This window comes from Falco biarmicus, chromosome 4 (assembly GCF_023638135.1).
Source record: "Falco biarmicus isolate bFalBia1 chromosome 4, bFalBia1.pri, whole genome shotgun sequence".
NCBI lineage: Eukaryota > Metazoa > Chordata > Aves > Falconiformes > Falconidae > Falco > Falco biarmicus.
This window is the reverse complement of record NC_079291.1, coordinates 39066600-39354957: the sequence shown is the minus strand read 5'-3', so window position 1 is coordinate 39354957 and position 288358 is coordinate 39066600. Positions and strand designations below refer to the sequence as shown.

General features: G+C 41.0%; 6 protein-coding genes and 1 pseudogene across 16 annotated transcripts; 4 read left to right on the top strand and 3 right to left on the bottom strand.

Annotated features, from left to right (window-relative positions):
- The first annotated feature begins 50167 nt into the window (after positions 1-50167).
- On the top strand, positions 50168-148541 carry FAM171A1 (family with sequence similarity 171 member A1). 5 transcript variants are annotated; one of them, XM_056336483.1, is made up of 9 exons: positions 57211-57647; positions 58350-58495; positions 110615-110842; positions 116342-116434; positions 121293-121451; positions 126451-126627; positions 141119-141235; positions 143674-143788; positions 144450-148541. In XM_056336483.1, exons 2-9 carry the CDS (start codon positions 58402-58404, stop codon positions 146152-146154), a joined length of 2688 nt encoding a protein of 895 aa, XP_056192458.1. In that variant the 5' UTR covers positions 57211-57647; positions 58350-58401; the 3' UTR covers positions 146155-148541. The 5 variants fall into 5 exon arrangements, with proteins under 5 accessions (XP_056192461.1, XP_056192458.1, XP_056192459.1 ...); XM_056336486.1 differs by lacking the exons at positions 57211-57647; positions 58350-58495 and adding an exon at positions 50168-50545; XM_056336484.1 differs by lacking the exons at positions 57211-57647; positions 110615-110842 and having other exon boundaries at positions 58064-58495.
- An 11613-nt stretch (positions 148542-160154) lies between these two features.
- On the top strand, positions 160155-192420 carry NMT2 (N-myristoyltransferase 2). The gene is made up of 12 exons (XM_056336104.1): positions 160155-160403; positions 168390-168525; positions 173937-174081; positions 177769-177887; positions 177984-178075; positions 178182-178298; positions 178942-179112; positions 180217-180325; positions 183955-184125; positions 186853-187020; positions 191107-191244; positions 191446-192420. The coding sequence occupies exons 1-12, from the start codon at positions 160294-160296 to the stop codon at positions 191464-191466; spliced, it is 1497 nt and encodes a 498-aa protein (XP_056192079.1). The 5' UTR covers positions 160155-160293; the 3' UTR covers positions 191467-192420.
- A 3519-nt stretch (positions 192421-195939) lies between these two features.
- RPP38 (ribonuclease P/MRP subunit p38) lies at positions 195940-199316 on the bottom strand. The gene is made up of 2 exons (XM_056336113.1): positions 199203-199316; positions 195940-196996 (listed from the first exon to the last, which is right to left on the bottom strand). The coding sequence occupies exon 2, from the start codon at positions 196963-196965 to the stop codon at positions 196114-196116; it is 852 nt and encodes a 283-aa protein (XP_056192088.1). The 5' UTR covers positions 196966-196996; positions 199203-199316; the 3' UTR covers positions 195940-196113.
- A 1218-nt stretch (positions 199317-200534) lies between these two features.
- On the top strand, positions 200535-205000 carry ACBD7 (acyl-CoA binding domain containing 7). The gene is made up of 4 exons (XM_056336114.1): positions 200535-200676; positions 204322-204439; positions 204547-204609; positions 204707-205000. Exons 1-4 carry the CDS (start codon positions 200665-200667, stop codon positions 204778-204780), a joined length of 267 nt encoding a protein of 88 aa, XP_056192089.1. The 5' UTR covers positions 200535-200664; the 3' UTR covers positions 204781-205000.
- Positions 205001-206007: 1007 nt separating this feature from the next.
- Positions 206008-227795, bottom strand: OLAH (oleoyl-ACP hydrolase). Of its 7 annotated transcripts, XM_056336106.1 has the most exons (11): positions 227374-227795; positions 223248-223423; positions 221421-221471; positions 216561-216648; positions 213319-213384; positions 211163-211294; positions 209429-209567; positions 208742-208841; positions 207546-207721; positions 206576-206661; positions 206008-206331 (listed from the first exon to the last, which is right to left on the bottom strand). In XM_056336106.1, exons 4-11 carry the CDS (start codon positions 216631-216633, stop codon positions 206198-206200), a joined length of 906 nt encoding a protein of 301 aa, XP_056192081.1. In that variant the 5' UTR covers positions 216634-216648; positions 221421-221471; positions 223248-223423; positions 227374-227795; the 3' UTR covers positions 206008-206197. The 7 variants fall into 7 exon arrangements, with proteins under 7 accessions (XP_056192081.1, XP_056192083.1, XP_056192084.1 ...); XM_056336108.1 differs by lacking the exon at positions 221421-221471; XM_056336109.1 differs by lacking the exons at positions 221421-221471; positions 223248-223423.
- CROT (carnitine O-octanoyltransferase) lies at positions 227131-249147 on the top strand. Its single transcript, XM_056336103.1, has 17 exons — positions 227131-227325; positions 228033-228156; positions 234323-234447; positions 235365-235546; positions 235755-235879; positions 238184-238292; positions 240354-240447; positions 240541-240666; positions 241096-241197; positions 241806-241889; positions 241986-242093; positions 242378-242508; positions 243866-243989; positions 246069-246147; positions 246762-246855; positions 247017-247136; positions 248196-249147. The coding sequence occupies exons 2-17, from the start codon at positions 228042-228044 to the stop codon at positions 248314-248316; spliced, it is 1839 nt and encodes a 612-aa protein (XP_056192078.1). The 5' UTR covers positions 227131-227325; positions 228033-228041; the 3' UTR covers positions 248317-249147.
- Positions 236183-282685, bottom strand: LOC130147241 (phosphatidylcholine translocator ABCB4-like; annotated as a pseudogene).
- Between the last annotated feature and the right edge of the window lie 5673 nt (positions 282686-288358).

The following is a 288358-nucleotide window of genomic DNA, read 5'->3' as shown; positions in this document are numbered from 1 at the left end:
GTTGCCAGCGTACATCGGGGACTTGGGAGGGAAGGGATGGCCTTGTGCTTGGGCCCTGGGCTGAACTTGGGCAAACACTGTCTGTTCCTTGGCTTGGCCACAAACTTCACATAATTTTGGGCAAAGCACTTTGTCCCTTGCATCCTCATCCACAGTGGGGCCACCAAAGAGCAGTGCCAGATACATTCTGCAGATAAGAACCTCTTCAGGTGGAAACCAGGTCTCTCCTATTCCTCTGAGGCTGAAGCAAACTTGCAAGGCTGTATCAGTGCCGAATAACATCTGCCTCTGGTGAGCAGTTACTGCAAGTACAAGTGCCTGTAGTGTAGAAGAATGTGACTGCTCCCTTTCTCTCCCCACAGACTTGTGAAACCATATAAGGTTATTTTTCAGCTGCTTATGCCTGCTTTATTGGGGGCACCAGTTAGAACTGATGAAATAAAGTAGAACCAAACTGATGAGGAAACTGTGTGGGTACTGTGATTTAAGCTATTTATTCATCTCAGGCCTGCTGAAAAAGCCTGCTTATTCCATTATCATCAATCTAGTCATATATAAAGCTACTGAAATGTCATACAAATAACAGTTTTCCAAGCCGTTGTGCAGAACAATTCAGGTGGGAAGATCTATTAATATTAAATACTTTGGATCCATGGATACCAAAGGGATCCAGCTTGCTTTTCTTTTGAAGATAGAATTATCTGGGAATTACATTTAATTTCTAGAGCTTCTTAACAAATTACTCATGAGCTTTTCCACAACAAGTTAGAAATGTAGAGCCTTGCCTTTGCTCTACTGCACACCAGAGTATTGCCTTTTTTGTCTCTGTAACTGAAGGGATGCACAGCCCAGAACAGGAGTACAAATATACAACCAACCATGAATCAGATCATCAAAGAGAATTTTGAAGAAGGAAAATGCGTGTCCCTGAGCAACATCCAGGCTGGGGTGTTGACTCAAATAAGTAGTGGGTGAAGGTGAAGTGACTGGGGCACTGAATCCCTGGGTGCCCTCTGAAAAATCAGACCTGCCTGGGAGCTGAGCAGTCAGAAATCTTGAAAGCAGTCTTGAAAATCTTGGCCCAGGCATGGCTTTTTGTTAAGCCTAGCAGGATCACTTCATATTGGCATGCAAAGCTGCTGTGAAACCCCCATGAGTAGAAGAGGGTGGCAGTGGAGCTCGTGTGTTAATACTGTATTTCCTTGTTTTGGCCAGCTTGTGTCACAGATATAAAGGTGATGTCTAAAGCCTTCATGAAAACTGTCTTTTCTTCTCAGCGTACTGACAGTGATGTCTACAGCTTAAAAAGACTGATAGAACAATCAATCTCTTAATTTGCCCTCCAAATCCTGAATTTCTACTACCATAGATAGCAGGCACCAGCAGACGAACAACTCAGATGCTGGTGCTCTATGTAGAAATGAGAGATTTTTCTGTGCTATCTGCTGTCTTAACTGTTTCATTTAACTGTTAAGTGCTTCCACCAGGGGCTGTGGGGGAAGTGCAGAATTTGTGTGTTGTCATGCCTGTACTATGTGCTAAGCACAGAGCAAATTTGTGGCACAGAAAGCTTGAACTTCAAATATAAAATATGGATCAGCAGATGGATATAATAAAACAGGAACCATATGGAAACAATGACATGATTATGAACAGCATAATAAGCAACGGTCATAGCACACCAGGGCCATAAGCAGACTTCCTATTCTGGATTCCTAAATTGGGCATCTTAATACCTAAATAGAAGTCATCTGGCTGATCAAGGCAATCCAGAGCATCGCTCCTAGTTACTCCAATGCCTTATACAGCCAATGAAAGTGACAGCTGTGGGTTTGCTCTCCAGCAACTCCCTTGAGCCCATCCAGCAACACTTGAGTCTGATGCCAAGGAGGATACTTGCTGAGGGCTGAGGCACTGTGTGCCACCAGGATGTCCTGTCCCAAGGCCACGTTTCCAGGAGAGCACTGGAGTGCAAGGTGGGGGAGGTGAGCAGCCAGAGGCTCTGCCAGAGCTCATCTCAGCCCTGCATTGTCTGCTCTGCTCGAGGCTGTGCTGCAGCCGACAGCAGCCCACAGTTCAGCAGGACCGCAGAGCTGCAGGGAGAGGGAGTGGGAGCGTCTGGCTGCAGTCAACCGATTGGACTCATCTACAACCGGAAAGTTATGTTCTGTGCTCATAGGAGTGGGCGGTTTGCATCTTTTGTATTACAAAACGCACAAGCAGGCCCAAAGCTTGAGCTGTTACCCACCCCAGGATGGTCCTCTCTCACTGAATGCCAGAAGCTCTCTTGCTCTCCTGGGGGTCCCGGGGCTCCAGCATCCTTTTCTGCACCAGTGGTGTTAATGCCATGGGAGGGATAGAACACATGTGTCTTCCCAGGCAAGTCCATCACCCAGTTATGCTCTTCTCCTGTGAAATAAATGGTTATCCAGATCCCGACAGGTTGAATAAACTCCAGCATTGACTTTCTCTGCTTTGTGGTTCATTGCAGTAGCCAAGAGGCTGTTATACATGCAGTGTCCCTTTCTCCTTTGGTCCTTTCTTTAGCCTGTCAGTGTGCAGCACAGTCTGAGTAGGCTCGGTGGCTTCAGGCCTCCTACAGACTTTTAAGTTATTCTGCACCAGTTACAAAAACTCTGGCAATGAAGTGCTCATGCTGATACACTTCTGAATATGTGCAGTAGAGCGTGAGCATCTAGAGAAAGCAGCAGTAGAAGAAGCACTGCTAAGGTTGGATACCTCCATGGGCTAGCATTCCCAACTAGATTGCGGTACAAATGGCTCTGTTGAACTGAGGCTCCTAATCTTCTTTTAAATCAGCCTTAGGTTTGCTAATAGTCAGTCTAAATGTGGTCCCTTGACAATAACAAATGAACTCGAAGAAGCCTGGAATTCCAACTATTTTGTTTGAGATTCCCAGTGAATGTCTTGGAAAGTTTACAGCCTTGTCATGTTCTGCTAATCATTTAAGCATTTAACTTGTTAGATGCTCAGAAGTTCGCTATTTTCATGTTTCTTTCCTGAACGTACTAGCCAAAATTTTTCCAATTTGACTGCTCAAAAACAACACCCGTGTTTGTATATAGGCACCTAAATCAACACCTTGCTGCGCCATGCTCTGAGCCCCCCATCTCTGAAAATCATCCACTCTAGATATCTACATATGGTTTTAGGGACCTAACTTTTGGCATTCAAATTCATGTTTGTGATACTTGCACATGTTTTCAATAAGAATCTAAACATAAACCAGACCAAAGAAAAAGAGAAGGGGGTGGGGGGAAGAAAGAAAAACAATACTCTGTAGGATATCTCTGTGTTGACATAAAATATGGAATAATCCCTGCCTATTGCATCTGTGTATGCAGAGTTTTCCTTTCAAATGTGAATTATTGAATCGGTAGTTCAGACTGCCCTTGGAAGACAACTACTGTATCTCACACATACCAAAATGGCAGGCTCCACAGTAAGATGTTTTGCAGTGGCAGTACAAATGCCCATCACACCTCAGCAGAAGGTCTTCACATTTTCCTATGTCCTTAATTCTGTTCCTAGGCCTCCTCAAGAATGAACTTTGGTGTCACAGATAAGTAAAGGTTTTCATGGTTTCTCTTCTTATCCTACTGCCTTAGTGGTAACTATTCCGGGACAAAAGAATTAAACTTAGTGTGTCCACATCTTCTAAAGCTTCCTTTCAGGGCTCATTTTACCAAAAGTGTGAAGGAGCAGCAGCCCAAGGGCAGAGGCCAGCTCTGGGCATCAGGCCCGTTCCACAAACTGACCGCCTTGGGAGGGCTTCTGGGTGAAGAAAAAGTTAATGGTATGATGTGATTCCACGTTTGGCAACACCTACGAGATGCCCAGTGTTGATGACAGCAGAAATTACTTGGTTCAGCTATTTCATTTCAATGGGGTTTGTTTTAACATTTACAAATACGAAAGGCTCATTGACTTACCTGCAACCTCAGGAAAAGCTGAATATCTGCCTGAAGGTCCCTTGGAAAGCTGTGCTTTACCCCTGTGTTCAGAGAAAATAAACCCATGGTTTTTCTTTCATTAATGGGAGCACACAACACAATACATCAACAGATCAATACGACTGAGTGGTGAAGCACTATCTGAATATTTTGAGACTGCTGCTGTGATTTCTCCATCCAGTACACTAAAGCCCAAAAAAACCCCAAAGTTTTGGGGACAATGCTTCCTTCTTGCAACTCATCTCTCTGCTCAGTTGGTTCTCTGGTGAACAGCACAGCTGCGAGGGTGCTTGGGCAGATCTGTCCACAGCTTCTCCAGGTGGGGAGCAGAGGCTGGTGATTCTGGTTAAAAGAAAGCGTACCTCAGTCAGCACCTCAGCTTTTCCACAATGCTGTTACTCACCACAAGGCAAAAATAACATACCCAGTTGTGGTCCCCTCACCATTTCCCTTAGTTGTAGTGTCAGATAGGGCTCCCAGGCTGGGGGACTAAATGTATTTTACTGTTTTTTCGGGCCTAGGCAGTGGTTTAGCTGCACTGAGCCTCCGGCCGTGGAAAGTGGGAAGTATTCTTCACACAAAAACTGGAAGAGCATGTGCCTATGCCCAAAACTTAAAATGAAATGCAAGATGACCACTGTACTCTGCACCAGGAGAACACTTCATTGTGAAAATGGAGTGCTTTCACTATGTACATTCCTCCTGCTCCAGAGAGCACCTACAGAGAAGCATGAAAGCTGTGGAGCCTCCACAGCCTTATACATACATGTTTCCTGTGATCAAAACCTCCAAAGCAGGATGTATGCAGCACCTTCAAGCTTTAATCTGGCCCAGAGGTTGCAGCAGGAGCTACAGAGGCCACAGAGCTCCTTGCTTAAGCCATAAATTTAGGTTAAAATTTCCCTTACTGTGTATGCACCAGCACACACATACTCCTCTCCCATGCAGTGTTAGGCAAGATGAGTTTCACCTAGACAGAGGCATTTGATGGGGTTTAGCAGTTCAATGGCTCTCGGTGTGTGACTCGGCTCACTGGCTGTAGTCAGATGTTATATAAAGCCTTCTTCATTCTTTACGTTCGGTACTTCTCAGTTTGGTTTACACCCACTGAAATCTTTTCCATGTTTTTCTTCCTTAGAAGGAAAATAAACTTCTAAAGAGAGAGAAGTGAAGGGTTACATCTGGAGAGAGTTATGTCTGTGGCTCAAAGGAACAGCTGGAATGTCAGTAATGCGGAAGTTTCTTCCATGCAGCCATTTTTCCCCTCATATTCAGAAATACAGTTACATGCTGCTGCTGCTCACAGAGCTCAACCCCAGTGCAAATTCCAGTGAGGGGCTGCAACAGCATCCCTGCTGAGAGCACAGGTAGTGATTTATGTCAGTGCTAGCCACTCAGCCTCATGCACATAGAATCATAGAATCATTTAGGTTGGAAAAGTCCTTTGAGATCACCAGGTCCAACCATTACCCTAACACTGCCAAGTCCACCAATAAACCATCTCCCTAAGCACCACATCTACATGTTTTTTATACACCTCCAGGGATAGTTATTCCACCACCTCCCTGAGCAGCCTGTTCCAATGCTCAAATCTAAACCTCCCCTGGCACAACTTATGGTCATTTCCTCTTGTCCTGTTGCTTGTTATCACTTGGGAGAAGAGACCGACCCCCACCTGCCTACAACCTCCTTTCAGGCAGCTGTAGAGAGCAATAAGGTCTCCCCTGAGCATCCTCCTCTCCGGGCTAAACACCCCCAGTTCCCTCAGCCACTCCTCATAAGCCTTGTGCTCCAGACCCTTCACCAGCTTCGTTGCCCTTCTCTGGACACGCTGCAGCACCCCAAGGCCTTTCTTGCAGTGAGGGGCCCAAAACTGAACATAGTGTTCGAGGTGCAGCCTCACCAGTGCCAAGTACAGGGGCACAGTCACTCCCCCAGCCCTGCTGGCCACACTGTTTCTGACACCAGCCAGGATGCTGCTGGCCGCCTTGGCCACCTGGGCACACTGCTGGCCCATGTGCAGCCGGCACATGTCAGCCAGCCCCCCCAGGTCCTTTCCCACCAGGCACTTTCCAGCCATTTTCCCCAAGTCTGTAGCATTGCATAGGGCTGTTGTGCCCCAAGTGCAGGACCCGGCACTGAGCCTTGTTGAACGTAACACATTGCCAGGAGCACCTCAGCATCAGAAACTTCACCTGTCTTGAAGCTAATTATAAGAAGCCACAGGCATAACAGTAGCAGCAAATTTTATAAATGGCGAATTCTGATGCTTTTTGGTATGTATTTCTGACAAGCTGAGTGCTTGCATATCTCACTGAAGTCAGCTGGCATCAGGGGTGTTTGGCAGAGAAGACGACCCTTTGCGTAGATGGTGACTTGGAGATAAGCAGTAACGAGTTTATCGCAGCCTCACAGCTACAGATATTGTTACAGATATTGTTACAGATATTGCTTTGGAGGGTGACATCTTCCACCTTCAGGCTCAACTCTGAATTTTGGGGAGCACATGAGATGAAGAGACAGAAAAGGAAAATACTTTTCTCTGGCATAAATTAGTGATGTGAAGGCTGGGGAAATACACATACAGAGGATCCAGCCTGCACCTCTTACACCTCTAGGTTATCTGTCTGACCACAATTCTCAAGTGTTGGGTGGGTTTTTGTGTTTCATGAAGGTGAATGATAAGCAGTTCAAAACCACTCGCTTCTCAAGCTAATGTAGTTTGTCATTTTTTAAACAAAAGCTTGTTTCTTATCCTGAAATTCAAGTGTTTATCTGCATCTGGTTTTATTTTTTAATCCCTCTTTAAAAAGAAGAAACTTGTCCAGATACTTAACCGCTTAAAAACAACTCAGTTTCTGAAAAGAAGGGTCAATGTTTGAAGCCCTTAATATTTATTTAAGCAGAAGTCACAAAGTTATTTTAAATTAATGTGGTATTTGTAAAACCATTATCTCTGAATTTTTTACACACAGTTTATAAGTTTGTTAGTCTATAAACAAACTAATTTTAGAATAATGGAAGTCAGAGAAGAGGGGAAAAAAGCTATCTATGAGGCGAAAACATCTACATTGATAGATTATTCCCCCCCATTCATAATAACTGGAGTATTCGTAATATATTCTGCATATTGTTCTTGTTTTGCTTTTCTCAAAAGCAGGACAAGGTTCTGTGAAGAAATATTGAACTCTACTTGTTTTTAAAGACGTTGTTCAGTGGAGAGCAGAAACTACCCTTCCCCATTGTGGAACTTCTTTTTTGTCTGAGATATTCTAGCTTCTATTTGCAGTCACTTTTTCTTTCCTTTCTAAATTGTCTAACATAGAACAAAACTATGCCAAAGTGAAAGTATTGATTAAGAAAAGAATTTGCTATTCACATCAGTGTGTAGTGTATTTTTGGAAATAATTGTGAGCAGAACAGCTACCAGTATTCCAAATGAGCTACATCTGCAGTGCATCTAGCAAGTGGCTTTTCAAATATTCCCATGTGTGCTTGACTTGTTCTTGCACCATCTCCACTGACTATTCCTGGGAGTTATATGTGTTACCAGAATGGATGTGGAGGAGCAACTGTGTTTAAAAATAGTGAAGAACACTGGAAAATGTAGCACAGAGACATGGAGATCTCATTGCTCACTCTTGAAACAAATCCACTGGTCCCAACATGAAAACTATGAAAACACTGGCCTGACAGTCCATCATCATGAAACTAAAGACAATACTGTGTCTCAGATTTTGCTGTTCTTTACACTTCATTGCTTATCTGCATCTCCTGAACATCCAGTTATGTGGGAATTAATTACTCACTGTGTTAAATTCATCTGACACATCTTCAGATTAGGTGATTTGCCAGCTATTTAGCTGGCCTCACTGTTGAAAGTCCATGTCTCATTTGCAGTCCAAAGTTGTTTAACTTCAGCACACAATTGCTATGTCTTCTTACACGTCATCTTTGGGTGGGGAGTTTGTTGTCAATATGTTATATCAGTATCAGAATTTTATGTACGTTAATGTTATACTAATGTTTATGTTTCCTATGGAATTATTGATAAAAACATTAAATAACAGGGGAGCAAAACTGGATTCCTCCTAGAAATATGCCTGCTCAGTGATGACACACCATTACCAATGTTTGTCTGCTTCTGAATTATATTTGGCGCATATTATCTATTTAGTTGGTAATCCGCCCAGTGTGGGCCATGTTGACTCTGACTAAAGCTAGTCTGCAATCAAAGTATCCTACAACATCATGTTTTAAAGAAGTCTGCCCTCTGTCAGTGCTGCAGCTTTTATCGAGAGATTTATAGTCTCATTTTTAAGATATAGATAAACAAGAACAGATTTCCCATCGATGTATCTTGACTGGCAACAAAAATCTATTACCTCCACTGCACTATTAACACACCAATGAGCTCTTTAGCAACAAGCTTAGAAGCCAGAGCCATTAGCCATGCAGAACACGGGGTTACTCAGGAAACTACAGGACTTACCTCAGATGGAAGTGTTTCACGGCAATCTCTTTTTGAGGGACTAATTTAACCCTAACAGTTAACGCAGGATCTTTTGTTGACCTACTGAGGTGACATCCAGCAAGGAAAGGACAAATCGTTAATGTCTTACCCACATTAAGAAAATGTGTACCACTGCCAGCAATGGTTTTAGTCAGTTCCAATGGCCAAAACAACTCTATTCTCTTCTCTGGTAGAAAACATTCCTGTGCCCAAATCAGTCATCTCTGGGCCCTGGGTTTGTAGATGTCTTTTCTGCTTTAATGAAATGTATTTAGATGGGAAATGTGTTGTTCTGAAACCAATGCTGTGTTCTGAGGAGCATAAATCAGGAAAGCGGTGCACTGTACAGACAAAGCAGGAAAAGCACATGAGGATCGATGCCACAAAAAGTTAATTCTGGTCTTGTTAGTTAATTGTAGAAAAGAATTCCTGTTTGGAGGCACTAATTTTAATGGTAATGCTCAGCTGTAAAAGACTCAGGAGTACTGATGCCCAAATTGCATCCCTTTGCCATCACAAAGTTAGAGCTGCTATCAAAACCTCCTTTCTTTCCAGATGGAGTGTGATGGGGGGTGGGAAGGAGGAGGGGGATTGTCTCTTTGTGGATATTTTGGCTGAGGTGGAAAGCAGCAGCTGTGAGTGCTTCAGCTCTTCTCAAAGTCTTCCACAGCTTTCTTAATGAACAAGGAAAGGGAAACTGGAAGCTGGAAGTTGATGAGCATTCTATCTTATCCCATTTCTGGCTTCCTCATGTTAGAAACACACAAAATATAGCAGGAGATATGATGCCTTTATGACATCCCTGTTGTAAATGTGTTGAGTTATAACTGTGCATGCAGATATACTGAAACTTAAAAGAGGTGCAATTGTACTTAAACAGTTTGGCCTTTACTCCTAAAACAGAAAGCAGCCATGGAATTATTTGCCATGACAAAAATAAAATAAAACTTGCATGCAGTGTAGGTTTGAGGGGAAAAGGAGAAGGATATTATATATAACCATGTACTGAAGATCCTGATTTGGCAGGGCTTTCATTGTTTTTTCTTTGGGAAATGTTTCTTACCAAGATGGCTATCTGGGATCTTTCTCATCTTTTCTGTTCCTTAGGGTTTTTCCTTAAAGAAAATGTTTTAAAATTCTAGATGTAATCACAATTTTTACTTTTTAACTTTTCAGACTCAGATGTGCCCTAGGTTCTCTGCTTCCCAACACAGACTGGCAGGCAGCTGGAGGGAAAACTGCTGCTTTAAAAATTGAAGCTCTTTGTTTTCTGCCTTCTTTACCCCCTTGTCCAGTCATCCAGATTAATTCTGGATCGAGAACATAACTTAGAGCATTTATCGCTTTCCCTCAGGCCAGAGGACATTTATTTTCTCAAGGAAAATCTTCATAAATAATACTTTGCTTAAATAAGTGTGCTGCAGAAGCTGAATTGTTGTGAGCCTTTTTCACCCAGGTGGCCTGCAAAGGAACAGCCTCCTGGAAAGGGTCTCACCACTGGGGCATGACACCGGGACAGCAGTTGAGATGTTTTTCTCAGGTTATGTTGGTGGGATGGTTTTCTCAGGTGTGGCACCCAAACACAGCCACTTGGCTGCCTGTTTATCCAAGGCAGTCCTGCTAATCCCTGCTAATCCCACTAATATCCTGATACACACTACCCTGTGTGCTGGTATGCCATGGCCATGGGCAGCAGAGGACACCTCACAGTAAACCAGCTGGCTTCACAGTGCACAGGGGTGCATGGGCCACCCCACCTCTGAGACCTCCCTGCCCCACCAACTGAAACACTGTCCCAGCCTGGAGGTGCTCGCCACAACCAGCAGCAGAGCCCTGCCAAGATGTGAGAGCTGCTCCTTTCCCTTCGCTCCCACTAACAAACATCACGCCAATATAAATGCCAAATGTGTTGAGGGGAATGAGATTAGATAAGGAATAAGAAAGAGGGAGGAGGCAAAAGAGAAATACACTCCTCCTGCTGACATGTCATCGCTGGAACATCTGCGTTATGTCTGGGTGTGCTAATGATCTCCTCTCTGAAACCCCACTGCAAGACAATTAGGGCTGATAAATCATGAGGAGGTTTTATGGTTTTAAGATCCCAGATGCTGCGGTGGAAAAAAGGGGGTAAGGAAAAGAATGGACACTTTATCTCACCTTAAATCTGCTGAGTGCTGACACAAAAAAACATAACTTTAAAAAGATAGCAGTGCCATAAAACACAAAAGGGGCAGGTTTTCTCCACTTTTGTCTGGATTCCAACTCATACTAAAGACATTCTTCATGACTCTGTCGTTTTGTTGTTGGGTTTTTTTTTTGGGGGGGGGGGAGGGGAAGAGATTAAAAAAAAAAGAGGCCTAGTCTTTAGGAGTTGTGTATATATGTTCTTGACTGATGAACTTTCGCAGGCACACATGAGCTTGTTCAGCCAATAAAAAGTCATTTTAAAAAATCAAGCCATAAATTATAGGATGATATCATTGCAAAGGTTAGGGGAAGTCAGAATTGTTTGCTAATGTTTATCCTTTCCCTCTCTAGGGCATACTCTATTAAAAGACAGTATGTATCAGGGTTTCTTCTAGTTATGTTTGTACACACGCTCCCACACACTCACAGAGAGGTAGGAAGCAGAGTACATACTGTTTATAAAGCTAAAGCTGCACAAACTGTCTGCAACAGTTAGTCTGATTATCCTGAGCCTCCACCCTTTTCATAAATTCTCTGATAGTTGATGCTGGCATTTCCAATTAGTTTGCTACCGAGGTTTGTCCAAGCAAGGGACAGACTGGAGGAGCTGGGTGTCAACTGCACCACTGCCCTGGGCAAGCTGTAGCAGCTCCACACCTTTCAGAGACCTATGAGGAACTGACTGAGAAGTTTACAAACACTGAGTCGATGCACCAACAAAGAAGCCACAAATATTAATAAAAGCTTAGTTTTCTCAGGACTAGTAAACATTGTCTGGAGTCAGTGTCTGGAGTTTGTTAGTACAGAACTTCCCTCTCCAGCGGATTTAGAAAAAACAACTTCCAAATCATGAAGATGTGTTGTTTAAAACAAAATAGGGACAGGCTCCTGTAGGAAACTGCCACTACAGATCTGTTGGCCTTCAATCGTCAAGCATTCCCTGGATTTCGTTCATTGAAAGACAACTATGGTACTTGATTATTCAATGGTGATATTGATGCTAGTAGAACTAAAGAAAATTGCTGTGAATGGTTTCAGTAACTACAGGTGCCAGTATCATTAATAACACACAGCAGTGCCGATGTCAACTGATGTTATACCTATGCTTTCACTGTGCAAGACATCTCGGTGCTAGTGTTGAGCTTACATGACTAAGAGCACGGCTTTCTGAGTGCATAGCCCTGCACGTGCAGGGTTTGTTTTGCATACTTCACCTCAGTGAAGTTCAGTCTGGGAGCTACGTTTTCTGTCGGGCTGTATGGGCTACCAAAAGCCTTTGACCCAATCTATCTATTTGTAACAGCTGATCTCCCCTCTAATTGGAGGGAGACCATGCCCCATGAGACGGAATCATCCATTGCTCTGGGTGGTGCTAATGCAGATGAGAGAGAGCAAACCTTTTCTTTACTATAGATGAATCCACGCATGTGCAGAGCTGGACATGAATTCTAATAAGACTGATTATTTCCCACTGTACTGAAGCACCTTGGCCTTTGCATGAAATTTTTTTTTAAAAAAATAAATCCTGAAGAAAAGGTACTGCGATTTTCCTAGAATACAGAGATGTTCTTTGAGCAGAGAAGACTTGAAAAAAATTATACGGGATGTTCCAGTGGAAAAACTTTTGACATCTGGTTCTGCTCACACAAATAATTTGCTACCACATTAACTCTCAGAGGCTAAAATGGTCTGACCACAACATAGGACAGGGACGGAGGAAGAAGGATTTGACTCCAAAAGATAACCATGGCCAGAAAGATTTGGGTAAGGGTCCTTCTGACCATCTGCCACCCTAAAGGGGGATTCTCAAATGCTTCTTGTGCAGGGGCTGGGGGCTAGATACAAGCGAGAGGGTTGCCCAGGAAAGAAGGAAAATAGAGGGTGAAGTGCAGCTCTGGAGAAGATGTTTTCCAGCAGTCGTGCCTGTTACACCACCCTGCAGCTGCTTGTCTTTTTAAGTCAAAGCATGACTGCAAACAAAAAAACCCCAAACCAGTATGGGCAAGCAGGGAAAAAAACTGCTTAGGAAGGAAGTGACTGGTTGATGGACTGCTAGAAAGCACCTTACCAACTTCTCGACGGTTGTGGTTATTCTTGTTTACTTGGGAAGGAGAACTTAGAAAGTGACTACCTCGCATCTGCCCAAAATCAAGTACTTAGATGAGCACCAAACATAAATGTATTATAACATGTAATTCTGTGATTGATGACTAGAGAATTATCTCCGATGCGGTGCTTGTTCCAGCTTGTGTGCTCCCAGAGAGAGAAGACTGCTGGTGAGGGCTGGGGATGAGGAGCACCCAACCAGGCCAGCTAGACCCCACATCACTAGTTCTCAGCTGGATTCCCATATGCATCTGCCCCATACCAGACAGTACTCAGTTACTTCTGCAAGAATCAAATCCAAGATACCAGTATCCAGTACAAATATCCTGTCCAACTCATCTAAATACAGACAACAGTGAGGGCACCACTGAAAATATGGGTTTATCATCTTAGTACTCTTTGATTTAATTTAACACTGCATGGCGTTCCTGTGGCTGGCTGGCCATTCCATTAGCAATTGTCTCCAACACTCCCATGGACCTGGGTGCAAAGACTGGCATTTTCTCATTCTTTTTCCCCACAGAACTGGGACATCCAGAACAGCCCGGTTCAAATCTACCTGGACTTGTGCAAAGCATCGGATACTGTCCTCCACTCTCTAAAATGGAGAGACATGGATTTGATGGGTGGACCACTCCATGGATAAGGAATTGGCCAGATGGTTGCACTCAAAGAGTTGTCATCAATGGTTCAATGTCCAGGTGAAGCCCAATGACAAGTGATGTCCCTTAGGGGTCTGTATTGGGACCAGTATAATTTAACATCTTTTCTGGGGACATGGACAGTGAGATTAAGTGCTCCTCAGCAAGTTTGTGGATGACACCAAGTTGAGTGGTGCAATTGATACTCTAGAGGGAAGGGACACTATGCAGAGGCTTGACAGGCTAGAGAGGTGGACCTGTGAAAGTCAACAAGGCCAGGTGTAACGTCCTGCACCTGGGTCAGGGCAATCCCAAACAGGGATATAGGCTGGCTGATGAGTGGATTGAGAGTAGCCCTGCAGAGGAGGACTTGGATGTATTAGTGGATGAAAAACTGAATACAACCTGGCAATGTGCGCTTGCAGCCCAGAAAGCCAACTGTATCCTGGGCTGCATCAAAAGCCTGGCCAGCAGGTTGAGGGAGATGATTCTCCTCCTCTACTCTCATGAGACCCCACCTGGAGTACTGCATTCAGCTCTGGGGCCTCCAACATAAGAAAGACATGGCCCTAATTAAGTGGGTCCAGAGGAGGGCCACAAAGATGATCAGAGAGCTGAAACACCTCCCCTGTGAGGACAGGCTGAGAGCACTGGGGTTGTTTAGCCTAGAGAAGACAAAGTGCCAGGGAAACCTTATAGCAATCTTCCAGTACTTAAAGGGGGCCTACAGGAAAGATGTGGAGGGATTGTTTATCAGGGAGTGTAATGACAGGACAAGGGCTAACAGCTTTAAACTGAAAGAGGGTAGATTTAGTTTATATGTTAGGAAGAGTTTTTTTATAGTGAGGGTGGTGAGACATTGGAAGAGATTGTCCAGAGAAGCTGTGGATGCCCCCTCCCTGGAACTGTTTGAGGCCAAGCTGGATGGGGCTTTGAGCAACCTGTTCTATTGGAAGGTGTAGGACAGGGACGGAATTGGAACTAGATGATCTTTAAGGTCTCTTCCAACCCAAACCATTCTGAGTCTATGAAATGGCAAATAATGATATAGCCCAGTGCAAGGCTACAGCAAACTGCTAGAGCATGACGCACAAATGCAACCTGGATGCATGCCAGCATGTGAACAGGATGGCTTCTATGTGAAGTGACTGCAGATGGGCACAGCCAAATATCCTGGTTATTCTCAGCAGCGTACAAGGCAGCTGGAAAAACACCAAAATAATTCACAACTCGGATATCACCACATTTGGGCTGTAAGAGGAGAAAAGCTGCACTTCTACTCATTGCCAGTATTTTAAAGATACGATTTGATGAAACTCAAGAGCTGCACTGTAGAAACTTCATTGTTCTAAAATTACAAAGAGGTTGCAGAAAAGCAGACTGAAAAAGAAAAGCCTGCTGAAGTCGGCCATTAACATGATATCCTAAATATCTGCTACTGAGACACCGCTGTCTTCATAAAGAGTCAAAGAAGCATGAGATACAGGAGACCTGCAAGGTCATCTAGTCCATCTCCTTGACAGTGTTTGTTGTTTTGTTCCTCCCCAGTTTCCTATGTCTTAATTTAAACTTGTCCTTATTTCCTTCCTCCTTATCAACCATATGAATCTCCTTTGAAATAACTGCCCTCCTCCTCAGTATCAGATCAAGTAATAGAGTGAACATTTCGTGTCTTTCTCTTGCAGAACCTGAAGTTGATCTATTTCCATTAAGAGCTCAATTGCAGTTAATCACTACTGTCCTCATCACTTCATTATTGCTTGCTCTGTGCACTTCGCTTTTTTTATGTGGCAAATAGTCCCCTCTCCCTTACCCACTCACCTGTGAAATTTTGCTTGCATTTACTCACATAATATTTTTTTTAGTCACCTCTTTAATGATTAGTGAATATATAGGATCTGCACCTGATTTTATTTTCATGAAAGCCAGCAGTGATAGACTTCTTGGGCCAAAACAGTATGTCTGTTTTCACTTGTTCTTAGACCAAACCCTGCTTTTCCTTGTTTGCAGGTTCCTTAGCTCGTTTTCTTTGTAATTCCCTTGAGGCCAACAACAATGTTTTCTCTTGCTCTTTCTTTCCTTGTTCCCACGGATGAACATTTCATCTACTTGTAACACTTCCATCATTATTTCTTGTAATACTTTTATTTTCACGACATAGCCTGGGCTGTTGGTTGCTTGGCAAGGCTGTCCTGACATTTTCCAAAGGAAGCTAACCTCAGGATAACAACTGCTAGTTACAACTAAAAACTAACGACCAGTCACAATTAAATGCCCAGTTACTAACAGCTCTTTTCTTTGACCTTGTCTTCTTAATTATGCTCATTTAATATGTTACTGATAATCATACAAGTTTTTCAATAGATTTCATTATACTGTAGCACAAAAAATATTTTAAAATGCCATTACCAGCTCCATTAGTTCTTTAATATGCAACTACCAGGTTGTAATTGATTGCCAAGGTAACCTTGTGAGTAATCCTGTTCCTGAAGCAGGAGAAACCACAGTAAAGATGAGTAATTTTCTCACCTTTATAAGCTGGCTATTCAAACAGCTATGTAAAAACATGAATCTGAATCGTATCTATGCACAAAAGCCGAGGGACCCTCAGTATTTTGCAGTGCTTTTACTGTGTTTTCAATTTCCCAAGGACATAAGAAAATGTGAATATACTGAGGCCATTTATTTTGGCTTGGACAAAATGTTTTTAATACACCACTGTCTTAAGCTAATGAAGACTGGGCAGGCTGCACATGGTGCCAGATGTTACAACTCCTCTACCTCTGTTACAAACATCTAAAATTATCTTTTTCCCTGGACTTCATAGCAAAGATGCATTCCAGTATCCCTGCAGGTACTGAGGATTTTCAGGCTGCTGCTGCTCTTTACACTGGCCCTTACTAGAATGCATTAGTGGCTTTTGAATTACCGTGAAGCTGGCTGTCGTTGCACAGTTAAATTCCAATGAACTTCTGCCCCAGCTTGCTTGAAAAAACAATCCACGAGATTTTTCAGGGAGCAACACATCCTCCAGAGAACAGACTTCTATCATTTTCTGTGTCAAAGAGCTTCCAAATCAAAAGCTGAAACAATGTCTTTTGACTTTATCAAGACAAAATGCTCTGACTTCACTCAAATGAAATGTTCTGATAAATCCACTTTGGTATTCTCAAAATTCAACTTCAGGGAATACTTGGTATACAGAGGAGTATAAATTTTAACTTTTCATTCCAATTGGAGATGAAAACAAATTCAGATAGGAATTATTTCTTTTCCCCAGAACAGAACTTCGGCATTTCAACCAGCTCACAGCAGATTCCCATTTACAGTGCAGATTTCCTGTCTGCTCTACAACCTTCTTGAGGAGTTTGAGGCTAAAACTTTCTGCTCCCTTCCTCAGTAGATCAACTGATTAAAACAGTATCTGATCCTTAGTAACCAAGGGCTAAAGCTTAAAAAAAAAAAAACCAACATTATTTCCCCCTGCCCTTTATTTTTGTTTGCCCAAGGGAGTGTAGAAAAAGCAAATATTATCTACAGACTTTTTTTTTTTTGGTTTTCAGAGGCCACATGCACAAAGCTGTCCCTTCCTTGGAGTTGCAACCCCTTTCCCTATAGCTCTCTGTGATATCTCGTATATCCTTCCTCTCGTTATTTGTTGAGAATCTTCCAAAACAAACACAACTGCAGAAACACAGGATAGCTTCAGATTGCAAGGCTTAGGATCAAAAACTATATTGGCTTTAGGCCAGAGGCAATGCTGCTCACATGGGGATTCGACTTAAATCTCTCTAAAAAGCTGCTATTTTTCCCATTCCCCTGTAAATACTAAAGCAATGTTTGCAACACCTTCATGTTTTTCAAGAAACAGCAGCCTCTTGGTTTCATGTTTTGATGAACAGAGAATGTTCTTGCAGCAATTTTTGGTGGGAAAACTTCATCCCATAAACACACTATGAAAGAACACTCCAGAGAATGTGGGATGGTTGTTGCTATAGTCAGGAGGGCAAAATCCTGCTCTGTTGGGCTTCATTTGTGTTTCTCAGATGGGAGTGTGGAGAACTGGAATTCCAATTCAGATTGTTTCTCTGTAAATTAATATGTGGTTGTGCATTGCACAAGACAGCATAACCCATATTGCTGCATTGCCCAAGCATCAGCATGAAAGAAACAAAACAAATGGCTTCGTATCATCATAGCACTGTTGCTCTATTCCTAAACATCCTCTTCAAATCAACTTAAGTACCAGTGCCCCAGACTCTACAGGAGAAGGAAATTGCACGTGAACTCTAGCATATCAGCAACACGACAGTTTATTTTAGAAGTTTATCTTCAGCTAGTAAACTCTGAAGAAGATTTGTTGTTTTAAAGATGAATCAGAGTATATGGAAATCAGTACCATTTGCACCAATATGAACCAGGATGCATAGAGGACAATCTGTATGTTCAGTGTGATAATGCATTTTCTTACCTTCCAGGAAAGCGGAGAGGTTTAAGGCAGATGGGTGCAGATAGACACGTGTTCGTTCCACCTGCGCTCTGAGCTGGCAGGAGAGGAGCCAGGTCCCATCTGGAAGCTGTACCATCGCATTAGTGTGGCACTGTGCCGAACCTAATGTACACTGTCTCTCAGCACTTGGTCCTTGTTTACAGTCCTATTATTCAACATACTGTTCACTGTAAGGCCCCACGACTCCAGTCAAATGTGGGAAATAGATACCTTCCTCGAGAGGCCATTAAATAAATGAACATCATGCATCACAGGGTTAATTGTATGCCAATATTAGGTTAGGAAGAGAAAAAAGATCTTAATATTTTTTAATAGAAACCTCTTCTAGTGTATTCTTCTCTTGACTCGCCTCTCAACACTTAGTCTTACTTGCTCTCCAGTCACCTGTAGTGTCTTCCCACCAGTGTAATTTGGTGTTCTGGTGTAAAACACCAGTAGAAAAGAAAACTTTCCGTGGCTGCAGGGTATTTCAGATTTATTTCAAGGGACAGATCTCACAGTTCCCTGTTTTATGCTGGGACTGTTGGGGAAGAATGAAAATAAAACCCAGAATTGAACCACATAACTTATTTCTCAGTGTTTCCTCTAATATAGTATGTCCTCACTTGACAGTGTAATTCAAAGTGGATAGATAATATGAATAAAGGTATTTTATTTCACACAGAGGTAATCTTAGTTACAGAAAGCTTACAGATCTCCCCTTTAGGTGACAGTCTTCTGCTAAGGCTAGCACAGCCTCAAGTAGGATGTGCCCATCAGTGCTTCTTCGGTGCAGCTGAAAGTAAAGGCTCAGCAGAAATAGCCTCATTTCTACCTGCTTATGCTATTTCAAGAAGTCTCAGGGGGAAAAAAAAATCATTACGTTTATATATGTAATTTAAATGTTATGTTTAAAATCGAAAGCTACGCAACAGCTTTGGCCAGGAGTCAGGCTGACAGCTGTAGCCAGCTGCCTATGCCTGGTGGGGCTCTCAGCTCTCAGAGGTGAACATAGCATCCAGAAAGTCAGAATTCCCTAATTCTGGACCAAATGTAGTTTGACTGAGATGAACGCTATGTGCAAGCACAAAGGAGCCCACGCTCGTTTGATACCAGGGTTGCTCTAATCAGCCGCGGAGCTGGAGGAGGGACAGGCCTCAGCTGGGAACTGTAAACAGCACTTGAGCCACTTCACTGCCGCAGGGTGCTTCGCAGTGCTGTGTGATCGTGGTCAGGCAGCAAAGCTGAGGAGAGCTGTCATAATATTCAAGTATTTGTTTTCATTATGAATAAGACACAGATGAAATACGCTTAAGCAAAAAAATACAAAAAAGTAAAAATATTTAGAACAATATCTAGAGGGTGCTTATGCTTACACACAGATCAGAGGAAAGCACTTTTTCTGTTTGCTCTGAGAGTAGAAATAAAAATGCAAAAAGTTTGGAGTAAGACGTAAAATGCAGAGGAGGGAAAAAAGCAACACAAGTTAAAATGATTTTTAAATGGATGTGGTGAGACCGAAGAATTTGCCGATTCCTTTAAACTGGAACTCACACAGCGCCTGCCTGCCTGCCTGCCCCGCGGCCCGGCCCCCCGCCGGGTGCCCGCCCGGCCCGGCGCGGCCCAGGGGCTGCAGGGGAACGGCCGGGTACCCACGGGAGTGGGGGAGCCGCAGCGGCCCCGGGGGGCCCTTCCAACCCACCCGCCCCGGGAGTCCGCAACCGCCCAGAGCCGCCAGCAGCCGCGCGGCTGCCCCGGGCCTTCCGGGCCGTCCCGGCCTCGCAGCACCTGAGGGCTCGGGGAGGCAACGAGGCGGGAGCCGGGACCGCACCGGGGGAAGCTCCGCGGAAGCGCGGCTGCCCCCGCCGAGCGCCGGGGAGAAGCGGCAGCCACGCTACCCCCGCCCGGGCGCTCCGCCGCCTCCCGCGGCCCCGGGGCGTGGCGGGCTGCGGCCGGGCGTGGCGCCGGTCCCGCCCGCAGGCGCTCCAGCGGCGCCGTAGCCGGTGGCGCAGCGCCCCCCCGCGGCCGGGGCCGGGGTCGCGCCTCCGTTTGTCCCCGTGAGGGGGTGGCGGCCTGGCCCTGCTGCCGGCCGGGCGGCGCTCACGGGCCGCGGGCCTATGGCCGGCTTGAGTGCGAGCAGCGGCTTTGAACCGTGAGATTTGTAATGTCGTCGTTCAGTACTTAATAAACCTTTGCAATCGTCTGGCTTAGCTCACCCTAAGGACTGCCTCCCCTGCAGCCATCCGCCGGGCTGGGCAGGCCCCGGGGCCCCGCTCCCGCCACCGGTCGGTGCCACCGGAGCCCCCATCGGCCGTACCTGCTCCTGGCTGCGGCCTGCAGCGCCGGGCGTGAGGGGACGCAGGGGCCAGGGACCCTCAGCGCTGCCGGGTGTCTGTCTGCCTGGCCTTGGCGGCGGGAAGTATCTCAGTAATTTCAAATAGCGAAAATGATAGTCCAGTAACCCTGCAGGGCGACTAGTGGGTGTCCAGTTGATCCAGAGAAGTAACTCCAATTATTCTTGTTTAAATGTTAGCTATAAAGCACAGTTCATGTTTGTCATTATAAATAAGCTGAGGGTTTCTGAGAGGTTGAAAATTCAAGGTGGCATTTGTCAGGGAGGAGCCGCCATCTTGAGGCAAAGTCACTGGTGTGCGTTTCTGGTGGAAAATACGTTTATCTGATAGGCGATGACCCATTTCGTTTCTGTTTTACTGTGGAAGTCGTCATGGCTTACTTCATGAATATAAAATTTGATGAGCTGAAGAAAAGCAAACAACGAGATTGGGGTACAATTTCTTTTAAAATCTGTTGACTTTGCTACATTTCAATCTCTATAAAATAAACTTTCCCTTAACCTGTAAACCAGGTCACTTATCAGATTGTTACGCTTTGGAAATTATTACACAGATTCAACAGAGGGGCAACGCAAAGGAGAACCATACAGAAAAAAAAAAAAAAAAAAAGGAAAAATGAAAAGACATGATGACATCCTACCTTGCCCATACTGAACATTTAAAGGCTAAACTCTCCTTGTAAATGTCAGTCATTTCAGGAGAACAGCATTAACCTTGTGGTTTACTTAGTGTCTGCTGCTTAGCAGTACACGAGCTGTATCAGTTGGTCCTTTTCATATTGGCAATCTCTACCTTGTTTGCACAAATTAGCATCCGTTGCTGAAGGTATAGTAATAAATACATATTCATTACATTTACTTAAAGATGTTGGCTTTTGGTGCTTATTCCTACCTGAGGATGATGATTTGTAGTTCTACTACAGGGGGTGGTTTTGGGCTGGCTGTTACAAAGAATGTCATAACGAGCTGAAATGATTTTACTTGTCAGTCATGTTTTTTATATTAGTTCCTATAGTGTATACTAAATATATCTACTATTTCTCAAGGTGTCTTTAAACAAATAGACAGAATTTTAGGGAGCTTTCAGCATATGTGTATTGTTAAGCAACATAAGGAATACATTAAGTAGCAGTAGTCTTACTGATCACTTTTTGCCTTCTCCATCCTCATTGTACATCACAAGTTATTACAGTTACGGAATAGGCAGAATGATAAGAATAAACAAGAAAAGGTGCTAGTAAATACAAAATAATACTATATTTTCTGTAGAAACCCAGGCTGTAGAATTCCGGGAAACTGTTGAGGAAATTAAAATGTCAGGCCTTTTAAAAAGCAGAGAAACAATAACTCTATTGCCACTGACATCATTGGAGTCATCTATTGAGAAATTAAGGCACTGTCAGCTCTTCCAAAGTTCTCTAGAAATCATGTGGAGAGCCACAATGTGAAGTGGCAGTCCTCATCAATGGAAGCTTCTCAAACCCACCATGTACTTCTGAGCATAGTCATCCAAGAATAAGTATTAGTTCATTTGCTTTTCCTAAAGGAATTGAAAATAGGTGTTCCTTTTTACATCGTCAAAAGATCCTTTGGCCCACTTTGCATAACTTGATTATTGTACTACTTAGGAGCTGAGGCCAAGGGTGGCTCTAATACTGCAAACAATGTTCACCCTCCAGTGTGCAGTGGAGGGCTGTTGGTCACAGTAACCATTCCTCCAGCTGCACTAGAAGGCAGCTCTGAGATCACATCTGCAAATCATTCAGATAAGTGACTTTGGTTCCGCATAAAATAATCTCTTACAACTGTTCAGTTCTGGAATGTCTATGTGATTAGTGTGATAAATGTTAAATGATCTTACATATATACACAACAGACAAAGGATAATCATAGGGTCAATGAAAAATGATAGTGAGGAATAGATATTGGGTGATAGGAAACAGCACATTTGTTAAACAGCTCATTTGTAGCTGTCTGCAGAAAGGGAGGGTGAGAGTCTGCCCACGTATTACAGATAACAGCAGTATCAGCTATAAAAATTCTAGATGCACTAAAAGCAGACAGAGCCTAAAGTCCAGATAATGTATATCCATAAGTTTTTAAGAGAGGCACATCTGCAATACTTTCTGGCATTTTCTAGAAGTTCACAAGGGTCAGAAAGAGATTCCTGAAGATTAGGAAGTAGCAGATTTGAATCTCACGTTTTAAAGAGGCCAAGGGACAGGAAACAAAGGGAACATTATAGAGAAACCTGGACACTGCTGAAATGATTGGGTGAAAAAACACCTGGAGAGGTTCAGTCTCATTAAGAAAAGCTAGAATGGTTTATAATTCATTATATAATTTGAGGTCTTTAGAGATGTTTTACTGCCATTGGAGTTCTTTGTAGATATGGTGACTGCTGTGAATCAAATACATTATTATGACACAAATGAATATACAATCAGTGTGAAGCAACTGTACATACTACAGCTTTTCAATGCTCCAGCTGAAGTTTCTGTGGAGGTGCAAAAAAGGTTAAATGCTAGGCACAGGCTGCTGTTTTCAGTAGTAGGAAAGAAGTTAAAAACCAAAGCTATTAGAGTACCTTTTTTCTGTAGATTATTTTTCATTCTCTCTTTTTAAAATCCTGTTTTCATGAACATTTGGTAACATTAGATTAAATAATTTTAAAAACAAGTATTTTATTCTTCATGCGGTATTTTTTACAGCAACACAATGAATCCTAGTAGTCAGAACAAAACTAATTTCAGTAGCAAAGTCTGCTGATACGGCAACACATCCTCATCCAACCAGAGCTGAGAATTTGGGGCAGGGAGGTGAACACATAGCGAACACACCTGTGCCTTACACAGACCTTATGCAGATCCAGTTCTGCATTTGTTGTTGTTCTCAAGAGTGTGGGGTAAAATAGAGCTGCACTAGGAACAGGCATTTCTCCACCGGTCCTGCTTGCTGAGGTGAGATTTTCTGCCAGGCTTTGCCATCTTGGGCAGAGGTGATATTTCAGTGGGACTCTCTTCTTACAGACTTTTCGCCTTCTCTCCTGATGGTTGTTCTCCAGCCATATCACATTCAACTAATACTTACTGCATTAGGGAGCTACGCCTTTCCACTCTTCTGTCAGGACATCAGTTTTTCTTTCTCCACCAACCCTGGCCCTTTGGAAATGGCAGAGGTTGAAGCTGGATGATGCTATGCAGAGCAGACCTGTCAGGGGAGGCTGCTTTGCTGGTGCACCACAGTTGGATTTTCTACCCCTAAAAGATACTGTGTTTGAGGAGCGAAGAGCAACTAGGATTTCTGGAAGCTTCCCACCTTCTAACAGTCTGATTAAACAGGGGTGGCTGCCAGTAAAGAAGGAAAACAATTTATTACCACTGTGTATTGGAACCTACTGGAAAATTACTTACTGCTCAGCATTGTCATTAACTCAGCAACAGATTTGCATAAGGTTTCCATTTTTGCAGGCTAAGGGCCAAATTCATCCCAGATGTAACTTCATCAGTGCCAATACAGCTACACTGAGAAAATAAATTTGGCCCCGTGATTTTAGGATCTCTTTGTATAGTCCATGTTTGTGTCGACCATGAAGAGGCCAATCTCTTGGAGTCACCTAACTGTTCTTCAGCAGAGATTTTATTCAAAACTAAACAGCTCAAAGTCAGGTACCTCTCCAGTGACCAGGAGCTCTGCAGCTGAGAGTGCTTTTCCTGGTACAGCATGAGCCAGGGACACATGAAGCTGGGAGGAGGCTGTACAGCCCCATAGCTGTGTCCCCGTCCCTCCCTCAGGGCCAACACATAGCTAAAGCCCGCTCAGGTTCCCTGATAATTCGCTATTTCTCAACTTCATATGTGGTAACCATAGTTACATACAAGGCGTAGAGAGATTAAATAGATGATCCTAAGAGGGGGGGAGGGATTAAGACGTAGACATTATTTTGAAGCAGAACTATTGTAAGGGCAGTCAAGAATAAGGAACACCAAATGTTCCCAGAATGATCCTTATTGACAGTTTACTGTGTTAAATTTAAATAGCAAATCTTTCAGGTATTGTATAAGTGGAAGAAAACCTAATTTGTGTGTCCAGACTAGTGAGGCTTTTAAAAAGTACAATGACGTCTCTGACACTGCATGCTATTCTGAATATCCTCAGGCTACCCAAGGTTTCATTCAGGTATTTGCCAATGAAAGGAGAGCTGTTAACTTTTTATGAAGAGTTAAATTTCTAAAGCCAGAAACTCTACTCAGTACAGGCCTCAGTACTCTCAGTACCCACTGCTTCTTCTAATCAGGGCTTGAACAGCTTCTATAAAAATACCACTGATCAGGCTTTTCTATCTGTAGCTCAGACATGTCTTTCAACACCTTATTGTGCCTTGGTATTACTGTGATGAAGACAACTTTATACCTGTATTTAGTCAATGCTTGCATTGACAAGCAAAGCCACTTGCTCAATTTCTCTTCTGAGGCAGTTAATGATCTCCACATAGTCTTTTATTTTCAGTGTTACACTCACATTGACGACAGTTGTTCACTTCATTAGAGTTTTATGCATGTGTCTGAATGCAGAATCAAGCTCAGATTTGGATTTAATTTCAAAATACTGGTCTTTCTTTCCTTTCCTTTTAAAAATGTGTTCCTTGCCAAAGTTTGCACCAAAACAATACATTGGTTTTATATACTGCACAAAGCGTTACATTTCACTCTGCACACTCATTTTCATGTTACTGCTCTGGGCCCTGCCTGAGTTTAAATGCTTAAAATTAAGCAAGTGCTTAAATATTTTGTGAGGTGGCAGCCTCAGGCCTCACAGAACTACTGAAGAGACATGTAAGGGTTGTTTCTTTATTAAAGGAAGGAGAATGAGTGGTACTGAGGGTGTTTAGTTTCATGAGAGAGCTTAGGGCTTATTCCTGGACAGGAACTTTCTGTGGTTAATTTTGAAGTCTTAAAGTTACGGAGTGAAAAACAAAGAATTATGTAAGAGAGAAAATATGTGTTTAGTTTGGGTTTTATTCTGTTCTGGTTTTAACTCTGACATCTGAACCTGGAAATCTCGGGCAGTTTGTGGAATAGTTCAAGCCTAACTAGCTCCTGTGCACCGTCATGACTGGTGGTGGAGCTCTCTGCTGTAGGAGGTTTTCTGCGTGCAGTTTACAATGCTAAGCAGGTTGGTAGCTTGACCTTGTCTTAGGGGCCTCAGCAGCCTGAGGAGCTGTGGAGACTTCCTGCCTGCTGAGAGTACTATTATCTGTTGCCACCTGGTCTCAATCCCTTGCAGTCTTGAATTTGGACATTTCCTAGATCAGACTGTCCCTTTCCAGCTTAGAGGTTAAGGCAGAGAGTAGGATGAGTCTAAGAGACACGACAGTCCCATTCAGGTGATGACACCTTTCTTGAGGTATCTCTTTCCTTTGGAGACAGGGCATAGATGGGACTGGTTTGTCCTGTGAAGATGGCTTCTCTGTGTGGTGTGGCAGTAACGTATCCCTGGAGGGCAGGCTAGTGGGCTAGGAGCAGAGCAGGTGCTAGGGCTTACTCTGCGAGGGAGAAAACCTTCATCTTTTGTCATTTCTTTATTTTCAGAATGACAGAGGTTTTTATTTTCAGAATGACACCCAAGGAGGTTTTGTGGTGTTTCTTTCTCATGAGTTTTAGCACTGGATGGCGTCTCCATTGACCCCAGTAACTGCTTTACCCCTCTCCTACACATTGGCATAAGACTGCATCTTAGAGGGCATTTCTGGCTTTCATTGCATTCTGCATCAGAGATGTTTTAGTTATGTCATGTTTGATCCATGATTTATCATCTCTTGCCTCTGTCCTCTGTCTTTTCCCTTTTTCTGATGGATTATTTTATTTTATGTTTTGTGTTTTTCTCAAATGGCCCTTGTTTAAATGTTAAGAGGTTGTTTTCATGTTAGTGTGTTTATATTTTCAACATATGTTTATTGTGCTGCAGAACACTCCAAATGACCTGGGAAAAGAAGTGGCAGGTTTTATAAATAAATCCATTACTGTAATTATTCTGATATTTAACTTACAATGTATTTTCATGTGACTCAAGAGATGCAAACAGAAAAAAAATCCAGGCCACACTTAATCAAATAAGTATTACTTTGTTTAAATGTATTATCAGCAAGAAAGTCTGGTCTTGGCTCACTACAAGCTGACAGACTGACAAGAAAACCAGAGGCTTTCAAAATTTCAGCCTGCTTTTTTCAGGTAACTACACTCAAATATCCTTGCTTTCATGAAGAATATAGTAAAACATTCTTTTTTGCTTTTGAACTTAGGTGATTTTAATTACAGGAGGTTTTACTGACAAGATGGCTCATTTATGATTTGGATTCAGATTGCCGATGGTAACTTCTATGACTTCTATAAAATACTTCCCTCTCCCCAGATCCTTTACATAGTGTGGTTCTCACCTCCCACCTCAAGCACTCCCTGCAGTGATGTGTTTCCAATGCATTTCTCCCTCTGTCCAAAGTATACTGGATCCAACCCTATTTTTGCAATGGGGTTTAATGAGTGAAGAACTAATTGAGCTTCTAATTTTATGAGTTTATAATAGAACAAAATTCCTTTCAGATTCTAGAATTCTCTTGCTAGTGCTGGAAAAATGTGCAATGATACAGCAGTGGGTATTATGCACACTGCAGTTCATTTCAGCAGTACAGCTTCTCAGAGCAGCCATACGCTGTTTTAACAGAGAAACAAAAAATGCTCAGCTAGGAAAGAGCAAGCAAGTAAAAGCAGCCCATTCACATGATGTAGATTTTGTAATGAACATTGCATTGTGCATCCATCAGATTTATGTTCATAAAAGCCCAATGTTATGCTATATATGGGAACTACCTTTCAGTTGTGTCGTAGCACAAGGCACTTATCACTCAAGTATAAAAGTGCTTTCTGTTGACCTTTTGCTCTTACATCCTTTGATGGATTTTGTGTCCACATGGGAGTAAAAAGGCTGTTTCGATGATGGTCTCAAAAACCAGCAGAGAAGAAATTCAGCATAAACATTTGATATGCTTTGTGGTTATCCTGCTGTATGGCTTTGAATCCCTGCCCGCAAAGCCAGTATTCTTCTGCTGGTGTCCCAGTCTGCCCCCGGCACCTTTTTTCTGTATCATTCTTCTCCCTGTCATTCTTTGTCATCAATTTTCCCATGTCTGGTAGAAAATAGCAGACATTTCTTTGGCACTGCATCTAGCTGTGTCTTTCATAGGACTCGGGATATGCAGACTCACTCCTCTACCTACTCAGTGCCTGAGGCCTTCTCATTTGGACTCAGAGCTGTTCCTTAGAAGAAGCTTTAACAGTAATGAAAGAACCTCTTATTTGCTCTTTCCATTCAGGTTTTCTCCTATAAGCTTAACTTTCTTAGGGACCTATTATTAGCATTCTTAACACAAAAATTCTTGCGAATGGGAGAGTCATAAGAATGTTATTAAGATCTCATAAGGCAAGAAAAACATGCCCCCACTGAAAACTGTACTATTACATGCCACCTACAGGAGAAAAGATGGAAATCTGGAAGTTTTACATGATCTCACAAAATTACAGGTTTGGGGATAGAGGAGTATCGGGTTTTCTGTTAAATTTTTTGCATAGACTGTTTTTATTTGCTGTGTTTCAGCTTATTTGTCTAAGAAGGATTTTTGTTGCCTAGATGTTCTGAAGTAATTTGTGTGAAACATTTCAGGAGGGAAAAAATGAGATGGTGGCAGTTAGACTTTTTCTTTTGGGACTATTCTATAAAAGCCGCGATGCTTAAAGTGAGCTTAATATTAGCTATTCTGATACAGCTGAACACAGTTTTCTGCTCAGTAAGGGAGAGCTGGCCATATCTGAGACTTTCGTAAAAGCAGAGCCCAAGTCAAGTCACTTACTGAGCTGGAAGTAGATCTGGGACTGTTCTACAAACAGCCAAGGAAACTATAGGTGCTGGTAAGCCAGTGGGAACATTATCAGGGCAGTGTGCCAGTCTAGCTCCAACCCTGTAAATTATTTTACAGTGGCAGGAGGTCTGTGGGAGTGTTGATATTTGCTGTCTGATGTCCCTCTATTTCATTTTTATGATGTTTGATAGATGGCATGTTTTTATTAAGCAGAGAGCTTTCAGGACAGCTTCCCTCTAGATAAGGAATCGGTAAGCCAGAGAGCAGTGGCCATCCCATGTGAGCTGCACCCAGGAGGGCTTAGGGTGAAAGTCTCCAGGATTTATTTTCAAGGACTGATTGAAATTTGCTTATGTAGGGCGAAATGAGGAATTCGGAAGAAACAGCAGAACTCTATAGTCATTTAGGCAACATCTGAACAATCAGACTTGAAAAAGTTCCTGCAGCATCCAGACTGGTAAGTCTCTTACCAGTCTGAGCTGTGGGTGTTGTATCCTACCAGTCCTCTTTTCTGTGGCACACCATGTTTTTTGCAAGCAGGAAAATTGAAGCCCATGTTGGAGCACACCAGCCAATTCCACAGTCACACACCCATCTCTCCTGGTGTAGCCTTGGATCATATGGTAGTTACCAAAACCAGGCTCTTCTCATACCGCTGGTAGGCTTCCTGTGTGGAAAAGCCATACACAGACTTGGCTGTGCTTTGGCCCAGCTGGGAGCTAGGTCTGTCTGAGCAGCCCTGTGGTCCCAGTAGCCCACAGTCTTGAGCCCAACCAGGTCTTCTTGTTCCCCAGCCTCCCACAGGGTCCCCAAGGCATAATGCTGTCATGAAGGGCTACAGGTCTTTTCACAGGCATTTCTAAATCAGCCGTAGATTTGCCTAAAAAATGATTAACATATTTTAAATAATAAAAAGAATCACTCATTTCTTGAAGAAAAAAATGAAATCCAGTTTTTTATCTGCTAAAACATGAATATGTCCAATTATATACCCAGTCTATGCAGTTGTATGTTGTAGGGGGAAAAATAGAACAGAAAGCTCTGAATTGCTTTGCAAGAGAAATGTCAAATAAAGAGCTCAGTTAACTGAAAAACGCATTCCTTTGAAAATGTAGTAATTAGAAGACCAAACTATATTAGATAAGCAACAAGGTCCCAGGAAAAATTACATGGGAAATTGCATTTGGTCTTTTATAGTCACTCTATATGCTGAGGATTCATAGATTATTCTCTGAGACATGAATCAATAAATGACAGGCTTTAAAATAGGTTTTTAATGAATGTTTTCTACTTAAACACAAAATAACATGAACATTGAATTTTTTAGATTTACAAGGATGCTATTGTGACTGACAGATGTGAAATTTAACACAGACAAACCACCTCCTGCAAAGATTGCATTTCATTTTATGGCATTCACCTGATAGTTCGCAATCCTAAGCTTGGAGTTCTTTCAGGAATGTTAAAAACCCAGCTCCTGAGCCTCAGTGCCCAAAAAACCCACACATGTAAAATCACACCCGTGATCTCTCAGAGTTCATTTCCCACTCCCTTACTATAAACCCTTAGGGTTTGAAAATGAAACAACTCTCAAGCCTTAAAAGTAAAATTCACCTCACCTGCATGAAATCATAGTAATCAAGTTTTTTATGGGTGAAGTATGGCAAGAGAGAGGGAGGAAAAATTTACACTGCAGGAGTGTGAGGTCAAGTCAGGAGGTCCTGCACAGTCCTTCTTTCCTCCCTCTCTTGCAGCTGCTCCTTTTTCTGGTCTTTTGACAGTATGAGCAGCTGCAATTCTTCAAGAGGCATGAAAAGCTGAGGCTCCAGGAACTGCAGACAGCCTACATCCAGGAGCTCTTTCTCCAGCCCACTGTGGCCTCTGCTGTATTCTTTCCTGTATAGCTGCTCCCCCTGGGGTCCCATCTATTCATCCTTACCTTCAGACTTGCTTGATATTAGCTGCCTGATTAATTGAACCATTTAGATCCTAATGCAGAGCCCCTGAAGGTAATAAGAGCTTTGCCAATGAATTTGAGATTTAAACTCAAGGCGGGTCCCTTAAAACGTGCAGTATGATATGAAGTGGCAAAATTACAGTAACTGGAAGAACTGGGGTTGCCGCTTGATGAAATTTTTGGGACTCACTAGCAATGGTAAGGGCTAAGCCAGATTGCTAAAGTAGCCTTGAATAAACTGCATTAACACAGACCCTCTACAGCAGCAGGGTAAAAACTGGACGTTATCAGTATGTATGCCAGAGGTGCTATCAGAAATTAACTCAAATAAATAGAGCTTGGTCTATAGGTATAAAAATTTCATGTCTTTAGAGGAAAGTATCATTACATGAAACTGACTTGCCATTGCCCCAAGGGGCATTGCAAACACTGTAATTCAAATACAGAGATACTTTTTATACTTCTGCAAATGCATGGCCTTGAAACAAGATACAAACTCTGAGAGCTGTTAAAAGTACAAATACCGTCTCTGCTACAAGACAGAAATTGCAGCAAAGCCAAGCAAAAACCCCTAGATTATATGTGTATAAATCTGATTTTACAACACTCCCTAGATGAGACAGTGTTCTGTAAGATTTGCAAAGGCTACAGCTGATGGTGAAATCCTGCAGAAAGAAATTCAGACTACTGGGATGGAAGGGATTGTACTGGATTGTCAGTCTAGTTTAGCAGGGTGGTGGCTCCTAAATTGTAGAAAACTGCTATGAAGAATATGTCAGTGTAATCAGGGGATGAGATAAGGTAGAAGTGATGTTTTATAATAGCCTCAGATGAACAGTGACATTAGGAAGCAATGTTAAACATATGCCAAAATTCAGGCCAAATTAAGCAACAGTGTTCATGGTGTGGTACAGGAGAATTGGTCCCTGGGAACAAAGTAACTGTAGATTTGTGTATGTTGGCTGGAGAAAAGTCTTAAGACTATTATTCCTGCTTCTCTGAGGTGGCCTTGCCTGAAGAAACTCCAGGTGATTGTGCATACTTAGTTTGGTTTTGCTACATATGTTTTACTTGTCCTGGAAGTATCTGAAAGCAGATAGAGGGCACAGGACATCATTTTAAGCACTTAATAAAGAAACGGGCTTTTAGATACATCTTCTCATTTCCATGACCACGATATGACAGGTTCTTTGGGAACTATGTCTGAATTGTAAAACATCCATGAAAGTAGTGGTAGAGTCAGACACGGATCATTGTTTAGCCCTTTGAAGATACAGAAAAGCATAAAGGCCAGTTCTGTGGGTGCTGCATGGAAGAGCTCTTTCCTTCTAGTAACCAGCATTGGTTTTCAGAAATTTTGGTCTGAACAATGCACTTCCCAGGCCAGGAACTGGCTGGTGGTCCTTCTGGTTGGGCAAGGGGGTCATGGCTGAAAGATCAGGAGGAAAGTGTCATGTCACATGCTCACCTGGCACTGCCTGGGTAAGAGCTGAGGCTCTGACACAGCAGTATTTCTTGAAATACTTAGTGCACACTCGTACTGACTTGTAACTAATATCCTGGGGAAACTACCAAATGAAACAATGGTTGTAAAGTCTCAAGGGACTAATATAAAGTGTTGAATTTAGATTTTAGTTTTCTGAATTTACATCTTTTTTCCATGTCTTGTTTGCTTCTGTCATTTTTAACAAACATTTAGACCCTGTGACAAAATCCCCAGTGCCCAAGTTTCAGTTCCACACAGGATTAGCAGGTAACCTGGATGCTTATATGACTGGCAATAATTTGGAGAACTGCTGGTGTATTTCCAGTAACTAAAGAGTACATTGCAGAATTCTGCAACTGATAGTGCTTATCATCAATTTACACTACAGATTTAAGTAAGAAAAAGTTAATAGTATCAGAGAGGAATTAACTGAAGCAGTTTGCACCTAAATTTTATTCTTTAACAAGCTAAATAGAAATATAGCTATCTGTGAAGGTAAAGGAGAGATTCCAAATAATTTGTAAAAACACCCTGCATGTTAAAAAATCAATAAAGTCAATAGGTTTTTTTCTATTTTATTTTATCAATAAGATTTAAAGTAAAGTTTTCGCACGTGCAGGCTATGAAAGAAATTACTATATGAAACCAGAGCACTGCTGCCTGCTCCAGACATTACCAGTATTCTCAGTACCAATTACTCCGTCTGGGACCAAAGGCTCAGCAGTTACACACTTCTCAGTTCTTCCCTGACAATAGTGTTGCAGAGAGTGTGCAGGAGACCTGTCTCATGGCTGTGCTGTTCTTGTCACCTGTACCTTGTTAGAATAAAATGGCTCCAGCACTAGATGCCAATATTTTAAGGAATGTAGCAGACCTTTCCATCTGTGGGAGTGTTTCCTGCTTTGCTTTCTCTGATACAGCCTGTGGTTCAGAAAGAGTCCTGGGTAAAGACTGCATTTGTAATATTATTATATGTTATAACACTGTTGGCTCCAAATGCAGTGGTCTCATTTTCAGGTATCTTCACAAGAACATACCCACTCTGGTGGCTGCTGGTATCTCCAGAGGACAGCAACACACCAATAATCACACACTGTAGTGTTTATCACTGCAGAGCCTTATTGAAGATGTTAAACCATACACAGTGTGCCTGCGTGGCCCTGCACCCCTTTCTTTGCCCCACCTGGCACCCTTCGCCCCAGCCAGCCACTTGTGCATAATACACGATGATCATGGTGCAGAACACAAATGCTGATGCATCCTTACCTCAACTCACAGCCAGAGGGGTGAGGTGGGTGCCCTCAGCAGCACTGCTGTGCATCTGTCCATAGGGGCGCTTAGGGCTGCGACCTGTCCCAGCAGGTCTGCCAGCTTGGATCATGGGCTGTCCTGAATGCTCAGGGCTCTCCTGAACACAAACTGTGTATGGGGGTGCCTGAATGCTGTCAAATAGCTCATCTGCTCTTCAGGAACCAACTTTATTTTTTTCCTAATAGTGTTTTTGCAAGATTAAATAAGTGTGAAATAGGCATTTATATGATCCCTGTCTATAAAAGATCTTATCTGCCTGCTGAGCTTCTGTCCCCTATTTTCTAATGGGAATCAAGTCCTTCAATTCATGGTGCTAAATTTACTGTAATTAATTATATCTCTGTTCCACTGCTGTCTTCATAATGGGTAATAATTCTGTGCTCTGTACAGATAGATGTTCCTATGGTACTGCCACAGGCGTGCCTGGGCTGGGATATGAATAAACTTACAGAGGTGACTGAAGACTGAAGTTTCAGCTTTATATTGCAGCAAGGAATCAGACCACTACTATTTATTTATTTTTTTAGAAACTTAATTCTTCTTTTGTGTTTCATAGGCTAAGAAACACAAAATGCAACAAAAGACAATTTCACACATGACACATTGCTGTATGAAGTGCACAATGCTTATACTCAATTGAAACTATACAAGAAATTTTTGCAAAATTATTACCATTAGTGTTCAGAGGAAGGATAATACTGGTTAATTTTGTTCCCTGCTTTGTTTTTCAGGAGGACAAATGGGAACTGAATTTCTGTACCACTAAAAACTGTAGGTTTAATATCCAGATATCTAGGTATTTAGGACAATTGCAAAAGCTCTATCTGAAACCTGTTTCTTAGGATACCATACCTGTATAGTAATTATCTCCTGTCACTGTTAAAGAGAAATACCAGCATGGCACGCTCCCAAGCACATGGATGACAGATGCTCTGTCCCCCTGGCAGGGAAATGAAACCCTGTGTGGAGCTGGGCAGGGTTATTGATCACAGTCTGCCACAGCAAGCCATGGCTATGCCTGCAACTGGACATGTGTAAGTGAGCAGGCTGTGTCACAGACCTGACTTTAATACGCTGTTCATGTGTGTAGACAGTGCATCATATTCTTCACTGCACATGTAACCTGCTTTCTGGTGAGCAGGTCCAGTTAGGACTAAACATCCTGCTGTCTTTTTCCTAGCTTTGTTGCTAGTCTAGAAGAATAGCTTATATGTCATTTAAATTTTTTCTTCATTTCTTTGATTGAGACCGGGGGCCTCAAACCTGACTTCTTGACAACTGCAGGTAAAAAGTACTACACAAAACTAGGTATTCATCTAATTAACATGAGGTGTGACATCTGACTTGAAATCAACTCGTGAGAAGGGTTACAGAAAACTAGGTGCTCATATAGTTAACATTGCTTATTCGGTTTGTACAAATAAAAACAGCTACTTGTATTCTGTGGCTTGCAATGGTTCCCACCCTGGTAGAACTTTAGTGTTATAAAAAAACCACTGCAAATATACTTAAAGTTGGGGTATTTTTCCCTTAACCTGAACCATACTTGATGAAATGGAAGGAGTTCTGGGCTGAATCTTGTATACGAAAGAGAAGTCTGGAAAACAGTTGTTAACATTTTATAACTGAGTTATGAACTCTTGAAAATATGAGCTTTCCCTCAAGTTTGGCAGGAGAGCATACCCTCTTACTAACCTGGCTTGCAGGTGATGCTGGGTTTATTAAGCTCAGACACTATTTTTTGAAAATTTTGAGTGGTGCAATGCCTGTGTCTGTTGCCTTGTAGCTATACTTCTCAAGGTTGATTTATTCACAGAGATTTCTTTCTCAGTTTCAAAAATGTAATATAACTTAATTTTTAAACTTGCTAAAAGTAAATTTTCAACATGTTATTTAGGGGAGAAAATAACATCTTAAAGGAGCTCTGTGTGAGACAAGTTTAAATTTGTTTAGCATCTTAAGGGATGTTGCAGCAGGCTTGTATGTTTGCCAAGTATATTTCCATGTGAAAGGCTACCGTTGCATCTTTTCTCTCCTTGTGTTCTGGGGAAACTGGGTGTGAGCCTGCTGCGGCATGGAAACTGAACATTTTGGATATGATGATGTCCAATATCTAATGAAATTTTCAACCTGTCCGTATGGACATAACCTAAGTTGTTCAGGTATATATTTTCCTGTTGGCTGAGAGTGGTTAGCAAGAAGTAAATAAAACTCCTCCTTTGAGAAGCATATAATCCATGGAGGGTTTCAGAGAGGCCAAAAATGGGATTTTTCCAAGTCTCATGTCAAAACACTTGGGAGATACTTGGATTAAAAATGTGCTTAAGTGATGTAGGCACCAAGGAGCCAGACCAGCACGAAGGTGAATTCTTTTAAGTCTCCAACAGTGATTCATGCAGCATTTAAGTTGTATTTTGGAACCCTGTGGCCCCTCTAGCTAGCTTATGGGTGAAAGCTAGAGAAAATGGTGAAACAAACAGCAGAGACAGAAGTGAAATGTAACATATTAATGAAATGTAATATAATATTATATCTATATTTTTTAAGAAGTATGAAGGTTGGCTGATTTTTCTTGGTATTCATATAGAATTGAATAACTCAAAGAGTGATGTGCAAGTGGGATACACTTTAAAGAATACACTAAAAAGTCTTTGTTTCTACCTACCCTGTCAGGACCTTTTCTCCTCACATTACTGTTCTATTTTGCTGCAGGTTTTGTTTTATTTCAGAATTTTGGCTCATTTCAATAAGCTGTTTAAACTCTATGGCAACTGGAGAGGTAGTGAAATTATGAATTCATAAGAAAATCAGGTAATCAAGAGGAGAGAGAAATTTTAAGTCAAGCTGCTTAGCAATCTCTACAGAGCATAATTTAACCTTACTTAACATTTAACAAGAGCTTCATTTACGTAAAAGTGATGCAATTAAGTGCCAGGGCTTCTAATAAAAATCTCTGAGGCTTCCTGCAAGTCTTGCAGCAAAATGAAAGAATATTAATTTCAACTTTCTTGAACTTTCTAAGGCAAATATTTTGGACTCTTTAGGAAAATTGAAAATTTATTTAGAAGAAAATACCTCACATCATTCAAAACGGTGTCTGTGAAAGTTTGATGTTTCCTTTGAAAGTATAGACATTTCCATTCAAAATGTGTAAAGTAAAAGCACAATTTATCCAGTTTTCTGCAAGTCCATCTAGAAAAAATGATCTGATGTATTCAACAAAACCACTTTATTTCATTAATCTGTATATAAATTGAATTAAATATCAAAGATTAAACACACAGACACAGAAATCATGAACATTTATGTAGAGGCACGTAAATGAAGGAGAGGTGAGGGGACACCCAGGACTCCATGGTGGAGATGGTTCAAACAGAGTGAGTTGCTCTGGTGAGGACCCCAGTGCCCATCCATTCCATGCACTGAGTGTGTTTAGCATCCTGGTGGATGATCAGCATTACCAGTTCTACTCCTCCATGAGGACAGACTGTCATTTAGAAGGGTCTGCACAACAGACTCTGATAGACAAATGAAAAGGTAAAACAGATTTTGGACAGTAGAAAAGTTCTAAGTACATAGAGCGTCTTACATATTTTCTGTGTCTCAAACTGGAATAAAGCTTACTAAGGAACACTCGCATCTTTTTCTTTTGATGCAACCTTTCACAACCTTAGGGCACATCTTAAATTTCCCCTCATAAAAGTTCAATGATAGTGTTAACAGCATATAACCTTAAATAGCTACACATATATGAGCAGATAATTAAGTACTGATCTGCTTTTTAAAATAGTACATAATTTCTCTTTGACCTGTTCTATTTTATAAACCATTATGGATAGGGCTATTTTTCTAACAATGCGCTGATTGCAAGATACTTATACTAACAAAATATACATGCCAAAATTGCATCTACAGAGTACTTCTGTTTAAAAAGCCCAGTAACGGCATACTGATAGTGTAGTTCTCAATCTCAAAATAGCCTAATAACCCGCTTTTAACACTCCTTTTAAATATTTCAGGGAAACAAAGCTATGAAGGCAGATAAACTTGTAGGGTGGGGTGAAACGGTAAAGATGCCTGGCTCTCTGAAACATACTGTACTAATCTAAAAAATGTCATGTAAGTAGCTTGCTTGTGCAGTGGTATGAGGTTTTTTAGTATCTTTAAGCTGTATCACTGTGTTTCCCTCTCTTTCTACAGCTTACTTTGTACTAACAAAATAGTATTGTGATCCCATTGTGCAGATCCATCGCTGTCACAGTGAAACATACTCCAAAACTAAAAGCAGGAAAGGAAATTAGTTTGAAGTGATTATCTGTGAAAAGATAATGTTCAACAAAAGAAGATGATTCGCATTTCTTTCCAAACGTCCCCAGCAGAACAGTATTTCATAAAAAAGGAGCTGTTAATTTCAGGCAAATGTCAAGGTGTATCTAAGGACAAAAATAAAATATTCTCTGTCTTGGTGAGAAACAGGTCTTGGTAAAAATGCCTGAGGGCAGCTGACTCCCTTCTGTACAGTTCAGGCAGTGGTAGCCATGGGCACTGAGTCAATAGCCACTGGATGCATTATCTATCCTGCAATACAATTACAATGATCAAGCTTGTTTCACTGTCAGTGAGAGGCAGGGAATAGGAGGCTCTGAGCAGCTGGAAATTTCCTTAGTCCTGTTAAGTGAAGCTCCCTCCCTTAGTCAAAAACAATCACATCCCAAGTGGGATTTTATGATGTAAAGCATCTCAAAGCTTGTTTGTGGGTTTTCTTCCCAGTCCTTCCCACAAAATGAAGCCGAAGATCTTTGCACAGAGGCAGGCAGGGGAGTGGCTGCCCAGCCAGCTGGACAGGAGGCATGGCAGGAAGTCCAGTAAATGCTTCTAAAGTGAGTTAAGGTATATTCCTGAAACACTAATCTTCCCCTTTCATTCAGAAATCCTCACAGGGTAAGCTTTACTGATTTGAGGGGGGGAAAAGGAAAACTCTTTCTTCCTGTAAATACTTAAGCAGAAGGGAAATGTCACAGGGGAAAATGATCATCATAAAGGTCATAAATCTTGAAGGAGCTTAGTAATACAAAGCGTCTGGAGTTAAAGAATCTTTTAATATCACCTTAGAGATACTAGAGGTCCCAATCCTCAGCCTTCCTGCTATTCAAGCTACCTTCCTTCTGACACTGAGGGAAGAATGTGGGAATTATTACCTCCTTGCATCACTGCAAAGAAAAACTACCCCATGACGTTCACATGTCTGGCCACACAAGCACAAAACAGTCCTGTAAGTGGTCCCTGAGTGCATATAAATCCTGTGAGCCTACGTTCTATCAGCACAGGCTATACATTTCATATCTTTCCAGCCACCTCTGTTCTCACTATTGGCTGGTGGATGGTATAATCCACCCTCTCAATTTTCAACAGGATTTTTTTTTTGAATGGTCTGGCAAAAAAATGGTTATTGATTAAAGTTAGAAATCAAGTTGGAAAAAACATAAGTGAGTGAAATTAACTTCAAAACTTAGTTTGGGTTGTTTTTCTTCCCCCTCTTCCACCCACTTTGGTCATTGGAAGCTTTGCATCAGGACTGAATTACCTAGAAGTATATTTCTGGTCCTGCCAAGATGTCCAGACCGGATAAGGATGACCAGTACCTTTTTCACCTTGTGGAATGGCAGAATTTGCTGCTGCTTGCAAGGTCTCCTTGACAACAATAAGAAGGATGCAGCACCAGCTGCAAAGCCTCCTTTTACACTGAAATGTCATCAGTCTGAGTGTTGGGGGGAAAAAATCAAGTGAGCTAGGCTCAAATCTTTCCCGAATGCCAGGTCCCACTCCTCTGATAGGCCCCAGATTGGAAAGATTCATACATATTCATAGAAAATTATTAAAAGATGCCTCTAAAACTGTTCATAAAGTGAGAAATCCCAGGTCTTTTGATAATATTGAAGGAAATACTTCTTACGCAGTTGGGGTCTGCCAGTAAGAGCAAAAAACGGTTTAAATTTTCAGAAGTGATGGATGTTGCTGCAGTTGAATGTCACAGATCTTACAGGCTGCAAAAGGCAATTATAATTTCTCTCATCTATTATCAAGGTGCCTAGGGACACCCAGACAAGCCATTCCTATTTGTTTTAGTAGATACTTTGCAGAAGACAGTCTTAGTGCTAGGGCATTCTCAGCTCCGAGAGGAGACAGTTCTTCCCTTGGGTTGATCTAGTCTTCTGCTCCAGCTAGATCTGCACTCATGTTTATGACACAGTGTTTCTGCTGCAGTGGAGAGGGCTGAGGACACTCAGGCTGCTTCTCCAGTCTTTCCTTCCAGAGAGAATAGCTGATACTGGCTTCTACAAGCAACACAGTAATTCCATACGTCTGGACTTGGAAGAAGCAAAATCATTCCTCTGTGTCGAATCATATCCATGGAAATGGTGTCTGTGGAGAAGAGTCTGTTCTGCTCTTGACTTGCTCCAAATAACAGAGCAGATAATTCTCTGTTGAAATTAAAGATACATCAGTTGCAGTTCAAAAGTTTCTCCAAGATCTGGTTCTAGTTTGTTTGTTTGGGGTTTTTTTTTAATAATTTCTATGCTTGAAAGGAGACTAGGCTTATTAAATTCACAAATTACACCAGGCTGGGAGAAACAACAAAAAATGGAGGAAAGAGCTAAAAGTTAGAATGATCTTGACAAATTAAAAAGTGTTCTGACGAGAAAAAGATGAAGTTTAGTAAAGACATGGTAGTTAGGTAATCAGGTATAAGTGACTGAACGAAGGCACGACAGAGCATGACTGGCTAGATAGCATTTTGCAAGCAAGAGAGCACAGAGAATTTCCAGTCGCACATAAGTCATGGACCTAAAATGTCATCTCCTGAGCTGTATAAACAAAGGCATTGCCCACAAAACATGGGAATATTTCTTCTCTTATTATGTTGGTGAGTCATTGGCAGGAGGAATACATCTGATGTGGGGCAGCATATGAGAGTTGGTGGGTTCTGAATTTTAAAACATCAGTACGCCCTCCTGGTGTTTCAGGGTGTGCATTGCCCTTCAGACCTTCCCAGCTCCTTCAGGGATGCTCTGGCTTCCACTTCTGTCACAGCCACAACTAAGTTGTGGCTCTATGCTACCAATGGCGGCCCTGAAGAACAGAACAGGAAAGCAGCTGCAGGATTTTCTATGTTTCAACCTCAAAACTCATGTCCCCTATTAAAATAAAGAGGAAATAAAAGAGCAGGCAATATATCACGTGTTTTTAATAAGGCATGTGAGATTTGAGGCTTAAACATGGGAAATCCCACATTATGAGGGGGTGTCTGGCAACTCCGGTTACTTTGAGAAAAATGTGGATTATCTGGAAAGGGTCCAAAGGAGGGCAGTAAGAATGATTAGTTGTCTGGAAAGATTGACAGCTGAAAGAAGAGAAGACTGAGAAGGGAGACAGCAATAAGCTTCAAACATGTTAAAAGCTGCTGCTGCAAAGAGGAAGAAATCTGTTTGCCGTGTTCATATAGGATAGGACAAAAAATAAGAGGCTTATATGTCACTGAGGGAGATTTAGGTTAGATGTAAGAAAGTGTTTCTGAACAGGCAGGGCAGTGAAGCACTGAAATCAGATTGTCTGGGGAGTGAATTGGGACATACGTCCCGATCACCAGTCACCCGGGATGGCTGAGAACAGGCTGCAGAGACTGAGTGTAGCCTAAAGCAGAAGAATAGCGAGAGCAACTATGCAGAGCCCTTCCCAGTACTGCAAGTCTTCCCCATACTATTTATAAGTCTATCAACAGCAGCAGAAAGAGGTAATCACCTGAGTGGCAATCTTGAAAAATGCATTAGCTCTTCAAGCAATAGGAAAAGTTCTCATAGCGTGTCTTGGAAAGTATGAAACTTACCTTTAATACTCAGTGTTGGTTTCTTTGAAACATTCTCAGCCAGGGAACAGTCTGCACAAAATAAATTACTAAACTCAAGCCAAATTTTGGCTTTTATTGTCTGTCATTTTTTACAGATAGGCATCTACAGGAACAGGGAGTGCAGTACTGTGCCTTATAACATGGAAAGGAACAGAGGGATCTTGGTATTTTTTATTGCAATCTTGACAATGATTGTCCCTGTGCCTTGTCCCTGAATCCTTTGTCATGCATCTGCCCAAGAAAATCATGTTTCCTATTAAAGGTGTGATAACTACTGTTCTGACTATGTCAAATATATACATTCACACACTCACACCCCAAATAGATATTTATTCTCCTGCAACATTCATATTCTTTCATATTCCTTGGAGGACTATTTTCTCCATCCAGTTACTGGAGATATTTAAATTTAGACAGGTAAAGTCAGTCTTTGTAGGGTTAGAAATTCCATTTCCATGAAAAACCTTGTGACTCCATACGGAGGTTCTAGACCAATTTACCAAGGGTTCATAATTCTAAGATTGAAAACCACTAGCCTATAAGAGTAATACACCTGAATCAAGGAAGAACTGTCATGATTATGGTTAACTTATTTTAATTTTTCTGCATGCTGGAACAGCTATATTAAATAACTTCACTAATCACTAAGCCTTACAGTACAAGCTGTGGTTATGATTTTTCTTTAAGATACTAATTTTATCTTAAGACTTGATTTTTTTCTGACAGGGATAATGTTTCTGACATCTTCACAGTGCAAAATTAATTATGTCTGGGAAATCAGAAATTAATTTCTGAATTCCTCTGTATTTTACTGTATTCCCTTTTTAATATTTGAAAGTACCATGAAAAATTACTTAAATTTCTCACTCTTTCACTGCTTTGTTTCCTTTTGAAGCAATACACATTTTTGCAGGACATAATAAAGGAGAAACTGTTCATAAAAGATTATTTTTATGGTTTTCCATTTTCTGTATTCAGTAATATAAAGGTGATATCATTATCCTGTGGGGATTGTTTTTTGTTTGCAGTGGCACCCCAGAGACAGTATAAGGATGCATTTACATAACCATTGCCCTAAGAAATGTCATATTATCAAGTTTAACTTACTGAGCAATAAATTCTTACCAGCTTTCAAATCCAAAAGGGGCAGCATGGGAATTACTCTTTATATTACATCTTTGAACAAGCATTTCTTATATTTTCTAGGTGATAGAAAAATTACAGTCAAGTAGGGAGGGAGGAAAGGGGAAAAAACAATAATCTGATTCATGGTGAGAAAATGTAAAGAGGTCATTTCTTGTTTCTGGCCTGCTAGCCTTGGGGCACATTTTTCTCTGTTTCACTGCCCCACTTATACTAGTGCTTTTGAGATGAGGCAGACTCATCCACCTTCATGATGCAGTTCTGTTTCTGGGTAAAGGCAAGACCAAAACCAAAACTGTATAGGAGCAAATACTGTGGGAAGATGCTTTCAGCCAAGTCCTCTGGCCTTCCCCCTCCACTTCTCATCCCTTGACACCAGATTCTTCTTCTGACACCAGATGCTTGAGGAAAAGGAACAGTTTGGGTCAGCTTCCTCACCCCGTTCTCAACTACTAGTTCAACTTTGTCTTATGGTTGTTTTACCTCCATAATAGGTTTTATGCACAGCCCAAATGAAATTACTCTTTTAGCTTTGATTATTCATGCATATAATCTGTCATTTAGGCAGCCTTTCTCTCTCCCCCTCTTCTTAGTCAGCGTGACCTAGGAACTGCGGAAGTATTGCTTTTGATTGCGTATGTGAACCCCAAATTAAAGATACTAGTATGGTCCTGTCACGGCTCAGTTCTGGAGTCATTACATTGAAAACTGTAAACAAAGCCTATAAATATTCAAATATACTCTACTATTAACCTATGCTTTATACATCCTAATCATCCCTAATATGTAAATAGATGTAACTACAAGCTGCAGATTCCCATTGCAGGAGCAGGCAAATCTGCGGCCTGGCCAGTGGGTGGCAAACACATTTAACTGGAAATCCGATCTGCTGCTGCTATGTGGCCCCCAGTCTACAATATCTTAGATACTGCTTTTGGCATATCACTTCCATCAGAGGTCCTGCTGTAAAGCTTCAGTGCCTGTACTGCTCAGAAAGGCAGGTCTAATCCACTCATCTGTGGTCCTGGTGCAAATCCTCACTTTTTCCACTCAGTAGAGGCCCTAAGATCAATACAGTCCATCATGATGATGAACACACTGGCTCCAGATGCGTAATGCCATACATAGCCCTAGGAGGAAGCTCTGAAATACCCACAGCCGTTAAAACAGATCAAGCCTCTGTGATAAAGACACACCAGAATCTTGTACATGAACCAGCAGCTATAAAACAGGTGAAGGATGACCCCAGCGCTCCTCCTCTCCATCCTACCTGCCTGGGAGGAGACTGAAACCAGCAACTCCACTCTCTCCTTCACCTCAGATAGATGCCACTGTGAAAAAGACAATGTGGGAGGGGAAGTGGCAAATAATCCCGCTGGCAGCATTTCTGCAGTTTGACCATTGCATTAGGTATCTTCCCACTCCTTATATTTCTCCTTGCTGCTTTGATTTTGATTAGTATATGAAAACAGCAAAAGTAAAAGGGCTGTCCTCCCACGGAATGAAATATAGAATGTAGAAGTTTCCTGAAACTCTAGGGGGAAAAAAATAGATTTTTCATCATTCAAAAGAGGCAGATACTTAGGATTTCTCATTTCTTATTGTTTTGACATATTAAAAACCCAGTCGCCTCCAATAAAAATGGTTTAACGGCTAGGTACTGTCCTTGGCCAACTGCATCAGGTGACAGTGCGCCACCACCATCTACTGATCAACTGGCTGTACTACCAACAGAGACCCCTACTCAGACCAATTTGGATTTGCAGATACTTCAGTTCACACATTAAACTTTTTGTACTGAGCCAGAGTTTGTCACGTTGCATATGCCTGGAAAGGAGAGGAAAGACAGCTAAATGCAAGTGTCTAGAAGAATCATAAAACTCAAAAATTTCAGGGAGAAACTATTTAAGTTTTTTGGATAACATTGAGCTACTGCTGGAAAAAACTACAGATACGGGTGATTCAGACAGAATTTTGCTTTGACTGACAAATCAGGAAAAACTGGTGACAGTAGGGGAGGCAATAGTGATTAATGTTGCACTGAAAGGATTAAAAACTGCTTTCTCATGCCAATGAAAATCATCAGAAATATTGTGTAAATGATCTTTCGCAGTTCTTCCAAGGTATTCAGCTATTTACAGCCATATAAAGAACTCAGTAAGTAATGCATTATGTTGCATAGGATACACACTTGGTTCTCCGTCCTAAGCTCAGAGCACATTTGTTAGGAGGAGCTAAGCTGTCGCTTCTTAGTATGTCTTCTCAAATTTGACTATATAAATTAAAAATTATATCCTGGCAAGGCATTTTCATGTTTATGAAAGGGCTAAATTTATGTCAATTTTCTTAGCTTAAAAAGGATCTTTTTGGTTCATATTTATGATATCAGTTGTTCTTTTTCTAACCTTTCAAGCTTAGAAAAGCTATTCCCTTTTTAAAGAGGCTGCATAGAATCTTTGTCTGCCTCTGTAGCAAATGGAAATTTTTTACTGGAAAGTTTACTGATATTTAAAATGTAATCTCTCAGCTTTTCTCCTATTATTGAACGCTTTTGGTCTGATAGTGCTGTAAACCAAGTCAATGTGAATGAGGATTAGCCTGGTAGACTCAAAATTGTGTAGAAGCGGCAGACTATTAACAGGAATCCTGCTAGGTAGTTTGTGCAGTATCTGCACCTCTGCAAACAGATCTATCAAAAATACCCAGTCAGAGCACATCATTTCACATCTATCCTGTGCTGGTGTAAATGTCTGTGCATTGTGTATGAAGACACAGACTGGTGCTCAGAGCCGTCCTTTCAACTTGAGGTCCACTGCTTTTTGTTAAAGCACCCCATATGGTTGCGTCTTGAATCCACTTATCTTCTTTTGTCTGTGTTGATGGAGTTGTGCCAACTTACAGCAGCAGATAATAAGGCATTATGTTCTGTAAAATGTTACCTCTGTGTTTCAGTTTGCTGTGTCTGTGCGCTAACTTAAGATGATAGGCGCTGGAGGTGAGTCATCTTTGATTTACCTTTGAGAGTTCCATGCACACCTCTGTCACTGTAGATACAATGAATAGTGTGGTAATAACAACTTGCTCCCACTGAACAAGAAAGCAGACACTTTACCTAGTGGGCTGTCTTGTCTTTGACTGCAGCCAAGGGAATTTACAGGTGTTCAGCTGGTCACAGGAGGGCTCTCATATTGTTCCCTGGATTCAGTAAGGAATACCACGTGAACAAAGACCACCTAATTCAGATCAGACAAATTCTTTCTCTTCCCAGATTACACTCACAGTTTATGAAAAATGAAGTTTTTTGTAGTTCTTAAACAAAGGCTTTCCGTCAGGGTTAAGGCCAGCTGGGGCCATTAGATCACATTACAGAATATGAATTGGTTGTTCCCAACAATTTTGTAGCTAGAACTCCCTGCAGCCACCTTCTCCACTTTCCCAGTCCCTAGACTTCATCTTTGTCTCTCTGGTCTTTTCCACTTCTGTTTTCCTCCTTGTGCTCTCCCTCGGTTTAACGTCTCTTAATTGCAATAGCAGGGAGGTCATGCTAATTATCTCAGCAGGGTTTATTAGCCTGGATTCCAGCCGCTGCCATGCTTTGTCTCCAATGTCATGACTCTCTTCTGAAGCACACCTTAGTGACTGGAAAGTAGGAACATGAGCTGTAAGATTTTACCAAAGTGCTTTTGTTTTGTCAAGTTGTTTTTATTGAATTTGTAATGTTTGTGTGCCTTTACCCAGGACAGTACTTTTAAAGAATTTTACTAACTCCATGTACTTTAAAGTGAACAAAGAATGAAAGCCTTTTACTCAGTTAATACTTTATTGTATTATATTTTCTTATATTATACATATAGGCCTACAAGTGGCATGCACAGATACAGTTGTATGCATATATATGTGTATTTGTGTCAATATATATGTATGTATACGTTAACAATATATACATAAGGATTCAAAAAGAACAGTATTCCACAGTGACATTGCAAACACATGAACAAGTGCTTTTCAAGGAGTGGAAGTACAAGAAAAGCATGCTTGAATTGTACAACTTCTGCGCTGGTACTACTGGGTTTCCGTTTTCAATAGTTTGTGTGTATCTACATGCATGTGCATGCATACATGATTAAGTCTAACATTTGAAGAGTTCCAGTTTCCTACAGTCAACATTTCAGTAGTGTTTAAGTAGGTTATGATCACCTTGAATCCTTAATTTGAATGGGAATTGTGTGTCTAAATATTCCTGAGAACACTGTGCCTGACAGTCAGAGGTACTGAAGTCCTTCAGCCCAAAGCCAGCACATCTCAAGAGCAGGCTGGCGTGCACTAAGCCAGTCTGAAACAGAGGCAGACAAATTCGGCACACATTTGCACAGCACAGCTTTAGGGACTAATCTGAGTCATTCTCACACTGAAATAATGTCCCTGCAGCCAGGCCAAGTACAGGGCTTCCAGAGCACCTCTCACTCTCTGCAAGTATGTGATCCAGTTTTGGGCCTGTCTACTTTTCTTTGGCCAAACCCACTCATTTTTATCTTCATTTTCTCAAGCTAGATAAAGTTACAGCATCATAAGATGCATGTAATGAGTTCACATCTCATTTTCTGGGTCTTCGCAGAAACGTTACATTCATCATGCTCAAGCAAAGACATTGCAATGGATGTCTTTTAATTGGCATTATGTTTTCAGTTGAAAGCAGAAACAGCCTGCATCTCAGTTTTTGTGGCGTATTCTGTATTCTATTTGATGGCCATACCATCTCTGTCAATGCGTAAGGTCAATACATTTCCCCAGTTCCGATCTCCCATACTGTTCTTTTGCAGTGTACAGGGGTTGTAAGAGAAGCTGATTAGTCCTTATGTCCTTGAGTCCTGCACTATGGGGATAACCTGGCTTTTATCTATGGACATTATTCCACAATCCCATGTTCAGCGTTCCTATAAGTATCTTCCCTCCTGGGGGAAAAAAAAATAATTTAGATTTCTTATTAGTTTCTACCCTGTCTTCCCAACATACGGACGCAAACTGTCTTGCCTTCAGTAGTTTTCTTTTGTGTTGGATGCAAGGGCTGATAATAACACTTTGGGGTTTTTTCTTTCCTTTACAGAAGGCATGCGTTCAGCTGGAGGACTGTTCCTGGAGCAGCATGGGATGTGGGAGTGCTCAGTGAGGGGCTGTGAATATTCCTCGGGAAGCAGCACAGGGCTTGGTGTAAGATTAAACTGGGTAATCCGTAACCAGAGCAGGCATACAGTGTATCAGCATGGTGGGAAATACCAACAGATCAGGCAAAGGCTGTGAGCAGAGCTAAGGGAAAGGGCCTGGGAAAGCCAGAAGTTTGCTGCCTTTCCTAGAAGCAGCTGATCCCTGCTTCAGTGACAGCAACGATTTGTTACTCCCAGGAGTCTGCTCCAATAGGCAGCTATCCACTTTGCCTTTCTCAGAGCCAGTCCTGCCCACATCAGTCTTCAAAGGGTTCAGAACGCCAGACACAAAAGCAATTTCACAACACTTTAGCCCCCATCTCCTGAGGCTTGTGCCTCTTCAGAAGCCTCAGTGTTTTCCTAAGCAATCATGAAATGAGTCCCTCCCAGCCAGTTATATTTATGATGAATTACAATGCCTGGTCTTATTCACTCATGAGACAAATAATACAGTCCTGCCCATCATTTCAGTATTTCACATTTCACTGTGTTTATCTTGCATGCTACTTAAGCTCTGTCTTTTCCAGATGATGAGTAATTCAGGCAAAACCACCTGCAGATGCTCCTTCTCTCATTCATGCCCCCCTCCCTTGGAAATCTCTGGCAGCATCTGTTTCAGACAGACAGTCCTCCAAAAGAATGGGAAGAGCTGATTGTCAGATAGCAACTGAGACAATAACCACTCTCCTATCTTTTTAATGTCATTTAATAAAAAATTCAGCAAATGTTCAATTCTGGTACATTTGTAATCAGCAGCAAAGATGTCAGGTTTAATTAGCAGTCAGTGACAGGTTCTGTATTTGTGCTTCCATCAGTAAGATGTACTGTATATTAATGCAAACTTACAGTGTATTGCAGCTCGAATGAACAGACTATTCAGCCATATCTGTGTTCTCTGGACAAATACAAGGATAAAATGAAAAGGAGAGAACAGTGCAGACAGAGTTCTGTGCATTTCTAATAAGTATACAGAGAAATGCGAGGGAAGATATGCAAAACCTGGCCTGGAAAAGTCCTGGCACAAGCGTATAAATATTTGCCAGTGTGGTAATTAACTTCTTGGCTGAATCTAGATTACAAAAAATGTTCAGTCTCTGTGTACTCAGAAAAGAAAAACAGCGGACCACAAAAAAAGGAAGAGTATTTAAATATAATAATGAATTGCCTTGTAATATTTTAGTCTTCAGGTGAACGCCTTTCATTTTCAGTTCTATCATTTGTATTTTAAATGCATAGTGAAGGAGCTGCTATCTCCTTTTCACTAAAACAGGGACTATGTTAGTTCTCTCTTAAACTCTGGCATAGAGAACACTGTCATCTTCTTCTTTTAGCTGACAAAAGCACTTACATTGTTCATCAGTCCTTTGGTCACCTTCCTCCAACAGGTTTCTGACATTGCCTGCCTTCCTTCCCTGCCAGACATACCTTTGACACTTTAAGTACAATCTCATTTCCATTGCTTCCTCCCTCTGTGTTTTGCATATAGGATGAGTGTGCTTGGGGTCTTCAGGGGCAACCTGAAAACAGCAGGACTGTAACCATCTTTACTTCCATGCATAAAGGTTGCAGGGAATGGCAAAATCTTAAGGGCGATGCATTTGGCTTTTGGTTATATCCAAAATAATGGGAGGTGGCAGGACAAGGAAAAGACACCACTACACCAAGATGCTTCCTGAGACAATGAACTCTGGAAATCGTAAGACTCAGAATAATAGCAAGTAAACCATCAGAACCATTTGTAGACATAAATACGTGTGAAAAATGAAGCTGTTTCCACATATTAATATAATAGAATTTAGTACTTGTGTGTTACATGAAACAATTTGGCAGCAAACTGTGTGCTTGAAGCTTGAGTTTAGTGACAGAAGGAAAAAAAATAATGTTGCCATGTGCATCACGTTAATTGTGGTGGGAGGGACACTGTTTAGCACTAGCTAATTCAAAGCTGGGCCCTTGGGAGCTAAGAAACTAGTTGCATTTGCTGGCACAGCTGTAGCTGTCTAAGAGATTACTAAGCCATGATGAGATGTGTGTAGCAATCAGATGCAGCAGACCAGTCATTTGAGAAAAATATCAATGATTGCCTCAATATTTTGTTTTTAACTAGGTAGATAAAGCTAAAATATTCAAAAAATTATTTCCAGTAAGAACTGGAGGCATAATACAGTGAAATGAATACCTGAAATATTTTAAAAGTCAAGGTTAGACAGAGCCTGCAAAATTATACTTTACAGAGGTTCCAGAATTACAATATAAATCTCAGTATTTGTAAATTACCAATAGCTGTGAATTATTTTTAAGCTACTGTGTAACTGTATTTGGGAAAAAAACCCCAAACAAACAAACAAAAGAAAGCTTTACCTTTAAAAATGGTAAGTCTCCAGTTTTTATGAAGAAACAATGAATCAAAGGAATGCAGCAATGTCTATTTGAGTCAGCAGGTGTGTTGACACCAAAGATAAGGGGTGAATTCTGATCAGTCAGAAAGAACTGTTCCTCAATTTAAAGAAGGAAAGAGGTTGAAGTAGGAAGGTGGGAGTTGATGGGGAAGAACCTGTACTAATAGAAATTTGGTAACACTGCTTGAATGAGACTGTGACAGTAGGCATTTTTAGGATAAAGCAAAGTTTAGAAAGATAAACTAGGATAAATGAATGAGATAAAACAGCTGGGAAGAAGGAGAAAGAAAATAATGGAAAGTACTGTTTAGAAGTATGGGTGAGGAGGAACAGTAAGCAGCTTTTTAATGGTAAAAGAAAGAACAAGGTTTTTGAGGAGAAGGTTAACATTTCCAATTCCAAAACTGATGTGCTTGAGGCTAAAAGGATGAAGAAAAAGTTGGAGCAGAAAGATAAATGAGATTTTGGTTATGTAGGCAACAACTGAAGCCATGAGAATAAGTGAAGTGGCCCGAAGCGAGAGGAAGTCTGAGAGCAGAGGTAACAGGCAAATGGGAGGAAGGGGAACCACAGAAAGGCACCATTGACTAAAGAACTTCAGTGAAATTGAATTTTAAAAATCTTTCTAAGATTATGGCTTCTGAGAACTATGTTTGCCAGTTTTGTATTGATTTATAAAGTGGTTTGGGGTTTTTTTCTTTTTTTCAAAAGACTAAAATCTGTACAGAACTTCTTAATGACAGCTCAAGGCCATTAAGCAAGACTCTCTTGCATTTTATTTTTGCTGACTTAAAGGGAGAAAACAGAAGGAACTGTCTTCAGGAGGTAAAGTGAAGCACAGGCACTCACAAACTCCTTGAATAGAGCTGTGCCTGGATGGGTGTTTTATCTCCATCAGCTTCCAGAAGAGCTGTACTGCTGCAGTGGCATGGGGAGAGATAACAGAGAGCAACAGCGTGACTCAGTGGTGAGGAACTCTGATCTAAACTGCTTTGAGTGTATTTCATCAAGGTGATTGAATGGAGAGTGGAGGCTCTTAAATTTAGTCATTCAGAGGTTTAGGGAAGACAGCGTAGTAAGGAAGGCAGGCATTACACCAAAATGACACTTTAGAAAGCTTCTATTTTGCTGGTATGCTTTTGCCATCTTTTTCTGTAGCACAAAGATAGCTCGGTTTGTTTAAATCTGATGGGTTTTGTTGTATTTTAAGAGCTGTGTGGCTGTTTAGACAATTATGTAAGTAGTGCCCAGCAGAATTTAAATCAAGCCTTTTCCAGAGAAAGTTTTAAGTTCTCCTAGCTAGTATCCAAATGATAGTCACCCCTTCAGCTAAATGGAGCCATAAATAACAAAAAAAAAAGGGAAAGGAAGTATTTTTGAGCTGAATAACAACTTCCTTTCAATTGTAGTCTGTGTAACCTTATAACAATGCCTAGTGTGAATGGTGTTACCTTTTCTTATTTTATTGAGAATTTGGTTATGTTGGTATTCTTACTAGATACTTAACTCTTGGAGTCAGGAGCTCATCTGAGACTCTCAGATATTTGTTGTTTGTTTTAAATTCATCTTTCAGAAATGCAGCAAAAAAATAGAGAGCATAATTACCTTAGAGGTTAAAAAACCACCCTTGCCAGCCACAAAATGTGCTAAATAATTCCATTTGAGGGTGGGAGGAGGTGAGGTGTCTGGTTTTTAATTGGACATTTAGGATTAGTGATACTGAAAATCTGAAATTAATGCAGTAAAGGCTAAGGAAAAGAACTCTGTGTGTGTGTGCGCGCATGCATGCATCTGATGCATTATCATGGTGCTATGTTTTTGGGTACACACGAAATAAATCTTAAGACCAGGACATAGTTTTCTTCTCAGCATTAAGCAAGACTGAATTTTTCTGTGTTTGTATGAGGAGCAACTGGCAGAGGATAAAATGAATCATAATTGCAGTTCTCTTTTAGAGCATCTGTGGTCAGATACAGAGATCTTGATTTTCTTGTCAGTGTTCTAATTTTGCATTATCTTAATGTTTTGTCTTCCAATTAAATGAAATCCCTTCAGCCTAGTGCTAGTGAGTTCTCCCTTATTTGTTGTTAATAAGCTGTCTGCAAAGCAATACACCCTCTCTGGCCTGTCCTCTGCACTTATAAAACTTAGTTCATAAAAAGATTATTTGATCAAAATAAAAGTGTTGATTTTAGTATTTCTCCATGTTTTAGAGAGAAAGGCTTCCAGATGTTATATACTTGAATATATTCTGCCCTAACTCAGTGGCAGCAAACTGAAGTATCCATGCCTGGCTTGCCAAGACATGTATTGACACTGGGAAATATCTAGGTACCAGGACTGGCATTTCAACATTGGACTGATAAACTAATGCCTGGAAGCCTTTTTCATCATATACTTCCACGAAATGTTTTTCCAGCAGAAGTACAGGTTGGTTCAAAAAAGTGATAAGTTATTGTACAGTATTTCTGAAATTAGATTTTCCCCTCTGGGAAAGGCTGAACAGCAGGATATGGAGTTTTTTTAAAAACCCTAGCCCAAAGACTCCTGAGAGTCGTTGGGGTCAGTCCAGACCTTTTCTTCTTCCAAGAAAGACTGAATATCAATCAGTTAGTTGTTTCAGTCTTCAGGGAGATACAAACACTGTGCCTCAGCTATTCTAAGGAGGCTTTGTAAAAACAGTGTCAACAGAGAAACCTAGGTTTTGATGTAGGCAGCTGCCTGGGGCAGCAGTCTGCAGGAGCTGCCATTCACCCCAGTAAGGGACTGATGTTTCCTTTCAGCTCACCTGCTAATAGGGTTAAGCACAGCTCACTGCTCCCAGAAGTGGACTTCAGTATTTCTAGCTATGCACAGGGCCAGACTTGCTGTTGTTCCTGCTAAGGGAAGCGCTGGGGTGGGAGGGACAGTGGCCACTTTGAAGGGCAGTCTGCGATCTGCTGGTAGTGGCAGTCGCTTCTCTCTCGCTTCTTCCCTGGTGCTGCTCTTCCCTTCCATTTCTCTTGGCTCTGAGCCTGCTCTTCACCTTCATGTGTCGTCTCACTCGGCAGGAGCAGAGCCTGGTCTTTCTGCTAAGAGGGAGAAGGTATCTGGGAAGGAAGGCAGCAGGGATCTGCTCATCTTCTGAGCAGATTGTGCTGGAGGGAGAGGCACAAGTTCACGGATACTGATAACCCCCATAGCTCGTGAAAGCTCCACAGATCCCACACAGCCCTTCCTTCATGCTTTCTTCTACTGTCTTAGAGCCCACTGACTCCTCGGTCATCCTTTCATCCCTGCTTCAGATCTACCGCAGTCTCCCAGTCCTTTCTCAGCTGCTGGAGCCCAGCCTCCTAAAACCCTCATTCTGAGCTCAAGACTCCCTGCTAGCCTCTCCTCTGCAACTTTAGGCAATGCTTACAGATCTCTTTTTTTTAAATCTCAACCTAGTCCTATTCTGGTAGTTCCCACAAGATAAATATTATTTTATTTAATATAGAAATAGGGCAGTAAAACCTACTTCTGGCTCTAACATTTGTTGAAGGCTTCAGCTGGTTCACATCCAGTTGTCTACCAAGGGATTTGGTGTGCAGTCAGGTGTGGGAACGTATTTCACACAGAACTGTTCCATACTGACTTCCCTACGTAAACAAGAACTTAGGTCATGCTTAGGCAAACATTTCTTTACCTTACGAGCATGTATTGGCACTAGTTGACTTCATTTCAATGTTGACATACCTTTGCTGTACTATTAATATGATCTGAGATCTTCAGGATAAAAGATATTTATGCCAAAGATCGTGTGCACCTACACTCAGCATGGTTACAACTAAAACAACAGTTGTATTCAAACACCGCTAGATTTCTAGTAAGGATAGGAAGTTGTTGTCCTGGCCATAAAACTTTGCTTTTATCTTTGAAAGCTCCAGGACTAAGTAGCTTCTATAGTTTGTATGTGAAATGTTGAATACCACATAATTAGTACCAGAAAGGCTCCTGGATAACAGCTTGCTGGAGACATGTCTTCATTACAAATACTTGTACCTCTTGATTCACTGATTTCACCTGCTATATAGAAAATATTTAACTATTAATCCAATATATATTAGTCATTGGCTGTCTGAGCACTGTTTTCGTAATTCACATTTGTGTACGTGGAAATAATACCACAAGAAAAACTGTCCTAGAAGTTGTGAGAGAGAATAGAAAATAACTAGTTATCCCAAACTTTTGCTTACGTGTATTCAGCACGCCATTCAAGTGTGTCTGTGAAACTACTTACTATAGATATAAGCCTAACCCCAAGATAAGCCATAGACTTTCCAGGGCACTCTTTGAACATGTCTACTAATGATTGGTACAGAGTGCCTCATTAATAGCTAATCATGTTGTAAGTATATTAGTATGAATTAATTGAATAGTCAAGTATTTGGAAATACGTGTGTTTGTACAATTTGAAATGTAATTAAATTATTTGTACAATGTAAAAATGTACAATGTGTATCCTCAATGTGGACTGGACCAATAGGAAATGCTGTAGGAGGCAAAAATTTCCTTTCCGACCATGGGGTAGGAGTAGGTCCAGCCGTCTAGTTCCCACTGCACCTTGAGTGCTAGGGCTCAAGTATTCTTTCTAAACATAAATCGCAGAAGAGTTGAGGTTGGAAGGCACCTCTGGAGGTCATCTGGTCCAACCCCCATGCTCAGGCAGGGCCCAGGATTGTGTCCAGCTGGCTTTTGAGTATCCCCACAGATGGAGACTCCGCACGCTCCCTGGACAACCTGTGCCAGTGTTCGGTCACCCTCACAGTGAAGAAGTGTTCCTGATGTTCCGAGGGAACCTCCTGTGTTTTAGTTTGTGCCCGTTGCCTCTGGTCCTGTCACTGGGCACCACTGACAAAAGCCTGACCCCATCCTCTTAGCACCTTCCCTTCAGATATTTATATATGTTGGTAAGATCCCCTCTGAGCCCCTGCTTCCTCAGGCTGAATGGTCCCGGCTCTCTCAGCCTTTTCTTGTAGGAGAGATACTTCAGTCCTTTTATCATCTTCATGACCCTTCATTGGACTCTCTCCAGTATGTCTGCGTCAATCTTGTACTGGGGAGCCCAGAACTGGACACACAGTGCTCCAGGTGTGGCCTCATCAGTGCTGAGTGGAGGGGAAGGATCACCTTCCTTGACCTGCTGGCAATACTTTGTCTCCTGCAGCCCAGGATACCGTTCCCCTTCTTTGCTGCAAGGACACACCGCTGGCTGGTGTATGACCAGAATTAGAGCTGAACTCTCACTAGAGCCTGACAGAGGTTATATTATGGTATTAGTGTCATTTAGAATCATAGAATGTTATTTACTGACACTCTCGTGTTTACTCAGGCTGCAGTAAATTGGCTCCTTTTTATCTTTAGAGGTGTCTGGCCAATGGGTATCAGCAAATAAGGCATGAAGACATGACTGGACTAGAACTGATAGTTGCTTAAGTTTGAGGAGGATTTGAGCTCTAAGACATGAACTATCCCATGTGTCATCGGGAGTGTTCATCCAGGAATCAATGGCATTACCAATATGTCAGTATTAGATACTTCAGTGCTCACTGAAGCAAGGGAGCGAAGATCATTTCAAGAGAAGATATTTGGAGGAATAGCTCAGCTTCATGACATGAATGGGTGCATTTATGAGAGTGCCACCATATAATTATATATATAAATTTATCTTATTCAGGAAGGGGACAAGCCCTGTGTGCCCAGCGTATGTGGGCTGAAATAAGGTGGGTTAACGCAGGGAGTGTGTGGTATTATACACAGCTTGTGTTTTCAGAATCTGCATAGCCTATTTAGGATCAGGCATCCACAACTTGCTTTGGTAGATCAAAATATTTATGGGAATATGGTGAAAAAGTATGGGTCGTCTTTTTGTCATCTGCCGTGTTATTGTTAGCTGGGATGTCATAATATTAGGAGCTGGATATTAACTTACACATAATTTGAAAAGAAGAGATTTGTGAAAAACCACTCTCAGAAAATTTTTTTTTTCTTCATGCCTAACTGGCTTTTGTGAAGTGGTAGATGTCATATGATGATATCTCTTAGTCATGAGATCCATATAGGTGAGCTAAATAAAACCCCAGAGCTATGAGACCACTAACCTCATAAAGTTGAATTTCATAGCTTCAAAGTACTTTACTGAAGCTAGGTAGCAAAACCACACGGGAAGGCCGAAGCAGTCTGTAATTCCAATGAGCTGTGGTAGTTCTCAGTGCACGGGAGAGGGGAAACTGCGGTGGTGAGCGGCTCCAAGAAGTATTCTTTCTTCTTTGAAGGAAAAAGGCACCAACAAAAAGTTAGCCTCTCGTGTGCCTGTAGCTTGTAGTATGAATTAGAAAACATCTTTCCTTGAACAGCAAATCTATTGCAGAATGGGTCAAGTGAGCAAATGCAGCCAAACCCGAGTCTTGAAACAGACCATTTGTTTACTAGTGGTAAAGCAAAATTTTCTATCTTTGTAAAAGTTGATTAAGGGCTTATGTAAATGGCTTCATGCTTTCTTAAATGTAAATTCTAGACAAAGTTCAGTGCAATATCTCATTTCTTTTCTAGCCCAAATCATTATGTGTTATCCACTGATGTTCTGTGAAAACAGTACAGCTGTATTCAGGAAAATGAGTATTCCTCTCTGTGACAAATTGCTCTAGCTTGCTTTATGGACAGGAATAGGTTTTATATATGTTTCTAGCATGAGCTTATCTGATTTATGCCAATTTAAATCTGTGGACATCCAGAGAAAGTGAAATGGGATCTCAAAAAAGATGCTGTGTCATGTGTGATTATTTACCACGTGGCCCACCTCCTTTCTTTAGAAAGGAGTTGCCTCGCAGTCACTAACTGCCCCTAAACTTCTATCAGTTTTGTTGGAAATCCACTGTGCTCTTCAGACCATGATAACTGTTTAGACATGACATGAGTTTACTATATTGAAATCTTTGTTTTATGACAAGCAGGAGTAAGATCAGATGATCTGTGTTTGCTCATTTGGTCTCCTCTGTGAACTGATTATCCTTTTTGTACCTACTTTTCTTACAGGACCGAGCTTTACAAATAAATCCTCTAAATTGTCAGGATAAAAAGATGAAGTTGCGGTGTCTACGCCCTATTTATCGGTTCTCAGAAAATGTATTTGAACAACCTAACAGTAAAATTGGACTGAAATATATTGCAATCAATGGAGTGTCTTTAAAAAGGAACTGGAAAATCAGTTTTAACAGTTTCTAAGGCACAAGAAGTTCATAAAATTCATAAAAGGAACAATCTGTAGCTTGTGGTATAGTTACTCTGGTCAAATACTGAAGTGACAAAGTAAACAACTGTACTGCTTTCTACACATAAATGCACAACGCATTGCATTTTTATGGGAGATTTTATTTAAAAATAGGTATTACAAATAAAACCTGAAGCTTTAAGACACCTCTGTGAGAGATTAAACTTGTAGGTTTACAAACTTCAGCCTTACAGGCAAGCTGAAGCCTCGGCAGTGTTTGGGAGCAAATGGTGGGTAACGGTGAGCTGGCGGGGCAGAGGCTGCGCTTTGCACAGCTGTGTAAAGGCTTCCCCTAACAGCTGTCTGCAGCGGCGGCCCCTGCGTCGGGGGCACGCAGGAGCGCCGGTCTCCCGCCCCGGGAAGTGTGATGCTCGGCGGAGCCCGGGGAGGGAGGAGCGAGCGCTGCTGGCCCGCTGTCTGTGCCGGCCCGGAGGAAGGCACACCGAGGTGCTCTTAGGGACGGTGCAAAACGTGCCGGTGCGAGACCCCCCAGCGAGACGGGCCCCGCGCGGCCGCAGCTCCCGCCGCGCTGCCGCTGCCGTGCAGAAGCCCCGGCCCGGCCCTGCCCTCAGCGCGGCACCTAAGCCCCAGCCTGCGCCGTTCCCGGGCAGGTCGCGGTAGCGTTTTGTACACAGTTTTGTATAAAGACCAGTAGATGGATGCATTTTCCGTTGTGCTTTGGTCGTGTTTCTTTTTGGTTTTAAAAAACGCGCTTGAAACAGCAGCAGCGGGGGAGCAGGCCGCGGGGGACCCTGTGACACGTCTCAGCCGTGCCATTGTAAGCCACCGCGTCCGTCTTCCCCCTCGTCCCTCCCGCCGGGCTGCAGCTGAAGGCGAGGGAGGGAGCCGCCGCGGCGGGGGACGGCACCGCCGAGGAGGCCATTTTGCAGCCGTACGGGGGGGAGGTGGCGGCGGGCGGCCCCGGCCCCGCGGCAGGTAAGCGCGGCAGCACCTGGTGGCGCGGGGCGCGCGCTTCCCGCCGGGGCCGCGCGCTGCCTCCGGGCGGCAGCCGCGCTCGCGAGGCGACGAGACCCCGCGCCAGGCCCCGCGCCTCGCCGGGGAGCGGCCCCCGGACCCGCGGCCGGCGGGGCGGGGCGGGGCGCGGCCGGCAGGGGGCGCTGTCCCGCCGGGCCCGCCGCGCGGGGCAGGGGCTGCCGCAAAGGGTTAACCAGCGGGCGGCGGAGCCTTGCTGCCCCTGCCGGGAGACCGGAGGGGAAAAAAAAAAATAAACGGGGGAAAAAAAAAACCCTTAAAAAATAAAACCAGGCAGGCAGCCGGGGCCGCGGAGCACGGCCGCCTCCCCCCCGCCGCCCGCCCGGGGGGACAACGCGGGACGCGGAGGCCGGGGCGCAGCGGCGGGACGACAATGCAGCAGGCGGAGAAAGCAGGAGGGGCAGCGCGCGGCAACATGGAGGGAGGCGCGGAGCGGGCCAGCCCCTGATGCGGCTCTTTCTCCTCCTCCTCCTCCTCCTCCGGGCAGCGGCTCCGGCGGCGATTCCCTCCCTGGCGGCGGCTGGCGGCGGCGGGTGGAAATGAGCAGGTCGGCGGCGCTTCTCCTCTGCCTGCTGGGCTGCAACGTGTGGAAGGCGGTGACCAAAACCTTAGGGGCGCCCGAGGCGACTCAAGGTCGGTGCGGGAAGGGCGGCGGGACCGGCCCGCTTTGTGCGGCGACCCCCGCGGGGCGGCGGGGGGCTGCATCGTGCGGGCGGCGGCAAACTTGGGGGGCCCGGCGGTTCGGCGGAGGAGCGGGGGCGGCCATGCGAGACCTCTCCCGGCTCCCACCGCCCGCGGAGCGCAGCGGGGGCGCCGCCTGCTGCAGACCCCCCGGGCCCGGGGTGGCGAAGGCAGCCCCGCGGCGGGGGTGCTTTTGTTAACGGAAGGGGCAGGGGCTGCCGCTGGCCTCATTGTGCTGCCCCCTCCCTCAGCGCCGCCGGAGCTATTGCATTGCGACCATCTCCCCCGGTTCCCCCCGCCTCCCCGCTGTGCCCGCTGCAGGGCCCGACGCGGCGGTGAGAGGCGGGCTGAGGGGCACCGGCGGCGGCAGGCCCTGCCACCGGCCGTGTGGGGACGCCGGGCAGCGGGCTGGCCCCCGGGTCTGGCGGCGCGGCTCGGCCCGCCGCCCCGGGACGTTTCCGGGCCTCGGCCGGGCCTTTTGTTCGGCGCGGTGGGCTGCCCGCCGGCCGGGCGGGGGCCTGTCACGGCGCCGGGCGGCCGCTGCGCCCCTGGGCAGCCGGGGAAAGGCGCTGCCCCGGCCGGTCAGGGTCGCCGGCCCCCTCCGCCTTCGCCCGGGCGGGAGCAGAAGCGGGGCAGTACCCGAGCCCCCGGGAGGCCTCGGCGGCTCCCCCGGCACCTGGGGCAGCTCCCGGGTCCTCTGGGCCGGGCCGGGGTCCTGCCGTAGGCTGCTCTGCCCTGATCCTCACAGGTGCCGTGGCGAGCGGTCCCCAGGGCGGCGAGGTGCACCTGCCCTCAGCCCCGGTGGGGGCTTGGCGGGGGGACATCCCCTGTGCCCCGCTTGCCACGGCCCTTGCCTTTGGTGGCGGGGCAGCCCCTCCACCGGCCTCTGACAGGGACCCTGCGGCGGCGTCGCGCCTGCCGGGACCGCGGCTGTGTGGGGAAGGAGAGAACTTGTCTACCTGGGGGTACGAAACGCATTAGGGGGAAATGCGACCTCCCCAGCGCTCAGCGCCAGCCCGATGGCACGCGTTGTCGAGTGTCTGAACATGCCATGTGGGACGAGGTGGTAGGGCTGCTTCGCTTCGGTGGCGAGCAGCGTCCGGTGCCTCCAAGCTTTCCTGTCTCATGTGTCGGTAAGAATCAGTAAGCCCTGCTTGCCGCAGGAAGGAAAATGTTAGAAGTAACCTCTTTGAATTCTGTCTTTTGCTGTATTTAGGGTATACTAACTCAGGTCTAGGTGGGCCTCTGCTCCGATACAGAGTATTCAAAAGGTGTTGGTACCTTGTAGCGAACTCTTCCAAGCTAGGCAATCTGGCATCAAGTGTAATGTCCTATTTCTGCCTTTTTTTAAGGACAAAGCAATAGCAGTTCTGGAATAAGAAGTACTAAACTGTAACTCAAAAGGCCAGTGAGCTCAGGACTGTACTGAGTTTATTGATAAGTGTGCCAGAAAAACAGAACGGTGTTCATCCCTTGAAAGTAGCACTTTGGATATGAAGGTATTATCAAAATTTATTGTAATTTCTGTGTCATATGGAAAATCTTTTTCATATATGTGATCAGAGTGGTGAGGTGTTGGCAGAATTAGTGCTTTTCAACTGCCCTGTTGATCTCATCTTCTGTTGTCAAGCTCAATTCATGGTATGTGGAGACTTGTCTCTATAGCAGCTACATCCATGTCAAGCCTGGTAGCTGATGATTTGAGTAATAGGCAGCTATTTCAGTGAGTGGCAAACGTTTCTATCTAAATCAAATGGTCTAATTTTATCTTCCATGTAAGAACATCCAAGTTTTCATAGGTAGCATAGTTTTCCAAAGTCTAATTACTAGCCCAGTCTTTACTCTTTGGACATGTACATTGGTAAGCGGATATGTAGAGCTATTCTCATATTGAAGTATATTCTGCTGACTATTTACCAGCCACTTACCATGAGCCTTTTTTGAAAGTTTATGCAATGCCAGCCTGTAGCCTTGAGTAAGTTCCTAATCATCAAGCATGAACATCTTCTGGGGAAAAGAGTTTTGGTATTGGGCACAGTCCTTGTTTGTATACTGAGCATAGTAAGTGCCAAGTGGTTGTAAAATCTAAACCGTTTTTCCCTCCTGCCCTTTTAGCACCATGGTGATAGTTGTAGCTACAGGTGAGGGACCATTGCCAAAGTTCAGGGATGTTTGCAGATGTCTAACTTTCCCCTTGCAGCTGGGAAGAGATTAGTGAAAAAACAAGGGATGGGAATAAAGGTGGAGTTGAGAAAGCCAGACAATGCCATCAGGGAGTAATTGTTTCAGCTGCAATATTTATTATTGGACAGTTTACAAGAGACTAGTGCGGAGAGCCCTCCTCGAAGAGGAACAGATTAGATGAGACTCAGTTAAGACATTCCATGCCTGTGTTAACAGACCAAATAAATACGTCTTGGATTTGGAGCTATTTGAAGATGGGATTTGTCATTGGTGTTCTGGTTAAGGAAGGGATAAGGAGCAATGCTTTGCATCAAGCATTTCTCTCTTCTGCTGCTCTCAGCCGTAGGTTCAGACAGTTCCAGCTTCAAATTCTGCTTGGCCAGACTGATTGCATAATCTGTGAATATGGAAAGTACTGGTAATTAAGCTCTGCACTTAGCACCCTATTTAGAAAATTGGATGACTGGCACACTATTACCTTATTTGATTCATTATGCAGGTCTGTTGTGACCTCTGAAGGTCACAGGGGTACCCTCTAAGTTTCTGTAACTTATTTTTTTTTATTACAGTAACAGCCATACAGATGAGTTGTTCATTTTTAGTCAGTGTTGATGCTTAGAGCCCCAGCAGTGAGGTTGTGAGAAATCCATGAAGGTACACTTAGGGCTTGGTAAGGCTTTATCTCTTTAACTTTCCTCAAATGCTTGAAACCTCTCAAGTGTTTCAGGTGAGGACTAAATTATGGGTTTAAGGGGGGTTTTTTTGTGGGGTTTTTTTGTTTAATTGTTCTATCAGGTATTCCAGAACTTGTTTTGAATGCTGCAATAAATGTGTAGAGATTTTAATTAAAACAAAGAAAACAAACCAGCTCTTAAGCTGTATTCCTACTGGGAAGTGGTGGTTTGTCTGATGAGTACAGACAAAATACACAGTGAGTTTTCTTCATATGAGCAGATCCCTTTTAAACTTAGGGAGCCTTAGCAAGGGAGAATGTAGGCAAAATCAGTGTAATTTGAGAAGGGGTTAAATTTCTTTGTCGACTGTATACTTCGTTTTGCAGTAGAAGATGAGGGCGATTCATTTGTAGATGCTAGGGAGGGTCTTTTAAGAGAAAGCCTAAAATAGTGTGTTGCAATGCAGAAGTCCAGTATGACTCCTGCTGCAACGAGTATTGGTTTTAATTCATGTCTTCATATTTTGTTAGTTGTTCCAAATGAAGAAGTTATAATTATTTATATTTGAGTAATAAATTGCACCCAATTCAAGGACTAGTAGATTAGTATACTCAGGATATCCCACCTTCATAGTCCCAGAAGGAGATCAGGGAGATACTTCTTTTTCCTAGTATGATGGTGAATAAAAGTTCAGCTGTTGCTGCTTAGTCAGAATCCGCAGCATCTTCTCCTCACTCTGTGCATGGAGGACAGGAGAGTTAATGCTTGAGTGCTGCTGTTTGGAATTGCCTGTCTGCAAACAGCCATTACATTACTTGACATTGTGAAAGCTAATTTCACAACCATTTCAGCTGGACATTTTTTAAAGGCTTCTTCTCTAGACAGCACAGTAACAGCTGTGAGAAGACCTTCAAGTTTTTGGCTTTTTTTTTTTTTTTTTAGTCAGTAATCCCAAGCTTGCAGTTTTACCCATGATAATAAAGTTTAGATGATGCAGAAATGAAGTCTTTCTCTCGTCTTGCACTGCCGTACTGTCTTTTCTCAGTCAGCTGCAAATTACTAATGACCTTCAAATGCAAGTATTTCTTTTATTGAGACCACAAATGGACTCCTAAGAGTAGAAGCTAAATTGCTCTAAAGCAGTACCAAAGTTGTTGTTTTATTTTAGTGGAGGAACAAATTGTTTACTTAGTACAAGATAGTATTGTAAAATCTTAATGAGGATGAGGTATTCGTTGCTTTTATCGGTTATCAGATCCAGGTAAGCAGTAGATATTTTTTTTTTCTTGTTTACCTTCAACTACGGATGCCTGCAAATGCCTAGTAACTGATTTTCTGTCAGATGAACAAATTACCTAGGTGAGCTGAGGGTTTAAAACTGCAGGTTTTTTCTGCTAAACATTTGTATTCACCCTTTTGGCTTGTAATACCTTGCAGTAAGTGATTCATTTTACCTTAAATAATGTGTGTATGCACTTGTCAAGTGACAGCAAACTCACATGCTGGCTTTCCCTGTGGTCTTGTCCACTTGTGTCTTGAGATGGTGTTAATTGCCATGTGTTGCCTAACACAAAGGTTAAAACAACCTTCTCCTTCCCCCCTCTCTTGTCTTTTTTTCTTCAGACCTCGCACTGACACCTCTTACTGTTTGAGACTAGAACCTGGTTCATGAAATTTTTAGGGACGGCTGTTTTCTGTGCCAACTTCTGGCCAAGTGAATGGTTTCAAATAGCAGTCCCCTCTACAGGAGAGGTTTCTGGTGGCAATGAAATGCAGTTTGACCATTATGCTTGTTAATGTAACAGAAGCCTGGGTATATGTATTTGTGTGCTAGGGAGGGAGAAGGATTGTGGTTTTAGGTTTGTCAAAAAAATTAAGAAATCTCCAATGGTTTTGGTGCATGGAAGAGAAGAAATGTCACTCTGCCTTCTGTTAGTACAAACTTCAAATGAGTTTTTTACTCATCTTCTGTGGGTAATGACTGGCTACAGTCTTGCTGCATGAAGAAAACTGAGAGGAAAATGTATGGCAAGGAAACTCGATGCATAGGTCATGTCAGTATAGTATGCACAGTACCTGGAAGCTTGGTGATTCAGCTTTAATGACATTTCTTAACAACCCTGCTTGAAGTTTGGCTGTTGGATAGCAGTATGGCCGGGAATGATGCTGCTTTTCCACATATCTCAGATTACTCTAGTACATTTGATCAATACAATTGTGTCATGTGCCTTCAGCTTATAATTTAGGGGGATAGTTAGTCTTCCAGTCAGCCAAAGGCAAACTAAGTAATCTCTCCAAAATACCTGCAACTTGAAATCAAAGTGTGCACTTTCAGTTTTTCTGTAACATTATACACTGACTACCTTATGCAAGCTGCAATTTTTGTAGGAGTAATTTCCCTTTGCTCCAGTATATGTCAGTTCTGCCTTTAGATATGAAGAAAGGCAACTTCTGAGAGAAACGACACTGTTGGTATTCTGCCTCTCTCACAGGTCTCAACCATTTATCTGTCAGGGATCACAAATAAGGGAGGCAAGAAGTCTGTGTAAGTTGCTGTATTTACTAGAACAAATGAGTTTAATAATACTAAATATAATACATGCTAAATATACACTAAAACATTTTATTTTGGGAAATAACAAAGAGAACTGAATGTTGCTTTTTTTTGTTTTCTTCAGAAATTCCAGAAACTCTTTCCTGTAAGCTGGCTTACATTAACTGAAAAGTTAATGTAATATCTGGCTTGTTGTGCATGGTAAGAAGCATTATACACGTGCTTTTTACAAACACAATCTTTATTTTTATTGGAAACTGGAAAGTTACATACATATTTGTTAATACAGAGCCATAAGAATGTGGACATACTGTAATTTCTTGTTGCTTTTAGTAAGTGCATTGAATCTTTCACTTCAGAATACTAAGACAGAATCGTACTTCACTTAATGGTGAATCTAAGCCCTTGAGAGTAGTATTGAAGTATATTTCAACATAGAGCTACATTTTCATTTCATGTAAAATGCCAATGTTGTGGTTCAGATATACCCATGTCACTTTTTTGCTGGTTTGAAGAGCAACAGATCTCAAGACTAGCTGAAGGAAAGATTAATTTATGTACAATATAGTCTGTAAGTTTAGCTCCCTCACTAGCTACTTGGGGGATTTGGTATATTAAAACAACTACTGTGGACATACAGTATATTTTGAATAGAAGCAGTCTCCATAGCAGGGCATAAAATTCCCTGAAATCCAACACTGAAGCTATCTTTCAATTGTTCCTACTCTTAGCTTTTGCAGTTCTGTGAGCTGTCACTGTCTGTGCCATACTATGGAGGCACGCTAGGGAGTGAAATCCTGGCTTTATCTGTTATCCATATACCTCACGCACCAGGAGGTGAAGCCTGCCTGTCTCTGTGAGTAGGAACCTGCACTATGGAAGACTCTGCTGTGCTGGTGTAACGGTTGTTTTTCAGAGGGAGAGATGAGCACACAACAGTAGAGGAGACCCCTGCATAAGCCTTGCTGGACTTGGAGTGGCTCTTGTAGAGGCCTCTCTGCTCAGTGGGAACCAGGCTTGGAGGAGACACAGTGGCAACTGCATTTAGCAGGGAGGAAATGGAGTGCCAGGGTGAAGCCAAGGGGAAGGAAGTAGCTGCATCCTTTTGGCTCTGGGATGACAAAGAAGCTGAATTCATTAAGGTGCAAAATGCTTCCAGTTTTCTTAAGTTCTAGCTGCAAAAGTGCTGACAACTACTGTACTATGTGCCAGGTGTTAGTAATACAATAGCAATGTTTAACAGTAAAGGGGAGCTTACCTTGACAATCAGTAGATGCTGAGATAAATAAGAGGTAGAGGCATAAGGTACTACTACTTTGTTCAAGAAAAGAGTCCTTTCTTCTTAATGCAGTAATTACAGAGGTGGTAGCAGTGTTGGGACCTCCCTCTTGTTTCATCCCATCTTTGTGACTGAATTACTGAAAAAACTGTATTTCTTTCATCCTTTATAAGCAAGGACATATACAGCAATACGTATTTCTCAGGTGATGTTATGAGACTTGCTTGATAACAAAGCAACAACAAATTAAGATAAATGCTGTATTTGGGCTGCTGTTGGAAGGGAATTAATGTATCGGCAGTTTTGTCCATTCCTCTTGCTCTCCACCATGCCATGAAAAGTTGTGCAAAGTGAAAGGTTAAGATCCAACTGTCTCATCTCTCGGTCTGTGCTTGATGGGTGGATGTAAGACTTCTCATGGGAGGGATATGCAATTGTCATCTGAGGTAGGAGGCATCTCGCCTAACTCAGGTGCCTGCAAGTGTCTACATCTTAGCTAGTCATCCATAGACATTTTACAGACATGAAGATCTAATCTTTTCAGCTAATGGGGCTGAGTGTCATTCCTGTCACCTGGAGTAAGCACATTTGGTCAGATGAATTGTGCTGTGTGGATCTTGACTGACTAGCACGGCAGCCTAGACAATGCTGTTTGTACTCCCATTTAGTCATATTAATCCTCCCTCAGATACTGTAACTGGAAGTTTCATCAGCATGGTGTTGCCCTCTGGCTTGGCCTTAGAACTACTGAATATATACTATGTAATAAGCTTTGTGAAGGAACACACACTCTTGGGTTATCTGGCTGGGTTATCTTGCATTTCTCAAGGCTCAAACAAGAGTTATTATCTATTTACATTTCTAAACCATTTGTCTTTGTAACATTATGCTTATGAGCCTAAGTCTTTCACTCTCAAGGGTAAATAAACAAAAAGAATGGTTTAGAAACAAGTAAGGAGGCTTGCAGAGTTGTTCGGGCTTGTCAAAGTGTTTTTTGCCATGTTTTTAATTACCTTTATGTTCCCAAGAGTTGATTTATTCTGGATTAAGCTGCATTGTTACTCTCACCTTTGTGTATTTTCTTTTACTGGCATTTGTGTAGAAATGTGGTAAACCAGATTGAGAAAGTTATCCAACTGAAAACTGCTGTATGCACCAATTTAGCCTTCACCTGGATCATTTCCCCAGTTGGATTCATTGGGAATTACACAATTGCTGTTGCTGTTGCAGAGGAAGGGGCTGAGAAGAGCTGATAAGGGAAAACAAGTACGTGGCAGCAGTGCCATTGATGCAGGATTAAACTTTTTGCAGAATTATAAGAGAAGGTGTAGGGCACAACATTTAGCAAGTTAACTGTTTTAAGAGTTACCGCTCAAAGGAAATGGCTATGGTCTGAAAATAAGACACCACCCCATTGTTCAAAGGAAAAGTGTAAAGAATTTCTTAAAAACTAATTTGCCTACAGTAGATGAAAAAACTGCATAAGAGCAGTGAATACTGGCAGACCTGGACCTAGGTACTGGCAGATGATTTGAGATACTTTCAGCTGTGACTGTCTCTGTCTCCATCAGGACAGGTTTTTGTTCCTGCCTCGGTCCAGGTTGTACCCTGTGTGGTAGTTTAAACAGAGCTTCATCCACTTTTTCATTTCAAGTGAACTGTGAGGTGTAGTGCTCATGAGTGTTTCTCCTAGTTGTAGGGTAATGGGCAGGTTAGGACCTGGGTCATCTTTGCTCTCTGGATGTCCCAAATGGCTTGAGAGGAAATGATGCACTTTGACCCATTTAAATTCCAAAGAAATGTGGAGGGCAGTACTGGATGTTTAGTTTAGCATTCTGGAAGAGAACTTTTGTCAGCTAGCTGTGAATGTACATTTTGGCATAATGAGCGCGCGATGCCTGATAGTGTCTGGTCACTCCTCTCTGAACTCTGTCAGCCAGCGCAATTCTCACTTTCCTCCAGATAATTGCCTTGCTTTCCTTAGTTACTGCACTTCTGCGTTGATGCCTCCTAGATTAAGGTCTCTGCTGAGAGATAAGAAGTTTTCACTCCTTTTGCTACCCTTCCTTCTTCTGTCCCTGTATTGTTGGCCCTCTCATATCTTGAAAGGCTTGGAGTGCTTTTGTTGCTGACTGGCAGGAAAGTCTGGTAGGGAGTGTTCGTGGCCGTTTCTTGCTTCTGTTTGAGTTGGGCAAGTATTGCTAGGGAAATAAACGGGTCCAGGAGCTCTGGAGACAGGACTGATGGTCTGCAGGGGTGAGGCGGATGAGGGTGGGAATACGCAGGGGGCAGCAGGGCGATAAACTTGCCCAGGCGCAGCGTTGTGTTTGCAGAATATGTGACATCAGCTCAAGATGGGAGCAACAGTTGCTCTCTTCGCTTCCCTCTGAATTGTGCTCCTGGCAAGTTCTGAAACCTGCTGAGTAGCATGCTGACCTGGACAAATATTACAGTAGTTCAAAAAGCTACTTGTGGTAGTAATGTTGATAGACACAGTGAAACACAGTGATATACTTGCTCTTTTAGCTTTACTACTAGTACCCAGAGTATTCTTGCAACTCACCTTATTTCAGCATGTGGTGCTACAGTCGAGGTCCTGGCAAAAAACTTAAGTTTGAGCCAGGTTCATGATGTATGATTTACAGGAGCCAGGGACACAGATGTTTGAAATGAGAGCTGCATTTTCATTGTTTTGCAGAGTGCCTGTGTGGGGACTCACTTTTTTTCCCCTACTGTTAAAACTTTTGAAGAAAACAAATTTCTTTATATTAAAGTTAAAATTTCCTTTGTTCTTACAGGATAGTTATTTCATTCTTTAGTGTACTGCAAGTTAAAACTTTTTAGAGGTAACTATGGCATTAAACTTGATGTAAATATTGTTGTTAGCAGTCTATATGCAAATTAAAAAGACACTTGCTTCAAGCAGCCTGAAGCAGCAGGAGCAAGAGCTTCTAACGGGTTTCATTTCAAGTTTACTTATTGCTGCAAGCTATTGAGTTATAACTGCAGGAGGCTTTGGAATGTTAAACTAGTAAAAGTACTTTAAAATTCGATTATTGAAGGAAGAGAACCTGATGTACTAAAATTCTTGTCAAAAACTTAGTTTTTCCAGACATTTGATTAGATAAGGACTACCTTCTTTAGATCAGATAAGAATAGCAATCTGCTCTGTGAAGCTTTGCCTCAGTGAAAACTACTTGGCACTCTTTAGCTAGGTTCAAAATCTTGCTGGAGATCTTGTTTTAATTCATAATTTTACCTGTGAGTATGTAGTTGATCTTTCAGTAACTTTCTCTTTTCTTTGGGTTTTCTTTGTTTGTTTTTGTTTTTTGGTGGGGTTTTCTTGTTGAAGCATGGTTTACTATTGACAACATCTGCTGAGAGGGCTCAGCTCTTCTGGCAGCAATCAAAGCAGTGTCATGTCACAAGCTAACTTTCTGCACAGAAAAAATCTTTGGGTTTTGAGGGGTGACTGGCTTCATAACAGAGTAGAGTAGTTTTTCTGGCATTGTAGTGGAAAAGTAATGGTTATTCCCATGTGCAAGTTAATGCATGATTTTAAGTGAATACTCTGTATTTTCATAAATTCTTTTCTGGTGAAGACAAATACAAAAAGAGTGTATGTAAGCTGTCAAGATCAAAACTCTTACAGGTAAGTGATAGCCTTGTAGATTCCTTCACAGCAGTAGAAGGAATTTTGTTTACCATGGATGATTACATATAAACAAAGATGCTTTTTAATATCTGATGCATTCAAGTAGTAACTCCTGCATCAGTTAGCCACTCAAAATGATCGAGTGTCATCTTGCCTTATCCCTACCTAGCCAACTGCATTGTGTAAAATCTTAAAGCTGGAATTCTTATGGCCAAACTATCTTGGGTGTTTCTTCAGTCTAGGTGTTATTTAATCTGTGTGCCTGTGCTTTACAAAACTCTGGTGATACTAGCATTTTCAAGAAGGTATATATTGAATAGGAGGAAGAGCAAATGCACAGCAATGTTTCCTGACCATGATGCTGACATGGGGCAGAAATTTAATTCCCTTCACTGTTACTTTATGTCATTTTGTCTACTGCTGTACAGATTAACAGCTAGTAAGGATATACTCTAAATAGGCCATCATGAAAGAGCTTTGGTACCTCTGAGGACCGGCTATAAACAAATAGTATCTGACAGTATCAGGTTGCAGGGCTGATCATTGCTTACTTTCTGGTATGTCTTTGTGGAGATAGTAGAGTGCATCCTTAATTACTCCAAAACTTGTAAAAATTCAGAAAAGCTTTTAACAGCCCAAAGGCTTTGAAGGAGAAGTGTACGTTTGCCAAAAGGAATAGCGCTTTCTCTTGCTGAGTTGCATCTCTAAGTTATTCTTACAGCAACTTGAGTGTATAATAAAAGTTAGCATGAATTAAAGGGTGTGTCTTTCTTGGAGAATAAACACTCATTGTTTACTCTCTAGTCACAGGATGAGGAAGATTCTTCTACTGTGCAGAAGACGGTCAGCTGTAAAAAGAAAATGCAGTGACCAAGCTGGCACGTTGTCTAGGTCAGGTCCAGGAAGTAAACCAAGGCCACACAAGAGTTGGGTTTTATTTCATACCATTTTTACTTTAATGATTAGGGAGCTTTTAAGATATTTACTGATACTCAGTTATGGCAGTTTCTTCTTGGACCCTGCTGAAATAATTTTCAGATTCAGTCACCCATTTCTTGCCATTCCGTGCTTTGTTTTGTCACATTTGCGTGAGTGTAAAGGGTAAAGCCAGAGAACTGCCTGGCAGTGGGCAGCACAGTGGTGTGTCAGCAGTCTGGGCTCACTTTCTGCCTCCTGGGAAGGCAGACAGCCCCCACCTGCTACACTAATGTTCAAATTTGAGGATTGTTTTGTAAGTAGATACACAGCCACTTGTCCCCAAAATGGATGGCAAGCTTGGTTTCTGGAAAAAAAAACCAACAAACAAAACCACCAACAAAAACCCATATATATATATATATATATATTCAATGAAAGTAAGGGGGGATGGGGGGGTGGAAGGCAAAAACAAAAAGCATAAAAATGACAGGATGGCATGTTGCAGTTGCTATATAGGAAATGAAGTTTGGGTGGGTTCCAGCTGCGAGTACTAAAAAGTTTTTTCTTTTCCCTCTTGCTCTTTCCCTCACCTTCCCTTCCCTGTTGAGTTGAGCTGAATTTGTAACTTTATTTCAGTCTGCCAGAAGACAACCTACAGATTTGTTTACATGACTACTTTTTAAAATGTATTTCAAACATGCTCACAAGCTTGATGTTGCTGGTAACATTAAAATCTCATTTCATGGTGTTAAACAGCAAGAGGATAAAACACCTCAAATCCAAGATGCTGTTAAAAAATCAGTACTTGTCTGTAGCTACAATGCAGAAAATACCATAAAGGGCAATTATTTTAATTCAAATAAAAATATTTAATTCAAAAAGTGAAGCAACGCAGGTAAATGTTTATTTCTGAGAAGTTTGCTGATAAGTAAATTATTAAAATAAGATGTAAATTATTAAAATAAAAACTTGTAAATAATGTTCTCTGTGCTCTTAGTATAATGCTTGGGTTAGCTTTTTTATTTTTAGACACAGACTGGTGAGCCATGATTTTATGAAGTAACCATGTATTGCATTCACTGGACCTCTTTGCCTGAGGGGGAAATAAAAATATTTTATGTTTTATACCATGTTAACCAGAATAGGGAGAAGAAAAGAACTTAATGATATGTCCATTGATCCCTCTCCTTGTCATGAGTTATTAAGATACTAGCATGATTGGTTTTGTTAAGTTTTAGGGTTGTTTTTTTTTAAGCCTTGTAAAGGGGAAAACAAATGCAAACATAGCGGGGTAGTATATTGATGCTAGGTATGGTCTTCGCACCTTCATTTATCTCAGTTTGCATGAACTGCCAGGTTTCTAAGACAAAAATGGGGAGTCAGTATGATTAGCTTTCCTGAATGACTGAACAACTACAAATTTAGTGTTTGTTGGAATCCTCCTGTCTTTTGCTAGAAAACAGAGATGGATACAATTGCGGGTTGGAGACCTCAGCATTCGTGCACACATGTGCAGACGTGCACACATGCTTGTGTTGTAAGGCCATATGGTATGAATCAAAGCTTACCTCACAGTAGTAAAACTGTAATGCATTTTCCACCGTTTTCAGTTATGTGTTCATGGCATGATATTCTGTACTTTGAACAACTTACAGTGATTGTCCTTGTAAACGGTCATTATTCTATGAAATTAATGTGTTATCCAGAATACTTGGCTTCAGTTTTGTCCTTGGATTACTGTGGCTATTTCAATAACACCAGAAGATGTGTCGTCTTTTCTGCTCAGTTGCTTTGTTCGAAGTAGCTCTGGCTTGCAAACGTACACAGATGTGTTTGTTCTTTCTTGTTCGTGGCAATAGATTTGAAATAAACCCTTGCTAGCAGATAGAATGAATTGAGTGTATGGGTTTGTGTACTTCCTTGTTCAAGATTTTTAAACAATCTGTTGAGACCTCTAATTAAGCATTATTGGCTTCTGGTCTTTTTTTTTTTCTTGCAGTTTTTATGGTATTTGCATACTGTTATTGGGAGTATTTACATGTTTCCAACTTTCTCAGAAAAAGTCAATTTTTATATTAGAATTTTAAATATTTCATGTAAACCTTTATTGCTTAGAATTTTTTTCTTTCGTTCTAGTAGCTTATGACAATTCAGTCTCTAGTCTGTGATAGTGCCTTCGATACTATTAAAAATTATCCTTTCTAAAAAACACAAATATGCTTAGCTGACCTATTTTATATCTTTTTGTCTGTATTAAGGTAAGTAGGAGTTCCAGAGGTAGTTAAGATACGTCTGATTCAACATCCAGTCAGTTTTTAGGGTATTTACTCCAAACTGGTGAATTCTGTGTATTTCTATTTTTTTTTCCCAACTCAGTGGTGCTTTGTGCTAGAGTCTGTGTGATTCTCCATTGATGTTTTGTGACCAAAGTGGGGGGGAAAAAAAATCATACTTCTGAGATGGTATTATCCTGATGTAAGGTAAGACATACCTTGTAAGAAGAGAATGAGAATCTTGTGGATATTCTTAATACACATAAAAGTGACAGAATAAAGTCTTATTCTGCAAGTTACATTAGTGAAAATTAGTACTAGTAGGTTCTTCTTTGGTAATGATAGTAGGTCCTTGGTTTCTAACTACTCCTGTACTCTCAATATACCTGTTTGGAACTGATATGCTCTTGTTTTTCTTTATCAGAAATAGAAAGTATCAAATAAAATTATGCATATTTAGGTAGCATAATGTCTTCTATATTGATCTTTTTGTACAGTTTGTAAGCACACTCATCCATCTCTTCAGAATATGTCTGCTGGCTGAATCTTCTGCCACACTTGTTTTTGACAAGAGAACTTCTGTTGCCAGCAGGTGTGATATAGAAGTTGGCCTTGGTGAAGTGGCCAGTTACATCTTCACACAGTCATGACCACCTTGACTTTCAGAGGAGGTGAATGTCTGTCCTCCTCAGCGTGCTCCTGTGGTTAGAGCAAGGAACACAGGCAGGCCAAAGTATGAGGGAGATGAATAGTTCATCAGGGAGTTGTGCTAAGACCTACTTGTTTCCTGAGTCTTGTTTCTGGAGGCTTTCCATCCTTGTGGCAGTTCTGGAGACATTTTATGCTTTGTCACATTCACTTGAACTTGCCTCTGACCAGTGTCTCCAACTGTGCGTTATATAAGTTGTATTACCTGGATGTTTACTCATAGTTAGTTGTCCCTGACAACTCGGCAATGTTCCAACCTGTCCTTCCAGTTGCTTGAAATACAGCTTCATTTCAGCTTCTGAAATACTCTTTTCCATATCTCTTCTTCTCCCAGATTCTTAATCTATATCAGAAGGGATTGAGAAGTGTTGGTTGCTCAGTGGTTCCTGGAGAGAGATGCTGAATGTGTAGGTGGTATAAGGCATTTCACTGGCCTTTACTACCATGCAGGGGTGTGCGTAGATGGGGCTGTAGCTAGAACAGTATGTTTCTGTGTGTTTTTCCTACTTGAGAGAAGCTTGGTTAGCTTGACAGCCATGGCAGTACCTCATGGCTAATGGCTGTTGAGGTGTTGGTCAGTCCTTTGTATTCTTTTTGACACATTGCACGCAGACTTAGGTGGTCAGTTGTGTTGGCTTTCTGCCAACTGAGGATCCTAAACTGCGGCTTCTTTGGGGTGGGCTGGTGTGGCAGAACATACAGTAGTGAGCAGGCTCTTCGCATTCATCCCAGCCCCACTGCTGCTGCTTTTTGAGTAACTGCATCCAGGTCGTAGGGGCCTGTGCAATAATTGAAATAAAAGGGTGATTCTCATGAACATTTTGTGAACTCACCGAGGGAAGTGAAAAAATCATCTTGTTGGCTTCTGTGCAGTTGTTTTTGCCTTGCTGCGTGAGCTTGGAACAAATGTCTCGTTGTTTTGCTGTCGGTGCTTGCAGGAGGCAGATGCTGGGCTTGCACTGCCTGCCACCACTGTAACTTCTTGCTCATACATATATATATCTGTAAATCTGTATTTCTATGTATCTGTAAATAGCAATAGTGCATGAGGGCTCCAGTTAGTGGCTGGGGTTCTGCTGGGCTGTAATCTGTCGAGTTGCTGCATTATTTTTTTCCTTTTTCCATTGCCAGGGAGCTAAATAGCAGAAGTTCTGCTTTGTGACCACTTCTAGTGCTGTAAGCTGCACGGTAGGGAAAGGCAAATAAGGTAGAAATAGAGGAAAAAAGCTCATGTGGAAATGCGAGTAGTTGGAAGAGGTAAACAGAATAGAACAGATTACGTGAAAGGTACTCTGTGTCTTACTGGTTTTGTTCTAATGGTAAGAGAAGAATGGGTCCACCCTTGTTTGCCAAAGGCTGACATGCTCAGGACTGCTTCAGAACTATTGTCCTGCAACACTGAGTGGGAGCTGGAGGGTAGTTTACTGTTCATTAGATCTTACTGACAGCTTGGGGTTGATGGAAGTGGATACTTTGAGATGAACTAAATTTAGTGCAAGGTTGTGAAATGACGGGGTAGCAGTTTATCTGTCTCTAAATGTTAGCTTCTCTATCCACGTTGGGTTTCTCTGCTTTGAGAGGGTTCGCACTGCCAGATATAGGGGCTTGATGTAGTCATACATGATGTTTGTATGATGGAATACCCTTCCTTCATAGGTGCAGAAGAGAGAAGCTTATGGGAAAAAGGGTATTTATTTCAAGAATTATAGACATAAGCAATTATTTTTCTTACTCAATTGCACAAAAGCTTCTGTCCAAGGTATTCTCTTGAAAGGCAGTCTCCGATTGCTGTGTGGTGCTTGCTCTTCGGGTCTTGCATTGCTGACCTTGTCTCTGATCTGATTTCACTGTGGCTGGGTTTTAGTGCTATACATTGGTCTTTACTTTCTGAGCATGTTTAACAAGAAACCCATGTGTTGTGTGCTTGAGTACTGCCTCAAACTGCTCTATTTTAATAACAGTACTCAAGGTTTTATGCTTTTGTTTGTCCCTTTCATTCAAGAGTGCCATTTGGCTCTGTCCTTGTCCCTCCTCTCTGCATATCTTCTCCCTCTAAGAAATCGTACTGCTCTCTTCAGCCCTACTGATCACATCTATATAGGTCGTGTCCAAGTCTACATTCTCGTTTAATTTGATTTCTCTGTCTGCCTGGTCTCAGTCAGCTCCTGGCTACACAATAATTTATTACAAGTGACAGATTTGGAGGGGGAGGTCCTCTGCTGTGTCGTACCTCTGACTTGTACTGACGGCAGATGATCCTGCTGTGACATTCCTCTGCTTGGGTGTTTTTTAAAAAGTTCCAGGGTGAAGGAAATTACATGCTCTGCAAATTATAAAACCCAAAGGAGTTTAAAGTAACAGCTGCCAAACAGCTTTAACTCTTTACTTTCCATCTTGGTTTATATTATGAGTGAGGAATAAAGTTAGTATTTATTAATGAAAAAAAATTTGGACTACATAGCATCTGATTCTCGTCAGTTCACTAACTTTTTATTGTGTGATTCTTTAAAGAGTTAAAACATGATAACAGGGGTGTTAATCTAGCAAATGTCTTCTGTTCATGTTTTAAATCCAGCATGAACAGACGTGGATGTTTTTAATAAAAAGACAGATATTTAATTCCAAGAAATATACACATCTTATGCCACAATAAATACAATTTGTGATTTATGTTCAATTTATTATTATTATTATTATTATTATTGAATTATTTTCTTGGGGGCCATTTGTAGTCTTTGGAGCACTTCATAACTTTCAGTAATAGTCTCAAGATTTCCTTGCTAGTAATCTGTGTTTATTTGACTTTCTGAAACCAATTACAGGCACCAGAAATAGCCTGTACTTGATTTTTGAATTACTGATTTTTATTTTTTTTTTTTTTAACTCCCCTTGCCCTCCCCCATTTCTTTGGTCTAATAGATCTACTGTCTCCTTTGCTTTCAGCCTGGAGTAGGATGATTGTTAACTGCAGAACATGTAAAGCAAATACTTGCTAGCTGAAAGTAAGGGAAGGCTGTCTCATTTCTCCTTTTTGGTGTGCAAAATGATTGCATGTTGTTTTTGGAGTGAGTCTTGGTCTGCATGGTTCCAGTTGGTACTTGTATGCAGAACAGAAGTGGGGGCTAGGTGAAATTCCTTAGTGTTATATTGTGCGTCATACCAAATGGCCCTTCTGCTATCCAATCTGCGAACGTATTACTGCAGAAATTACAGGTGGTGTGCAAGATGTGACCACAACTCTTCGTAGATGAGGAGAGGTAATGAAGTGCAGCAATATGTTAACTTCTGTGTTTGACCTAAATATGTTTGGAACACAGTTTTAAATATGAATCCTGATCCCAATGAAAGTGTAGGAGTATGGGACTGGAACGGACTGTGTTGTCATCTCTGTAGTAGGTGCCATGTGAGCTCTTCTTGAATCTGATTGACCTCATCTTAAAATTTGAGTTATTGATTCTACTATTTGTGAATCAGAGGATGTTTCAAAGCATTTCACTGTTACTGGTAATATTGTACTATCGGTGCACATTTTTCAATGCTTCTTATCTGCAACAGCAACTAAAACAGTTGAGTCATAGCTCATGAGTGACCCAACAGCTTGATCTATCTGGTTGAATTCAGTGAAAGTCACAGTTGTACAAATGCTCTTGTGTATTTAAATCACCCCCACCCTCACACTCCCCCAAATAAAAAAAACAACCCAGAAGACAAGCTTGCAGACATAACGATTTTATCCATGTCTCAGATGAAGCTGGCTTTCCAACTTGTATGTACCTCAATACAATTGCGTTGACTTTAATTTGATTAAGCTCATGTCGAGACAGGTTGCGGGGGATGGGGGAAGACAGGATAGTTAATACTCATCAAAATGGGAAAAGGAAGGCATTAACAGGGAGTGGGGGTGGGGCTAGGATCACAGAATCACAGAAAGGTTGAGGTTGGCAGGAACCTCTGGAGGTCATCTGGTCCAACCCCCATGCTCAGGCAGGGCCCAGGATTGTGTCCAGATGGCTTTTGAGTATCCCCACAGATGGAGACTCTGCACGCTCCCTGGACAACCTGTGCCAGTGTTCGGTCACCCTCACAGTGAAGAAGTGTTCCTGATGTTCCGAGGGAACCTCCTGTGTTTTAGTTTGTGCCCGTCGCCTCTGGTCCTGTCACTGGGCACCACTGACAAAAGCCTGGCTCTGTCATCTTTACAATAAAGTAGGAAGTGAGGAAAAAATGTGAAATATGGTATTAGCATAATTATGCCACATTCAAAGCTGTTTTTTCCAAGTTGAACTTGGCTGCAAGGTGCTGCTACTGGTAAGACCAGAAAGGGTGGAAAGACTTTTGTGTTTGAAAAATTATCAAACTTTTACTAATTATTCATTCAGTAGGAGGTATCTGTCTTGGAAATGAAGCCTTGCATGTTTCCTCAAAATTATTAATTCCATACTGGAGCCAAGAAGTTGCTAGCATGCCAGGTTATTTGGAGTTGTATTGCTTTCATAGCATTTGTTGTTAAAACACAAACAGTAAAGATACAAGGTGGACTGCCAGAAATTTTGGATGTTTAACAGTTGCCTGTGATCTCAAATAGCTCAAGGACAATGTTTTCACGCGGCGTCTTTCTATGCAGAGCTATGGCTATGTAGAATTTAATATATAGTGAGCTGTGGTAGTACCCTGCTTGTATGTTTTTAGTGCCATATGTGTTGGCACCTATATCTTACTTGATAAGCAATTTTATAACATACTCCTTATACTGTTTCCTCCTTACAGTTAAGGTATGATCATATTATCCTTCCAGATCTAACAGAATCAGCTTCAGATGTTGCAGCCATGAGATATTGCTATTCTATAGTTTGGATAACTTCAACTGATTTTCACCAAAAACCTGTCGGCAGTATTGGTGGATGAAGTCACTGGCAGGCTTCTTTTGCACTGATATAGATGAGGTGTGCTCAAGTAATGCTCTGCAATTCTACAGCTGTAGGAGTAATAATACGCAGATGAGGGATGGCGCTAGGCTGCTTGGGTATGAGCATCTTCATCTGCTGCTAATGTTTGTGATTATGCTGTTTCATACACCTTGGTATCCATGGTGAGTAGCTGTTATAGCAGTATTTGATCCTATTCAAAAAGCAGTCTTATTCACTTGGCTTTTCAGAAATGAGTGTTATTTACCTATACAGAAAAGGTTGCTGCTACCTTGAGCTCACAGCTTGGCAAAGCCACGTGGGACTGTGTGTGTTCTCTTGATGTCAGTTTGTGCCACCTGGCACGGCTCCATTACATCAAATTCTTTTCTCCTTTCCCAGAAAGGAGGAAACAGGCACTTCAGGCCCTGAATAATCATCTAAACATCAGTGTGTGATGATTAGAGATAATAAATGAATTGTTAAACTTTATTTCTTGTTTGTATAATGTTCATTGCTACTGAGCTTTTGAACTACAGGTGAACTTGCTCAATCACACTTTTTTTTTTCTCATGGCATAATTAACTTAGTTTTTCTCTGGTACAGATTGCTCACATAAATCGTTTTGTATGATAGATCGTATCGACACTGTGGGTTTTGTTTTTACTTCCAGCTCTGTGACTTGATGCTGCATCCTAGTACTTACAAAACTCTTAGCTGTCTATCCCTCAAGAAAAGAAGAGAAGGGGGAAGGAGGGGGGAGGGAGAAAAAAAGATTTCTCAGTCAAGATGGTTGTCTGAAGGCCAGACCGTGCCATCCCCAGGTTAATCTGTATGACCTGCTGCCTTTCTTCAAGGATTTTGGGTAATAGCAGGTGCTTGAGCTCCTGACCATAGTAGGAATTGCCGTCACTGCCTCTGCACAGGAGTAGGTGGTGTAGCTGGAAATTCCCTATTTCAGGTGCTGGGCATGGAGCCGAGGACTTCTGCAGTCAGTGTCCTGGCCACTGGATGGCTGGCACGGGGCTTACACCCTGCCTTCGCAGTGCTTGAGACTGGATCACCTTTTAAAAGCACTTATTTTCTTTTTATCAGTTGTAAATCCCTAAGACTTATATTCATGGAAACATCACAGTTCAACCCATTTACAGCATTTATTACTGTAATGCTGTACTTTCAGTTGTTACAAATAGGAAGCTAATTCTCATATAAACTTTCCTAAACTTTTTTTATACCAAGATCTTTGTATGCTTTTGCTTACCTTACTGTTCTTCAGGTTTTGTGGTCTTAGATACACAGTTGTGCTTTTCTTATGGAGTTGAAATACTCTCTTCAAAGTCAATTACCAGAAAAGTATGTGCTTGCTTTATGCTGTTCTTTTGTTAACGGCAATCACAAAATGAACCTCATAATACTAATATTAAACAGCATAAATACATCTAGTCATATCCCTATCCTGCACTTAGCATATTCATTAATAGTCTTGAAATAAATGGTTTCATGGTGCGTGCAGTAACCCACAAACATGAGAAAGCATCATATTTACCAGGATCACTTTTTAGCAGTTTGATTCTTATATTTTTACTCATAATCTTTTATCTAACTTGATAAAGCCTTTAACACGTCTTTAGATTGCATCTGTATTTAGACTTCCAGAACTGATGCCTCAGGTTTTTGTACATTTTCTTGTTAGGGAAATTGTCATTTTATAGTACTTCTGCTCTTTTATTTTTAAAAGTTGGAAAGTGGCTGTGACCAAGAACATTCATGACTTTCTTCCAGTTGCTTTCCACAAAGCTGAAATTTTGATAGACAGACTCTTGTAAAAGCTATTTTGGATCTCTCTCTCTGCACGTGAGTTTTTGTTAATGTTGAATGGGACAGTACTGCCATTCTTAAGCTTACAGAGCCTAAACCTTACTGTACCTGCAGTAACAAAGCTGTTAGTAATGTTCCATGAGGATTTTGCTTTCCATTTGGCATTGCAAAAGTATTCCTGTGTGACCAAGCGCACCAGCCTGTGAATAGATACTAAATATTTTTACTAGTGTTTTTTCTATTCACGCTTCTAATAATAAAATTTATAAACTTTTAATTTTATAACATTCTTTACAATGTGAGGCAACTATATTACAGTATGAATCTGTGTATTTTGGGACCAGTAACAAGATTTTCCAAGTTGGAGGCTCATCGGTTGTTAGTTATAGAGGAGGAAACGGATACAAGAGTCAATCACAGTGTTTCCTGAGTCACCAAAGTGATTCTGCTATGGAAAAAGCAGATGTGGTTGCAGAATGTGTTTGGTGATTTCTTAGAAGAAAGGGTGATACTAATACTGATGTCGAGATATTGGCAGCACCTTCTCTGAAATTCTGGCTTCCAGTCTGTCACATATTTGGAAAAGATGAGTTCAAACATTTGAAAATACCTTTTAAGTTGAGAAAGCAAAAGAGAGTGTAACTCAGATAGTGAAGAAAAAAAAAAGGGGGAGGGGGGCACAACTTAGCAAAATGGAAAGTGAAATGTGACTGCTCTCTGCTAATATAGAAAGGACCTGTTTAAGGAAAGAATAACACTTGACAGTTTTGCCATGAGAAAAGTATGTAGGTAAAAGAAGTAGCTGTTGAGGAATTGGGTTCTTAGCACAGCAGCCAGCTATGTAGGGGTGGAAGATACGTAATTACCTTTTTAAGATGGAACTTGAAAAGCTTGAGCTTTTTTTATTATGTATGTTTCTTGTGGTGATACAGGCCTGGATTTGACTACCCACAAGATTTCTTTATTCTAATTTAATGTCCTTTATTCTAATTTAAAACATTCCTACTAAGAACAATTGAAAATAATAGAAACACAGAAAAGATGTTATGGTACAATGAAGATCCAGCTAAAATATTTTTCCTTTGTTTTTCATTTTTGTTTTTTAGTGGAATACCAGAAAAAAATCCTTTTCTAAAAATGGCCAGATGTGACTCAGTATTTAAATAAGAAAACTAAAACCAGCACAAGAAGCTGAAAAAGTGACACTAATTTCTTGAGATTTACACTTCCTTTTATATTTGAATTGCAGTTTATTAGGGATTATATGTTAGTATTCCTTGATAATTTCTGTACAGATTACTTCTTTTAAGGTGTAAGTAATTTGTGTCCCTTCTTACTGCAAGAGAACTTGTGCTCTGAAAATAATTACATTTTATTCTCAGCGCACACGGAAGGTCATTAATGTGTGGATACGGGACTGAAAGGAAAAATATTGTAACTACAATTCACTGCTGATTTGAATGACTATCAAACATGGAAGAATTCACTTCCTTGTTTGTGGCAGGTTTGGTTTTTATCAGTCACTAATACAAAACCACCACTGGATAGTAAGAGGAATATGAAAAACAAAACTTGTAAATGCGGCTTCTAATTTTGGGAAAAGTTAAATGGCTGTTAAATGCCTATTCTATGATCACACAAAGGTGTGACTACTGCAGATGTCTTAATGAGTTGATGGAATAAAACTCATGTAATGGTGGCCCTGTTCTTCAGCAAACCTGCCTGCAGAATGTCAGTCTGTGTGTTTCTTTGTGTACTCATTTGTAGTGTTAAAGACTCGGGTGGTAAGGTGGCAAAGGTTGAAGCTTTAAATAGACTATCCAACTATTCTCAACACTTGGATGAGAACAGAGGCTACTCTTCAAGTTTAGAGAGCTAAGTCATGCAGTCTTTAGCTATAGTTTGATGTTATGGCCAGCAACTGAGATACTTCAGAATTTTAGAAACAGTAGATTATTATTTTAATGCAAGATTTATAAAGCTTTAATAAAGCTCGGCTCATTTGGTATACAAATCAAACTGCTTTTGAGAGGAAGTGGTCTGATTTGTTTCAAGAAGCTTCCAGTGGTCTTTGCTAGTCATAATGGCAAAGATGGGACTCTGGGAGTGCTGTTGACTTGGGAACATTGTATTGCTGAGTTTCACAGGAGAACAACAGAAGTCTCTAGTTTCTGTCTGTGGAAAACCATGATCTCAGAAACAGCTAATGTCAGTCTTTCCCTCTGAAATGCCATACTGTGTCCTGGGAAATTCCGTCTATTCTGCATGCTTCTTTGCTTTTATTTCACATCCACATTTAAAATTGAGTCATTTTATTTTAGCTCAACTTCTCTGGTTCTTGATGGGAATTGTACTTAGGGTATTTTGCAAGAATGCTTTGAGTTATGGAATACCCTTCTTCATTAAGTCACTCACACAGCTAAGTCTGTCCAAGTTTACTGCAAATAACTATTTTTCAATGATATTTAATGTTTTAACTATTTTTCAGCTAAAAAATGTTCTGTTTCTACATTTGGTTTGACAAAATTTGTTGTTAGTTGCAATTTCACTTGGGATCAGATTTCAATAAGAGCAGATACCAGGAACGAGTCCTTTTTCTGCTGGGTGACCATGTCTTGTGCCTTGCTAACTGCTCCAGTGTGGCGTACACAGTCCACTATGGCTTGCCTGCAAGCTGATCTTTTCCTGGATAGTTGTCTTAAGCAGTTTCCTATATGTTTCTTTTTTAGGGTTTGGGTTGGATTTTTTTCTGGCTTCTTTTTCTTCTCTCTTTTCCTTTGCTTCAGAATTTTGTTGGACCTCAACAGACCACACAATGCCATCCCATGGCCACTTGTCTGTCTACAAGAAAGGTAGATTTCTCACCTAGATCAAGCTGAACTGAGCAATTCTTTGCCTGGGAAAGTTGTCTTTTTTTTTTTTTTTATCCTAATAAAATGGATATAGAAATTATTTTCTGTTTGTCCACATAACTCCTTTCTTGATAACCATGAAATATCTTAAAGGATATATGTTGTGAGCAACTCTCCTGATCTCCAAAATGTAAAACTGAGTAAGAAAAATGAATATACTGATATTCCTGCATATACGAAAGTCAGGGTGCAACTCCACTGTTCTTGACCTTGTTCACCCATCTGTCTTCTCTACCCCCTTTGGCTGTACTGGCACCACCACCACCCACTACACCAGGTCAGTGACTTGATCTGGGTTAAAAAAAAATCCTCCCCTTTAGGTTTTTTAACTAGGGTCTGTTAACCAACCCGTATATGTATGGAAGTTTAGGGATTCTAAAGCCTACAGAGTTTTTCCCTACAAAACCCTTAAGTCTAACTGGTAAGTCCCTTCTGGAACCACCTCTGAAGAAGGTCTCTCTTGCACCCACGGGAAAATTTTTTTCCTCAATCAGTTCTTTTAAAATTCCTTTATCAAATATAAGCGCTTGACAGACGGAGCCCCATCTGTCCTGATACCATTATCTGTTGTATTTTTTAAATTTGCTCTCGCTTGTAATGCTTGTGAGAATACTTTGGCATTGTTCTTAATTGTTCCTTGGACCGCTTGCAGAGTTATGACCTTGAACAGTGACTGAACTCTTGGGAAACTGTGTAATTTATTACATGATTTTATGTAAGACAATACACTTCCTCCTATCCTTTAGTCTTTCAATTTCATATATGTATGTTATACAAATTTCTTTTATTTATTTATTTATTTTAATTAGGCTGACTTTGTCTCTTTCTTGCCAATCTGCGGTATTGAGCCAATGCTGAAGTCAAATACCATGTTAGATACCACTCAGATTTGGTGTGGCAAATCCTATTTCTGTTCTTCGATGAATGGGTTTTTTAAAAATATATCTGTTATTATAAAGTCTGATTTACCTAATTCCAAACTGTGGTGAGATATTGCTAGTTACTTCATAATAATTGTGTATTTTGAGGCTGGCTGTAGATTAAGCTGTGTCTAAAAGCATAAAGGAGTCTATGGCTTTTGGGAGTGTCAATATAATGGTTTAATCAGGTGAATGGTTTAATTATTCCAGTAATCACACTAGTAGATTGCAGAACCCAGCAAAAGATAATACACTTTATAGGATCAGTGGTTCAATTTCAGTCCGTGTACATAAATCAGGAGTCCCCAATCTGTAAAGTAATATTTGCCGCTACCATAAAAATATCCACCCAAACTGCCCAAAGGCACATTCTAGTGGTTCACCCTCATTTCCCAGCTTTGATGTCTGGTTTTGGTCAAAGCAATGACTGAGTTCTGTCACAGAGGATCTATCAGGTGGACTGTACCTACCCTCTGGATAACCCTACATTTGTATGGCTAAAGCCCATCTCAAACACACAAACAGAAATCAATGGATTAGTCAATTCTGTGCCTTGCTTGTTGTCAGTAAAAGGACAGTGTACCCTGCATTGTACTAGGGGAATAACTGGCAAACATTTGTTTTGTTGAGGATAATAAACTTCTATTTTTCAAAAATTCAATAATGGAGTGGTTTACTTTTAATATTTTGCATTGGTTTTGTTAATATATTGACAAATATAAAACGACTGGCCAGTCAAGAGGATACCTGGTTTTAAGTGGTTAGTTGAGGAGGTTAATGATAATTCATGCTTCATTGTAGATGTTTTTGCCGTCAAGATGTAACTTACAACATTTGACAATGGCTTGTATTGAACTTGACTTCATGCACTCCTAGAACTGCCTAGGGGATAGTTTTCACATTATATAGTTTTCTTGTCTTGAGAAAAAGCCCTTTTCAAACTTCTTATGGTTCAAGAGACTACAACCTTCCTCCGGTTCAGTGTCTGGAACTGGGATGCTCAGTTGTCTCCTCACACCAGCAAATGTGTTCATTTTGTGCTCTTTGTAACCTGTTGAAGATAGCTTCACTGGGAAGATGCTTAGGATGTGTGGAATATGGAAAAGTTGACATGTAAGGCCACTGACACAAGTGTTATGGGTCATAACAGGGGCATGAATCTGCAGAGTAGACATGAGGACTATTCATATATTTTTATCTGTGTATCTCAGCCCATCAGATACTTTTTTCAGACTCTCCTCTGTCTGATAACCACATAAAGATTCAAGTTGAAAGTTACTGAAGTTAGTTGTAATGAGTGTTCATCCCTGGTCCTTGCAACTGTTGGGCTCTTTTGTAGCTCTGGTGGGTACACTGTAGATACCGCAGTGCTACTGGGCCCCAGCTTGTCTCTTGGTAATACATACGTGCCTGAAGTACAGAAGTTGGCCTTTCTTCGTAGAGTCAACACCAGGGAAGCAGCGATTTGAGTAAAACAAAGGAAGAGCTTGACTCTTTGCTGATTTTATTTTTAGATGTAAAGGATAATGATAATAAGTAGAAAAAAATAGCTTATAGTTGGACATAAGAAGGAGGATATAGATCTTTCTATCTGGAAAAAGAATGAAGTATCTGTAGACTGAGTTGGAATCTCATCTGGAACCTCATGAAGGGCTTCCTGCATCAGTATTCATAGCAGGTTTCCCTTCTTCTTTCCCCCTATGCACATGCTCATGCTCACATTCACTCGCTCTTTTTAGTAACAAGCCAGGGCTTGAAAAAAGTAAGAACTGGCATTCCTGAATCCAAGACATAAAGCTCTCCTTGTAGCGTTACTTCCTGTAAAGTTGGAGAACCACTTCATAGGATCATGAGGCTACTAAAAGGATAAATGTCTTTACTTAAAGCACCTGTGAATATTAACATTCTTAATGGAGATTTTCTGCTCTTATCCAGACAGTGTAGCCATATTCAGATAGCACTGATAAAGTTACAGAGCAAGGCAGGTGCTGAATGGGCAGACCTGCAGACCCTCTAGATCTTTCTAACCAAACTTCCTTTAGAGAAGAGGACTGCCTTAATGGTTCATTTCCTTGGTGTTCATCCTTTCTGAGGTGTGTGGTGCCTGATCTGGAGTCCCAAACTGGATGGCACCTGTGTGCTATTGCAGAAGAATTTGGAATAGTTATGATGTAGCCAAATATGGGGTCCGGTCCATTACAAGTTAACTTGCTTAAAATGCTAATTGGATTTGTACTTGCCTGTGATCAGTATCTTGGAGAAAAACTGTGACCAGTTTAAAAAAATGGGAAAGTAATCAAATTATACCTCAAAATCCTGTATGCTTTGCTTCCATGTGATAATTGCATCAATGCTGTTTTCCAGTGATGCAAGCCAAGAGGAGATTTCTGTCCTCAGGAGAAGGAAACTGTGCACATTCTTTCCTTTTGACCCTTTCCCTAGCCCAATGCACAAAGGCAGACAAGGGATTAGGGGTTGAGAGCTGCAGTATTCTTGTATGGTGTATACCCAGGAAAAAAACATCCCTTCAGTCAAATGTTCATGCAGATCATCGAAGATGTTTTGTGAAGATGTGAATTTGCTCTTTCTTCACTCATGTAGCTTTTCCGCCCCTCCACCCCCCGCCTTCCAAAAGTAGGTTGAAGTCCCATGTACTGTGTAGCTATGCAGGCTAATGTGGTTAGTGAGCCTTTTCTACATTCAGCGAGAAAGTAACTGAAGGCATCCATCCAATAACTTTCCTAAATATTTACCAAAATTGTAGAAGTTTTTGTCATTTACAATAATGCTTAAATCGGCTCATAGCCTTAGGAAATAAAAGAACCCAACTTTTAAAAAAGCCCACAAAAAACAAGGTAGTGTTCTAAACCAATTTAAGTTGGCTAAATGTGAAAGATCATATGCAGTATTTTGAAAAAATGCAATTAAGTAATGTGGGTTTGATTTATGTTATTCTTGTCAGGTCAGTGGTGTTGCTTTTGCATCACCATATCACCTTTTGCTTGCTTGTGTCATGTTGACTTGTGAGCAACCATATTAAATTTACTTGAAAGTGAATATTTCATTGCTCTTTAAGCCCTGCTTGTGCAAAACATGCTTTTAATGAGCATGCGCATTTAACTGTAACAGATTGAAAACAGGACTCTCACAGCAGAAGAAACTGTATTTTGAAAGCTTGCCCACTACTATGCTTTGTTTCAGACGCTATGGTAAACTAATGCAGTGTTACAGCTCTGGCTTCTGCTTGTGGTTGGTTTTTTTTTTTTGTTTGTTTGGGAGAGGGGGATTTACTGTAATTAAGGTGATATATCCATTATATTAACATATGGGATCTGTCAAGGTACTTTTACCTTCAACTAACGCTTAATGTGTACATCAACTCAAATGTCAAACGAAATTGAGGTGCAAGCAGAGTTGATAAGGTCTTGAGGAGGCATCAGGAATGAAACTACTCCAAGGAGAAGTGGAATCCAACTGATTTTAAAGAGTGGCTTGATGAAGATAATGTTCTCTGTTAAGCATGGAGGAAAAACAGATTGCTTTTTAAACCAGTTTCCAGGCCACTTTAGTGTTATGTCTTTTCCATACTACTCTTTCACTGTATTGTCTCAAAGGACATCTTTCAGCAAGATCGCTCTTTCAAGATGGTTTAGAGTAAGTTGATTTATTGCAGCACAATTTGAGTGAGGATTTTTTTTACTGTATAAAATCATACAGCATCCAGTTTGCTTTCTCTTTTAAACATAGTGGACAGCAGGCAAAAAACATATAGTTGCAAGATAGGTGACATCTCAACTAAAATCTCAACGCTACACTTTTCTAGGCGTAACTGAAAGAAGAGGGAAGCATATCAAAATAAGGAATCCTAATTTTGTAGGCAGGCTTGTTATCAATATGTTTGTGGCTTGACAACGAAGATTCTAGAAAAGCTGGAATTGGACCATCTGAAAACTAGACTATCACTTAATTTCATTGCTGCTGTGTATTCTCTTAATTATGAGACGATTTTCCTAGAAAACTGTGGGTTTAATGCATTGCTTTCACCCTCATAGTGGTATATCAGTATTGATGACAGGCTGAATAACTACATTTTTAGTGACTTCGTAGTCGTCAGAAAGCAAAGGGAGGTAATGCTACTGAGGGTTAAAGACTGCTTTGTGAAATTTCTCTAAACTGAAAAGTAATGGTTTGCTGTCTTTGACATCTGTTAAATAAAAGAATTCAGCTGAATTCAAGTCAGCTAAAGGGAACACTGCTCTTTTAATCAGTCTCCCTTTCCCCTTTGCTTCCCAAATACTACTCAGAAAGGCAGTTTGCAAACTTTTACAACCTTTTTTTCCAATGACCACATAATTTCTCTGCATAAATGTTCATGTAATCGGTTTTAAGTAGTACAGACATTTAACTTGCTTGCAAATCGAAGTATCAAAGTAAGCATACTGTATTATTTGCATTGTCACTGGAGGAATGCTGACCTTCCCTGGAGATGTTGGATTTGAATGCTTCTGGCAGCCTAAAACAGATGATATAAACCCCCTTAATAAGTCTCCAATGCAGGATTTTTACACTCTTAGAGCTTTATCTGGTAATTGCAGCACTTTTGATGTGCAAAGGAAAGAAGTCAGAATAAGTTAAAAGATCTGAAAGGTAAGTCAAATGCCAGGGAGTAGCAGTCCTGCATTGAAACAGTCCTGTTGCTTTCTTTTGGAGATGAAACTTCCAGAGCCCTGGGGAGCTCTAGTCATGGGGAGCAACCTCAGTAGACCTGGAAGGTTGCTGAAGACCATTGTGGTACAATCATCCTGCTCAAGGCACTGTCCTTCAACCACCGGTGTCTGGTTGGCAGAGGGGAAGGGGATATTTCCACAGAGTTCTGCTTCTGGCTCTGTCACTGTAGGATTTTACAACAAGGTCTTTTTTTTTTTTATTTATTTTTAATCAGTGGGCATGCTGTACATGGATGGTTTGATTCAAGCAGCCACACCACATTGCTGGATCCATCCTGAGGTGTGACATGTTTCAATTCTTAAACATACTGTGTTCATATGGTACTGAATAAATATTCCTGGGTTTGCGCTACAATTCTGAGAACCTTCCAGTCCTCAGAACGTCAGATGCAATAAGGTTTTGCTTGCCACTTACAATTAAACAACTGCCAGACTGAATGGTGCTGAACTACAGTTTGTCTAAAATCGTAGTATGATTAAGGCCTTTCTTAAGTCTGTATTAATACCGTATGATGAAGTGTTCTAGCCCTCAAACAAAGCCCATGTGAAATGGAAACTGTGGTTTCTTGATTTAACTGCAAGGAAGTTAGTCCTCGCTCTCCTTTACACATCTGAGCCAATGCTTCTATTAAAGATGTAATACATAAGGAGTGTAATGCATAAAACCCACAAAGTTCTGTAGGAAAATAATCTCCTAATTAAGAGAATACACTGAGGCAGTGAAATTCAGTGATATTCTAATTTTCAGATGTTTCATTTCTACTTGATCTTGCTGAAGGAAATTATAAAGTTCCTATTTAATTGTTTCCTTTTTAATAAATGGCTCAAACATTCCTTCTCCTGCATGAAAATACAGTTTTAAGATAGGCGCTGTGGTAGCATCACTAATAGCTATAAACTATATGAGGGTGTATACTAATGAAATTGGTTGAATTCCTGTGGTGGCCAAGTTTTACTCTGCCTCTGGCACAGAGCATGACAAAAGCGCTTGGTGTGCAGCAGTGGACTTCAGAGCATGTCCTGCTGTGGTGAACTGTTGCAGTCTCCTCCCTGTAACCACAGATGCAATAGTAACCTCAGAAGGGAAACTGCTACTTTTAAAACACCACCCATAGATTGAATTTTCTACATTGCGAAATTTCAGCAACCTGTTACTTATTTCACTAGCTGTCAAGGTATAGTGTCAAGGACTGTGAAAGTTTATAATGCAAAATTAAAAACTCTGTATCCTTGTAGACTTGTCAAAAAGCTGCAAATCTGTTACAGGTGAAAAAAGCAAAGCATAATTAGATGCCTCTGTAATGTGAACAGTCTTTCTTTGCCCTTCACTTTTTTTTTTTTTTGTGTGTGTGTGTTGTGTGGTAAAAAGAAAAGAGGCAGCAGCATCTCTATGCAAAGCTAGCCCAAACCCCCATAGCAGCCTTGGTTTTCCATTGAGGTGCTGTGAAAGTTTATAGGTCTTCTAGTCAGCCTAAGGCCCTGCTCAGAAAGCAGTGATCTCCTCAAAGAAATAAAACAGGAGTATTTTTCTTGTCTAGTGTAGCCTTGGATTGAGGATGGCTGTTTCCTTTTGCCTGGTTCTGCAGCATAACCTGGGACTCCGTGTGCTGCTGAGTTTGATTCATTGAGAAGATTTACATAAATACTTGTTTCTGTTTATGATAAATCCAGGCTAACTCCTTTATTACTCTCTTGATGCTTTTGCCCAATTAAATTAAAAAGAGAAGCCAGCAACTTATCCCTGCCTACAAATCAGACAATAACCATTGATCAAAATTAACCCAGTCTAAAATATTACCATATAGAAACCAACCTAAGTAGACTTTTCATGTTGGGGGTGGGGAGGCAGGGGTGGATGGCTGTGTTTATTTTAAGGCTGAGTAAGAAGAGCAGCCTTAGACTGTGTCTTTGAGACTTGAGTGTGGTGAGCCCACAAACTGGTAGAGCAGTGGTTCTTGGTTCCCTGTCTGCTGATGTGTCTCTTGGTTTCAGTAATGCAAGGAAATCCGTTCTCAACACTCCCACATGATGGTTCCTGTGTTGCTGTGGCAGCAAAGCAGGGTGAGAGTTGGCTTTTGAAACAGGCACATGAGGGGATCTGCAGTAAAAAAATCAGGGCAGCGATTAGCACATCACCAGATTCCTGCTTGTTCTTGCAAAGAGGTTGTCATCCTCAGCCCACTCGTCCCATTGCGAGCCCTCTTGAGCTAGCTTTGAATAAAAGAGGCATTGTGAATGTATTTGCCAGGGAGGCAGTCTCCCCTCCAGCACAGTGAAGAAATACTTCCACGTGCTCACCACACAGTTCACAAAATATCAAGCCCTTACCAAACTCTCATTAAAAACTTGGGGTGGGGGATGTGTGTCTGTGTGTGTGTGTTTCACAGAAACATCTGTTCCCCTGCAGTCACCTGGTTCTCTGCTGTTCCCATGTGTTATACTGTAGTGTCTCTGTCACACTTCCCTGAAGGAGCAATGTGGGAAAGAGCATGTTGGCTACACATGCCAGGCTCCTTGGCATGAGCAGTGTCTAGAACTGAGAAACTTCTCCCGTGTCTGCCCATGGTCTATTCCCTCAAACTCCAGGAGTGCTTGTCATCCTTTTTTCCCATAAAACTTTAGCCAGTCACGTTCCTACCTGACCCTGTCTCCAAATCTGGGCAGAAACCAGGCTGGAAACTGGAGGGGTCTGGTCACTTGAGGAACTTCACAGCTGGTTTTCCTACATTAAAGTTACCATTAAAGTGGTATTCTTGGAACTAAGTTTCATACACATCAGATGATTTGCATTGTTTATTATTTTTTTAAAGATCAAGTTCTGTGAAGGAAAGACTCTTTTTACTAGATGTGAGTTGTAAATATCCATGTAGGACTTTTCAGACCAGATATAAGTAAGAATAATTTTAAATACCCTATTTTGCATGTTTTTTTGAAGCTGTCTTGTAAATTATGATTTTATTGTGTGTGTTCTGTTTAAAAACACAGGTTGATTCAATTGTCACAGTAGCGTATAAGGCTTGATTTACATCTCTGTTAATAAGCTGTCCTCACTAATGGTGCTTTAGAATCTTTCAAAAATCCCGGTATAGTAAAAGCCAAATTACTGCAAATGAAGCCTGTTAATCTGTAGAACATAGGTAGGATATGCAGTGCTATTCACACTTCTAATGCTGTTAACCTTGTGTTGTCCATGTTCTTGCACCTTAAAAGCTTGCTTCTCTGGGTGCTCATTTATGGTGTTCTGGCAGCTGGATGCAAGTAGGATCTAGAACCAAACTGCCTGGTAAACACTTTCTATGTTCTGTATGGCCTGTGGCACTTCAAAGTAAAATTGGATTAGCGTTAAGAGCTAGTTATTTTCTTTGTGCACTAACCTTTGAACAATTCAGAACTAGTTTGTTAGATTTATGCAGGCAGAACATTCAAAAATAGGAGCCTAACCTTACCCTCCAAATGTTGCTTGACTTTTTCCCAAAGGTGTGCTGCCGACATAGCAGCTGGAATCCCTGCAGCCTCTGGAATCAAGGGGTACAGGCTACCCCAGACTTGCTAAGGCTTGTGGTTTCTAAAGCAGCTTAACCTGGAATTGAAAAAGTCCTACAGTTGTCCTTTGCAGCACCAGTGAGCATTTAAAATAAAATTCTAGTGGAAAATTACTGTGTAAAAGCTAGCAAATATTTTACTGGCCATGATGAACATAATTAAACTAATTAAAAATCATCATCTATAGTCATTTAACATGCAAAAAACCACAAAGATTTTTGGAGTTAAGGTAGAATTTGCCTTTGGAGAAAAGGCAAAATGTATGTCATGGCCGCATTTAAGTGTACTATTTTTACTAGTTTTCACTTTAGGTATCTAAATAAATCATATCTCATTGCTGATGTGTTTCAAAAGGGTATAGATATACTCCACCACCGTTCATTACTGTGAGTGACAAATCTATTCTATTTGACTTTTTATTTTTCTTTTTTTTTCTTTTCTTTTTTTTTTTTTCCATAAAGCAATGTGCAGATCATCTTCTAGCACTTACTTAGCTGCTTAACCTATGGTTTCTTTAAGTGTTTGCAAGAGCCGTGTGAGTGTTAGATGCCTTTCTCATTGCAGCTTGCTCTGGCTTTACCTTGCAAACTGCAGCAACTGTCCCAGATGCTGAGTGCTGTCACACAAGCTAGGCCAAAGCTTCAGGGGGACAGGGTCCACCATGTGCCTTGCAGTTCTGGACAGGGTGGGACTCAGATGGGTTACAGCTATTCTGAAATTTCATCTTGTGGAAAGCAAACTGCAGAAGTCAGAGGGGATGGTATACCCCTAGGTTTTCTCCCAGCACAGAACTGGAACTGGGATCTGCCAAAGCAGTGCATGCAGACCCAAGAGCCAAGAAATTTCCTTTGGTCCCATAGCAGAAGACTGGAGCTGGTGTTTTTGCACAACCTAAGTGATTTCAGGGCACGCTGTTTGATGTATCTTCCCCTCACCCCCAACACCCTGCTGCTGGTTTTGATGCTTGCACGATGTGAAGGCAGTGCTTGCGTGAGTCACTCTGTGCCTCTGGGGGGAAGGAGGGAGGGAGGGAGAGAGGGATGTAATATTCCTGCAGTCCCTGAGCAGCATCAGAGCACAATGTGTGGGTAGAGAAATGTTTGTATCTCTTAGAGTCTGTCTTGAATGCTGCGAGGGGAGAAGGCAGAGCCTTGGATTTTTTATTTTTTTTTCTCCCCTCTCCACCTCACTCCCTTACCAGCTGGCTGACAGCCCTGAGATGGTGTGGTGAATGTGATATCTGTGGGAGGCAAGAGGCCAAGATGACCCAGTGGGCAGGAGAGCATGCCAGCTGGTGAGCGGAGCTGCCCTGTTTTGTGACCTAGCTCCACGGCAGTGTGGCTGCATACAGCCCTTGGACCACAGCGTCTTGGGACACAGCAGCAATGTAGTCCTGTGCAAATCAAATCCAAGGGAGCAGCCTGAAATACTCAATTATTTTATTTTTTTTTTTTTTTGTCCTGACACTCCCACATCCAGGGGGAGATGATACTTTGCATATAAAAACCCCACATGTGTAGGAGGATCTTAAACTTGAACAGCCAGCTGCTGTAATAAATAAATGTAGCAAATGATCCCAAAGAGAAAGGGGAAATGGGAGTCAAAAGGCCAAGGTGTTCTGGCCCAGAGCAGATGTTGGCAGTATCTGGGGTGGACGTGCTGGAAGAGGAGTGAATCTTGGATGATGTCAATGAAGTGTGTAGGTCCAACAGTGGGGGATGGGACAACTCCCCCAGCAGAGCACTAAGGAAGCCCAGCTGCTCTTTGCTGTCTGTGGAGAACATAACTGTGTGCTGCCTCTGCTGCCTTACACCTCCGTCCTGAAGAATTTGGCAAATAAGGCAAGTGGAGTGATGGGTGTATCAGCGAGCAGGGCCTGTGGCATGGCGTAGGTGTTATTCTCTCACTACTGCACCAAGGAAAAAAATTCTCTGCATCTTGCTTCTCGTGATAACTTTTGGATCAATTTTAAGGCAAGTCTATGTAAAAGCAAATTGAACCAGTCAGTCTAGAGCTGACAAGAATTACTGGAATGTGATAAGGACTTATAAAGGAAGGTAAGTCCAGTATTCCGGGAGAAAAACCCTTATTTTTTTCAATACTTCAATGGGATGGAGGGGCAGCATTTGCAGACCTATGACTTTCCCATAAGCATCTCTCCTTGTTCTCATTACTTTGTTGCAGTGGATATAGATTGTCTACCTCTTCCCATGTCTTCCTGTCCCCTTCCATCCTACCCAAGCTGACAGACATGGCAGGTAACCGGGTGGGCTTCCCGCTGTGTTAGCTGTCTTTGCCTGTGGTATTAAAGTCCATTTACTGTTCACCCCAACTCAGCCCAGAGGCGCTTCCCTTCACAAGGATGCACTCATTCTTTTTTTTTTTTTTAATTTAATAGGAGGTGAATGTCCCACTGAACACAAAACCTTGTGTAGATCCTCTGCAAGCTAACAAACTGTTAGAATAAATGTATTCATAGGCTTTAATTTAACTCATGCAAAAACTAGATGCTGCCCTATCTTCATTACATTTTTTACCTTCTGTTACTGCACTATTTTTCTTTCCAAGTTTGGAGCTCCTTTTCCTAAATAGTGTCTGTGAATATCAGTTTCTTAAGAACCCCAAAACAAGAAGCAACCCCACTGCCATCTTAATAGACTTCTCTCATAATTCATCAATAGCTTTTAGCCCTTTTGCTTTTATGGATTCTATTAAAAATATTTAAAAACCCAGTAGCAGTAAAAATGCCAGTATAACACTGGTAAGCCTCATGGCTTGCTTTTTTAAGGCTTGCTCTTGTTCAGGGGTCATTCATGAATCCCTTGATATAATCTGTATGTTCAAGGGCCTTGTACAGAGCTTGGAAAGCACTACCATGAAAACCAAAATTGACCAGTAGGGTGATTGCTTTTCTCAAAAGGGAGTAGGTCAAGTACCCATCTGTGAACTGTAGCTGAGTGATACGCAAGAGTAATTACTGCAGGCTGCCCACACAAAATGAGAGGAGTATGCTGCTTTTGTTGTGAGTCTCCTGGAACCTGTGTTTCTTCGCCCCAGCTATAGGAGCACCAGGACTCCGGTGTACCAAGGGACGTTCCCCCTACTCTGAACTTCATGATCATACCATGTTGCAGGTATTCAAAATACTGTGCTGCATGATTTGGTGGGCTTCTTTTAACTCTGGATTTAATTGATTTGGAAAAAGGTTTGGAGACTTCAGAACTGAGCTGCTACACTTGCTGGAATCAGTGTGCCTGCTGTCACTGCAGTAAGTGATCTAAAAAGGATGCATATTTTCAAGAGGACTCTTTTTGGGAGCAAAGTAGCAAAAGTTGCAGTGAAGTTGTTGAAAATGAGAAGTCTTGATTTTAAAAGTAATTTAAAATTTCTGTGCACTTTGTAGAATGAACTTCTAAAACCTGTTTTTCTCTGCAGATTGGTATAATCTCATGTGAAATTTGGGATGGGTTGTCCCAAAATTTTGCAGAGACCCAAAAGCAAAATATATGTTTGGTTAGCTGTGGCAAGTCTGCTGTGTAAACATATTTGCTATAATTTGCTATCACTGCTACTTAAATAAAAAGTAGTTTGAACAAGGCATATTGTTTTAGTGTAAATGCACTTATTTCAAGTTTTTAAATTTATCACTTGATTGAATTTATCTCTTGCAGAGCTTTCATTTTTTTCCTTTTTTAAAATAGTATACAGACATACAAAATAACTTTTATTATGATGTTAGGAAGTGATGGAGTCTTGGAGTGGGAGAACAGCAGGGCAAAGGTACCTAAATATGAAGCAAGGTGTTTAACAAACAGCTGTGAAAATCCTTAGCTGTGGTACTAAACACGTCATCTTGTCCAAGTTATTTCAGCAGTAGCTCATCAGGCCAAAGAGGTGGTGGTTTTATGCCAAAGGAGACTTAAGCACAGGAGTGGAAAATAACCCAGACTGGAATTCCTGGGTGAGACCGTTCAGCTGTGAGCACCATATTACGCTGTGCTAGGAACTTGGGCCAGGGAAGATGCCCTGCAACTACTCTGGTTGCCAGAGAGGCACAGCTGCCTTTTGCAGACTCTTTCCCCATGCCCTCTGATGTAGCCTCTGCATCAGAAATGAGAAAACTGTCGAGGCTAAGGCCGCATCTTCAGAGTCCAAGCTTTGTAACAGCTGATGTAACAGGCAGCTCCCAGAGCATTTTGCCAGGAAGCCCCTCGTAATTTGCAGAAAAGTGTAGGATGGTGCAAAAGTACCTTATGGCCCACAAAGCCATCTGCTTCTACCACTGTCTGTGTTGATGGCAAGTTTAGCGCTGCATCCCTAAGTGAATCATGAAATCTCACCCATTATGTTTCACAGGTGCTATTTGATTTTTCTAGAAGTCCTTTCCACCAAGAGAATTGGAATGGTGGCTCTAGAAAATAATGTTTACTGAGATTCCTAGCTGAAAAGCAATTTTAAGAAATTCCACCCACCTCACTGCAGTTTTAACCTGTCAGTAACAAAAATGAATTTAAAAAGCAACTTCCAAAGTAGACAGCAATATTTTATATGTAAGCATGCCCATGTAAAAGAATACAAAATATATTTTGCTTGGCTTTGGTACTGCAGGTAACATAAGAATCACCATATTTTAAATGAGTGTCTGTATACTGTGAGTGTCTATACTTAGCTGAGTTATAATCTTGCATGTTATGTACTATTTACGATCCCAAGGATACTGTGGTCTATGTGAATATAACCATGAAGTAATTTTAGCCCAGTTTTAATATTCATTTAATGGCTAGAAAGATGAACTTAAAGTTCAGATAGTAAAGGTTGTTTAATTCACATTAGCTATTAATGATTGTTACTTGCCACACTTTTTCTTTATTTGACTACCCGCTCAGATGGGAGTATCTGATTGAATGATCCAAAGCCAAAGTTAAAATCCTTCTTGCTCACATTGAACAACTTGGCATTAGTGTAACAGCCGTTTCTTGCAGCAACTCTAGTCCGCAGATATGCTGTTTTACATTGCCATTTAAGGCAACTTGATTTTTAATTATTTTGTCTCTCCTATACTTCATCCACATGTATGTGGGTAGAGGATGTTAATGTGCCCGTATAATTCTGTTGTGACTACGTAGAACAGGAACTATTACTGTTTTGCTGCGCTGTGTTGTCTGATACTGTACTGGAGCAGTGGACTCAAAGTCCTTCTCTCTTTGTAAACATCTAGGCAACTCAGCTGATTGTCAGCATCCTTGGAGTAGACGTGCAATTCCTACTGGATGAGTGCTGCTAGATCTCCTAACCTCTCTGCTTTGTATGCTCTTTAACACAATGCATATTGTGCACTGCCAGCTGATGGCTGAAAGTTTGTCGTGCTAGTGTGGTAGCACAAGGCCGCCTGGGAATTTGGACTGGCTTTGAGCAATAATAGCAATCTGCTGTCCTTTTCCCTTAAGTAATTTTGTAACCTCAGGAGAATAACTGACCGCTTGAGTTAGTAGACCAGTTGTTGAAATAAATACATCAGCTTTCCCGTAAAACTGCTTGCTGCGGATTGTGAGTGTGTGTATGTACACACATCCACTGGGTTATGTGGTTAGGTTTTTTTCCCAGGGCCTAATGTGAGGCGACAAAAAAAAAAAGTGGAGAACAGTTTTGATTTAGAACATATGCTCAGCAAAGCAGGAAGATTACCTTATTTTTGTATTACAGAATGTTAATTTCCCAAATCCCAGGACCTGTTGAAATTATCTGAACTTTAAAATTATGTGTACAGTAATTCAGAAAAGTGGATGTCAAATACAATTATATGTAGTGTGAAGTGATACTGAATGTATTGCTAAAAATTGATGTTTATAATTTCCTAAAGCTGTTAAGTTTCAGAAGGCAAGATGAGGATTCCTTATCTCTATTTTGCATATTTACAAGGTGGTTAGCACTCCTGTAGTGCTCACTGGAATTGTATTTATGACTAAATGTGGTAGAATAGGCTTTAAATTTATTGGGCTGGTCCTTTACAGTATTGGTTAACTCTTGTATACTGTTATTTTTATTAGTAGTTCCATTGTAAATGTGAGAACAGAATTAATTGCAAACAACAAAAAATATTATACCCCTGTATGAAATACGTATTTCCTTAACTCCCAGAAAGTATCTGTAAATTTCTTTTTGCATTGGGTTTCAGGGCAGCGATACGGACTGGTAGTGTTGAGGAAGCTTCTAAGTAAATGCTGTTGGTGTGATTAGCTGTACCTTGTATTTTCAGTTTAATTTAGCATACATACATGTGTGCATGTATGCATAATATACATGAGCCCTTCATCTGCTAACCTTATATTCTTCTTAGGCCCAACATAATAGAGCATATTTTGCCCTTTCAGAAGTTGGCTATTGGTCTTGTATATGTACTTTTTCATTTGCTTCCCAGCACATTCCCCATCTGTTAATGCAGATTCTGTATATAAGTTTAGCATCTGTATGATTTTGTTATTTAGAAATTCCTTCCTCTTTCTTCCTCTTTAAACATTGTACGCAGTAGATCACTTTCCAAACGTACAGCTCTTTGTTTAAACCAGTATAATGCTTTAAAATGCTTACTTAATGCATAGACTAAATGGCCTGCAATATTCAAGTTGCTGTCTGCACCAAGGAAGCAGAGCGTGCCACTGGCATGTTTTCAGTTCTACGTATCTGCTTGATAATGGGAAAGTGGATTTATTTGTCAAACTGAAAATGCCAGCGGCCCTTCATGGTAGTGTTCTTCTAAACAGATGTGTGTTTTGCAGCACGAGTATAAGAAACAGAAGAGGTAAAATGAAAAAAATTGAGGGGTTCGGCACTGTGGGAGAGAGCTTGAGCAGAGTGATGTTTACAGCTATAATTTATGCCAGAGTGTAAGCAATAACCTTCTTCTGTTGTCAAATGAACAAACCAGTAAATAATATGAGCATTTGTCAGTCCAGTACTCTCTGACTGGACTCTTTTAGGTAGGCCACATGTGGACAGTATAATGTTTAATATCAAATGTACTTATTTGAAGATACTTAGCATTACATGGGATTTTTGATTTAGCACAGTGATAGAAAATATACTGAAATCACAATACCAATGTAATTTGCACTTAGGAAATGGCAGTAACATTTCAGTCACACCATCAATGTGTGATACATGTTGCTGGTCTCTGTAATATGCTCATCCATCATGATGCTGGGCATCACCAGCCACCAAGAAGGAATGCATGGGTTGAAACCAGCTCAAGCCCATTGCTGTCTTCGAATTTATTTATTTCTGTTGTTAGTTGTTCAGTTTTTGTATTCTAGGCTGAGCTGAGCTGTGTATGTACCCTGTCTCCATGCTGGTCTGGGAGACATTCTCTTTTAATGAACATGGGAGAAAGATTTGGTCCACTCCACTCTGGTGTAGTCAGTTGATATACTGAACTGACAGCTGCTCATCAAAAACAAACCCTCGGGTCCCATTTGTGTTGAGGTAGTCAGCTCTGTAGCAGCTGCGGTCAGTCACACCCTGCCTTATTCCCTGGGCTCCAGGGCATGTCGCCCTTGCTTATCTCCTCTCAGCCTTCCTCCATTGTTTATTGGCTGGTCACAGCATTTTACATTCAGATTTATCTCTAAAGAGAACAGATAATTCACTGATTTTCTTTGATCAGCCATTTCTGCTGTGGTTCACTGGTTTGTTAATATTCTGATTTGTGAACCCTGTGAGTCCTTCAGCAGAGTGCTATTCCCTTGAGGCCCCCGTTAGGCAGGCAATTATACAACCTAAATGAACATGCTTCTCCAAGTCACACATTCCCAAAGCCTGGACGACGTACTCCAGGTTGAAAACCTTTGCCTTCTAGCTACAGTGCAGTGGTAGTCATAGTATCATTTAGGTTGGAAAAGACCTTAAGGTCACCAGGTCCAACCATTAACTCAGGACTGCCACGTCCATCACTAAACCATGTCTCTAAGTGCCACATCTACATATTTTTTTAAACACATACCGGGATGGTGATTCCACCACCTCCCTGAGCAGCCTGTTCCAATGCTTGACCACCTTTTCAGTGAAGAAAATTTTCCTAATACACAATCTAATCCTCTGCTGGTGTAACTTGAGGCCATCTCCTCTTGTCCTGTAGCTTGTTATCTGGGAGAAGAGACCGATCCCCACCTGCCTACAGCCTCCTTCCAGGCAGCTGTAGAGAGCGGTAAGATCCCTGCTGAGCCTCCTTTTCTCTGGGCTAAACAACTGCAGTTCCCTCAGCCGCTCCTCATAAGCCTTGTGCTCCAGACCCTTCACCAGCTTCGTTGCCCTTCTCTGGACACGCTCCAGCACCTCAAGGTCCCTCTTAATGTCCAGATCCCTCTGCAGGGATATGGTTCTGCAAGTCATGGGACTCTGATAAGCATCACCGGGAATCAGAGCTACAAGATGATCAAGAAATACAAGGATGTGTTCCGGTGCTCTTCCCAATCGTGGAAAGCGATATAAGCTGGATGAGCAGTGTATCGAAACCCTGGTCACTGTTGCTTTGAGTTTTTTATATAAAATGAGTCTGTAAGAAAGATGAACGTTTTATGTGTAACTATTACTGTACTTTCCAATTAACGATTGTGAATTTGTGAAAGAGCAAATAATTTCTGATTTGCATAATTGACTTCCAGTGTAGGGGAATAGAAAATATTTTTTTTAAATTCACAATTTTATTCTGATTAGAATTTTTTCTCATAAAATCTTAACAGCCCTAAAATTAATCCCCTGCCAAGAATTAAGATCACCATGGCTGTTATGATAATTTAAACTGAAGCAAGCTTTGGTTGCTGAGTCAGTTGTTAAGTTTTGCGTATATATGCAGTCATCACAGCTGAAATATAGACAGTACAGCAGCCTGGTTCAAAAATATTAATTGAAAAATTAATTGACTTGGATAGAGAAGGCTTCTTCTGTGTGACTGAGATTGGATGAAGGAGTAAACGAAGGGTAATGACAAATGGCCCTGTGTCATGCTGGGGATGCTTTACAGTGTTAGGATGAAGGGAAATGTAGCAGCTCCTGTTTGAAGTCTGTATTCATTATCTAGAAGATGACCTAGATCACAGGTTAGTTGATTTATTATTTTTTTAATTACTCTAAATGAGGAAATACAAACATTGTTTTGAACAGAAAAATCTCAAAAACTTGGAAACATAATAAATATTTTTGAAGGATAAGGAAGTTTCAGTATAGACGAGTTGGGGGAGGGGGGGATTAACCCTAGTGCTATAGTTAGGAGAAAACAGCAGTCATAGTAACTGGCATGTAGAGGTGTCAATGAAAGCATGCTTTTTATTATAGGGTCAGGAGGAACCAACCGTAACCTCCCTCCACCCAGACAGAAATGCCAGCTGTGGCTGTAAACCCTGCACAGTGCCCTTGTGAAATTCCTCACTGCTCCCAGCAAACCCTTCCCTGGCATTGTCACTAGCATCCTATGCTCATGGAGAAAGGAGATTTTACTGCTGCAGTGCCAGTATGCACTGGTAGAGGTACTGTAGTCAGGAAGTTATTTGGGACTAATGCAGAATAAACGTCTATTGCATCTGTTCATGCCAAGTACTGACCTAAAGCTTGTGGTACAGGTGAGCTGATCTAATTGCCCGTGAACCAGCAGGGGTGGTCCCCATTCCCTTCTTTTCCTCTGCCAGTGTTGTACTTGGCCAGAACACTTCATGCCTCTCCGCCCCCACACTTGCCCTTTCTGCTGATTTTGGCACCTGGGGCTGCATTGCTTCAGCGGTTCAACCTGATAATCTGGGAACAAGCCATTCATTTTGTTAGGCTGGTGCTGTGCTGGGTTAGGAAATGGAACCAACACAGTGACAGGTCCAAGCAGCAGCAGAGCAGCACAAGAGAAGGAGCAGGAGTCCCCAGCCAGGCTATGGAGGTGGGAGGGGAAGGAATGCTTCTGGTTTTGCTCTGGAGTAGCTGAGCAGCAGTGCTGAGCTCTGCAGAGTTCTCTGCTTTGGCTGGCTGGGCTGGAGGAATGAGATTGTTAACCATGTGTAGCTTTACCTATGCTTAATTTTTCTGTCTGCCAGCTGGGGATAACCTCCTCGAGGAGTGAAGTGAAAGTGAATTGACTATTTATATATTTGAAAAAAGAGAACGTGCAAGTACCTAGATAAAATGTTAATGTAAGAATTTGCCTCTGCCTGTATTAGCTTACATTAGTGGACCACGAAGTTGAGAGTGGAAGTCTGCACTGCAGAGTGCGGTGGAAATGTAGAGAGGCAATTGAGTTGGGTTTATTTGAGTTATTAGTGGTTTGTTTAAAAAACCCCACAAAAATAAACCACAAATAATAATACACTTCCAAAGTGACATCTAGCTTTGCTTTCACAACAGGTTTTGGAAATAAGTGGAGATTAAACCTAAGATTAAAGCTACCTGGAAATAAGCAAAGAAAAGTGCTTGTATCCTTGCTGCCACATTGCATATACACTGGTTCACTTAAACGTAGCGTACATCTGCTTTAAATTGTTTTCATCAGATGCATACTATTTTTAATAGAGTTAGGAATAAGTTGTTCCAAGAAAATATAACACATCCATTCATGGCTAAGCAAATCCAAGCTTTCCCTTTCTGCCCTCCCCCAAACTAGACTGGGGATGCAGTAGGTATAAAGTTGGCTTAAAACCCCTGTGAGCTGTGCAGCAGCTGAGCTAAATGTGGTGTTATCCTCAGAGCTGATGTTGCAAAATCAGCTGCGGTCTTGTTTGAGTCAGTGGAGAACTCTAATGCTCAGCAACTGAAAAATATCAGTGCATTATCTTTTCATTCCATATTGATCTCCAAACAGAGTTTCAAAGGACTCTATTAGGAAAAAAGGGAGGTTTTAAGCAGGGATTACTTTTTCATGTCTTGTAAAGAATGCATTATGCGTGTGGCAAGCTAAAGCTTTGAAACTCAACTTCCATCTGCGCTCCATGACAGTATCTTTATATAATTCCATGTCTGAAAGACAAGGTTTGGAAATAAAATTAGTTTGTGTCATGCACAGTTCCTGTAGAGATCAAAAGCAGACCTGTTAATGCAACTATTGCTATTCATGAGTTTCATAGCCACGTGAGTTTCAAGTTAATTATAAATGCTTGTTTAATCACTTAACAATAGGGTATCAGAGACTCATCTGGGCATTATGCATATAGCTCTCACTTTTTTTAATTAAAGCAAATTCCTACTTTTTTTTTTCCAATAAATTAATTTTGGTGGTAGTGCTCTAGGCTCTAGTGGGTCAGGACATGCAAATCCTCTTTTAAATGTTGGACGGTTGTGTGATGAACGTCTTTATTATCCTTTGACTGCCCCTTCCTCCTCTTTGAGTATATGGTCATGTAGTAGCCTGGTTGTCACTGGGCATGACATATATTGCTCTAGTTCTTGTACCAGAGTTCCTTTTGTGATGTTTTATTAACATTTGTGTACATTATCACTAGGAAATAATGTATTTTGAGATAAGCTAATGTATTTATGGTTTTAGTTTCTAAATGCTTTTTTTTAATAGATTTTAATCCTGAAGAGGCAAGTAGGGCACCTGTCTGACCATCGTTTCACAGACCACTGTGCTCTATTTGAATATTAAGGCTTTAGTCTAATTATTTTAATTAAAATAAACCATTTCAGCCCCCCGGAAATTAAATTCTTGTGTACTAGAGGAACCAGTCACAGTGCCAGCAATGCCTGAAGGCACTTGCAGCGGCAAGGAATGTTAGATGAGAAATGTAGATGAATCAAACTGTGCTGCAGAGAAGGGTGAAAAAGCCTCAAGTGCCACCTGAGAGCAGCCTCCTCTATGACCCTGGATCCTGCTTGTCTGCTGAGATGAGGTGAGCAAGATGCATTGACTCGTTATTGCAGAAGGGCTTCTCTGTGCCAGCCAGGAGACTGGGTTATGCAGCTCCCATTGTATCAGATCTCTACTGGTTCTGAGGAACAGCAAGGTGGAGGAATAAAAGAAAAACTCAGAAATCACAGTCAGTTGTGCATTTGGGGAAAAAAGTTCCTTTTTAACTTCCGAGGTGTGAGTTAATTGTAGTCATCACACTACAAGTGCTCAGTGTGCTGAGGACAATACTGATAGTCTTCCAGCTGACCTATAAAGCAGAAATGTGTGTAGCAAATTTGGATTGCAGTGCTAAAAAGAAACACTGCAGACAACTATTTGGGCTGTCTTCATAAATGTTCTAGAATTAAACATTAATTGCAAGCCTTAACTAAGCACCTAGAACTAAAATTAGAGCTATTAAAAAAAAAAAAAAAGAAAATAAATCTTCCCATAGTCTGTCAGCACAAGTGAATCTGCCATCCAGTCAGCTGTTCTCTTGTTGCAAAGAAATGACATCCGAGTTTGCTTCAGCTCTGTGTACAGCTGTTGGGTCATGCTGTATCTCTGTCAGCAAGACTAAAGGTCCTCAGCTGACATTTTTTTGCAGTTTCCCTGTTATACACAGTGATCCAGCCTTCTCTTACAGTAACTGGAGAGGTTGGGTTCTTCAGATGGCCAGTCCTAATGCTGCTTCCCTGTCCCCTGGATTTTTATGTGTCTCTTCTCTGAACCCCTCTCCTTTCTAAATTCTTGAAGTGTGGGCCTGAGAACCAAGCCCTCTTGTGTGGTCCTTGCTAGAGTTTGGCTGGTAGTACTGTGGACAGAAGGTAAGGATCTTTCTGCTTGATGCTAGGGACTGTAGCAGCCCTAGTATTATCTTGAGAATTGCTGAGCAGGCAATGAGCAGAAGCAGACCTCCCGCATCCCACCCTCTGCATGGTTGGGTTCCCTGGACATCAGTGGCAGACACTCACCCCAGTTGAAACCTTGGTCACATGTGGTGGAGGGGAAGGCTGTGTAGCACCAATGGTTTTCCTGTAACGTCGACCAGAGCCTGTTCTGAACAGAGGGTGTAATCATCTCTGCAGTGACTCTTCCACAAGCCCACCTATTTTGTCATTTGAGGTGGTACTTCTGAACTTACTTTTCAGGTGGTGACATCAATAAAGATCAGAATCTGTGTGCTTCTGGAGGGATTTTACATACATGTTTCTTTTTTCTTTACATGAACTTTGCTACTATTTTGAAGCATGGTTGTCGGTAGAGCCTTCTTGATGCAGTACGTTAGAAAGATACGATGGTATGTAAATGCTTGAATTGGCATCTGTGGCTAGGGGATGGAGAACACTCCTTTTTCTATGAAAATGTTTTCCTTTAGATTAATGAAAATCCTATTGTTGAGCAGTGACCTTGCACATGGACAAAAGGTTAAGAGGCAGAAAGACTTACCCATTTGGCACGTAGGATTCAAAATCAGGCATGTTGTCAGTCAGCTCAGTCAGAGCGGACAATACAATTTTAAACAAAGTTCATAATGGCATTTTTTAAATGAGCTGGAAGTTTTCTTTTTCTAATCAAAACCTAGATAATTTAAATATCTCTTTCTTTGGTAATATCCTGACTTTGTCCATGGATAGGGGACTCCCAGAGGAAAAGATAAGTGATAACAGTGGCCTGTGTCAGCCCATTCCCAAAAGGGATCATCTGTCCAGCCGACGTCAATGGGAGTCTGCCTGACAGAGGGGTTTGTGCACAGAAACCATATTTCAGGATTGGGATCCAAATAAGATTGTGATCTTTGACTTCTAACCTGTGTCATAAATTTTCTCTGTTTATTTCAGTATTTGAGATCTGACATTGTGCCATCACTTAGATTGCTTAGGTTTTTCCTTTCTATGTAACATTACTGGCTTTTAAAAAACAACAACAACAAAACCCAAAGCAAAACAATACTTTTCAGGAGTTTGGTTGTAGAAGACAGCGTTGATGATACCAGGAAGGATAACCTTCAGGATACTGAAGGAAACTGTTCCCAAACTGGGAGTTCACGGTAATATAAAGACGAGTTGTGAGTCTAAGAGGAGTTGCAACTGCAGAAATAGTTGTCTTAAGGTTACTTGTATTTCAGAGGAGGCAGTGTGGTTCATAAAGCAGATGGTACAGGAAGGATTGCTCAGAAAAAGTTTAGACTTAGTAAAATCTCAAAAAATCAGATTAAGGAGACAGATGGGCTTCTTGATTAGAATGCTAAAATGCAAGGGATTTTTTTTTGTCTTTTTTTTTATTTAACTTTCCCAAATTATAACCTTGGAGTTGCTGGGGTCTTTTTTTTTTATGTAGTTGACAATAAATGTAGTACTAGAAAACTGGGAGGGAGTTAAACTTAAGCAGATGTTTTCACTTTAACTAGTAGTTTTGGTTTGTGCTCATTTAAAAAACAAGATGTGATTTCTGAGAGAAGACAAAGGACTATAAGAACTATAAGAAAAGAGATTTAGGCTAGACTTACTTGCTTGAGCATATACATGCAGCAACCTTGATCTCTATGTGGAATGTATGCCTGTATGTGCTGTTTTCCCATTAACCTTTTCCCACTTTGCTTTGGGATTCTTGAAGCAGAATTGCAGGGCTTCCCAGATGGCTTGCACTATTTAACGTTTGTGAGTGACCTGTTCCTTGCTGCACTTTCAGAGAGGGGGAAAGTATTCTTGCACATACAGACAGGCTATCTGCCTGTGGTTTTATCTGCTGGAAATGAATGGCTATTATAAGTAGCTTTTGCTTTGGACATGAAATATTCCTATAGAAATACAATGCAGGGCACTTGCTAGTGGTGCAGGCAAATTATTCTGGCTCTACCTGTGCTCACTGTATTGCAAGCCAGCAGGGAACCATGTGCCAGACAGCCCAGGTCTGAAAGAGTCACATTCACACCACACTGGTCAGGACCCAGGTATGTTAGACAGGGCTGTTGGCTCAGGTATAGCCTGTCCTGAATGTGGCTGGCCTGTCTGGGGAGGTCGGAGAGATCGCAGCTGTCTCGGGTGAATTCATCAGCCCAGAGCCTGTCACCTTGGCCATCCCTGCTTTGCTCTGCAGTGAGGAAACATCAGCACTGTGCACCTTGATGTCCCCTTCCTTCCTCCAGGACCTCACCGGTAGCACAGAGCAAGGCTCCTTCAGAACTTAGTGATGGAATATTCCCATTGTAGTAAATAATAGAAAGCACAGCAGTATCACAAATCTGTGGAAGAATGAGGCACGCTTCTCTGTAGCAGTTCATGTTCTTGGAGTTCATCTTCCACAGTTCTTTCAGTTCCCTGCCTCCATCATGTTCCCCACTTGCTGCAGATGTCATTCCTTCTTGGAGTCCATGTGTCTTTAATTCTGTGTGAGCTCCTTGCTGTGGTAGGCTGTACAACTCAAGAATAATGTATCTGCTTGATCCCCACTGTTTTGCTTGGAGTACCAACTAAAATGTTTGCCAGATATTTTAAAGACTCTATTCATTAGCTAATAATGAGTCTTCTAAGCAGCTTTATCTAATTAAACACTTCTTTTAGTATACCTCATGCTTCAGTCTAAGACCTCTCTTAATTTGAGGTCAGACTGATCTTGGATCACTTGCTGTCCTTACTCTGCTCTCTCCTTTCATCAGTCCCTCTGTTCTTCACATGCCTGAGTATCTCCTATATTCTGAAACTTGCTTATTGCTTTAAGTTTTCATAGCAGTCTGTCTTTATAGACTGTTCTCATCCCTCCCACTGTTTGAGAGGAGGTTTTGTTCAACAACTTCTCTCCACTTTAAAGCTTGTGATCATTATGTTGCTGTGGAAATTACTGTGATAATACAGGTTTAGTGTTTGTGACTTCACTGCTGCATTAGGTAAGAAGAAAAAGGTGCTGTTGCATGGGAAAAAGCCCTGAATTAAGCAAGTTACATACATTTCACAAGTATGTCAGGGAAGATTAAACATGAAAAGGCACTGGGGTTGTTCAGGCTGCTAGGACGTTCTCTATCTTCTCAGGAAAAAACAAGTCTAAATATTAAGAAGAAGGAGAAAAAAAGCCCAGTGTCTGATCTAGTGACGGTGGTTTGGAACAATAGTTCCAGTCTGTTGGTCTTCAGGGCATCAGTCTTCCATCTTGGATGATGGCCTTTGTCATTTCCATTTGGAAACAGGATTTTGGAAACCCTTATCCTTCCTTATCAGAAAGGGAGAAGGATGCAGACAGAAGCTTTTGTATAGCTATAGAGTGAAGGATAGAGGAATTTCCTACTGGAGGTATCCATGGCTAGCTCTCTTGTTTGGGAATAGAGAGCTAAGTATGTGTATACAAGAAAATTTTTGTTTATCAGTCTTTGTCTCTTGATCAATTTTAGTATTAGGCTCTATTCTAGAATTTTGGATGCCTATAAGGAATTAAATAATTTGGTACCTCTGTTGTTTTCTTATCCTCTTCCTTGATTAGTATTTAATAATACTACAGAGCTCCTTGGTTCTTTCTTTATGTGGTTGTTTTAGAAAAGGCTAAACTTTCATGTTACTGAAATTGCTAACCACAATGTTCAGCTTGTCCTGTTCCCTTGCTTTTTCTTTAATGCATAACCCATTATTCTTAACTGCATCTGTTCTTCAGCATTCTTTGCTAGGCAATTCAAAGTGGGAAACATGAACAGCACAGTTATCTGGCTTTGGATCTAAGCGTATTGTTCCTGCACATTTTGAAAATAAAAACTTATATTGCTTTTTGCCCTCACATTTGTAAATATGTGTACAGTTTGTAAATACGTAAACACATATGCGTTCCTCCTTTGATTAATGAGGCTGCCTTTCACATGCACAAGATTTCACAAGTTGCTTGGTGGTCAGGGTAAGGTTTCTAAGGAGGCATTCTCTGCATGCGCACCAGAGTGTATGGACACCGTTTTTCAGTATATGTTTTTTTCTTTGACTACTAAATGCAAAACTGGGAACAAATCCAGAATCTTTAATAGCTAGAATGTATTTCATGCTGATCCCCTCTAACTTGGCATCCTCCGTTGCCAAGTTCTAAAGTGCGGGCTGCAATGATGATTAATTTCTCTAATGGGGTTTTTCTTCAGGACTGCCTGATATTTATATTTTCTGTACTGTAGGATTCAGACAGAAGGTCTCCACTTGTAAAAGGGCCCGATGTCTTTCTGGCTGAAATGCCCTTAGGACGGATGTGCTGATATTTTTGTTTTAGATCCTGACATCCTTTTAAAATTTTATATTGTTACAGCATGTTTCTCAGCATCTCTGTTGTGTCATTTCACTATTGAAATTCACAACAGAGATTTTGTTAAGTTCTTTGCTGTTGTTCTTGCTGGTTTTGTCTTGCTCGCTCAGGGTTTACACCAAAATAAGTTCTTAAAATCCTAATGCACAGTAATGATATAACAGAACTGTACCACCAGTACTCTTCTGGGAAGATCAATGTATTGTTTTTAAATATATATGAAAAGGAGGTCATGGTCTCTTTTCTGGGCAGCCCATGAAGAAATGAGTTGGATGTGGAGTGTGAGCATCTTGCTTATTAGGGGCTGAATTCCCCTGACACAAAAAGGGAGTTCGCAAAATATTGTCTACTACCTTGGGGAATGGAGTAAGCTGAGGTAGGGGACTTCATGCAAGAAATCAGAGTTTCCAAAGATGAGGGTGAGAACAAGAGAAAGGGGGAGAGTGGGAGAGCAAAGAGGGAGCTAGGTTCTTATTTAGGAGAACAAGGTGACTGTAAGCGAAAAAATCCAAGGAGTGGCTTGGTGGAGGCATTGGACCGTTGCTGGGTCTTTTCAACACAGCATTTCGTTTAAGTCTAGTTACTGAAGAAAGGCAACAGCTGCTACTTTAGAGCATGAGGGAGAGGAACTATTGGAGGGGCATAAAAATAATAGTAGATACAGAGGAATGCTTTCCAGAGGGACTGTCTTGCACAAGCCACTCCACTTTATGTAACAAAAGCCTGGTGACACAATACATGGTTTAGTCGTAGGAGTGCCCCGGAGTGGACCAATATTGTACATCTGGAAACATTTAAACAAGTAATTTGTTTCTGGAAAAATGGCAAATTACTCAAGGAAAATGTAGTCCATTGTGTTTGCTTCTGACTGCATGTCTACAAGATGTATGATTCTCCTGACGGCCTTAACCATGACTTCTTTGCTTCTCGTACCCAGCAGTTGTGTGTGGTAGTATCAGGGCAGACAAGCAGGTATCACTAGGGGCTGTGACATTTTTGCCCCTTCAGAAAAAGGGCCAGTGGACAGGGAGGCAGGGGAGGAACTGCTGGCTCTCTGCATCCCACCTGGTTGTCCTGTGCTTTGAAGACAAGGACCTGAACCTGTGGGATTTCACTCTTTGGTTAGACGTCACCAGGGAAGTCCTGTGCCAGCTGGGGCAATCTTTCCTACCAGGTTTCAAAACCTCTGACTGTAACACAGCCCACTGTTGCCCACTTTCTTTCTGGGCTTCTGTGACAGCACTTTCCTGTGTTCCCTTGCTACACAAGGAGAGAAATGCTATGGGGAAGGGGAGAGGGAGCACAGCCCGCTTGCAGCCTTTCCCTCTCCCCACTGCTGATGGAGAAGGCAGGCTGGAGCAGAGGCATAGCAAGGCAGGGACCTTACAGAGTGACGATGCTGTGCTATCTGTGACTAATGTGTGATGTTTGATAGCACACACATTTAGAATTATGATGCTACTGTGAGATTCACTTGGTACCTGTTGTGTTAAAGGGGGATGGAGTAATTTAGCAGGAAATAACCCCCTCCCTCACAACAGTACCCATCAAAGGGAATGTTGACTGCCCCTGGTGATGTTCTGCCCAGTTGCATGTGGGTCATAGGTGGAAGACAGATGCCTCCACAGCTGGATTTAGCAGTAGGGCAATAATTCAGGATGTGGTCTGGCTTGTGGCAGAATCTGCAGTGTCTCTAAAAGAGTGACTGCCAGAAATGGAGAGCTGCAGGCCAGGACCAGAGGTCATACTTAGCACCAAAGTGTCAGAGGTTAGCACTGAGCCCGGTGTCTTTTTGGTCATTGGTGTGCTAGCATGTTCTAACTGCTGCCTCCTGCAGAAGCTTTTTGGACGATAATTGCTGTGGTTGTTTGTCATTACAGAAGTAACGCTGAAGGTCCATGTAAGCGATGCCAGCACACATCAGCCAGTAACTGAAGCCTTCATTGAGATTTTTACCAACCAGATCTCCATTGCATCTGGAACCTCAGGAGCAGATGGCACTGCCTTCCTCAAGTTTCAGTATAAGTTGGGCAATCAGCTGATAGTGACTGCTAGTAAACATGCATATGTGCCAAATTCTGCACCATGGAAACCTGTAAGATTGCCTGGTAAGAGATCTTTATTTTTGTTCTGAGGTAAGATTTTGCATCTAAAGGAAGTTACACAGTTTTGTATGAGAGTTTTAATGCTTGTGATCCTGGGTGGGAGGAAGAACATCTGTGTGTTTCAAAAAAAGCAAGGTTTCTTCCTCAGTTAATCTGTGACATCAGGGCTGTGCAGAGATTCACTCTCCTTCTGGCTGTCCTTGATACAGTGATACATCAGTTTTTAAACAACTCTTGGTGCTCTTACAGCTCCACAGAAACTACAAATCATTTCCAGATCTTTTTCTTTATGGGCACTCTGTTTCCAAGTACTTTGTTTCAAGAGCTGTGATGTACTCATTCATTTCTCTCCCAAGGTGTAGCAACAGCTGTTGCCCCGTAGGGTGTAGTGTACGAAATAGGCCCTGGACTTTCAGTTCTTGGCCATGTCCATAGGACAGTTTTCATCTGCAGTTATGTTATCCAGATGTAAGGATTTTTTTTTCTAACTTAATTAGCATGTTTCTTCCACAGGCAAACAAATATAACATTAATACTTGCATGTTAGTTTTTATCAGAATGCCTCAAAATTTTATGGCAAGTGGTACACTTGAAATTTGTTGTACAGGAGGGGAAACTGAGTCATGAAGACTGTTTCTATACTGCTAAATAGAACAGATTGAGGTTGGCTTTCAGATCTTGAGTTGTAACATCTAGATGAAGGTCACATCCCCAGTTTTCATATGACTTTCCTCTAATCCCCAGCTACAATTAGGGTCTGAGTAGTTTGAGAATGATCCCAGGCTTGTATTATACCCAAATCACACCTAAATACCACCTGAGATTGGATAACTAGCCCAGGCCAAAGCCATGCCAGGTTTTAAGGGCTAATATTTAAATTGTATAAATGATCACAGAGAAGTGTTCGATCACATACCTTGGCTTCATTTTATGCATTAATATCAACATAGCCAGAGGGACTGTGTGACTTGCCGCAAGGTCAAGCAGCAAATGTATTTTCAGATAGGGAAAGGAACTTGGATCTCTTCAAACCCAGAATTATGCTTTAGGCATTTCAACATGCTATTTTCTTGCCTGCATTTGCTTGCTTCAGATAAGATAGACTGACTTCTTCCACATTTCCTCTACTGTATTCTGCCATGTTTTCTAGCTGCTTAATGGAACCATAGCAGAGGCTAAGCCAGGCTCTTAGGTGCATAGTGAAAGAATAAGAAGCAGCTGAAATGAGTTGCAGCAGGAAGAGTTTCAAATAAATAAAAGGGAACAATTCTTTACAGCAGCAGTAGTCGAAGACTGGAATGGGTTGCCTAGAAAGGTCATGAAATCTCCATCTTTAAAGATACTCATAACTCAACTGGACACCTCCTTGCCTGGTTGAAGCAGGTGCCTTCCAGAGGTCCTTCCAACCATAATTCTTCTGTGACTCTGTTTAGAAATTTTCTTGATTATTTTTTTTTTTTTTTTCTGTTTAAACAAGATGAAGTGCAGCTTCCCTAGCATACTCACAATGATAGGCATAAAGTATGCAATAACGGTTTCTTGCCTGTACCTTTTCTTGCCTTGTGTCTCATATCTTTCTGGCTCTGCCCTAGATCTTTTCAATGTGACCTACTCTTCCATGGCCTGGAGTTTGTTTGGTTAGGTTTTTTGCTTGTTGCATTTTCTTAAATCTTGATTTTGAGGGAAGGGAATCAAACATGGCATTGTTGTTTTGGTAAGTCATTGAAGTTTAAAGAGCAGTGATTGTATACATTTTCCACAAAATCTTTTTTTCCATGGCTGAAATGTGAACTTACCTCAGAAAATAGATTACTTTGACCTCTGATCTTCCCCTGTTGGAACTGGTAGATATCTTGCCATTGATTTAATTGGGAGTAGAATCCTTTGTTTTGCTTTCTGTACCTTGAACTTAATCCTTTCTTTGATTAAAGAAACAACAAGTTACAATTTGATACACCCTATGTAGAGTTAATAGGGTTGTTCTTTGAATTACCCCTTAAAAGGGACATGACATAAAATTTCAGGCCCAAGATACTTAGGATGTTATTTTTCATATTGAATAAGGTGATGCCTGTAGTCTTTAAAAAAACTTCACAAGAACTGTTTGTATTTAAACACCTATCATGCTTGTAATAGCATGGTATAGAACTTTTGAAAACCGTGGAAGTGGTGGTGGTGTTATTTTTAATCAGAGCTGAATGATGGGGAACAGGGAGTGTATTTAAATCTTACAATCATAGAATGGTTTGAGTTGGAAGGGACATTAAAGATCATCTAGGTCCAGCCCTGCTGCCATGGGCAGGGACACCCTCCACTGTACCAGGTTGCTCAAAGCCCCATCCAGCCTGGCCTTCTTTATTCTGCAGTGTGCAGTCTGGGCACACGTGGAAAGCAGAATCCTCATTTCCCAAAAATGCCTTTTAACAGTATTAGCAGCTGTCACCTCACAGAGCAGATACGCCATTCTGAGCAGTGTTCCACCCACGACAGTGGTTTAATCTAATGTGCCAACCTGTGTGGACACATTTACTTTAAATTAAATGACAGCCACAAGCAGGGAGTAGGTTTGAGAGCTGTAGGCTAGTAATGTTTAAAGTACTGTAACAGGACTGTGCCAAAGGATCAGGATTCTTCTGTCACACACTAGTATGCATTAGTTACAGTCTTACGTTGAGAAGCTGTGCAGTCACTGAACATGTGATATTATTGTAATAGCTTTAAGGAATAAGCATCGAGGGTTTTCTGTTCTCATAATTCGGCAGAAATGAACTTTTCTCATATTAACCAAAATAATTACTAGCTCTTTACCACTTAAGCAGGAGGATTATTTATTTACATAGCAATAAATGGTAGGAGGAAAAGATTAAGATCTCTTTTTCCATTAAAATATTTATCAGCAGAGCCATGACTCCACTTATTAACAGTTCATTAATTTAACATCACTTGAGTTGTTGAAGTGTTCATGATGGGAGATGTGCTCATCTATCTGCTCTTGGCTACGCATAGATTTTTTCATTGTAAAAAATTGGGAAGAAAAAATTGTGTAACTGGTAGTCTGTATTTAAGAGGACATTTTTGGAACAGTGCATGCAATGGAGAGAGGGAAGTTGCTGAGGCAGCACAGCTCAGGCTACCTGACAGGGTCAGTCAAAGCATGCCATGGTATTCACTGTGGTGAAATGTAATTCTAGGAGCAGAGAACGCTCATGGTATTTCTGGGACAGGAGAGCTTATTTGGAAAACAGCGACTCTGCAGAAAACATGTGAGTCATGGTAGATGAATGGTTGGAAATCATCTCCCAATGCAGCACTGCAAGAAAGCAGAATAATTTGGTCCTTAGCTGTAAAATAAAAGCTGTAAAGACTGAGAAGGCAGAGTATAGTATATCAGAACTTGTCTTTGGTGCAGTTTCTCAGGGAAATGTGTGTCCAGTTCTGGATCCATGCTTCAAGAAAAATGTTTAAAATGGCAGGGTTGTATCAAGAGTGATTAAAACACTGGAAAATACAGCTTACGGGGAAAGACTTGGAGCTGCTTCATTTATTTTGTTTACCAGAGAGAAAGTTCATGGGGTAATTTGATCATTGTCCATCAGTACCTGCATAGAGAACAGGAAGCGGGTTAAGAGAGAATTCTTCTGTCTAGTGGGCTTGTGTAAAAAGAAGATCAAATGACTGGAAGTCTAACCTCGATAAATTTGGATGGGTAAAAAGGCACTACAGTTAGTTAAAACTATAGTTAACTGCTGTCATAATTATTTACTAGAGCATTGGTGATGCGGTGTATTCTTCACCACTGGACTCCTTTACAAGAGTTTTCTAGTTTAAGCACAGCTATTGGATCTGAAGCAGTAACTAATTCAGGGAATGGTTGTAGTTATGCAGGAGTAAGACTGGATCATCACAGTCATCCTTCTGGCCTTAAAAACTATGACTTTCTGCCTTTGTCATGCTGAGAAAAGATAGTGCAGAAAACCCCAAGGGAAGTTTAGAGGTTATATATGCATTGTAGTCTGGTGTATATGGAAGAAGATGTTGGCATGGTTTATTGTATTGAGTTCCCCAGGGTGTCTAAATTATATTGGCTTTCTTCACACAAATTAATTGGAGTAGACACAAACAAATTTCCTAATTGTGTGGCCTTAGTGCTATGTATTCTAGGCTTTCTTACTTACGTTGCATGACATCTAGATCTGTTTCACATGTAGAGCATTGGAAAGAAAATTCTCAGCTGTACTTGCAATAACATTGTTTTTTATTTTATTTTTTTAATGTTCATCTATGTTTTTAAGACCATCTTTTAGATGATGGTTCTTCACAGTGTGTTTCTCCTAGTTTCTTCTTTCTCCTGCATTTCTCTCAAACACTAAAATTTCTGATCTTCAAAAAGAGAATATATGTTTTAAAACAGAAATAGTGTACAATCTCCTTATTTGTAGGTATCATCTGTATCATCTCTTGGATTAAGTAATACATATTAATTTAGAGGAAACTTATCAAATTCCAGAAAATCAGAAGAGTTTGCACTGTTCTTTTATTAATCAGTTCTGGAAATGTCTGCTTCAGCTTGTGGTCACTTCAGAATGGGATGAGTACTTTCCAGGTACAAATGTGGGATGCTGCCCAGTTACCAAATTACTGGTCTGCATTAATCTCCTCCTCTCCTTCTATCTTTGAAAGCCATACATGGACTGCAGGCAGGTCTACTTCTTACTGTTTTCATGGGTGCGGGAGTCAGGTGTGCCCAGTGGCTAGTCCCATACATATTTCTGGTCCTCTGGGTCTTTAGAACTTAGCATGAAATGATACCGTGTTCTTCACTCTCCAAAGATGTGTGTGCATACGGACAGCCCCTTTAAGGAATGTCAGTATCCAGTGGCAAAGGTGGTCCTTGCAGGCAGATTTCTTGCAGCAAATACCGTTTATCTGTCCCCTTTTACATCACTGGTGGAACGACAGTAGTTCTGCTATGTATAGCACTCTGCAGCGTAGGTGGTGACTCAGTAAGGACATGCTGTATTTTAAAGCAAATTGTTCAGACTTATTCATCATACTTTGCCTTTTTGTATGACTTTTTATGTAAGAATCTCAAAGTATTTAAAAGTTAAGTTTCATTAAAATATTCCTGAGGCAAGAAGTATAGCTGTTTCACAGAAAAATAACTCAGTCTGAGTTAGTGTTTCACTCCTTTTTATGTAATGACAAGTCTTTCTGTGGATCTGGGAATTATAACCCAAAACCCTGCTTTACACTGCACTATTCTGTACTTTGAGCTACCATGCATGACTTGGAGTCAAAAGAGTAGAACATGTTGTTTAGTTCAGTAATAATTACCCTGGCAATTTAATTATTTGGTTTAGAAAATGCATGTGGTTTCTGTCATGTATACAATATGATTTTAATAGTTTGGGTGGCCTGCTTTTGCAAAATTGTAGAAGAAAGTAAGTGCTGCTGTTGTTGCCTTATGGTTGTAAGAATTCAAATACCACTTCTCTCCCACAGTGTTCTCTTCACTGAGTCTCGGCCTTCTTCCTGAACGCTCAGCTACTCTAATGGTCTACGACGATGTAGTCCAGATAGTTTCAGGATTTCAAGGTATGCTGGTTTTTGGAAGTCAGAACTGAAATTTGAGAGACGCTAACCAAAAAGCCTGACAGCCTGATACTTTCTGAACTCGCTCCCATTGGTGAAACTGGTATTTCTTGGGGAGTTCGTCTGAGTTCCCTGGGGACTGCATCTCTGTGGATAGTTTTACAAAACTGATCAGTAGCTAAATTCATCCCTAACTGCTGTGGTTTGGTTTGGGGGGATTTGAGTTACTTGATAATAAACAAGTTTGGACTTCTGTGTGCCATTTGAGAGCTAGAGATTGAATGACTTTTGCTATCTGTTGGATGCTTTTTCATCTAGCCTCATTTAATCTTCCTTGCAATAAACATTTTCTGATGTTCTTATTGTCTAAGAATTTTCTCTGGTTTTGTTTCTTGCTTCCTACTGTGAGTGCCTTAGAAATTTAGGGTATACAACAATTGAAAATTTCTTATATCTGCAATGTTGTATACTTTATATAAACTTGCTTTTCTTAAGTACTTCCTGTGGACCCCTTACCAGACTGGCTGCAAACCCACATACTACAGGAGGAAACTCACTGTGTTAGAAGAATAAAGTTCGGATCACCTTTTTGTAGGGCCACAGAAGTTAAAATAACTGTAGTATTAGTCAGATGAACACTGTTTTCTGAATTGCACAGTAAAGAATAAAAATGTTTATCTGACCTAACTTAGCTCAATTGATGTGATAGCTGAGATAAGTCTGATAACAGGAGAACAGAAGTTTTTAAAGATACCTTGATCAACCAAAACAGGGGGACATCCATCCTGTTAGCACTTTTGTTGTGCATAAACTGTGTATTATTCACGTGTATTACAATTACTATAATTTTAAACTCTACCAGATAGTTAATAACAGGGGAATACTACCTTCAATAATATTCCAAGATAACAATGTTTTATCTGAGGAAATATATTACAGTTATGGCTTCCTGACATATTTTTTTACGGTTAGAAACCATACACACACAACAGGCTTTTCATTAATGATAGCACTAGATACAACTGGAGCTGAAAAAGCACTAAACAAATTAGGTAGTTGATGGAATGCTCAGAAGGAGCTGGAGAACAGCACAGCTGCCACACATATATTCTGCAATTTGAGAGCTGACGTTATCTAATGTGGTAAATTAGATGGATGGTGAACTGCGTTAAACCACAAGGGATTCCTTTAGACAAAACATGAAACATTGTTTACCAGCAGTATTCTACTAGCATGGTGTATTAAATACTTTTATTCTTATACAAATGTGCTAATGTTATGCAAATAACTGAAAAGAAACAGTCTTTTCATGTTTACATCTTCCTTTCTTCAAAAAAACGGGAGATGTTAAAAGGACATCTGTAACTGCCAAGTGACACTCATAAATATTTTGCACGTAATCTTGCTCCCTTCAGTGAATTGATCCAGGGTGTTCCCAATATATTTAAATTAGAATAATTGGCTCTGCTGGTATAGCAGAGAAAGAAGATAAAGGAGGAAAGTGGTACCTGGACTGTTCTAAGGGTTGGGATTTGAGCTCTCTCTCAGTCTTGCCCAGTAAAAACTGTTTTGTGGGACCAGCCCACACTCCTTTTCTTGGGAATTCTCCTAGGATAAAAACTAAATGAAAGGCAGCCTAGACATGGTACCAGTATTTGAATGGAGTCTCCCTAGTCTCCATGCAAAATCCCTGTGACTTAGTTTTTCTGATATTTCTCCAATTTATTTCCCAGTAACTTTGCAGTGCTTCAGAAGAGGCTATCAGAAGTTACTTTAGTACAAAAGGGAGAGCAAACCAGAACTCATTATACCGGGAACAGGCTGGGAATGCTGGTGTTTGAAGCACCAAAGGGAAAGAAAGGCCTGTCTACTACAATAAGTTACCAGTTGCTTTTGAATAATTAATCAATCAAGCGACTTATGCAATTGAGAAGTTTGTCTGAGTTTATGCAGCCAGCTTCATTTTCATGATGGCATTACAATCCGCTGCTGTGGTCTGTCAGTAATTGCAAGGGATGGAGCTTGCCAGCCACTGGGTCATTTAAGTTATTTAATACTGGCACAGCGATGAGCTGAAATTCAGCATTCAGTGAAAGGGAGCAGTATGGGTACCCTCTATCTGCCTTGACATCTGAGCAATCAGAGCATGAATTGATCGTGCTTCAAATGTTACTTCACATTGAAGCACAAATGCCGGTGTGGTGCCACGTGTCATGCATCCAGCCTGACAAGAGGTGCCTTACGGGGACTCCTACATCTTCAGGTGTGCACTGGCAAACTGGAGCTGACAGCATTCGAATCATGGCTGGTGTGTTCAGAAGAGGATGTTTAAAGAAGATAAGATCAGTGCTCAGCAGTCCTTTACCTCGTGCACTTGGCAAGTGGAGAGAGCTTACATGTCAATTCTATACTTGAATATGTTTGGAGTTTGTTTGGATTTTGTAAATCAAAACTGGATATTTTCAGTAATAGAAGCTATAATAATAATCCACTCTCAGTGATAAGTGTTGGCTTGTTGAAATATACTCTTAAGAGTCTTTCTCTCCATTTTACCACTTCCAATTCCCTCAATAAGTCTATTCCCAGGCATATGCCCCAAAATCCTTTATGGCCTTTGCTAAAGGAGTATATTGGATTGTCTTCTAGCAAGGCAGTGAGAGAAGGCAAAAGCCTTGGTAGCTGCATCCCTCACAAGTCCTTCGCTGGTAGCTCCTGGCCTTCTGCCTCTTTGAAGTCTCTTTTCAGGTTTGGGGAGACCCATCTGAGGAGCTGAAGGGAGAGTTGGGGTAAGTGGCAGGTTTTGGTTGAACATCCATATCAAGGAGTTTGTTAATCTAGGGTGTGAATTAACTACTCTGCACTGACTTGTATGCAAATGCACTATCTACAGAGGCAATTATTTCTTCCATCTTAAAGCTTACATCCAAGTTGATTGCTGTACAGGTTTCCAGCCAGGTTTGGGGCTCAGCCATAGGAATGCTTTGCTTTGTAGGATTCAAGAAACCGAGGTTGGCTTTCGGGGTCCTGCCTGTCTGGGTAAAATTTGGCATCTTACGCCTCTGCCAATGCTACAAAATAACCATTTTTAATAGAAAACCTCAGAGCTTGCATGACCTACTGTGTTACAGACTCAACAAACACTTACTTTGGGTTTAGTTCTTAATTAGTTTGATCTTTGGAAATATAATACCTGTTCTTTGCAACCTGAATAATTCATCTTAACTAGAGATTTAGTAGAAAATCCTACAATTTTACATTGAATTGTTAGAGATAATCCTAATGCCGGTTTCTTTGTTGTGGTGGGGTTTTTTTCTGATTTCTTACTGTGGATGTTTATCCCTATGGGCTGTAGGAGCCTGTTCAGCAGTTCAGTCTGAGGTTCCCAAGTACTTGAGCAGATCTGTCCCTGAGGTACAGCAAACTACTATAGTATCGCAGAGCACTCGAGAGAGAAGCCTTCACTGAGTTCATTGCAGTTGATTTATTTAGTCTTTTATGTCGTTTTCCATTTAAGACTAGAAATTGGGTAAGGCAGATTTCTTCCCGTTTCACATGGGTGGTGCTCAATGACTATCTTAAACACTTAAGGATACTGCCAGTTGTGAGAGCCTGCTGTAAATACTTAAAATGTTTCAGAAATTAAAAAAGAAAAGTGGTTTTATAGCTTTTTCTTGCAGAATTACCAAAGAAATGTCAGCTTTTTGGAGTTACTTGCCCACCTGCATAACAATTTTTGTTGGCCAATACAGAGTTTATTCTGTGGAATTTATACTTTCTCATGGCTAGAGCTCCTGCTAGAAAATAATGCAAGAAAAGATTCCAGTCTCCTGGTTAATGACATTGGCAGTTATAAAGCTTAGGAGTTGTGAGTCAAGCTCTTTAATCTTTCTCACAGTGGAGTTACATGTAACCTAAAAGTGCTTGCCAGAGATTAATAGGGGAAAAGAAGCAAAATTGTTTTGAGTTGACATCTTTGAACTGCATAATCAATGTGAATTAAGAAAAAAACCTGCTTGCCTCTTGATGTTGTGCCGTGTGGGGAATGTTCTGTGAGTATGCAAAATGAGCTCCGGAGAATACAATAGCTTTTGATTTAAAAATTAATTTGCATGTTGCACACACAAACTTGCAGATGGAGTCTTGCTGTGTGTTGCTAAACAGTATTAGTGGTGAGCATGTACTGAAAAAGACTACTGACTTTATAAACTGGGATTTAAATGAGACATGAAATGCCATAGTACATGAAATAGTCTTAAATCTTGTTGAAGCAAAGACCCTTCAATTAACACCTAGTCATCTCGAAAAAAAACACTAAAACTGTACAAGAGAGAGAAAAAGAGAGAAATCTTATCTGCCAAGTAATCTGGTTCTGGTTAGATGTGTTTTTGCGTGGGAAAATATGGAAACTCTTTTCACCCAAGCTTTAAGTGAATCTTTTTATCCAGTGATTTAAAGAAAAAGTGACTATTATCTCAGTACTAGAGATAGTTAATGTGGCCAAAGCTTTGTAAAAATTAAATGCAGAAATTACACAGTTTAGTTGGGACTTATAGGTACGACTATAGGTAGAATTGTCTTTTAGAAAATCACTTTAAAGAGGTGATCCAGGGAAATATCAGTCAGAAAAGCTTCTGACATCAGGTGCATTCACAATTTTGCTCTGTAATATTTGGAAAAAATAATGGCAACTGCAAAATAAATGTAAAAATCCTGGTTTTCCTCATCTTTTGTATTAGCCTTCTGATGTCTCAAGAAATTGCAATTCATAATTAAAAAAAAATCCTGTATATGTGCTTCCATAAATAAGAATGCCTAAATATTCTGCCCACCTTGGATATAAAGTCACTTTTAATTTTTTTAGGTGCACGGACTCAGCCACAAGTTCACTTTCAGAGAAGATCTGTGAAATTACCAGAGAACACTAGCTACAGTGATTTGACAGCATATCTGACTGCAGCAAGTTCACCCTGGGAAGTGGACAGTTTTCCTTATTTGCAGGGATTAGATGGAAATGGAACAGGTAACCCACTACTTCAGTTTTGCTCTGATTTCATACGGTCCAGGGATCAACTTTTGACCATATCATTTTTTCCATTCCCCATTCCAGCAAACATTCTTTAAAATTTGGGTGATGTGATAGGTCCTACCAAAATGCTATTCCTATAAGCAAGAGAACAAGGTCCACTATCCCTTAAATGGGGCCACTGAACAGCAAAGATGAAGACTCCTTGGCCTTGGGAGATCAGAAAAGTTTGTTACACTTGTAGTTTAGAGCTGAGCCTCCAAACATATCACACGTGCACATACAAGAACGGAGATTAATGTGAAGTGACTAAAGAGAATTTAACTTGAGGATGCCATAGAATTCTTAAACTTTTTCTAAAAATGAAGTGTCTATATATCAAGGATTTCATACTCTGTTTTTTCAGCTAAGTGTTGTTTCAATGGCTTTGTTAATACTTCTGAATCCAGCTTCAGTCAAAAATGTGCAGATTCATCTAGCACCAGAGGGAAAACAATGGAAATTCATAGTAGAAACACAATCACTGTTAAATTCAGAACTGTAATACATTTTTATTGCTGCAACTGCCTGTTACTCTACTTCTCATTTAGTCTTGATTGAAATAATTGGTAGTGTGTAGGCTAGAGAAAAATAGAAGGATTGAGCATAGAAGTCTTCAAATTCTTAAAATGCTGGTGTGAAAAGGAGAATAAAGTTTTCTCTGTGTCCATCTTGGGTTAGAAAGCAAGCAGTAGACTTGCAGTGCTGCAAGAGGGATTCAAGACTAGTGATTAGGAAAACCTTGCTGAGGTGAGGATAGTTTAAGCTGTAGAATCAATTGCTTGATGGTGTTGGACAGAGATAGATGATCACCTGTGAGGATGGCATAGGCATAGCTGAGCCTGCTTTGAAGCAGGCTAAATAACCCCTCGAGGTCCCTCCCTGATGTTTCTTGGGATGGATTTGCTTGTGATGTGTTGATCTAGGTGTCTTTGAATGCTAGGTAATGTGTGTAAATGGTGTGTATTGAGCTTGCTAGCTTTTCCCTGAAGAAAAAAAAAAAAACAACAACCCACAAAATAAGCTTCCCCTTCCCTTTGTACAAATCTGAATATCTCCTTTTCTATTACAATTACAAATGTGTCTGCTACCTTACTGCAGTCCTTCTGTCTGCACCAGTGAGTACACCTCATCCTATCTCTCTGTCATCTCCCTATTCTCATCTTCAGCCTTCAGTCTCCTCTGGCTCTTCATACTCAGACACTATCAAGTATCTCATTATCTTTTTTAAAACAAAGGAATGCACTTAATCTCACTCATCTGTCTACTTCCTCATCTGCTTTCTTTTTATCTCTAAACCCACTGAACAAACTGTTGACTATGTGTGTGGGATTCCTCTCTCCCAAATCTTTCCTTAGTGCTCTGCAACCCAACTTCCCACCATTGCATTTATTTAATGAAAACAGGTCTTGCCAGATTTTAATCACCTCTCATGGGAACTACACAACCAGGACATCATCATTCTCCTGTTTTACCTCCTAGCCTCCTACAAAACAGATGAATACACCCTTGGTTTTTTAGTCTTCTGTATGCTTGCATGATGGGAACTTTTCTGCTTGAGCATAGGGGCCCTGGTTTTGATGTTTATTAGCCTTCAAGTAAAAGTATGTCACAAAAGACCAAAATGACCAGCAAAGGAATGGGTTTTAAGAGACTGAGAAAGAGCCTTGTTTTCTGAATACTGTAGTATAGCATAATACAGATTATACAAATACAGTATATTTGTATGTGCACTATAGTATAGGTGAAATATCCTCTATTTTTAGTAGAAGTTTCTCCTGCTGTGGAAAGATGGAGCTTTAAAATCCTAAACTTAGATTGACTGACTTTTCGTCATCTCTGAGCGGCATGGTGAAGATTTCACCTGAAAAACTTTTGAAGGAATAAAACATGAGATAATCTCCTGCTGGGTATTTTTTAGTATTTCTGTTCTCAAGAGAAAAAGAAAAATATGTACAAATTTTAGACTTCTAAAAAAACTTAGCAGTAATTTGCATGGGAATTTTGCAGTGTTCCAGAACACTGCCCCTTCCCTCTCTTCTCTCTCTCCTCCCCTTCCCAGTTAGTCCTCTGTTCTTTCACAGTTTATTTACATTCTGTAGAGTTTTGGAGAGGTCCTCCCAGCTAATCCGCGCAGTTCTCTGGCTAGTATTTAGCCAGGGTGACTTAACAGTTGTTTTAACCAAAACCTATTATCTGTGAGTTCGACAGTTTTCATAAAATCCCAACTGGGTGTTGAAGTAGTAATACGGAGTGGTGAAAATTCACTGCATGAATCAGCATGTTCCAAATGTAAAAACTGAAAGAATTTAGCTGCAAGTAGTGACAAGCCTGTATAGTGTTAGCTTATTGTTTGTATTAATCACCAGTTGGAGAGCAGTAGGATGGTTTCACAAAATCATGTTCTTTTAACCAAACTAATGCAGTAATGGACCGAGCTGGCTAAATAACCATTACTGCTGCTGATTTGTTTCTTTATGAAGAGTCAAATCTAAGTCACAGTGGATTTTCCTCTGACTATTTTTAGAGCCCTTTACAGGTCACCAGATGTCAAAAATGACAAGAAATAAATGAAAGCTGACATTTATTGAAGTTCATTCCAATTTAATTTGTGCTTGTGCTTATCAGTTTTATAGCATGTGAGAGTTTCATAAGCATTGATTTTAATTTACTTTCACAACAGAAAAGAGAAAACATTATCTTTTAATGATCATTTACGTACTGTGCAAGGTGGCAAACTGAAGGATTATTTCTTCTTGCCAGAGGTCAGTGGATTTTAGAAATTTCTTCATCCTCTAATGTAATTTGTTCAGCCTAGTACTGAGCAAAATGTCAGTGCATCTTAAGTAAAAGAGATGCAGTGTTTCACCATCAGAATGCTTTTTCTGGAGCTGAAACCTCGTTTTTACTGAGGTTTACTAATTTCATTAAGATATTAGGCAGGTATGCTTTATCAAGACAGTAATGGAACAAAAGTCAGAACTTTCAATATCTATAATTAAATAAAATATAAAAAAGAATTAAATCTCAGATATTGAACTAAATGTTTCTACAACCTGAAATTATACCTTTTGTCATTAGGAATTTGTATATAACAGAATGTGGACAGGTTGTGATACTTGGAAACAGGAATTTTTCTGTGATACTTGGAAACAGGAATTTTTCTCTGATACCAACCTGAGAAACTTAGGGGCCCAAGTCCAGTGACCTGGGGACAAGCATCAATCTGACAGAAGTTATAGGTGCATGGCAGAGGCAGTGGATTTAATGATCAGGGATAATGGAACAGCTTTTTCCCCACTGATTCTCTCCTCTATATCTGTCTTTTATATTCTAAGGCTGGAAGGGGATGATACTGTGCACCGTTGGAGCATATAATATACAAATGCTTGGGTAGGCTGGCAACCTTCCCCTGTGCCCTAGCTGAAATTCCAAGCCTTATTTTTCTGTTTTTTCTGTTAGCCGTGTGGCTTTCTTATATGGCCATCTTCAGAGTGTCTGTTTTCTCAATACTTTCATCCCTCCGGAAGATAGCTTTCTGCCCCTCTGTTCGCAGTAGATCAAAGCAGTGTGTATGCCCTTGCATGTCAGCAATGCAGCAGTGACACTTGCCTTGAAATCTGGGGGAAATGTGCATCAGAGTAGATGCTATAGTAAATAAGCCACATGCAAAGTTACTTCTGGTTATTTTCCATGTCTTCAGTTTGGCACCTCTTGCAAAATCCAAAGAATTTAAAATTCTGAGGAGTTTTGTCTTTCTTTTCCCTTCCTTTTGCCACCTGCACCTCCACCCCCTACCCATGCCTTTCCTGGTAGTCTTAACTTTGGTGAGCTGTTACTTGGAGATACTGAATTTAGTAAGGGCAATCGCTTGAGACTTAACTGTTAAGAGAAATCATAAAGGTCCTAATGCTTTCCTGCTATTCCCTCGAATGTACTCATCCTCATGAGCACTGTTGCTGAGGTACTGCAGGTTCCTAAGGACCTTTTGTGCCTCAGTGTTGCAGGTGGCATACCACTGCTGGGTAGGAATGTGCTTTTGCAGGTACTTTACACTGATGTAAGGCACCAGGATTACAGGAGGGGTAGTACCCTGCTCCCTGCCAGCCAGGCACCCCTCTGCCTTCCCTCAGATTAGCCCCACACCAGGATGAGTGGCTGCGTGACCCCTGGAGCCAGCACAAAGGAGAGGGCACAGCTGCTGCTCGTAGCAGCAATGTGGACCTGTATGGCTCATGCCCCTTGCAAAACTAGAAGCTCCATCTCTTCCAGTTTAATCTGCTACTGCTATTGTTTTGAGCTCCAGATCTCCTTGGTTTTAAACCTCAAGCATTTTCCCCCTGAATACATCTATATGTCTGTGGTATTTCATCCCTGTCACTGATTCATTTGGTTAAATGGTTGAAGGGATAGAATGCTTTTTCAAATCATACTGTCATGAAATAACATCCTTTGGCATGCAGCTTAAACATAAAGAATAATTATTATCTTAACACAGATAAGAAGATAACACTGTGGGTCCTAGTAATCCATTTACCTTGGTTTATTTCAGTGAGACGCCAAAGGAAATACATCCTGGCATTCTTAAACATAAGGTGGATCATCCTTGCCCTGTCACTGCATGTTTGGGTGTGTGTTAGTTATAATATGGGCATGTGAGATTTTTTTTTTTTTTGCCATGATTATGGCTGTGATATTTATTTAAGATGAATTAAGATGAGAAAATATATGCAGGAGATTTTTGTATTGGAGTTTTCTTGTCTTCAGAATTTTCCAAAATTAAGTGAAAAATACAGAAGCATATATGTCTGTCTTGTGAATTTTGTAAGGCAGGGTTACTGCTACCATCCCTTGAGAAATATGTTGGTGCAGTACTGCAGTGTTGAACCATGTGGGTGTGTGTATCTTAAATTCTGGGAAATTCTGTAGTCACAGTGTTCATTCATTCTCTTGGTAGGAAACAGCACTAGGTATGACCTCACCCCTGTCACTGCAGTCAGTGTTCATCTCCTCAACAGTGATGGGACTCCAATCCCCGTGAATGGCCCCATCTATGTAACAGTGCCTCTGCCAACAAACAGCAACTTGAAGCACAATGCACACGTTCCAGCGTGGAGGTTTGACCAAAAATTTGGTAGGTAACATCTCATTGTGATTCCCTAAATGGCTTCGTTTGTCTGAAACTAATGTCTCACTCATTTATGACGCTACCATAGTAAGGTCTTCACTGTAATGTACAGAAATCTGCTTTCTGTCTAAAAGGAGAGAAGAGTTTTATTGATAAAGTAATGCAAATATATGTATGTATGCAAATATACTTCAGTAGCATTGTGTGCCACTTCTAGACAAAATCTTTTGTAAATGTACCATTTTGCAATTATTAAATATTTTATGTAAAAAACATCTTGAAAGAACTTGATTTCACCTACAGACTGAGAAACAGAGACACATATTCACTACAGCATTGAATTGGAAGTCTGGAGAAATGGAAACTCGCCTTATCTTTGCCAGCAGCCAGCTTTGGTCCGTCTCTTGTCTAGCTCAGTTTCCTGCCTGTCAGATAGGAAACATAGTACTGACTGCTTTCATAAATCACTTTAAGATTGACTAATACAATCAAAAAGGAAAGTACATGTGAATAATTAAAAAAAATTATGAAATATTTTGAAAAGACAGAATGACTGATCAATATGAGCTGTAAAATACACTCAGTTTTGTACATTGCAAGATAACGTTTGCTATTGTGAACAATAATTTTTCCAGAAATATGTGGTTTAGGCTCTATTTCTGTTTTGGTTTGTTTTTTTTCATTGCTAGCTGGTATACCATGCTGGCTGGCTTTACACCTTCGAAGTGTAAAGGATTAAGGGGTGCATAAGTCTTGTCCTGGTGATTCCCCTTCAGTTATTGCACTGTGCCTACTGAAGTATGTACCAGATGATTGTTAAGAAAAAGAAGTGAAAAAAGAAGAATGGAAGGTGAGAAAGGTAGATGCTGGGAGGAAGGGAGGAAGAAAAGAAGAGTCAGAAATGTGGATCTGTATAGACAATTTGTGGGATTTTGTCCCTGCAAGGCAAATGTTTTGAGCCAGTTTATGATCACATCTAGAAGTAGAGCAATGAGCATGAAACCAGTGTGTTAGAGGAAGGGGAGGGGAGGGAGGAAGAGAGAGGTGAAGGGGGAAATAACATTTTTGCTTCCTTCCTGCCTCTGTTTACTGAACAAGGCGACGTATTTTCAAACAGCATGCCTATAAATCTTTTGTCAGACTTCAGCTGTATTAGAGAGTAGAGCAGTAGAATTTAATGAAGAATAAATCTGAATATGATATAAAAGTGAATAGTAGAAAAAAAGTGCAATGAATGGATTCCCTTAACTGTGGAAACAGCACTTTTCTTGCGGTGCCCTGGCATTAAGTTTCACTACGGTTTTCCTGAAACTGGTTTTGATGTGTGATTCTAGAAACTATTTTGTTTTCTCTTGTTCAAAAAAAGACCAGGAAGACTAACTCATGTTTACTTTCTCCACAAGAAGCAGTCCATCCCCCTTCCTGTCAGCTGTGTTATAGCTGCAACCCGCCTCACTGCTGGTTACTCACTGCTAGTGCAATGATTCTGATTTTGGTTATGGAGCTTTCTCATTTATGGCCAAATTTCCGTGCCCCTGCGGTGGGGCCACAGAAGCTTTCTCTTAGTATGGAATATGGGGTTTACTTTTGTATATAAAAGCCTAGTTACCCTATTGTGTGCGCTATCTATTAGTATAGATCAATACAGGTTAGTTAATTACCGTGGCAGGCTTGAGGCTTCCAATCTTAAGACAAGCCCAGCCTTGTATGATTCATGCCAAACTGCTGGAGAACTTGTGTTACTGGAAGGGGAAGGAGTGAGGACCACTAAACAAAACGCGTCTTTGTCAGGCCACTTAGCTTCACAAAGCCATGGAAAGGATGGTATTGAAGACGTTATGCTTAAGCTCCAGCTTACACTTCAGCTGAAGTAGGCATCTTTCTGTGCAACCAAAGGTGTTGAACAAAGATGCATTTAAGCTCTGACTGCAGCATGCCAGTTCTAGCAGAATTTTGGCCACATCCCAACCAATTTAAATTACAGTAGCCTAATTTAATAAGTAGAGCAGCCACTCTCTCTTATGCAGGCTACATTAGCAGCCTAAGGGCTGTCAAACTAGCCATATGTAGCGTGAACATGGTGGTACCCTGTCATTCCCCATCCCCATTGTGCTTGGACTGCGAAGGGGAGAGGATGGGTGATGACTGGGATGGCTCCATGCTGAAGAAATCCTTAACTGGCAAATAAGTTTTGTATCCCATTTGCACTGCCAGACCTGTGCCTTGTCAGGATAGGACCTCTAACCTCATTATTCTGATTGTGTCTTTCATTTCAGGAGCTGCTTTTTTCAGTGCTAGTTACGTTGCAGTCTCTCCTTAATAGATTTTCAGTGGCTTAAACTTTCACACTTGTATATGAAAACTGAGTAAATGCCAGAGATGGAAAACTAACGCTGTATTACCAGGCAATAAGGCAAGGCTTCTCTCTAGTGTGTGAGCAGTACAGTGGATGCTTGTTCGTGCAAGCTATTGTTTTTGTTTAGAGTCCATGCGGTTGTCGTCATTACTGCATGAGGTATAATTTCTGCTCTAAAAAGCAGAAATACTTTTCACTTTTAGAGCGGGGAGTGGAGAAGGGAAAGAAATACTGCGAATATATTTTAATCCTTAGAATCTCATGTATTTTGCTGAGCTCATGATGTACTAATATAAACCCAGTGGCATCTGATTGGAAGTGCAGAGATTTTCATAGTTTCTACAGGAATTAGGCATATTTGCATATTACAGCAGCCAAAAATAATTAATGGCTTTTTAGGATATTTACCATAAACAGTCTGTATTTTCATGACCTCAGTTTCTGTCCTTGAGAGATGACTGGGGAGAGAAGGGGGAGAAGTGGCATAGTCTACTTAAGGCTGAGGGTGGCTCCATTGACACTGATGAAACACACAGTCAGAAAAAGCAGGCTGACATCAAAATAAGACAATCTGCTGCATCTATTTTATACTGTTCCAAATGAGATTTTTCATTACAAAACAAACTCACTGCCTTGCACGCATAGCAAGCAAATTAAAGCAGTAACACCTTTTTGAATAATTAATAAAAGGAAGAACAACTGTCAATGCCCTGGCGAAGTTTTAAGGTAAACTAATACATCTGACCTTGCTCTTGTGTTGGAGATGCACTCCTCCACCTTTCTCTGCAGCATCTCTTAGTGTTGGTAATAATAAGCACAGATGCATTGATGTTACAGGGATGTGTACACTCAAATGCAACTTAATCATTCCGTATCATTGAGATACCCATATCTCTTGTGTTTCACACTACTGTAGGAGAATGGTTTTACTTCATAGCACACACTTAAAGGCTTGAACATAACAAGATGGGGATTCTCATTTTTATAATCAGGATTGCTCAGTGGGGTTTTCTGGTTTGTTGGCTTTTTATTTCCCCCAAGCGCGGAGTCTTCGTTTTTCTCAAAATCTGAAGGGGCTGAAAAACGTTTGGTTTTTTCTTTATCCATAAACAGATGGTTGGGATCATGGCTTCCTCCCTGTGTATTTGTCTTGATAGCAGTAGGATTTACAATATATTAATCTCTCTATTCTTGGACACCACATTTCTATTCAGGACTTCTTTTTAGCCTTGTCCTCTTCAGTCAGAAATTAATACTGCAGGTCCCAGTAGAAATGAAACTTTGTACCTCCTGTATCATTTCCAGCTCCCACCAGCTGGACTGAATAACACAGCACTTGCTCAGCTGTATTCTCCTCAGCCCCATTTAAATGTTTTATGCTTTATGTTAAGGTGTCTGTTTTTCGTTGGACTCAGTGAGAAAAACTGAAAGACCAGCATTCTCCATCTTAAGCCCTCAGTTTCATTCCATGTGGTATGGAGGAATTATGTTGCACCTAGACCTCTAGATCCACATCTACAGCTGTATGAAGGACTTCAAAATATTACCAAATATTACAGAGTGCATAATATGGAATTTGGATTTATTTTTTGGTGACAATATTGATGCATCTGCTAGTTTATTAATCCCACCAAGTAACAGGAAAATATTTCCAACACTGGCAAAGGCCTCTGGGAGTGAAGGAGATAAACCTCCACCCTTTTGCTCTTCCTTCTTAAAATGTGTTACTTCTCATGCACTATGTGCAAATGAAGTTCAGAGTACTGTTTCTCTGTTCTTCCTCCTCCCTGAACACTTGGTGTACATCTTTGACGTGACCTTGCTGTCTCTAAACTACTGGCTTCTTCACAGAGGAGGATGTTTCCCCAGTGCCTGCAATCTCAACCATGTTTTAATGTAAAGCAATGGCAGAATACGGAGAAGAGTATCTTGAAGAACTCTTTTTATAGCTTTATAAAGCATAATACTTTATGTACTCTGCTGTGCTTGGTCAGTGCTTTCTGATTGCATTTAATGCCATAATAGATTTCTAAATACATTTGGAAATCTGGTACTTACTTTTTCTGGATGACGTCCTGCCTTCAATGGTAGAATTTCCATTGATTTTTTGTAGAGTCAGAATTTCCTGATGTTCCTTTCTCAGCAAAATGGAGATAATGTTTTCTGTGCTCAAAAGAAGCTGTGATGATAGGCTCATGTATAAACAGTATTGGTGCCTACTTAAACTTGACTGCAGTATGGTTTTGCTGTATTTTGTGGAGGTAAAATGATTCTTGGGTTTTGTTCATAGTGTTTATAGGGAAAGAGCAACAGCTGCTGTCAGGCAGAAAATGTAAGCGGGTTACTGTACATCGACCTGTCTAGTTCACTGCACATTATTTGTAAAAGTCTTTGATTTAAGCTTCCCACGTGGTAGCAATGATAACCCATCCAAAGAAAAGAATTACTTATATTTTCATAGCTTAAAAATAAAACATATTCCTTTTTGGTGTGAATTTGGTTAACTTCTGATTGCCATCACATTCATACACTGCATGAGAGATAGAAAATAATCATTTAACAAAAACTTTTGCAGTCTGTTGTTAGATCTGACACTGGGTATGAGTACATGCCTCTGAGCTCAGACAGATGGCCTGCATTTGGACTACACGCATCTGTGCACATGACCTGGGTCTTCATGCACTTCTGTGTGGGTTTTATTGGGTTTTCTACATGTGAGGAATGGATGTTTCAGGAAAACACACACCCTGCTCCCAAAAGGTTGAATTTGATATAATCAGATCCAGAACATTTGGTTCTAGATCAGATTAATTGGTAATATTTATTTGCAAATTACAAGGAGAAAACCAAACCTCCACAAAATTCATAGTTACACTATTTCTGTAGTTCACAAGTTCCTTGACAATTTGATTTTACTTCCTTTTTTATCGCAGCTGTAAAGGTTAAATTATTCTTAAACACTACTGAGGAATACAGATTTCTAACTAACTGCTCTCAAAGAATTTCATATTTTGTGTGTTGCCATAGAAATGGCAGCTACCAAACCCAGCTTTTTACCACGTATGACATCTACATAATAGGTGCAGATATAATTGCATAGTAGTAGACAGACCTCAGCATTGAGAGGAAAAGAAGCTCTTCCTCTGATGCTTCACTGTGTAGCTCACTGAGGTATGTTCTCACTATCGTGATTCCTCTGGAGCGGTGTGGTGGATCACAGGAGGCAGTTGTGCTTGTTTATCAATATGTAGGTTGATTTTTAAGTGGATGTTGTGGTTTACATATGCGAAAGTGATGTGAATGGATTATGCAATCTCTCCCCATCTTATATACCATCTGAGCTGCGTTTTTGGCAAAGCAGACATGGTATGGCATGATGGTGGAGCTTAAGAGGATGCTGAAGTATAATCGGGTTGGTGCCAAAGTAGCGATATATGCAAATAATCTACTATTATGTAGCCAAGGAAATAAAACTGAAAACAAATAGTGTGGCTTCTGGGAACAGGGTTTAGTAATGGACCTTCCGTTGTATCACGTAGATGGCCCTGTTGCTCCACCTACAGAGGGCATGCAGTAGGAGGTGGGAAGAGGTGGACATCAAAATATCAGAAGTGGAGAAAAGACCATTGTTCTTGTGCAGCTGCTTGAGTTGGAGAGGACTTGGAGATCGGTGGAAATAGAGGCAGGAGTGCTCAGAGCAGGAGTGTGAACTCTCTGGGTGGGGCTGGAAGAGGCTGAGGAGGACCTGGGCCAGCCTTCCTCTGTGGCCTTGGGGATGGTAGGTCAAATCTCTTGTGTGTCTGCTTCCAGTTCCAGCCTGAGAAATAGAAACTGAATGTGAGCGTGATGTGAGGCTGAATGAAGGAGAAGGCATGCAGTGTTTTGAATTGCCTTGTGCTTTTATTTATTACTTGTTCTAATAATTTTGTCAATAACTGACTGAATGTGATTAATAATGTGATACAGCGAGTATTAAGGGCAGCATCTTTCACATATACCAGTAACTAGCAATGGTGGTCCAGCAAGCATAACTAAGCTTTCACTTTTGAAATGCAATTGTTAACCAGTAATTATGTATGGAAGTAGTTTTCTTTAATAGTCTCTTCTGTTCTGGCATTCTGGAAGGAACTGCTAAGGGGACCAAAGCAATGCAAGCAGTTCTCAGTGTGCCCTGTCTTCTACCCAGACGTAATTAAAATTATTAAATAATGAAAACTGGCATGTTTTTTTGTTAAACGCTTGATAGGTGATGTAGGAGTAGAGATGGCAAAGACTACACAGCTTCTCAGACACAAGTAACAAATTGAACCATTAGACTTCCTTGCAAAAATCTTCAAGGTATGATGTTAAAAGCTTTTCCCTTAGAGTACACCAAATAACGGTGGTGCTGCTAGAACAGTAGCAGGATTTAGCCCTGGAAGACTTGTGTAGCAAATTCTGTAAGAGTGGAAGAATAATGAAGGTATGAGCTCAGAGCAAGGACGTTTATTTTTTGATGTTGCCTAGCAACTCCAAAACCAAAATTGTAATATTAACTTAAATGCTACAAATTTTTAAACCCGTGTGTATTGGGGGATGGGGAGGAGGAGAGTAATCTCTATCAATATTCAAGAAGGAATTTTTCAGCTTCCACTGTTAGTGCCTTCAGCATTTTAGAACATGAACAAAAGTAAAACCAATAACCCCATCCTTTTGTAGTAAAACTTCCTGTGCTGATACAGATTAGAGGTGATTTTTGTTTGGAAGAAGTAATCTGATAAGCAGCTTTCAGCAAGTAGAATGAAAAGCTACAATTTATGTATGTCAGAACATGCTTTAGGAAGTTATTTTCACAAACTTAACCTTGATTAACTCTACGTTATAACATTGCCATTTGAAGTGTCTAAATCAATTACTTCTAGGAACACTGTTAGTATGCTTTGAATATCATTTGCTGTCTCACACTCTACCTGATAACAACCTGCCTCATTCCTTTTGACACATATATCTCCGTTTAACTGTGAATCTCTGCCTAAGACATCATAGACATCACAGAAGAAATCCATGCTGAAAGAAAAGCACTTCTTAGTAAGGAATATTTATTTAAAACATCTATGCTATTAAGTATTACAGTTAAAAGTATCTTTCTTTCCAAAATTCTTTTGTCCAGGGTAGATAATCTTCTGAATAAAAATAAATTATATAATGGGATTATGCTTAATTTGCTTTCTGGCTAATTAAATCCTCTTATTTGTCAAACCTATTGGATGGAAATAATTCATGCTGTAAGTAGCACAATTTTAGTTCCCTGCTTGAGTGGGATTGGATGATCCCATCACCAGATACAAGAAACAAAACAAAAAGCAAACAGTATTTGATCAATGGAAGAGTTTCCTACCAAAAGCTCACATGTAAAAGTAATTTATGGAAAAAAAGCACCATCGCTACCGTATATTTAAACACTGACAATATTTTGACTTCATGACTGTCCTTAGGGGAAGCTGCTGACTACAGCACGCTCCTCTGGCAGTCATTTACCAGAACTGTTTTGATCAGTGATAGGAAGAATACACAATCAAAGTCCTCAGGAGTCACTGCAGCAGTAATGATCTGGGAGGCTCTGAAATGGTCAGCTTGGAAAGTTAAACCTGAAGTAAGCAGTGTTGTACATCCTCCCAGTGAGCAGAGTTCTGTGCTGGAGTGCCATCGTGCAAACTCCCCTCACAGCCAGCACACAAGAGGGGGATTTGTCTCCTTTCTTCTTGGCTTTAATAGGAGTCATATGCGTGTCTCTAGAGCAGATGGCCTGGTGTGGCAGTCCTGCCTGCATGAAGTGCGGTCCTGCCTCACGTAGGCCAGTAGGAAGTTTGCCGTTTGCTTGGGCTGGAGCAGCATGGGATTGTCAGCGTGCATGGTCTCACACATGGAAGCCAGAGAAGCATACGATTCCCTGGATTTCACTGCAGATTAATTTAAAATAATAAGGTCTAGCTGTAAAATATGGAAGTAATGTCTTATTCAGAGGCATCGTGCATCTAGACTACAAAAACAGATCCATTTGTGCTGCCTGGATCCAGCAAGCTGTCACATGGAGTAGTTAGTGTCTTTAAAGACAATAGGACATCTCTTTTTTGGGCAGACTGGCTGTACGTGCAGCAACATAATTGTGCAGGGAGATAGTTGAATAGCTGTTCTGTAATGGCTTTTCTGCAGTAGCTGCCCATCTGGACACTCTCCTTGATGAAAGTGCCATTTTTCAGTCTGATTTAGAAGTAAACTAAATTAAATTACAAAAAGACATTTTTAGTGCGGCATGTGTGTTGAAACGGAGATTTAATGTGCAAACCTTTTGCTGTTAAATTTACTTATGATAACACGTTCTTGCCCCCATTGGCAAGTACTAAAAGCTGCCTAAGATAAATAAGCATGTTCATCAAAATCAAACTTACTGCGAAGTATTAAGATGCTTCTCTCTAGCAGAATTTATTTCTTCTGCTCTGCTGAAATCTTCAACCGATATTCGGGTATTGTTGCAGCCAGATGTAGGTCAGCTGTCTTTTATCTGATTGGGTTTTGATTTGTATTTCTTTTCATGTACTTTCACTTTTGCATTCTTTGTAGTATTAATGATGTTAGTTCTCTTACCTTGCTTCCATACACAACAAAGGAGGCTGGGTAGCTGCTTTATAAGCTTTTAAAGAAGAAATTTGTTAAATGACACCATTTATTCCAAAAAGTCAGTAACACTAAATATAATTTTGGTGAGGAAAGAGTTAAGAAACATCTTGGTTCTCCTCCTGTCATTAGTTTGAGCCAGGAGACAGCTCCCCTGACTTGAATCCTGGATCAGCATGTTGGCTCCGCTGAGTAGTAATAGAGGAAAAAGAGGAAGAAAAATGTAAAAATGATCTATAAGCAAGAATGTCTCTATATATAGAAGCTTTCCGTGAAGCATCAGACACTCTTTAAGTATTAATGGCAAATTGGCCCAAATCATGCAGTGCTTACAAACTGTACTGAACTTGCTGTTTCTACTCCAAAGATGCATTGACAAGTTTTCTTTGGAGCTACACAATCAGTCCCAAACAAAAATGATCAGTTCCATTACATGCAGTTATGTGTACTGCTTTTTATTTATAATCCTGTATTTCTTGTTAACTGTTACTGCACATCACGTACAAAACTGAATAAGCAGTGAAGCTAGTTGTTTGTGCTGAGTTGGGCGGGGAGGAAGTAGATGTTATGGGATATTGGGAGAGTAACAAATTAAATTACCATAACACAGCCATGCAGGGGGTAAGACCTCTCTTCCCTCCTAAGTCCTTCTGCTTAGTTCTCCTGCAGTTGTAATCCTGCCTACACAGGGAAAAAAAATTAATACTGCTTGCTCTTACTCCATTTGCAGGGTAGGAATGGACAGAAAAATGGAAGTTCTTTACTCACTGCCCCTCGCTCTCCTCCCTTGCTTACAAGAACAAGTATGTGAGGATGCAGAGCGTAACTAGCTGCATTTTTAGAACAGGAAAACGTCTTGTATACTGCTGCAAGGAAGAATCTGGGATGGGATAGGGAATTCATTCTTAAGGCTGCATAGCAATGAACTCTTGCTTACTCAAGGCAGCTTGAAACACTAGGAGTATAGCCAGTAAGTACAATGCAGTTGGGTTTTGCTCCATAGAAGGTCCGACCATTAGTCATTACAGCAAGGCATTGCATGTAGGGATCTACAAGAACACTGCTTGGTGTTTAATGATAGTTGAAAAGCACCAGGATATTAGAACCTATAAAGGATGTAATATAAGAGATACCTGGAAATGCCCCAGTGGATTTGCAGCATACTGAAGGCACATCAGTTCCCTTCAGTAATACTGTCTTGGCTTTCAACTATTTGATCACACAAGAAATGATACAGGACTTCATGTTTCAACTGTTTCTGCTCAAACCTGTTCTGCCATTGCTGTTCTGAAGGACTGAGTTCTTTATTCTCTTCATCCCACCGCAAGGAGGGTGCTCTGTTTCATTAGTGGACTATTGGTAAGAGATGGTAGCATTATAAGAGGTGGGTTTATCACCAAAGTGTTGGACTATGAAAGTATTTAAAAAGGTTGTGTACCCATTGTTCCCAGGAACCTGCACTTGGTGTTGTCCTGATGAAGGAACTTGGGACAGTGTCATTTCAAAAGTAATTCTTTTCTGGCTGTCTTCACATCCTAGTGTGTAGGGTATGGTCAAGGAAAGCTTTGTCACTCTTCTTTAAAGATGACCAATATTGAGTATATCTGTTACACTTTTGAAAGTCTTACCTGTCCATAACAAAGTGAGGGAATTCCATTTTTCCCTAGTGTTAGACAGACCAATACATTTCCTCGATTATATCCAGTGATTAGCAAAAACAGGTGACTTAAACGAGCAGAAGGCAATGATGAAACCTGACTGACCTTGTGCAGTAGATGCTATTGTCTGCTTCCGTTGCAAATACCGGGATTCCTTTCATTGCTAAAATATGAGCAATCTGAGCTGTTGGTTGTTTGGCAGGATGGCAGCTGAGCTCTGCTCCCAGCAATGAGTGCAGCTTCTGTTAGCTTCTTGATCGCTGCATTATGCAAGCACAGTGTTACTGGGCAAAAGGCTTTTAAAGAGACATTAGGAGGATGGCGTTCATCAGAATGCAGTGTGATGTGAATAAGGCAAGCTGGACGAAAGTTCCCCCTAGTGAGGGAATCAATAATAGCTTCTGCTTAAGGAGGTAGCTATAAAAATAGACTACAAAGATAATGAACTTTGCTTAATTATGTACGTATGCGTTCTGCTTGTGTGTGTATTTAGCAGGCTTAGAGGTAGTAAGAGAAGTATGGGAAGCATGATGAATTCATCACCCAGGTCCTTCCATTCTTTTTTTTAAATCAGCACTTTTATATCTTTTCTAGTCTTAACATTTTGTTTCACATAGTTGCATTCTTGTTATCTGAACCTTGCAGAAAAAAAAATTACAAAGTTAAAGCTTACAGGAGTTGTCTTACCAAATGGCATTTTAGGCACAAGACAGAAGCAGTTTTTGACTCTATGGGCTATTTTTCATCTTGTGGTTCAGAGCTATTAGTATGACATCCTCCCCAAAAGTGCACGGGTAGAAAATCTGAAGGGATACTGGCTGTCTTAGTGGAAAAAATGAATCTACTTCTCCTAGTTTTTCCAGAAACTTCACACATAACTGTGGACAATTCCATTCTATTATTCCTGATAAAGTTTCCCTAAAAGAGGTAAACTAATGGCTACATCAAGGTGTTCTGATACGACAGTTATGGATGCCATATGTGCAAATCTGTGCATACAGATTGTCGTCCTTTTGGTAGTGTGAATCAAAATTACTTGTCTTGTGTGACCTTCTTTAGGGTAGCAATAGTTGTTATTTCATATACAGACTGGAAATTATACTTGGAAAACTGAAAATTACATCAGTGCGGTAGTTTGACCCTGGCTGAATGCCAGGTGCCCACCAAAACCACTCTGTTGCTCCCCTCTTCAGCCAGACAGGGGAGAGAAAATACAACAAAAAGCTTGTGGGTCGAGATAAGGACAGGGAGATCACTCAGCAGTTACTGTCATGGGCAAAACAGACTCAACTAGGGAAAAATTAGTTCAATTTACTACCATTTGTATCAGAAAAACACTTTTCCCCCACCCCTCCCTTCTTCCCAGGCTTAACTTAATTCCTGATTTCTCTGCCTCCTCCCCCCAGGTGGTGCAGGGGAAGGAGGAATGGGGGTTACGGTCAGTTCATCACAGCTGTCTCTGCTGCTCCTTCCTCCTCACACTCTTCCCCCTGCTTCAGTGTGGGGTCCCTCCCGTGGGAGACAGTTCTCCATGAACTTCTCCAATGTGAGTCCTTCCTGTGGGCTGCAGTTCTTCATGAACTGCTCCAGCGTGGGTCCTCTGCAGGGTCACAAGTCCTGCCAGCAAACCTGCTCCAGCACGGGCTTCCCAGGGGTCACAGCCTCCTCCTCCATATCTACCTGCTCCAGCGTGGGGTCCACATGCTGCAGGTGGGTGTCTGCTCCACCATGGACCTCCCTGGGCTGAGGGGCACAGCCCGCCTCACCATGGGCTTCGCCAGGGGCTGCCGGGGAATCTCTGCTCCAGTGCCTGGAGCTGCTCCTGCCTCCTTCTGCACTGACCTGGTGTCTGCAGAGTGGTTGCTCTCACAGTCTCAACTTGCTGGTGCAGATTTTTTTTTTTCCTTAAAAGGTATCCCAGAGGTGCTACCACTGTCACTGATTAACTCGGCCTTGGCCAGTGGCATGTCCATCCTGGAGCCAGGTGGCATTGGCTCCATCGGACGTGTGGGAAGCTTCTGGCATCTTCTCACAGAAGCCACCCCTGTAGCCCCCCACTATCAAACCCTTGTCATGCAAACCCACTACAGTCAGTAATGCCTTTCCCTTGTTGCCCGCAAATTCAGTTTGGTTGCAAATACAGCCACTATCTGGCAATAATAGTCACCTAGATCTAGAAATCCTCTCAAACATGTATTTTTCTAAATGTTTCACTATATTGAGATGGGTTTATGATTAGCCAGAGCTGGTGGACTTCAACGGTGTACTTACACAGGAAAAATCAGTCGTAGAGAGGAAATAAAGAAAGAAAGAAAGAAAGCTGTTCTCATCTGTACAGGCTTTGCACAGATGGACAATCTAAGGAACACAGAGGAAATCATCAAGATCTGAATGGTATTTAAAAAACAAAACAGCAACGGCATCTCTTCTGTGTGTTCTACACAGAGCTGAGTGTTCAGGTGGCTGTCGTCCACAAATGCTCATGCTTAGTCCTGAGTGATGCCTGGGGAAAAGCACCATTTCGGGAATTACATGTAGGAGACTATTTAAAAGGAATCACAAGTACAAAATTCAGCTTGCCTTTGAAGTAGGAATTTGAAGCTTAGCGAAGGAAATAGAGCATTCTGTCCCCCTTTGCACAGAAATACAGAGCTGCGCTACAGAAGTGCAGAGGGGTTTATGCCTTCTTTGTACACAGATCAGCTGTACTGGTAGCAGCCACCAAAGCATGTGAAGAACCTCCATAGCGAGTTAATGCCTTCTGTTACGGCACCCGCTGGAGATGCCAAGCTAGGGCTGCAGCTCTGGGAAACGCTGCTTGGTGCTGGGATGGCTTCCCCGTGGCCGTGCTCAGTGACTAGGCCAGCAATTCTGTGTTTCATTCAAGGAGAATGAATACGGGAGCAGTTTGCAAGCCATACTGGACATCTGATATATCAGAAACAAAGGTGAATTTTTTCTTTTACAACCCCAGAATCAGAGGTCTTAACGAATTACACAAGGGTTACAGCTGATCCAGTTGTAAAGGTTTTTCGTAGCCCAGTTCTTGCAACAAAATTTGTCTTCTGAAAGTAGAACAGTTCTCAACTAGTGCAGATTGTCAATCTGGACTACTTAAAAAGAACTTAAATACATTGTTTTAAAATTGTCAATCTTATTAATTTTGAATGATCATTTGATAATTCTAAAAAAATATTACATTTCCTTTGAGAAACAAATTTTAAAAAATCATCATCTATTACTAAACAGTGTTCCTGGATGCGTACATATTCTGAATGGCCGATGTTGCTGAATCAAAGTGATGGTGCAGCTTAATTCTATGTTTATTGGCAGTAACGTTCATAAACTTGTTTTCTTTATAGGAAAAATAATATTTTGAGGAAGTATTTTCTTCAGTCTTCTAGAAGTTGACAGCCAGAACTGATCAAAAGGTGGTGTGCAGAGCTCACATGTGGTCTGGGAGATGTGACATCTCTTGAAATACAGCTTTCAAGTGGGCTGTCTGCATATAATCAGCTTCGGGAATATCCTTCTTCAAAAAGGGGGAATCTAATATGACAATAAGTAATTTCTTTTAACCCTTTTTGTAATGGTTTTATTTAATCTTAAATAGGTTTTGTGTACAAAGCTTCTGAGAAGGCCACAGGGATGGCTGCCTGTGGGAGCTCTCGAATGCCAGTGACAAAAAGGCATGATCTCCCATTTCACAGCAATGCACACAACCCCTACAGCACATTGATAGGCTTTGTTACTGCTCCCTTTCCCACTCGTTTGCAGAGGAAGGTGCACATATATCTGTAACACCTTCCCACACCCTTTACATTTACAGGGACATGGCTGAAGAGTAGTTTGGGCCTTGTACAACAAGAAGGAAATCAGTTGACTTGGACTTACATTGCACCTCAGCTGGGCTACTGGGTTGCAGCTATGTCACCTACTATCCCAGGTAAGATGGAATTTAATTTTAGTGATATTCGCAGCACAGAGTAATTATTTATTCATATATAATGTTTATATTTTTCAGAATGACCTCATCTGAGATGCCACAGCTTGATCAATAATGGATTATTAGAAAACAGAAATCTGAAAGTAAAGGGCTAAAATCTTTTGGGGATTGTGGGGGGCAACTCTTGTGCTCAAAATCTGAGTCATTTCAATGGGAGACTTTTTAAAGTGTACCTGTTTTGATACATTTATGTCACCACTTCTTGGTAGAGCCATTGCTAGAAAACGAGGAGACCCATAATATCAATGTATTGGTGTTCCAGCAGGTAGAAAAATACACACTGTGAAGTTTCTGTAAAGAAACTCCCCAAAGAGATGGATTCACCTAAGGCCAATGTCACCCTGGGTTAGACATTTACTAATGGATTGATTAATTGCAACTTTTTTTTTTTTTCCTTTACTCTGAAGATGCCCATTTTGCCCTGACTATATACTTTGTATCATCTTGATGACTGATCAATTTATACCATGAATAACTTGGCATAGAAGTTCTAGGAAGCGTATTAGCAGAGTGGTATTAGTAGATGAGCTGACTAGTTGCCATCTGCAAGCCTCTTGGCATAACTGTAGAAAATGGCTTTGAACTAGGCATTATATCTACTTCTGTGCCTGTGGAGGTTATCAGTGTCGCAGCTTGCTCTTCCTTGTTTCTGTCTGTGGCTGCCTCTGATTTCTTAGTATTAGTTCTTCGACCACCAATAATCAGAGATATCTCTGTGTATAGACAAGCCAATCAATCAAACAAAAAAAAGCTCCTCTTACAGCTTTTCTTTATTAGGTTTTCTGGATGAAAACCAAATACAGTAGAAATGAAAACATTCTTGCCTGGGCTGTGTAAGCTAAATAAACTATAGCTAACCAAGAAAACAAACTCTAACTTGAGGACTGTTTTTAAAGTCTGCTTGTATATGCCATGAAGTTGTTTCATGATATGCAGGCTTTTTATTTGAGTTTTTATTAAGTGAAACTGCTGGAATATTCAGTTGACTCATTGATGAACAGAGTTCAGAGGCAGGTGCAGATCTGAATAAGCTATCATATTGAATTTAATGGAATTTTACAAAATAATGGTACTTCAAGAAAAAGCGACTGCTCTGAGCCAGACATTTCACAGTTCAGCTCTGTTCCAGGCTGCAAGGAAGTAATGAAACTGGGCCTGTAACTGAGGTTAGGAGGCCTGTAACTCAACAGGAGAAGGCTTATTTGTCCTTGCAGCTTTAACTAACTTAACCAGCAGAATTTCTACTTGTATTTTATTTCTCATTCTTTCTGAGGGATAGATCTGGGTTCCTAAAACTTTGTTACAATGAGAACAATGTTTTCATGAAAATTCAAGTGATTTATCCTTTCTTCTTTTTGCTTAATGTCCTGAAGCAACAGTATCAATCGGTTCTGTAAAGTAAAGGTAGTGGTGGGACACAATGTATAAATACTTACGTTTCCCAAATGCAATATAGTTTATGTTATTTTTAATGAGATTAATGACTTTTTGCTTGTTTTATCTCCTCATTGGATCTATTTGATTTCTTATCTAAAAAATGCACAAAAATGAGCTTTGTATTCCTAGAAGTGGCTCTACAGACCACTCAATATCCAAAGATAAGGTTTTTACAAACCTCATGATCTAGAACCTTAATGTTGGCCAAGTTTGCTGTCCTTCACAGTGCCTGCATGTTACTCTCAGCTGGTGCTGTACCTCCTTGCCTGAAGATGAAAATTTGGGCCTTTATTTCAAAATCACGACAAGGATTTTGCAAACGAACAGGGTTACACATGCATAATTGTGAAGGGATGCTGTCCACCTGTGTGCATCATTTGTATGTTAGAACATTTACTAAGCATTATTGAAACCTGGAGCTAAAACACTGTTTCACTAGTAGCCTGTCTTTTAAAGCTGCTGAAGATCTGCTTGGCTTGGCTCGATCTAGACTTCAGAGCACCAACACATCTTCCAATGAATGCACTGTTTAGTGCAAAGCACCACAAATTTTGTTGAAGAGAAGTTGTTGGCCACAGTGCTGCTACATGTACAGTGCTGGAACGTGCTGTGATGGCTTTTCTCCACTGATGAGAGCTTTGGTGCACTTTTAGCATCAGGACCTGGAAGGCAGCATTCACTGATCCATGCTCCCATTGAAACTAACTATATGATAAATGATCTATTTAACCTTGCAGTCATGAAAACCAGCACACGCTTTCTCCACAACTTGCTCCCTTCTCCAGAGATGGTCTGCTCAATAGACACCAGGGCTATGAGCAGTGGTGTTGCTCACTTAGCACCCTGATAACAAGGGAAGATGTCCCTCTCTTTGTTTAAGTGTCGTTCCTCTTCTGTTTGCAGGTTATTACAGGTCTAAATTCTCTTTTCTGGCCTTCCAGGTCCCGTTGTAACACACGACATTACCAGCTATCACACCATGTTTCTTTTGGCAATTTTAGGAGGGATGGCTCTCATACTTCTAGTCTTGCTGTGTCTGCTTTTATATTATTGCAGGTAAGATTCACCATCCTGGCTACATAGTTCATGTTGGCAATAAAAGGGGTTTTGCGCTCATGATATTAAAAGCTTTTGTATTGAAACACGTTTAATTTGGGGGGTGGGGGGAAGAAGCAAGCAATCACTTGAAGAAGAAAGAAACAGTGAGAAAAAATTTCATACGTTCCTAGTTACGTACAGCGTATATAATCACTCATTGGGTAGGATGGTAGTTGAATGAATCACACACACCTGTACCTGTGTTTTCTGTGTAAGATGTTCTTAAAACCTCCTGTCAAACATGGGCATAGGTCCAAGATCTCTGTCATTGTACCTGTTAAGCATTCGCAAGTGATCTTTCTATTAGTCTTATATTAAAATGTGTGTTAAACTTCTATCAGCAAGTGTATATTAATGAGTGATTTTGTATTTGCCTCCTCCAGACATTTGCTCCAATTTGTAATTGGTGCTTGAGATATTTCCCAGTTGACATTACTTATTCTTTAATTTTATCTTTGCTGCTGGGATAAGCTTTTAATTGTTAGGTTACGTAATAAAAGCTCAATTCCCCTAATACTAATCACTGTTTTGAAATCTCCCATTAAGACACACTTGCTGCTCTTGTTTCTGTGTACAACAGTCATAAATGTGTAACTTCTTTTGTTACCGGCTTTTCTAGAAGAAAATGTTTAAGACCACGTCAACATCATAAGAAACTGCAACTTTCAACAGCGCTGGACACTTCTAAGAAGGATCAAGCAACCTCAATGTCCCATATAAATTTAATATTTTCACGTCGCGAGTCGGAATTCCCTGGCGGGTTGTCCGTTGCTAGCAATGGACACACTGAAAACTCAGGTGCAAAGGAATTAATCAGTGCTGTCCACATGGAGATGGTATCACCTAGTGGAGAAGCAGATATGCATACACCTATGCTCAAACACTCATTCAGTACTTCACAGGAGTTTAGCTCCCGTGAGGAGCTGCTTTCTGAGAAGGAGAAAGACAAGAGCAGAATTTCCTTGGATGACCTGACTCCCAGTGGGTCTCTAAGAAAAGACTACCATAAATCAGCAGATAGTTTTCCTTTAAAGACAAGAAAATCTACAGAAACAGCTGAAGGCTATGAGTCCCCTATCAAAGACGAATATAGGAGAAGTTATAATGCTATGCTGTCTCAGCCTTTATTTGAAAAGCAAGAGAGAGAAATTCAAGTATCTATGAACCATATTGCTACTGGAAGCAAATACAATATTCAGGAACAAATATACCCCACACCTTCTGCCCCTGAAAAAGAACTGCTGGACTGCAGACCTGCTGATTGTATGATGTCTCGTTCAGTTGATCATCTTGAAAGACCTACATCTTTCCCTCGACCAGGTCAGTTAATCTGCTGCAATTCTGTTGACCAAGTCAATGACAGTGTTTACAGAAAAGTTTTGCCTGCACTGGTCATCCCAGGTCATTACATGAAATTGCCAGGAGAACACCCTTTTGTTAGCCAGCCACTGGTTGTCCCAGCTGACCAGCAGATTGATGTAGAAAGACTTCAGGCTGAGCTTCCTAACCCTCACGCACGGCTTTTTCCGCACCCCCCGCAGCAGCTGCAACCCCAGCAGTTAGCATCCCAAGCAATATCTCAGCAGCATTTGCAAGATGCAGGTGCAGCTGAGTGGAGTCAACAAAATGCTTCCATGTCTGAATCTATTTCCATTCCTGCCTCACTTAATGATGCATCCCTGGCTCAAATGAATAGCGAAGTGCAGCTTCTTACAGAAAAGGCTTTGATGGAATTAGGAGGTGGGAAGCCATTGCCTCATCCTCGAGCATGGTTTGTTTCTCTAGATGGACGTTCAAATGCTCATGTTAGACATTCATACATCGATCTCCAAAGAGCTGGTAGGAATGGGAGTAACGATGCCAGTTTGGACTCTGGTGTTGACATGAATGAGCCAAAATCTGCCCGAAAGGGAAGAGGAGATCATCTGTCTGCGCCACAGAGTCACCCACCAGTGCAAGAGCACCAGCAGAGAGAGCGGAAGGTTTCAGATAGCACAGCTTACACACAACTTGTGTACTTGGATGATATGGACCAAAGCGGCAGTGAGTGTGGAACAGCAGTTTGTAGCCCTGAGGACAATGCTCTACGATGCCTACTAGAAGGCACTAGTAAGAGAAGTGGTGTGCAGTTGCCCAGCCTGCAGGAGGAAACAAGAACTGTGGATACCAAACCAGAGCCATTAACTAGTCCTGAACACAGAACATCAGTTCAAGATGAGGAGGAGGAGGAGGAGGAGGAGGAGGAAGATGACCAAGGTGAAGATAAGAAGAGTCCTTGGCAGAAACGAGAGGAAAGACCACTAATGACTTTCAATCTGAAGTGAGCTATTGTGAAAATCCACCATTCAGTGGAGTATAAAATTGCCAAATATTCTTTCTGTGGAAGTGCTTGATTTTTTTTCTTCTTTTTTTTGTTGTGGAGAGAAAAGAGAAAAACAAACTGTGGTGAGCAACATTTGAAAGAACTTTTAAATGCATTACTGTGTAAATGTTAGAAAAGAATTAAAATCATTCCTCTGATTTAACAGCTGCCTCCGGTGAGATAGCTGAACAAAGAGTGTGATTGTTATTCCATATACTTGATATTGGTCATCCAGGATGTTGAAAATACTGACAAATTGTTTTGGTTAGTTTATGACCTCAATCTCCTTATGAATGGGAGCTGGTAAAGCTTTTGTTTCGTAGGCCAATTTTATGTTGATAATGCTACTGAAAGTATCTTAAAAACAAGAGTTTGACACATGGTGTCCAATATTGTGCATTATCTCAATGAAAGGCTATGCATTGCTGCTTTTAGTAATATTTTGCTTATACTATGCTTTTCTTAATTTTACAAGTTGGTTGTAAACATTTTATGTCCTTTATTATAAACTACTCAGCAATTTATTTTAATGAAAAACTGCAGGAAACTTGAGTAGCATCCCTTAGCATTGAAGCCTTTTTATGAAACCAAACTGAACTTTGTGTCGACTAAGATTCCTCTAATTCTGGTCCCATTTACTCAAAGTGCCTTTTTTACAGTAACAATGAACAGTCCCTTCTTTTGCTAACTCCTTTTAATTGACCCTACTTGGGATTTTATAAACTTCTGAACTTCTACCTTTTATTTTAAGCTGCATGCCAAGAGTTCCATTTTGTGCTGAGCATTTCTCATTTCAATACAGTGTATTCTGTAGCTATCATGTATATTGTGGATTCTGTTTAGCCAGGATAGACTTAGAAGACATTTTAAAGGGCCCAGAGTAGCCAAGAAGATAGTTTCATTGACTGTATATATTGTTAGTTTCCTCTGGAATCATAAGAGCTAATCATGCTCATATAAAGTGAACTATAGACCGAGCAAGTGGACTGAATGTGTCTAGAAAAATTTTGAAAAAAAAAAAATAATAATAATGTACTATCCAAAAGTGCCAGAATGACTCTTCTGTGCTTTCTCCATGCAGAGCTGCTTGGTTATCCAAAAATTATAATTGAAAATAAACTGCAAAAAATATCTTTGTGGATTTTTTCCTCTGTTGGTGGTTATCACATTATGTTATTTAATAAGAAAAATACTTTGGTTTCGCTTTTGCTGTGCATATTTATGCTTGTGTGACTTACTTATGCAGCCCTCATGAAATTCAGTCAATACTGAAATCTAGATTCCTTTTCAGAAAAGCATCCTCCCTATCTTGATACAAATGTAACTGTTTACTTAAGTGTCACTGAAGACTTTGGAAATGAAATCCTGGTATCACAAAAATTCTTTATGGAGTCATGCTTGCTGTGGGACCAGTTTTCTTCCTGAGATTTCTCCAGGCACTCACACTTCTTGCACACTTCTCACTTCTTCATGAATTCAAAGAATGGAAAGTATGTGACTTCCACTCTTGTGGAATCCTTCCTATACATTCAGTTTATCATGTTTCATTGAATTATTTTTACACAGCATTAGCAGCAGTCACGCTTAAAAAATTATTATGTAATCTCTAAAGTGATTACAGAAAGCATTACATAGTTCCTATTTGATTTTTAATAATAAGCCTTGACTTGGATTCATTGCTCTTTTTTTCAGTAGATTTCAAGGTTTTCTTAGGAGGCCAATGTTGTAATTTCTGTCTTACTGAATGTCTTACCTGGGAGTCTAGGCTTGAGCCAGCAACTGAATCCCGATTTCTTAGTTCCCAGGCCAGTGCTCCTCTCCATCCACAAAGCCACAACCTCTGTTTTGTTTCGATTCATGTTTGGAAGTGGTATGTGTTGTGAAAGAAATCTAAAATAATATTTGTGGAGTGCACTGAATATTAAAGTTACTGTATTAGCAGTAAGTTATGTTGTACTCATCACATGCATTCCAGGTCCTTTCCTGTTCTGTTTGGAAATTTTGCTGCTGACCACAGGTGAACTGGCTCTGGGGTCTGGGTTACTTATTCTCGGTCAGTGCAAGGTCACTGAACAGAAAAATAGTACTTTAAAGGAATAGTATTTATCAGATGTCAGTAAGTTCTGGTAATACAGTGTGACTTATTAATCAGAATGCTGCATCAAGTAAACATTCTGGTTAAAACTTCCGCATACTAGAATTATTGTGTTATTTAATTTTCAGATTTCTGTTGTCTTAAATGTGTCAGTTTTACTTACATTCTTTTTCAGATTCCTTTGCAAAGTTTCCATCATTATTATCTTGTAAAGTGAGATTGTTGCTATTAAATTGCAGTGGTTTGTTTCTTTACTTGTGTTGGTTTTATGTTCAAAACACATAGTTTGATGGTTTGGTAATTTGTGGTCCTAATAGAGCAAATATATTTGAACAAACGCAATGTGGGCATTGTACAAATCTTTTTTAAAATAGCATTTTTTAAATTGCTGTAATATCACCAGCCATATAATAGTTTGATTTTGCAGAATATATAGTTTATGAAATGCAATTCTCAGTGTATCCAACACATCTAAGCCACATAGATCAGATGATGGGTTGAGATTAGAATGTGTCCATTGTAAAGACTTTGCTTAATATTACAGTCCAGTGACAAATTCTGTGTTTTAATTTTCAAAAACATACTGAGGAAGATGCTTTGATAAAATATAAATAAATGTTGTTGCTTATATTTTGCAGTTGCGCAGAGAAGCAAGTACCGATAAAGCTTCTAAAATAGAGAACAAAGTATAAGTTGAATAGGTCTTGGCATCAGCAGCTCCAAGTGATCTTAGCCATGTGGAGGATAACCTAGAAAAGCAGTTGTTTTCTTGGGGTTTGATGGCAAGTATTAGGGGGGGAATGCAAAAGATTGTAATCACAAAGCTTACAAAAGTAATGAAAATATCTTGGCCTTTAAAAATTACAATGAACAGGTCTTCAATTAATCTATCAGCAATCGGGATTTTCAAATGAATAATGAGTGAAAAAATAAAGATAATTTTTAAATCATAGATTTTATTATCTAAAGTCCATTCAGGTCCTAGGGCCTATGAAATGTTAGGGCTGTTGGGAGTTAATACACTTACTAAGCACCCATTCACTTCATGGTTGTCCCCCAGCTCCCACTTTGTTCCTGCTGAAATACTTTCTTCTCAAAGCTTATTCAAGTGTCTGTAAAGAACCTTGTCTTACTGTGATAATGACCTTTTATTATTTAAGTGCTTTGTCAGGATACCAGCATGCTAAATCCTCTACAAATACAAATAGGGGAGGGGAAATGGTTCCTGCCCAGACCATTTGCAACATAACACATTACACAAATATACAAAATCGTGGTACTGAGCTTAGATGAACACCTTACAAAGAAACCGCACCATCTGGGAATTGCTCATGATGCTTTTCTCTCTTACAGGAAGGATTGAGTAGGTTTAATAGTGTGAATTAAGCACCCTTGAAATACCTTGGCAGTATTTTCATTTTCTGCCCTTCATTCTATCCATGAATGCTCTGGAGGACCAATTTCATTTCACTATCCTAGACCAACATGGTTGAAACTGGCAAGAAATTGCATGTCCCATGTTGGGTTTAGCCTATAGAATAGTACAAGTGTCAATGAGCGAGTGTTGGATTAGGTATTTACTCTTTATCTAGGAAGGTCCCTAGTGGGCCAAAAAGGCATGATTTTTTTCTTAACTATCAATAGGCTTTAACCTGGGGCATGGTAGCATCCATCCGGTACATGCATGGACTTGGCCAAACGAGAAGTCGTCTGTTTCCTTTTCTAAAATGTATGGGTAACAGGTAAGTTGTGGGGTTTTTTTCATCAGTGCTGCCTTTTGGTTCTCTTTAGCATTTGAAATTCTTGAAGTTGGAATACCTGCCACCTGGTGGGGAACTCTTTCTCCATACATATTGTGTATAAAACACGTTTTATCATTTCAATATAAGCACAGTTTATGACTTCAATACACCAGGAGGCAGTTGGCACAAGATCATCAGTTGTTTCATGGGCTGCTGTCTGTGCAAGTGTGAAGATCCCTGTCGGCTCAGGAAACCCTGCATAGCATCTTGGCTGGGGCAGTATTCAGCTTATAACATCTTCATTTCAATCAAAATGTATCATCACTGATGGCACTGTAGTGTGTTTTAAGTGTAAATGTCCCTGTTTTCTCTCACCTCATCAATAGTACCTTGGTTTTAGGTTAAAATAAAATAATTGTAACTATTAATTGTTTCAAAACTTGAGAAAAATAGGAGCAACTCAATTGTTACTCTTTTTCCTGTTCTTCTGCTTACAGACAAACGTGGGCTGGCAGGTTCAGTGCTAACCGTATTCGTTATATGTGATATATGATACATATAATACGATGATATATACACACACATAATACTTTCATGATACCATGTTATTTTCATAAAATCATTTAGGTTGGAAAAGACCTTTGAGATTATCAAGTCCAACCATTAACCTAGGACTGCCAAGGCCACCACTAAACCATGTCCCTAAGTGTCACGTCTATGTGGTTTATAAACGCCTCCAGGGATGGTGATTCCACCACCTCCCTGGGCAGCCTGTTGCAATGCTTGACCACCCTTTCAGCGAAGAAATTTTTCCTAATAGCCAATCTAAACCTCTCCTGGCACAACTTGAGGCCATCTCCTTTTGTCCTGTTTCTTGTTATCTGGGAGAAGAAACCAACCCCCGCCTGCCTACAGCCTCCTTTCAGGATATAAGTGATATTTTCATTTCCAGGTTGCAAACCATTTGGAATTGGAGCTTCGGGCAGATGAGTAGGCAGCAGCCAAGTGCCATTTTCAGACTAGAGGAACATTTTTTTTTATGTTACTTGTGTAATTCCAATTGGTAAACTGACACCAGGTACTGTCTTCTATTTGGCAGTAATAACAGAAAGGGTATCTAGTTCTTTTTAGCAGTAATCCTCTGGTACCCACAGTTTTAGCTTGCAAAATGTGGCACCTGGTCTATTATCACTTAACTGAAGTACTTCTTGTTTAATTGATACGCTTTTCTTCTAGGAATAAACAGTGCCAGTTATTATGCTTGATCATTTCATATCTCTTCTGCCTTGGAAACCTACAGCCACAGGGAAGGAAAATGTAATAACAACAGGGAGGTATAAATGAAATACTTAACATTTATTTTTTTAATTCTGGAGAGGACTTTGTGTTCACGTGACTGGAGATATGGACTTCTGAATAAACCCAACTGAGGAATGGTCCTGCCAGGTTTGTATTATAAAGGTAGAAAATGGTGCTTGAAATACTGCTGTGGGATGAGAAATCCCACTTTCAATGGAATGGCTAGTCCTGCTGCAAGAGATGTTGGGCATCAAACCTGGAAGAAATCAATTCAAAGAGTTCCTGTTACAGTCATTGTTTTTTTAGAGTCTTAGTGATTTAGTGGTTGTATGTTTTTTAAGGAGGTTGGTGATTTAGTGGTTGTATGGAGTTTTAAAAGACCTCGGGACTGTCTTCTCCCCTGCCCTTACCAGATTTTCACCAGCACACTCCCAGCAGTGTTGGCCCCGAAGCTTCTCTCCCTGGGTAGAAACCCATTACTGTGCCACTCACATTACTGTTCCAGCTCTGGCTGCGGCATATGCACCACAAGCTACTCCAGGGAGATTCTGTTCCCTACACCTTTCTTCTGGAAGTTTTCTATCAATAAAGGAAGGGGCCAGAATCCCGTCCTGAACTCGGGAAAATCTGCATTAGAAGGAAGTAACACAGCAGGACGTTTTCCCATATACTACCCTTACCCACATGCTCAGGGCAGGGCCTTTCTGCTGGTGTCCCCTGCCCCTTCAGATGAGAGAGGCTATAGGTCCTACTTCCCTCTCCCATCTTCAGGAAATACCCCTTCTACAAACCCAGCCCCCTGATTCCACCTCCCATTTTGTGCCGTGCTGTCTGGCCAACATCGATGGGATGTACAATGTGACATTCTAATGACATTTTAGTAAAGTTACTTTTAGATGTTGGTGAGGGTGGCCTGTCTCAAGCTATCTGCCTCTTTGTGACTATGCTATTAGGTCTGCCTTGAACCTACATTAAATATCCTCATGATCCTACATTAAACAACTGTGGCGGTGTCCTCCCCCCCATCCTGACCTTTGTTTCTGTGGCAATGCTCAAGTGATAACCACCTGGGGGGTCAGAATGGATGTGTCTGGTTGCGATGGCTCAAAGTGGATTTGGGGGGGGGGGCAGATAACAACAATAGCCCAGGGCTAATTTGAACGAGGTGCCCACCTAACAGTGCTGGTCGAGGTCCAACTCAAGCCAAGTGTGAAAGAAACTGACTCCTGTATTCAGTATGCAGATGTGACTGAGTCAATTATCCACTCCATAAATAACGGACAGCCCAGGGCCTGTGGGGCTCTCCTGCATGGCAGCGGGCTGCACGGCAGGACCTCCCCTGGAGCAGGGACACCTCTCAAGATATTCCTCGAGGCTGAGATTCCTCGAGGCCGAGATTCCTCGCCGAAACAGTTTCTCGGTAGTGATTAATAGCATTAATAGGTGACTTAATAGGTGATTAAGAGCTAAACTTTGGAATCTTAGCTAAGTGGTATAAGAGATTGATTGCGCACATATAGTCCTTTAGATATAAACTGCTGACCGAGTCTGAAACCAAGTCTGGATCCAATCTCCCCTCTGAGGAGGAGTTCGGAACGCCAGGGGGTCCTTTCTGCACCTCATGGCTCAGTGGGAGGGTCTCCCTGACAGTTTTGTCTGACTCTGCCCTCTGTGCAGTAAATAATGAAGCGTTCCTTGCCATCGAATCTTGTTAAACCACTGTTGCATTTACTATCAGACTTGGTTAAATCACTGTGTTATACCAATAAAACTATTGCAGCTTCTCTCTTACAAGTGAAGTGTGTCACTCCATCCACGACACTAACACAGTAACGAGGGAAGCACAAAGCAGTTGCCAAGTTCTCCTATATGAGCTGTGTTTTTCTTTTGAGAGCTGGATTGCTTTTCTTCCTTGAAATCAGTAAAGTATACCTACATAAATGTGTGTGTGTGTGTGCACATGTATGTATATAAAGGCATTTAATATAAAAGCTGGCTTAAAAGCCCGTTTCAGCATTTCAACATTGAGTAATACCAAAGTAAAGGTTGCTCAGCTAGGCTGACTGGAAGAACCGGCATAAGAGCTCATAAAGGCTTGTATTAATTAACTTAATAGTCCTTGTGGTCTGACATTGCAGGGTCAAAGCCATGCCTGATGCTGAGTTTCTGCTGTGCTTATGCCCCATTACATAGGGGCATCTATGACATCCATGAGATTTATTCACTCTTGCCCACTAGCCTAGACCTAATGTCTAGATTTTGTAATTAAAGCTTGTCTACTGTCTATATTTTAAGTAATTTACTCTTCAATTGTTGCAACATTTGACAGAGGCTTTTCTTTTGCAGACAGTTGTCAACTACTGACAGATAAAATCTTACTGTAAAATTCAAAAATTTTGTATAGAAATGGAAGAGTTATAGTAGAGTCTGATTTCCCATTTTCTTCATAAAGAAGACACTGTGTCCAAGAAGAGACACTTCTTATTCAGTGCAATTCCCCATGCGGCAGGTGTGCATCCTGAACAATGCTGTTAATCTGCTTCTGACCCAGAAGGTATGCAGAACCTTTATTGGCATTATCCATTTATCTGATTTGTAAGTTAATGGGATACTTCCAGTTGGAGCAACCTACAGAACATTGGAAATTATTTTCTGTTGGCTATCATAGAAACGTGGGAAATACCACATCTTCCCCAGAAGTAACAAAATACAGTCCCTAAGCAGGTTGTCACTACAAGGAGCATTCTGTTCATCATAAAATACTATTCTCATCCATGGTCTGCTTCTCTTTAGACTGCAATCTCCCAAGACTGGAAGAGCACCTTTCCAAATAGAAGTGATTTATGCTAATGGAAATAGGTAATGAATAATAGTACAGTATTTGATAGACATATCATTTGTTTGGGGGTAGCCACTTTTAGGTTTCCTTCTCTGGACCTGAACTTTGAGAACTATCCTACTCAATATCCTCAACATTTCCAGACTGTAGTCTCCATTTCACAGTGTCTTAACAGTTTTAAATACCCTAGGGCAAACGGGACATGTAGGAGCACTCTAACAGTTCTACTCTGTTACAAATGCTCTGAGAGTTGCAGTCAGGCTGTAGCCTTTTCACTCTAGCAGGAAAAAAAGTACATCTGTCACAGGAAAGAGTTCCTCTATGTTTGGGGATAAAGAACTATCAGAAACAGACAAAAAGAAAACTGACAACTTTCATTTTGGAAAAACTCTGAAATGGTCAAGAGGTGAAGAATCTATCTATCTATCACTCCGTCCAGAATCAGGGAAGGAAACCATCTTGGCCGTACCTGCAGCCTCCCTGCAAAGAGCATATTGATATGGGGGAACTGTAAAAGGCTGATGGGATAACTGATTTAGGATCTGACAGAAGTAAATTGGATTGATTTGGAGATTGGACATACAGAAGTAATTGCTGAGTATTGGTCAGAGCTCCTGCAGCACCAGTGTCAACACCATCTTTGTCAATATATCTGTCACCACTAATTCTTATTCACCTATGTATTTTGAGAAGGGTCTGAAAGAGAAAAAAAACCCCTCACAACAAAACCTAGAAATGCAAAATGTATATGTATTTGTAATAATCATTATTTAAGACCCAGTTCTGATTATTAAATATTTTTCAATATAAAGCATGACTGTCTTATATTTTACCTTTTGGGACTAGAGACCCTAGGAACAGAGGAATTGTAATGCTGGAACCAGTCTGAACCTGTGCTTCATCTAAGTCTTGTATCCTGCTTCCAGCTATCATCAAAAACAGATGCTTCAGAAAGCTGGAGAAGAGATCTCTACTAGTGATAATAACCCCCACAGGATAACAGTCTTCCTATCCTTATCACTTACACCCTTAGGCACAAGGGTTTGTATTTATCATACACATTTTTTAATGCTATGATATGTTTTCACTATGCATATAAATGTTTCACCCTTTTTTAACGCTGTATAGACCACAGCCCTTGCTGATGCAGGCACCAACATGGAGAAGCAGATGCTTCACCACAAAAGGTAAGATGAAAAATAGAAGATGTATGATATGAGCTGCATTTTAAAACATAATTCAACAAAAAAAAAATTGAATGTCAGAGTGCAGCAGAAAGAGTGGGCTGTTTTGAGAGTGCTTGTCCCCCAGTTTGAATGCTGCAGCCAACACAAGCCAGCAGCAAGTGGGCTGTGGGAGACAGGCTAGGCTGCAGCTCAGCAAGTGTGGTATGCAGCAGGAGGTTAAAAAGATGTAAAGTGGGTGAGACAGACCATAAAGATCAGAGACATGATCTCACATGGATACAAGTGTACAACATAACGGATCACAAGCTCATTTCATTCCCTAACCATTTCTACCTATTCCATTGTTAGCTGTGACAACTATATAGATGTGTTTGGGTGCATTTGTTCAGTGTGTTTTGGATCTGTATTCTCTTACCCTCGCATCTCACCCAGGATTGAAGAAAGCAGTATTTAAGTTCTCAGCATAAAGAGCAGCCAATACAAAAAAAATCCTTGTGAGGTAGTACTAGTCGGCACTTGTATGAAGCAAAGTCTAAACATAGTTGTTTGCTCTGTATTTTTTTTTTTTTATATTTTTTAGGAAAATAGAGAAAACGCCAAACTGTTAACTAATTTTCAAACTGAATCAGTTTTGCTTCCAAGATTACAAAAAAGTTCACACCAAGTTTTTATTATTATTATTACTTGCAATATAAAATCCATTTTAAATTGTAAATGCTATGAATATTTCAATGTGGCGTGTTCTATGTGGTCAGTTCTATGACTGCATTAAAATTTCAGGTACTCTTCTTCTGCAGTGTTTAATACTCAGAACACAGATGATGCCGATAGTCTGAATGCCGTATGACATACCACTAGTTCACTGGGATGTAACTAATACATATCACTAGGCAGGTAAACAAGTCTGGATTATGCCTGGCTGCCTGAGGGAAACTGCCTGTGGCTGGCTGCCTTTATTCAGTTGCAGAAAAGCAAAGACAGGAAGGGTATGACCCTGACCACACACTATACAGCCTCACTTGATGGTTCACCCAACAGGTGAGATCTGAGAAAGCCCCATACAGCCTTGGGAGTTAGAGCTTCCCGATCCTCTGTTTCCGAGCACCAAGCTTAGATGGCTGCTTCCTCAGTAGCCTAGAGTTCTTTTGAACTCATGTTGGCCATTGAAATGCTCAAAGTATTTGAGTGTTTGTAGGGTTTCATTTTGAGCCCTGGATTTTGCTGTGGAAGTCAACTAGGAAAAAGTTAAACATGGCAACACCAAAATCCTTTTATGAATCTGGGCCTAGACTGATATACTTACGTTCAAGGTGGCTCAAAGCGTCTCAGAATTGTAGGCACAGGCTAATTTGTAGCCAAGACAGACCCATGACTCCATCTGTTATGGAAAGTAGAGGAGAGACAGAACCTGGAAAAAGAAGGATGGGGAAAGATCCAAGAAGGTGGGATTTACAGTGGCGTAGAGGGTCCACCATAGGCTGATCTGTTCCTTGGTGGCTGACAGTGGTGGGAGCAGGCAGGCAGAGCTACATCTGTGCTGTTTTATTGACCCTTCTCTCTTTCTTCCATTTTGTTGCCATAAGCAACTGGGTACTTTGGTTACATCTAGCAGCAAACCTAGAATCACTAGCAAAGCTCTAAGGAGACCTATGAAAATAACCAACCAATAAATAATTCATCAAATGCTGGGATTATTTTAATTGATTTCATGATATGCTGTGTAGTATTAAGTGAATTGTATCTGCTGATTAGGAAGTCTGTTTTCCTTTGTTATAAATGTTTTAGCTTTTGGGTAAAATGACTGTGCTTTCTTCTTTTTAATCTCCATAAAATAGCAGGCTTTTATCTTGTGTGTCATCTAGGAAGAGGTCTTTTTAATCAATTAAAAACAGTAAATTCACACCTTCACAAACCCAAGGTTTTTATTTTGTAAGTTTAACATGAATCATTTCTGATAGCTTTTGATGGTCTGCTTAGACTGGCACGAGTGTGTGGGTTATGTCTGCATCACTCATATGCAGCAGTCTGTCGAGTTCCCAGGCATACTCACCTGTGACAACACAGGTCTTGGAAGTATAGATGCCCACAGACAGCCTGTTTGGGCAAATCAGGTGCCATCCACACGGTTCACTGTCCTAACGGCACACACTCCAGTAACTCACTGTGGTTGAGCATGTAGGGTCCTGAAATTCAGGGGTACATTTTTTCAGCTTGCTGCTCTATTTTGGGAAGACATCTAGACATGTAATAGCTAATATTTATCAAGTAGTGCAGTTGCTGAGCAGTGTCTGCAGTGAATTTAAACACTGGGAATCTGGTTAATTTCAGAAATGCAAAGTTGCAGCAGAAATTCTCAGTGCAGGACAGGTGCATACCTCTTGCTTTTGGTCACCTTCTCTACTTGCGGTATAAGCAAAAGTTGTGTATTCATGAACCAAAGCACAATTCTGTGTTGTAATTTGGTCCCGTAACAGCTGAACCTGGAGAATAATCTCAGTTGTGCCTGTCAGGAGATAAACTGGGATATCCATAAGGATATTCTTCATGCATAAAATGAAGTCTAGAAGAGCAGCCATTCTGCAGCTATACTGCTCCTGATCCCCCTTCCAGGCAGACCTTCTAGCAGCGGACAGCAAGGGGTAGCTTGCTGAGACAGATTCATATTGCCTCTTTTATTGTCACGGTGAACTTCAAGAACAGTCAGGATCCAGGCTTCCTATAGCCCATTCATCTCAATGAAGTGAGGAAAACTGTGGTAAAGGATCGAAGATGGTTAAACCCCCAGTTTCTCCAACAAGGTGATTCAACGTTTAGTCATTGACATACTGTTCTTCACTTTCTCCTACACATTATTATGAGGGGAAAAAGATCATTAGTAATCACTGGATTAACTTCTCTCCAGGCTATGAGGCAGCTGTTTACAATTGGGTTTTTGTTGTTGAAAACTACTGAGTATTGTGCCTTTGTCTTGAGATTTCCTTTCTCTCCTATACATTACAATTGAATGAAGATTTACTCTTAAGGGTAATTTCAAACTGTGGTAACATGGTACATGCACTTCCCCTCTGAACTACAGCAACAGTTTGACATTGGGAGGTCATACCTGGTCAAGTGTTAGTTACAGACTCCATCAGTTTTGTGATAGTTGAGGGTAGGCCACCTGTCTAGATTTTTTTTCTCTCTCCCTTTACTCATTTGTGGAAGATTAACACCACCTTAACAATTTAGCCATATTCAGGAACAACTGCTGGTTTTAAAGATACATGTGCTATATCACAGTTCATTTTATCCGGAATGTGCTGAATATTTTCTAGCCTTATCAGTTTAGTACCCTTGAATTTTTGAGTGACTGCAGCTAGTATTTCAAAACTGTCAAGACAGAAAATACGTCAGATAATGGAACTCCAGCACAGACTGCAGTCACTGAACATTTGAAATAATCACGAGACATCAGAGCGTACCATGAGAGATCGATCATACAGCTAATAAACCCATACTCCATTACCTATTCAGAACTATCTTTCCCTCTGTCCTTTCACAAAAAAAAGGCAGAAGGAGCTTCTACAAGTTTGCCTGTGGCAGGAAACAAATATTCAGTGATTATTTGAAACCACAAGGGCAGCACTTTCTGCATGATACAACTAACTACTTGGTTAGACCAAGAGAAGTTGGGAGGATTGTTATAATTAAGTACATCTAACAGGGTGTTCCGGGCCTTGGATCTTTTATTATCATCACATTGTCTGCCTTTGATTCTTCGAAAAACTTCAGCATTTGAATTACAAGTTCCCGTACCAACTCGCGTGCTGTAAAGGACCAAGTGCAGTGGGACACAGTGGCTCAGGGATGATGCTCAGTACACATAGGTTCAGAGTTTGACTGCAAGGGCACAACTGGAGGGACATCTAGATGTCTTTTGCTTGGCCAGTGAGATCTTTTACTTGACATGTCACCTGCAACATCTGATAGAGCAAAACATTACACCACCTTAAACCAAAAATAGGAAAAAGTAATCCAAATCAGCACCTTAAATCAAAATGGGAAGAAGCAGGATCTTCCCCACATTAAATGACTTCCAAGAGCACAGTGGAGATGAGAAGTTACAACTGATGCATGCTATTCTCATGCTTTAATGTGATGTTTGGCAGCACCGCCAAACCAAGCACTCCCAAACTCTGAACCTCATCCAGAAATCTTGACAGGACCCTGGAAATCACAACAGTTCAAATAATTACTACAAGTGTGTCTTTATTTGTTTTCCTGGGTTCAAACCATTACCATCCAGCTCCAGTTTTTCTAGCATGCAGCTCGCAGGAATACAAAAGGCTTCGAGAAAACAGCAGGCGCTGCGAGAGCCGGTAGCCACGGCTGTGCAGGCGGATGGTCAGGCGGCCGCAGCAGCGTCTACCGTCAGCAACTTTGGCGTCGAAGTATTTACGGTGCGGGGAGGAATCACAGGGCATCACCAAAAGGCGCTCCGAGGCTGCCCCGGCCCCGCCGAGCGGGCCCCGCTTACCCGCTGCCCCGACCCCACGGCGCGGGGGCGGCCGGTGCCGGGCCTGCGCCTGCGCCTCGGCCCTCCCCCGGCGGCGGCGGGGGCCGTGCCGACCCGGTGCGAGGGACCGGAGGCCCGTGGAAGGCAGGGGGCGCGGGTCAGATGCCGGCTCCGAGGGGGTCTGTCGGTGGCTGGGCCCCGGGGCGGCACCGCCCGGGTCCGAGGGGCAGGGCAGGGCAGGGCGCCGAGTCCCAGCACCGCAGCCCCGCCTCAGTCCCCCACAAGGGCGGCGGGGAGCGGCCGGGCAGCCCCGGCGGCCTCCGCCTCCTCCGCCGGCGCCGGAAAGGACAGCAGCTAGAGGGAGCTCCTCCGACTGCATCTGCCCGTGCGCCCCGGCTCCTTTCATAGGCTCCCCCGCCCCCTCCCCTCCCTCCTTCCCCCGTGATGGCGGAGGACAGCGAGTCTGCGGCTAGCCAGCAGAGCCTGGAGCTAGATGACCAGGACACCTGCGGTATAGACGGCGACAATGAGGAGGAAACCGAGCACGCCAAGGGGTAGGGGCGCGCTGCGGCGGGGCGGGCGGGCACAGCTCGAGGAGGCAGCCCCCGTGTCTGCCGCCGCGGCAGCGGTGGGGCTGGAAGTGCCGCCGCGGCCGCCGGCCGGGCCGGGCCGGGTTTCCCTCGCCGCGCCGGGCAGCGGCGTGGGGGGCGTGCGAGGCGCTCCCCTGCCAGCGGGCGGGCGGCCTGCATGGCGCTGCGCGGCCCGGCTCGGCGCTCCTCCGCGGCGCCTGCGCGTGTGCCGCCCGCGGCTGAGGGGGCCCCGCCGGCGGCAGCCCGCGCCCTTCTCCCGGGCCGCCTCCCGTCGCGGCTGGCAGCGTGTGGACGTGTGTGGACCCTGCGGCCCCGCCGTGCCGCCCGGCTCGGCGCCCCTTGCCCCGCCGGGGGTGGCCTTCGCCCGCGAGAGGCGGGCGGCCGGGCCCCGGCCTGAGGTGAGGGGGGCGGCGGGGCAGACGTTCCCCGCTGGACGCCGGCCTTGCAAAGCGCGCCTTAAAAGGGAGGGTAAACGCTGTTTTGTTGTTCGCGCGTTTTCAGGGTCTGGGGACTTCCCTAGGGTTTTCTCGGCCGTTGGGAAGCGCCCCGGAGCGGGTCTCTGCTCTGGGGACGTGCCCCTGCGCTGCCTGGCTCGGTTCGGCGGGTCCTCGGGGCGGCCCCGGCGGCCGGCACCCTCGCGCGCCCCCTCATCTCCCTCCCGCTCCCCTCCCGGCCTGGGACCCGTCCGGGCAGCGGCCGAGTCCGTCTGCCCCCCAGGCACTCCTCCTCGGCGTCACCCATTGTCCGCAAGGAAATGTTACCTCCAAATCCACACGCTGGTGGAGAGTAGAGCGCGTGTTTGACCAAGGCAGCGGCCGGAGCAAACGCTGTTGTTCTGGTTGTCGCTCCCTCTCGGCAAATCTTGCGTCTGGGGTCTTCCCACGCTGGGGATCAGGCGCTGCCTCTGGTCGCTGGGGGAGCTGGCAGGAGGAGAGGGGGAGCTGGCAGGAGGAGAGGGGGGAGCTGGCAGGAGGAGAGGGGGGAGCTGGCAGGAGGAGAGGGGGGAGCTGGCAGGAGGAGAGGGGGGAGCTGGCAGGAGGAGAGGGGGAGCTGGCAGGAGGGACAGCCGGCAGCAGGGCAGCCCGTCGCACCGGCCGGCATGAGGCAGCGGGCCTCTGGCCGGGCACGAGGTGCCAAGGGGCTGGAGCTGGGGGCTTTTGGGGCAGCGAAGTGGGAGGAACGTGTTTTAAAAAATGGACTTAAGTTTACTTTTTTGAGAGGTTAGGAAATGCAATTGTGGAGAAGACGCTTTGTTGTCACAGCTAGGAGTGGCTGGAGTAACCTGAAATGGGTTAATTTATACGCTGCTACGCAAATACCTTCCTCATGAATTTCTGATTCATCTGGTTGAGAGCATTTCTGTAGGTGATTGATGTTTGAGGATGTTTGTCGTTTGTCGTCTCCTGCCCCTCGGATTTGCTTGGCAACAAGCAGCTCTGCATCTTAAACGTGGCAAGAGAAATCAAAGAGGCTTGGGAGGACTGACTTGTCTGAAAGGCAGGAAAGGGAAAAACTTTGATGCTTGCTGCTCTGTCAGTGAATTCAGTGCATGCACGTTGAAATAGTTGGGTTAAAAATAATTCTAGTAATACAAATCTGGGATATTAAAACGGGACACAATAGTGTTTAATTATCTTGGGTGCTTGGTTATGTTTGTTTTGCCTAAATAAGCCACAGTTGATGATTTCCAAATATGTTAAAGTAACACTGCTAAGAGCAGAGAGAGATTATTGCTTTTCATAGGAGCCAGCCTGTCTAGAATTCATTCGTACTTTATTCCTACTCCAGTTTTCTCTTTCTGTGTGTGACTGAGCTGTCGCTGCCCTCTGCAGTGTAGCGAGGCTTGCAGCTACACACTCGGAGTGGCTGCTGTGACAGTGAGTGCAGAAGCAGTGTGCAAGGAGCAGCTGGGGAACAAAGAATTGCACTTCGGTGCTTTCTATTGCAGGTTGCTGCTAGTCTACTCCAAGGCTCGCTGAGCTCTGGGAGACAACTGCTGTTCTCCCCAAAACTTGTTTTTGTTGAATATCCCAAATGTCTTTTAACGAGTATTTCACAGAAGCTGCTTTATTTGTCTTTGTATAAAAGAAAGTGAATGCTTCCAAGTAATATGTTCAGTTAAATTAGTGGTAGATCATTCCAGTAGAAAAAGTCTCTATGTATTTGTATCATTTTTCTATAATGTTTCTGATGCATGAAGTCTAATACTGACTTCTGAATAATTATATTTTCCTGTAATCTTTTTGCTACTATTTGTCTGCAGGCTGAAGTATTCAAACAAATTCCATCAAATGAAAAGAAAAATCTTACATTACAGCAAATTCAAAGATCTACTCTTGATCTGGGAGATTAACCCATGGTATTAGGAGCCTAATTATTCCCTGTTTTGTCCATATCATAGTATATTAATTTTTGTGGTAGCCTTAAAGTTTGTTTTCAGCTTTTAGATTAGGTTTTTTATACCTGCGCAATTTATGAGCCGTCTTACTACTTGAGACTATGACTGTGTCAACTGGTTTGCTAAATTCTGAATGGTCTCCATTGCTGCTGGTCAGTATTTAATCTCATGCTGTTTTAACTCTCACTTTTTTAGAAGAAGGTAGAGTGTGTTGCATGTCGGTCTCTAGTAGGATTGCTTTGTAAGTGAAGTTACTTTCAGCTGTTTCTTGCCATTTGAAAATAGGTCCTTCTAATACTGACCACAGAAAAACCGTGGGTTTTATATATATGTATGAATTTGAATTATTTTTTTAATTTGCTTTTTTTATGTGCTTGAGCACTGAATGACTGCAGCAGAAAATACCATTTTATAGCTCTCAACTGTGCAAATGTTTTCGTCCTCTGTTTTGCTCCTGTTTTTTAGATGCAGGATTATGTATGTTGTGTGACTCATTGCTGTTCTATTCTGTGTCTGCAGTTTGCTCCTGCTAGGTGCATTATGCTGTACTTGTTCTGTTTCATAATAAAGTGCTTACAAAATAGCTTTGTTAGTATGTATGTGGAAAAAATGTATTTATTGCACCTGAATCCACCCTACTGAGCCTAGCTTTGTAAGGTCTCTCAGTTTATACTAAATAGCTCCTTGTGCTCCATGGCAGAAAGGCTTTGGGCACAGAACATTTAGTAAACAGATGAGGAAAAAGTATGACCTTTAAACAACTCCCTCCCCAACCCTCACAAAGTATTTACTTTGAATGTTTTAGTAGTATACACTTTCGATTGTTGTTAAATGGCAACTTTATAATGAGCACTACTTTCAGATTCTCAATTTTTTAAAAATAAATATGTTTGAGGTACTGGAGGCAGCGCTCAGTGTTAGCATGTGAGATTTACATCTTGGTGTACAGCCTTACAGACTTGAAGGGGGAGGCAGAGAAATCATGCAGAGCTTTGAGGAATATTTCTTGGGTTAGGTTTTAAGGCATTGCTACCAGGTTTTCATGCTCAAAAAACTTGCATTTTCAAGTATCGAAGTGTATGCAAGTGAAAACTTCCAGAGAGGCTGTCAGTAACGGTTATTTGTTAGTAAGTGGAATTTGAAGAATATAAGCCCTTCTGGTCAGGAGCTTGTTCTCTTGAAGTGGTGGTAGTCTAATACAGCAATGGGAAAGCCCTTTACATCTAAGGCTCCATTTTCTTTATGAACCAACAGCCCTAGTATAAACAATACTACTTTGAAAATTTTTGGAGTCCTGCCCATATGCAGAAGATCTCATTTCTGTGATCAAAAAGATCTATATAATGTCTTCAGAAATGTAGTTTTGCAACCTCACTTACAGAGAGAGAAAAAATACCGTGAAGGCGGAACCCACCCCCCCAACAGGCCTCGTCCTTTGCAGCTTAAAAATAAGCATCTCAAGTACATGTTTGGTTTTAAATTTGAGAAATTGCTAACTTAAAATTACATTTCCATGTAATTTAAAACAGATGTTGATATTACAAAAAGCTCTTTCTGCTAAAGTAGAATTTAGTGTCCAAAAAGGCAGTTGAAATAACACTGATGAATATTCAGTGGGAAAGATAATCTCAAATCAAAACCAAGGGAGCCAAAACAGTTTGACCACCTGAGTAGGGTAACTGTCACGTTCCTCCTGATTCTTCCATCTCAGCTTTTCATGGTTTTGCTTAGAGCTCCACAAAGTTAAGTTTCTCTGCCTTTGCCACACTCCTCCCCAAACACAGTAAGTATCGCCATTTTTCAGTTAACCCTCTTCCCCCAAAACAACAAACAAAACCACAATACAGGGAGAAGAAAAATCTTTTTTCACATTTATGCAAAACACCAGATGTGTGTACATAAGTGGAAAGGTATGTGGGTGGGATCATGGGCTTGCATTTGTAACTTACAGACAAAAATCATAAAACTGTGGGCCTAAGTGACTGTCTCAGAGTTGTAGCCACAGCCTGTTTCTGTGGCAAAGTTTGGTCTCTTTGGGGCAGAATGAGCTCTTTTGGCTCTTCTTTTGCCTCAGCTGAATTGCACCCTGCTTTTGTGCTGTTCTTTCTTATTCATCAGACTGACAAAACTGTTATCGTGGGTGCAGTTAAAAATATCTGAGACCACATCCGTGCTTAAGTACACCTCAGCCTCAGTGTGTAGGCTTGCCCTTCTGTCAGTAAAGTGCTCCTGGTGTAAGTGTGTCTCTACTAGACTGACACAGTCAAAATCTTCCCTGACTGACAAACTCAAAATGCTGAGTATTTTTCTTAGTATAACCAGCTGTGGGCTGTGTGATGGGCTGGGTTGGGGCTGATGTGATGTGTGAAAAGGTTATGTTTCCTGACGTGACAGCTAGATATGGCATCAACCTGAGTTGCATATCCTTTTTCTGCTTCCCGTGTGGGACCTGTGCTCTCAGTTGTGTCGCTTCAACAGTAGCAGGGTAGTTCAGAAAAAGAGATTTCACAGTTAAAGATCAGCTTTCACAGAAGTTGGCGACTCCCCTCTGCCCCAAACTTCTAAGAGTGAGATCCGTTTCATGGTGTCATCATATAGGTGTATCTGAGCAGGCAAAGGAGAACTCAGATCTTAGTCAGCACACAAGACTGTTTAATTCAGAGAAAAGCTTTTAATAGGAGTCTGCTTTTAATCTTGTTACCTTTGCATATCCTTTGTGCTGTCATGTCCAGTGTAATTACTATAGGTTGAGCAACAAGGTTCCTCCCTTCCCCGCCATTCTCACTCCCAGTTTTAAAGCCTTTCAGTTCGTTTCAAGGCAGAGTGTGAGAAAGACAAAAATTCCTGAGATTATTTGCTTTTGCTTTTGCCCTGATTTGCTTGGTATCTCTGGCTGTAACTTGTGTTGGACAAACCTGTTTACTCAGTAGAAGTTTCTGCTTGCTGCCTGCTGCCAAATCTCTGGGTTGCAGGCGTGCCTAAGTAGTTGAAGGATAAATGGTTCTCTCTTTATATCTTCTTTGTAGATTTTATGAACAGTAACAGTAAAAAAAGACAGACCCAAACAGGAGACTATGCATAAATAATTGCCCCAAACGGTCTCTGAATAACCTGTCAAAGATACCAGTATTTATTTTGTCAGAAGTAGTGTGAAAGCTCTAAACCTGAAGGTCATAAGCCAAAGACTGGGATTTTGGAAGATTTAAAAAAAAAGAGTAGTTGTGAATGTCATGTATATTTTACAACAATTTAGTCCTGCCTCTTTCACAGCAAAAAAAGTAGGCATTTCTATATGAAAAAGACCTTGAGCTGGTCAAAGAACAAGCTAATATTATCCTGGTAAGAGTACCATTTAACTGGGGGTAACATTAGTAAAGCTTGGCAGAGCTGCTTTTTCTCCATAGCTGCCAAATTTTTTTTAGTACAGTCATTCATTATTTCACCAAACCAAATAAAACATTGACCCTCAGGTAATCCCAGCGAGCAGCATTCCCCTCTGGTGTGAGTGGGGCTGGCTCCTGCTGAAAGGCGAGAAGACAAGTGAGCTGCACCCATGCAACTTGGAGCTCGGCGCCTGCTGCAGGCATCTGTTCAAAAACTTCTTGCTGAAACTCATCGTAGACTTTTGTTCAACACAAAAAAAGGGCTCTTGGGAGTCAGCTCAAGGACACAGTGGCATCATGTGGTATCATTTATTTTCTGTATGTGAGATGTTAAGAGGAAAAGGTGAAAGTTTGTGGACAGTTCAAGAAAGTAGAAGAGTACCTCATTAAATTAATCTTGGCGAAGATGAAATCACTTTCCCCAGTATTTTTATCTCACTTTTGCCACAGATGGTAAAGTCCTAGGTCTTGTACATGTTTGGTTTTTTACTCTGTCACATTTATAACCTCTTGCCAGGCCTCTGGGTCTGTTCTGTGTTTAAACTCTGGACAAAATGTCAGTTTGATATACAGGCCTTCAAACATTTAAATTTTATTATTTTAAACTGAGAGTATAGACATTGTTAACAGAATTGTCTGGGTGATCTGGCAGTATCTTCATTCTGCAACAGAAAATTTTCTTCCTGCCTCACTTACACAACTCCATCTTTTCTTTCTGCAGACTTCTGGTAAATACTACAAATTCTCTTCTCTTTCCAGTGAGTGTATCTGATCTGTTACACTCTTGTCTGTTGAATAACTCCTTGGTCCAATCCCAGAGGGAGCTGCATTTATAACTCTTTCCCCTCTTTCTCTGAGAATAACTTAACCCAATGTAACTGTGAATGTTAAGGACTTCTCAGGCTTGATGTTTCACTACAGGCTGTTCTAGAGAACAGTCATGATCTCACGGAAATGGGTCTGTTTAGTTGCGTGTTTGATTACTTGCAGGCTTTTGGCTTCCAATTGGACATTTGGGTGTTTTGTTGCTCATTTCAGCTCTGAGAAGGTATAGGTGCTAAGACTGAGCATCATAATCTTGAAAGTGAGCATGTTATAGTGAATAACATGGCCCTTGCAAATGTGTTGTTCTCAGTTACTTAGTAATTTAGTTATGTTCTTGTGAGTTCTCATTCTTTTGGTTTACCAGTATCACCTCTTGATTTTTTTTTTCCCCCTTCCAGAATTAAAATAAACAATTGTTTGTTGTATTGACTTTTTTCTTTTCCAGTGAAAAACACTCAGGCCCCCCAAACACCACTGTCTGTCTTGAGCTCCATTATATAGGTATGGTTTTGCTGGGATATTAACCTCTTGAAGAGGATTCAGTGTTAACTGACTCATTGCCTCCTTATTTGCCTTCTGTCTGGGAGTTGCCAACACCTCCCACGCTTCCCAGATTCTAATCTAATCTTGATTCTATATCTTGATTATTTGTCAAATTAAAATCTTCTTAAAGAAGGAAGGAGTTGTATTATCAATAGTCAAAACATGTCAGAATCTGCAAGTGCAGTGTATACTTTGCTATTGCTATGTTTTGGGTTTGTTTTTTTTTTTTTTGACGACCCCATTGTATTTACTGTTTTAAAGCACAAATATTTGGTTACTTTTGTTTCTTACTGCATTTTCAGCAAGACTTTCATCACTTCTAAGTTAGAAACAAAATTCCTTGAAAACAGAATGTTGTTGTTTGCATTCATCTGAAATTCAGGTGTGCCTGATGGTTGAGCATGAAGCAGAAAAAAAAACTAGGCCACTGAAAATTACTGAATTTCCAGGGAGGTTACTTTCCTGAGTTCCTCTAAACTCTGTTGAATTTGGTAGTTTCATGTTTGTGCTGGCTAATAGCCTGGAGAAGAGCACTGGCTCTTATAGATGTCACAATTTGACACTAGTGTGTCAGAACGCCTGGGTGTATAGAAAGCCTGACTATAAAACCAATTAGAAAGCACTTGCAGGAACTTTTTCATCAGTGCTCTCAGTTCCCCCTTTCCTTCGCTTTTCCTTCACATTCAAACTGCTGTTAGATTTTTCATATTAAATGCTGTTTTTTCTATATTTAACTTTTTTTGAATTTTGAGCTCAGTGGTATTGATTTTTCTCATTGCACATTCTCTGAATCTCTGGCAGAAGTCCTGGAGGGGATTTGGGAGCGAAGAAGAAGAAAAAGAAGCAGAAGAGAAAAAAGGAGAAACCAAATTCTGGAGGCACCAAATCAGATTCTGCATCTGATTCCCAGGAGATTAAAATTCAACAGCCTTCAAAAGTGAGAGCCTGGTTATGTTTTAATTTGTCCTTGCTTTCTAATTTAATTTTAATTTGTGTGGTTTTTTTGCTCTTTGTAAAAGCAAGTTGGTAGTTCTGCCTTAACATGTCAGAATTAAGCAGATGGTTACTGTCCTGAATAGAGACAGAATAAGACCTGGTGTTTGCAGACTATGTGAAGTTAGCTGGAGAGTCGTCGTCATGACCACAGTGTGGTGTACTGTGAGAAAAGCAGAGGAGGAGGTGTTCTGCCTTTCTTTTTCAGCAGTTAGGACTCAAGACTAGTGACATCTTTGTCAGAGGGAATCTCAATCTGCAGTGGTAATGTTTTTAGATAGATGTTGTATTTGATGAGTTGCACTTAGCCACCATCTGACTTGGCTTAGCACAGTTTCAGTGACTTGTACGGCACAATGCTATCTCATGGTGAGCATCAGCAGTAGGGAGGGAAGGTGTATCTGCTATGCCAACCAGAGTCTCATTTGGGCAAACAAGAAGCATGTCATCTTACATAAAATGCAGTAATCGCTAACATGTAGATACAGACTGAAGAAACTTTTTGCCATCTGAAAGACCTCTGCTGTAAAGAAGACAACATTATGTGAGGGGATGTATGGTCTCTGTGGACTTTGTGATAAAATGGCATTGTCTGTGTGCATTTTGACTACAGTGTTGTGAATGAATGGTGAATAATGTGACATGGTGGCTTTTTAAATTACAGCTTTTATCTCAAGAGAAATCTGAGCCTGAGAAAGTTTGTAACATGATAAAGTTTATGGACTGTTGAGCATGTTGAAGTAGTTATATTTGCTTTATTTTATCAACGTGGAGAATGTTACACCATTATACCAATAGTACTATTAATCCTCTAAGATTTGTCAAGATTTGTCATCGGGGCTACCAACTGATTTTAGGGAAAAAGTTGTGTTTTGGCTCACTAACATACTGATAGATTTTGTGTTGTCCCTTTAGATCTTCTCTTGTCACCCCCATTGCTTTGAATGGGCACATTTGGCAGAAGGGACACTTTAAAATACGTAGAGAGATCTTCAGTACTTTGTGATCTCACCACATGTTTCAATACTGCGTTTCTAAAAGCAAGTGGCATGAATTGCTAATATGATTGTTTGCAAACCATAACCAAGTAACCTCACTCATTTACAATTGGAGTAAGGTAAATTTTAATGTTAACCTAAAGACATAGTCCATTGCTGCAGTATCTTGGGAGTTCCTTGGTTCCCTGCTGACCAAAGTTATTATTCCGTATGTTGCCTCTAATTGGATTAAAAGGAAGCTGCTTCACTTCCTATGTTTTCATGTGCAATATTTAGTCCTTGGCATGTTGCGGTCTTGCACCCCATTTCTCTGGTGCGATGCATTTTGCAAATGTAGAAGCCTATCCTTGTTCCAAGTTGTGTACTTAGGGTGGCACCCTTGATGACTATTTTACTCCTACAAGTTTAGCCACTTCGTTAGCAATGTTACAAAATTTTTTCTCTTACTGGCATAAAAGTTCTTATTTAAGTCATTCTCTCAAGATCTAGGCAGCTAAACTATTTTACTATTCTTATATAGCTTCCACTTTACTTGCAAATGCATCAGTGTTTGCTGTTTTTTCGCCTTCTTTGCTGTGTTCCAGGCAGACACACTCATAAGTAGAGGAGTTTCTCTGTCTTGGACAACTTTCCTGGTTTAGATTTCTCAAAAGCATCTTAAACTGCTGATTTGGATCAGTGTGGAGAAGTGTATTTTTCTCTGCTACTCAAGTGATACTTACATTTTGTATTTGGTGATATGTGAAATCTATTATAGAAAAAAGGCTTCTAGCATTTGCTTGCTCTTGGTTGAAAAGAGATTTACAAAGTATTTCAGAGGCGTGACATTATACACCTTACCTCTAAGAGAATATATGCAGGATCATCAGGAAATGCTCAGTGGGGCTTATGAACTCATTGGAAATTATTTTGAAAACAGATTTTGAGGACAGATGAGTTTGTAAACAGGTGTACCAGTCTGGAGATGAGAAGAACGGAACAGTGACTGTCCTTGGCTTCTCGCTCTCTTACTTGTGGTACTGGACTTCTTGAACATTGACGTGAGTGTAACCACAGCAAGAAGTGCTTATTAGCATTGTATGCTTATGACGACCTTTGGGACACTTCATTGCCCATTTCAGAAGACTGATTTCCCCAGTTGAATAGACTGTCCACACTGGCACAAAGTAAGTTTGCCAGATCTGCAATATTGCTAGTCTATTTTTCTAGTCACCAGTGGCCTACGCAACATAGTCACAGAATAATTTAGATTGGAAGGGACCTCTGGAAATCTTTTGACCAACCTCTTGCTTCGAGCAGATCCAATTAGATCAGCTTGCTCCGGCCTAGATCAGGTTGTTTAGTCTTCAAGGATGGGGACTCCACAACTTCTGTGAGCAATCTGTTACTTGTGGTTAAAACCCCACTAATTCCTTGTATCTAAATGGATTTTCCTGTTTTGCAACTTGTCTGTTGTTTCTTGTCCTATCATTGTGCTTCTCTGCAAAGACTTGGCTTGGTGTTCTTTACATCCTCCCATTTCCCAGCAAGATTTCTCCTAGTCCCTTAACTTTCTCTTCTTAAGGCCGAACAAACCAAGGTGTCTCATCTTCTCTTCGAATGTCATGTTCTTCAGTCCCCCAGTCATCTTGGTGACCCTCCATTGAACCCTCTCCACTATGTCAATGTTTTCCTTGTAATGGGGAACCCAAAACTGTGAGATGTGATCTTAGGGGTACCAGATAAAGGGGAAGACTTGCTGGTACAACCCAGTATACAGCTGTCCTCCTTTGCTGGCCAGCAAACTGCTGGCTAATGTTCAGCTTTTTGCTCACCAGGACCTCCAAGTTCTTTTCTGCAAAGCTGCTTCGTATCCAGTCCATGCTGTTCTCTGCCATTGCAAGGGCTTTTAACGTCCTAGGTGCAGGACTTCATATTTGCCTTTGTCAAGCTTTCCAGCCTGTCAAAGTAGCTTTGAATAGCAGCTCTGGGGTCCAGTGTATCAACTATTCTTCCCAACTAGGTATCATCTATGAACTTGCAAAGAAAGCACTTTGTCATGTCCAGATCGTTAAACAGTATTAACCCCTGGCTTCTCAAAATCTTCCTCCTTGCCTTCTTGAAGGTAGGTGTGACATTTCCCTTTTTCCAGTCATGAGAAAGTTCCACCAATTGCTGTAACGTTTTAATCTTTATAGATGCTAGTTGCAGTAACATCAGCCAGCTCCCTCAGCACCTTCAGATGTATCCAGTCTGTTCTTAGGGACCTGTGCATGATTAGTCTGCTAAGTGGTCCCTAACTTCTGCTGCTGTGGTTAATGGGAGCCTGACAGACTGTGCTGCCTGGCTCAGGGACACCAGAGGCCTGAGTTCAGCTCTTGTCACCAAAACTGAGGCAAAAAAAGCATTGTGTACCGCAGCCCTGTTGCACAACAGTGCTGTCTTGTGCTGTGAGGAGATGTTTCTCCTAAACTGAAACTAAACAAAATCACTCCTCTTTCAAATTCACATGAAGTTCTGCATAGGTTTTTCTTGCTTTCTATTAAAGGAAAGCAAAAAGGTTTAAAAGTAAACTTCTTAGGTAGGCTGACCTCTGAATGTTTTGCAAGGAGATTCCTCCTGATATCCCTAGCCATGTTGTATTTAGTACCTGAACATGAACTTTTTATTTTACATATGCTAGTAAGATCTTTTTAGACCCTAATATCTTTTTTTTAGAATTTCCATTTTCTTTTTCTTAATGTAGAAAAAACATTAGAGACTTAAAAGAAACATACAAAATAAATTACAGTATGTCTGTGTTTATATATGATTTCATAATGTACTGGTAAGATTTCAGAATTTATCTAGTGGCATTAGAACTATTTGTATCAGGCCAGCGTGTAATAGACAAATTGATTTTTATTTGATTTGATTGCGAACTTAATGAGAACAGTAACTTACGTCACTGTAATCTGGATCTAGAAATAAGGTAGGTTTTTTTAGTGTTGCTCTAAAGTGTGTAAATATGTAAATTCACAGCTACTGAGATGACAGGCGTTTAAAGCATGCTCACAGTAAAATTTTGCAATACTTCAATTAATGAAAGAAATTGCATAATGTTTGGAGAGTACAAGTTTTTATTATAAATAGAAAATTATGTCCTGCTTGAGCTACAGGCAGGGAGTTTCACTCCTTTTGTGACTGAGGATAAGGCAGTTGCCTGTCCAAATGAAGGTTTACATCATTACTACATGTAGTTTAGTGTGGTTTTTCAACGCATGAATCCTAGAAAGAGAGTGGAATATGGAAACAGTGATCCATTGATATTCAGAAAAAAAAATCTGGTTTGAAATCTCAGTGCAGAATTGCTTGAAGTTTTCCAATGCATTTGAGACTATTCCTTCAAATGTATTTATTGCACTGCAGTCTGGAAAAACCTGAGCCCAGGCATGCTGTTAGTGTGCCTCAGAATAGAACTTAACAACTTGGGAGATAACAAAACAAATACATAGATTAAAAAAGAGAGAGAAATGCCTTTAGATTCAGAAGTCTGTTACCATTTTCCTCTGTGCTTTCCCATGCAGATAAAAATTTCATTCCAGTTAAACTTACTCAGAGTGATCAAAAGTGAGGCATTAAGACCTCTGTTTAGAAATGCTTAGCCTCAGGTTTTATGCTTTTCAAATAAATACTCAGTAAAGATTTTTCAACTTTTAAGTGGATTTATTTTATGCATCTGCTTCTATCAGTTAAGATTACCTTTAGTTGTGAGCATTGGCAGAGTTGGCATTAGTGGCAAGATGGTTAACTCCTAGGTATGATGCAATGCAGAGAGGTACCTACCATAATAATTGCAAGCTAACAGAAAGCAGCTAAAATATAACTAAGGTTAAAAAGCAGATATTTGTACCAATGCAGTGTACCTGACATACTGAACCATAGCAAATCTAAGTATTATTTTATATTGTATGTGTAAAGTACAACTTCAGCTATCTCTGTGTGTACCAGTGGTATCTTTAGATTGTTAGATATCTAAACTGATTGTTTCATTGTATTTTACCTGGGGCGGGGGGTGTGGGGTGTGGGGGTGTGTGTGTGAATATAAGAAGCTTTTTATTGTGGTACTGGTATCCTGCCTTAACGCTGCATTGTTTGTGTTAAGAATATTGAAGTTTCATGGTTAAATGCAAGCATAACTCAAAACTATGAAGTATTTTGTGAAGTTGCTTGCAGTTGGCTTCCCACCCTCTTTCTTCCGAAGGTTATACCTAAACTAGCCATGATGAGACAAGTACATGAAAGAATATGTAACAGTAAAATAAGTGAACTTGTTTGTACAACTGTTTAAAGTAAATGTACACAATAAGCTTCCTCTTCGATTTGTCTCTGTGTGCAGAATCCAGCCATTCCAATGCAGAAGCTTCAAGACATCCAGAGAGCAATGGAGCTGCTCTCTGCATGCCAAGGCCCAGCAAAGAATATTGATGAGGCTACCAAACGTAAATACCAGTTTTGGGATACGCAACCTGTACCTAAACTTAGTAAGTTTAACTGGACCTGGACATAAGATCTGTCTTACTGACCTCTAAAAGAATGTGGTCTTCTCTAAGTGTGGTGTGTTCTCTAAAATGGGTATGAAGTCGGACTGTCTGTGGTAGAGATCCTTAATCTTTTGTGCAATGTGTGTGGAATTCTTGATGTTCTCTAGGAAAGTGCTTGGCCCCCTGCCTGCAAATAGAATGCAACAAAATACGGTGTTAAATCTCATTCTGATGTTCTCTATAAAAATGGGAGATGCTATTGAAGTAGCGTTCCTTTGTATATTGTAGGTCTGAACTCTTGAACAACAGAATGTAGAAGTCTTTTCCCCTTCAGGGAAAATAAGAACTCTTAAGTGCTGACAGAGGGTAAACTTTGATGTCATTTATTTATTTATTCCCCCCCCAGCAGATAGATTTGCTATCACAGAGATAATGACTCTCCTGCTGTAGGCTACACTGTTTTCTTGCAGCTTCAAGTGGATAATGGTGCTTCTCTCACATGTGAACACTTCTACTGCTGTGTGTTCATACACTTCCTCCACAATGTACACTGCTTTGAAGGTAGTTTTCAGAGTCCGTTCTCTATTCTTGGTACCAAGTGAGATGGGGAGGTGACCTCTCCTTGCTTTTAATTTTGTAAGGAATTTGGCAGATTACTTTTTATACTGATCTGATCCCTGATAACACAGTTGGTAAATCTTACTCTTTGTTGGAGAAGGCAGTTGCTGACTCTTGCTTTTTCTGAATTGCTTTCTGAATCTTGTTCTTCCCCCTTCATTATCTTCAAGTTGAGCAACTGTAACTCTTCAGCGCTGACAAAACTTGGGGACCACACAAGTAAAGCAGTTTCAGAGCAATAGCTGTCATTGTTCTGTTCTGCGCGTTTCTCTCCATGGCATTGGAGGCTGGTGTAGAATAAGCAGAAATAAGGTAGAGTCTAAAGCACAGGAGCACTCTGCTGTCTTTCCGCAGGGCAGTATTTCACTTTAATCCATTTCTATAGCTTAATCCACAGTGATCTCATTTCTCCCTGGCTTCTTTGCATAGAGAAGTCCAGAGCAGTGTCCTTGAATGCAGTATTTTCCACTGGACTGAACTGACCTGCCCTGGCTCTTCTCCATACAAACTATCCAGATACTTCTGTAAAACTAATGGTAGTAATTGTCACAGTAATCCTGCCCAAGTACTGGAAGAACCCAGCTGAAATAAGTTGATGTGCAAATAAAAAATAAATACTCTGGCCATGACAAAGGTTTTTCAGAGCTAATTCAGGTTAGTCAATATATCTTACAGCACTTCTACAGAGATGAGTCTCTCACTTGCCAGCCTAAAAGGACCAATACTTTGGCTCTAAAAATAATTTGTTAGTGTTGTTCAGTAGAAATATGCTTTGTTGGATTTGTCCATCAGAGGTTTTGTTCAACAGTGTTTATGAATTGCTCCTTGATTTTTTTTTTGTAAGTTTTTCCTTTATCTGCTGAATGAACATATTGGGAAGTCTTCACTATTTGGCATGCGGGATATGTTGATTCAAGGAATAGCTTTTTCCATAGAAAAAGCTGGCATCTTTGCATTAAATTAACTTCAGGATCCTTCCGCCTTCTAATTAAGGTTGTTAGCACTAGGTTCTTTAGTTAGGCCACGTCTGCCATGTAGTGGCAGTACCATTTAGGCTGTTGATACTTTCCACAGTTTGCATAGAAGTGCTGGTAATGATGATCTTCCAAATTGTAATGGCAGGATGGAAGATCAGGATTGCATGTCATTTGGGAAAAGTTCTTACTACAAAGGAACATTTGACAGTTTAGAGCTTGATGATGGTGATGATAGGGTTGAGTGTTTATGGGTGAGAATCGGGGGGGAAGACCAACAAGGCAGATGTGGTGGGAGCCTATTACAGACCATCCGATCAGGATGAAGAGGCAGGTTAGTGTATGAGGGAAAGGCCATGGATGTTGTCTACCTAGGCTTTAGTAAAGCCTTGACACCATTTCCCACAGCATTCTTCTGGAGAAACTTGGCTGCTCAGGGCTTGAATGGGTATACTTTTCTCTGGGTAGAAAACTGGATGGATGGCCAGGTCCAAGGAATTGTGATGAGTAGAGTTAAATCTAGTTGGTGGCTGGTCTCACCTGGTGTCCCCCAGGGCTCATGATTGGGGCCAGTTCTGTGTAATATCTTTATTGACAATCTGGATGATGGGATCAAGTGCACCCTCAGTCGGTTTGCAGCTGACACCAAGTTGAGCAGGAGTGTTGATCTGCTTGAGGGCAGGAAGGCTCTGCAGGGGGGTCTGGGCAGGCTGGACTGAGGTCCATTGTGTGAGGCTCAACAAGGCTCAGTGCCGGGTCCTGCACTGGGGACACAACAACCCCACACAGTGCTACGGGCTGGGGAAAATGGCTGGAAAGTGCCTGGTGGGAAAGGACCTGGGGTTGCTGGTTGACCTGTGCCAGCTGAACATGAGCCAGCAGTGTGCCCAGGTGGCCAGGAAGCCAACAGCATCTGGGCTTGTGTCAGAAAGAGTGTGGCCAGCAGGGCTGGGGGAGTGACTGTCCCCCTGTATTCAGCACTGGTGAGGCTGCAGCTCGAATCTTGTGTTCAGAATTGTGTCCCTCACTGCAAGAGGGACGTTGAGGTGCCGGAGCGTGTCCAGAGAAGGGCAACGAAGCTGGTGAAGGGTCTGGAGTACAAGGCTTATGAGGAGCAGCTGAGGGAACTGGGGGTGTTTAGCCTGGAGAAGAGGATGCTCAGGGGGGGGACCTTACTGCTCTCTACAACTACCTGAAAGAAGGTTGTAGCAAGGTGGAGAAGAGAAGGTCTCTTCTCCAAGTAACAAGTGATAGGACAAGAGGAAATGGCCTTAAGTTGCACCTGTGGAGGTTTAGATTGGGTATTAGGAAAAATTTCTTCACTGAAAGGTTGTCAAGCATTGGAACAGGCTGCCCAGGGAGCAGGGACATGGTTTAGTGGTGGACTTGGCAGTGCTGGGTTAATGGTTGGACTTGATAATCTTAAGGGTCTTTCCCAACATAAATGATTCTATGATTTGGCAGGTGCTGCTCCACAGAAGAGAGACAGCTTCTGTTCATAGTTGTATAGCGAGGGACCGGAGTTGTAAAGTAAGGGAGGAGAAGAACGAATGCTTTCATGTAGGTTTTTTAGGAACAAGTTTCGCATTTCATCAGCATCCCTTAAATGTCCTGGCTTTGCCATGCCACTGCTCCTGTGTAATCCTGTTGAGTTCAGGTCTGTTCAAATCAGTGGTAAACAGGATCTGAGCCATAGCTTGTTAGCTGTAAGTATATATTTCTCATGATGAGATCATGGTTCTCATGGCTAGCTAAATGCTGTGTATGTGCTGATAAAGAAAATAAAATAAATTGCTGTCCTGTGTATGAAATACTGGGTATCAGTTGAGGTAGAGTAGTTCTGTGCATATCTATAGATATCCTGATGAGATAGTTGTTAGTCTCTGTACAATTTGTGAGAATGAGAAATAGTGTAAACTAATAATACCTATTTTTCCAACATTTTTGAAAAGTTTCATGTTCCTATCACAGAATTATGAGGAAATACATTACATGAGTTCAGTGCAGTTTTGGGAACTATCAGGAAAGCTAGCAATGTAACTGTTCTTTTTTTTTTTTTTCTTTATTTTTTTTCTTCCTCCTCCTCCCTTAAAAGATGAAGTTATAACTTCACATGGTGCAATTGAACCAGATAAGGACAATGTCCGCCTAGAGCCATATTCTTTGCCACAAGGGTTTATGTGGGACACATTGGATCTTAGCAATGCTGAAGTTGTAAGTACACAAATTTTTGTATGTATCTAAAATCATTGAAACATTCTGATTGATGTGTGTTGGTAAATCTTTGGATTTTTGTGTGTGTGTTTTCAGCTGAAGGAGTTGTACACACTGTTAAATGAGAATTACGTAGAAGATGATGATAATATGTTTAGGTTTGATTATTCACCTGAATTTCTTCTGTGGTGAGTAGCAAGTTCCATATTCTGCTCTGGCTGGAGTGCAAAGAAGGGTGTTTTTATTACATCTTCTTAGGCAGTAATTTGTAATTATTTCTGTCGTCAATTCTAGGGCACTACGTCCTCCAGGCTGGTTACCCCAATGGCACTGTGGGGTTAGAGTGTCTTCAAACAAAAAACTGGTAGGATTCATAAGTGCCATCCCTGCAAATATTCGTATTTATGACAGGTAAAATGCACCATTGCTTTTGTATTTGTAAAAGAGTAACACCATGAAACAAATCTTGAGACTGGTATCCATTGCCATAGAGAACTTAAAAAGAGAGAAGGAGTCTCACTGACCATAAAGAGTCAGAAAAGAGTAGGAAAAAGAGTCAGAAGAATCCTCCCCTGCCAAAGAAAAGCTTGTCGGCTCCTTACAATGAAGACCAGTAATACATATTTAAGAAATTTTCTTATTGATGGATGATGGAGATAATAACATATAATTTTCTGGCCCTACTGGAAAGTGTTTAAAGGATAGTCAGTCAGTTGGACTTCCTTGGCCAGGTCTTCATACACTGACAATCGTAAAGAATTATGATACCACATGGCATGTGCTTGGCTGCATCTTGAAGTAATGCAATTGGTTAAGTCTTGATAGAGCTCTGAGAAAGGAGTGCAAACACCTTAGACACAGCTTGCATATTGCACAATTTGCCATTGCAGTTGTAATATCATAGGTTAGTATTTGTTGCAGGTGTAATTTGTCACAGGCAAATTTATTCTTACCTCAAATTCTTCTGTCACAACATGGAAAACTACGGTTATGCAAATGAAAATATGCAATGCGCAACTCTTTTTAACTTTTCCACTATTTAATGTCCATTTAGTGTGAAGAAAATGGTTGAAATCAATTTTCTGTGTGTCCATAAGAAATTGAGATCTAAACGGGTAGCACCTGTGCTGATTCGGGAAATAACCAGAAGAGTAAACCTAGAAGGAATTTTTCAGGCTGTTTACACTGCTGGAGTGGTACTCCCCAAACCTGTGGCCACTTGCAGGTAACCTAGGTGATGTTCATAATATCAGTTCATATAGCAGTCATTTTAAAAAACATTTTATGTAATTGGCTAGAAATAATAAAAGCTTAAAATTGAAAAGAAATCAAATGTTGTGTCCTTGACTAATCTGAAGGCCACAGTGTTTCTCGGGGTGTGGTTTTTTTTTGTTTCTTCTCTTCCCTTAAACAGCTTCTCAGACTAAGATCTAATTTTGGGTTTATTTATTGTATCTTAAATAGACTAATAGATGTTTCTGTTGCATGGCTTCCACCAGGTCAACATTGTATACCTGTGTCTTTCAAGTGGCCTGTTTCCCAGCTGGGATACTTCCCTGTTGCCCTGGTTGCTTGCCAGAGATGGCAGAGCATTTCTGGGAATTGTATGATTTGCTTTTTTTGAAATACTTTCATCTTTCCTGGGGAAAGGAGGACTTGATCGGCATTTGATAAAATAGGAAAACTATCACGTGAGAAGAGTTGTATGTGATCAAGTAGTATTTCATTTGCTTGGAATGGATTTTATTTCTACTGGGAAGAGTTCAGTTCCAGCAGTATTGCTTCAGCTGTCTAGCCTTCTGGAGGACAGGGTACTTTCTGATTTGAAATTGTTTATACCTATCAACACCAAAGATCCTGTAAATTTATGTAAGGAAGGATGGAGGGAAAAAAAATAAGCTATGCTGTGTTAAGAGTAACCATGGGTGTTTTATTGCACAATGATCTCCTAGGAAGGGGAGATCTTCAAAAAACTACTTGTACGGACAGGACCCTCTGCTCATGTCCAGGAAAATAAATGTTACAGTGTTAAGTATGGTAAGATTGTCTGGGCTATGGCAGGTACTAAAATGTTTAGCCTTCTGATTACTCATTCTGTAATAAAAAGCATTTGCTTAGGTTCGAAATACAGTGATAGCAGGCCTGTTTAAAAGCTACTGCTTGGATACAGCTTTTCCTTATCTTTTGCTGCTCAAGGTTCTTACAGACATAGTACAGGCTTGCTTAGAAACAAAATTTGAAGGGAGAGGGAGCAATGCAAGAAAATGTATGCAAGTAAAGCTGACACTTAAAATACTACTTAATCTCATTATTTTAATTTTATTTCCAGATATTGGCATCGATCACTGAATCCCAGAAAACTGGTGGAGGTGAAATTTTCACATTTGAGTAGAAACATGACTCTACAAAGAACAATGAAGCTCTACAGACTTCCTGATGTAAGCAGTATTACTTCTAGAGAATCCCCACAGTTATTGTGAGGCCCAAAATAACCTTCCATCTGTCTCTGACAGCACCAGCTTTTCTGTGGAAAGGCGGTGCGTGCAGGATGTTAAAAAAAATAATCTGTGGCGGATGAAAAAGACCTTGAGGGCTGTATTAAACAGAAGAGACTATTTCTGGAAATGGAGGTCTGCATATGGAGAAATTACAAAGTTTGACCCAAAAGCCTTAAACAAACAAACTGAAAACCAGAAACCTTGACTTCATAAACTTGTGGGCTTGAGTTGAAGGTGCATGACTATTCTTGGTGTGATTAATCTGATAAAAGATTACTGGAACAGAAAATCAACAGTTCATGTCTTAATTCTCAGAGAAGTCCCTCAGAACTGTCAGAGTACAGTGGGATTGTTGATCCACTCTTAATTCACAGATTTTTCTGTTCTGTTAGAGAACATTGTTTTCTGCAATGAGCAGGCTCAGCAAAAGACACCTCAGGATATTGTGTACTGTTTATTTGCATGGTCTAGCAAAAAAAAAAAAAAGTGTTCTGGCATAGCTAGGTCAGTTAAAAATATTTTTTTCTCGTGTTTGCAGTTAATAGTTAGGCTGGCAAAAAGCCTTAGGATGCATTTCCATGACAGGGCAAATCACTGTAAGTAGTCTAAGATGTACTATTAAAAAATTTCATTGCTGTAATTAATAGCCTTTAGAAGCTAGTCTAAGCTTTATTATTGGAAACAATTTCTTTGCTTGTAAAAGCTACCATTCTATTTGGAGGGATTGCAGAATATCCTTTAGCTGTACCATATCAGTAAACCTCTTTTTATTTAATAAACCCTCTGTTTTGGTTAAAAAAAATACTTTTTTTTTCTGACTCGAAGTACTTTGTAAGGATTAATGTGACTTTGGAGAATTTTGTCTGTTGGTTACATTTAGCTTGATGCTGCAGGTTCTCTTATTACTTACATCTTTGAGTAGTACCCTAAGCACTCTTATAAAGCATGTGCCATGGTTTGATCTGAACTCCTGCTGCTGTCAGAGAGACTCGTTTCCTGTGCTGCCTGCTGCACATGCAGATTCTCCCTTTGTGTGCAGGACAGCAGTTTTCAGAGCTTAAGCATTAATAACCAAATTAATTAGGTTTTAATCTTGCAGAGCTAAATATAGCTTCCATCAAATCTTGGAAGACATTTTTGATAGTCTAAAAAAGCGCAGCAGACAATTTCAAATATAGGTTTTGGTGGCACCTCTATTACTGTTTCTCATGGAAATAATGCATTACAATAGGAAAAGAATAGCTTGCTCACAATACAAAAGTGTAACTACAGAGAACTGTTAGAAACAACAGCAGTTGTACCCTAATCATCTTCCTTTATCATAAAACCTAGATTTCTGCAGAAAAGTAAATAATGGAAAACAAACATCTCATTCATAAAATTTAGCTGAGGCAAACATACTGTACGTAGATGCGCAAATAGAAAATGGGTGCTTTGAAAATCAGCTTCTAAAACTAAGTGATGTAGGAGTTCATATGCCTCAGCTGTTTATTTTTAGATTGGACTTGGGAGCTTCTCCCACGTAAAGTAAAGATTTAATCTTTATGCTGATGTTTTTTCTTTAGGTCTTGTGCTTTGCGTTTTTTTTTCCTGAAAAGGGTTTAAGTGCTGCTGAGGATCTTTATCCTCAGTTTCAGGCTGTTATCAGAAACAGTACTGTCATGCAATTTTGTTCATTCAGGCCACACTGTCCTGTCCCTCAGCACCAAACACTTCCTTGCATTTTAACCTCTTTTCTTGCTGTCCTTGAAATATCATTGCTGCTGGGAGCTCATCTTCTTTTAAGAGGAATTAATCATTCCTAATCACTTTAACAGTTGGTATTAAAAAGGTTTTCAGAAATAATAAATACTGTAATTAATAAATATTGCCCTCAATGAAGGCTGTGTTTGTGCATGTACCTATAGATTTTTTTTAAAAAAAGTTATTTTTGTTTCTTTTTTTTACGTTGTTTAATCTCTTGAGCAAGGAGCTTTCTGAAAGAGGTAAATTTTGACTGTGTTTGGGACAAGGACAGAAACATGTTTGTTTGTGTATGTTTTTCCCTGACTGATTGAGATCCTGAGCCAGGATACTGTCTTGAATATATGCCCAGTGCAGCTTGGTATGTGGAGCAGAGAAACAAATTTTAGCCCAGTTCTGTACACTTTCCCTCACTTCTGGAGCTGCAAATAATCATTTACTGGTGGCCATTCTGAGCATTTCTGGGGGATAAAGATGTTTCAGCCCAGCTGCTTCTCCTCCCACCTGCTCCAGCGTATGGCTTTAGAAGGAGGACAGAGTCTTGGAGGGAGCCGAAATTAACCTGTCATATTGTAGTTCATAAAGAGGTTGTGAGCGAAATAGGGCATAGGAGGAGTCGTGTTGATAAGTCAGATGATTACCCTTATAGACTCAGGGCATTTAAAAATCTACGTGATGTGCTGTTGTGGAGGCAAACCACAGTCCCAGGCTGGTCAGGAAAGCAGGAAGACTAAAATGTAATACACAGGCCAGAGCTGTGGCAAAACGTGCCTTGATTATTTTTTTTTCATCTGGCTGCTGACTGCCAGAGTATGTGAATAAGTAATTCACCCAGAATAATGCCTTTTAAGCAGAGCATAATCAGCTATACTAATTTCGGGTTTCTAGTAATCAAGCCTCTACCTGGCTGCTCTTGCAGTTGACATTGCAATGATTAAAGCGATACGTGCCCAAGTATGTAGCTCAGACAGATGAAGCAGGATAAATGAGCTCTGAAGAGGGCAAGCCTTAGCCTCCCTAAAAGGAAGTATTCAGGAAAGCTAACAAAAGCTGGGGAGAAAACTGTAATCACATTTGCTTTTTTAAACATTAATTGCATTGTACTGGAAAGCATTTTTTTCCTTTTCTGATGTTTAAAGTTAAGTAAATAACTTTATTTGTTAAAATACTGCAAGTTTTTAATTTCAGGCAGCTGTAAGTTATGAGAAGCTTTCTTATTAACAGAACAGCAATTGTGCCTGTATAGAAAGTTGAGTTAGCAAGGGAGTTTGCAAGTGTAAGAATAGGAGGATTTTTTTTGTTAAATAATTTCTAATTAAACTTTGTCAGCTGGCTTGGGTTTATAACTTGATTGTAGTTTTCCTAAGTTTGAATAGCAAGTTTTCTTGTCTTCACATTAACTTCTGATATGCAAGTTGCTTTATGTTTTGTTTCTGTGCCTGGGCCCCAGGTAGTTTAGAAGGTAAAAAATAAAAACTGACCTAAAAAAAAACCCCAAAAAACATAAACCCCAAAAAAACCCTACCAAAATGCATAAAGTCTAGGCTGTTGGCAATGGTATCTCTTTCTCTGGAGAAATAAAGCTGTTTCAATAATGAAATATAAAGATTTAAGTGCCTCAGACTGTCTCAATAATTAGAAGAGGGGTAATTCTGGTTGAAAGCTGTTTGTAAAATAGCATAATGAACTAGGTGGCTGGAGTAAAGTAGGCTAATAATGAATGCATTATAGCAAGTGGAGTGACTCTGCAACCTACTTTCAGCCTTTGCTGTGTATGCAGTTTTACATTCAACACCTTAATATTTATTCTTCTTTATTTCAATAAGGCCACAAAGACTTCAGGTTTGAGACCAATGGAACAAAAAGATACTAAAGCAGTACAAGAATTAATCAACGCTTACTTGAAACAGTTTAATCTTGCTCCTGTGATGGATGAAGAAGAGGTAGCCCACTGGTTCCTGCCTCGGGATCATATTATTGACACTTATGTAGTAGAGGTAAAACATGCCCTAACTACTTCATGAACGTATGTGAATGCCACTTAAAGAGGTTCATGTCCGCATCAAGTTTTTGAAATGCGGACAGTATGAAAAGTATGTGCAATAGGTAGAACTTGATACAGTGATTCCAAGCTTCGTTCTTTGTATTGCATTCTGTTAATGAGAAAATTGTGATAAACTGCAGTGCTCTTATAACGGGATATTTTAAAGAAGAATTTAGAAATTTCAAAATATCACTATCTTGGAAATATTACAGTAAAGAACCTTATTTATTTTTAAAAAACCCTCTTGCATCTGCATTCCTACATTTTTTTCCATAGAGAAATGACATGATAATAAGCAGTGGTCTTCAAATCCTCTTTTTTAGAAAAAGAGGAAAAATGATGCAATGACTGAGATAAGGATTTGTTTTGAATGCAGTATCATTCTCTCAGGTGTCTGAAGTTTCTGCCATACACCATTTAAAAATTCTTCATTTTTAAAACAAATTTTAGGGGCACCTGCTAGGGGAATTATGTAATTATGGTTTTTGATGGTCTGCTGCAGTAAAATATATTTTTTCCAGTAAAAGAGCATGCGTGTATTTATGTGTATGAATTTGTGTGTGTACATGTATAATATATATGTAAAATAGAGAAGTAAAAATTAACATCCTTTGGCACCATCATGACTTGCTGTTAGCTAGGAGTTCAGTTATCTTGAAAATTACAGTCTTTGTCCACGAACAAGATGAAGAGCATCTTCATCTTTTCCTACCACTTACTCTTTCCTCCCCATCCTGCCACTCTCACCCTCCATCCTGTTGGTCACAATACTTGCAAAAAAAGCAGTGCAGGGATAGATTAGCATTTGGACCGGAAGTCCCCAAGGCATGGTTGGAATAGCTACAATAAAGCTAGTGGAGAAAGATACTCTCTTCCCTGTGAGTCCCTGCTAAATCAGTTGTAAAGGTTGTATTTAGATAGTGTATTCCTTTAAAAAAAGTGATACGGTTATTTGAAAATGATCAGCACTAACATCCTTAAACCCACCAGCTCCTCACAGAAGCTGCAGGTTGTGAAGCTCGGCATTCCTACACTGCAACCTGAATTTGGGCAGGAGTCTCAGCTGAATTTAGAAATTTAACTGCTGCTGGAGATGAGAGGTCCTGCTCAATTGGTTGTCATTGTCCAAGCTTAGCTTTCTACTTTGTAGTGGGTCTAGTGCTCACTGGACTCTTCCATGGCCTAATTTAATCTATTGTCCCTCCTTCTTCCCCCACTCCTCTTCTTCCCTCCTTGCTCCCTGGCTTGGTTTTTTGCTTTGTTGGTGAGTTGAAGCCCACAGAAGACCCCACAAGCACCGGCATCAGCATGAGTGTGCCATTGACAGTGCCATTTTAACTGAATGTTGCTGTCTTCACTTGCTTGTTTTGCACTCTCTCTTGAATTAGTTTTTCACTATACAAAATGCAGATTTGTTAGTGCTTAAAATCTTTTTAAGACCTGTGTGACCTGAAGAAGTTTAGTGTCACATTTTTAAAGTCATCTTTGTAATGTGCAGAGCTAAAACCTTGAAGTACTCTATATAATTCCTGAATTAATATTTTCATCCTCCTTACTGAATTTAGTGAGTGACTTCACTTTTCTGTTATTTGTTAGTTTAGTTCTACTACAGAGTCTGTACCTGCTCTAAAACAATAGCTTTTTTGAATGTGATGGGTTCAACTCTTTTACTTTTTACTGTAGAAGTACTATCAGTTTAAGGATCCATGTGAGGTCCTTCATTGAGCTCAAAATAGTGAGCACCAGTCATTCAAAAATAAAGCAAGCGACAACAGGCATCTGTGTGTCTCCTTTGCCTTACCTTCTTGGAGGTATTGGGAGATCCAGTCGGAACAGGAGTGAAAATCTGGGTAGTTTTTTTGTGCTCAGCATGTCGCTCATAACCCATGTAATAATTTCCCATTTCCTGCTAATCTATACTTGAAGATGGTTAAACTTCATTAGGAGCATGAAATAGTAAAGTTTATGTAGGATGCTTTAGATTTCTGTGTAAGTACCTCTCTGATGACTACGAGTCGTACTAGAATTTCAATGTATTTTAGCACTGCTGTCTAGTAATAGATTGTGCTTGTTGATTAATAATTACTAGAGCTGATTTAAATATGTTTTGTATACCAGCACTTTTTTTTCTGTTTTTGGAAAGCTGAGATTATTCCTCAATGTGAGTGAGCTTCATCAGATTTATTATTATTTAATTTTTATTTACATAGGTGAAATAAAAGATAAATACTTACATATTTATTTGATTTTTTTTATTTATTATTATTTTAAAATATTCTTTTACAAATAAGTTACATAGGAAAAAAAATCTATACTTTTTTTTTTTGGAAGTGTGCTTTGTTAGCTTTGTTTATAGCAGGCTGAACCTGAGAAACAAACAAATGCTTTGGCAATTGGTTGCCAAAATGTTATTGGTATAATAGAGTAGAAAAATCTAGATGTTTGTCTCCTTTTCGGAAGTGATCATTTCAGGCTTCAGTCTCCCTTTGGTGTATTGGTACGTCCTTGGCAAGAATTCGATTTCTTTAAATCTTAGCTGAGATTACCTGTTACACCATAATACTTACAGCCTGTAAAACTGTACTGCATTTATTACTTGCCCTCTGTAGAACTGCCATGCTAGCCTAACCAATAACTGAGCAGTTACTTTTTATTAATTGACTTTTTTCTTTTTTGGTAGGGCTCAAATGGTACTTTAACAGACTTCCTGAGTTTCTACACATTACCTTCAACAGTGATGCACCATCCTGTTCATAAAAGTCTCAAAGCTGCCTACTCCTTTTACAATATTCATACAGAGACCCCCCTCTTGGACTTAATGAATGATGCACTCATTATAGCTAAATTGGTAAGTACTGGGGGGTGGGGTGGGGGGTGTTGGCTTCTCTCGCAAAACTGTTCTTAGGAGTAGTGGTGGCAAGATAAGAACTGGCAGCAATTTATCCATGCCATTGCATTCTGTTTTCTTTTGCTGTCTACAGCACAGAGTGCGGTTGATGTAACATATGAGAGAGAGATATATATATATATATATAAATACAAAACACTATGCTTGTTTTTCCTTTTTACTTTGAGTGATGTTAGGGAATGACAAGTGCATGAAGATTAAGCATTTGCAGTAGCTTGAACTGTGTTAACATCCAAGAGCACACTGATGACCATACTCACTAAACACCAGAAAAATGGAAAGTGTCACTTAAAATAGTTTCCCTCCGAGATGAGTTAGTAAGTTCTGTTAAATACATTTTGTTTGTTTAAACTATTTTTTTATTTCTACAAAATGTAAAAGTTTATTGGTGCAAGCTTTATCATTTTATCTTGTTAATAATTGCTGCCTGTAAGCTCTGTAGAATGTCATGTGGTAGCTTTTAAGCACACCTTCATGCATGGAATCACACAGATAGATGGTTTCATTAAATGAAAGGAAGAGACTGTAAATGAAGTTTTTAAACATAAAAATTGTAAGAGTTTAGTTCTGTCTGATGAAAAACTAACTTTCAGCCCTGAATCATCAGGGTTTCGTGGGAGTGCAGTGCAAACACCAATGGCAGTGTAGTCTGTGGTATGGAGCTGGGCTCGTGATGCACAGCCCAGCACTCCGAATGAATTCTGAAACCTCTTTAGCTCTGGCAATTCACAGCACCACAAAGGCTTCATCCAGTCCATGGTATCCATGCTAGCAACTGTTCCTAACATGCTGCAGAGCACAGGCATGTTTTCTGCTCCTCATGCTTGAAGCTTGCCTCTCCCAGCTGAAGTGTTGCTGCCGCACTGCTTGCAGTATTACACCTACCAGATGAGTGCTCAATGCAAGCAAGTGCAGCCGACCATGTTCAGAGCTGCCTTCACTGCATGTGGCACGGGGATTTCTGTGTTGATCCTGTGTGAAGCCAGTGGTCGTCTGCAAAAGCAGTATCTGCTTTCAGGCTGCAGGAAAGCAGCCACGCAGTATTCAGCTTGACTGTCTCAGCCATGTTCGTGCAGTGCTGCAGCTGAGCTGGTATCTATGATGTGAACTGCTTGCTGAGGCTTGTTGACTTATAAGCAGTATTGAGTTGAATAGCTGTTTGGCAAGGAAAACTCCTGGATAGTCATTGGGGAATATAGAACACCATTTCAGGCTCCAGAATAATACCAATGGATGTTCAGAGACAGATTTTGAAAGGCATTAAGATATATGAAGACACGGGAGGGTGGCTAGTATAATTTTTGGAAGTGGCTAAAAGTACTAGTGCTACTTATTCTTAAAAATCGAAGTGGAAAAAGGAATAAACATTGGTCTCCATTTGAAGTGTGGCATAGGGAGCTGAGCGGCTGGCCATTCAGTGTGCCACAGGTGGAATGGGTAAGGAGGTCTAACTGCAAGGCTTTGCACCTTCCTCTGTCTACATTTCTCTCTGAATGTGACGTGCAATTCTTTTCTTTGACATGGATCACCATGTAGTTAGAATACTAGCGTTTAGATGCCAGTGGATTGCCGAAGTACCTGCTGGGCCTGGCTGCATCATTGGATGCCTAATTACATTTGCAGATCTGACACTTGGACTTCTAGATGAGGAGAGGTGAGGGCAAAGGAAGCAAAATGATAGTGCAGTCCTATTCTCACAGCCTTTTGTTTACAAAGGTGCTGGGTCTGGCTGGGATGGAGTTAATTTTCGTCATAGCAGCCCATATGGTGCAGTGCTTTGTATTTGTGACTAAAACAGGGTTTGCACACCAGTGTTTTGGCCATTGCTGAACAGTGCTTGCACAGTCTCAAGGCTTTCTTTCACCACCAGTGAGTAGGCTGTGGGTGGGCAAGAAGTTTGGAGGGGACACAGCCCAGAAAGCTGACCCCAGCTGACCAAAGGGATATTTCACACCATATGATGTTGTGTTCCGTAATAAAGGTTGAAGGAAAGGAGGAGGAAGGGGGCAGGGGGTGGTCCTGCTTATGGCATTTTATCTTCCCAAACAACTATTATGCTTGTTTGAGACCTTGCTTTCCAGGAAGTGGCTTGACATCTGCCTGCCAGTGAGAACTAGTGAATTAGTTCCTCTTTTTGCTCTGCTTGTGCATGCAGCTTTTGCTTTATTTCTATCCACAAATCATCTTGCCTGTCTTCTGGTTCCTTCCAGCCCATGGGAGGGGAGCAAGCAAACTTGAGTGGGTGTTTGGCTCTTGACTAAAGACAGCCCACCACAGTCCTGTCTGTACGTTACTCCCAGAGAACGCACTTTGGAGGTCCACATTCAGCTCAGCAAATTACTCTCAGGGTGTGCATGTCGGTTTAATGTTGATTTTTATCTTCATATTACACTATATAACATTTTATTGGCAATTGGAGAACAAAATGACTGACCTCCAAAGCAAAACCCAAAATCTGGGTTTATGCACTTGGGCTCCATGTATTCTGCATGGAAGGAGTGGGATTTTGCAGCAGGATAACACCCCAGCATCCCCCCAAACCCTGAGAATTTTATTGTTGAAGGTGACACTAAGTTTATAGATCTAGAGCAGGAGAGAGCTTATAAACAGGGAAGAAGTTCACTTCTGAGTTTGCTCTAATGGTCTGGCAGAGCTGTGAGGCTGATGTTTAGACCCTGAATTAAAACTACATCTGTAGACTTTATAATTTATTTGAATTTTGAGTACTTAATTGCAGAGCTTCATTAGTGTGTCCGTACCTACAGTGTATCTCTATTCTACCCCACTTTGCTTCCTGCCCTCTGAGATTTCTATTAACTGTCTATTGCTAACATGGAATATTTTAAAATTTACTTCTTTAGATGCCAAGTGTCAAGTCCTTGCCACCTTATTTGTCTTGTTTCTGTGTGGTTTTCACAGCACGTTTACCTTAGCGTAGTTTCATCTGCACACGGAATGATCTTTGTGTAAGGTAGTGGGGAACCTTACTAAACGCACTGTCTGTGCTTGGTGACTTGCTTTTAAATAGTCCTGAACTTATGGGGAGCTTAAAATGCCCTTTAACCACCCTTTTTTCCTGATGTGGGGTACTTATTTAAAAGAAAAAAAATACATCTAGTTTTTGTACTGAGTAAAGAACGTTCCTTACCATCTTCTTGTGCTTAAGTAACTGAGCATTGTTGCTTTGTAAGTTATTTTTATCTTAGAGCATAGAAAGTCCTGCCGGCGCATTGCCTTTGTGCCATTAAGACTCCAAGATCTTAAGTCAGACTCCCTTGCAGTTAATTGCAAATAAATGGACTTTTATATGCAGACCCCAAGCCAACTCAGCTATTCATACGTGATGATTGTCACTGCGATGGCTTAACAAACCGTGGTATTATGTTGCTTTTTAAGAGTTCACAGTGAGTGGAATCTGAGTATGTCTGTGTTGCTGCACAAAACTCTGAAACTAATTGGGCTGTGTGACTGTTCTGAGAGCAGAATGGCTCTTGGAGTGGTGAATTTGGGAGGCTCATGGAAAGAGGGGTCGGTAGAGGGTGCATGAGTAGGGGAGGGAGAGTAACGTGAAAGATTGGAGTTCTAGAGAAAATGGCATTTCAGAAAAGGGCCAGATCACAAAAATAAATGACTGAAAACCACCATAAACTATTTATGCAGCTTTAGCTGGAATATGCCGTATGTGTTTTTTACAGTCACATACAATGTTTTGACAGACATCTAAAAGGATAAAATAATGGATAATGCTTTAGAGACTGTTCAGACCTTTACCCCTGAAAGTGGCTTTAAAATTCTTACGCTTCTGGAAATAATCTTCAAGCAAATTTGTGCCTTACGCTTCACTTATTATTGGGAAAATGTGTTTGTGTGTGTACCTACTTAAAAGGCAAGATTTATTCCCTTGTCTGTTTTTTCCACCTAATGAGCCTAGTCTCTTGGATGTTGTATGCCACTGTGTAAAGTATCATTTGTACATCATTTGAAACTTTAAAAAGTAAAATTTAAAAAATGTTTTGCTATTGCCAGAAAGGATTTGATGTGTTCAATGCACTAGACTTAATGGAAAACAAAACATTCCTGGAAAAACTCAAGTTTGGGATTGGAGATGGAAATTTGCAGTATTATTTGTACAACTGGAGGTGTCCTGGCATGGAATCTGAAAAGGTAAGGGAGAAAAAAAGAGCTTCTGAATTGTGTTAAGTATAATAGTACATTAATCTACATTGGCCAAAATGGACAGAAGTTTTAAAGTAACTTTTTTAATTGGTCATATTTAAGATCCATAACTGAGGTGCAGCAAATAAATGATGTTTAGAGTTATTGCAATACTTAAATTAAAATACCATATTTTTCTTCTTATTTTAGGTTGGTCTTGTATTACAATGAGGACACTTACGTTTCTAGAACTCTGAGGTCATCATTTGAGTTAATTTGATCTCCATAACTCTTGGAACCGTATTGTTCAAGAGGAGTAAAAGCACAACGTCAGTGATACTGAAATAGTCCATTAAACCTGAACAATGAAGACATCCATATGTGACCAAATTTATGCATTTTCAGATAGATCAGAAGGTCCATGAAACTCTGCTGTTGTCCATGAAAAGAATAAAAGCACATTCATTTAAGTTTCAAAGCTTAGCTTGCACCTTGATGAGAAGAAGGTATTTTTTTTTTCCACTCTGTAGAAAAGACTGTTTTGTACAAACTGAACTTCAGTGGTGGATTAGGGTACAAAAATATTTGCTATTATGTGGATGAACTGCTGCATTTCTATTTATTAAGTGGTGGTGTATGTTTGTCAGTGTAACAGAATGAAGGATACAAACTTGAGTATCTTTGCTTATTTACTTCACGTGGATATCATCATTTGGGGGAAAATCACGAAGTATGATACGTTTGTAGCTCTATGAAAGTCCTGGATGTTTTTGTAACTGGAGCAGTATGACAATGTACTGGTTTACCTAGTGCATTTGTTTCTCCATAAGCAACGCTGCCAAATCAATAAAAATACAGATTTGTACTTTGATCTTCAATAGATCAGTGGATTGATTTAACAGTATCGCACTGTTCAGTGCAGGTGTTATCTATGTTGCCGGAATGATAATACATTACTGTACTTAATTTACAGTTGTGGCACAAAACCTTAGTTTTTCCTCAGTAGAGTAACATCAGCCTGTGTGTAAAACTAAGAACTTTAGTAGTGCTATCAGGATATTTATAGTTTGAATGTTTTCAACGCTTCTGCGAAATTGCACATATTCCTTTGTCTACTTTGATTTCCTATGAAGTCTGTAATTCTAATGAAAAGTATCTTGTGTAAATACGTATTCATAAATTGTTCCTGGTAGTGTTTTTATCCTGACTTTGGAACAAGAAGGTTTGCTATATATGTGGCTGGTAGGCAGAAGAGAAATGCTCCACCCTCAGTCCTTGGAAGTTCCCTGTACTGCACTTCCTGAAATGTAAGAGGGCTGATCTTTGTTGTTGGGGGGAGCTCTTTTAATTCCCTCACAAATGCTCAGCAACCAGAGCGGCTTCTGAAGCACTTTATATGCATTCCAGCATAGTGTCATAGCTAGATATGATAGCAGTTCTTTCAGCTCACGGATGCTGCAGTAGCGTGAGCACCGAGAAAATCTGCAGTAAGAAGCTGTTCTAGCTGAAAGTGCCAAATTGTGGTAGTGAAGCCTCTGTGCTGTGAGCGTCTTTTGAATGTGACTTGAATATCTCATGAAATGCAAATGTCTAAACTTTCCTTTTAAACTTGCCTGTAATTCTGACAGCAGATTTTGCTGGAAGTTGAATTCTGTACCTGAAAACATCAATTTAGATGAAGATAAATTTGTCTGTTCTTCATAACTGCTAGCCCTACCCACCTCCTTATAGCAGTGGGGTTTTTCTTTCTTCCTGCACCTTTTCCAGTGTGTGAATGGTTTGTGGTTTGGCTTCTTGTCCAATTGTGGTGAGAGGATTCTGCCCTAGAGACAGTGATAAATACTTTCCCTTATAGCATTATAGCTCTGTGATTAAAGCATCTGACCTCCTTCAAATAAAGGAAGGGATTGAACGTGGTTTGTCTGACCCCTGGGTGTGCACCAGCTTGGGACCTCACGAATTTAGAAGGGCTCCAAAGGAGATCTTTCAGACATCCAGTGGTGAAGTTGGGCTTCACAGCTTTGGCCACTCATACCTGCCTGCTAGCAGCAGTCATAACGGGGAGTCCAAGCTCCCTCCGCACCATCTGTGTGAGGCCTGAGCAGAATTAAGTGGCTGAAAATGTCATCAATGGTGGCGATAATCTGAGGTAATGAGGAGGATTTAATCTCAGCTCTGTCAAAGACTGAAGTTCTTAACTCCCAAAAGGCAGGAAGGTGCCTTCCTGGCTGGGCATTCACGTTGGAGCCCGCCGGGATGAGGAGGAGGTTCACCCAGGGGCTCAGTGCATTCTGCTTTGGCTCTAGAGAGCCCTGGCCATCCTCGCCCAGCTGCTGCTTAGTGTGAGGTGGGATAGCAGGGCATGGCTCTGGCCTCAGGGCTAAGGCACTTCCTTGCCAAGAAGTGGTCATGGCCCAGCTCTCCCTAATCTGGATGGATGGTGTTGAATACTAGATGTGCTCATGTTCTCTGCCTTCCCTCCCCTCAAAAAAACACGGGTGGGAGAAATGGTAGGCAGACATTTTCTTTTCTCCTCTCTTCTCTGAAATCAGAAGGCAAATTGTCCCCGGTACTACGGTTTGGAAAAGTGTTGAGGCCATGATGGGACCAAGTATGTCCAGACAAAAGACATACTTGGGTTTCCTGGGCTTCCTGCCATCTGCCTTTCTCCCCTAATCTTGGGGATGTGAAGGAAGGAGTGTGACCACTCGTGAGCTCTCCTCTGGGAAAATGGTGCCCATTTTGAATCCAAGGGGTAAAATGCCTCTGTCTCATTTTCTGGCTCACACTGCATGCTAACTGAGGAGGAGGAGGGCAGCCGTGCCCCTGTAGAAGTTGCGCAGCGCTGCAACTGAGAGAGAACTTGCTGGGCTGGAGAGCGTGAGGGAGGTGGGCACCTGAGCCTGAGTGTTGGGGCAGTTCCTGGGGAGCTGTGTTTGTGAACCTGTGTGTGTTACCCAACAGCTGTTAATCCAACATGCTCTCCTCTGTCCCTGTGGAGAGCTCAAACCTTTTGGCTAGCCACGCTCTGCACCTCCAGGGCTTTGCTGGAGGTTCACAGCATCAAGAGGATGTGAATGTTGAAGGTGTCCCAGCCTGCACCCATACAAGACGACTCAGGAGATGGAAATTGTGACAACTCACTCTTGCTTCTTAAGCAGGTACTTAATGAAAGGTTATTATCCGTGCGGGTGCCACTGTCAGCTTCCGGATAGGAGAGGCTTCTGTGGCGTTTCCAAAGTTGGACCTGTCTGTTCATCAGGCTTGCTATGAACAGCTACCAGGTAAGACTCCTCAAAACCTAGCAGATTGTTTCACAAAGACTGGCAAACTTAAAGACTTGCTCCACCACTCTTCAAACCAGTCTTTTGAAATACCTGTAATTTCTTTCCCAGAGTAATTTCCCATCTGCTGAAGGGACACGGCTCCCTGAAGAGAGCTATAGATCCGGGCAGGCAGCAAAGTGCTTGGAAGATGGCTGCCGCCGCACTTAGGTCTTTAAAGGCCAAGATTTAAATGTTACAGTTCGCCAGCATGGGAATTAAATACACTAATACCTTCAAAGTTTTATGCTTTCAAAAAGCCAAAATGGGGTGTATGAGGGACTATGAAACAAGGCATAAAAACCTCACTTCCTTTTGTCACCCTCGGCCAGGGAGGGCGAAAGTTTTGGCATTAGATGTCTTGGTTTTGTTTAAGCTTCAGGGAGCATCATGCCTGCAGAATCATTGCTGCTGCCTCCCTTTGTAGCTGGTATTGTGAACTGAAGTCACTTCTAAATAAAACTAAAATACAGATTAATAAAATCTCTGAAAAGTGTAACGTCTAAATTCCGTTTTTAGGGAACAACAAAGTAACTCAATTAAGGTATTTTGTGTTTTTTTCTATAGTACCATACTGAACTTCAGCTTAAAATACAGAGCCCCAAGTAAATTCCTAGGCTGTCTGAACTGCAGCTCTATTCCCTTTCCTTCCTCCGACACAACTATCTCGCTAGGAAACTGTTCGTAGTCCCTAGTAAAACGAAAGGAAACTCAAAAGTTAGGTGGTATGTTTTCAGTCTTGTAGCAGTTACAGCTGTCACCTACTTTACATACAACACTATGCGGCTTATCTGGATTCCCTGGGAAATAATTTTAGGCTCCGTTTAGAAAGCAAATTGAGTTTTGGTTCGTTTATGTTTTCTCACAAGGATGTGCGTTAATAGTTTCTGTATGGCTGTATTTTTTCAAAATGCAGCGGTAGCAATTTGGTTTTGTTCTGTATTTGAAAACAAGCTTTTCCTTCAGCATAGCAGGTACCAGGTATTAGATGGAAGCCAGGTCTGCATACATTCTTGACCAAAACAAGTTTATTGTTCAGCAAACTATGAAAGTTCACAAAGGAAGTCCGCCTGTGCTGTTACAGCCGTTTACTTGAAACAAGCATTGAACCAGCTTTGAAAGAGTTACAACGGCATGGACCTTTGTTTAAATAAACTTTCACTTTCGGTATTGATTTGTTTGAATAATTATGCTTGACTCAAATCCATTTTGCTTGAAGCATGTTCATCTGTATAAAGTACAATGTTTGATGCTTTGCATTAATTCCAAAGATGTACTTCCTATGTCTGAAATTATTTTGGCATGTTCATTATTGATTTTAACCCTGTGATCTCCAACTGCAAAAAAAATATTTACCCCCAGGTAAAGACTGACACCCAAGTTTAAGCAGCATTTTTTATTGAAGCAGAAAGTACCTCAACTGAATGCAACATAAAGTTTACCTTGTATTCAAGTGCTTTGCACCATAAAGCCTAACAAGATAGTTCAGTTAGAGCTGTATTCCATATTGCATTTAAAAAAATCAGTTTGATATGAAGAGCGAAACTAAAACCAGTTATGCTGAAAAAGCTTTTTTCTTTTTGCGAGGTGGTTTCTTTATCTTACTTGGATTTGGAACAAGTTTCTTGATTTTCAAAGGCTGCAAAATGACATTTGAAAGATCCTGCTGATTGCTTTCCGTACACTTCCGCTTCTGGCCTGCGAGCTCATCCCCCTGCTCCTCTGCAAGCTGCTCTGTTTCCTGATTTTCTGAAGAATCTGTATGCACATAAGCCACAGATTCTTCAGTTCTGTACTGAAACCATGGCACTTCCAAAGCTGGTATCTTTGGAATTATTGCTTCTATTGCTTCTGTAAATTTATCAGACTGCTTTTTAAAGCCTAGCGCTAGAATGGATGTTAAGCCAAGAAGTGGTGCAACCGTTTCACTGAGACGGGGAACCTGGCCTGCTGGTGTGGCTCGACTTGCACTCAGCTGAATAAGGTGCGATGTGATCATGGCAGGTTTTGCAGACTTGCAGACCAGCAAGAGTAGCAGCTCATTTTTTTCCAATGCTTTTGTAACTTCATTCACTCCAATAGCAAGCTGTCTTCTGATACTTATGTCAGTCCATCCCGGTTTTTGTCGATGGTCTTCTGTTTCCTCTTCTTTAGGGAGTTCACTGGTGCTCGCATCACACTTTCTTTCCATTTGTTTTTTTGTCAGGGCACGTTTTTTCTTTCTTGGAGTCTCTATCTTTTTAAGTCCACTATGTTTAATCCTTTCTTCTAAGGTCTGTAGTATAAAATGCATATCTTCTCCATCTATGGTTTTCCACTGAAAAACAAAGGGGTTATCTAGACATGTTTTTACAGTGGTTTTCTTTGCTTTACGAAGCGTTGCTGTCCCTGGCTGAATTACAGACATCCTGAGGTTGTTTCGTGTTTTGCCACTCTAGCTGTGAAGGGAAGGAAAAGGGAGACATTAGTGCAAATGCTAATACTGGACTGTTTGCTGTGGACACCATTACCAGAAGATTCTCTACGGAAGGCAGAAGAGCAACATCACATCTCAAAGTGATACTGGCAACTACCACCCTCCTCACATTAAATCTCTGCGCTAACCCTTAACAAATCTTCCAACGAGGCACATGCTGTGCTGCCTTTTTTTTTTCTTTAATAAATAAACCCAGCAGACTAGACAGTAATGAAACACCAATGACAAGAGACCCTTCTGAAGCTGAATGAAAGCAGCTGGAGGTATTACAGATTTAAAGAAACAACAACAAACAAAACAACAAAAAAACTGAAAACGCAACCAAAAACCAAACCCCAGAACTACAAGCTGAAGGACCTCTCAGTTTTCACTGTTGTGCAGCTGTGTTGTAGCAGTATTATGACATGAAGGGGAAAAAAAAAAAAAAAAAGACAATCACAACATGAAACAAGCTCCAAGTTCCTGAACTGATTTAGGATTTTTAAAACTTTAATTTTCTTTTTCACTCTTTAATCAATGTCTTGTGTTTGTCTGCATTTAGAAGTTATGATAGAAATCTGCACACTGTCAATTTGTGCTTTCAGTGAAGGAAGGCGATTCTCTACAGGCCTCCAGAAAGTTCAGAAGGGGTCTTTTGTGTCACTTGGACCATGCCTTTAGGGAGGAGAAAAATTAAATGGGAGCAGAGAAAGCGTAATTCTTCTAGCTCTTACTGATCTAGTCCAGAGTAACGGTGAAGGCAGGCCTGATTGCAGGCCCTGGTAAGTTTGGAAGTCCCCACACTCCTGCCTGGTTTACTGTAATTACCATCTCCTTGCTGAACTAGTGGTACCGTCATTATTGCACACAAGCTTTAAGAATCAGCTCAGGTTTCAAATCAGCCGAAATACGACATGACTCTCTCCTCGGTTTCCTAGTTACCCAAGTAGGCACATGAACAGCATTTATGTACATCTTGAGCAGCAGCCTTTAGATACTCACAAGATACCATTTTGCTAGTCCTATCTGTTCTCTGTGTACTGGCCGTATGCTACCTTTATTAAAAAAAAAAAAAAAAAAAAAGGCAAATGCCATCTTCACTGAAATTCCCCCAACAGTATATGTACTGCCATAAAGCAACATCTGGATGAAGGGATTCTCCCTCGTTCAAACCCTCATCCGGAAGCCAGTAGGAGAAATGCATCAAACAGAGTTGTATCAATGCAATGCAAACTGTGAAGTTGTTACCCACTGTGAGAGTCAAAACCACAGGAGTAGTTTTCAGGGCTACAATTAAGCACTGTGCCCCTCTCGGTACTCCCAGGAGAGCCTAGGAAATGTCCCGCAGGGCCGCCCCCGCGCCGCTCCATCCAGCCCAGCTGAGCGCTGCGGGGGTGAGCACCGTGCGCCCCTCTGCTTGCCAGCGCCCAGGGTTGCATCAGGGATGCGAGACTGCAGATCTGCCAACTTGTTCCATCGGTCCTTTGGGGAGCTGCGCCCGTGCATTATCCCTTCTGCTTACCATTGCAGTGGCAACAACCAGAAAGTGGAAACAACTGAGGAATGGAAATGCCCACTAGAAAACTGATGTGTGACGGAGTTAGAAATGGAAGCTTATGACAGGTTAAGGGAAAAAAAAGGAAAAGCTCTGGGCTATCGTTTTTAAAAGCTTTTCATTGAGGGATGCTCTGATGACCTTTCACAAGGGGTAGAGAGCAAAGTCAGCAACAGACCTGTGCATGAGGACGGAGCAAAGCACGCGCGATTTCAGGTGAAAGACGGCACTCCTTTACAAAACGGGCACAGCCGCGGGACGCGAGCACGCAGAACGGGAGATACGGCAACGCGGCCAACAGCAGCCAGGCGGAGCGGGTCCTCCGCCCCGCGCCCCCGCCCCGCCCCCGCTGCCCGCGGAAGGGACAACCGCGGCCACGCGGCCCGCGCCCCCCGCCCGGCACGGAACAGGCGTTGCGGCCGCCCCCGGGCCCCAGCCCTCCCGCGCCCGGTCCGCGGCAGCCGCCTCCCCGGGACCGCCTCCCCCTCCCGGCCGCCGAGCGGCCGCAGGCCGGGCCGGGCCGGGCCCAGACCGGCGCCCCGCGGGACCGCGCCGCCCCCCCAGCCCGAGCGCCGGCGGCAGCAGGGCCTGGGCCGCCCCCGCGCCGCCGCCGCCGGCAGCGAGCCGGGCCCACCTGCGCCGCGGCCTCCGCCGGCCGCCCCGCTCCCCGCGCACACGCTCCCGGCCGCAGCACGCCGGGGCCCGGCGCAGCCCCGCTCCGCCCCTCGGCCCGCCCTGGGGCTGGCACAGCGCCGTCCCCGCCGCCGCCCTCCGGCCGCCCCCGGCTGCCGCCGCCCGTCGGGGCGGGGCGGCTCCACCCGGCGTGGGGGCCGTGTGCGCGGCGGGCCGGGGGAGCAGCGCGGGGGCGGCCGGCGAGGCAGGGGGGCGGGCAGGGAGGCGGGCCCCTGGCTCGGCCGGCCGAAAGGCGCGCCCCTAGCGGCGGGCGCGGTGCAGCGCGGAGCCGCCGGCTGCGGATGCCGGTGCGAGGCGGGCCGAGCTGCCGCGGCCGCCCGGTGTCCCTCCCTGGGCCGCCGCGCAGGGAGCCGGCGCGTTGCCGTCCGGTGGAAGGCGGCGGTGCGGGCGGCCGGCGCTCGGCGGGCCTCAGCGCAGGGGCTCGGTGTGAGTGCTGCCGTGCGGGGCTTGCGGGGGTGACGGCAGCTCTGCCTTGTCCCGTGTCTCCTAATGAAACCGCGGCCAAGCCGACAGGTGCTGCCGCGGGACCTGGCAGCAGAGGCGGGGCGCTCTCCCGCAGCCGTCCGGGGCGCGGCCACCCCGCGGCGGGCGGTACCGGCGCTGCCCCCGACGGCGGCGCGGGCCCCTCGCGGAGCTGCAGGCACGAGCCGGCGGGGGTCGTTCCCAAGTTTTTTTAAATCTCCTTTCACTTCCCGAAACGGACTCGTTGTTTTAGCGTTGTCCCGGCTCAGCTTAGCCGGCACGCGGCGGGAAGCGCTCTTTGTACCTGGGCCAATGGAAGTCAGCGGGCTTCGAAGTGCTGAGGCGCGGTGCGCTCACGGAGCCACGCACATGAATGCGTAGAGGTGTGACTATAAATAAGTTACTAATTGATAGAATAGATAAGCGGGGATGCGTTTTTTCCCCTGTGGTTACAGTTGTAGGCTAGTTTATCAATCCATTTCTTTCTAATGCTGTATTTACCACAGCACAGAAAAGCCCGGCGTTCGCCGGGTGCCTGGTGTGTGGCATCCCCAGGACGGCCGCGTTCTCCAGGGTTGCGGCCGGAGGATGCGGGGGCAGCGGGCAGCGGGGGCGGCAGCAGCAGTGAGCGCGCTCGTTGCGGCTCAGGTCACTCAAGAAACCCCTTTTCCGAGCGAACGGCTTGCAGACCTGCCGTGCCCCTGCGTGTGCGACCCAGCCCTGTCGCGCTGCAGCACCCCGCGCGGCCCGTGCTCGGTGCCCGCTCCCCGCCCTGGCGCGGTGCCGGCAGCTGCGCGGCGGTGCGTGGCCGCCGTGTCCTGCCCGGGCCCCGCCGCCGCCGCCGCCCCCGCCCCGCCCCGCAGCGCGGCCCCCAGCGGCAGAACCGCCGCGGCGCCGCCGGGGAAGGAGCGCGGCTGCTCGCGGGGCATCCTCGCAGCATCATGGCTCTCCAGGTAGGAGGGTCGGCACCTGGGGCGGCGGGCAGGGCAGGGCAGGGCAGGGCAGGGATGGCTGCGGTGTCCGTCTGCGCCGTGCCGTGGCGGGGACAGCGGGGCCCCTTCAGCGCAGGGACTAGCTGCAAAACCAAGGCTGCCAGGTGGCACGGGGGATTCACCTCAGCCTGGGGCGGTTGAATGACGCATTACTTCTCGCAAGTGGAGGGCGAGAGACATGCTGCTTACTTTGAACCGTTCGTAGGTCATGTAGTTTTTTGGAGCCTTGCCTGTTCGGAGCATGGTGAATTAACTCTTTGTCATGTGTGCGGCCGAGCCTGCTAGGGCTGGGTCGTGCGCGGGGTCGGTCGGCACACACCGCAGCAGCAGTATATGCACGGCTGGGAACCATGAAGAATTTTTAAGGGAGTCGTGCGTATTTGTTTAGGGGTGTACATCTGTGGAGCGGTACGTTTTGATGGGCTTGTGCTTTGGTAGAGAAAGTTTCAACTTTCTGCCCTCAGGCTAGAGAGGTCTTCCTTCTACCTTCTCTGACTATAGTTTTAAATAATTTTTGAGGAAACTGTCTTCATTGCTGGCTTTCAACCTCCTCTCTTTGTAGCACACTATGAATACTTCCCTTGTCTTGCTCATGCCCTGATGGATTAGGCTGTTTTTCTTCATTAGGCTTTCGATTATCCCTTTCACTTCAAGATTTGGAAGGCCTTTTATCCCGGTCTCATTATAATGTCCGTCTCAGCCCGGTTAGTGTGTGTGTGCTGCAAAGAGCGGACAACATAATGCTCTGACCTAGATGCAAGGAGCGTATTGCCAGTAGCTCAGCAATTTTCTTCTGAGCTGCAATTACGTCAAATGGCACAGAGGTTTCATTGTGGTGTTTCACGGCTAAGAGCAAGAATCCTCTTTCTTCAGTGGGTCAGAACTGCCAAATCCCAAACATAACACTGCCTTTGTTCCACTGGTGATCACTGAAATTATGGTTTGTTTTATTCTGCCTTGAATTCACGCTGGAAAATAAATTTTAATAGCCTGATGATTAAGCAGTGAGCCATAAATCACTCTTAGAAAGAGCTGGATGCAGTATGATATGGCATTCAATTTCAGTGTATAATTACACTTTCACATAAAATATCAGTGGTTGAAATATTACAATATTCTACGCGTTCTGCATTAGATATTACAGAGGTTTTCTATCCACCATCACTTTGGTTGACAGCTACCATCCATATCCATAAAACTCATTGAATCAAGCTGCAGGGGACTGAGAACAAAATTAATAAAACAATGTTTTCCTTAGGGAGGCTGTAAAAGATTTATAAGTTCTGCAAACTGGTAAAATAATTCTGCTGTAAATGAGGAATTCATTGAAGCTTTTTTCTTAGCAACAAGGGAGTATGTGATAATAAACTAATGATTTGTGCATTTGTCTTCAATGCACGTGTATATGCATATGTTTATGTCTGTATATATACGCTTTTAATTTGAGGAGTTAAAAGGGAATTTTATCGACACATGATTAGAAGGAAATTATATTTTTATAGGTTGCTCCTAAGCATGTTGTATAAGCCAGCAAATCCTAAGCAACAGTCTGTGCACAATGATTGGCTAGAGGGAGATGAAGAAGGAAATGTTTGGTATTTAAATTTTGTTTCTGCATACTTCTTGCTGTGCAAGATAAGCATTTGTGTATTTTTAAAACATTATCTTGTGATACTTGCCTAGAGATCCAAATAGAATAAAAGTATATGAAGATAAGAAGCTTATTAACTTAATGCTTTCCTTTCTTGATTTATTTTTTGAGTTATCTTTTGTCTTGTACAAGTCTAACACCACTTCTAGTTCATTCTTACTGTGGAGTTTAGATCAGAAAACAATTCAAGGCATGTGGAAAATTTCCACATTTGAAGAAGAAATTAAATTATCTGAAATACCTGTCTGTAGCCACAGCTGTTGCAACCAAGGCAGTCCAGCCACGGTTACAAAGATTCTGCAGTAGGGATTCCTTAGGGATTGGATCATACTACTGTGCACATCATGAAAACTGGGCCAGCTGACAGAAGATTTCTAAAGGTTTGTCATTTACTCATTTGACCTGAAATACAAAGATTTTCATTCTTGTATAATTACATGCATAAAATATTTCAATATTTAACTATTTCCTTTTAATATCTGCAATTTAAAGGGGTTTTATAACAACAAAAATAATTGGCTTGCACTTTGTGGCAAATACTAAAACTGTGTCTCCTGACCTACACATTGAGATATTTCACCACCAGCAACACAGCAAACCCATCCATTCATGAATATGTGGTCTGAAGTTCTGATTTATAAGTACTGAATCTACATCGATATTAATGTCACTATTGCTAATTTAAAACATTAAATCAGACTGAAATTATTTTGTTTAGCTAAATTGCCAGAAATATTTGTTGTTCCGACCAGTCAGAAGGCACAATTCCCGCTCCACAGAGCTTATTACTTCAAGATAATTTCAAATGCGCATTAGGTTTTCTTATTTAAAAAAAATACAAAATCTTTCCTGTGACTAGAGAAATGAAAAAGCGGCCTAAAGAAGCTCAGTACAGACTGCTGAGGTAATGCCAGGGTCTTAGTTAACAGAGCCACAGCACTCATGCTGAAACCGTTGTTGAATACATTGCTGGTTTTAGCACAAAGTTGTAGGCTGGTTTTGTACATGTTAAATATACATGTAGTAGCACATCTTGCAGGATTTACTGCGCCTCTGCAAATGCAGATCCAGCTCAAAAGCTAAAGTAATTATTGAAACCAGCACATAGCATATTTAACAGAAAAAATATACAGGCACTTAAGAGTAGTGCATTGACCTGGTGGGTCTGTGGTCAGTGTACAGAATCTAGTGCTCTCTGAAATGTCAAGGGCATGAAACAGGACTCCAAACTCTATGCTAAAGTCTGGCCTGAGACCTAGTGCAGAGAGAGAATAACGGCTATAGCCTTGGGTTGATGCGAATGTGGGATGTATGATGATTTAAGGAGTAAATTTATACTCCATTCTTGTGCTCCACTGTGTTTGAGAGTTGGGTATTGAAGGTGGTCCTGGCAGTAGCATGGCTCATCTCTGAGGTAAGTCTGTGCCAACTGTGGCTCAGCAGTCACTGAGGCAGAGAAGTGGAAATGAAGGGGAAGTGGGCAATCCCCCCCAGAGGGTATTCAAGCTCTGCCACTCAAGTCAGTGCTATGCAGTCAGGGCCAAAAGGATTCAGAGATTACTGCTGGGGTGTAAAGTCCAATGAACACCTTCCATACCTGCAGCGTGACTGTGAAAGACACATATACTATGTGCGTTGTAGAGGCTGCTTCCGTGAATATATCTGTAGATATCCTGACACTAGACAGTCTGTAATGTTTCCAAGTGTTCAGATGTAAAACTGCTGGAAAAAAGAGGTTTACTTATTTTAGCAGTGCTGACTCTACCAGCTAGATAGGTCTAGTTCCCTTACTAATAACATACAGTTTTGTTAAGCTTCTTTCATGGGAAAATACCTAGACTTACCACTAAGCCCAAGTGAGTAACTGAGAGTAATGATACTACCGTGCGTGCTATACTTAATGTTTTGAGCACACCCCTTGAGAGGAAAACTAACACTTTCTTTTCTTTCGTCAGGCTGACTTTGATGGTGCTGCAGAAGATGTAAAAAAATTAAAAACAAGACCAACTGATGAAGAACTGAAGGAACTATATGGATTCTACAAACAGGCTACTGTTGGAGATATTAATATTGGTATTCCTATTCCTGTATACTTCACATTTACTCCTATATCTTGAAGAAATCAAGCAAACTTAATGTAAATCTGCACAATAATGAAAGGTATTAATTTATTTTGGCAGAATGTCCAGGAATGCTAGATTTGAAAGGCAAAGCCAAATGGGAGGCATGGAACCTGAAAAAAGGTATTACACCAATTAAATCTACATCATGAAGTCATGTTGTAGATGGCATGAAGGATGGCAAATGAGGAAAGATAATGACTCCTACTTTCCTTTGCAGGTTTGTCAAAGGAGGATGCCATGAATGCCTATATCTCTCAAGCAAAAGCAATGGTAGAAAAATATGGGATCTAGAATATGCAAAATAATTCCCACTAGTAGCTATCTCTTCAGTAGCTAAAGAACTAACTGTTGAGAAAAATGCAATACTAACTCCTTATTGTGTAGTCTGACAGCAGAATCTTTTCAAGATCAGCTGTTTGACTGTAAAGGTTATTTACATACATACTCTATTTTTAGATTGTATCTTATTCTAAATTAATTTGAACCTAATAAATCAAGCTTTCTGTAAGAATTGTGGGTGTTTGTGGCCATTAAATTATATTTAGCATTTTTACAGGAGCACAGAAACAGAAACTCTACAAGTAAAATAACGTAGCAAATAAGGTTATGGAATGAAGTGGAGGTTGTGTGCATGCAAGGTGAGAAGAGGGAAAAGATCATGGAATAGTTTCGGTTGGAAGGGATCTTAAAGGTCATCTAGTTTCAACCCCCCTGCCATGGGCAGGGACACCTTCCACTGCATCAGGTTGCTCAAAGCCCCATCCAGCCTGGCCTTGAACACTGCCAGGGATGGGGCATCCACAGCTTCTCTGGGTAACTTGTTGCAGTGTCTCGCCACCCTCACGGTAAAGAATTTCTTCCCAATATCTAATCTAAACCGACCCTCTTTTAGTTTAAGACCATCCCCCCTTGTGCTATCACTACATGCCCTTGTAAGAAGGGCTGTCTTGCAGGCCCCCTTTAGGTACCGGACGGCTGCTGTAAGATCTCCCCAGAGCCTTCTCTTCTCCAGGTTGAACAACCACAACTCTCTCAGCCTGTCCTTAAAGGAGACGTGCTCCAGCCCTCTGATCCTCTTCACGGACCTCCTCTGGACTCACTTTAACAGCCTGCTGGTCATGCTTCTTTTGATGTGGCCCAGGATATGGTTGACTTTCTGGGCTGCAAGCGCACATCGTTGGGCTGTGTTGAGCTTCGCATCAACCAACACCCCCAAGTCCTTCTTTTCAGGGCTGCTCTCAATCCCTTCTCCACCGAGCCAGCATTTGTGCTTGGGATTGCCCTGACTCATGTGCAGGACCTTGCACTTGGCCTTGTTGAGCTTCATGAGGTTCACATGGCCCCAGCTCTCTAGCCTGTCAAGGTCCCTCTGGATGGCATCCCTTCTCTCCAGTGTGTGGACTGCACCACACGGCTTGGTGGTGTCGGCAAACTTGCTGAGGGTGCGCTCAATCCCAGTGTCCATGTTGTCGACAAAAAAGATAAAAAACTTTTCTTTCAAGAAAAGATGGAAAACTCTTATTTTTAAGACCCAAAGCCAATGTTTATTTTCAAAAAATCAGAAAAAATCCCCCTTTTAAATGATCACAGAGGAGGAACAGAACAACTCTTCAGGCATAACCACATGAAATTGTACAGAAAAAATGACTTATTATGAACTGCTGTGGACTAATCTTACACCTTCTGCCATTAATACAGAGGGAAATACTCATAGACCAGCATTTTCTATGCATCTTGTTATGTGTTTTATCAAGAAAATTTCATTAGAAGGTTCCAGCAGATAAAAGTGATCACCAGGAAGCTTGTAAAAGGAAATACCTCCACTTGTTAGATCATGCCAGGCTGAAAAAGATATTTAAAGTGTCAGAGAAACGTCAACTATTGTCATTTTACATAAATATTTCAAAGTTACTATTTAATAATTATTTTAAATCCTGTATCAACTGTTTAGGTTCATACACAGAGACTGCTCTGTTGATTTGTTTCATTTAAGGAGATCAAAAGAGTCAAGAAAACTTTTCATTAACCAATTCAATACAACAGGAAAATGCACAAGTGTAAGAGGAAAACTATTTAAGCAAAGTACCTTCTAAATCATATGGTTTGTCTTCAGATCCATTAAAGCAGGTAATATCACAAGAGAAGGAGATGTTCCTTTCTGCCTTCTCAAAACTGTGAACGTAAAAAGTAGCAAGAGAACTTTCCATAAGATGCCTATATTTGAGGTTTGCTTCCATATACAAAATAGCTTTTTCTTTCTCCTCCAAAACATACCAAACTTTAGAAATTAGACTGTGCAGAATCATCAGAGGAATTACTCTAAGATTCTTTGCTCCTTAGCCTATTGTAATTAGGTCTAGAATGTTAAAGAAGGAATGACCCAATAGGAAAAAAAGAGCTTCAACCTGCAATAAAAATTCTCACCTACAATAAATCACGTTGTCTGCTTATATGCAAGTTCTAACGTTTCAGGGCCTTATCGGCATCGGGCTCCTATGGCCAAAATGGGTGCCACATCCAAGAGGGTCCTTGTCTTCGCCAAGGTAAGAAACCTTAACCACTCAGCTACATGAGTTGTTGTGTAACACCCAGTGGGGACAGCAGTCAGGACAGAAGCTGGTTGCTCTCTAGATGCCTAGAACACAGGGATTCTTTGCTTCTGGTTAGGCTAGGGGGCCTTGGATCAGGAGGCTGAATGCAGTGATCCTGAAGCATGATCAATTGATATTATCAGCCTCAGAAGACAATAAAAAATGCTAGAATATTCCTTTCAGTGGCTACTAACTCTGGATCCTAAGCAGAACTGTAATTTTACCATGACATGTTCACTATTGTAACAACCGTAGTGCTACAGTAAGCAGTTTTTTCATCTAGGGCTTAAATACTAGAATATAAATGGAAAAGCACACAAAGGAGAAAACTACGTTTACTGTTTCATATTCTTTTTACAACAGAAGTGAGAACAAATTACAGAGAAAGAAAAAACCTGAAATGATCAGACAGAAGTAAAACGATAAAATACAAATATAAATGTAAAACAAAATTGTAAAACTTACAAAAATGTCTGAAGAACTCTAAGGTCTTCCTTGAAAGTAAGTAGCAGATGGTTCTTAATTTCTTCATTTTGCAGAAGCTCAGAAGAAGTTCCTCCTGAAGTCTGTATATATGTAAGAATGTCCTCATCTTCTGTATCATACATGGGTATGCTTTTGATGGGAAGAAATGCTTCAGACTGTCAGCACCAGACAAAACAGATCAGGTGTTGTATAGAATATACTTTAAATAATATTTTCATTAAGAATTGTTGTAGTAAATTTACAATGATTCTGTCTCCAAAATGTAATGGCTGATTAGTTCAACATCCACAGAGAATACTTCTTGGGAAGGGTTAGTCAACTGTGTTTGCTGAAAATACAGATTATGAGTGAGCCAAGTACCCTCAAAGTCTGAAACTTCTACAGACAAATAATTAATTTCATTTTGTTCAAAGTTTGACTGTCACTATTGAAATACAACTAATACAACAATCTATTTAAGAGAAAGAAAAGCCTAGCAGTGGGCACAAATCTGACTAATGTAGAACTGGAGAGACCAACCAATTATGGAAATCTGCAGGAAAAACAATTGCTTCCATGAAGTACTAGGTTATACTCAGGATTACTAAGAAGCCCCAGAAACAGAAGAATGGAAATAGCAACTGCTGACTGAGGACAGGAGGACTGGGAAAAAGCCAATTCATTGTTGTTTTCCTGAGAAAGAATAGCAGAACCACCAGAATCCCAGAAGAAACTGAGGACAGCTTAAATAGCCAACAGAGAATGAGGACAGAAGGAAATAAATGGAGAAACGTACTGAGGGCTGGTGCAGGAGGTTTATGAAAGACTAGATTAAGACAGTTACTTTAGATGTTACGGAGTAGGGAGTGGCATTTTATATTTTGTTTTGATTACTGTTTAGAATTAAGCAAAAGGCCACCGTAAATAATACAGTATTCAAAAAACCAGCATTAGGTTAAGGAGACTGTTCTCCCTAGGCTAAGGTAAGCAGCAGTGAATATTCTGTAACATGAAATTCTCCATCTGCCTCAGAATTCATTTCCTCTAAGAGAACAGAACATTTTTCTGTCTACGTTCAGAAGCAATGCTTCTTTTATATTAAAGCCACTCTGCATACCATACTATAAAATGTTATTTTTACTCTTGGTAGCTAATACGCTGTTTTGTTTCATACTGTTAATGATCCTGAAACTTACGTTTGGGGCATGCCCCCCTGATACAAAGAGATGGATTGGCTCTAGTCCATACTTTTCTTTCAAGTGTAGTGCAACTGCGAAACTAAGGTAAGATCCAAAACTGCAGTGAAAAGAGAAATTAAAGTAAGCAAAACCAGGTTTAAATTTTCCAGTTTTTACATATAACTTAAACTTCAGTGGTAACTGGATATCTTGAACAGTTACTGAAACCATATATGACATGTAAATTATAGTCATATTAGCTAATTGACATGAAGTGTATTCCTATACAGTCTAGTTTTACAAATCAGACTTTCTTTCTTTTACTAGTCTCCTTAATTTGCAGAAAGAACAGTTATTTTGAACACTTGGGACTAAGTGGTCTTCAAAAGCATGTGTTTTACAAATGGTTCACCCTCTGCATTCATATAAAGCAAGCACTAACACTAAACACAACTACAATTTATCAGTGTAAAAAAAAAAACAACATAACACTGCCATTTTTAGAAGATGTTGTGCCTGAAGTAATAAATAAATAAATAACCAGTCTTTGAGATCAACGGCATGCTTTAGGATGACTTGACAAAAGACCATTGCACAAGTGTATTTTCCTAAAGTTTTTGCAAATAAAGGCAAGTGACTATCTACTTCTAGAGTTCAAAGATAAAGCTCCTTCACCAAGGTATCTGAAAATATATATATTTTTACCTGTGACCAAAAAATGCAAATGTTTTTTCTTGCAATTCTTTTAACAAAACACTTGTAATTTCATTAACTACAGTTTTCATGTCTTTTGCAAAAGGCTCCTTAAGACGAGATTCTCTTCCAGGAAGCCTTACAGAGGATACTGCAGAAAAGGTGAAGGGTAGGAAAAGAATTATAGTTATTTCAAATAGAAACAGTAAAATAATTTTAATTAAGGTTTTTGATCTATTCTGCAGAATATATAGATTATTTAAGTTAAACATTCTTACAGTTGATAGAGCGTATTTGCTATTGGTACTACTGTCTTTTAATCCTGTGAGAGATCAGGTTTCCATCCCTTCCTTTACTCACAAATGTTGCCTTTCCAATTGATCTGATTGATAAATGCCTTGGCTCAGAAATCCACAAGGTCCTGATCTCAGCTGAGGTTTCAAAGCAACTTTATGACTATTAATAACAACAAAAAATTCATTAATTTCAATAATACTAAATTTGAGGGATGTGTAAAATATATAATTTCAAGGGCAGCATTAGAAAGTTAAACTATCAGAATCAGAATCATACAGTCCCTCTTCTTTGCAGGCTCTTCAGCACTGCATGTAGTAAAATGTGGAATCATAGTATAAATTGATGGCAGTTTGGAGTTATATGGAAGGATATATTACATGCTTTTATTATACTCCTTTCAAAATTGGGGATTTTCCTCTCCCTGTTTAAAACAGATCAGAAAAAAAATATTGATTTTCTAAAATCTCCTTGATATCATGCATACCGCCAAACTCATATGGAAGTAATGGGTCAGATGCAAAGCATTTTAGAAGAGAGAATAAATCGCTACCTAATACCACATGTAGCAGTACAGAAATGTTTGCATCTTCTATACTTCCTGACTGCACAAAGAGCATGCTGTACCCTGTGTTGGCAGTCGCTCCTAGGCCCTCTCCTTAGTATCTTCGCTGGAAATAGTTCCACTGGGCAAAAGCTTTTTTTATTATTATTTGTTTGGGTTTTTTTTTAAATGTCAAGGAAAATTTGATGTGACTTGTGCAACTGTTTACAGAAAGTATGAAAGCGTTTAGAGGACTGATAAAATTGCAACGGCAATGCTCTCTATAGATGCTAAATAATTATTTCTTTTTCTTTGTGGAAGGTCTGGAAAATGGCCTTGGTTCCTCTTGAAATATATCAATAATGAATCTTTATAGTGCTGATATAGTCTGATAGCAATGAGAATTACTTTACACTGTAACTAAATGTAATTTCACTGTCATAAATCTATAGTTTAAACACCAGTTTTGATACAAGAAGTGCAGAACCATGCAAACACTCTGGATGGAAATTCATCCTGTGCAGTCTCTCAACAATAAAAGTAGTTTGCATACCTTTGCTGTTAAGCTTGCTGGTGCCCTTTTTTAACTTATGTAATATGCCAGTATATTGCTGTTTCTGAACGGATAGCTTTTGAAGCAGTCAAACATACTATAGTCTTGTGAAATGTCGCTCTAAGAATGTAACTTTTTAAGCTAGTCAAATAGAATTTGATCCAAGGTGGTACAGAAACTTACTAAACTCAATCCCCTTATGGAAATGCTAATTCCTAATGGAATTCCTTTCTGGATAAGACCCATTGGAAAGAGACTGCAGTTCTTTCAAGAATGTTATATTCCATTCAAAAATTTTGTCTACTGTGTATTTCAGACTTGCTTAACTTCTGCTTTAACTACACAAATGACTAACCTTCAATTGAGCTGTTGAAGAGTTTGCCCCATTTTGCAAATTGAGAAGTTCCACCTCCAGCCCATGGAAAGCAAATCAGCCTACAGAGAGCATTTGGTCTTTTGTATGGACAAGCAACCAGCTTCTCCATTCCTGAAAAAACCCAAGAAAACAACACATCATTCTAGAACAAGACTCTTCAGGTATAGGAAAATTAGAGTGAATGAAGTCCAATTTGAAACAATGGGCTGCAATATTTTCTGTCATCAGAACTGCTTGTGCTACATAACCATCTGTTAGATATGAGATAATCTTCATGCAACAATGGAAACCAGTTCTGCTTTTATAAATGGTGATGGAATAGTATTAGGCAACACCCTTGGTTAATATTTTCTCCTATTTGAGTCACTAACCATAAAGAACTTAACAAGCAGCAAAATAATTAAATTGATACGGGATTTCAGGATGACCATTTAAAAACACAGGCTTTTAGAACATACACAAAAAGATAAGGTCCATCTAAACACCTAGAAAACATAAGGACCACGTAGTTCAGTATTCTCTCTGCCTCCGTGGTGGAGTGTCTAAGTGGATGGGAAACATCTATGAATTTCTCTTCCATGTATTTATCCAGTCTCACCTTAAATTCCTATGAACAGTTGGCATCTACAACATCCTCTTGCAGTAAGTTGTACAATTATCTTTGTGGGGTTTAATCCAACTCCTACAACTTCATTTGATGGACACAGGGTAGTACAGTAAAGAAAGTGAATGGTGCATCTCTCGGGATTTGCCACTGAACATTTCTGAGATCTTTTATTATATTGTCTCTGCCCTCAGTCAGCCTTTTTTTCTGACTGAAAAGGCCTGGCTTGCTTACGTATCCCTCATGTAGCAGTGCTTCCATATTCATGGCCATCATCACTGCCCATCTCTGGACTCTTTCTAATTTTGCTATATTCTTTTTGGCATGGTGGAGTAGCCAGAGCCACATTCAGCTTTACCACAGCAGCTTTAGTATGTTTGTTTATTGACTGACAGAAGTAACAGCTGTAGCAAGATTCATAACTACTCCTTCCTTCTTGCTGAGAAGGAAAAACAGCGTCAAAGATGTCAACTGCATTGTCTCTAGCATCAGAATCTGTCATTACTGTATGAACAAAAAAGCAATTCTCAACCATTTTTATTCATTCCTGATTTTCTTGTCCTTTATTCTTGCTGATTGAATTTGTGGACATAAGTACTGAGGTGACATCCTACTACTGCTAGCAAATCAGTCTGTGTTCTGTCAAAAGAATCTGGGAACACCATGTGAAACAAATACCTGCTAAAGAAAAATTAATTAGAAGCAATAGTGAAACAGAATTTTCAATTTTTTTTTCCTGCAAACTCACATGTTCTTGTTAAAAAGACTGAAAAAATAATAACAAGGGAATAACAAGCAGCAAAATTCCATTTCCAAAATGCTGCAGATCATTATGGGTATTATTTCTTGCTTTGAATATAGCTCAGTATATGCAAGAGCTGATTCATCATAAAATACACCTATGTGCTTACAAGCAGACTTTTTTACCTGCACAAAAAGTTTGAGAAATGCAACCAGATCAGAATAGGCAGCAATTCATGCCTATTTTAAAACTATATAATGCAAGCAAGACAGAAGAAAGTCTCCCCAAATGTTGCTGTGGCAATTTCTTGATTTTCAGATATGTTTAAATTGGAAAGTTTGTCAACATTTGTTGAGAATGACTTCAAAGAAACTACAAGAAGAGCAAACCAAAAAAAGGTGCATCAAAAATCACTGGGAGACAGTGTGAGCTTAAAAATAGCTAAAGGATAGTGGAGCCAGTGTTGCAGAAGACACAGTTCCTCTAGTAAATTCATTTAGCTTCAGTACCATTAGTCTCATTTACACAGTCATTTCTTCCACAAAAAGACTCAAAAACTCCAACATTTCTGAAGCTTATACTTTAGCTTGACAGTCAAATAAGAAAAATCTCTTCTCAAACTGATTCTAAAGGTGATACAAAAAATTCAAGCAGGATGAAGAAGCACATTTAGTCAAAGTCTTTAAACTATTTAAAAATACATTACCAGTCACTGAGAATCTTTCACACTTTCTGCTCATACATACAGGTTTGTTCCATCACCATCCAGCTTACTTTAGATGCAAATACCTGAACAGTTGGGAAGACCACCTCTGCCAGGAAATGACCGCCTGAGGGTGGATCCACTTCTCAGTGCTACACAGCAAAAAGCAGGAATCAGAATTCCTATGTATCACAGATACCAGAGCAAAGCCAGCTTTGCAGGAGAGGGCCTGTGCATTCAGGTGGCACAGCCACCTGCTTTTAAGGCTTTTCTAGGCTTACGGGGAGGCACCCACACCTCAACAAAAAAGGCAGGGTGCATAGCATCCCAAAAGGGAGACAGAAGCATCACGTCTTAGGCATGACACAGAGCATTTGGGAGCAATAGAAGGAAGGTGTGCCGCATCATTCCCAGTGATTTAAAAAGCACGGGTTAACATGCCCATGACAGTTCAGAAGTTGTAACAGTTTTAATACATAGAGGCCCACAGCTTCACTGAAGAAAAAGCCTTCAAAAAGTAACCAAGAAAAGCCAGACTTTTGTAAGAACTGTATTGAAAAATACAGCATTCACACCTCTGGTGGACAGTTTTGTAGGGATCTGAAAATGTTAATGTAGAAGACCATCACCTGATTTGAATGAAACACTGCATTTGGTTAGCAGGCCAGTTTAATTTCTACAAGCTTGAAGACACAGTGGTGCATGAACACCACACTGTGGCTACATACGATAATTTTATATTAGCTACCATATGATCCTGGTGACCAGATGCTATCAACAACCTAAAAACACCAGTGTATTTTGTAGCTGCATTTGTAGTACTAGGAAGATTGGCTTTTTTTTTTTTTTAGTGTTACTCTACCAGAAATATCAGTAACAATAATAATAAAGTAAAACTATTCAAAAGCAGTGACAAAAACTAAACAACCTGAGTGACAAAATGGGTTCTGATGCTTAACCTGAAACACATAAGCTGGACTACTTTGTAGTTTTCACATTGTTCTTCATTCTGCTACATTTCTTTAGATCATTTCTAGGATGCTGAAAAATCTGTGGTGGTAAGAGAAAAGCCTGCTGGCCCACCTAGTCAGTCAGTCAGTAAGCACTGCTCCTTTCCCAAACGAGGTCTGTAGTCTTCTATTCGCTTCTGATTTCTGCTTTCTTGGGGAAGCCTAAACCAACCCTTCTGACTGCAGGAGTTCCCGCTGGCAGGTGCGGGCTCTGCCGTGAGGGCTGGTCGCAGGCCTTGCAGCTGCTGCTTCAAAATGGCAAACATGGAAACTGCTGCTAAGGCTTCTTTCACAGTACTGTTACGTTGTAATTACCGTGAAGTAAGATGAGGCACACCTATGTTTGGAAGGTGCACAATTTAAAGCAGCTTACATTGGCTAGTCCTGACCTGTGCTGTTACGCACAATACTGCTTCTCCACATCATGTATCTGCTATCAGAAGCACTTGATTATAAGGTACAATTTATAATAAAGAACCTAATATGCTTTATTTATTCCTACCTCAGATTGTGCCAACTGTAAAATCTGACACCCAGTGTTAATGTTGTGGAAGCCAGCTGTTAAAAACATCAGGGCCAATAATAATGTTCCTAAAAGTAATAAAATACTACTATAAACAATTCTTTCCCAACTAAGGCTGAAAATAAAAAAGGTTAAGACTTAAGATTTTGAAAGCACAGCATTAATAAAATACTATGATATTTCCTTAAAAATAATGAAATTATAAATTGTATGTGTTGGTTGGTCTTGTTCACCTTCTAAATTTTTTCTCAGTATCAAAGGAATAGACATTTATTGGGTTTCATATGAAAATTTAATATTTTCACAGATTAAGTAGTTCGAGGAGATGCCACTCTCAACTGAAATGATGTTTGCCATTCCCAGGGCTGAAGGTAAAAATGGGCTTTACAGAACCAACTTTGGCAACTCAGTACTAGTACAGAATAGGCTAGACTAGACTATTGCAGTCGCAAGGGACCTACAGCGATCATCTAGTCCAGCTGCCTGACCAATTCAGGGCTGACCAAGTTAAAGCACATTATTAAGGGCATTCTCCAAATGTCTCTTAAACAGTGACAGGCTTGGGGCATCGACCACCTCTCTAGGAAGCCTGTTCCAGTGTCTGACCACCCTCTCAGTAAAGAAATGCTTCCTAATGTCCCAGTCTAAACCTCCCCTGGTGCAGCTTTGAACCATTCCCTCACATCCTCTCACTGGATCCCAGGGAGAAAATCTCAACATTTCTCTCTCCCCTCTCCTCCCCAGGAAGCTGTAGTGAGCGACGGCGTTGCCCCTCAGCCCCCTTTCCTGCACACTAGACAGCTGCTCCTCACAGGACATTCCTCCCAGCCCTTTCACACGCTCCTCCGGACACATTCAAGGTCCTTCACACCCCTGGCAAACCGTGGGCCCCGAGCTGCGCACAGCGCTCCAGGTGAGGCCGCGCCAAGGCTGAAGGCAGCGGGACCAGCACCTCTGAGGGCTGGCTGCGCTCTGTGCGCTGCCCCCGGGGCGCAGGCTGCCCCTCGGCTGCCAGGGCACACCGGTGACTGACACCCAGCTGCCAGCCAGGCCCCCGGGTCCCTCTCTGCACAGCCCATCTCCAGCCACTTCTCCCCCAGTTTATACTTGTGCCCGGCATTACTCCATCCTAGGTGCAGAATCCAGCATTTGGACTTGTTAAATTTCGTCCCATTAATCATAGCCCAATGCTCCAATCTATCTAGATCCCTCTGCAAGGCCTCCTGTCCCTCAAGACAACAGCACTCCTCGTTTGGTATCATCGGCAAACTTGCTAATGGTGCATTCAACTCCTGCATCCAGATCGTTGATAAATGGGTTGAAGAGAACTGGCGCTAGAATTGAACGCTGAGGAACACTGCTGGTGACCAGTTGCCCGCCAGATGTAGCCCTGTTACAGTGTATTACAACTCCATGTATTTCACTTCCTAGTCACTCAACCTCAAAGGATAAAAGTAAAGATACACTTAAATCGTTCTCTTAAAAACCACTGTTAGCTGCTTATATGGAGAGGCAAGCAATTAAGCAGTTATGCCATCCAAAGGAAAGCAGTAGTAAGCCAGCTCTCTAGGACAGTGTTGAGACAGAGACAGTCCTAAATGAATCGAAAATAGCATGCATCCCAACTTGTCATTACTCTTAAGTATGGCCTCAGAGAATAATACACAAATAATAAAACAGGAGTCATGCAGATGAAACATGAAGGGAAAAGCAGAATTTGCAGAAGGGAAGACTTTAGAGATGCATTAACAGGATCTCCTGGAGAGATTTGGAAAGATGAGTGACAAGACCTTACCTGGAATTCTGCCTATAGCACTGGTCAGCTTCTTCAAGAAAGGTGAGTTCAAACTGGATCTGATGCAGGGCATGGCTAGAAATGAGAGCTTATGACAGAGAATACGTTACTTTCTACAAATACACTGGAAGATGAGGGTGGAGAAAATGAGGACATTCCAAGTAATGGCTGCATGAATTAACCATGGCTAGAAATAAGATTTTTAACCACTAGACCCATACGATTCTGGAACAGCTTTCCAGAAAAGCTACCTGCTTTAAGATGGAAATTGGTTGTAGAAAATGTATGTGAGACAATGACTTGGTGAACATTTTCAGCACCATGCTTTTATTAGCTTGATGCAGGGATGAGTCTGTACATTTGTGAAGAAAGCCAGCTAGTTGCAATGCTGTAAGATAGTTTTGCTAACAGAGAACCAGTTTTGTTTAACAAATACAGAGTCCTTTTTATTATTATTATTATTATTGTACTTAATACACACTACATGCACTGAGTTAGTCTGCTAAGGTCTGCTGAGCAAGAAAGAAAAAATTAAAAAGTACTCAGAGAAAACAGGAAGCCTGGAGGGTCTAGAATCCAGTAGAAAAGCTGACTTTACAGTCTTGCAAAGAGAAATAAAGCATGGAAGTTACACGAAAATGGTCAGTATGTATATAGGGCTGGCCATGCGAAATAAAAAAGCCCACAAATGGACATTTTTGTTGCTGTCTCAGGAAGTGATGAACATGTGTCAGCATATCATTACCTGAAGCATCATAGTAACTGATACAACTGCTTCACTGGTACAACCAAGAAAAGTGCTTCTGAGAAAGAACAAAACTTCACTAGCACCAGTTTCCCCCCGTTCCTGTCCTGTGGTCACCTGCAGACACAGAAATGTACTGTGGCAGGAACCCAGCTGCCAAGAGGAGACCTGCCTGCACTTGCTCCTTGCAGCAAACACCAAAACTAGGGAAATGGTTTCTGAGTTCCAAAAGCCAGATTTTAGAAGAACCAAAATTAGAACAACAAATCTTCAGATAAAGAAATCTGGACAGGAAACAAAATCTCTCATTTGCTCAGCCTCTCAGCCCACGTTGCAGTCTTGAGACTTTTACCTAAGCATGCTCGGATGCACCCTGCCTAGGCACAACCTTGTGGCACTCCACAGAGCTCTCCATCTGATCTAGAATGCAGGAGCCTTAGCAATGCAGACTGCTGGCCAACCACAACCTCCTACAAGAATGTGGTGAGGCATACAAAATGGTAGGCAACAAAAACCCCCCATATACTATTGTCTCAGATACATCACACAGCTTAAAAACCCAATTTGGTCTCTAATTTTGGAGGCTCATTTACAGCTTTGGTACAAAGCTTACTCTACAGAAATGCTTTCAGGCAGCAAAGGCACCTAAAATGTTCAAGGCAAGGATCCAAATGTCAATACCTACTACTGTAGAACAAAAGACAAAACCAGACTGCAACACTTCCAGGCAGCAATACCAGATCAGATGCTATAATAAGCTACTGAGGCAGTCCGGACTGTCAATAAGAAAGCTGTGGAATAAGAAAACAAATGTTTTCATCCTTAGGTGCTCTGCTCCCCCTAAATAGAAGGAAACCATAAGGATTTTTCCAGTTCAACAACCACCACAGGTATTCTCAGCACAAAAGAGAGGCAGAATTGCCACTGTGGACCCCATCCAGTTTGTAAGCGAGTATGAAGACATATTTTAAGAGCCAGAAGCCAACCTAAAGTCAGAAATAAACATGTCTTTTCTACTTTCTTTAGCTATAAACTCTGACACTCCTGAAAATCTCTTTCAAATCCTTCAGTAGATACCACTGGGTTTGAAAGATCTGCCCATCATTTTGGGTGCTCAAGTGCTCCACAGTAAAATCAATCATATTTTAGAGAGACTTTCAGGCTTACAGTTGAAGTTTACAGCAGCAGCAGAAGATTGAAAGATAAAGGCAATCAACAACCAAGAATCCAACAATCCAGGAACTCCTAAAAAGTGTCAAGAACAGAATTTCAGGATGGACATGATGAAGCTAAAGCAGAAGCCTATCAACATCTATGCCAGGCATGTATCAAGCACTGAAGGATTACAACTGGATCCTGAAAAACTGAAGCAATTAAAGAAATGTCAGGAGCAAAGCACATGAATGAAGTACAGTGACCATCAGAGAAAACCAATGCAGATCTGATCTGAGCAAAGCATTAGGTCTAACATACAATAAACATATGAAGCAACTAAAGTTACAGAGAGAGGCTTTCAAAAGATGCCTGGGAGTAGTACCATACAAAGCCTTGGCTAAGACAGCCCTTCTAGACATATAAACGTGAGATTATACAGAAAAGCAAATGACTGTATCCCCCAGAAGGTTGTAATTCCATCAGTGCACAGAGTAAATAGGCAGTATGATGACAAATCATTAGGAAACAACATGAGGAAACCAATTGCTGAATGCTCTCAGGCATGTTAATAGCACAGAAGTGCTTCTGTAGGAGGATAAAAATTTCCTCATATAGATGCCCAGAGCAGGACCTTACACTTGCCTTTACAAGTTGTACATGTGCAGGCTGCAAACTCTCCACAGTGCAGCACAACTGGCTCTGTGGAACAGGAGTTACTCGACAAATGTAGCAACATAGGCACATTTGCTTTTGGAGGCTCCAAGAAAGCTAGCAAACTCCATAGTCCTATAGCAGTAAAACTAGTATTGTGAGGATAGTCAGATCTCAAGGAACAGTCTATTGCACTCTCCTAACAAGTGAAAACAAAAAATTCCTGTCTTTAAGAAGCAGTTTAAGTGGACAAAGCAGTGGTAGCAGTAGATAAATGTTCACTTTTTACAGAGCAGCTATCTTACCATAGCAGATTACAACTCCAGCTTCTGGAATTATGAGTATCTGGACACTTTGTGCATAGCTATATCAAAAAACAATCTGCAGGGTAAGAAATTATGACCCATCAGCTAATCTACAGAAACTATACACTGATGACCAACAGAAATAGTGATAGATTGAGACAGTGGTATTTTTTGTTTGTTTTGTTTGTACAAAATTGTACAAACATTTTTCCCTTCTCCCTCTGCATTTCTGTAAAGCATGAAGAGTCACATAGTTGCCAACACCCAGTCAACCACTGAAAGTGAACAGCGGTGCCAATTTGATGATAACTTGTGTGTCACTCAGAGCTAGATCTACTCTATCTGTCACAAAATGGGGGCATGGCTTATGCTTGTACTTCCACTACCATGCACAAAACTCTGTCCTAGAAAAAAGTGGGAAGACTACTATAAGCAACAGAACAGTACATTGTATCTTCAGAAACTTAAAACCAGACAAGGCTTGTTTTTCTTTCCTTCACATAGGCTGATGATGTATCTGTCAGCAAACGTTGATAATAAACTTGACAACAGTTTGGAGAACTACTACTTTGCAGAACTGCTATTCTAGAGAAGTAGCAGCTTCTGAAGGAGGTCCCCCCATCTCCCAGCCGTGCTGCTCTCGGCTCTTGGAGAGCAAGTGGCGGGCCTTAGAAGCACCAGTCAAAAGGAAGGTATGCAGGAAAAGTGAAAGGACACAGGATGTTAGGGAAGAGAGTGTACCAGGGTCCTTAACACAGAAGCTTTTCCTTGAGAGGCTGTAATCAGGAGGAAATTGAGTTTGGTTGTTACTCACGACTAGATGACATGAGAGCAAATATGCTGAGGGGCCTTGTGCTAAGACCTGTGGATATGTTTCTTTGGTATCTGATACCTTTCTCTTTGTAAAAGGGTTGAGTTCATTACCAGTTGCTATTACTAGTTCCTGCTTCATGGCACCACCTACAGCTGTCTCAGCATCACAAATAGACCTCATCTTCCCACTTCCATCTCTCATATTCTTAGAGCAAACCCATGGGACCAAAGGAGAATTTGGTAATACATATTTACCAAGTTAATGAGCAGCCCATGCTGTAGGCATGAATTAGCTGATGGACGGATATAACAAGATAGCCATAAAGCAGAGTCTGATCCTTCATGCCATCTTTGGCCGATACTTGATACTTTCATGGAATGATGGGCAGACACCCCCTCCTTAAAAAGGCAAAAATAGAGGGATTGTGAACTTTGCTGATGCACTGGTAGGTCCATAAACTGTTCATACAGACCCTCTGCTCAAGCACTTGCTAAAGCAGGCCTCAAACTGGCTAACACAGGTCACTCACACAAGCAGATAATAAGGTATGGAAACAAATACAAGATTCATGTAACAAATCAGTAAATGGGACAGATTTGTTAGTCACAGGATGACGTACAGTAGTATTTGATGTCAACAGCAGTGTAACAGCATTCAGAATCAGTGTTGTCTTTGCTGCAAAGTTCCCATCAAAATTAATGCCTTTGTATGAATAAACACAAAGAAGTCTGTATTTCCTCCTGCAGAGCTGGGGAGTCTGATACAGCTTTCTTTTGCTGAATAGAAAATAATCTACACCAAAAGGAACTGGAGAGGGTATCAAAGCTTGCATACAGTGTCTACAGGGACATCCAGCTGGCAATCACAGTGGTTAGGATGCTTCTGAAATCCAAAGCTAGAAGAATTGCTGCAATAGTGGTCACAAATCAAATCTAATTTGTTGCAAAATCTATGCTGAAGGCAAGTACGGGGAGCAGAGAAACTGCACGGTTCAGAGAGTAACTTAAGACAAAGCTGTAACTGAGACGCACATTTGTTGTCGGCTTTGTCTGATCTTGCTGATGATGAGACAATCCTGCCCTTCCTAGCTTCTGGGAGTACACATTTCTACCCTAATCTTTTTGTCAACACTAGCAACTACATAGCTATGTAGGAGCACATTGTTTATCAAGCTGAAAACTAATACTTACCCTGTTTTCACTTACATCAGTCAGCTGATCCCATAGAGTGTCACCATCCTCCTGTCAATAAGGAGAGAGCTTTTCATGACCTTTTTGCAGGCTTTGACCCACTTCAGCCAGCTGGAAAGGTGCTTGCTGAGATTACATATACAGCCACAAGGTTTGGATGTAAAAGACACATATGTGCTAACCTAATGGAGTAATTTGCCTTTAAGAATTATTTTACAGCTCTTACTGAAACAAAAAACTTGCAGAGTCTGTCTTACTGGTTTGAAAGACACATTCAGCTGATCTAATTTTCTTACAGGAAAATATATGCCACACACAAGAAAGAATTACTGCATGAATAAATCATCTTCTTTGGCATACAATCAGATACATATGGATTTATTTGAAATCTAAGCATATCTGATTAGGGAAATGTCTTTCTTTTTCTTTTTTTACAGGGCAGTTCTAAAAAAATAAAATAATTTCTAGATTGTCTTTATCTTTTCCCTACTTCTTTCTGTTGATCTTATGCCTCAGATCTGACTTAGACCCTACCACAATAAAGAAAGGATACATAGGAGTTTCTCTGCATAATCAAGATTTTCCTGGATTTTCACAAGAAACAAGCTTTTTTTTTATTATCTAAAAATTTAAAGTTAGATATGTGATCTGATAAATTAATGGCAGTCAAAAACTGCTTTAGAGTGTTCACAGTCAAAAAAATGTTTCTTTGTTGAACTATTGGCAAAGAAATGGCTCAGTGTGAGAAAAAAAAAAACCACTGAATTTTGTTTTAAGAAAATATTCCCTGGGAAGTGCATATTCTTTTATTGTCTTCACTTTCAGAATAAGCTCAAAATAAAATTCTAGGTCTATAAAGAGCTGTATAAAAGATTAAAAAAGCAATCATTTAAACCACAGAATAGTTTAGGTTGAGAGGAACCTCTAGAGATCATATAGTCCAAGCTCTGCCTCGTTGAGTTTTGAGTATCTCCAAGGATGGAGACTCCACAGCCTCCCTAGGTAACCATGGTGTTCAACCACGCTCACGGTGAGGATAATTGTCTTTCTATCTAATCCCTTGTTCTGCCTTGCATCTGCAAGTCTTTTGTCTTTTTCCTGAGTACAGCCAAGAAGAGTCTGGCTCTATCTGTCCTCTTCATCCTCTTCCATTAGATAGGTGAAGACATTATTAAAATCCTCATTTAGCACTCTCCTCTTAAGATAAAACCATTTCTCTCAACCTTTCCTTGTACACCACCCACTCCAGTCACAATCACAGGGGGGCCTGCCAGACTCACTTCAGTGAGTACTTCACTTTTTCAACATCTTTCTAGTACTGCAGAATCCCAAATGGACACAGATGTGGTATAGTAAAAACATTTTGGATTATTTTTCAAGCACGCTTTTGAGACATAAGCTTTCAGGGCATGAAATAGTAGGTGGAGAAATATTAATTGAAAAGTACAATTGAAAACACAAGCAACAAGAGAACAGCTTTTGCACTGACCAGCCACTAGGACAAACACAGGAACAGACTCAACAGCTTCAGCCTACAGAGAACATAAAGCCAAAGGTAAAGAAACACAGTGCTTGCAGCACAGGGCTGTTTTGACATTTCCCAAATGAAAATATGTTCTATAGCGCACAGTCTAGAAATCTATGAAATTAGTCTTTGTGAACTGCAAGAGCCTGGTATGACCTGAGAGGCTTCTCAGGTAACCTAGGCACTTGTAAAGCTTATATACTAGCCACATGCCATTCATGCATACGTGGGTTAACTGCGTGCCTGCAGATTCTGGAAGCCAAGTAAAAAGCAACCCCATCCCCAGACAGATGTCTACTCACAGAATTCAGATTTAAGGTAGTCCATTCAGCAGCCCACCATTAAGCTCAGAAGTGGACTAGGGAGCCTGGGAGTCAAACGATCCATTTCACTGGTAGGTACGGAGTCTTCTATTAAAGCCACTGGGAACATGGAAGCCTTGACAAGTCAGGGCATCAACAACCTGGTAGCTGCCAACCTGTAATAACAGGCCCGGCAGGCTGTAGGACAGGTAAGCAATGTCATTCTCTGCTGATTTTATCTTCACAACAGAAATGCGTTTTGTACAGCCTATGGATACCAGCATGTCTCAGCGTCCTACACATTGTGATCCAGTTGGAATTTCTTAATTCTGCAGCTGTATCAGTACCTTACACATTACTACATCACACACATACTTGTTCACATTCATCATTCACAGTATCATTAATAAAAGTAAATAAAATGTATTTTCCAGGGTAAGTACTTCAGCTTTTTAGAAAACAAGGTCATGAAAAGAGGGGCCCAGTTAGACGGAAAGCACACCTGTAACATGTATTGTAATATTTATTACAGGTTTTTTAGGATTATGGACTTGTATCCCTAAAAGTTTTTCTACTCAGGAAAAAGCAACGATCTGATATTGCATTTAGGAGAGAGCAAAATTAATAAATGATGGGAAAAAAACTCTAGGAAACCACGTTTCAGTAGCTCCCAGGTTCAGGAAACTACTGGTCTTTGCTTATTGAAAAATAAAGACTAAGGTAATCTTGCATCATTATACCTAGACAATGTAAGGTAGCGCAGAAAAGTATGGAGTATACTCAACTTTTTTCTCCATTGATCATATTTTTCCCAGCAACATATCAGAGGCTAACACTCCAAAGAGGTTAATGTAATTGCTAACATCTAAAAGCTGCTGATGAAAAAAGAAATAATTTATATCTTTACCAACTGAAATTCTGTTCTCCAGAAAACTGTCTATCCATTCCTTTACTTAGACTTGAAAAAAATTAGGAAATCATAGAGAAAATTTGTTGAAGACTTGTAGCTCATGTGCTCACAGTATCACCAATGCAAAACTAATGAAATAAATATTAACGATACCCAACATGCATTCCCAGTTTTACCACCTGGACCTTCCAGGGTGTTGAAACTGCAAATATAAAGGACATGTGTATGCTTCAAAGGTGAATATGAAAAGGAACAACATAAGCTCCCCTACTTTCCTACTGTTTCTGCTGTCAGCCTAGTTCTGCTATGGCACAGCTACATAACCATTGCTCAGATTTTTGAGGAAATTGTCAAACCAAGAGAAAGAGCCATGACCAAGTCCACAAAGTCAAGCCGTGAAATGTAAGAAAGGCAGAACTGGAGATAAAGAAGGTAAAGACTACTGAGATGGGGCCAGGCAGCAGCTCAAGCATCAAGAGGCAGGACATCAATGTAGAAAAATAACATCTCAAGGGAAAAAACGAGGTGGAAGATTGCAACATTAGGCACCTGCCACAGGGAGCAGTGAAAGCTGACCCTTTTCCATCCGACTAGCAAAGACCCTTAAGGTGACTAATATACTAATATTAAATTTAGTAGGTCACTAATCCTGGCCATCTTTTCTGTGTGTTAACCACAAAGTAACTGCTTTACATATAACTGCACATAGCAAAAGGTGGCCCAGGGAAGGAGAGACAGTGAGAATGGAAAGCCATTTTGGCAGCAAAGATATATAGCAACAGAGAAACAACCAGAAGGTGCCACTGCTGCAGATGGAAAGGCAAGAAACAAAGCCCTGTTCGCATAAGCTGTGAATGATAATGCAGTATAAAAATGCTAACATTTTGTTCTGAGCATGGCAGGTTATGTCACAGAAAATATTTTAAAATTGGTGCCGAGGCCATGAAGAAAGTGAAGAAAGATGAGGTGATCCCTATTATGCCATATTCTGTCCTCAGTCTTCCTGCTCTAAAAATGTACAGATTTAGATAATAACATTTCTTTTTAGGAACAGCAGAAGAGTAGGATTAAGTAGGAATTCAGCAGAGGAACAGTTTATTTTTGCTTTCACAGCACCTATGCTAGGCGTGCTCCTACACAGGTACAATAAGGAAGAAAAACAAACTTCCTATTTCCATCTCTACAGTCTGAACAGGGTATTAGAATGTCTTGGTGTTATCTAAAATGTGTGGATGTTCATTTTTTTGCTAGGCCCCAACTTAGATATCATAGCAATTCCCATAGCTATAACTACAGACTTTAAACCAACATTTAAAAAACTTGCCATTTGTGATGCAGAATATGAAATAGTAGTCTTTCTTATTTCCACATTACCAATACTTCAGTGGCAAGAATAACTGAGAGATTGTAGGACTGCAAGTTTGATATTGTTTTCTATCACATGCTGACTTTGCTATGCTCATTCAAAGCTAGACTTACAGCTGTGAACCGAATCCTGAACTAAACTTAAATCCACTTAGACACAGCAACTATTACTACAAACCTCTTGTTAAACTGCCTTTTTTTTTTTTTTTAAGTATTGCATTATACCTTTATTCTTTTGCGCAGGCTACTAATTAGATTTTTAGATGAAGATGTAATTGTCCTTGATTTTAATCTCTGAGCTGCCTTTGGACCTACGTGGGAAGAAGGATTAAGCAAAGATTTAGTATTAAAAAAATATGTGTGATGGGAACCTTTCATGAAAGAGAGGGCCATAGGGATCTGGAGTCTCCTATCCCCACAAGGGAAGAGGGAGCCGTAGGAGGCTGCAGTCCTCATACGGTCTATAATAGCAAAGACATCTGGAGCCTCATAGGGATGGAAGTAATAGGGTCTGCAGGGTTTCTGTAGGTCCCAAGTCTCTGCCTGGAGGCAGTGGTGGCAGGCATCAGGCTATGTGCTCCAGCCCTGTCCAAACCTTCCACCTTGTGTGCAGACTCTTACAGGATGCAGATAAGCCATCAGGGCAGGAGAGGGAGGTGTGTGCCAGGTTATGTCACACCAAACTGCTTCTATTACTGCTTCAAGACCTATCTAAGCTGCCAGTCTTTCACCAGGAACTCCCCTAGGTCTGGGAGCTCTCCAGAGCGGTCAGGGCCCCCAGCCACAGCAGAAGAGGGGAAAGTCCCTGCCCATGGAGGGGAGCCGTACCTCTCCATCACGCATCACCCATGAATACAGGCAGGTGACAGAGACCCCTTCAGTGTGCCAAATGGCAGTACTGGCAGGTGTCTCTGGAAGTAGAAACCTCATAAACATGGCAAGTGGGACTGGGCAGGCCTCACATGTCTTTCCCAGTACAAGTGGTGCTTCACCACGTGGTGAAGCGTTTGCTCCAGGATGTGAGGACCACTGCACATCCCACTCCCTCTCACTGCTGGTGGTCTGTGCCTGCCCCCCCTCCTGCGGGGCTGCAGGTCACACCACTCAAGCCTCTCTCCCACACCCATTTTAACGGCTGGCAAAGAAACACACTGGTCTGGCCCAGACCTGTGCCACGGAAACGTCCTTGCAAGCTCCTGAGCTCTTCCCCACCCACAACGCAGTAGGGCCACTTGCCCCTGGGCCAAGAGCCCCTCCGGGCCAGCCGGGGGGCGCAGCGGGGCTCAGGCCCGCGGGGGATGCGGCCGGGGTTACAAGCACAGCCGCAAGGGGCACCAGCCGCGGAGCCTTTGCCCTCATCCCCGCGTCCTTTTACTCAGCCCCAGCACGGAGCCCGGGGGGCTGCGGGGCCACGTCCCGCTCCCGGCGCCACCGAGCCGCGGCCACTCCGGCCACCGCCTCCCCGCGGCCACCGCCTCCCCGCGGCCACCGCCTCCCCGCGGCCACCGCCTCCCCGCGGCCACCGCCTCCCCGCGGCCACCGCCTCCCCGCGGCCACCGCCTCCCCGCGGCCACCGCCTCCCCGCGGCCTCCCCGCCCCGCCCCGCCCGCCCGCCTGCCTTCCGGGCCCGCTTGGAAGTGGGGCAGAGGTGAGGCAGGCAGCGAGCGAGCGAGCGAGCCGGGCGAGTAAGCCGGCCGGGCAGCGAGCTGGGCGGGCGGCCGGCCGGGCAGGCGGGCAGTGAGCGAGCCGGCCGGGCAGGCGGGCAGAGCCGGCTGAGGCGGCGGCGGGCCCGTCCAGGCCGCGGTAAGCGGCGCTCCGTGGGGCGGGCGGTGACCGCCGCCGGTCTCTTACCTTAGGGGGTGCGCCTCGGTGGGGTAGAGGGTCGTACGGAGGTTTCGGCTCCGCCCGACTGTTTCCTCATCCCCGGCCTCCCGGGCCTCTCCGGGGCAGCTCCCCGGCGCGGGCCCTGCTCGGCCCCGTCCCGCCCCGGGCCGCCGTCCCGCCAGGGGGGAGCGCTGGGGCAGGGGGGGCACGGCTAGGGCTCGGGTGGCGGCCGCGCCCCTTCGTCGTTATTACGACGGTGGGAGCCTCGGTGAAAAAAAAAGTCTGTGGGGGGCGGCGAGCGGCGAGATGGCGGCTGCCGGCCGGTTTCCACCTTCCCCAGTTCGCCCCTGGTCGCAGTTGGTGGGTGTGCCAGCGCCGGCTGGCTTTCCCGGGAGAGAGCAACAGGCCCCGGGCTGGTTCATGGCAGCGCACCCCGAGGGAGCATCGGTGGCTGCCTGGTCACAGTTTCACCCTTGGGTGGGGTGGGGTGTGTGTGTACACACACACAGACAGACACACACACCCCTCCTGTGGCTTCAGGCCGGCAAGAAATCCTCGATCCCAGGGACCCTTCCCGGATGGGTGTCTTCTACCCTGTAAATGATGGGGGGCAGGGAGGGGGAGAAAACAGTGTGGGGAAATGTATCATCCAGCGTCGGCTTCATTAATTGACTGTTGTGCTGCAGATCTGCATCATGGAAAAGCAAATGCTTGAATCCACTGAGGAGCGAACGTTTCAATACCAAGATTCCCTGCCTTCCCTGCCAGTACCTCCTCTTGATGAATCTTTAAGTAAATACCTTAATGCAGGTAATGACTTAATATTGTTATAGTAGCATGGCATGTGCTGCTGTTGCCAGGCTCATCTGAGACATTCTTGAAGTGATTTGTAGAGACAGCTTGTATCAACCGGTGCAGTTGCATTGGAGGATCCAGACAAGTTTAGGGTGCAAAAGGTCTTTCTCAGGTTCAGTATGGGAAAATAAGTGCCCAGAGCAACCTGTGTAAAAGTTTCCATTTTATCCCTATTTGCCTTTCTTCAAGGGAATTGGGCATGTGGGAAGGTTAACTTTTGGGTTTAGGTTTTCTCCTTCCCTAAAGTTTTGCTTTTGCTTTGGGTTTGGGTTTTGGCTTTTTGTTGTGGGTTTTTTCGTGTTTTTTTTTTTTTTTCCCAGTTCTGTCTGGTCTAACAAAAGATGCTTCTCCATCTACAAAGTTTGTTTTGCATAGTAACTACTTTGCTTGTTTATGACTGTTTGACCAGAATCTTTGTAAAAAACAGTTACTTCAAACTTTTTCATACTTAAATATTCTTCTTTCTTGCCACTACTATTAACTATACAGCAGAAGGAAAAGGCTGTGGTGGGCGTTTTTTTGGATAATTCCTGCCTTGGAGTGTTGGCTGTCTAAAGAAGATCACATAAGAGAAAAATTTTGAAAACAACATCAGTGCATATGTGTCTAGCTTTGTTTATGAAGCACAGATGACTGGTTGGTTCTTTATTGTGATTATCAGGCTTTGATATATTGGGGATGACAAAGATATATTACCTAGTGTCTTGAGATAACTTTCCTATGATTCTTCAATAATTTTTAGAACTCTGAGACATTGATCTTTTTTTCTGGAACATCTGCTTTGTGTCTTGCCATTTTACCTGTAATACAGGAATACTAACAGAGTAAGACCTGGAGTTCTTTTCTTAGGAGCAACATACTACACCAAAACTTTCCTTTCCCAAAACAGAAATCCTTCAGTTCACTTGGAGTTCTCTTTTATTCTGCACATAGTGGAAATGGCCCAGCTGATTGTAATAGGTTTTCTTTGGTGTTCCTTACATCGTCGCTTTTTGATACAGAATGTTGAAATGGTGGTTTTAGAGAAAAAATATCGTGTGTATGACTGTCAGACGATGTTTTCTTTTTGTTGTAGTGCAGATGAACTAAAGTGGTGCTGCAGTAGTACTGAACCTGCAATAACAGAATTGCCCTTTAGAACTTAGTTTTGTAAACCCAGCTGGCTGTCCCAAGTTATGGAGTGATAAAATCTGACAGTGAATTTGTTTGCTTTTGTTTTCAGATTCTGATCTGTGTTTTCATAAATACCTTATCACATGTTCCCCTTTTTTTCCATGCAGAACTTAGTTCCTACTTACTGTTCCCTGTACATAAGTCATTCTATAGCTTTGATCCTTATTGTTGATCTCCTTCAGTCTCACTGGAGGTTGGAGGAAAGTTATTCTAGTACTGTTTGTTCTGCCAGTCTTCCCTTCTACAGATTGCTGAACGCCAGAATGTGCCGTACATGATTCTAGACAGCAGCTTGGTGATTTTCATGGCTTAAGTTTGTAATTTGCTTAGTCTGTGGCGGTGAGTGAAGGAAAGGAGGTGCCTTTGGAGAATATTTCAGAACCTCCAGATGACCCTTAGTAGATACTGTGACTCATTCTGGAAACTCATGTCTTTCATTGGTTGGAGGGTGACCCCAGGCACTTAACATAAGTCAGTGTGCCTGTTGTTAAACCACTTGTATGTTTAAAGCCAGTCAACTGGAAAAGCTGGACAAAGTATGTCTCAGAAGGTGCCTTAAATAAGGCTTTACGGTAGCTACCTCTGCTTTGGATTCAGAATGACTAATCTTGTTTTAAAGGTGGCCATATCCGTGCTATTTAGCCTTTCATCTCGTGCACCAGAGGTTGAGACTCAGAAGCTTGGACTCAACCTGAGAGTATGAAACCCCAAAGTTCCAGGTTTCCAGAGGGTTCCTTAACTATGCAACTGAAGGTCTTTCATGTGCTGCTTCTTGTTCGTGGATGGAGCTGATCTCCTATGCCGAAAGGAAGACAAGGTCTGTGGGGCTGGGGAAAGTGGCAAGACAGAAGTTCCCCTGAACAGTGAGAAAGGCACTGAGTTCTGCTCCTTCCTAACAGTGCTGCTTCTACATCTGATCAAATGGTTTTAGAATCATGCAGGCTGGGGAGGGTTCATCTAGACCAGATTCCTGCTCAAAGCTGGTCTAGCTACAGCAGATTGTTCAGGCCTTGCTTATTTGGGGTTTGTATATTTGCAAGAATGGAGATTCCACAGCCTCTCTGGACAACCTTTCTGGTGTTTGATCACCCTCATGATTGTGGAAGGGGGAACAAAAAATAAACCAACAAAAAAAAAAAAGAAAAAGAACCCCAACCTCTATATTTTCCTTGTCAGAAATTTCCTGTGCTCCAACCTGAGTCCATTTTCTCTTGTCCTATTTCTGTGCATCTCTCAGAGGAACTGTGCTTTGTCTTCGCTATGCCTTTCCGTTAAGTTGTTACGGAGTGCAGCAAGGTCTTCCCTTTGCATTCTCTTTTTAAGCTGAACAAACTCAGTTCTCAGCCTCATCTCATGTGTTCCAGTCCCCAAGCAGTCTTACTCACCCCTTTAACTGTTGGACTAGATGATCTTAAAGGTCTTTTCCAAACTAAAAGATTCTATGAATAGAGACCAGAAACCAGTAATCTTGCTTATTTTCTTTCTTGTATGCATGCGCATATTGCTCTGTAATGACTTTTTAACTTTAATAACAGAGGATAATTACTCTTTCTTACGATATTGTGTGGTAATAAAGTCACTTTCTGTGAAACCTAGAGTGTTGGACTACCCTCAGTCTTGGGGAGGCTTTCAACTCCAGGTTTCCTGGGTGAATACTGTAAGCTGCTAAATTAAATGGTGTAGGTGGATGGCTCTGTCAACATTTCTTTTTTCATGTGTGGTCACAACTGAAGGTGGTGCAATTCAGGCTGCATCTAGATAAGGTCTAGATATGTTAGGTACTGCCTGAATGTTCATAGCTGATCATATGTGCTGAAGGTGCAGGTGGAATGCTGGTACCTTTCCAATCGTGGTGGTGTTGCATGTGTGGCGTAAGTGGAATTTAGGGAGGTCCCAGTGCAATTTAAACACAAGCACTGTATGATAATACTTGTAAGTGGATATTCTGTGTTGCTGTCTAAGGGTGTCAGCATGCATTTAAAAATGCATTTGTAGGTATCATTTGGCCCTTACTCTCCATGTTTGTCCTATGAAGCAGGGAAAATATCACTGGAACTTGAATTATACTGTTGTGGAGTAGCAGGAGTAGGCCAGTGTGTAGCTGAAGATGGATCTTTATCTTGCACCTTAGGACAGGTAGTGCAAAATACTAAAATTGCTTTTATGATTAGGATAAAAATTGAGTTATTTTTGAAAAGGAGTGAGGAGGACTTACCCTTGGTGGAAGAGGATCAGCATAGGGAACACTTGAACAGATTGGATATTAAAAATTCCATGGGACCAGTTGGGATGAGTCCATGAGTGCTGAGGGGGCTGGCCTTTGTCATTGGGAAGCCACTTCTGATAATCTTTGAAAAGTTGTGGGGACTGGGGAAGGTTTCTGAGGTCTGGAAAAAAGCAAACGTCACTGCTGTCTTCAGGAAAGGCAAGAAAGAAGATTTGGGGAAACGCAGGACAATCAACCTCACCTTAATCCCTGGGAGTCCCCCGCAAATAGTTGTGGAAACCATTTCCCAGCATATGAAGGACAAGAAGATGGCTGGGAGTAGGCAGCATGGCTTTTTGAAAAGGAAATCATGCTTGACCAACCTGATACCATTTTATGATGAAGTGACTTGTCTCAGTGGATGAAGGGAGTGTAATGGATATTGTGTTGTTTATATTGACTTTAGCAAGGATTTTGGCAAATCAGAAGTGGTTGGTTGTGTTTTGGTGGTTTTTTTTTAAATTCATCATAGATGAATTGGTAAAGTATGGGCTAAGTCTTCAGTCCACCTGACTCTCTACTACCATCTCAGCTGCTGGACTCAAAGCTTTGTGATCAGCAGCACATATTCCAGATGTAGGCCAGTCTCTGATGGTATACCCTGGGAGTCCAGTATTGTTTAACATCTTCTTTAATGACCTGGATGATGGGACAGAATGCACGGTGAGTTTGCAAGTGGTACAAAGCTGGAAGGAGTGGCTGATAGACCAGATGGTTGTACTGCCATCAGCGGGAGCTTGACAGGCTGGAGGAATGGACTGACAGGAGCCTCACGGAGTTTAACAAAGGGAAATGCCAAGTCTTGCAACCAGGGAGGAACAACTCCCCACACCAGCACAAGCTGGGCCAAATGGTTGGAAAGCAGCTTTGCAGAAAAGCCCCTGGGGATCCTGGTGGACCTGAGTTGGACATGAGCCAGTAGTGTGCCCTTGCAGCAGGGCAGGCCAGCAGCCTTCAGGGTTCCATTAGAAGGAACATTGCCAGCAGACAGAGAGGTGGTCCTTCCACTCTATTCAGCGCTGGGGAGGCCACGTCTGGAGTACTGTGTCCATTTCTGGGCTCCCCAGTACAAGCAAGACATGGACATAACTGAAGTGAGCCCAGGGAAGGGTCATGAGAGTGATTAAGGGTTTGGATTATCTGACAGATGGGAAGAGGCTGAGAGAGCTGGGACTGCTCAACCTGGGGAGGAGAAGGCTTTAGGACCTTTAGGGGGATCTTTGCAACATGTGTCAGTACTTGATGGGGAGAAGTAAAGAAGACAGAGCCAGACGTCACAGTGGTATCCAATGACAGAACAAGAGGCGATGGGCACAAATAGAAATGCAAGACATTCCTTTTAAAAAGAAGATGACTGTTTTTATTGTGAGAGTGGTCAAGCACTGGAGCAGGTTGCTAACAGGAAGGTTGTAGAGTCTCTGTCCTTGGAGATACTCAAAGCCCCAGAATCCTCAGCAACCTGCTGTAGCTGACCCCACTGAGATGAGGTGTTGGACTAGATGTTCTCTAGATCTATGAAGAAGAAAAAAGTAGTGATTGCAGGCAAGCAGTCATAGTTGTAGGAAGACACAGATGTGAGGAAGTAGGATTTTGATTCTACAAGGATCAGTTAAGTATTTGAGACCTTGCCCAGCTGAAACTCCATTGTTACTCGCGAAGGATATATTAGAGGTGGTACAGATACACAATCAAATGTATCCTTCCTTGTTTCTTAACAGCTGTAAGTAAATCACAGGGCTAGCACGAGCAAGACAGACAAGGAATCAGCTGACAGTAGTGTCCAGCAGCCTTAAAAATGAGTCAGACTTCATTGTGTAGGCACTGAATCAGCAGAACCCTACCCCTCCCATTCTGTTTGTCACTGACTTCGCAATCTAAGTATAAAGATAACAGAAAATACATTATATGCAAGGTGAATGTAAGAAGACGAGATGTTGAGACTCAGAAGCTTGGACTCAACTATATGGACTCAACTATATGGAATCAGACATCAGCAGTGCCTGTTAATGACCACAGGTTTCATGGTAAAAAGGCTTTAAGGAAGTTTTTTAGATTAAAAGAATGACTACTTTTGCAAATGTTTACAAAGAACTTTGGCCTGTATGGTGCGTGATCTGAGAGAAATCCAGAAGTATTTTAAAATACAAAATTTGGGTAGTAGTAACTGCCATCAGTGTCATTCAAAGGTAATCGTAATGTGGGGACAGTGAATGGGAATTGATGGGCAAGGTGCTTGTAGATCACGAATAGACTTTTGAAGATAAAGGCAAGTAACTTAAGGTTGGTGCAGTAGGGTGGCAGACACATATGGCTCAATATATTAATTTAGAAAGTTCCTGTAAATGTAATTAATCAGTGAATTCTGTGGCAGCTGTTGCAGAACTCATAGTATTTCCAGCTGCAGTTTTAAATATATTGGATTTGGTTATCTGTTTCAGGTTTTCAGCAATTGCTTTCATTTCCTAACATCTACATTTATTTAAAAGTATGTATTTATGTTTTATTAGAACACGGTGATTAATTTATGGAATTTTAAAGGTGTGTTCCCTTCAAATACTTGTTTTAGAAAAATAAATTCTGAGTATTTTCATCTACTTCCTTGCCCATGGATATGTGCATCTCGGAATAAATCTCAGTATACAGCTGTGTTTAAAATAAAATAAAAACATTTCCTTTTTACAGTGAAGCCTTTTCTAAATCAACAAGAATATGAAAGAACCGAGGATATAGTTAAAAAATTTGAAAATGGGATTGGGAAAGAGTTGCATCGGAAATTACTGGAAAGAGCTAAAATGAGAAGGAACTGGGTACGTATTTAGATATGTAAGAAATCATAATTCAACTTACGGAAAGTTGGTTGTTCAGGATATAATTTAGAGAGTCATTTAGCTTTTTTTTTAAATCTTAGGATCTTCCTCGTATCTGCCATTTGGCCAATGGATACGAACACATTCACTTACATACATGTGGCTTGTTTGTTTTTTTTTCCAAAGCTGAGCGGTTAAGAAAGCTCACTAACTGAAATTTTGTTACCTACCAGCCTTGGAATGCTTTGTCTGTCAGTTTCTTCTTCTGTCACCTCTACCCACCTCCCTCGCCCCCCCCCCACCCCCCCACCCCCCCCCCCCCCCCCGAAAAAAAGAAAAAGAGTAAAAGACAAAGGAATTCAGAGTATGTTCTCTTTGTTTCCTGAAAAAAGCCATGTGGTAGCATTCTAAAGTTGTCTTTCAACAGAGAAAGGGATCCGAGTTGGGGTGTTACCAAGTGGAGCTCATGAGAACCTTGTAAACCTTAACGTGACACACTCTGGAGTGCAGATTTCCAGACGATGATAGAAAAAATACATTATAAATTGTCTGTCCCAGATCCTCTCTTAACACAAATCTCCTATCCTTCCATTCTTCATGGCGTAATCTGTCTGATATTAGCAGCCGCAGCTGACATCTGCAAGAGTTTAAGATCAATAATATCAGGGAAGAACTCTTCATAAAAATTCACTATTTAATAGTCTTAAGCAGTATTGAATTTTATTTTAGGCTTGAAAATAGAAGAGCTGTATATGTTAACCTCTGCAGTCAGTTTTGAACCATTATATAGGAACTACTATCCAAAATATTTTTTTTTAAAAAAAAAGTAAAAGCAGCAGACAGTTGAACAATCAAGTGATTGTTAAAGAATTAATGACTAAAACTTAATTCTGATGCTAAACATTTTTCATTTTCAGCTGGAGGACTGGTGGCTGAATGTGGCTTATCTTGATCTTCGCATATCAACGCAAATACACTGTAATATGGGAGGCCCCGGTCCCTATATTGAACACTTCTGGCCACCAAAAGAGGGCACTCAGATAGAAAGAGCATGTGTAAATATATGGCACACTCTGAAATACTGGGAACTGTTACGAGAGTAAGACTTTAAGTAATTATTTCTTAAGAATTAAATTAAGAAATCGAAGATTCTAAGTATTAATGATCTATGTGTACTTCAGTCACAAAAATATGTTTACGTTCATTGGCATGTGTTCTTTGCAGTGAAAGATGGTTTTGTCTTACCTTGATTTGCTTGCATAATTATCATCTGTCTTGTTTAATTTTGGTGTATTTGTTTACTACAGAGAGAAGGTGGCCATACAGAGATCTGGGAGTGCTGTTCTGGACATGAGCCAATTTCGAATGCTCTTCTGCACTTGCAGAATTCCTGGAGTTACCAGAGACTCGATTGGCAGTTATTTTAAAACTGGTAAACAAACACAAACTGGGGGTTAATACAAGCAAATGATTTTATATTAATGGGCTAATGGAGTGGTCATGTTAACCATAGGGTACTTGCTTCCTCAAGCACTAAATCGGGTACTCATTGTTGAGTACCTATGTAAGGAAGCAAAGAAGCTATCTACTTTACAAATGTCCTTTTTGGTCCAATATTTAGTCCTTACTAAACAAGATTTAAAAGAAAGCTGTGCTTCAAATTGTATGTTACCAGCCTGGTGCCTATATGAAGTGTGGCAGCATTAAAGATTAAAAAAAAGACAAATTCCATGTGTTAAAAACGAGGGTGAAGTCTGTGTATTGTAGGGACAGAATTTCACCGTCATTACTAATTGCATCTTCCACAGAATGCTTTTCTCAAGTGTGCTCCCATACGTTCTGCTGGAATAGTTCTTACTTATTTTCTGTCATTGTGCTGTTTCTTGGCTTGGTCAGCATCTTCTCTTTTCAGTCTTGAAAGTACTCCATAGTGCTTCTTGAAGCCATTCTTTTAAGCTTCCAATGGTTTTCTGGGGTACAGGATTGAGAGCTAGAGTGAAAACGTAGTGGTTTTATTCAGCCTCCACTAACAAATACTGTAGTATTAGTAATCAACTAACTGAAATCGTAACACCACTCTCACACACGTTCTGACGTGGCCAGAGTTGTTCAGCAGTGTCAGCCTAGATAATTGTGGGAGGTGTGAGTTCCTAAGACTCAGTAATTCAAGAAGAAGGAGGCATTGCCTTGCTCCATAGAAAATATGTAAGGATACGATGAGAAAATGCAAAGTTGAAGGCAAGCTTCAAGGGTTTTTTGTTGGTATTACAATTGAAGAGTCAGTTTAAATACCAAAACATAGAAGAAACATTCAAATGGTGGAAACTCAGTGTGCTGTTACGGTCACACTTAATAAACAAAGCTGTTACCACTTGAAATTGCGTTCAGATTGCAGAGTAGGGCACCTAAAATTTAACAGGTAATGTCAGCTTGTAGTCAGAGACCATGCTGAAAGCAAGGACAGCCTGATCAGTGGAACCTGAAGAGGTGTTTGGTTCAACCTGCAGCAGACACCTTAATGAGAACAGGTGAAGAGCTCATTAGTTGTTATTAAGTGTATTGGGTAGATCTCTACCAACTGTAGTGAGATTTCAGGCACTTAATTCTAGGTATGTTAATTTCCAGACTTGATTCAACCCTTTGCTTTAGACAGCTACAGTTAGGATGGTGCTACCTAAAGTAACTGAATTTGATGTCATCCCTTCTAATTTTTGTTATATTAGAAATTAATTTCATGATCTATGAAGATGAGGTTTACATGAAATGACAAATTCCTCACTTTAGAATGTCTTTCACCAGGTATGTATTGAATTGTATTACCTGTTTTAAAAAGTAGGACCCTAAAGATAGGTAAAAACCTTCAAGACTTCAGCGGATGCCGACTCAGTTACATACTTGTGGTAAAGCAGCATGCATTTCTTCTTTTTCCCAGGGTGGAACACTAGACTAGAAAACATGTAGCACCGTGGCTCAGTTTAAGAAAATGTAGCCACGTTTCTTGGGATTTTAACATCTGAGTTTTGTCAGAATCTTTTCCAACTTTATTTAATCTTATTTCCAGAAAGATGGATTCAGTAAGGCAATGCTATGCAAATGTACCTGGCCCAGTGTGGGCCAGCATCATCCACGTTTCTGTATAATGGCCACATTGGTGTGTCAGTGCTCCCTTTTTACAGATCTGCGTGCGCTGATCAGGTCTGATTGACATAGTAGTGCATCTCGCATCTTGAGCTCTGTGGGTGAAACTGGTTGCATAAACACTGACAACCGAAGGACTCAATTGTTTGCTAAGTGTCTTAGCAGCAGGCTTGCTGCATTATATTAATCCCTTTTACAAAACAAACCAACCAACCAAACTCATGCAAGAGAGAAATGTTACTAGATCAACTTTCAGCAATCAAGACTGATGATGGCAGAGGGTGATCCTGCCTACAAGGTACACAAATGACATTTGCTACTAGATAGTGACAATGACTTGAAGTAATTAGTAGCAGTGAAAGTTAGGTACTTCTGTGTATTTTCTCTCATGGTTTTAAAATTGTTTAGATTTGCAGTAAGATAATGCAATTCGACTTCTAAAGTTATTTTTGTTCTTATCTCCCGTTTTTAACTGTACGAAGTCTGCCTTATTTTGAACAAAAAAGTCTGTAGGACTTGCTGAGTGTTTTTCCTGTATCTGTCATTCACTCTATCCTCATGGTTGGATTTTCTTGGGTTTTTTTTTGTTTCATTTCAGAGACTGAAGGTGAATGCCCATCTCACTTAACAGTCCTGTGTCGAGGTCGAGTGTTTGCATTTGATGCTATACATGAAGGCAATATGGTGACTCCTCCAGAGATTTTCAGGTTTTCAAACCACCTTGTCTCAAATAATCTGTCCTATTTAAGCTACCTACCAGAGTCTGTTCTCTTTCCATCCCCTTCACCCCAAAGAATTAGGTGTGAGAGAAGCTACAGCTTCTCTTCTACCTGAGGGTTCAGATTTGAGTACATCAGGGGTCCTCAAGCTATGGCCAGCAGGCCAGATGCGGCCCCCCAGGGTCCTCAGTCCGGCCCCCGGTATTTACAGAACCCCCCTGCTGGGGGCTGGGGGGGGGAAACCAAGCAGCCGCAGATGACTGCCTGCCACTGCATCCGTGCGCCGGCCCCCTGGTTAAAATGTTTGAGGACCCCTGGAGTAAATTCTTGTGTAGTGGATGGCAGCTTCTTGGCATGAAGCACTGATGATCATGTACTGTTGTAATACACCCACAGAACGTCACGCAAAAGGGCTGAATGAAGATGTTTCAGTAGGTAGCATGATTCATGTGGGAAGTTTCTTGGCATGGAATTATTAAAATTACGTGTAACTCCATTCCTTTCAGGACCATCCCACATTGTTAATTGTCTCATTGCTACTTAATCATTAACACAGATGAAGCACCACTTGCATATTGATTCATATCTAGTACACTTGTGGTTAATTTTCTCAGTAGTAGAGGGGCTGGAATTCCCATTGGTATACACTGATTGACTGCCTGCTAACTACAGAGCAGTACTGCAGTATTTCACGTCTTGGCATCAGACCTGTGACAACCAGCCATGTTTGTGGCTTTTTTCATGTTCTTGAGGTGCTGCAAAGGAACAGAGAGAAAGAATTTGGTTCTTTTAATACTAAATTTCAGTACTAGTGAAACTGGCAATGTTTAAACCTTTTCTGTGCTGTGTCTCCTATCTCCCAGTAGCATGTGGAGGTGGTGGCTTTTCTAACTGTCAGTACAGTTGTGGGCACAGGGTTTCCTACTGTGTTAGTTGAACTCTGATGTCACGGACAGAGACAGTTTCAGCATAAGTCTCATGTGATTGCTTTGGGATCTATATGCATCTACTTATTAAAGAGGGGTTGTGCATTTCTTCTAGGAATAACTTACTGCATTTGTCAAAGTGTTGCTTATAGAGCGCGACAGAAATAGTATAACTAAAATAGGCAAAAGGTGAATGGCCAAATTCCTGAGGCAAGACAAAAACTAATTAGAGAATTATAACTTTTTCTTTTTAGAGTCTGGTACTTTAATACTTAAATACATATGTTGAAATATCTTCTAATTTCTGTAGCTGTACCTGTTAGATCAAGCAAGTAACAAAGAAATCAACACCTGGAATACAGACAAAAACCCTAGAACGTTCTATTGTCTATAGGAAGGGGAGATTGATTTTTGCTTGGTGGTTTGTTTTAATAACCTCATCATGGGTGTCTTATTTTTGTCAACTGTGTAACTAATGATCAGTAATGAAATTTAATGGGCAAGAGTGCCATAACAAAGGACAAGCCAGATTAAGTGCCTGCAATTTGTGGAGTTTCTTTAACTGAATTTCTTTAAAAAACTGAATCTGAAAACTAAAAATTAGCTCCCTGTTGATAGCTGTTCACGGGGAAAATGCAAGGAAAAGTTAGGAAAGTAAGTATTCTTGTGTAGTTCAGTTTCTACATTTAGGATGTGTTGTAGCTACTGTTCTTTGAATTTCATGGTCTGTCTTGAGTGTGATTTTTGCCTTTGTATCTGATTAGTTCCTATAAAAGCTGCAAAGCTGCAGTATTAGATATCTGCTGCTCAGGAAAGTTTGATCTGTACTGCTGAAGTCTTAGATCTAGTTTTAAATGAAGTGCATAACACTTCAGGACCATAATTGTTTACATCTGCTGAGCTGGTAGCTGCAATTTGAATTAACCATTAGTGACTGAAAACAGAGCAGGTCTTCAGCTGCCCTTTAAGTCTGAGGGAGCCGATTTCTGCTTCCTGAAAATTCACATTAGCTTGTGAATGTGGAACCAAAATTCCAGCATGGCAAAAAAAAGAGAGATAAAAAGGATGACTTTATCTTCTCTCGTGTTCTTTGTTAACTAAAGTTTTTGAAATCTTCTTAAAGGCAACTTACATATATACAGAAAAGATGCCATAGTGAACCAGATGGACCAGGACTGGCAGCCCTAACAAGCAATGAAAGGACAAAATGGGCAGAGGTGGGAATACTTTGATGGTTGCTTCCTGAGAAAAACATTGTGATCACTGGAAATACGTAATTTCACTTAGCATTGTCTTTTTATGCTTTCTAGTTACGTGAATATTTGGTTGATCTTGATCCAAAGAACTTTACTCTTCTGGAAAAAATTCAGAGAAGTTTGTTTGTGATCTGCCTTGATGATTCTAGTCCCCATGCAACTCCTGAGGACTACACTGAGGTAGCTAAGGATTTTTGATAATTCATATCTGGTCTTTATATAAAAATTTCTCCTGCACATATGCAGAAGTAGCACTTCGTGCTCTTTCAGAACAGAGAAAATGAAGCAGATAAATATGCAAATAATGCTGCTTGTTGATCCATAGGAATACTTAGTTTAAATTGTTAGGATATTGGAAATGGGGATGACTGAAATCTGTCTTCATAATCTTTTAGCCCCCTGTCCTTCAGGATTCTCAAAAATATAGTCATCAGCTTGTTATCACTGTAATTTAAAAGCTTGGGTGTATAATCATGTTTCATCTTCAACTAGGTGATGTCTTAGGACCTTAGGAAGGTCTCACCATCTTAATGTGGGCTTGGTTTAGCTGACAGGTTGGCAGTGTTCTTTGTGGATTTTAAAACCTACAGTGAGTAACTTTTGTTTTAGCTTATAAGGCTGGGGCTCATAGGTGATCCAACTGTACGCTGGGGAGATAAATCCTACAACAGCATCTTTTTTTCCAATGGAACCTGTGCCGCATTCTGCGATGTAAGTTGATTTTTTTTTTTCCCTGCTTAAAAACCTTTCAAGTATTTATTTACTAAGTTTTCCCTTTCAGAGTATTATCTTAAATGTTTAATGCTTTCCTCTTTAGTATACCCTTGTTTACCAGGCACCTTATCTGACAAGTTTCCAAAAGCAGTCTGCTTTTGCAGTGTTTGATGTTACATCATACTTGAAATAAGAACATGAGATTTGAAATCATAATCTTATTTCTAAAATGATGAGGGAGTTCAAAGACAAAAAGTACATTGCGCAAGAAGGCTTAAAATTAACTCTTTGTATGATGTAGCTGTTTGAACAGCTGTTTTTTAAACTCGCGTTTTTTTGAAACTCATTATTAAATGGCCAGAAGGGCCTACATCCTGCCTAAAATATGCTTTTCCACAGCAGTGGTGTACTGTGCCTCCTCACCTGGCTGCAGAACAGTGGGTGCACTCACATAGTTCTGTATGTATTATAGAACTAGAAAAACAAGTCCAACACTGTGCAGTAAAGTTGTTGGTCTGCAGGAAAAAGAGTGGGGTAGGGAAAAAGAAATTTTATCCTCTTGTAGTTGTGCAAATAATGTGATACCTTGTCTTATATGATTCTAGCATTCTCCTTTTGATGCCATGGCTTTAATTACTATGTTATCTTATGCCGAAAAGACGATTATGGAAAACGAGGGAAAATGGAAGGTACCTATCCTTTTAACTAATAACGTTGAAAGTTAATGTGTCTTTTCTTATGAATAATACTTTTTCTTTTCTTTCTTTCTGTCTGCATCCTCCCAGGGATCAGATAAAGTGAGGGATATTCCATGGCCAGAGGAACTTGTATTCACAGTGGATCAAAAGATTATAAATGAAATTGAATGTACTAAAGAATTTTATTACAAAAAGGTGGATTTTATTTCTACTTTTCTTAATTGTCATAGGGGTTTTGGGGGTTGGGATTTTTTTTGTTTGTTTTGTGGTTTTTTTCCTTCATTTTATTTTTATGGTTTTGACTGGGTTTTCTCCCTTCTGGAGAACAGGGATGAATACGATATGCTAAATTGATGAATCAGGGGACTTAATGCCATGGTTAAATTTGTTACATTGTTGGTTTATGTTGAGTGTGTTTTATCTGAAGTGGACCAAGTTGTGATATTTTGACTTCTATGGCTTTTCCTCTGGTATGATAGGTATCTGACTTGCAGCTGGCGAGTTACGCCTTCACATCCTTCGGCAAAGCATTGATTAGAAAGAAGAAACTTCATCCTGATACATTTGTGCAGCTTGCCCTTCAGCTTGCTTATTACAAATGCCATGGACGGTAAGAAAATCTCATTACTCAGAATAGGAGTAAAAACCTAATTTCTTGAGTAAAGGGGTGGATCTGGAGATACTGGCATTGCAAGGCCACTGCATTGTATGTAATTTGCTGTGGTGCTATAAGGATGAAGAAGTAAGTTTTTTTTTTAAAGTAGGAGTTGCATAGGGCCTTATTTTGCACCATTGAAATTCACAGGGTTTGTGCTCTTGGCTTCCGGAAGGATTGTGTCCTTGTGCCCATATAGGGATCACGTGTGTACATATTGTGGAAGGGGGAGGGCAGAAGACAGTCCATGAAAATGTGGATTTGGGCTCTACTGAAGTAAATACCCAGTGTTTGCCCAAATGTGCAATGGGTCAGGGTTCTTTGATGTCAGATAGTTGCTTAGATGGAGAAGGAAGTTTTAGCTGTAGCAACTGACAGCCGTCAGTAAAACAGTGAGTCTTCTGAGCCTGTGAAAAGCCTTCCAAACCTCAGTGTCTCACTTTCTATAGCAACAATAGATGTTAGGGTTTGGGCAGAATAATATAGATAGTGACCCCCCCAAAATGCCTGGCTCTACGTTTTTTGTGTGTGTCGTTTTATTTTGTATGGTTGGTAAAAGGCAGCATTCTTCCTCATACTGGCATTTCTCTTTGCTGGCCCACTCTGATTATGGCTTGTGTAAGTCATTACTGACCTGGCAAGTATTGCTTGCTTCAGAAAAATGAGGGTTTCATCCTGTGTTAGTCACTGGAGATGCATGTCTCATCATAAGAAAGGTCAGTAGCTCTCAGTTTGAACACTGGAATAAATAAATTGTCTGACTAAAGTAGCCTGTTAGGTCTGACAGAGCACACAAGTATTTTTTATATAAGATGTATATTAAGTGGTAGGCTGTCATAGGGCTGCAGGTGCTTCAGGTAAAAGCTGGACGGGTGTCAGTGTGCAGCAGAGAAGGATTTGAGCCTTTTCCTTATGCATTGGGACACACCGCTTGTTTCAAGCGAATCTCAGTTTTTGAGATTTTGGGCAGTGTGGATGGTTTCTTTAGTAGAAATGTGTAGTGTAACTGAAGCTTGCATAATTTCAGCTTATTTATGCTAGAGGCTGGTAGGTCTGTAGTCTGCACAAAACAGCCACGACAACCCAGTCTTCTCAAGTTATGATTATAGCAGTGCCACTTTTTCAGTCTGTCTCATGAATGCTTGTAGAGTTCCTTTGTGACTCTTTCTCAGACACACTATTTAAAGAAAATTAGTGGCTTACTGATACTTGTAACTGAGCTAGATGTGTAAGATATTTGGCAGGACTTTCTTGAGAGAGCAAATAGTTTTGTTAAGTTAATGAGATACTCTTTCCTAATTTTTCTTCTTAGCCCTGGCTGCTGTTACGAAACTGCCATGACCAGGCGTTTCTATCATGGCCGCACAGAGACCATAAGACCATGTACTGTGGAAGCAGTGGAATGGTGCAAGTCCATGCTGGATATTTCTGACAATGTAAATACTGAAATCCTACTTTAATCATGGGTTTAGAAGGCCTGTCATTTGAACCGCTTAAAACTCATTTTTCTATTGTCTCATTAATGGGAGTTGGCCTGTTTCCAGTGAGACAGATTTTGAATGTTGGGTTGCTTGAAGTCTGGCTCTGGTCACTGTGACTGAGGTGAGCTGTCACGTGTGAACTTGTTTGGTTTTCTATCCTATTTATCTTTTGGTTTCAAGAATGTGAGTGTCTTCAGTTACATTCACGCTGATTTCCACCCCCTCCCCACCCCCCCAAAAAAAAAAAAAAAAGTAACTGGCTTGGAACAAACATATTCTGCTGTGCTGTGGAGTGATTCTGTTGTTTACATTTTTAATTGAAATCAGGAAATGTTAAACTAATCATTGAGTCTGAGAGCAAGATTGAAATTCGTTTGTGTCCTAGTGACCACAGGGATGTATTCCAGAGTTTGTCTCTGAATAGCTGAACTGGTGACCTCTTTTTTTTCCCAGCAACTACTCTCTGGTGCTTGGCTGGCAAAGCATGTCATGCCTTTGTTGCCAAATGAGAGCTGTACTAAAGCTCTTCCTGTTGTCCTCACTGCACAGTTCTCAGACCCTGATAAATGAAGCAAGGAGAAGTTTTTTGAGACAAAGGGCTATGTATCTTTAGGAAATTCAAAGGTTCTGTATTATTAATGCATCTGACAAACATACAGAAATATGGGTATTGGGAAGTATGTGTGATTTGGTAATTACAGTCTTCAAGAGCATATCTTCATAGTCTTCACTGGTTTCTTCTGCCCTGTGCTGCGCCTTTAAAACTCAGTTTTCTGGCCATTATATAAATCTGCTTTCCTACTGCGAATATGGATTCCTGTTATTTCCCTACTCTATTGGTATCTTCTAACCAATTGTCAGCCTCCTATGGGTAATACACATAGAGGCTTGTTACTTCCAACACTAAATAGCATCTCCAACTATCTTCCCATTGCTGGGGGGGGAGTTTATGATGAGTTCTTAAGGCTTAAAAAAGCATTGAATCTGTTCAATAGTACTGAAATTACTGAAATAAGATGCTTAAAACTTTACTTTTAAGGTACTACAAAATACGTAAAGTAGGTACTTTAAAAAAATAAAAACCTTTTGTCTCAACTTTTCTTTTGCCTCTTGTGAGCTTAGTAGCTTGATTTTTATCCAAATTGAGTGGCTGCTGTCCTTGTTTCACATTCTTTGCTCCAACCTCTCATGTAATGAATAAAAAAGCTAAAGGGTCCTTCTTAAGTAGTTAAAGAGCTAGTAAGATCTGAGGTCTTAGAAGTCAAGATCTTGGCCATCTAGAGATATATTTCTAGGCCTCCTTTACTAGAACATGTATTTGTATTCTGTTCTGTCTGGTTTTAATATGTAAGTTCCAATATAAAATCGAAAAAACCCCATTAATGTTGGTCAGAACTTCTGTCATGGAAGTAATATTTCAATCAGCAGAGGAAAATTTGGGAATGCTGTTGGCATCTGTATGTTTTAATTAGGGTCTCTTTTTGTTTCCTGTTTTTTCATCACAGATTTTTTTTTTAATCTTTTTATTTTTCTTGCCATGAAAAGTGATAGAACAGAATATTTCAGTTGGAAGGGACCTACAAGGATGATCTAGTCCAACTGCCTGCCTAATTCAGGGCATGGTGATCGTGTAAATGCAACCGCATCTACTAAAAGCTAGTGTGCTTCTAAACGGTGGTATTGTAGGAAGTTTCTGGGTTTGATTACTCTAGTTCACAGTGGTTGCTTTCTATTGTTACGGCTTGTTTGGGAAAGAGCATGAGGTTTAGAATCTTGTTGAGTGCAATAGTGATTCAAGTAACAGAGCAGAGATACAGGAAAAAAATGAGCAAGTTCTCTTGAAAAAGAAATTTGGATTTGGGAGAGAGTTTGAAATGTACCTTTCAAGTTCCTCCATTTTCTTCTGTCTAAAATTGCTAGACACTGTGAGGGGGAGAAACTTGTTGATCTGTGATTCCTGATGTGTTACTCATCTAAATTGTTTTTTCTTTTTCTTTTTTGTTTTTTTAATCCTGTCTCCACTACTTTACACAGACCTACCAACGACTACAGCTGATGCATAAGGCATTTGCAAAGCATGATAAAATGAGGAAAGACTGTGAGAATGGAAAAGGTACTGAGACCATATATTTTTGTTTTTTCTTGTGGGTGAAAAGGGAATGTTGCTGTATGCTAATACATCTTCTCTGTCTCCTTGTCTTCAGCCTGAGTAAAAACTACCCCTTTAACATTTTATACTTTAATTTCAGGGAAAGGAACTAAAACCTAGTCCTTGTACCCTTCCTTGTGCCCCAAAGACATGTTCACTTTGAATATTAAATCACTTTTTCTGCCCAGCTGGTGAGTTATCTGGGCAGGTGTGGCCCTGAAAGCTTTTTCACTTTGTCCGTGAAATTGCTAGTGGGCCGCTGTCACTGTGTGGAACTCTTCCTCCTTGGCTGAAATGGAAGTTTTCTTGTTTTTTGTTTTCCACAGGAACTGCACTGGGTTTATATTAGTTCATTTGCATTTGGGCTCAGTGTTGCAAGCTGAAAGTAATGAAGGCCTTTTAGATCAAATATTTGGGAAATATTTTAGTATGCTACGCTGTGAATCTTGGTTTTTAGTAGACTCAGTCATTTACCTGTCCTTCAGCTGCTATTTGAGCTTCCTGATATCCAGACCAGAAGCAGCAGAAAAACAGGAAATGCTGCTGTTAATGATGCGGTATTTGCATTTATTTGACAGGCTTTGATCGTCACCTTCTGGGTCTCCTACTCATAGCACAGGAGCAAGGACTGCCAGTGCCAGAACTTTATGTGGATAATGCCTTCACAGCTAGGTAATTTGTATTCTTGGTATCCCTTGATACTGAGGTCTTTGTTATATTGGCTTTACGCATGCTGGTTTCTTGATCTCTAAGATGAAATAATTTTTTTTGTAAAACTCACTTTGTTTTAAATGATCTTTAAAAATGCTGCTTTTATTTTATTTTTTTTACAGCGGAGGAGGTGGGAATTTTGTTCTTTCAACTAGTCTGACTGGCTACACAAGGTTTAGTGGAGCTGCACTCCCTATGGTACATCATGGCTATGGCTTTTTTTATGCAATCAGAGATGACAGGTAAGGATATAATCTCATTTGGGGCATGGTTCTGAGTCTGTCACAAAGGGAAAGGCAGCTAACAGCTAGAATGAGGGAAGAAGTGTCAGAAGAGGTTGAGAAGTGACGTGCATAAAAATAGAGGCATTAAAATTCTGGGAAAGCGTGTGTGGGAGGAAGGAGGAACAGTGGAGGTGAAGTAAGCACCAAAATACTGACAATATAGGCAGAAAGAAAAGAGTGGGGAAGGTGAAAGAAAGGAGGAACAGAAAAAGTTAACTTACTTTAAAATCAGCTTTCATTTTGGAGATCATTAAATGTAACATGTAAAGGTTTTTTTAAAAAAGTAGCACTTGGTTGAGATAGACTAGGTAGAGTAGAGGTGAGCAAACTGTCCATCTCACACATCTCTTGACCCCAACCAGCCCTCTTTCAGTAATAAGGAGAAGCTAAAACATTTGGCTTCAGTTCTCGTAAAATGGTAAGATTTTAAAAGATCCAACTTCAGCTTATTTGTCTTATGGACAACAATTATTGCTTCTTTATCTAATCTAATAAACTACTTTAATTATACTGTGTTGAGATAACTTGCCATTTTGTGATTTAGGTGTAATTCAGATGACTTCTTCCTAAAGCTAAATATGGATTGTGTGCAGATTTGATTCTGTTTGAGAATACAAATCATTTCTACCTGGATCTATGGCCCCATAAAGAGAACTAAATAAAGATTTACTTTTTATTGGGTAAATACAAAGAAAGTACTTTAAATCTTAAACTAGTTGCAGAGAAGAAATGTAACTTACAGTTTTACCAAATATAAGCAGAAAAGTTATGTCACTGTGTATGTAGAAATGGGTATTTAAATCAAAGTATCTAGTTTCAAAATCTGTCAACATTATTGCTTACTGAAGAAGGCACTAGGGATCTGAGTCCTTTTTGAATGTTGAGAAAGTATGTTTATGTGACAATTTTTGCTTCCAAATTTATGTTAACATTTCATATTTTGGGGCAATTTGTGTGACTTTTATCCTAGACCATGACAAGTAAGAGTGGTAACTTCATTGTTTTCTGTACTGACAGGATCGTTGCTACCTGTTCTTCTTGGAAATCATGTCCAGAGACAGATGCAGAAGTGCTCTGTAGAACTGTGTTCCAGTGTTTTCAGGACATGCTACAATTAACAGTTGCAGCTCAGCTGTAAGGTTGATAATGATGTAAAAGCGTTTGCAAACTCACAAGTTATACGTAGTACTTATAAACAAAATGCTACTCAAGAGTACTGTTTATATTCAAGTTTAAGACATTTAATGATCTATGTGAAGTCTGCCTGTTTTTACGGGATTTACTGTGGTAACAGTACCCATTTAAGAGTAATGTAGCCATTTGCAACAACAATGCAAGCAGTAGTACCTTATCTATGTAGAACTATGCAATATTAAAATATGCCTCAACAATGCAAATGTACTTGAGAGATGGGATGTTGGAAGTGGAGAGTTTGTGGGAGACTTGTATTTATGATTTTAGTAACACGTAGAATACTTTGTAGTCTACTGATACTGTTTATGCCAGTGGAGCACTTAATTGTGTACTTAAGAGTAACCATACTATCCTCTTAGGTGATTATGCTTCCTATTCGTAGTGGGTTTTGAAATAGAAGGGCTGCCTCCGTCAGGCTATATGTTATTTTATAAGTTATCTTTCATTTTTGCTGTTGGGATTATACCAAATAAATGTTGTATCCATGAATGGGGATGTTCCCACTACATTTGTAGTAGAAGAGCCCTATAATCTGAAGTATTTTGAAAAAGGAGCTCTCAATAATAAAAACAGAAAGCAGCATATGAGTTCCAGATTCCTCAGAGTTTTCATCTTCTAGTGATCTGTGAACATCTGCTGCTTTAGAGTAATAATACAGAATAAAAATAAGCACTGAATGCAGTTTGATATGATCCTCAGGATTTTAAGACTTGATTCCTCTGTTTGAGCAGCTTTGTATTTTCCTGTCATAGAAATAAAATTATTCTAAAAATCAGCTTTGTATTGGTGGACTATTTAATATGTAGCAACTAAACTTCGTGAGAGAGATAGGATCTTGCAGGCAGATTAACTTGAAATAAAGATTCTAAAGTACCAGTTGTTTTCTCTAGGTTTTGGAGTTTTGAGAGAAATCAGACATTATTATTTGTTTTACAACAACTGCATCCTCAGCTAACATGAACCCATCTTCTTGCCCTCTGGAAGCTCTACTGCTTCCCCCCCGCCCCAGTAGCAAAACCAGCTAGCCTTTTTATGTCCTTCCTCAAAGCCCAAAACTTTACTGAGTAACAGGCCAGGGTGTGTTATACTGTGTCTTGTTGCCTGAGGAAATAGTCTCATTATTTCAGCCTCATTCTTCCCTGCCTTTATTGGACTACTTGTATGTCCTGTCTCAGTTAAATCTGACAACCATTTGTTGTTTAATGGTTGACTTTAGATCTTAACTCATACAGAGTAAGAATCCATTCCTGTTTTGAAGTCCTGATAATAACCTGCTCTCTTTCTTGGACGCAAATGGCTTTCTGAAATCTCTGTTAGGGAAGCGTGTGCCTTTATGATGCTGTGATTTCTGTCAGATAAATAAGATTTTGGATCAAGCTATGCCTGATGACTTTTTGTTTTTTAAATAAGTTCTGTCTGACAGTTACAACCTTTCACCCCTCAGTGGGGTTAGTAAACCTGGTTGCAACAGTGACAAGGACAGTTTGTTTTGAACATTCATTTTAAACAGCCTCAAATCTGATGATGGGTGTAATTTTGCATTTATTTGCATTTCTTTTCCACACACCTACTGCTGCCTTTCTTGGAATTTCTGGGAGCATAGAAATCCTGGCAGAAGTACAGAAAAAGGAAAACTATTTCAGCAAGTGTATCACTGAGAAAATGTCATCCAGTTACCAGCATAAGCAAAATTTCCTGTTCAGCTGGGGTGGTCTGTGCCTTGCCTAGAGGAACTGAGGACAGATGCGTATCCAGAGAGAACAAAATTAAATTCTGTGAGTTGTTAGAGCTACTTGTTATGTGTTACGGATGCATGAATTCATGAGCATGGTGTTAATTTCCTTGTAAGGAGTAAAATATTTTTTATTCAGATTTGTTCTACTAAGTTTATGCTCTATGGACTATGCTGGAATGAAGCATAAAGTGTTAACCAGATTTTTCTTAATTATTTTTTTGATATGGATTTAGGAAAACATAATCAATGCAGAAGGAGCATACTGTAGTGGGGGCTCTGATTTCAGGTCGGGATGGTTAAGCTGCGCCTGTTGTCATAGGACAGGCACCATTTTATTTGAAGACACTGAGACTAAAGCAGGGGGGTGCAGAAATTGGCTGTACCTGTTAGTGCATTGGCAAGCCAAGAACAGGAGCCAGGTTTCTGCAGTGGTAGGACTGAGCCAGTTGCTAATCCAGATTCTGTTTTCCCCTACTCTGGGGCTGCATGTGCATTTATGTGGAAAGAGTCATACCTGGAATGGTGCTACAGGCCTGTCTGTTGAGAAACACACCTCTACCTTCCCTCTGCCTGTGAGTGCCAGCATCTTTGTGCACAGGCAATAGCAACTCTTTCTTTCCAGAGACTGCTTTTCTGAAAACATTCTTGGTCTCCTGCTGGCGTACATCTCTCTGCCACGATCCTCATCACTCACTGGAGTTCAAAGAGAATGCAAAGTTAGAACATATAGTTACAATCAGCCTGTAAAAACAGAACCCCCAAAACTGAACGGGTGAACAAGCTGTCCCCTTTTTCACTCACACTGCGTAACAGCAGCAAGCTGGCTGTAGGCTGAGCACTGTGCTTTTTCCTACCCTCAAAAAACTAACCTGTTCAGTCTCCAGTGCCTCTGTCTCCAAACCTTCTCCCTGTTTTTCTACACACATCCCTTCACTGTGAGCACCCCACACTAGGTGCTGCAGAGCTGATCTTTCCAGCACCTGGAGGACAGAAGAAGCCCTCCATGCCCCCAGTCCTTCACTTTGCAGTTTGGCAAGTCAGCGGGGCTTTTTCATGACTGCTGTGTAATCTTTAATTTGAGCAACTATGAATTTTTGTGCTGATGGAAGAGGGTTGGGTTCTTAGAGAAGCCTTGAAAAACTCCAGCTGTATGAAGCCACTGTATTGCACCCCACTTACTTATCAACCCTAACTAAAACAGCCTACAAGATCTACTTTCTCTGCCCTCTTGCTATGAGTATTAGAGACATTTGGTACTATGCCAGTGACACAAAGATCTATTTCAAAACTGCTAGAAAATCTATACCACAAAGTGTTTCCGCAGCCACTTCCTTTATTAGCAGCTTTATCCCATCTCTGCTGTGCTGATCTGGGAGTCAGATGTCCTCACCTCTCAAATAACAGTAATGGATAGTAGTCCCTAATCCCATAATTGAATATCACCCTTGTACATCAGTGAGAAAAATTCATCTACCACCACTTGCTCATGTAAGATGAGATATGTGTGTAAAACTATATACCACCACTCGAACTCCTCTTCTCCTCCCACTGTACCTTATCAGGAAATTAGCATCCAATTGTAAGTTTAACTGTCTCTGGTATGCAGAGGCTTATTTAGTCTAAAATAAAACATGAGTCCATATTTCTGCTTTATCCTCATGACTTCATCTAAAGCAGAACTAATGAGCTGTGGACTAAAGTCACCATCCTGTGCCTGTGGGTTCACGGGGATGTTGGACTCTTGGAGCCCGGATCATCTTTTCATTCTGTTTATCGCCTGGCCTAGGGCTCAGTACAATGATGAAATAAAAAATAATAGGCTAGATGTTTCTATCTTTACAAGAAAAATTGTATTTATGCGTACAAGAGACCAGGGACCCATTTGTAAGGAATAACTTGACTTGGCAGCTGTTTTTGGTGTGGGCTGATGAGATGAATCTGTCGTCTTGCTCTCAGAATGTAATAGAAGCTGTTAACTGATTAAGCACTGAGTAAGTACTTTTTCCAGTCTCAGAAAAAGTTATCTCACAGTTCAAGGCCACTCTCTCATTGACAAGCAGCAGGAACTAAATACAAACTCCAGGGAGAAGAGGCCAAAAGGACCCTCCAGCATCCCCACCTGTCAAGAAGGCCATCTGTACTTCAGGCTGCAGTTCAGTTTGAGCTACAGATGGCAGTTCTGCCTTTCACAGAGAGTCAGGATTGGGGGGGGGGGAGGCAGCTATCGGGGTTTGGGAAGTCCAGTGGTCACATTTTTCCCTGACTTTTTGAGGAAGGATACAAATCCTCTGAACTGAAACTCTGACTATGGATGAAACATGGATGTACGTGAAGAAACAGATGAAATATGAGGTCATTTTATTTGGCAAGTGCAAAGTTGTTCTAGGAATGCACAGCCTTCAGCTGCTTCAAGATTCAAGAAGAGCTTTTCAGGTTTTTTTATCTTTCCTTTACTTCATTTTTACATGCTAGGTGATGATGCAATGAAATTAAGTGGCTACCCTAAGCAGTGCTGCTGTTAAATTCCCAACAATTCACCCTTACTGTAATTAAACTAAACCTCAGTGATACCAGTAGGCTCTGGTCAAACCAATGTAGCAACTTCTCTCCACTGGATCTTGTTGTAGTAACTTGAAATGGCACGGGAAATTCAGAAATTCTACTTTCCTTCTACTTTCCCTGTGATTGCATAGAGAATATGGAAAATCCGTGTGTTCCTGCCCTTAATTTTAAAAAATATTACCAAAAAATAGTATTAGAAACATTGACAAAAGTGAGTAGCTACACTAGCAAACGTACAATGAGATTATTTAAAAGGGGGGGGGAAAAGCAAATGAATGATATTAATAAAATTGAGTAAGCATGTGTCGTGCACCTGCAGCTTACACTTTGATGTGGAACACTTACCATTTCTCCACTGCGTAGATCATAAAAATCTCTCAAGCAGCTGCACAGTGCTCTCTCCACAGCCACTGCTACCAGCAAGAGCCACAATTTGTCCTTTTCTACGTTACATGTTCAAGCTGCAGAGCACTTTGGCCTCTGGTCAGGTTGTGTAGGTAAACACCACAGCATTGAATGTAATGTTTCCACCAAACGTTTTCTGATTGAAACAGTAGAGATAGGTCAATTTTTTAGGCTAATGTAACAGATCATAAAATACTATGAAGAGCATTCATAAAAGAGATCAGCGGGAAGTTTTCCAAAGGATCAGACTTCATTTTTTCCCCAGGAATTAATATGTAGTGGGAACCTATTATGAAAACGCAAATTCTCTCCTAAATGTTCTACTCTGCACACATATTTTAATTAAAATTCTGTTCTGTAAGCACAAATTCTGACAGCTTCTCTTACACCATCTGTTAAACAAGCTTACTTTTTCAAAAGTAACAATAACTCTTAAGTGGCTGACTTCTGTCTGCTTTGCAATGATCTCGTTCAGATCCTTGGCATGTTCTTTGCTGATTTTTTTTCATTTTTGTCCTTTTAAGAATACCGAAAATAATGTATTATTTTTGATCAGTGCACAGAATCAATCCTTCTACTTAAAGATCTTTTCTAATTAATTTACTATAAAATGTAACATGATATATGTAATACGGATATATGCCTACACAAGAAGAAAGACATTTCATATGAATGAGTATATATAAAATGTAAATATAAACATATGCAATGACCAATCAACGTAACAGCTCAAATGTATGATAGTTCATCAGCCTTCACAGCTATTTTTCTTTAGTGTGTGTGTATGTGTGTATATATATATATATATATGCACATCTCTACACATACATACACATAAAAAATGCAAGGTTTGTAACATATATGTGATAGTTGTCTGGAATGTTTTGTCCTCTTTGTTATATAACAGGCCAGATGCACCCACATGTTCATATACATTGTTGATTACTAAAGTATGCGACAATCTATTATGGACAACTTGCAAATAAGTTATTCCTCAAAAATTTCTGGTGAAATACTAGAGGCCTAGTTATATGTTCAAGATCCATGCTCAGGTAGCTTCATGCAAGCAAATCTTGAAAAATTATCTCTGCTGCATCAACCCTATTTCCACTAGCTCTTAAAGATATTTCACCAAGAGACAGGAGAGGTTTTGGCAGGAGAAGATACAAAGCAAAGCTTAACGCCCGTTTGGTTGGAAGAGTCAGACGTGAAAGGCCTCACACGGTACTCGTTCTCAGTAGCTATGATGTGGGCGGGAGAAAAAAAAAAAAGGAGAAAACCAGGCTTGAAATAAATTGGAGGGGTATGCTGTGCTGTGCATAACACTGTGCTTACTTACAGGCTTCTCTCCTTCCTCTGTGCAGGAGGATGCTATGGAGGGTGCTCTTTCAAACAGCATGAACAAACGAGCAGCCGACATTTTGGCTTTGGCATAGCCTGGAGTGAAAGAAGTGTGTTGTCCTAATGCCATTGCTCCAAATACAACAGCTGAAAAACTCTGTAAAGATAAGGAGAAAAAGATATTGACATTGATGTGGCAAAGGCAAGAAAAGCTTTTATGGGCCAATTAGGGGTTTCTGATAACTACTCGTTAAGAAAGCCGAGATAGGATATGAACTGTCTACTGCAAACTCGGTGACTGTTTTCCTTGCTGAGAGAATCTGTAATTTGTGTGTAGGAAAGAAAGCAGCACTCTAGGCTTCTCCTCCTTGCCTACTTGTCTGGAGTTATTAGACATGAATGTTTTTTGTTTCTGTTATTAATTCATGAGGTGTGGTAGGGTGTATAGTTCCTTGCAGCTCAGTTTCTTCATCTATAAAACTGAAGTTATTAGCAGTGGAGCAGTCTGAGGATTACAGAGAAATTTGCCATTCCACATTTCCTTTGAGGGGCCCAGTGTTCCAGGCACAATCAAATCTTTGAGCTCAGGAGAAAAAGGAAAAAGGCAAATGGGAGATGAGAAAGAGGCATGAAAGCTGGGAAGAGCAAAGAGCAGTAGGAGAGGAGGTACGCAAGAAGGGATTCACTTGAACACATACGGGAAGGGAGGGCAATGCTGGTATTTGAGGAAGGGTTGGTCTAATCAGGGTAAGAAGCAGCTTTAGCTTCAGCAGCAATTTTTGCCAGGCAAGACTGTGGCAAGTGCTGAAAGCAAGCACGGAACGTGCGTGGGAGACAAGGTGGCTGTTGGCAAATGCAGACAGGGATTTCAGCTGCAGGGAGAAGAACAAAAGACAAGGTTAGATACTGGAGATAGGGAGAGAGGAAAGAGAAGGTTGGAAAGGTGCCAGTTGGTGGGAACAATTCACTGGAAACACTTGGAGAAGTTTTTTCAGTTCTGGTTGGGCATTTTCCAGATTGGGTGTTTGCTGAATCTTTCTCCTACTCTCCACTTCTCTTGTCCCAGGGCTCATAATTTCCTCACCTCAGTTTTGCTGGTGACTTGCTCCACTTACCTTTTAAGCTGTCCACCTACGCTCCCTACAGCTTAAGACATGTGATTCTATCATTAAAGAAACCTTGTTGGCCATGAAAACAAGGAATGGCTTTGCTTTGCCTGTCTTCATGTTGCCTTCCTTTTACCCTGATTACAAGGGAAATTGTATGTAGGTAGCTAAACACAGTCTAAAAGCATCAGTTATTTTTCATTTTTAATGGTGTAAGGAAAGAAAGGGAATGTAAGGGTGAAGAATGGAAGACAGAAGCCTTATTAATTTTTTCAGTTCTATATCCATGCTACCTATAGGAAAATCAAACATTGTCCCACATGGACAAAAAAGAATCCAAAAAACTTTAAAAAGCACATCTTTAAACTGTATATGTGCATTTCTTCCTAGATAGGCACCAAACCTAAAACACCCAGCATAATTAAAGTACATAATAGCTTGTGTAAAGGCTAAAGAAAATCCAAAGATTCATAGAATTATGGAATGGTTTGGGTTGGAAGGGACCTTAAAGATCACCTAGTTCCAACCCCCTGCCATGGGCAGGGACACCTTCCACTGCATCAGGTTGCTCAAAGCCCCATCCAGCCTGGCCTTGAACACTGCCAGGGATGGGGCATCCACAGCTTCTCTGGGTAACTTGTTGCAGTGTCTCGCCACCCTCACGGTAAAGAATTTCTTCCCAATATCTAATCTAAACCGACCCTCTTTTAGTTTAAGACCATCCCCCCTTGTGCTATCACTACATGCCCTTGTAAGAAGGGCTGTCTTGCAGGCCCCCTTTAGGTACCGGACGGCTGCTGTAAGATCTCCCCAGAGCCTTCTCTTCTCCAGGTTGAACAACCACAACTCTCAGCCTGTCCTTAAAGGAGACGTGCTCCAGCCCTCTGATCATCTTTGTGGCCCTCCTCTGGACTCACTTCAACAGCTCTATGTCCTTTTGATGTTGGGGGCCCCAGAGCTGAATGCAGTACTCCAGGTGGGGTCTCATGAAAGTGAAATAGAGGGGGAGAATCACCTCCCTCAGCCTGCTGGTCACGCTTCTTTTGATGCGGCCCAGGATATGGTTGACTTTCTGGGCTGCAAGCGCACATCGTTGGGCTGTGTTGAGCTTCTCATCAACCAACACCCCCAAGTCCTTCTTTTCAGGGCTGCTCTCAATCCCTTCTCCACCGAGCCAGCATTTGTGCTTGGGATTGCCCTGACTCATGTGCAGGACCTTGCACTTGGCCTTGTTGAGCTTCATGAGGTTCACATGGCCCCAGCTCTCTAGCCTGTCAAGGTCCCTCTGGATGGCATCCCTTCCCTCCAGTGTGTGGACTGCACCACATGGCTTGGTGGTGTCGGCAAACTTGCTGAGGGTGCGCTCAATCCCAGTGTCCATGTTGCCGACAAAAAAGATGTTAACTGGCGCTGGTCCCAATAAGAACCCCTGAGGAACACCACTCATTACTGGTCTCCACTTGGACATCAAGCTGCTGACTGCAACTCTTTGAGTACAACATCCAGCCAATTCCTTAGCCTCCAAATGGTCCATCATCAAATCCATGCCTCTCCAATTTAGAGACAAGGACGTCTTGCAGGACAGTGTCAAATACTTGGCCCAAGTCCAGGTAGATGGTGTTAGTTGCTTTTCCTTTATCCAGCTGTGCTGTAACCCCACCATAGAAGGCCACCAAACTCCTCAGGCACACTTTGCCCTTAGTGAAGCCATGTTGGCTGTCACCAGTCACCTTATTTTGCATGTGCCTTAGCACAGTTTCCAGGAGGATCTGCTCCATGATCTTGCTGGGTGCAGAAGTGAGACTGACTTGTCTGTAGTTCCACAGATCTTCCTTTTTTCCCGTTTTAGAAATGGGAATTATGTTTCCCCTTTTCCAGTCAGTGGGAACTTCACCCACTGTCTGGACTTCTCAAATATGACGGATAGCAGCTTAGCCACTTCATCTGTCAGTTCCTGCAGATGCCCCTCATCAGGTCCCATGGACCTGTGCACCTTCAAGTCCCTTAGGTGATCTCCAGCCTGATCTCCTACAGTGAGCAGTTCTACATTCTCCCATTGCTGCCTTTGCCTTCTGCAGCTCGGGCGGTGTGGCTGGAGCACTTGCCAGTGAAGACTGAGGTAAAACAGTTGTTGAGTACCTCAGCCTTCTCCATATCCCAGGTAACCAGGTCTGCCATTTCCTTCCAGAGAGGACTTACATTTTCCCTAGTCTTCCTTAAGTTTTTGCCCTTGATGTCCCTGGCCAGATTTAATTCTGTCAGGTCTTTAGCTTTCCTAACCTGATCCCTGGTGGCTCGGACAGTTTCTCTGTATTCCTCCCAGGCTCCCTGTCCTTGCTGCCACCCTCTGTAGGCTTCCTTTTTGTGTCTGGCCTTGTCCAGGAGCTCCTTGGTCATCCATGCAGGCCTCCTGACATTTTTGCCTGACTTTGTCTTTGTTGGGATGCCTCACTCCTGAGCGTGGAGGAGGTGATCCTTGAATATTAACCAGCTTTCTTGGGCCCCTCTTCCCTCCAGGGCTTTATCCCATGGTACTCTACCAAGCAGATCCCTGAAGAGGCCAAAGTCAGCTCTCATGAAGTCCAGGGCAGTGAGCTTGCTGTGTGCCCTCCTCACTGTCCTAAGGATCTTGAAATGTTGGAACATTTCATGGTCACTGCAGCAAGGCTGCCCTTGAGCTTCACATTCCACAGCAGCCCCTCCTTGTTGGTGAGAACAAGGTCCAACATAGTACCTGCCCTTGCTGGCTCCTCTGTCACTTGGAGAAGGAAGTTATTACCAAAGCAATCCAGGAACCTCCTGTATGCCTTTACAGTATTTCTGTTACAGAAAAAAACACATAATCATGATCATGTTGTATATTCATTTGTAGCAATCAAGAATGTGAAAAGTAACCTGTAATTCAAAGGAGTCCTTACTTTTTAAAAGTAAAATAATCTCCAGCTCTTTGTAAGATCCTAACCTAAGATACCATTATTCCTCTATGCTTCAGTTTCCTCTCTGTCTGCAAAAAGCACTGAGACTATTGGGACAGAATAAGAAACTGCTCTAAGAATTTGATCATGTATAATTTGTATTGTTTTCACCTCATACATTCATTAAAATATTTTCAAAATTATAATACAGTTGCAATTCAAAATTTTAACTGACACGTGAAACAAATCAAGAACTTTACAATTGCTACGAAGCATAAATCAACAGAAAAAAACCCCCACACCTTTGTGTTTTATCTTACATTGAATCAAAGCAAGTGAAAATTCAAGAGGTTTCAAATGATCTTCAATACTACTTCGATAAAACAGCAGAGTGAACAAATACAGAAACTGCTATGCAGGTCCACTTTCTGGTTCCTTCCTTGGTAAAATACAACTGATCTTTATAGGAATCTTACCTAAACATACAGGTAAACACTGCCTTTGGTTTGTTAAACAATAGATTCCCTCAGAAGAAAGGGCTTGTGATTATAAGAATTAATAAAGCCTTCCATTTCCAGACTTGCGGCAGCCAATAACAATATCAGGGAGACTTTTTTTTGGGGGAAAAAAAAAAAAAAAGGTAATTTAGAAGATTACCTAAACTGTCAAGAACATTAGCTTCAAGGGAAAGATCATCTTTAACTTTTATGTCAGAGCTGCGTTTGGAATGAAAGATTTTATGATGCACTGACAAAGATAAATTATGATTCAGTTTATTGGTGTTAATTAAGCTTGTGGACTTTGTCCATACATAAACTCAAATTTTCTGTCCTGAGTCAAAGTAACAACAGTTTGAATATTTTGTATGGCTTCTGAAGCAATCTGCATTGGATAACAGATATTCATCAGCAGAAAAACAAGATTATGTGGAAATTTTTTAATATAATCAAGTAAGTAGAATAACTGCAATAGAAGTATGTCTACAACACTGTTGAAAGCATAGTTGCAACATTTGTAGATATGCTGCTGTTACATATATACAATTACTGTGGATTATAGCGGTGAAGTTGAGACAGCATACATTTCAGCACAAACCAGCAATAGGAGTTTTTCTTCCAGTGGGCTTGTGTAACCTGTCACCAGGATGATGCCATGCAGCTGTCATCACTGCAGGAGCCCAGTCAGGATAAACGGAACAAGCCTACATCACCTGCAAGAGCATTTGGAACTGCAGGGTAAACATATGTCCAAGCAACTAGTGATTGTGAGCTCACCCAGAAATAAATGATCTTTCCCAGTGTGTATTCTCAGCATTTTTGGGAAATCAGCAGTCTTTCAAAGCTCCTAAAGGAGAAAATCAAAACTACTGGTCATTCCTAAAAATGTAGAGACAGATTTTCCTGGCCCATATGGCAGCTTGGCATCTAATTCCTATTAATTTTCTATCTTTGAAAATCTTCCTGTTTTGCCACAGAAGAAAAAATAGTAAAAGTTTTCCAAAAACATTAATCATGCTAGGTACCCAGTCCTGACTGAAAACCAGTAGAAGCTCATACCTTAATTTTTCTTAATGCTCCCCAAATATTAAGGGGATTTACTTGTAGTTAATTATATCATCAGCAAATCTTTTAATAACAATAGCTGATTTAGCCTTGGCCAAGAATCGATCAAATCAAAACTCAAAATGTAAAGCATCTTGGAAAGTGATTTTTTAAAGTATATTCTTGGAGCACTATACTCATTCAAGCTCATAATTTAGTTCCAATGTACTCATTTTACGGGAGAAGAAAATTTAAAATTATCCACTGTCTAGAAAGTCACCTAGGACCTGGGACTTGAGCTCAGTTCTTTCTCACGTATTGTCACCCACGTGATTTGTACACTGTGGAACCCCACTACCTTCACAGAAGCCCTCACAGTGTCTGTACTGCTCCAAATCACATGCTCGCAGATTGTGCCAGGAGCTAATTGACTCCATTAAGTATGTGTATGATGAATTCTGCTGCTCATAAAGAAGGCATGAGATACGTTTACTCTCTTTTATCTATGTTGTTTCTGCACTACCTTTTAATGAGAGTAATTTATTTTTATCTCTGGTGTGTGAAGACGGCATTTCTCCACAGGCAATTTTCCAAGAAGAGCCACTCTTGTAAATGGAAGAGCAGATTTTCACCTAGAGCTAAAAATAGATGCCTAGGGCTTGTTTTCCTTCAGGTGTGCTTGATATGTTGAGAGTGAAACATTTTGCTGAATTGCTATGGAAGTACATATGTTTTAAATTTTACCAGAAACTGGGGATCTGCAAAAAATTGGTTTGATTAATATAGTCTGCCAAAACCAGACATTCAAATCATCACATAACAATCATGCAACTGTTCTTACAAGTAGTCTCCAAGGAATTTGGCATGAGATAATGATAATCAGCTGTAAACAACTTGACTATGAGATAACTTTGAAATATTTCAGTGCATAATGCACTCAATAAGGTTACCTGTTCGGCAAAACTTTATGACAGTATTTTGAATTTTATCTTGATTACCTTATCATGTAAAGAAGAACAGGTTTCTTATTTTCAACACATATAGTCTTTTAAAAATTAGTATCTTTTAACTTCTTATTTTAATGTGTAACTGAACACCTTTAAGCTTGGGAATTATCAGCCTTTGCTGTAAATGTAGAAAATAGCTTGGAAGCAAACATGAATCTCAGCCTCCAACTCAGTAAGAAAAAGGCAAAGCCCAGCAGCTCTAAACAAAAAGAGCTAACCTCCAAAACCTAAACTATACCCATGCATTTAGCAGACCCTTCTTTCCACATCATTACTTCTATACAATAAGAAGAATAAATGCTTAGAAAATCTACAAATAAAAACCACAACAGACTAGGTAACATGAGGGGTAAGATATTGAAATAATTAAATAACGTGGAACACCTAACATAACTGCAAGTAAATGTTATCTGGCTCCCCTACAAAGACAAACATCATGTTTCCTTTATGTCTGTATTACTGATAAGAGTAGTTTTATAGACAGATAATTTTTTTTCTCTGCACAGCTACTTTAAATACACTTTGAGGCTGAGAAGCTTTACAGTTTCCTCACAACCTTTAATGAATTTGCAAGGTTGTTTTGGACTGTTTGTTTTTCCTAACAGCCAACCTGTGGGCTCACAGAGGTTTCCAGGTTTCGCTCCTGGTCATTGCATTACCCTCTCTTGCCTTTTCCCAACCACTCCTATCAGCCAAGGCTGGTAGATAGCCAGTGCAATCATTATATGATCTGCAGAGAGACATGGGAAATAACAACAATTTTAGCCAGGTCATACAATGTTTGCATTGGATATTTATTTCAGATGTTGTTGGGTCTTGTGAGACTTGGTGTCATTGTTTAACCCCATCTGGCAGCCAAAGCCCCACACAGCCGCTTGCTCACTTCCCCTGCACCAGGGTGGTGGAGAGAATCAGAGGACTGAAACTGAGAAAATACATGGGTTGAGACAAAGACAGTTTAACAGGTAAAGCAAAAGCCGCGCACGCAAACAAAGCAAAACTAGGAAGCCATTCACCACTTCCCACGGGCAGGCAGGGGTTCAGCCATCCCCAGGAAAGCCGGGCTTCACCACCAGTTAATGGTTACTTGGGAAGAGAAACACCATCATTCTGGACATCCCACTCTCCTTCCTTCTTCTTTCCTCAGCTTATATACTCGGTATGACATTCTATGGGATGGAACGTCCCTTTGGCTAGTTTAGGCCAGCTGTCCTGACTGTGTCCCCTCCTGATTTCACATGCCCCTCCAGCCCTCTTGCTGGCAGGTCCTGAGAAACTGAAATGTCCCTGGCTTAGTATAAATGTTACTTTGCAAAAATTACTGAGCTAAAACCCTCAGTATGACATCAACATTGTTCTCACACCAAATCCAAAACACAGCACTACGCCAGCTACTAAGAGAATTACCTCTATCTCAGTTGAAACCAGGACACTTGGTTAAATTCAAACATTGTAAGCCTCAGCTGAAAACTGTTGTAGGATTCATGATAAATAAAGTATGAGTTCATTCCTTTGAATTCTCTTAACTGTTGCATTTTCACTGGATTTATAGATTTATACCAAAATGGCTGGTAGGCAAAACCAAGTAGAATTCCCTTTTTATTTTAGCTTGAAAGGGCTAGGAGTAAACACCCAAAACCATTTTCTAATCAGCCCAGAGGCACAGGAACACCTCTGAGAAACTTTCCTAACGTAGATCATGGAAAGAGAGAACAAGTTCTGCTGTGCCCAGACTCCTCTGCACAACTGACCATAGCAATGAGAGGGACAGAAAGGAAGATCACACAGGTGCTGTTCTGCTTGGGATGTGTCAGTAACCCAGTCCCGACAAAACACAGTCTGTCCTGAGACAGCACATCTTGGGAAGTGACAAAACAATTCTCCTCAAAGTTATGAGATGAGGTTAACACCCTCCCTCTTTGCTGCCATGCTCACATTTTCCTCTGAAGCAGATTCCCAGGCTCCTGCTACCCTTCCCAGCTGAGAGGGGAAGGAATGAAAATCAGAGCAAGAAATTGCAGGGCATGGTCAGCTACACTGTCACCATAATGTTTTCAGGCATCTGTGTTACCGATGGTGTCTATACTGTGCCTTTTTATACTAATCCCACAGACAACTGCAAGCGGAGAGAAAGATAAATGACAGGTAAAAGAGAGGGTCTCTGAAAGGAAACAAGCTAGAAAGAAATGAAGGAAAGGAAAAAAAGTGGTGTGCTGGAAAAGTATAGGGAACCTGAATGCAGGCTTGGGACAGGCATAAGGGACCCAGAACACTTAAAATGCTTAGTATGCTCTGAATGTTACAAACTATTTGAGAACATAAATAAATAACTCACATTTTCAATTTTCAGCTTCGTATTTGCTGTATCAGCATTTTGTCAGAGCAATGCAACAAAGTAGACTTTGACTCTTTGAGGAGTATATTCTTGATCCATCACCAATGTCCCTATTAAGCAACACTGTAGTGCAACATAAAACCAGATAAAAATGTCACTGAACCCACATTTCCTGTGATTTCCAGTTCCTTCTTTTTCTTTGCATGTCCAGCAAGCATCTTCGTTTGAATCATTCCTGTTACGGCAATAATTGGCACCATGGCTAAAAGCAGACTAGTCAGCTGCCATCCATGGATCAACAACAAAACACTCTGAGTCCCAACATCAGCTACATTTTGGTCAATTAGTGTCAGTCTGGAAAAGAATAAAACCATTTTAAATTACTCTCTTCTTTATTTGAAAACTCGACTGGAAGTATTTGTTACCTAGACAATTGAGATCTGTTCACCAGAGGACATCTGAAAGTGCTTAATTTGGTCTAAATATTCTGTAGAATTGGATGCTTTATCTTTTAAAAAAATATTCTATTGTACAAATTGTTCCATCAGGTCTTCTGTATCTTATCTAGTCTTCCTGCTCTCTTTCCATCTGTTCATTCAGACTTACAGTCCTTGTTTTCAGGTTTTGCCCAAGAAAACACAATGACCTTTCATAGATCTTGTATTTTTCATATGTAGAACCATGACTTCAAGCTTGCCAGGTCCCCTGAAGCATGCCATTTCCTAACTTGGAGTCTGAGATATGACTATTTTTTCTCTCTGACCACTTTTAACTTGAAGCATGTGGAAAACTGGGCTGCAATGAGAGCAACCCTCATTTTGAGGCATACACTTAAGCACTTTGTCAATATTTGTAACATTTAGTGTGGAAACACAATGCTGTCTAGACATCTAAGCCGGTTGGATAAATAATTTTAAATAAAAGGACTCCTTGGATGACTCATTTATACTAGTGATAACAGGACTGAACATTAGTATGAACTAAAAGTGAGGATGCATACGTATATAAAATACCTATCTTACCTAATATTAATTTTAATATTTAATATATTTATAAATATACATATATTTAATTTTTAGATATTAACATATTCAATAAATTATTTTTTATGTGACACCAAAATAAATATTATTTAATAAATAAGATATTATTTAATAAATAGTAACAGCTTCCAGATCACTGTGTGTGCAGGATTTCTATCTATCAAATCAGTCTGTAACTTAATCCATACTAAACCAGATATGAAAAATACCAGTGCTTGTTACTTCCTTCACTTGTGAGGCACCATTAGCAAGTCTTGTAATTAATATTCCAGTGCTAATTTTAGCATCATCAAACCAGCTGTTCTACTGCATGAAACAGAGTTATTATAATCTTAAAAACTTTAGTGTGCACATCAGCTAATAGGTTACACAAGAGAACTTAATCACTTTGCATTACAATGGAATGAGACACACAATACAGCGTTCTTTCCATGTAACCATAAATGTAATAGACCTAAATGTTTAATAAACATATGGGAACACAAACCTCAAACCTAGGTTGTGTTAACAATCCGTATAACCTTTTTGCAATAACAAACACACCACCACATTATTTAATATTAACTGTAGCTTGACAATATTTTTTTGCATGTGAATTTAACATGTTTTTGACAATCAGATGCTTGCCAAATAGCAATACAAAGGCACCTGCCATTTAGGGACAATTACTTGGATGCATATTATATATCTGTAAAGACTAATACTATTTTTTCTCCTGTTACAAAACTAAAAATACATCTTAATTCTCTGTCACAAGTATTGTGAAATCTATAAGTCTGCTGTGAAGCACTTTGAAAGTCTGAGTGTTGCTGCAAAACCTCTGGTGTCTGAGAAGATGTGTAAAATGCTAGGCAGTGCTGGGAGATTACTCAAGGCTACCTGTGCCTCATCTGGAAGACTATTTTCAGGGAAAAAAATAATCTTATCAATCATATATTTTTGTATCTCATTAGCAATTCAGATAATTGGTCTGAGAGATAAGTGAATATAAACCACTTACTTGAAAATTAAAATGTCTGAATTACATGCAAAACATCTGTCTCACTTAAACCCAGGAAGTAAAAATAAAATACCTTTCCTTCATATTTGCCAAATATCAAACCCAAAAGATCATTATAATGAAACAATCTATGTATTTTTATTACTTTATACATACATAATTCTTAGCAGTATGGTATTTTTGTGTAATAACTTTGTAAGCTTACTGAAAGAACTTTTATATTCCCCATCATTAGTGTATAAATGCATAACCCTTAGAAATCAACAAACATGCTACATTTTGGTTTCTTGGTGTTCCGTTGAAGGTGACGGATTATTTTTAAGTGCAGTAAAGTACTGTATTCTTAAATAAAGTGAGAAAAAAAGATTTAAAAAAAACAGTTTCAAGCTGGCTGGAGGTTCACATAGCCAGGTGTCTGCTTTGGTGTTACATGATATGGAGAATGCACCACGTGTTGTTGCTAATACACAAAACCCTCCCATGTCCCACTGCTGCAGTACCCAATACCTCAACATGATGGCAGGTGGATGCTGTTCTCACACCAGAAAAATTAACATAATGACATACTCGGATCATGAAAACCTCACTGTTATCTTTAGGGTCTTTCAAGCCCTTCCTCCAGGGATCAGTTGAGATTCAGCATGGTCTTAAAGACCTCACTTTCCTCCTGGGCTAGTCAAAAAATTCTCATGGGACCTAATTTCCAAGGAGGTAACCTATAATTGCTTCCAATATAAACCAGAAAGAAGAGGCATCTGGGTCTCCAGTGAAAGGGGTTAGTGAAAGGGAAGCTGTTGCAGCTCAGGTTGGCTCTTGGAACTTCTCAAAGAGGAAACGACCCTCTGTGGAGACCAGGAGAGCCTCACTCAGCTGTATGGGTTGAAGAAATGATGATGTTACGTCTGTTTGGAAACTTCAGTTTCTAAATGGAGCTAAAGAAATCAGTGTGATGTCTTTATGGATATGATCACAGTATGACTATTGAAATAAACACAAAGACAATTTACAGCATGTAAACAAACAAGCATTTCTAAAGCTTAAAAAAACCCTAAATATATAATGCTTTTACCTGTCTCAGAATTGCTTTAAGACTGAAGCCTCATTGTAAGGATTTCTCCAGCTTTGCCAAATGTGAAACCCTGTTTGAGAAAAAATTCACACCAGTACAAAGAAAGTGTTGCTTGCTTGAGAATGTAACTTCATTTTCTAACACCCTAAGTTCAGGTTTACAGAAATTCTTTCAATAATGAAAAGTCTGCTCAGAAGCATTATCTCACAGCCAGCTCATCTTGTTGCTTTTGCATGGCTTTGCGTCACATCATATCTTCTAAGCAGGTTGGTATTGAATTTAAAAGAATTGCTTCTTACTCATTGCTGAATATGATCTCGTTTAGGTCATTATCCAGCTTGATAATTATATCTTAATTTTCAAGAATTTATTTGCTAACACAGCCATTTTAGACAATAGATAGCAAAACATTTAGACAAAATTAGTAATTATTCTCTATTCAGGATGTGTTTGAGTTATACGACTAATTACCTCATTTTACTATTGTTCTATAATCAAAAGAATTAGCTTGCTATTTAGGCTATTCACATATGTAAGTAATATGGTTTCATAATATTACTCAAATAAACTATTTGAAGTATCACAACAAAAAATTAATTTTACCTTCAGGGGGAAAGACTGTTTCAACAGAACTCCTGGGTGATTTTGTCAGTTTATGAGTTTTTAAGCAGACACGTAGGCTGTCTTCACATATTTTGTTAAAAAGTTACTCCCTCTAAAGCAGGATCACATTTCTTTCTTATGCCATTAGTTATGGAAAACACATGCAGGTAGGAATACAGAGACACTCACAAGCTGAACAGCTCTTATATCAAGTTCATCATCCTGTATTCTGAACCTTTTTATAAGTTTACAAAGTGGATTCTCTTTTCTGTCCAGTCATTATCGATCCCTTCCATGCTTCCTCTGGACAGCTGGTGTATTACCTTCTTCCTGTAACTGATCATCAGTTCCTGATGTCTGAAATGAAACAGTGTGATGCTAAAAATAGTTTACAGCCTTCCAGAGGGACCTTGACAGGCTAGAGAGGTGGGCCCATGCAAACTTCATGAAATTCAACAAGGCCACATGCATGGTCCTGCACATGAGTCAGGGCAACTCAACATGGATATGGGCTGGGAAATGAATGGATTGAGAGAAGCCCTGCAGAGAAGGACTTGAGGGTATCGCTGGATGAAAGACTTAATATGAGCCAGCAACGTGTGCTTGCAGCCCAGAAAGCCAAGCATGTCCTGGGCTGTGTCAAAGGAAGCATGACCAGCAGGTCAAGGGGTGTGATTCTCCCCCTCTACTCTGCTCTCAGGAGACCTCACCTGGAGGACATGGACCTGTTGGAGCAGGTCCAGAGCAGGGCCACAAAGATGATCCAAAGGCTGGAGCACCTCCCATAAGAGGACAGGCTGAGAGAGATGGGGCTGTTCAGCCTGGAGGAGGGAAGACTCTGGGGAGATCTTACAGCTGCCTTTCAGTACCTGAAGAAAGCTGGAGAAGGACATTTTACAAGGGCATGTAGTGATAGGATGAGCGGGAATGGCTTTAAAGTGAAAGACAGTGGACTTAAATTAGATTTTAGGAAGAAATTCTTTACTGTGAGGGTGTTGAGACACTGGCACAGGTTGCCCAGAGAAATTGTAGATGCTTCAACCCTGGAAGCGTTCAAGGCCAGGTTGGATGGGACTTTGAGCAACTTGATCTAGTGGAAGGCGTCCCTACCACGGCAGGGGGTGTGGACCTAGATGAACTTTAAGGTCCCTTCCAACCCAAACCATTCCATGATTCTATATTATCCTGTACTTTCAAATGATGATCAATTCTAAACAAAACCACCAACAACTCCTATTAAGTAAATGGAAGACTGATAAGAACTGAGCAATTTTACAAAGCCCAGTCAGGTACTGAAGTTTCATTAAGTCCTCTGTATACTCAGTGAAAAACTCCTGAATACACTAACACAAGGAGCAGGGGGAGGGGGGAAATTTTAGCCACAGAGGGATTCTTCCTTATTTTTTGTCATGTTAAACTGTTCTGAAAACAAAAAGGAAAATTAACTAAGTTAACTGAAAAGACTCACCAGAAAGCCCTTTTATTTAAAATGTAAAAACTGTAAAAAATGGCCTTAGAGTAAAATATAATCAGTATGTCAACAAGAAGAACTTTCAACATTAAGAGGGAGCCATGAAGAACAGGAGCAAGACTTCCAGCTGCTCCAAAGTTAAGGCCTCAGAGAAACCACCTGAGAAGTTCATGAGACAGCTTCTATTCAAAATAGACCATGGCTGAATGACAAAACTTCAGGAGCCTGAGTCACTAAGGTGCTGGTGATTTGCAAAAGTACTTGCATAAGAGTTTTAAGTTTTCACAATGGGGGTGGGAGGCACTGGAGCAGTTGACTTGGAGGGTGTGGAGTCTCCATCCTTGGAGGTATTCCAAACACAACAGGATACAGCCCTCAGCAACCTGCTCCGACCTCAGAGTCTGCCCTGCATTCAACGGGGGTCAGACTAGATGAGCCACTGAGGTCTGCTCCAACCTGAGCTATTTAATAATTCTATGATTTGGAAAAATAGTCTGAGAAGCAGTTAACCTCAGAACTTCATTTTTGCCACAATCTTCATTTTTCCTTTCTCACATACTTGAGTTTTAATGTTGTACTTTTAAAGAAACATGTTTGCTTAGAATTCCTGCAATTCACAACTCTGAATTAAAATTGCACATTTTACTTAATATTAATTTTTCTTAATATGAAGTTTAACACTCTTCAGGGAAGCCTTTTCCCCCCCTAGGGTTTCTTTATTGAGAAAATGTTGCAATACTGGAGGTGCCTTTGGGAGCAATTCAATCCAGTTAGATCAATAGCACACAATATGACAAAAGCTACAAAAAATTTTCATGAAAAAACTACCTGCATATTAACAAGCATGTAGTAAATTCTATTCTGTTCTATTAATTCATTTTGAGTCCCTCATTCTGTGATGCCACCACTTTCAAGTGCATCTATAAGATGTGCATTTTGAACTGTTGAGAAATTATGAGCGATAACAAGTGTATTATGCCCTTTCCATACCTGGAAACAGCGTAACAATGGTTTCACGCTATCATTTTCAGGTACATATAATATTTCCCATCTTCATAATATAGTTGAACAAAATATTTTAACTGAAATTTTTTCCTTAGAAATGGTGTTATAGTAAAGATCAAAATTGTCAACTGAGAAATTTTGAATTTCACAGTATCTTTCAGTTCCTCTGAGGTAAACTAAAGGAAAAACATAACTTAAATCAAATACCACAAAACATATTTTATTTGAAAATATAAATCAAGATACTCTGGTTTTTTTATGTCAGAGTATTCCTTTCCAAACTCAAATATCTAGAAGTTCTATTTTGAAACTCCCCCTTCCATAACTCCCAGGTTATATACCCAGTTTCCACTGAGAAAAGACTGGCTACCATTAAGCATGTTACTGACAATTCTATTTCAGAGCATTTCACAAATATTAAAAATTAATCACTTAGCAACTTTACTTGCTCTAAATTACTTACTTGACTTAGCTGAAAAATGTTTCTCTAAAATGGTACTTAAAATCACACTTCCATTACCCATGTTGGTTTTTCATCTTTTTAATTACTCACATATAATAAAATAAATCCTAGAAGTATGTAGTTTGACATGACAAAGATATTTTTACAGGCACGTTGTGACAGTGTGCACTTGGATAAATTGGTATTAATATCTAATGACCTAAAAAGTGAATCCAAGCTTTATATAATTCAGTTTAAAAATCTTCACTTAACATTTTGAACTGCTAGAATAATGGCTTAATAAATGTTTTACAATTAGGATATAAAAGAGAAAATGGTAATGTGTGGAATATTCTCAATGAATTTCCAGCTAATCCTGATACCTTAATATTGTCACATGATTTTAAGAACTGGAAATGACAGCCATTCAAACCATCCCATAAAAAATGGTATGCATTTTCTTGGTAGTCTGGAAACTTCACTGTGTTTGAGATGTTCTTATAAAGTTCAAGTCACATCAAAATGCAGAAGAAAATCAAGTTAAGGTCCTTCATTGTGAAAAGCAGAACACCCCATCCACAAAAACAGTAAAGAAAAGATTCAGCAGAGGTTTGGCAAAGCCTGTAGGGAAAAGTGGTCTGCTCTAGGTCCGATGTAAACCTTCTATAGGGGCAGATACTTAGCACAGTGAGGAAAAGGTAGGCAAGAACAGGACGGATGAACGCTTGGCACAGAACAGCTGAGCTTTGTCTTGCTTAACATCAGCAATCAAAGGGAGTCTAGTCAGAGCAAGATTTTCTGGCATGCTCTGCCAGAAATGTCAACAGGGACATTCATCTTACCATATGACATATTTTAAAGATAGCTGGGGGAGGTGAGAAGCTAAGTAACTTGTTAAAGCTAGCTGTATAAATTTTATATTGCAGCAGTCAGCAGGGATCCCAAAAAATCTCTCTCAATCAGCAGTTCTCTGCCCCCTTTACAGGGCATAGGTCAGGAGAAAAATCCTTGCAAGTGCCAGCTAGTGTAGTTTTACAGAATAGAGGAAATTATCAGGAATTATGACTAGTAGACAAAGACTCTAACTCTTGCTGAAATTAGTGGCAATTAGTCATCCAAGTAAAAATCAGGACTAAAAGATCTTTGAAGATAAGAATCTAGATTCTGTTGTCTGACTCTTCCAGATACAACCCTGCACAGTGGGTAGAGTAAGGTACTTCTCCTGAGGCAGAACGGCATATGGTGGAAAAATGTTTTCTAAATATCTTGTCCATAGGTAAGATGAAATGTTTATGCAATGGTGGGAATTCACCCAGAGCATAAGCATAGATGCATAGTGAGAGAGAAACAGAGGAGGGACAAACCAAACAAATATGATTGATTCAGCCCGAGGAATAGGTGGAAGTGTTTTGTAAACGGTTCATACACTTGCTTAGAGCAGACAACAAGAAATAAAGGTTTGACTATTCTTTTCAATTGTCTATGTGGTTTGTAAGTTATGTCTAGACAGCAGTCAACATGTAGCAGCTCTTCTTGAAAAAACCCCTGAGCTGGTTTTGATATACTTTGCTGGGTGTTAATAAGAACATAGCAAACATAGATCCCCAAAACTGTTTGGAAATATTTAGATCTTAGTCCATGTTGAGGTTTCTACTGCTCTAAAGATGAAAGCTTGTTTGGGAAAGCCTGCTGCAGTTCACGCCTACCCATAAAATCATTAACTGAATTCCATGGGCACTTACAAAAACATTTCACTACTGATCAATATGGAGCTTGTCCAGTACTGTCTGCACAACTGATTCAGTATCCTTCTGCTTGATGAGGGAACATCAGCTTTGAATTTTAGGATTGCGAACCAGAGCTCGGGCAATTGCTATTCTTTGTTTCTGCCCCCCGCTCAGCTGTGCCCCTCTGTCTCCAACCACGGTTTCAAACTTCTACAAGACAACCACACACATTTATGTTGGAATAATACTCAGTGGCACAGTCCTTTCGCCAAAGAAAGGCAGCGTAAAGAAAGGGCACATCAGGATCAGCAGCCCCAGCAGCATCTTCTCCTTCCTCTAAAACACCTGCTTGGATATACCTGCCAAATCATTTGTGTCCCTGGAATTCTAACGGTTCTTCAAATGCCCACCAAGTCATGACCTAAAGATTTAAAACTGGCATTCTTCCAAAAAGTTACAAGGAAGCTCTGCATATTCACAGCTCCAGGCATAGCATCCTCTGTTTACCAGAATCCCTTCTAAGGAACTATTTGGCACAAGAAGCTTTAGGAGAAATTATTTCAGCAGGACAGCTGGTTTGCTTACGTCGGGTAGCTTCATGATGAAGTCAAAAGCATTGGCTTCCTTGGTAGCTTTCTCAATCTCTTCCATGGTGACATCCTCACGGCCATAGCGAATGTTTTCTGCAATGGTAGTAGCAAATAGCACGGGCTCCTGATTCACCACACCAATGATCTCCCGCAGATATCTTACGTTTATGGTCTTAATATCCTGCCCGTCAATGGTAACCTAAACAAAAAGCAGCAGACAAAAATTTACTTCAGTGTTTTGGTCAAGGAACCTCTCTCCCCAGGCTGGCACATGCCTTCTTAGGGGAGACTGTACCATGTCATTGGAACAAGGCCGGCGAGGCCAGAACTAGACTTGCAACGACACAGAGCCGTCCTCTCGCTTGAGGTACCTTACCGTGCCTTCCTTGGGATCGTAAAATCTCTGGATGAGCTGAACAGTTGTACTTTTCCCACAGCCACTGCCACCAACCAGGGCCACTGTCTGGCCACAACTAACCTTGAGATTCAAGCCCTTCAGTACCTGTGCATGTAAGAAATGTGACCCAAAACATAACAGTATATAAAAACATCAGTGTAAATTTGAAGAAACTCTAAAGGCTACAGTAAATTTTTGCAAGGACCTCTAGATAAGAAAGAGGAAGGACTATATGTGAAACTGTGGAAGATGTGCAGTTTTGCTGCACTATGAAGACATCCTTCCTTCTGCTCATCCCTTCAAAATGTGGCATTTTATACCTAAATGAAGGTCTGCTTTCCATGCAAATGTACTGCTTAGTCTCAGAGAGGTGGTGAAGATGCCACATAGCAATTACTGCAGCCATAGAGGAAAAGAACTTTTCTTTCCTTCTTACACCTCTGTCGGCCTATGGAGCTTTTCTTTGTAGCTTTCTCTAAAACTTTAAGATGCAGAAAGACATTTGCAAACCTCTGTGTAATGAGATGAAAGGGAACCTTGCCCTGGATATTTCTTTTTCAGGTATCAAGGAGAAAGAGTTCAGAGTTTCATTTTTACATATTTATATGAAACCTCATATTATGTCATTACAAGTAACCCAGTAGGAAGCCACCATGAGGAGGTTCTTAGTTAAAAGAAGTAGGAGAGCGGATATCCCATTAAACTTTTCTCAGGACTATTCTTATTTCAGAACCATAGGGTAAAGAAAGCACTTTTCTTTCAGTAATACTAAATCCTCTAAAAATTGCCATTTTTATCAAGAATATTTTTAATTGTGAGATTCAGATGTTGTCAAAATGACCAAGTATGAACTGAGATAACCTAGTTAAAACCCTTAAGCTACTTTACAACACAATTGTAAGTCTTTGTTTCACAAGTTTTCACATGGTAATATACTTATTACAGTGTTAGACATTTACATGGAAGCTAGTCCTGGGAAGAGGATAAAAGCTAAGAGCCTGATCCAAAACCTGAAGCTGCAAATGGAAACATTTTCCTGATTTCAGTCAACTTTGGGCCAAATACTTTGTTGTCTACTGAAGTGAGAAGATTAAAGTCTCCTCACAATATTTTCTTACACATAAACATGTAAGATAAAAGGTGCTAAATAGAACAGGCCTACCTGAGGGCATTCTTTAGGTTTTATGTCCATGTTACCACAAGCTAATGTTGGAAAAGCAGCATAGATATTTCAAACTCTGCTAAAACGTAGCTGTGACAACAGCAAGCCTGGCGTAGCCATCACACACAAGCACCTGCTCAGTTTCCTGGGCAGGTTTTGCAGCCCTTGCTGGAGAAGTGTTCCTGCAGTTATCACATGCGACAAATCAACCCGGACAGGCTGGAGAGTTGGGCAGAGAGGAATTTAATGAAGTTCAATAAAGGCAATTATAAGGTCCTGCATCTAGGGAGGAGCAACCCCACGCACCAATACAGGCCAGGGGTTGGCCTGCTGGAAAGCAGCTCTGTGGAGAAGGACCTGGGAGCCGTGGTGGACAGCAAGGTGCCCATGAGCCAGCAGGGTGCCCTTGGGGCCAAGAAGGCCAGTGGGGTCCTGGGGTGCGTTGGGAGGAGCGTGGCCACCAGGTCGAGGGAGGTGATCCTGCCCCTGTGCTCTGCCCTGGTGAGGCAGCACCTGGAGTGCTGGGGCCAGTGCTGGGCTGCCCAGTTCGAGACAGGGAACTGCTGGAGAGGGTCCAGCGGAGGGCTGCAAAGACAATGAGGGGACTGGAGCATTTCCCTTATGAAGAAAGGCTGAGAGAGCTGGGCCTGCTTAGCCTGGAGAAGAGAAGACTGAAAAGAGATCTTATCGATGTCTACAAATAACTTACGGGCAAGTGCCAGGAGGATGGAGCCAGGCTCTTTTCAGTAGTGCACAGCACCAGGAAGAACTGGCTGAAAGATACCACCTCCTAACATACAGACTCCATCTGAGTAGCTTGTAGTAGGCATCTAGGATTGAGGATAAACTTTCTGAAGGAAGAAAGTGTAAAATCTGTGACAGACTAAGAATTCTAAAATCAACTCTGATGTACAGAAAGATTAATGGAAGTACAGCAAAGTCAACAGAGTAGAAGAATCAATAACAGGAGAAAGGAAATACTGGTATTGGATCAGAAAGAAAGTAACAAGGATGGAGTAATTGCATGAGTGTTGCAGTATATTGTAAAGAAAGGAGAGAGAGTGATATGGAGAAAATGAGATCAATTTATATCCAAATCTCTTTTGGGAATGACTGTAAGAGAGATTACTGGGATAGTGTTTGTCTCTGATAGTCTAGATTAGATTTGGACATGGACAGAGAGAGCAATTCAGTCGGAAATGTGTGACTGTAAGAGACACTAACATCATAAATACAGACTAAAAAAAATCAAATGGCAGCAATAGTTGCATAGTTCATGTCCTCTGGGAAGTGATAGCTGAGAAGTTTAAGTAATCACTGAACAAATAAAAGGGCTTTTTTTTTTTAATTAGTTTAAGGCTATTAAGTTAAAGCTGGTTACAGATAAAAATCAAGGATAAAATGACTGCAGGTTGAATGAGTTCATGTAATTACAGATGAACATACACAAAAAAAAAAGTCTGCAAAAATGGTTTTCCATTTTGTGGATCTTAGAAATTAAAAAGCATCGAGATGATAGTTGCACCAGCGATAGCTTTGAAACTGCAGTTCAGCCTCAATTTTCAGTAGAAAAAACCCACAAAAGTGCATGGTGCCAAAAGTCGAGTGACCAGTGTGAATTAGGGTAATTACCACATCTGACCTGAAATGGAAAATGGTAAGGAGGGCACCTGCCTTTTATAGTGATCACGAACTCTTTATTCTAAACTGGCAAACATAACAGTGGTCCAGCACAAAGACTTTTAGTGATTATTTTCAAATTGTGGATAGAGCCGCAGGACTGAAGGGTTACAACTGAAACAGTAACCTGAGAAATTCTAAGCTTTTATCTTGTCAAAAACAGCACACAAAGCTTGCAAACTAATTCTGAAGAAAATAATAAAATTAAAAAAATGAAAATAAAACAAAATCATAAGAAAATACATTAAATGAAATGTGTCATGAGTTACGAAAGCGAAGGATTAACCCAATTACTTTTCTTTAATACTGTTTTTTCCGGAGACACTAGCCACAGTAGAACTAACCCACTGGGACTTCATTAATGCCATCTAATGCCAATTTATCCTAAAGCCATAGGATAAATTACTAATTTAGTTAATAGCTGTGAAGTAATAAAAGAACAGTAAAGTAAGAAACTCTTTGAAGAAAAATAGCAGTGTTCAGCAGGGAGATGTAGTAACTAAGGGAGCTGGCAACCTGAATTGTTCAGTCAGTCTTGTGATTTATTATTTTTACTTGTATTAGTGACTTGGGCATGCAAACAATACTTAAGATAGTGAAATTTCCTGATGGTACAAAACTGAGAGAAACATTACAGAGGACCAGTGAGAGGACCAGGACAAAAGAATATCAAAACACCTTACAGAATTAGATACGCTGTGTTGGAGGATAGTAATAAGAGAAGTAGATGAACCATAATTATGTGAAACAAAAGATGACAAAAATAAAGAAAAAAGATGACTAATGAAATGGCAATCCTATAACTTATGAGAAAACAAAAATAACCTAATTTGGTTGGCCTAGCAAAATACTACCTAAAAGAGTCTATGTTTATTTCTATAAACAGCACAGGAAAGTAAACCCGTGGAAGAGAATTACTAAATAAAAGGTTCAGTGCTGCTACAGGAACAAATTAATATATAGGAACTGTGCACATACCTTGTTGGAAAGGGACACCCAATCTTCACTCAAGCGGTAGAATATCCTCCCTGCAGCACCAGAGTCAAAAAGCTTACCTGGTTTTAGGATGGAGCTTTTCCACTTATTAGCAGGAGGGCTAGATGACACATTTGTTTGCTATAATAGCAGGACCTGGTCCCAGTAACATGGGAGGTCCTTCCCATTTCTGTGTCACAAGGAAAAACCTACGTCACGCTCGGTGCACTCATAGCAGCAAGTGGCTGGCAAATAGTGCTATAAAGGTGAGTGGGAAAAAGAGGGGATGAGAGGCAGGGAGGTGGTTAACAGCAGTGGGTAACTAAAGAAAGATGCTGGGGTGAACTGGGAAGCCAGGTGTAGATACCTGAAGGGCTTATTTTAGCCACCTGAGGCAGGGAGCAGTGGCAGCCAGAGCATAAAGAGGGAAGCAGGTTACAGGATGGTATGTGTTTTCTGTAGATGACACAATTACTATTGAACTTTGAGTTTAAAAAAATTTTGCCAGTTTTTGTGGTCATGCTAGTTATCTTTAGGTAAAAGAGAAAAAAAGATGGCAAGAATGATGTTCCATAGTATAATACAAATAAATACATGTGTGTGACCGTGGTTTGTGACCTTAGTGTTATACTTGCCTTTTCTTGCTATGTGCCTGTCTTTTTGACTTGCAGCTCTCACTGGGTTTATGAGGCCTGTAAGATCAGATTCTCTTTGGGAAAGGGACTGTTTCTGCATGTCTCGTGATGTTTTTTGAAACTAATAAAAAAGAAGATAAAAGAAAAAAATCAGTAGAGATGAAAAAATGCAAAAAATCTTTAGCCACTATTATAAAAATAGCCAACATATGGAAACTCTATTTTCACCTTTCAATTTCTTTTTTCTGTTCTCCAAATGCTGCTATGGTTCATATTGCTGCCACAACTTCCTCTGCAGTAGCTCCTGCTGTTGCATATGCAGTTAGCTCTTCGTAGTGAATGCAAAAATTATTTGTATAGATGCAAAATATTTTAACTCTCCCATTCAAACAAAACCAGAATGATCTCAAGCGTTGTTCTGTTGTCTACGAATTCTTAATTTATTGTACTGAATTTACTTTATAAAGATTTATAAAACCCCATATTTAACTTACAAGGCAGAAATTTGATGAAGGGCATCATGGCAATGCTTGCATTGTATAAAATATATCAACTAGAAAAAATGCATGTTATCTGCTGCCAAAAAATGAGGTTGGATTTTCAGTTCTTCTATACTTTCATCACTGTGGAAAGTCAGAGGAGCTAAGATCCCTTACTCTTAGAAATACTTGCGCTACTGGTGTCTTGGGGGAGACAGTGTAACCATCGGGCAGTTCTGGTTTGTGTCAGGAGAATCAATTGCCCAACAAGCACAGGAACATTCATGCTCTGTGACACACGGTAAGTGGCAGATGAAGCTATAGCTGAGTATTTATGTGCTATGAAGTATTAGGGACTGCACATTTTAAATAGGATTGGGATTTTCTTCTTAGCTGAAAGGTTGGCTGGCCAGTATCACTGAAATTCAGTATCCGTTTGCTAGTTGACACTGATGCCCTTTTGCAAGTCCTAGCCAAAAGCAGTTACAATTCTATAGGTGAAGCCTGGTTCTCTCTGAGTGGTCTGCATCCACTTCTCACACAGCGTTTTCAGTAAGTTACTGGGAGCTGAGCAAAGGGACAACTGGGAGCAGAGTTCACGGTGTGCCGGCTGCCCAGCCATGTCTGCCTATGTCCTTGTGCTGTTCCCAGGGGTAATGCCCTCCTTGTCTTGGGGTCAGGGCCCACAGACGGGCCTTATCACAGGGAACCTGATTCACTGCAGGTTCATGCCAGGACTTACTGTCAGTTACCTGTGATGACCACAGCTGTGCCATTTTACTTCATTTCTGTATGTATTGATTTTTCTGACAGTACTTGGTTATTTTGGTGGTGTAGTTGTCATGAAGCCCAGTGGAGAAGACAAAGGTATTGCTTATTTACCCTTTCATTCGAGGGTGTGTTATACTTACATAAACTTTGCAGCAGTATAGCTGAGCCCACGGTGGAGGCATACACTTCTTCAGCTGCACTGGTGTCATCATACACCTATTCACACCTTCCTGCATGTGGGCAATGTCTGAATTCACGAAGAGCCAGACCACGTTTGACGTCTTACAGATACCAGATGGGATTATAGAAGCTATAGCTTGCCAGTTTATTGAAAACTCACACTTTTTGCCTACCTTTTCCCAGAGAGCTGATGAAAATCCCAGAACAGGACTAAGGGCCAGGATCACAAGTGATAATTTCCAGCCTTTTGTAAAACCAACTATAACTCCAGTGAAAAAGGTAGCCACTGCCTGAAAGAACTTTACCATTTTCCCCCCTGTTCCTTCATTAATCTTGGAGATGGTACCGAAAAAAACAAATTATATCCAAACAAATATGAAAGTGTGGAAAAGATAGACTCTTTGGATGCAATACAGTTGTCAGTGCTCCATCATGTTTCTAACACCTACAGTTCAACACAGCTACAAGTCTGCAGCCACAGAGGGCAAGAAGCACCATTCTCCAGTATCTGTGTTCCTCAGGCTTCATTTAAATGATCTGTACACATGTCAGGATCTCCATCCCTATAAATAATGGCATGGCTTGCAGAGGAGTTTAATAATGTACAATAACATTGCTCTGAGGGAAGTATTGCAAATTTTCAAGAATTAAAAAGTTATACCCAATTGGCAATTAACAGATATTTAATACTTACTCTACAAGTCTGGTATTAAGTTCACCTACAACATTTACATCAAACCATCCAATCCCCTGTCTCATTACAGCATGAAAAAATTATTATTTGCTGGCCAGCAGCCAGCATCCAAAATGAAACTTGAATGTAGGCAGCAAAAAGGATACCAGCTCCTCTTCCAGAATAATAATATGGATATATGAAAGGGAAAAAAAATAATATTGGAAACTGAATTAATTCAATTCCAAACAGGGTAAGCTGCCGTTTCTCTTTCTTCACTATAATGAATATTTCTGATGTTCTTTCAGAACCAATTTTCAGTTGTTATCTTTTGTTAAGTTATACAACTTCCACGAAGCAAAAAAAAAAAAAAAATAAAATTTTAAAATAATGTCTCAAAATCCATAAAGACATAGATTAAAAAGCAAGCTTAGAATTACATATTTACTCTTAAAAATAGTTCCCACAATGAAGGAAAATTCAGACAGGCATTTTAAAAATAGTTAAGTGATGATATAAAAATGAAAGTAAGAGGTTTCAGGATATACACTTTCATTTAATGAAGTAAAGATAGATACATTTAATTTTAATTGTTTGCATGCTATCATCATTTAACTGTTTTGTTTTGTCATCTTTGAGAAATGTTAGTTTGGCTTTAAAAATTGTGTGCAGTCCTAAGGAAAAATAAATAAATTAATGTCTAGGTACTGTTCATGCAATTACAACAAAATAAAGCTCCACACATAATACAGAAAAAGGAAGATCAATAAGGAAAGCTATTCTAAGTACTTTTTTTACAAATTATTAATGTAATTTCGTTCAAAATCCCTACTATTTATGGTTACTTTATAATACCATTAGTAACAACTAGTTGGAAAATAAAAATAAAAAAACATTGTGATTTGTTTTGTTCAATGACAATTGTTAAGAAAGTTATAGCTCTGGTTTTGTCAGCTGTTTTGCATGACAAATATACTCAATAATTATGTTTAGATTTCAGTTCTGGAACTGAGCCACATTATTTTTGTATCAGTAATCCCTAATTCTTATCCTACACAGTAGGGTTTGTACAATAAGAGTAGAATTTGCCATCTGTGATTTCATACTCCCTTCATGGAGCAGACCATCCCAGCTTACAAAAATACCTTTCTCTGAGGCTCAACAAAAAGACTAGGGATTTCTTTCCATTTCAGAAAGGGGGCATGAAAAAAGAGGAGCGAGGGCTTAAAGTTGAAACAAGGAAAATCTGGAAAGGTCAAAGGATGACAAAAGAAGAGATAGGATATAGGTAGACAGCGAGAGAAAAAGTTACAACTCCTCCAACCATAAACCTGAAAATTGCTCAGACGATGACAACACATGCCCCCGCAGCCTGTCTCTGAAAATAACTAGCGCTTAACACCTTAGAAGACTGTGAAAAAAACGTCAGACTAACATGAAACAGCTTGGCCGTGAGATGGACCAACTGTTGCATCTCAGTGCCTATTTCAATTTTACCCAGTCAGAAAATATTAAAAATGCATAGTAAGTTCTAATTTATACTAATTTATATTTTGTAGTTATGAGCTCTGCAGATTTGTTAGGCTTTATATAAAAATATTTCTTTTATCAGTTTTAAATTTGGTGTGTCTCAACTTTTTCCTAAAGCTACCTCAGATTCTGTTCAATGCGGGCTTTATTTAAACCTGAATAAATCCTAAGTCTGCTACTAGTTAAGCATGAAATTGAATTACTCTGTTAAATCTTAATACAGGTATCAATGAGACTGAAAACCTCCAAAGATCATGTAGTCCAGCCTTTTGTGGGAATATTTTGAAATCAACTGCTATACTTATATTTGCCTTCAGATCCATAATTCTGCTATGATACAGCAATATTATAATCCTTTCCATTTCTGTAACACTCTGTTTCATCTTCAAAATGCATTTTAATCTGTTTGAGAAACGAAGTACTTGGCGGGGGGGGTGGGGGGGGGGGTGGGGGGGAATACCAGTAATATTTAACTGAGAGAATGCAAAGCTGATAATCTGAAAATCTATATCCTGATGTGCTGTTTGAAACCAGATTGTCTTCAGCTTTTAAGCAGGACTCCCAGAGGTGTCCTCTGCATAACCCTTGGTAATATGTAATTTCAAAGCATGCAAATTTCTGCAGTTTAATTAATATAAACTAAACAGTAAAATGTATTTTAAAGTAGAATGAAATTTCACTGGGTATTTTTGCTTGGGTTTTAATACTCACTAATGAACATTGATAATCTGCCTCAGACAAAATAAATATGCTGATTTACTAGGGGGTGATCTTATAGGGTTTTTTTCACCTTTTCTGGAAGGTTATTAAGCAGTCAGTAGGACTAGGTTGGTTAGGACTGAGCAGTGAGGTTGGACTTTGCTCAATTTAAATAAAACTCCAAAGAGGAAAAACTTTCAAAATCTGGTGCACACCAGCCTTTTGCAGCCCCCTTGGAACCCGCTAGGTCTGCGAAGGCAGAAACAGAGTGCTCAGCAGTTTTGAAGAGCCTGATTTATCATTGTCACTCTTGGAAGCATTTGAGAAGTGTCCTCTTAACTCCTCTCCAAGGGAGTCTCTGTGTTAATATTTTAGTCATTCCTCATAAGGTTCACAACTAAGAAAAACACGATTTCCTGCAGCAGACCATCACACCACCAATGCACCATAAGCTGTTCAAGGGAAGGTGCTCTTGTTATCACTGTTTGGTCATCCATGGCCAAACTGAATGGGATGGTCCCTTTTGGATGTTTTGTGCCCAGAACACAGACTTCATTAGAAGAAAATGATACATTTTCCTTAATGACAAATGCTCATAAAGACTTTTTAGCCCTACTCTTATAATATGTTACAGATAATGCATGTGAGTTTTATAATAGGATTTAAACTACATTATATTTTATCTCATGAATTAGCTCACCTCCAAGTTTTATGGATGGCTGTGTTTATATCTGGAAAATCAGTCTTGTCTTTTCAGGGTTTGAAAGTGTTGATGGAAAAGAGATGGAAAACTTTAAAAAAAAAATTAAACCAAAGGAAGTTTGAACAGTCAGAATGAGGTTTAATGACATGAAAGCTCTTAGGAACTTTGAGGAACTCAGTGTTTCCTTTTCATTATGAGTTCTCAGGATGGCCTGTGAGGGCCTTACAGCAATGCAGTTGCAGGACAAGGTGGCAGAGGGGAAGGGGAGAGCTGCTGCAGGGGTGCTCTTGTTAGGAGAGGCAGAAGATGAGAAAGAAACTACCATGGCAGTACCTGAGCATTCACTTTTCAGCTTCCTACGGCCATCCTGTAAACCACTATCTGTAATTCCTGACACAAACGTTTCCTCGTCCCAGGTGTTCACTGAGTAAAGGCATGGCTTGCTGTCATGTTGCCAAAATAATGTTCTGTTAGAAGTGATGGCTTTTTGGTAAAAGTGACGAAACTCCCCTCTCTCTCTTTGGGGAGACATAACCCAAGGCTGTCTCCTTGGCTTAGGCTGTCAGCCCAAACTGGGGATGAAAGCAGAGGTCATAATGTGTTTCTACAACATTCCTTTTGTCATATTCCAGTAATTTTTGAGGTGCAGGATGCTTTTACATACTTTTTGGACAGAAGTTTAGAAACTGATTTTCAAGCATTACTTTTATAACTGTTTCCTTCTTAATACAGCAGTCTAGTTTTGAATATCTAAATGTAGACTCCACAACCTCTCTAGGCAACCTGTTCCAGTGTTTGACCACTGGAATAAACCGTTTCTTATGTTCAGATCAAATTTGACCTATTGCTTCTTGTTCTGTGTCTGCATACAATTGAGAAGAGTAATGTGTATGGACATACATTGTTACCCACAACGAGAAGTTCATTGGTGTGCTGTTGAGAATTATTTTAAGTCAGCTGTTCTCTGGTGTGGACATGCTAGATATATATTTTATTATAATTTAAAGAATCATAATAAACCTGACAATCTGGAACATATTGGGAAGAAATGGCTACCAGATCATTCGATCCTTCTTGATGAAACTTAGAAACAAAAGTCCAAATCAGTTTTCAGATACCTATAGCTGAAGAACAACTGTGGAATAGAAAATGGATTTTCTAGGTCAAATGTAATTAAGATAATAAGTTAAAGGTAAGGAATTTGCTGAGACCAAATAGTATAACTTACCTACTTCTATAAAGAGAGAAAACATATAATTTGAGGAAAAATTTGTATCAATTTGTATCACAGTGTTAAAGTATCTGTTTAATATGTGAATCCCCTAACATGGACTTCTTAAGATGACAGATTTAATGATTTACTCTATCTAACAGTAAATGAATAAAAAAATTATATTCAGATGCCTGAGATATGTAATGTCAATCCATAGGCTGGATTTCAAGTAATTAACCAATTTGTCAGTTATTTGTCATCTCTGAAACTAAAGTCAGTAGGCAAAACCACTCTAAATTTTCCCCCCTGAACCACGTGTGGTATTTCTTGCTGATATGTGGGTATTCTGAAGCTTCACATTTGCAATATACTTTGAGTATTTAAAGACAAAAAATGTGGATGAGAACAATAGCCCAAAATTTTTGTTGACAATCTGAGACAGAAGTTTGAATACCCTATTTTGTAGATTTCTATATGTGTTCTTCCAAAATTATAGGGCATCTGAAATTCAATGTAGAACAATAGTGATAGTGAACATAATACCTTTTAAAGAAGTAATTCACTCAGGAAAATGGCACTGAAACTTTATATCTGGAATCAAATTACCCAGACTAAGTGAAAACCTCTTTGTTCTTATAATATTTAGAACTATTTTAATACATGGGAAGACTCTTCTTTAACCTTCTCTTTTATTTTAATGTATTTTGTGATGAATAAGGTTAAATTAGGAAGAAATAACATAGAACACTGCATATACTGAGTTGAACAAGATGTACATAAAGAAGAAAAGAAAAAGATATTTCAAAAAGAAAACGCAGATTAATTTAGCTATTGTCTGAATAAATTAGGCCATCATGTGGCAAATTAAAGACATGGTCACAGAAAGAAAAATAATTGAGTAGTACTGGTGATAATAAAGAAAATACACACCTTCCATCATGAACTCAAAGGAAACTGGTGTGAAAGTTTAGACACAGAAATTGCTCCTAGCTTTTCATTTTTTCAGGACTAGAGAAATTTTGAAGGACACTTTAGAAATTCTTTATCAATGAAAGATTCTTGGATGAAAATTACATACATTTTTCTATCTTTAAAATCTCCTAGGTAATATGGAAGAATAGGAAGAATGAGAGTTAGAAGGAATAACCATGTCTTCAAATGAAAGATTTCAAATGTCTTCAAATGAAAGCAGAGAGTAACTAAGTTTCTGATGATTTATCAGGCTTCTCAGGAAATTAAATTATAAACAACTGCAAAACTAGATTGTTGTATGCTTCATTGAATGTGCCATTAACAAGCTGAACCTCGAAATATTAGCATTCTGAACTGTAATTCTCAACTCTAGCATGCAAGAAGAATAAGAGATACAACACGAGGTTGTTAATCTGGCCTGCTAGCAACAGCAACTCCAGAATGGGATGAACTGTGCCCTAGACTTCATTGGCCAGGTCTTTGTCAACTGTGCAGAAAATGAGCTTGCTCAGAAAGAAATGAGCTTAGGCTAATGGAAAGCTAACTTTCAGTTAGACGTAGTCCTGCCCTAGACATCTACAGCAACAGCATTAGCATACTGATCTTAGTTAACGGAGTACAGCTAGAATGAAATGTACACAGAAATAAGCACACAAAGACAAAAGAAAATGTACTCACCTTACAGTAACAGGGATTGCTAAAGATAGTTGTCCTCATGTGTTCTGTTCTTTTCCCTCATCTACTTTTGATATCTCTACAGTCCATGGAATTCACAGCAAAGGATTTGAAGTGGCTGCTGGTCCTGTTTCTTACTTTCTGCTTTCAGTTTACTGCATTAAAATAACTAGAATAAAAGATACTGTCCTGTCTTAGAAATACAGAATGAATGTATCACTAAACTACATTGTTCTAGGTATATTGTCTAGAAGCAAGACTGAGTACTTGACAATAACAGTTAGTTAGTCTATAGATATAATTAGAATGTGGCTTTTTCTGCACAAGAATGGATGGCTGACTGTTTTTACTGTGTATTCATAGGCAGTGTGCCACGTTTCTCCTCTCCTTAGAGTTGTCCTCTTCTTTCAGTGACCAAGTCTACACAGTAGATTGGATTTTGAGGGAGAGGAATAAGAAGAAGAGTTATAAATGTATAAATAGACAATACGTCTTGAGGAAGATATTAATTGTATGTCTGTTTGTACTATTAAGGATTACTCATTAACAAACATTTCAAGGAGATCTTTAGTGACTTACAGAAACGAATACCGCCAGGAAGATTGTTTTCATAGACAAGTATAACAGCAAGAAAGAGGCAATAGGTTCAAAGGATTTACTCGCAAGGAAGGAGAACCGCTTCCATTGAAGTTAGGCTGATGGGCAGTCAGTATCACAGTGGAAGATTGTTGAACATCTCCCAACACTTGGGATAGTTTGGGAAAAAACTTTGAGGCAATGCCTGAAGAAGCAACTAGTGGAGATCCAGAACTGATTTACAGTCATTTGGAGATGGTACATGGTCTATGGCATTGGTGAGAAATATTCCTTCAGAATCTTTTGATGGGAAAGAGAATGCTGGAGTTTATTTGTGCTCTCACTCTATGACAGAAATTACAGAAGGGCTTAGTAGTGAGGTAATTATTACATAAGGAACAGCAAATTGCCCTTGTAGGGGTAAGTATGCTGCAAAATGCTGGGCAATAGGACACTGTAGTATTCACCACCCTGATAAGAATTGGCAGTAAGGAAGGATTTCTAGACCTAAAGACTGTTTTTCTTCTGAGAGCTCTTTTGATTAATTGTTTCAGCAGGAGGGCTAGCAGAGTGGTGAACTTAAGTCCTTCCTGCTTTTTCTCACAGACAGTGGCATATGCTGCTTGGAAAGTGTTTAGAGTTGCCAACGTGGTGCTGATGCTGACATCTTTCTAAAGACGTTCCGAAGGTAATGGGGTAAGAGGCACAAGAAATGTGTGAAAACTATTGCTAGATTACCTTCTTCCAGAAAGATAAATCCTGCTTGAAACTGCTGCAGGCTCTCAAAAGAAGAACATGACAGGAAAAAAGGCCTAGTACTTCAGAATGACAACACACATGTATTATCATGTGGTTAGGGTCCTTATGATCAAAGATAGGTGCTGACAATTCCAACAAGGAGGTCTCAGAGCTCAGACAAGTGTCTTAAGACATCAAGGTGAACCAAAATGTCTAAGACCCTAACTGAAAAGGCAGACCTAGGAAGTAAGGTGTCTTATGCCCTGTAGAATGACACAGAAGAATAATGGTCCTTAAAGCAGAATGGTCCTAGGTCAGTCCACCTTTCCTTTTGGTCAAGCATTTGTAGTGTAAAAATGTATGAATAGAACATGGTGAAGAATACATTTTTGGAGGTGTTCCTGTCAGTCCTTTGGCTTTATGACTAAAAATTACACGATGAGGCACATGGTGATAGCACAATAGTAGTAATATGGTTGTTGTGGTCTTCTGAAAGGAAAGCAATTGTGAGCAGCTGCATAGTCATTTCAGCATTTATGGTGGATTTGGAAATAAAGATCCATTATCCTTAAAGGAAAGTGTTTACTCTCTTTATAGCCCTTTTCAACCAAAAGTGAGATGTTTAGCAATTATTATGTAAACTTCTGCGTAAATCTCAAAAAAGAGGAAATACTTCTTTAGAAATGTGGAAGAAAAGGATAGGGAAAAATAGATTGTTTGGGAAAGTTTCTACATTTGACATGAATTTTTGAAATAGATTTTAAACTATATGGCCAAAATTTTCAAAACAGATTTTCAGATGTCTGTGGCAAAACATTTACAGTGCTTGCCTGATTTTCAGGAAGAGCTAAATTTATCTGGTAAAACAACCATCTTTGACATTATACAATTCGGAGAAACAATCCAGTCATTACTAGTCCAATCATTAGAAGTTCTATCATCAAAAATTAAAAAGCCTAGTTCTAAAAGACTAAAATTTAGAATTTAGTAAAAAAAAAAAAAAAGAAAAAACCAAGCTAAATGTGTTCTCACTTGACTCTTCAGACTATAATGTTAAAGAATATCTATTACATTCTTCCAATTGCAAGTATAACTTGTTTATTTTATGGTGCAGACTAATAGCCTTATGTATGGACAAGAACCTTATTGTACCGATTGTACCGAGTAATACATATATAGAAAACAAACAAATCTTCTAGTCAAATTGGTTTGCCATCTAAGGAACAAAAGAAAAAACTTAAGTGATTCAAAAGGAATACAATGAGACTGCATCAATCAACACTCTGGAAGGTGTTATTAGTACACTGATGGGCCTAACTGCCTGTCAGGCTGTGTGTGTGCAAATATTTACCTGTAGATAAGAGATCATATGTATAAATCTCAGGGAACCAGAAATCGCTGTGAAGGAAGTGTGAAAGACTGATTAATCAGGCCAGTTTTAAACTTAAAACCAAAACTTTACTGTATAGGTACTCATTAACAATATACATTTCTAATAGTTCTTAATAATTATTAATCATTATTACTACATATTCAAATCAGTTAGTCCTTAACAATCATTCTAAATTAGTAACTAATATACAATATCACAGAGCTGATACCATGTAATTAGTTACAGTCCTTGAGAGTCTTAGTCATCAGGGTGATCAGGTTCAAGAGCTCTTCAGTGAAGGAAAAAATGCTCTCCCTCCCACTCCTCCAAGCCCAGATTCAAGATTTTCACCTTCTATAAAATATTGCAGTCTTTAGAGAGATCTTAGCCCTTGACCCCTAGGAGGTGGGGGGGCTTGCAGATACTACTTTCCCAGGCTACAGTGGTGACTTGCCTTGCCCATCAGTTGTGGGTTTTTTCTTATCTGCTGCTTCTTTTTCTGTGTCATACTTAAAACAGTCTTTTCCCAGCTTTTAAGGTTGCGACCGGTAACTGACCATCAGCGAGATACTTACAGTTCAGGGATATTTGTTTACTGCCTGCACCCATATTTTCAAGACCTTTGCTGTCATCCCACGCTAAACCACCATGTCACAACG

Coding starts and splice junctions, on each gene's coding strand:
- OLAH (XM_056336106.1), bottom strand. CDS start 216,633: ATGCCCTGCATCAGATCCAGTTTGAACTCACCTTTCTTGAAGAAGCTG. Junction 211,295..213,318: donor TGGTCTTCCCAACTGTTCAG/GTATTTGCATCT, acceptor GGGTTTTTTCAG/GAATGGAGAAGCTGGTTGCT. Junction 208,842..209,428: donor TTTGCATTTTTTGGTCACAG/GTAAAAATATAT, acceptor TTTTCACTGCAG/TTTTGGATCTTACCTTAGTT.
- FAM171A1 (XM_056336483.1), top strand. CDS start 58,402: ATGAGCAGGTCGGCGGCGCTTCTCCTCTGCCTGCTGGGCTGCAACGTG. Junction 110,843..116,341: donor GAAACCTGTAAGATTGCCTG/GTAAGAGATCTT, acceptor TCTCTCCCACAG/TGTTCTCTTCACTGAGTCTC. Junction 143,789..144,449: donor CTGCTTTTATATTATTGCAG/GTAAGATTCACC, acceptor CGGCTTTTCTAG/AAGAAAATGTTTAAGACCAC.
- NMT2 (XM_056336104.1), top strand. CDS start 160,294: ATGGCGGAGGACAGCGAGTCTGCGGCTAGCCAGCAGAGCCTGGAGCTA. Junction 178,299..178,941: donor AATATTCGTATTTATGACAG/GTAAAATGCACC, acceptor ATGTCCATTTAG/TGTGAAGAAAATGGTTGAAA. Junction 184,126..186,852: donor TTGACACTTATGTAGTAGAG/GTAAAACATGCC, acceptor CTTTTTTGGTAG/GGCTCAAATGGTACTTTAAC.
- ACBD7 (XM_056336114.1), top strand. Junction 204,440..204,546: donor TGTTGGAGATATTAATATTG/GTATTCCTATTC, acceptor TTATTTTGGCAG/AATGTCCAGGAATGCTAGAT. Junction 204,610..204,706: donor GGCATGGAACCTGAAAAAAG/GTATTACACCAA, acceptor TTTCCTTTGCAG/GTTTGTCAAAGGAGGATGCC.
- CROT (XM_056336103.1), top strand. CDS start 228,042: ATGGAAAAGCAAATGCTTGAATCCACTGAGGAGCGAACGTTTCAATAC. Junction 235,880..238,183: donor TGGCAGTTATTTTAAAACTG/GTAAACAAACAC, acceptor GTTTCATTTCAG/AGACTGAAGGTGAATGCCCA. Junction 242,509..243,865: donor TATTACAAATGCCATGGACG/GTAAGAAAATCT, acceptor TTTTCTTCTTAG/CCCTGGCTGCTGTTACGAAA.
- RPP38 (XM_056336113.1), bottom strand. CDS start 196,965: ATGTCTGTAATTCAGCCAGGGACAGCAACGCTTCGTAAAGCAAAGAAA.